This window comes from Anabrus simplex, chromosome 4 (assembly GCF_040414725.1).
Source record: "Anabrus simplex isolate iqAnaSimp1 chromosome 4, ASM4041472v1, whole genome shotgun sequence".
In the NCBI taxonomy this organism is placed as follows: domain Eukaryota; kingdom Metazoa; phylum Arthropoda; class Insecta; order Orthoptera; family Tettigoniidae; genus Anabrus; species Anabrus simplex.
The window spans coordinates 132,965,706-133,254,063 of NC_090268.1; the positions used below are offsets into that span (position 1 = coordinate 132,965,706).

A 288,358-nucleotide genomic window follows, 5' to 3' on the forward strand; every position below is an offset into this window, starting at 1 on the left:
GTTAATGAAATGAAATGAATGACTGAAATAAATAACTGTTAATATTCAATATGATACGAGGAAAGAAGGGGGTGAAACCCAGTGCCATAGCCTACTCCTGTCTAATAGCACCAACGGGTCTGCTCAAGACTCAAGTCTCCATCCAACGGGTGAATTGTCATCAACAGACTCACATGCCCTCACTCTATATGAACACTGTGGAAAGGTCTGGAACTGAATGCATGCTTTTGGCACGAAATGTAGTGATTAGGAATTGTATACCACTGTCTCTCCTACCCTGCCGGCTAACATTCTGATGGTGAAAATGTTGTCGACCTACGGGACTCGAACCAGCTAACTACAGTGTCAGACTATATAGACTTCATGCTGTAACAATCATGGCTACCAGGTAGACAATTGGCTATAAGAATATTTACTACTAACAACTGTTACTGTATCAACTAATAAAAACTGCAAACTGAATACAATTAAAACTTACTAATCGGTGTCTCAACACAAAGTTAATATTCAATGTTCTATCAAGAGATTTTGGAAGGGTCTAGAATTTCATCTCACCATAGTATTTAACATCTGCTTTTTAACAGCAAGAATAGTCATAAATTGCATATCCCAAATGACGTTAGTACTCTATAATCCTGATGACAGGATTCACCTACCCTCTTGTCTCTAAATTAACCCAGTATTGGCTTATTTACAGAAATCCAAGAGGGTTTTCCTGGCCTAAAAAATGGAATGAACTGTTTTCCCACAAGCTTTCATATAACCAGTAAACTGACATTGGCATATCATACAAAATGACAAGTACGATTCAATAAATCGTCATTGTGCCAAGAAAAACTGCTACGTGATAATATTTCAGCTTAGAACTCTGACCAGAAAGGTTCTGTCGTCTAAGGTTCAGTATTGCATGAACTACAACACATTTTCGTTCTGATACATGTGCTGTGGGTCAGTATTCCTTCCCTCAAAATTGTCACATAATGGAATTCACCACTGATAAATACTGTAATATATATCTAAATCAGCCTTGTCAATACTATTAAATAAGTTGTTCATTTATTTCAATCACGAAATGCCATACAAGTTCCGATAACATTATACGTTCTCTTCTTCAGCGGCCCAAAAACCACCAAACATTTCTTGGACTTGACCTATCATCACCTCATATTTAACAACAATCAAACTATTATTACGAGGGTAATCCCAAAAATAAGGTCACCTATTTTTTTTATAAATACAGAACTCTGTTCGTGTGGCTGTTGGTCACAATATTGTGAAGAGTGTTTCCCGCGCTCGCACATATACATGCGTATGCGCGCTGAGGCACTCAGTCTTGGCAGCCGTTGAGAAAGGAGCTCCCGTTGCATGTTACCGCGAAGTGCGCGCAGTCATTCGGTTTTTGAACGCAAAACGTACTGAACCGATTGAAATCCATCGCCAATTGACAGAAGTGTATGGTGAGTCGTGCATGGATGTCAAAAATGTTCATAAGTGGCGTAGAGAGTTTGCAGCCAGTCGGACTGAAATTCACGACAAACGAACAAAGGAGCGGGAAACCGTCAATTTCCGTCGAGACAGTTGTGAAATTTGAGCAAATCATGCGTGAAGATCAGCGGATCGCCCTAGATAATCTCTGCACTTTGGTTCCTGAGGTTTCCCCAAGCGCAGCTCACAACTTCCTGAACAGCCTGGCGGCGAGCTGGTATGACATGGGCATACAAAAACTGTCACAGCGTCTACAAAAATGCATCGACCGAAATGATGATTATGTAGAAAAATAGCTAAATGTTCAAGCTGCAAAATTATGTAAACCATTGTAGAAATAAACAGGTCTATGTATTTATAAACAAATAGGAGACCTTATTATTGGGATTACCTTTGTGTAAGATATATCCTCTGTATAATATATTAAAACTTTTGTACTAAACAATTCAAAATTAAAATATGTCAATCAAATAAACTCTAAATTTACAATCTTTTACATAAAATTCTATTAAAATAACAGACTTGTCCAGTAACAGAATAGATTGAAGTCAATACCTTTAAATACCACCATACTGAACCATGATCGAGTACTCCCACTTTGGCTCAGATGGCTGATCTACTCAGCCAGGTGAAACTGAAGTTCCAGACTTTGTAGCTAATCTTAACAGAATACTTCTCTGTCATTAATGTCTTTTTTTTTTTTTTTTAAGCAGTTGCTGACTTCCAGTACATACTAACAAGATACTGCCTAAAAGTTTGGCTAGAATACCGTCCAAATGAAAAATAACACAATCCAGGTTAAGTTTAATACCCTCTAAGGTACTTCACTGGCAGGAATTAGCAAGTTGCTGATATCTGCTTCTTGACTTGTATCACCCCGTTCTTAGATTTCCTACTTGAGCTTTTTTTTATTGGTTATATACAGAAATTATATACTACTTCATATCTTCCTCTTTATGTACATATTAATATGGCATTAATCTGAGTTCAAGAATATTGAAGTGTTCTTAAAAAACAAAACAGAAAAGACAAATAAACAAACTAAAGTAATGATTTCTGGATTCAGTCAATGACTGGAATATGGATGACATGAAACAGAGTGATCATTAACTGTTACAACAGTTATGCAAAGAAAAGCAAGCAAAGAAAATCTATCTTAAACAAAAATAATTCTGAGAATAAATGCATATAGATGATTATTCAGTATTTGAGAGATAGTATTAATTCGTGAAACACAACTAATTTAGTTTTCTGTGTTTATACTCCGCATATCAATCTGCATAGAATTAATAGAATGGTTGGAATTGTGAATGTCACAAAATAATTTCATACCCCCAAGCTCTGTGCTCACAGCAAATATTTTTCTTGGAGGAAATGTTTCATTTTATTTCTGTTTCTCTTCCAGAAAATAATTATAAATTATAAAGCATTCTCACTTGTGTCTTGAATTCCAAGAATATAGACTTAGCCTCAATATAACAAGAAAATACTGCTTTAACATTCAACTCAACAATTTCCTATGAACACACTGTGAACATGAGGTACATTAAAATGCTGTACTTATTACAAGAACATTATCACATAATTATGAGTATTTGGTGATGGAATACCATCAAATACTTACCTACCTTTCAATATATCACCATTCTCTCACATTATACTTAAAAGTTTATTTGGATATTATATGGCATATAAAAAATATGAAAGATTTTTATATCAATTCTTCTAGATATTCAACCAGATTTCATTTATATACAAGATACATTCAGTTAAAACTTTGTGCAATAAAACTGCATTGATTTGTTTCAAAATCCATCATACAATGTTCTTCAGATCTTTACAGAATGTAATGGAGAAAAAAGTTTTCCAAACGTTTTAATGCAAAACCCACGAACCAGGAACTAGAAGCACACCATTTGATTCATAAGTAATTATTGTACATCCAGTTCATAATTATACATGATCCCTTGCATTAACCTTGTAAATAACAAGAAAGAGAAAAGCTTGAAACTTAAATCCCAAGTTCCAAAATGTTTCATACAATACCTACTATCTTAAAAATAAAAATTTGTTCTGGAAACTCAATGCAAGGTAGTAATCACATTTTAGAAGCTATTGCTTATGAAATCCTGATCTCCAATAAAATGATTCTTAGCACATGAATTGAGAACATGAAGAAAAAATTGAAAATAATTTTTTTAGCGTTTTCACCCATTTTACACTAGATCTAAAGCAGACAGTAAAACTTACAATTATACGATAAGGACTGAACTTAGGAGAGATTAAATATATTATTATGATTTGCTCTCCACTAGAAATGACTAAAGATACTTCACATGAAACTGTAATACTTAAAATAGTTGGCAGTCAAGATAATCTGAACAGCACATAATGATTCCTGAGAACTGAAGCCATTAAAATGTTTCACAGCCTTAGATAAAAACATATCACATGCAACTTCTTTATTACACAGTATGTCAAAATAGGTTCATGCAATTTTAACTCAAAAAGTTTAATTTCTTATCTTTCATTCCATAATTATATTCTTAGATAGTAAAATCTTATACAGAACTCCTCCAATGATGGAATGAGACATAATTGAGTTTTTGAGAATAAACATTGACTGCTGTCATCAACACATCTTAAATAAAGATGCCTTGATTTAATTAATCAATCAAATCAGTCGGCAGTTTATGACATTAACTCTATATCATTACAATATTTATGTTCATACTGTTTATATTTATTGGAAGAGGAACAATACAGTTTTGGGCCGGAAGAACAACTACAGACCTTATCTTTGTTGTCAAGATGGTTAATGGAGAAGCACTGGGGAAGAGGAAAACCACTATTTCTACTATTCCTGGACAATGAAAAAGGTTTATATTAACATAACAAGAGAGTGTAGCTAGAAATGCCTGAAAGAGCTGAAGGTTCATGGCAGCCTTATTGCAAAAGTGAAATTTTGTATGGGAAAAAACAGAAGGGATGCGCAAGTGAGTTGTGGACTATCCACATGGGTTGAAACGATGAGAGGAGTAGAGCAAGGCAGTGGTCTTCTACCTCCTCCTATTTATCACTGTGATGGATGCCATAATAAAGGCACCAAAAATGAAAGGGCAACAGGACTTAACAAGCTTTTGTCTTTACAGACAACGTGGTGATCTAAGATGAAACCGAAAAGGATGTGGAGGAAACGCTGCAGCACTGGAATCAAGAGTTTGAGAGACATGATTTAAATATCAGCAAGGCTACGGTAGTGGTGATGAAGATGACGAACCATACATCATACCAAATGACACCAAACGAGATAGTGTTTGAAGGTTTGGGTTTTTTTTTTTTTTTTTTTTTGATTCACGTCGCACCGACACAGATAGGTCTTAAAGCGACGATGGAATCGGAAAGGCCTAGGCATGGGAAGGAAGCAGCTGTGGCCTTAATTAAGGTACAGCCCCAGAATTTGCCTGGTGTGAAAATCTGAAACCACGGGAAAACCATCTTCACAGCTGCCGACAGTGGGATTCGAACCCACTATCTCCCGATTACTGGATACTGGCCGCATTTAAGCGACTGCAGCTATCGAGCTCGGTGTGTTCGATGTTTAAATACTTGAGTAGTATAGTATCAACAGACAAACTTGCTAAATGAGGTGGAGAATCAAATTAGCAAGGCAACACAATTTTACCACCAAGTAAGAAAAATGCTGTGGGATAAACAAGTAGCGCTAAAACTATCCTACTTTAACCCTATCCTTATGTGTATTACCTGGAAACTACAACGTTAACGAGGCAAGGCAACTCAAAACTCCAAGCTGCAAAAATGAAATTCCTACACACCATGATCCAGAAGCCTAGGGAGGATAAGATCAAGAATGAAAAAATCCGAGGAGAGATCCAGAAAGCAATATTGAAAGAGAAGTAAAAGGAAAAAGACTAGCGAGCAGACCCAGAAAAAAATGGACCGATTTAGTAAAGAAAGCTGTTGAGGAGAGAGGACAACACTGGGAGAAGGTTACGAGAGAAAAATGGTTCATGGACGATGCTGATGATGATGATTGTTGTTGGCAATAAAGATACTTGATAAAGTTTATTACTGTTGCCATTGATGCCTTCATGGCCCGTACTTATAGACATGATATGATTTTGGGCTTATGACGTGTCAAGAAAATAAGGTGAAATTCTTTACGTTTCGCAGAGAACTTTGCTCTGCGTCATCAGAAGAAAATCTCGACTGTCCACGAGAAAGGCTTCTTAACCCTCTTGGAGCCAGGCGGTCGTGCGAGCACTCGCCCTTTAAATTGCCAAAGCCGATCAGGTAGGCCTTTAAAAATCCAGTCGGAAGTTGCCACAGCCGATTACAACAGCCAGCTTAAAATTCTGTGATATACATAATTTTGTGGCATCCTATAGCGATGTGCATATTTATGTGACAACCTATAGTAAAGGGGCTACAAGTTATTGTGTGCCTGACCTTGCTTTGAAAATTCTAAGACGGTGTTCTGGCTTTCACAAGAGTCGTTTCCTGTGTTTAGAAATACTGCTAACCGGTCAGTAAGAGATTGTTCCTTGCAGAGAGTGGATTTGTGACAGCAAAATGGCAACTGGTTCACGTGATATTTTTTCAGCAGGTATTGATGACGATAAATTAATTCAGTATTTGGAACAATGCAAAGTTAACGCGGATGATTTATCGGATAGCGATAGTGAATTTAGTTCAGAGAGAGCCGATGAGATTATACCAGACCCGCCCCTGGGATCACCGCAGCTAAAGAAGAGACGTTTATTTGTTTCTAACTGCACTACAGCTACTGTGAATATGATGGTAGATGAAACTAGTGATGACGAAGATATTTAAATAATGTAATATGAAAAATGTATGAATAAAGATAACAGTTGAACACTTCAAATACCACCAGACTAAGCCACAATTGAATCCACCGTCCTCAGGCCCAGAAAGCCAGCGCTCTACCATCTGAGTCACCTAGCTCGACTAACTTCATTGTGCTGTAAAAGATACAACGGAAGCTGGAAGCTATAGAAAACAGCAAATTTTGCACATATGGACGATTAAATCACAATAATAAAAGCAACAGGGGAGCAACATATAGGATATCGTCAGTAAAATTATTGCTGAAATCAAATCTTACTTATGCTGTTAAATAAAATTTATCAAATATACATAAGACTGTCCGGCCCCATGGTGTAGGGGGCAACGCGTCCGCCTGTCACCCAGCGGCCCCGGGTTTGATTTCCAGCCAGGTCAGGGGTTTTTAATTGTAAATAATTAATATCCTTGGTCTGTAGACTGGATGTTTGTGTCGTCCTTAACGTTCCTTTCCTCACATTCAACACTTTACACTTCTGCCATTTACATAATACACACAGGTTCCTCACATATGGTGCCAGTAGGGGCAAAAGATCTTCATAGATCAACGCCCCGAACAAATAGCATTTAAAAAAAATATACATAAGACTGTTATGTCTTTCCAGGATTGATTTACTTAAGTATGAAAAAGAGGTAAACCCATGAAAGAGAAAAGATGAACTTCCTCACAACTGAGACATAAACAAAAAAGTAAGTTAAGGAATTGATTTTATTTATGCCAGTCTTTAAATCTTTTAAAATCTGATAATAAAAACAGCTAGATATAGTAAGACTACAGTACTACTCATATAGTGTGAGTGTCCTTGTTTTTCTTTAGTTTAAGATAGTAAGTTGAGGTAACTTTTAAAAAATTCCATGTCGTTTCAGAGAGTAAAGTTTCTTCTTCACCACTCCATCTTTAAAGTTTTCCTGATAAACAAGAAGTCAGCACCTATGTAAATAATAATAGGAGCAACAACAAGCATTACCATCCACAATTATAACTCTTTTTCCTTTCAAGTCTCGGTCTAAAAAGGAAATACTGCCTGTTTCATACTGAATGTGCATTTTTGGGAACTGGATCCACACACTTAATTTTTAAGATACTGGTTAAAAACTTAACTTTCAACATATAACATACTTTTTTCTTTTCTTTTTTTTTTACAAGTTGCTTTCATCACACCAACACAGATAGGTTTTATAGACACGATGGGATAGGAAAGGGCTACGAGTGGGAAGTGGCCGTGGCCTGGCCAGCACAAAGAACTTATCTGCATCCTTGCTCAATGCACCCTCCCATATAATTAACATGATCATCATTTGATGTGATAATTTAATAAAATGTGTAAGTAAAATTATATTTGTGGAGATATTTTGTAATTTACACACTCCAAAAGCATTATTCCATAGACATTAGGCCAGGACATCATCACCTGGTAATCAACTAATAATTCATTAACTGGTTGCAAGACTAGTGTAAATAAAAAAATGAATATGAAAATATTATGGAAAAGTTCAATGTTGCACTGCTCATCACAATTTGGATGTCAAGGAAATAGCGATCTGTTTGAGAAAAAAAATTAAATTCAAGCATGCTAAGTGCTCATTGCTTTTCTGTGAGAGAAAAACAGGGAATATCCTAGTCATTAACATTTGTTTCTAACCACTAATCAATGCCCTTAAATAAACTGCGTACAAAGATACAGATGTGTTACTTAGGAAGAGCAGAATCCATGAATGGGTTTACCATACTGCATCACCAAATATGTTGCTATGTTGCTTATTTCACAAAAAGAGCAGTTTATTCAAATAAATGAAGTATTTATCCTTTTGTAAGTACAATTCACAACCATTGATGTATTAACTGTTTATCTGATGAAAATGAAAATTTTATTCAGTCTATAAGAGATCCATTATGTATGAAGCACACTTCATTTCTTACAGATTAGACTTCAGGAGAAAAGTGAGAATAAAGAAATAAGTATATGATTCCAGTAGTTTCCTGAGTATTATTTGTTTATTTTTTTTACATTTCCTGTTTATGTCACTACTCTGTGTAACTGCCTTTCATTTAAATCTTCAGCATTACTCTAAGGGAAGTGGGGGGGCTGTTATTATAAAATGGAATAGCCTAAGAAGAAGTGGGGAAAATAACAATTATCTTTTTCTATGGGTAGGCAGCATTACAGAGCACTGTGCTGTCAACAAAGTGATTTAACAATATTAATTATTGTATGTGTCTCACATTAGGCAAAGCTTTAAGCGATGGATCAGAGAAGCACAATTTGCTGCTCAGAGTAAGGAATGGACACTATCTTGATAAAATGTATTTTTGTTTAGCAAGTGGAATATGATCACATCATAATTTAGGGACCTAAAGGAGATAATTAAAATGTTATCTCTCTCGCATTTATATTCAGTTTTATTTCTCTGAATTTGAAATCATTCCTGGTGCTGTTAACTAAATCCCTTTTTTTCTTTCACATACTTGAACAAGCTTACAAATTAATACTAACAAGTAAATTCAACAATAAATTTATATCAATGCTGATGTTTAGAAAACAAGTCTACATCTTAATTCTGCATTAAATAATAGTAGAATTCATATTTCCCTACAGTTTCATCTGACAAAACACTAGAAACATTTAATCTCTATCCCAACTGAGAAAATCTGGGAACTCCTTGCCTGTGTGTGTGTGTGCGTGTGTGTGTGTGTGTGTGTCAGTATTTTAAGAATACATATACAAACTATGCCTCCAAAATGAATGTCTCATTCCATCATGTGAAACTTACATGCTACAGCATGCAAGCAAATAAAAATACTGTCAAGTAGTATACAACTTATTTCACCATTTCTAGTTATGTAGAAGATCTGAAGTATTAGTAAGTCAAAATAATCCACTCAAGCTGTGCCCATCCCTTTACTAATGAAGACACATAATTAGCCTTGTCCACTGGAAGTTCAAACTAGGAGTAGATTTGGAACACATAATCCAAGAGTAATAAATTAACACAACACAACATGAACATTCACACACTACTGTGCCATGATCTTGCTATCTTCGTCGTTCCCCCTTCTGTGTCTTGCGCTTCTCCTTTTTATCCTGTTGCATTTGTTTTTGCTTCTCTCTACAACAGAAAATAAATCTATTAATCAAAGTTAAAAAATAAAACTGATTAAAAACAGCTACTGATATACAATTGAATTCCAACTAGAAACTCACAAATTATTTATGAACAGAACGTAATAATGAAGAATTGTAATGGACAAAGAGGAATGAAAAACAGATGATTCAGCATTTTGCATAAACTTCCAACTTCAAGAACAAAGATAACTCAAAAATTGCCTCCATCTCTCACGATGAATGTAGATGCCAATCCCACTCAAGGTGGGAAGCAGAAAGAGCTTATAGTGGCTTGAAAAAATGTAGAAAATCTCGGACTAATGAAGCAGCCCACATATGAATTATGTGAAAATTGGAGGTTACCAACATTTAGTAATTTCATGTTTGACGCCCCCCCCCCCACCTTCCACTAGCCTATCATTACTTTCATCCTTTGGGAGTATACTATCCTCACTAACTTCAAAAATGAGAGTCACAAGTTGCCTTAAAATACTACAATTCATGAAAGAGAAGCACCTTTACAATGAACTGAACACAACAAAGATAGGAGTATAGTTGTAAAGTAACTGAATAAAAGTAATCTGACTATTTGTAACAATTACATTCTGGCATTTTTACTCGTAATTATTACTATTTACAAAAAAGTAACTTTTACTTCTTGAAATAACATTGTAATCCTTATATTTTTAAAATTGTTACTTTCTAGTAATTGGTATAAATCACATGGAAGCAGAAATGGGGAAGAAATAGTGAGCTAAATTTTTCAGTTCTACTAGAGCAGAACCAGTAGCTTCACAAGTATTGGATTAGGTGCTTGCTTACCTCTCCGGTACATCCAAAGGCGACATACTTATCCCAAAGATGTTCTTAAAGTTAAAGGTGGGTATTTCTTTACGAACCCCTGTAGGACGCCTTTTCAGTAAATGCACAAATGTACTTTCCCCCAAACAGTTTGAGGCTCAGTGATGAGAATTTTAAGAACCAATTATTTTATTTGTAAAGTGAATGACAAATGATTTGAAAATCATTTTGCAAGTTCCAAGCTACCATATTTATCTTGTGAAACAAACCCACCAAATTGTTTCCTTGCAAACATTTGTATTATTCCAGCCCCATGTGAAAAAATGTCAGTGATTTCCTGAAGACTAACATTCTGTAAAGTAATATTGTAATTTTATTGATTACTAGTTGAAAAAGTAGATTGTAATGGAAATTGAGTAAAATATTTCTCAGGTAACTGTAATTCAGCCCAATTACTTCTTTTTTTTCTCTTCCAATCACTGGATAGCAGAAAAGTCCAAAAGATTTAGATTTCTTTACCCAACTTTCCTATATATATATATATATATATATATATATATATATATTTTATTTTATTTTTTGCTTTACACCACACCGAGACAGTGACGATGGGATAGGAAAGGAACAGGAGTGGGAAGGAACCAATTGTGGCCTTAATTAAGGTACAGCCCCAGCATTTGGCTGGTGTGAAAATAGGAAGGCATGGAAAACCCTCTTCAGGGCTGCCGACAGTGGGGTTTGAACCCGCTATCTCCCAAATGCAAGTTGATAGCTAGTGACCCAAACTGCACAGCCACTTGCTCGGTTTTACTAAACATCAAAGGAGGAATGTACTATACATCAAGAAGATGGTCTTACCAAGATGACAATATGGATTCATTCACAACTCATTTTTGTAATAAATAGTAGAAGCATTGTTAGAAAGAACCTCATTATTTGAGAAGAAAAAAAACACAAGGTCAAAGAAACTACTGCAGATAAAGGGAAACAAACAAACAGCTCACTCAAGGCAGCTCCTCAGGTGGACAGCTGAAAATACAACTTACTAAGAATTACGCATTGAACACTTTGCAATCTTCACAATTAATGTTTACATCTTTAAAGGTTTTATATGTATTGTAGTCTCAGGCAGATGCTCAAGTACAACTTGCTGCCACTATCCAAGCTGTGGCAAGACAAACTCTTGCACATGTGTACATGTCTGCAAGGAGTGCTGAAAAGAAATAACCAGCACCATTACATCAGTCCATGTATAGCCAGTGCATTATGCAAACTTAGGTGACAAGTTTATGGAGAAGTTGACTGAGTATCTTTCACTGGATTTTTTTTTTTTTACAATTGGCTTTAATTTGCATGAACACAGATAGAAAGAATTACCTGGTGTGAAAATGGGAAACCACGGAAAGCCATCTTCAGGACTGCCGACAGTGGGGTTCGAACCGCCTATCTCCCGAATGCAAGCTCACAGCGGCGCGCCCCTAACCGCATGGCCAACTATGTTGGTTTTCACTGGATTTACAAGAAGAGCTGACAATGTTGCAATCTACCTTCACACATGCATAGTCTGGTGATAGATTCCACAATGCACTTTGAAAAGAATATAGGTTAGGCTGCAGAAGTTGTCACTGAGAAAAGAGACATTTACGAATAGTCATTCTCCACTTCAGCCACCTGACAATTGGGTAAGGGGCTGTTGTATAGTAGTTAGGAAGGGAAAAAAAAAAAAATTATTATCACCTTCCAATGAATGTTGGATTAGAGTTAAAGGAAACACTGGAAGTTTATGTTAATGTAAATTTAATGAAATTGTACGTTCAGTTACTATACATCCAAGTACATTAGTAATTCAAATAACTTGCTTAATCAAACAAATAACAGACAACGGACTGAAGGTACCGTTAAAATAATAAGCTCAGCACCCCATGGTATCTTATTAAATTACGATCGATAATGGGATGTCGTAGCACAAAGTACAGCAATGAATAAACATTGCAGTTTCTTCAGGCGGCAGATGAATAAATGTAAATAAATGGCGAGAAACATCAACAGCAGAAATATGTATCGGAGGCCATGGAATGAGCTGGATCAAATGGGCCAAGTTCAATTTACATATGGTGGTCATACCTTATCTATCTAGTTCGATATAATTCGAGAATCAAATTTCATGATGAAATAGTCGACTGGCACATCAAACTGTAAGGTGACCGATTGTTAAATTAATTCCTTTGCTGATGTCAATGATTTTTAGGACCACTCTGAATCAAAGAGGTTACGTATTTAACGTCAAAAACATATGGGAGGCTACGAAACTTTGAAGAGTCTTCAAACCGACTTTTATTATTGCAGTCTAGCATTGGATTTTGTTTGAAGAGAACAACATATTTTGCTGAAAAAGGGATTCGGTAAGCTCTAGAAGTGCCGCACACTATTAAGAAAGAGTCACATAAAGAAAGCTGAATTTAATCATGAGATTGTTATAGTAAAACAAATAATATATTGTAAAGAGAAAAGATATATATCTGATTCCTCCCCAAAATACTAAGGCGAGTGTTAGCTAATAATATTGTAAATGGTACTTATGTATGTGGCAGTATACTAATAACATGTTACAAGTTTCAGGTATCATGATGTCGAGTATCACTGAAGAAATTTATAAGATGTTCATAAATCCCAGCAAGATGAACTAACTTAAAATGTGGTCTTGATGGATTTGAAGAGTGTCGAGATGGATACCAATGGATAAAACCAAGACCGGAAAATGAGAGGTGTCTCATTCCTGAAGTCAACGGCCCGATAAGTACTCGAAATGTCTTATCTATCCTGCTACGTGACTGCTTAAGGTAGAATAGTATAATTTCATAGTGTCAGAAATGTGATATGCCTAAACGTACAACTTGAATGCAACAGTCGTCGATCATTACCTCATAATGGGCAGGAATGCTGTGAGTTTGTTGTGAATAATCCTGGAAATTATGATCTGCCGTATGCTATATTATGGGAATCTAAACGGCCAATAGTAGATACTATGCATGTGAAATATGTGAAAGGTATGAAACACTGGAAGTTTATGTTAATGTAAATGGACGACGCGTGTGTTGAGATAGTGTCATTGTAAATGAACTTCAGTTTAATTTATGGTTCAGATATATGTTATTTGAAAGGATTCGTTAAGTAATTATAAGTGCGTGAGTTAGAGTCATCTGCGATTATATTTTTATATTAGGCATATTCTTCGCAAGTGTGATGGTAATATTATCGCGTTGATATTGAGTTAATAGTTGTATCAAGATGAATAGTTTTCGTAAAATAATTTCCCTGGTATTATTATTATCATTTTACGCCCACATTGGAGCACTGAAATCAATCTATATACAGTCAAGTCATGAATATTGGTTACAAATTTGGTTGATGTTTCTTCTTTTGTTCCCAGAAATGTTTCATTCTCTCTGACCTGGCTGCCCGTTCTTCGTCAGTTATGTTGTACTGTTTGCGTGTATAGGTCTTCATTTTTTAGTCTCACGTCGTTATTTCTCAGGATCCTCTTCTCTGTTATCAATTTGTTGAATTGTCAAGCTTAATTCATTTAAATCTTCTTGGACTTCTTTGAACCAGTGATTTTTAGTTTTACTTTTCCAAAAGTAGTTGAATAAATGTTTGATTATCCTAGTCCCTGGTAGTCGTAATATATGACAGAAAAAAGCAACTCGTCTTTTCCACATTGTATCTATTATAGAATCAGTCTCCTGGTATATAACTTCATTAGGTAGTAATCGCCATTGTCTACCTACTTGGTGTTTTTTGATTAGAACTGTTCTATGATTCGTCTATCTATTTTCTGTAATTTATCTGTAGTTGATTTCATATTCAAATTGAATAAGGCTTCACTAGCATAGGTTGCTTCAGGCTTAATAACGGAGTTGTAGTGTTTAAATATTGCATTTATTGAAAGAGATTTCTTCTTGTAGGTTGGCCAAGTAATGTGTTGTGCTTGTTTTAATTTGGTAATTCTATTTTCAACTGATATTTTCTCTTCTAAGTTCCAAGTTATAATCTCTCCAAGATATTTAAATTTATCAACATCCTTAATTTGTTTGTTATTAGTCAGTGTGATAGGTGATGTTTTCACTTTGAAGGATGGCATCATTTCCGTCTTTTCAAAGGAGATTTGTAATCCAATTTTTGCTGCTATTTGTTTTAATTCTTCAATTTGGAGTTTAGCATCTTCCACACTACTTGCAAGTAGCGCAAGGTCATCTGCAAATGCTAGACAATTGAGTTTGATATTTTTGCCAATCTTGATGTTTGGCTGACATTTTTTAGACCATTCTCGCATGACTTTCTCCAATGCACACTTAAACAGTATTGGTGAGAGACCATCCCCCTGTCGAAGTCCAGTCCGGATTTCAAATGATTCAGACAACTCTCCTCGGAATTTAACTTTTGCTTTAGTGTTCTTGGGGGTAACACCAACGAGATTAATGAGTTTCTGGTGTAACCCAAATTCTTTAAGGATTTTAAGTAATACCTCACGATGAATACTGTCATATGCTTTCTTGAAGTCAACAAAAGTGATAACTAGCATTTTGTTTCTCATTCTTTGATGGTTCATAATCCACTTAAGACTAATGATTTGGTCAGGACAACTTCTTCCATGTTGAAATCCCCCCCTGATACTCTCCAAGTTCTTGGTCGAGCTGTTCTTGAATTCTCATGAGGATAATTCTAGACAGGATCTTATATGTGATATCAAGTAGAGAGATCCCTCGGTAATTATTTGGATCCAGTCTATCCCCTTTTTTGTGTATTGGATGAATTATAGCTGTATTCCATTCTGCAGGCAGCTTTTCAGAGTTCCATATGTCTATGATGTGTTTGTGTAGGTCTTGAAGTGTTTGGTTATTTGCATCCTTCCACAGCTCTGCAACCACTTGATTTTCTCCTGCAGCTTTATAATTCTTGAGCCAATTAATGGCTTGAAATACCTCATGGAAATCTGGTGAAATAACCTTGTCTAAGCGTGTTTTATTTTTTGGATCAGGTAAAAATTCTAGGTATTCTTTTAGGTCTTCAGCATTTAGTAATTCTTTGAAGTAATCAGCTAGAATTTTGGCATTCTCCTGATTATTGTGTGCTAGTTGTCCTTGTTTATTTCTCATCATGAGTGTAGGTGGAGTATACCCTGATTGATAATACCAATATAAATGGTCCGTCATTGGACATTATAAATTTTCCAGCTAACTCGTTCTTGGTTGCCAGCGTTTCGCCCTCGTGTGCTAGGGTGGGCTCATCAGTTAGTACCTAGCACACCTACCAATACGCTGGCTAGTGCATACCGTGGAGGCCACTGCGTAGGCTAACTGGAGCCACCGGCAGTGCCAATGCACTAAGAGACTTTGTCTCATTATCAAAAATTGATGCCTGCTTGGCCATCAGATGACATAGATGTTGATTCCCATGGGGAATCTGAAATATTTGTCCTGAATGAGTAAATTTATAATACCAATATAAATGGTCCGTCATTGGACATTATAAATTTTCCAGCTAACTCATTCTTGGTTGCCAGCGTTTCGCCCTAGCACACGAGGGACCATTTATATTGGTATTATAAATTTACTCATTCAGGACAAATATTTCAGATTCCCCACGGGAATCAACATCTATGTTACCCTGATTGATATTGTTTAAATGTCCTGTAATAGTATCGTGTCTCATGTTGTTTGAATGATTCATCTATGTTAGCTAGGTTTTCTTTTTGATGGTCTTGTTTGATTCGTCTAAGTTCTTTGGCTGTTTGCCTTCTAGCAATAGTTCGTTCATCTCGAGATTGTGCCGTTTTCTTTTGTTGGTCATTTAGCTATGCTTGTGTCTTTTCTGTATTGCCATATCACATTCCTCATTCCACCAGGCGTTTCTTTCTCCTTTTCATAGGAGCAATTTCTTTGGCAATATTTTTTAGTTTAGCAATAATCGTTTCCAGTTTGTCGCTTAGAGGTGTTTTGGATCTCTCTGTATACACAGCATTATTTATTAAGTAGCTGGGGTCATATTTCCTCCTCCTAGTGAATTTAGATGGTTTGTGATGTTTTCTTGAGGTTAACTTGATTTTAAACTTTGAAATATAATGGTCAGAATTGATATCCACCCCACGAAAGAATTTGAGTATGTTTAAAATGAAATGAGAATTCGTTGAGCATGACGTGTGTAAGATGATAGAGGTTTCGTAATAGGATCGTCGAGTAATATGAATGTTTAATGTTGTGGTTCACTGAAGAATGATTCATTGGGGTTACGCATTTAATGGAATAATGCAACTTTAGAAGTCCGGTGATATTTTTTTGGAATAAGTTTGGTTTCGTCATGCATATGAATTTGATGACAGTAATGAGTAATGACTACTGAGGTATCAGTGCGATGTTTGCAATAATGTTTTCGAGATGTAGTGAAGATGCTTGTATAATGATCATAAAAAATACCTTAATTTGAGATAAAATATAGGTAATTGCGCACAAATATCAGGGGATGAGATGAGATCTTCACTATTTAATAACACCGTGCAGATGTGAGCCATGTCACAGATGAAATGTGTAACATTTACTTATGTGTGGCATGTAGATTGACTTCCCTGCTAGCTAATATTCTTCTATAGATTATAAATTTGGCGCTTAGAGGTGACAGTAGATTTTTCAGGTTTCTTTCACGGAGGATACCAGGGGTTGCAGAGTCATCGTAGGCCATGAATCATTATTGTTGGTAATGATTGTATTTTCAGGGGTTTGTTTTATAGATGCAGCTGCTGACGGAGTTCAGAGGAGATTGATTTCATTTTTTTTGCACAATCTTAATGTCTGGAAAGATCATAATGTTGTCCTATGTTTCTGTGATCATTTATGGACATGAATGATAGTGAAACGAACATGTTATTGGTGCGTTCAAGTTGTTTAGCTAGATTTAAGATGAATTAAATGATGATTTTAAAGTTATAACAGGATATTGAGACATATATTTTGAGGTCAGTGAATACGAGTGCCAAGAGAACAAGATTCACAATTTTATCTATTAACCAGAAGACAGATGAAGTAAATGACGGACTTATATTTTGAAATTAAGCCTTCAGCAGCGTGAATGTTGGTTTCTTTTGATTTTGTTGGATTTTAAAGATTATTATGACTTTTGCATCCAACATATTTTAATTGTGATAAGGATTTGATAATGTAAAGAACATAACCAACAAAAGTTAGGGATCAGGATTGTTTCTTTTGATTGATTTAATTTTCAATCACTATTAACGTCCATTTGTGTTGCTTCTTGAATTAGTATTGTAACTGTTATTTCCCAAATACAATAGCTATTAAACGGAACATCCTTCCACGAAAGAAATATGAATTTCTCATTGATAGAATAAGTTAATATCATAATGGATTAGGTTAAGTCATTAATTCACATACATCTCCATACGCCAGTCAGATCTTAAGGAAATAAACAGTGCGACACTGTGACCCGGCTCGACGAACTTTCACGTCCCTTGAGTGGAATCTTTTGCATCTCCGCATGACGCCAGCCGAGGCATAACATTTTCAACTAGAACCCAGAAGTTAGAGATGCGCAAAAGGTCACAATATATATGAATGGACTTTTTAAAATAAAAGTTTATACCCTATTCTAGTGCCTGAACCATTTTTTTATTTTCTTTTATTCCATCGGGAAGAATAAATATATTTTGAAATAATTCATTTCAGCTTTAATATTTGACTTCTTATAAACATTATTGAATTTACTGCTATCAAAATTAAATTAAATTAAGACAATTTGTAGTCCATGCATTAAAATGGAATTCCCACATTAAACAAGTTTTGCATGGCCAATTTATAACCAGTGGCTTGCATTGAAGCCGGTCATATACATAAAAAGCTGTAATCCTTAAACTGATTTCTTTTTCAAAAAGCTTTCTTAGCGAGCACCTAGGCCTAAGGGCAACTTCTCTGCAAGATTTTGACTTCCTACCTCAAGGAATTCTGGACATCTATTTTAAATCAATATTTCGGAATGGAGATTACCTGAAAAATTGAAAACGACAATATCTCCTAAAGTACAGATGAAAATTGCATACTCTAAGTGACATTTTAATCAACATTAGTTACTTGAGGTAATTTATTCTGATAAGGATTAATTAATTTAAAAAGCTGTTTCTAAATTTAACTTCTTCCTTTTTTTTTTTTTTGCAAACTGTAACATAAAAACACTTAAAGCACTTGTAGTGGGCTGTGTATTAATGATAAAAGGGTTGGGGCAAAAATCAAGGCAACTTCCTTTTTCACAAAAGCAGGCTCTGCCAGACAGATGGAAAGTTATAGATGGGAGTGGGGAGCATATACAATCCACACAAAATTACAACAAGGTCTACCCTGGACAAAGAATATATATTTAACATACTGAGTGCCAAGCAAAAATGTCAAATTTTCCTCTTTGGGCCAAAAATACATTTTCTTCTCTAGCATTTCAGTAGCAATATTCCATGATGCATTTAACTGATAAGTAAAAAGGAACATCAAAAATGAAAATCAGATAAGGCCAACCAACACCAGTGTCTTCTAGGGCCCATCGGGAAACTTGCGCCTGCTGGGGCCAGGGTTGTCACTGATTGCGCACACCGAATACTGTCCAATTCCCAGTTTGTGACCTCTGCAGGATGAGGAAGTGAGAGAAGTGGGGAATAGAGTGAGATGTGTGAGATAAGTACGTGTTAAGGGCAATTTTGGATTACAAATTCATATAAGTTACATAAAAAACATTGAAATCCCCCCCTCTCTCTCTCTCAATGTGTGTGTGTTGACATACAAACATTGGAATAGGGTAAGTAAAGTGTATTTTTAAGTGAATAGTAATAGTAGTAGTGGAACTCTCCTGTGACTTTCACTTTTGAGCTGTTAACACTTCCTTGCGATAATTTCCTGCATCCATTCAGGGGTCTCAAGTCCAGTGTCGAATAGAAATGTGTTGACTGCTATACAGTGTTGAACAATGGAGTGTGAGTGAATGACAAGTAAACTCCAAACAAAAGAAAATACATTTTCAAATATATGAAAGCATAATATATATATTGCATAATACACAAATGTTCTTGTACCTGAATGTATAAAATCAAAGCCTGTTACATGAGATATAACTGAAGGGGAACTGACAGTTGCCCGATGTTGTCAAATCCTGCATAAAAGTGAACAATACGTGATCAATCTTGAGCCACCAAGCAGGAACATTCAAAATAGACATCTGTGTCTGCTATGGTGCTAAAAGTGTTAACTTACCTTGGAAACAACCAAAATTAACATATTTATGTTACTATTTCTAATTACCAGAATGAAATATCAGCTTCAATTACATAATGACCTAGGTACTTGCCTGTCTTCTTTATCTTTTTCTTTCTTCCTCTGACTTTCAAGCTTGGCTCTTTCACGCTTCTCTTTCTCAGCCTGCTGAACCACTGCAGCGTTAGTATTCTTTACCAAACCATTCTCTTTCCCTTCTGGTACATGATCAGAATCATCATCCTCTTCATTATCAGACATCTACAACAGTAATGTAGTTACATTGCTGAAGTTTCAGAAATGGCTACATCAAAAACAAAAAATAATTAATCGTGCAGCAAGGAAGAATGAATTTGAGCCATCAAAATCTGAACAAGCAAGTATAAGAAAAATGCTAACATAATTAATATATATTAACAACATTTAAGAAATTCTTTTAAAAAAAAAGTAAACAATAAAAACCTGCAGGCACAGAAAGAATAGAAGAAAATAACAACACTATAAATCAGTTTCCTGGCCTTTATAAGCTGCTGCCTCTTTCTTTTCAACTCTTTTCAAACAAACATCCACTAATTTGGTTCGTACGAAACTGCAATATTGAAGTACGGTAATAGACAGTATATCAAAAATCAGAAGCTAGAAAGAAGGATAGGAACAAACACAAAAATAAAGTTAGTGACTGATCAGTGAGGGAAGAGAGGAAGCACATGGACAGCATCAAGCCATCTGCTGCCCTGCGGCTGTCTACTACAATCTGTAACACTCTTTCCTACAGTGAAATATTTTTATTCTGTTATACTAATATTGGTGATGGTTGTGGTGATAATTACCATTTATAGGGGAAGTACAACTAGACAATCCTCCCCCATTAATACCAATCAAAAGAGAAAAAGGAAGAGGTCCGATTCTTCCAAGATTGGAAGTACTGGTAAAAGAGGGAAAAGGTTGACAAAAGGTGTGAATTTGAAAGACCCCCTAGGCCTTGCAAACTTAATATTGTCATGGTCAGAAGAGAGCAAGGGGTGACCAAGGGAGGTTGAACAGGAAAGATGAAAGCAAGGAATCTGGTACAAGTTAAAGGAAGCAGTGTCAGATTCAGCTAGGAACTCACAATCACCAACCCAAGCTCTCAAGTTGAAAGCCTCTGGGAGTTATTTCTTTCAGCTGCCTCCTGCAATACTGTGGATGTACTGCATGCCTTCAACCACAGTAAGATTATACTAACATTATAGTACATGATTTCTGAAGAGACACATCATCATAATCTATTCACGTAAAAGACCTAGGGGCCTGTTACGATCATATAAAGCATTATCTTGCTAATATTTAATTGGATGACTGATGGATCTTGTTCCTTTAGGGTAGTAATTGAGAATTTCTCTGTGACATTTTCCTGTATCCATTGTTCAAACAAAATTATCATCAATTTTCTACGCACTGTGTAATATTAAACTCACAGAAAAAGTTTGAATCTTATTTGAGAATTTTGATTACATGGTAATATTATTAGATCCAATCACATTTCAAAACACTCCCCTTGAGAGAGAAATATAAATGTTGTTGAAGCATGCATTATACAACTTGTATTCTTCACAATAACATCGGGCCGATGACCTAGATGTTGGGCCCCTTTAAACAAAAAGCATCATCATCATCATCATCATCATCATCATCATCATCAATAACATCATGACTAGACATTCTTGCTTTAAATTTTCCCTTATTTAACTGGATACAAAAAGAGTATTTAGTTTTGGAGTGACCTGAAGATTCACCCAATTGAAAATGTCTGAAAATGGAAATTGATAGGCAACATATTGTACTGAACTCATATATTAGCTGATTATTGAAATCACCTCATTAGCGGATTTCTTTTTATTGAAATCATAATGAAAGGTTGGTGATCATCATCATCATCATCATCATCATCCATTCATGTACTAGATCTAGGGGCCTGTTACGATCATACAAAGTATTCTCTTGCCAATGTTCATTGGATGACCGATGGCTCTTGTTCCCTTAGGGTAGTACTTGAGAATTTCTTTGTGAAATTTTCCTGTATCCATTCTTCAAACAAGACTTTTACACCTTTCTTGATAACATGTATATATGGTACTCCTGATTGAATTTTGCGCTCCTTCAATATTGTTTCATTTCTTTTATGATCTGATGGAGTATATCCTGCTATTCTTCTCATGAATTTCACCTCATTAGTGGAAATGGTATTAGCATTGTCCATGCTTCACTTCCATAGTATAGAACTGGTCTTGGTAAGATTTTATATACACATATGTGGGTATGTCTGAACTAAGAAGTCTTCATTAACCTGATTTAAAATTCCCAAGGTTTTTGTTTATTTCATGATTTAATGCAGTAGTTATCTGCAAAACCCTAATTTTTTATTAAATGTACGCTTTCCACAGCGCAAGCAGTCACAAAAGTTTGGACTGGCAATATATTAAACTACAATGTTTTAATAGTCAATTGCATTTATAATATAAATAATGATGCTATCTATAATATTTCTCTTTATGTTAATTATTAAAACAGCATTTTCTGTTGAGTTTAATGCATGGCATACCATTCTCTAGCATGTATTAGAAAGATTATTTCAATACAGCAACTCTGCAGTGAATGACAGTTTAAAAGTTGTAATAATGTGTAACATGTACATTGTGTGCTTTTCTATTTAAATATAATGCATTGGGCTGGTATTGTCGAGTTCCTTGCAAAAAGAAAAGACCTGTATTATATTGACATTGACAAGATACTTTCATTATTGTAAAAAATATACAATGATTGTGGTGTTCATTACTTCAAGGGAAAGCACAGCTAGAAAACCATCTGCTTTTAACTCTAATCAGAAGACTGCATTATACTCCCCACCACAATAGAGGAACTAGTACTAAATTATGTACACAAGGAGACATCGAGATGCTCAAGTCATCAGGCTTCCTCCCTACCATGCTAAATTAATGAGAAATTTTCCAATGGCCGAAGTACAAACGCTGATTAGGGAGGGCACTGACCAGGTTGCTCCTGAAGACTAGACGAGTGTTGCAAACCATGAAAGAAAGGAGACAGCAGGTATGAAGAAATAGTGAACGAATGTATAAGATAATCATCTCTCTTGCATCCAGTGGATCCAATTAGGATACAGAAGCTGACGAGGGCAATGGCTCAGATTCATAGCTAGGTGTACGATCCTTGACACCTTAAAAGTGAGTAATAGAAACCTGCAATATTTTTAAAATTTTAAATATTATTTCCATAAAGTTTGTCACATTTTTACTGATCTCTTGGAAAAATAGAAACTTACGATGATGATGATGATATTCTTTTTTACATTAAGTTGTGTTACATTATTACTGGTGTGCTTTTGGTTTAGAGTTCAGAATTTCCTGCTGTATTTCATCTCAGTATCTCTTACATGTCTTTTGCTTGAGTGAAAGTTTGGAGCAGTTTCAGTATACCAGTGCATAGCTGAGTCTCTTAAGCTACTCCTTTTAACTCAAATGCTTATCTTCAGTTTAGTTTTGAACATTACCATTAATTTATTAATAGGTTTCATATAAAGAGACAAAACAAGAAGTAATGATATACTTTTATGAGACATTCTCATGAATAATCCTTAGATCAGGGCCTCTCAAACGCCCAAAATCTCACGCGTGCAAATCGAGGTGCAAGTGCTCCGTGCACTGTGCATCAGTCCCGCTCAACTGGTTCCGACCAACGCTTCGTCTCTGGGCTACTCGGCTAAGCTCGGCTCAACCAAGCTCGGATATGGAGCACTACGGGGCAGGTGGGGAAGAGGGAGGCAGTGGGAGCGAGCGAGACAGGCGTGAGGAAAGAGAGAGTAGGCGCTATCGCTCCAAATCAAGGAGTGGGGGGTCTGCACTCTGGTCAACCAAGCGAACTCGTCTTTTGCACCGTGCACAGTGCATGCACCACGCGCATGCACCACGCGCATGCACCCTGAGAGGCCCTGCCTTAGATGAAGATAGCCATGGTAAGTGTATGCAATGTCTGTATTGTACTTTCAACTGATTTGAAATCAGAAGGCTGACATGGATAGAAGGAAAGCACAATTGAAATTTGCAGATTGTTGAACTTTTAGTGAATGCTTCCAATGATGTAACCTCACATTTCTTGAATAGTGATGATTTCACTGAATGTCAGGTTAAAACAGTAAACAATAAAATGTAAATAATTTGTGTTAAACTTTTAATTGGTGTGCTCAAATTTCAAATGACAAAATAAAATTACTTAGCCTATTGCCATCAATAAGGATTCCTCAATGCATGCAGATATATTACGAGTAAGCATGTCCATATCAATATAGGTGCTGGTTAATATTCACAATTTCACATCAATTTTATATCTTCCTTTAGTTATTTTCTTGAATTTAAGCTGGAAAATCTAGAAAATCCAGCAGTTCATATGTTGATATCTAACATACAATTCTCCATTCAAAAATATAATTTCCACTGAAAAATGCTACAAAATGCCAACATAAACTAGAAAACACTTGATTTAATATTTAAAATGCTAAATTCTTAGTAAAAAAAATGCTAACATCTATTATATCTAGTCATCACCATCATTCGCACATTGGCGAGTGTAACGGCTGTATTCAGAGACCAATGATGTAGCTAACTATGGGATCTTAGTTGGGCGAAGAGATCAATTCTATAACCAAAAGCTCTGCTGTAATGCTGGCAGATCTACCAAAGCTCCTTCTTGCTGTAGAACGTGGCATCATATCTTCTTAGATTTTCTCGTTCCTTCCTAAAATATATTTTATCAGGCTCGTGCCTCCAGCACTGTTGTTCAAAATGTTGTGGGCCCACATGGACAAGATGTCACCACATCAGTCAAATACATGTTGCATCTTTCCAGTTGGTAACATCAATTTGGCACTTCTCAGATAACCCTGCTGACAATGTGGTGTAAATAAATTTATGATGACCTCAATATCCAGACTAACCTATTTGTTTACAATAGCATAGTGACACCATCACTTCTTATAGATGCAGGATTTGGAACAATTACAAAAGATCCTAAAAATGTCTAATACTTAAAATGGCAAAGTAGGATGTGTTGATAAAGAAAGCCTGCAGTTAAATTCCTAGTAAATCATAGAGAACAATAAGAAAATACAGTAAAGCCAGCCACTGTTATTAATTTTACAAACTTACTGTTCATACTCCTGTAAAGAGGAAATGTCCTTTAGTGAGGGGAATCTCAATTCTTTACATGGAAAATGCTTAGTTATATTGTTTTTTTTTTTTTCTATTGGCTTTACGTCGCACCAACACAGATATGCCTTACGCCGACGACGGGCCAGGAAAGGGCTAGGCGTGGGAAGGAAGCGGCCGTGGCCTTAATTAAGGTACAGTTCCAGCATTTGCCTGGTGTGAAAATGGAAAACCACGGAAAACCATCTTCAGGGCTGCCGACAGTGGGGATCGAACCCACAATCTCCCGAACACTGGATACTGGCCGCACTTAAGCGACTGCAGCTATCGAATGATGAGTGAAAATACCCCTTCAACACTGGCATAACGTGCAATTATTAGGGAGAAAAATAATTCTATACAACTGTTGGAAAAACTTAACATTCACAACCTTTCAAAACATGCACTCCACTGAAAATTTATTGTTTCCAAGAAAAATGCCTCCATCACACTGATTTATCTCCAGTGCCCTTACATGAATGGTACAGAAACCGAGCAGAATTTATGAAATTGTTCTCTTCTATTTCTAATCCAGCTTTACTTAGATTCTCAAGTTTTTGGGAAAGTTTCATTGGCATAAACTTATTCTGAAACTGGTTTTCCAGAGACTTTGAAAAAAAACTTAAGGAGTCTCTCAAAGGTTAAAAAAAAAAAAAAAAGCTTAGCCAGCATGTTTAGCAGTGACAAAACAATTGTTCATAATTTATGCTGGCAAAATCACAAAACTTCTTTTTTCAGAGCGAACAGCACATACCATATAATTGAAAAAAAATTGAAAATGTTTAGAACTATTGACTCTTTGTCAACAGACAATCAATCAGTTCCATGTTGCTAAGTATTGCAGAACAGGGGAAGGACATTCTATTCCTGTAAGGTCATTTAAGCAAAATTCATGGTACAATGTGTTTCAACACACTAATTAAATCTGATATGGTCTTCATGGTTTCATTCTCACAGCTACTTAAATCTAGAATTTTAGACACTATGCCTGTTTTGTACACCACACCCAGGAAACTCGAGTTAGGAAATGATGATGATACCCATTTTCCATCAAAATACTCAATGCTGACTGGGAATAATTTCAAACTATCATGATTACTGGCAACAGTTAGCATATCCAGAAATGTAGCATCCTTAATAGATTTGAGTGCACATTCAAGAGAACGTGGAGACACCACTCTGTTAACAATGGCCTGTTTTTGTTTGCGCGCCAAGAGATCTCCAAATCCTCAAATAGTTTAGGAAGTAGTGTTGCAGTACAACCCACAGATCTGTTGTAAGTCTGGTGGTGACTGACAGTATGAAATGATGTACTCTCAAATGCACTTACACCATCTCGTATCTTCGAAAATTTTGGTGTGAAGTACGATGTAAGGTAACGTAAGGCTACTTGTTTAACATCACACTAACACATCGAAGGTTTTCGGCAATGAGAGAATGGGAAAGGGCTAGGACTGGGAAGGTAGCGGGCGTAGTCTCAGTTAAGGTACAGCCCAAGCATTTGCCTGGTGTGAAAATGGGAAACCATAAAGTATGATGTCACCACATGAGATAGCTCCCTCTGTGGATCAGTCTTCTGTCACCGGATCCCAAGATCACGCATTCAAACAAGACAGAGGTTGGATTTTTGAAGGGTAGAAAAGGAGTCCAACACTCCCTGTCGTAAAATGCCGGCATGTAAAAGATCTCTGGTGAAACATTAGACATTTATCCAACAAAATTAATTAAAACTCAGCCATAGACTGCCCAAGAGAGACTCAGTTTACTCTCATCTAGTAGGCCTATATTAAAACTAAACATCGAAACTGAAACTCAGGCAGCCTAGGTGGCATCAAATTTAAAAAATTATTCCACACAGTAGCTGAGGCCAATATTATTCTTATTATCAATAATAATAATAATAATAAGGTTATTGGCTTTATGTCCCACTAACAACTTTTTCGGTTTTTGGAGATGCCGAGGTGCCGGAATTTTGTTCCGCAGGAGTTCTTTTTCGTGCCAGTAAATCTACCAACACGAGGTTGATGTATCTGAGCACCTTCAAATACCACCGGACTGAGCCAGGATCAAACCTGCCATGTTGGGGTCAGAAGGCCAGCACCTCAACCATCCAAGCCACTCAGCCTGGCTATTATTATTATTATTATTATTATTATTATTATTATTACCACCACCACATGAGAGGATGATGAACTTTTAAAGCATGTATATTTTTAGTTGTTAATTAACTATCCATATCCATCCCATACCTTTAAGCCACAGTTATATACTGCATATTTTGCTTCAGTTTCTATATGACCTTGGCTGAAGCATGGATATTTACATCTCAAATTCACTAAACTTATACATTTTCTTTGACATCTGGTTTATTATCATCACTGCCTACCTTCTTCAGAATCTGTAAATGTAAAATCCTGATTAAACACAAACTCTAGAATAATAATGTAGATTACTGACCAACACAGCAAGCTGCATGTTCAATGAAAGAATGATGCTTGTAGAATTGAAGCAGGAAGTGGAAATCGATCAACACCAGATTGTATTGTGAATGTTGTGACAGTAACAGCAAGCAGGGTTCCCTTTAAAATACATATTTTTCTTATAACAACACAAACACGTACTTCTGTCCTCAGATTTTTCATGCTGTATTTCAATATTTGGTAGATTATTTTCTTGAAAGGCAGGAAGCTGAACATTTTGTACATATCGTTAAAAAAAACTAAACTGGCCTTGTCACCCACAGCGAAACACACACTTTCCAAAGCAAATGATGTATTCTCAATTGAAGGAAGGACTAAATAATCAGGGAAGATAGTAAAAATAATACAAAGACATGTTTCAGCACTTCAGCCAAGAACTAACTGCATGAGCTTTGCTATTTCTTTATTTTATTTTTACCACTACATTGTCTTTCTGAAAGTTACCGTATAATCCCGAATACCACTCGCACTTTTTTGCCCAAAATATTGGTTCTAAATCTTGGGTGCGGGCTGTATACAAGCCGTTAATTCTCGTAAATATTTGCTACATTTACATGGAGTATTGAAATAGAGTTGAATACGGTTACCATACTCAATATACCACATGTAAACGGCCATTCAGGTCTTATTGTGTTTTAGTTGCGTTCTAGAAAACAAGATTGATTTTTCTCAATACATTTACAGTGGCATGTAAATGCAAAATGTAAGGTAATGAAATACGGTAAATAAAAGAATATGGGTAAATATGCGGTAAATATGAAAGCCGCTGCTGCTGATGCTCGATCGTCATTTGTTTCTCAAGTGTTGCTGAAATGCTGGGTGCGTGAATAGCTGATCTCGCGGGATATCGTACTTTGCGAGAGTCTCGCTCACATTCGAGTTCCGTATCCGTCCCGTGAAAGTGCTGTCTCGATACTAAGCGATGGATTCTAAATGGCGTCTGTGGTCATTTACTGTGTGTGGGAAACTTAAAGTTGTAAGCGAAGCTGAAATATACGGAAATCTTGCCATTGGCAGAAAGTACGATATTGATGAATCGTGTATTCACGATTGGTGGAAGAAGGAAAAACTTCTAAAAAGTAACAGCGATCACAGAGCATTCCGTGGGCGGAGTGCAGTGTTTCTGGAAATTGAAGAACTACTCCACAAATTTGTGATAGAAGTTAGGATATGGTGTTTCTAATAAAATGTGTCAACTGAAAGCACTAGAGATCTCAAAAGAACTCAAAACACTGGGTTTTACTGTAAGCAACGTATGGATCCGAAACTTATCGGAGAAAGGGTTTGTGCATTCGGAGATGGACATCTATTTTACGTCGTCTCCCTGGGGTGTATGAAGAAAGATTGAAATGAAATGTCGTATGGCTTTTAGTGCCGGGATATCCCGGACGGGTTTGGCTCACCAGGTGCAGGTCTTTCTATTTGACTCCCGTAGGTGACCTGCGCGTCATGATGAGGATGAAATGATGTAGAAGACAACACACACAGCCCCCGTACCGTTGGAATTAACCAATTAAGGTTAAAACCCCGGCACAGCCAGAAATCGAACCCGGAACCCTCTGAACCGAAGGCCAGTACGCTGATCTTTCAGCCAATGAGTCTGACATGAAGAAAGATTAATGGCCTTTCTGCGTCATATTCTTCATTTGAGGAAGCAAAATTCTTATTTGCTGTCGCATATTGAGAATGCTGACCAGACACCTGTCTAAGTTGAGATGTCGACAAAAAATACAGCGGATTTGAAGGGTTCTAACAGTGTAACCATCAGAACAGACGGTAACGAAAAGCAACGATGTGCATAATGTTGTGCATATTAGCGGATGGAATCAAATTCCCTCGATATGTGGTTTTGAAAAGGAAAATACTTCCGAAAGGAAACTTGCCGCCCGGTGTTCTTGTTAAAACACGAGTCCAACTGGATGGACAGTGCATTAGTTGAGGACTGGGTGTAGTGCGTTTGGCAACGTTGCCTGGGAGCTTTGTTACAAAAACAAAACATGCTTGTGTTGGACAGTGACCGAGGACATACAACTGACGCCGTAAAAGCCTAGTGAGCTGTCGTGCTTCTGCATCAGTCCCATCGTGGGATGCCTATCTCGAGGTAAGCACTATTTCTTCTTGCTTTTCGGACATTAACTTAATTTAAATGTAATTTTTCCTTTTTGCGTAGGAGTTTAGCCTCGGAGTTCACATTCACCACTAAAACTGTCATAATGACTTAGCTTTTGCGCTAAAGTCTTTTTCTTTTTTGGAGGCAATTTCTTTTCCCTTTTTTAAAAAGAAGTTTGTAATATGTCATTTAAATTTTCCTTGGGTTTGCCTACCATAGTTCTGTTCCTCTTAACACATGCACCGAAAATTGATTTTCTTTACTGGAAGTGTTTTAGGTACGGATACTAAGTTTCGGTGCCTCTGTGATAAGATTCTATTTCTTTCTTTTTTTCTTAATTTGGTAAAATGGGATTAGCCCTCATTAAAAAGTCGTCATGTAAAATTTCTTTGGTATAGTGCACAAATATGAAGACACAGTTAATATTTATCTTATCTGTTCTTTCTGTATTTTTTAAAGGGTAATTTGAAAGTTTCCTTTGTAGGTAGCGTACATTTGCAGGCGCAGTTAAAACTTACATTCACCTAGCCTGCGGATATTTAAAATATTACGTGCAATATGTCGACGCTTGGTTTGAGCCATGTCATGGACTGTTCTAACCATGATGTGGGTGTAATACCATGGGACAATTAATATCTATAAATGGAGCAGGTCTCCCACAGTGGAAGTCAGTTGGATGGACAGCCTCGAACGATGAAGTGTTGTAGTCAGTTGGATGGATAGGCTCGATCGATGAAGAGTTGTAGTGGGATGGAGAAGAAGCAGTTCTAAGGATACAGGGTCTTCAGTGACCAGAGGGATTATATGTTCAGCGTGTATACGTATATATGTTCGGTCGAGTTCTTGTGGCAGTTCGGTAAAGGTCGAAGATTTTGAGTTGTCGTAATGCAGACTAACAGTTCAGTGAATTACTTGTAAAGTTGATTGTGCAGTGTGGATATATTTTCAAGCCATGCTATTTCTTATTTGTGAAACTAAAAGGATACATCACCAAATTAGGTTTGAGATACCTACAGCTGATGCCACTTCCAAGGAATTCATCATAATAACACTTAAAGTGTCCAAGGTACTGTTAACTGAACGAGTGCGGGATAAATTTCTTGTACAGATTTCTAATGTTCGGTCAAGAGTATTTTAAATTTAATGCCTACAGCTTCATTCCATTTTAACTTCAGAAGTTGATATTGTACTATTATTAACGTGGCAAATTTCACATTTAATTCGAAATTCAAAGAACATATGAATGGATGAAAGCCATAACAGTATAAGTAGCATTTTGGTCATTCAGAGAAAAAGGAATTTAAACATCTTAACACTCATATAAAGCATGCTATTTGTAGTTATACCACCAATCACTAGAGCGCAGAATATTACCGCTATCACTTGTATCCCTTTGTTGGTGAAAGGATACATCCTCCCGGAGTTACATCCTGCACTTAACTCATTTTTTTTTAAATGTCACTTATACCATTATGGTTTTCATCCATTCATATTTTGTTTAGTATCAAGTACAGTTAACTGTTTTATTTTATGATGGATCAGATAACCATCCTTTTCCCAGAACCTATATGTTATGCTGTCAAAGTAAGCTTATTACCCCACACCCCAGAGATATTCAAGATTCTCATTCTATTACTGTTACAATTATTTGTATCTGGCGTCCATCAACAATTGTATGTGTAAGCAATCAGATAAGTACAAAGTGAGACCACATAGTGCGATGATTAAGTATTTTATTTTATGCATATTTAATGTGATTAGAGTAGTTACAATCACACAGTGTATTTCAGAAATGATAAGCAGTATAAAGTTACTCCTTCCTGTGCCAGCCATTAGCTGTGAGTAATTTGTTATTTCTTTCATAGTAATGTATTGCAAGAAATAAAATTCATCTTTTGGTTCTGTATTGATTATAGTATCACAATATAAAAATATTAAAATTTCCATCTGTTCAATGCTATGTGTTTTAATCTTAAAGATTAATTAGTAAACATTACATAATAATGCATACATGTTTCAGCTCTAGTGAACCATCATCAGTATAACTGAGACATAAAATAGTTTTCAACTTGTTGGATAAAATGCCTTGCGAGAAATTCAATGTTGGTATTCTTAAAATACATCTCAGTTAAAATACATGATCGAGACAAACTGCGACTACTCCTCATTGACTTAAAAATATAAAATTGAATTAGAATGAAAAAATGTTAACATATTCACGAAACACAATATTCAATCATCTGACTATGTACTCACACTTAGTTCTTACCTGATTACTTACACATACAATATTTGATGGGCGCCAGCTACAACTCAATGCAGCAATAATAGAATGAGAGTCTTGAATATCTCTAGGGTGTGAGGTAATAAGCTTACTTAGCATAACATATAGGTACTAGGAAAAGGAGATTGTCATTTTGTTTCCCCATTAAATTTGAGGTTATCTAATTCTACCATTGACATTAAATGATAAATTAATTTGATATTGAACAAACTATATTCTTTCAATTATGTCTAAAAATAGTAAGACTTGCTGTGATAAAACAGATGAGAATACAAAAGTATGACATTACAACTGAAAGAAACTAGGTATTACATTTGAATTCCTCTTGACTGGATATTTAAAAGTTGTACAAGAAATTTATCCCTCACTGGTTCACTTTACAGTACGAGTGTTATTATGACGTATTCCTTTGAGTTGGTATCAGCTATAGGTATATCAAGCCAATTTGGTGATGTATCCTTTTCGTTTCACAGACGAGATATAGTAGTGCTTGAAATTATATTTACACTTCCCAATCAACTTTACAAGTAATTCACCACCGAGCTCGATAGCTGCAGTCGCTTAAGTGCGGCCAGTATCCAGTAATCAGGAGATTGTGGGTTCGAATCCCACTGTCGGCTGCCCTGAAGATGGTTTTCCGTGGTTTCCCATTTTCACACCAGACAAAGGCTGGGGCTGTATCTTAATTAAGGCCACGGCCGCTTCCTTCCCATTCCTAGGCCTTCCCTATCCCATCGTTGCCATAAGACCTATCTGTGTCGGTGCGACGTAAAGCAAATAGCAAAAAAAAAAAAGTAATTCACCGATAACTGTTGTGTTGGTCTGAATGCCGACGATTCAATATTCAGCTGTCATCGAACTGACACAAGAAATCAACCGAACAGATATACGTAACACACTCCGAACATATAATCCATTTGGTCACTGACGATTACGTATCCATATCACTGCTCCTCGTTAGTCTCCTTCCAATTGACTTCATGGCAAGTCTCTCCATTCATATCCTTCACTGACCATCTGTGGCCTCTCTGTCCAAATGACTGACCAACTGAGGCCTCTCCATCCAAATGACTACAACAATTCATGGCAAGTCTCTCCTTCCAACCAACTGTGGACTCACTCTCCTTCCAACTGACTCTATAAGACACTGATCCTAGTATATATAGCCATTAGTTGACGCCCACACATAATCTCCAAAATCAGCAATGATCTCACGCCCACCCAACTCAAAGCATTGCAGGTTGCTGTAGGTGTTTCCTAAAAATGATATCGCTAAATGCACACAATGACAGAGCGATGACTCGACAGTTGTGGTAGCAGTATTGTACCATGTGTTGCAATGTCAAAAGGTTTCACAAAGCATATCCATATATGACAGTGTCCTCCCTAGGACCTTTTTAATGGGTGCACCGCCCTGGCATTTTTACAGACCGCCCGACTAATAACCTAGATATATATATGCTAGTTACATAATATTAATACATATCTGAGTAGCTGGGCGCTCCAAATTAAACGTAAATACTGTAAAACTGTTTATTTAATATTCTTCATTATTGTCAGCAAAATTGCATCAATTACATTGGAGTTTAAATGTTTAGCTTGACTATCGCGTAGTGTCGAGCGCGATCGGCGCATGGATTAGCGTGGAATCACATACGAGCTTTCGATTCCGCATGATGCTACAAACCAGTATGGCACTCCACAGCAAACGAGTGATAAGCACCGGAGCTACATGATAATAAACAAGCAGTAAAACACTAGTTCAAGGTACTCTTATGTCTTGTTTGTGATAATAATACAAAAATAGTTAAATTTTGCAGTTAATGTTTACCTGTCTGATATTATGAATGCTCTGAGAAGGATAAATTGAGATTTTATTATTTTTATTTTTAAGCAGAATTCCCCGCCCGGCTACTCATTCCTGCCACCCGGCTGATGGAAATTTCTGGGGAGATCACTGTATGATATTATGTAGCAAGCCTCACTTTACATGTCTTTAAAAAAAAAAAACACACACACACGAACCTGACTTATACGTATATCAAGGGGAAGAGAAAAAACTACTTGTAACTCAGAATTACTTAGAAATCAGAATTATGCAATACATCACATATTTACTGAAAAACCAATGGAATAGACCTATATGTGTAAATCCTTGCAAATAATAAATACATTAAGACAGAAAATATTATTTTGAACTTGTCCCGGCCTTAAAGAAATCAGATAGTTTGGCTTGTTTCACTTTTCTTGCATTAAGAATATAAACCTCCTTTAGCAAACTTGGTAATGCATTCAAAGCATTTTCACTTCAACTTTTCGCACTGATGGAACGCCTACACACTTCGACTGCACTTTAACACTTCACTCAGTTCAGGTGTCAAGATTCAAGTCGTTATCTCCATCTCCAATGTCACTATCGCTTGTAGCTGGTCCATCACCGCCACGTTGTTGGCATACATCAGCAATAATCTCTTCATCCGGTAGTTCTCCACATACAGCCAGATTGTCATCGAAATGCACAAAAGTATCGAATTCTATTTTTTATACACCCATCGTTAGCTCATTACCAGACAAAACTTCGTCCCCATAATCACATCATAATTAGAGGCAGCCTCTTCTCGAAAGACACCAGTTTTTCAGGAACGGTTGCTGATTGTGGAGGATGACACCTGCTGCCAAGCAGCCGAAATAAAGTTCATGGCTTGTAGCAAATTAATGGAGAGAGGTTCATTTCCTGCATCACTCAGTGTTATTAAATGTTGAACCAGCATTTTTCTATAATGCACTTTGAAATTTGCAATGATGCCCAAATCAAGCGGTTGTAGAACACTGGTACAGTTAGGAGGGAAAAATTCCATTCGGATATTCTCCAGAACGATTTGAGGTGGATGTACTGCACATCGATCCATAAAATGAAGGATCTTCTTCTGTTTCTTTTTCATTTTAATGTCCAGTTTTTTCAACCACTGTTCCATTGGATTCAACTTCCTTAGGTTTTGTTTTCGCACCCTTAAAACACCTCGGATTCTTCGATTTTCTTATCACAAGTGGAGGAAGTTTGTCAGATCCACCTGCATTGGTGGCAAGAAGTACTGTTACATGAATTTTATTTTTTCTTCCCTCCGTGGCATGAGTCACCTTTTTCTGCTAATGTCTTATTAGGAAGGAGATTGTAGAATAGGCCGGTCTCATCACAGTTGTAGATGTTTGGAGGCTGATTATCACTTACGATACCCGACAGAACCTCCTCTACCGAGCGAGTTGGCCGTGCGCGTAGGGGCGCGCGGCTGTGAGCTTGCGTCCGGGAGATAGTAGGTTTGAATCCTACTGTCCGCAGCCCTGAAAATGGTTTTCCGTGGTTTCCCATTTTCACACCAGGCAAATGCTGGGGCTGTACCTTGATTAAGGCCACGCCCACTTCCTTCCAACTCCTAGGCCTTTCCTATACCATCGTCGCCATAAGACCTATCTGTGTCGGTGCGACGTAAAGCCCCTAGCAAAAAAAAAAAAAAAAAAGAACCTCCTCTTTCCAGTGTTGCACCGTGACGTCGTCTGCAGATGTTGAGTCACCGCAAATTGTTCTCCCTGTAATTCCATGACGATATTTAAATCCTTCCAACCATCCCGATGAAGCCTTGAAAGCAGCAGTGATACTCTTCATTTTAGCTAAATCTATCACCTTTGCCTTCAGCATGTCTGCACTAATTGGTAGAGCTGCAGCCCGCTTTTGCTGGAACGATGTGAAAAGTGCTTTCTCCAAATCTACGTACCATCCTTCTTGCTGACGGCTGCGCTTTGCTGATTTTGAACCCAGTTTTAAGAACTCATCCAAAATAGCATTTCTTTTACTGATGACTGTACATAGCGTGGTATAAGCAATGCCTAAGTCTGAAGCGATTTCAGTTTTCGTTTTGTGTGGATTAGCGTCCACTTCTCGTATAACTTTTCCCTTTTCTGTTCTCCACGGTTAATTAAAAGCAACTACTGTTCAACAGTAAACATAAGATACCGGCATCGTGGACATTTTATTCTCTGTTGTTCCCACGAAAGAAATTCTCATATTCAAACAAATTTACTGTATTTTCTTTTGTTTACGCACCGAAACCGCCCATTTTGCTTACAATGTACCTTAATATTTGGCGGCGTGTTAAAAACGACGAAGGTAGAGGAGGAGCGAAGGGGGCTCGTCTTTGTTAAGCCGCCAGTAAGTAAGGATCAACAATGTCACTCGGCGAAACTCTCTGTTCTGTTTCAGCACCGAAACCCGATCACTCTACTTCCGCCTACGCCGACAAAGAGGGAACTTCGTAAATACAATAGCTTCTTTTTAAAAAGCACATTCTCATTACAATTACGCAAAACTCAGTTATATTTCACTGGCACTTAATACGTATAACAGCGAATTACGTATAAATAAGATTTAATTAACACGCTTTTAAATTATATTTTGCCGGGACCTAAAGGAAATTACGTACAAATACGAATTACGTAGAACAGAGTTACGAATAAAGCAGGTTTAACTGTACATAACAAATTAACTACAATACATAGCAAAATCAGATTACAAAATTAAATAATAATAATATTAATAATAATAATAATAATAATAATAATAATAATAAAGATAGAATCTTGTAGTAACGGGATTTGAACCGTTACAAAACACAGTTAAAATATGGTGAAAGTAGTATAAAAAAAAGTACAGCTTGTACTGCTCCATATGCTCTAAATTCTTTAGTTCCAAGAGTAATTCTTGTTATGTTGACAATTTTCCTTGATGTACTACTGTCGATACGAGGTAGAATAGTGTCTGCTGATTGATCTTCTTAATAGTGGTCCAGGGCAAGGACTTCGAAATATTGATGCAATGGGCCTAAGAATGAAAAATTGTAGTTAAATATTGAAAGATGTTGAATTCCGCAGAATGTGTGGTACGTTATCTGATGCCTACTCACTTCGTGGAGCACTGTGTACAATGGTCTGGTGTATGTTACTGCTCAACACTGACTACAGCTTGGGAGCAGAACACGTATGACCAGCTGCATGTGTTGGGTAAGGGAGGGGAGGGGCAAGTGAATAGGTAGGTAGGAGTAGTTTGAGGTTATGGGTAAAATAGAATAAAGGGTAGAGGGCGAAGGAAGTCAAGTTATGCTTGGTTTAAAATTGAACATTTCTTCTGGTAGTAATGTATTCCCGTTTTCGTGTTGGATGTAAGTACATACAGCGTCTTTGAAGTTATTGTGAATTTGTTTTTACTTTTGATTCATTAGCTTTTATGAGTATAGTATTATGTTTAACAAGGGCTGTGTGTCGCGGTCGCATTGCATTAGCTGTTCTCCCAGCAGTAGAGTGCTGGCAACATAGGTAAGGTGATGCTCCTGTGTTTTGCAAACTGTCAATTTAGGAGTGAAGCTGTGCAGAGCGTAAGTTGGCACCCTTGTATAGCATGTTATGGCGTCACACACTGTGTTGAATTCCTAACCTCTCTTTTGCACCCCTGTTAGTAACGTTTTACCTGTAACTCCTACATCGTATGACATGTAGGAGAGAAAGAAGTGTCCATTGCCACTGTTAAGGACCCACCAACCTACCCCAAGACGTAACTTTACTTTTATAGTAAGATATCTTAAAACTAACAACATTTTCCAAAGTAAGCAGGTAATGGAGCACTGCTATTGGCTGATACAAATTCAGCATAGCGTCACTCCCAGAATGCAACACAGATTTATTTCATCACCAAATGTGAAACAATAAAAAGTGGTAAACAGTACTTACAAAAGACAAAGTTATGGGCTATTATTATTATTGTTATTATTAATTAGACCAATGGTCTGTTATGAAACAGTGGCCCCACTCGCTTCGGAGGATCTTTGGGAAGTACCCCTGACGTGTTACAAAAATGGCTTTTGTCACAAGCCAGGATGTGCACAGACCAATAAAGAAAGAGCATTTGGATAACAGTTGGTAACACTGCATGCAGAAAGTGAGGGGCTAATAACAAGAGAACATCGTCCTCCATGCCATGCATAGTGGTCTCACGATGTTATCTGATGGAACAATAGTAAAGTTCTACCACAGATCCTAAAAATGGTATCAGCCATCATCCTTCTGAACCGAACCCCTCCCTTTTTAGATAATATTCAGACACATTATGATACGCACACCGGGAGAATCGAGGCGTGGACCGCGACTAGGAAAGGCTAATGACACAGCCCTGAACTGGAAATGTCCCTCACTTCAACACAGTATAGGATAAACACTAAGGCTACTAACAGTACAATACAAATTAAATTCAAATGAGGGTTTATTGAAAATAATAATAAAATCAAAAAGGAACAAATAGGAAATGAAGCCAGAAATCAAAAAGAAATAATACATACACGTTCCAAACCCATCCAACTGGAAATCATATCATTGATGTGTAACCACATCGTTTCTTTTTAAAACACCAGGCTGAAATTATTAATATAACGCACTCACCGTTTCAACCGCAGTCTCGCTGCATAATACCGTGATGCAATTACAATCCACATGGATTAATTCAATCATTCTTTCAGCGAGCATAATGAAATTCCAAGCTCACGCGTCTATTATTATTTCCACATTCGTCTCAACAATTACTACACATCATAAATCCCTCGCAGCGAGGAGCAGAAAAAGAATAGTTAACAATAAACCCAGAGAAACATAAACAAACAAGCAAGATCACATCTTAGCACAGAGAGCAGCATCACTGGACCAAAGAATTAAAATTCAAAACCAATGAGAAGGACAGGCAAGCCCCCGAATGAAAATAAACAACATGGCGGCCTCCAGGTCAACAAACGGCCAAGGCGGACACCGAGACAAAACAAGAATAGCCGTACCCACGACAAGCATGAGGTCCAGAAAAAGATTAAAATATTGAATAACTGATCGATACATCATCCTTACACGCCTATCACACACCCACACACACAAACATATACACACTGCCAGCATCGGCAAATGACACGAGCAGTTGCACCAGTAAATAAGTTGAACACAATCTCGGATAATGTGACTCACCTGATCACAAATATGGGGTCTCACATATGTTAGGGATAGCGTGCACAGCTCAGGAAATTAGCAGCAACATATTAGTGACCTAACGGTCACGCATAAACCCATCACTTATGCACTCCGTACGACCCGAAATGGATCTTCGAGCTGAGACGCAGGGCATTCATTGATACGATGGCAAAGTATTTTACAATGCAGTGCACCAAAATAAATCAATCAGAGACCCAGCCATGAACACATCGATATCACGTCAACAACAAACACACAACCCATTCTCGTTCTGAGTACAAGGACGCATATCAATCAGCTATGCATGATTGTGAAGAATGTCTTACAAACACCATAAAAGCATGGTTAAAATAAAGATTAATGTAACTGTCATATCAGTAATTTAAATTACAAGAAGCAAGGTAGTATGGGTCATGTTTAAATCTGTTATAAACCCATTTATAACATAACGCCACTCCAATCTGCGAGGGCTCCATCTTTATATTCAGCACTCATAACAAGGCAAAGATTCACTCCAAAGAGATAAGACAAAGGTCTCGCCGAAAGAACGATCCTCCGTGTACACGTCCGAGGGAGCTGCCCTCTAGGGTACAATCGTGGAAATACATAAGTCAACTGAGGTGAGGCTGACACAAGTTCTTTGCAATATAGAAAACATCAATTAAATGAACATGCCATATTAGCATGTTTCACTTCTAACTAAAACATCAAGAACCACACTATACAAACACATAGCATCACATTTTACCTGACTGTACTGAGCCAAAATAGCCTCCCGTATCTTTCGTTCCTCTTCAGTGTAGGTTCTCTGTACAGTAGCAGGACGTGCCTGAGATTCTAGAAGCTTAGCCAGTTTTACATCCATATCCTCTCCAGTACCAGTAGGCTTTTGAGCAACTACATTTTTGGCTTGAAAAACTTGTTCCCACTTGTCCAAAATCTCTCGACAATGCGAAGGAATATCATTTTCCTGTAACATAAGATTATTAAATAACAAAAAGAAGAAAAGAAAAAACAACAGTACTTTATAAAATATATGCTTATGCAAATCTTTACTACACAACACTGGATGTGTATGTTCAGTCTTCAGCCCTAAGGCTGGTTGGATCCTCACCAGCTCCACCATCAACTATCATAGATGGCCTAGGCATCACTGAAGAGGCATACTAGGGAAATGAGTAGTGAGGTAGATTCCTGTTGCTTTCCTCACTGAATCAGAAGTTGCTATTACATATCAATCTGCCAAGCCCACTGATATGCATGCACCAACCAACCGTATGAGCAACATTTTCACACCATTCATAGCAGGGACTGGCTGCAGAAAGAATTACATTACTAACATCGCTCATACCTCAGTCACTTTCATACTGTCAAAGCCAAGGATAAGACAGACACAGATCAATGAAAGTAACAACATTGCTCTAGCTCATACCAGAAGACACAGCGCACAGTAAACACTAGGTCGTGCCAGCTAAGGCATCACTGGATATAAAATATATCAAATACAACCTACCAGCTAAAATACAAATTGCAATCCCATCTGAAGTCAAACATGACTGTCTTAAGGCAATACCGTCAAACATATGGATAGTCCAATCTGTTGTTAAGGGTGCATTGCAGTTAATCATAATCCTGTTGATAATGAAATGCAAACATTAATTGATTTCCTTATTTGATTTCTTTTAAATTTCTCTAATTCTTTTTGTTATGGAGATATCCGTGGTAGTTAGAGGCGAAAGAAGGTGCGGGCTGGAATAGGTCTCAACTACAAAATTAAAGTTAATTTAAAACTTTAACAAAGGTTATATTTTCTTTTCAAAATCAACAATTAACAAAGTATAACAGGTACCAAGTAGCAGATCAACAAATTAACAAATTACAGTTTGTTACAAGATTTGGGCTTCGAGCCCCAAGTCTAATTCCTGAGCTCTCAGCTCACAACCGCAATTGCTGAAGGGCAGAAAACCCCAAAGTACGAGGAGCACTTGCTCCTAATTACAATGTTAAGAAAAAGAGCAGACCCGCTCTCAATTTTACAAGCCTATCAAAGGCTACAACAAACTTCATTTCTATCTGCCCTTAAGGCACAAAAGGAAACAGGGGTAACTAATACCCAATCTACCAGGCCTTCGCAGGAAGGAAAACAAAACGGGTTAAGTAAATGGCCCAAAATACAAAATGAATGGAGGCGATAACTTGCACTCCTACACCAAGTCTGTCTAAAACCTATGTGGCGCTAGGCCGATCATACAGGGGCTAATCCCAAGCTAGGGAGGTGACACGTATGAGAAAACTTTACTACATTAAAGAAAAGAAGAACGGTTATGAAAACGTAGTCACCTCCTTTTTCAAAAATTAAGGGGAGTTCGAGAGGGTGAAGCACTCTCTATCCCCGCTTTACAGATTTGTAAGTTATAGATAGACAGAAAAGAATTTACATTTTAAAAAGGTAGGTTACATACTAAAGGTTTCGAACCCTCCCCAAGAGGGGAGCTAGCAAGAAATGAAGATGTTAACAGGCCATTACCTTGAAGGAGAACTGCTGCTTGAAGAAAGAGGCGCTTCCCGCCCCCTGCTACATATTCACACACTAAGAAAGATGTTACTGAAGTGGCCCCGAGACAAAAAATCAGCAGTTTATATACCCTCGTGGAACATTCGAGACCTTTCAGGAATGATAACAACCCGCCCACAAACTTTTATTGGCCAAGAGCAAAAACTAATACACAAGACGAGGAAGAAACACCTTATTGGTGGAAAATTAATGACGTAAATTCATGATTGGTTACATTCAAAACGGGCGGAAAGAAAGGATTTATATTGCCAACCCACAAACCATAGAACAAAATTTAGTAAAAATAAAACTTAGGAATACAATATTTCTTCAAGAAAGTTCATTCCATTGCACCAGAGTGTGTTACCATAGTTTTGGGTAGCGACATCTGTTAGAGAAAGTTCCAACTTCTTGATACGGAGCAAACAAACACAACTCAAAATAGACACAGTTCAGAACACTTCAAAATTACCAAATTTACAGTAGTGACATTTTCCGAGATTGTGGTGGTGGTGATTATTGTTTTAAGAGCAAGTACAACTAGGCAACCATCCTCTACATAACACTAATCAGAGGGAAAAATGGAAGGGGTCCGACACTTCGAAAAATGAAGATATCAGCCAAAGGAAGAAAAGGGCCACGAAGGGCGTGAAAATGAAAGACTCCCTAGCCCTCGAAAAACCTAATAGCGTAGGGGTCGGAAAAGAACAAGAGTTGACCAAGAGAGGTCGGATAGGATAGATAAAAGTGAGGAGCCTGGCACAAGTAAGTGGAATCAATGCCACGACTCAGCTGAGGGCCCCGTGGTCGCCAGCCCATACTCCAAAGTTCAGAGCCCCTGCGGTTAACATCTTCCGAGAAACCGTTGAGTTAATACAGTTTGTTAAAGTTCAGGCTTTCTCCTGTAGAGAAGTTTCAACTGGCGCAATATTTGAATTCGCGGCGTGGAGGTGTACCGCCCGGTACAGACCTCCCCTCCCCCCCCCCAAAAGTCCTTCCAAGGGGTGACACAGAAGAAAACAAAAAAGTTTGTTTAAAAAAAGGCCAAGTTTTGCTGATGAGTTGAAGAATTTAGAAGAGAAAACTATAACTTTGCAATAGTCTAAGGTCTCAGAAGTTGTTTGATAAAAGTGGGATCCAGTTTTAGAATTTCTTTGTAGTAGCTTTTGATGAAAGGTCTCTATGGTTGTAGTAGTTGATTTCAAAAAAAAAAAAAAACAACTTTAATGCGTGGAAGAAAAAAAAAAAAAAAATTTTCTAAGTCCACCAAATGTTGATTTGAAGCAAAGCTGTATTAATAGTAGAAATAGAGTGTCCATGTAACTGAAGAAGAACATTATCTGTCGCTTAATTTTGACGACAAGACCTGCCGCCGCTGCCTGTGTCCAGGAGGAGGCCGCTCGGACCCCTTAAGTACCCTGAGATACCGCTCTCCCGCACTAGGAGAGGGGTAGTCGTGCTGCACGCCGCAGATGCGACGTTTGTTTACAGTCCACAAGTAGCTTGCGGGTGGTGCGCCGCACATCAGCCTTGGCCGGAAGGAGGGCTCCAGCACGCCGTACACAGGCTGACCTCGCTGGAGTGGAGTGGGCCCGTACCCCACCTTAGTGGCGGTACGGCGCCGCACGGCTGCGGGGGCACTGAAACAGTAAGATCTCGGCGGCAGAATTCTAGTTGGACAGAAATGTTTTTACGGTACTGTCTTTGTGGTGAGGCTGAGGGGCCAGCGGCGTGGAAACTTTTATTTCATGACTTTTATTTTAATGCCATTGGTGTGGTTTAGCAGGAGACGGGAGCGTGGTAATGGCCATATGGAGGGGACAGCAGAGTAACTTCAGGGAAGGTTTCACACAATTTATACAAAGCAGATTCAACCAAATGTAAAACAATAAGAGGCAGAAGGCCTTAAAATGAAACTAAAAATATAACCTTCAGGATTCTTACCAAATTATAAAGACAAAGTTAGCACGGAAATTATACAGGTTTCACCTGCGACAGGTGAACCCTAAATATCCTCTGGGTGGCTGGATTGCTAAGTAACAACGTCACCGGGGTAAGGAAATCTAAAATGATGCACGGCCCATGAAATCTGGGGGCAAGCTTGCCCGCGGGAACAAAATTCTTTACCATAACTTGGTCTCCTACCTTTAAGTTGGTGGGCCTCCGTCCACGATCATATCTTTCCCTAACCTTTTCATGAGAAATTTTAAGATTGGCCTTGGCCTTCTTTCATAGATCTCTAATATTATTTGGATCTATTGTCTCGGGTAGGATATCATTAAGACACCAAAGGTTAGAGAGCGGCGTGTTGGGAACAAACTTGAACATCAAAGAAGCTGGAGTAAACTTATGAGATTCATGAACCGCCGAATTCAAAGCAAAAGCTAACCAATGCAGGGACGTGTTCCACCTAGAATGATCTTCATGATGATAGGCAATAAGAGCCGACCTCAAGTTACGATTGACCCGTTCAGCTAGAGATGGTTGAGGATAGTAAGCAGAAGTAGTCACATGAGAGATGGACAGATCAAAACAGAATTTACGAAAGGGATTAGATGTGAAAGCCTTAGCATTATCTGAAACAATATATTGACACGGACCAAAAGAAGCGAAGATGGAATTTAAACAAGAAATGGTGGAAAGAGCGGTAGCCAGCTTAGTCGGAAATAACCAAGAAAATCTAGTGAAGCCATCTACACACACAAGGATGAATTTATTGGCATTCCCCTTTGACTGGGGAAAGGGTCCGACGTAGTCAATATAGAGTCGTTCCATGGGGCGCGACGCTTGATGAGAAGACAAAAGCCCTTGCTTAGTGGACATGGTGGGTTTACTAAGCCAACATGATTTACAAGATTTTACCAATTCACGGATTTCTCCGTCCATACCCTTCCAGATGAACATTTCACGAATCTTTTCTCGAGTTTTGAAGATGCCTAAATGCCCCCCCAATGGGGTCTCATGGTAGTACTTGAAGATCATTGGTACAAGAACAGCTGGAACTACGACTTTCATCTTTTGATCATGCCTCGACGGGCAACATATAACACCATTCCTCAATACATAAGGGACGACGTGTTCCCCAGAAGAAAGGGTTTCCATTATAGGAGCCAGCATCGGATCTTCACATTGATATTTTTCAATATCCCTAAAGAGCATAGGAGCATCTGTTAGAATGGCATTAACCTCAGGTAGTATGGACTCGGGAGGTGAAGAACGATCAACCTGTTCAGGGGTCTCTACCTCATTAGAAAACATACGGCTTAGTCCGTCTGCCACAACATTTTCAGTACCTCTTATATGCCTAACGTCAAATTGGAAGGCAGGAATTCGGATGGCCCACCGGGCTATACGACCAGTACGACGCAGCCTACCTATGACCCAACTTAAGGCTTGGTTATCAGTCTCCAAGTCTAACTTGACATGTTCCAGATAAAGGCGGAAATTTTCTAGCGCAAACAAGACAGCCAAACCCTCAAGTTCATAGATGAAATACTTGGCTTCTTGAGCCGAAAGAGTCCTAGATGCATAGGCGATGGGTCGCCTCGCTAGTTCGGTCTCTTGAAGAAGGACCGCAGCCACTGCCGACGACGACGCGTCGGTTTGGACAATGAATTTCTTTGAGAAATCCGGCATTGCAAGAACAGGGGCATTACACAGAGCTAATTTGAAATCTTCAAAAGCGGCTTGTTGAGAAGGTCCCCACTCAAATTTTACGCCTTTCCTACGAAGTAAGTTGAAGGGCGCCGCTCTATTGACGAAATTTGGAATAAACTTCCTAAAGAAATTCACCATACCAATGAACCTGGCAATACCTTTGATGTCTTTGGGAGGTTTGAAATCACGGATGGCCTGTGTTCTAGAATGATCTACAGCAACACCATCGGGCGACACAATATGCCCTAGAAATGACATAGAAGGCTTAGCAAAAGCGACTTTGGACAATTTAACTGATAACCCAGCCTTACGAAGACGATTTAGGACCTCTTTCAGATGATTAAGATGTTCTTCAAAGCTCTCAGAAAACACAACGACATCATCAAGATAATGATATAAGTATTCAAATTTGATGTCGGAGAAGACCCTGTCTAGCAGTCTCGTAAGCACGGCTGCCCCCGTGGGGAGCCCGAAAGGCACGCGGTTGTACTCATACAAGTTCCAATCCGTGGCAAACGCTGTCAGGTGTTTAGATTCCTTTGCAAGCGGTATCTGATTATATGCCTGATTAAGATCTAAGATGGTGAAGAACTTAGCTTTACGAAACCACGAAAAACAAGAGTGAAGGTCTGGAAGGGGCACGGACTGTAACACCGACTTCCGATTGAGAGCCCTATAATCAATCACAGGCCTGAAGCCACCTTGAAGTTTCGGGACTAGAAAAATAGGCGAAGAATACGCCGACTTAGAGGGGCGAATAATACCATCTTTTAGCACCTGATCTATGATTTCTTTCAATGCCTTCATTTTAGGTGGAGATAGCCTATAAGGTGGAAAACGGACAGGAATCGAATCCGTAACCTCAATCTTGTATTCGATAAGGTCAGTAACACCAAGAGTATCAGAGAAAACCTCTGGAAACGACTGACATAACTTACGAATACTCTCTGCCTGCTCCTCAGGTAGATGTCTAAGGTCTAACAACATCTCATCCTGGGTAGGCGAAATAGATGAACATGACACAGAACTACATTTTAACAAAGGGATTTTGGAATTACTATCAAATTTGAAAGTGCACGACTTGCTCTGAAGGTCGAGCACTAGACCGGTGTGAGACATGAAATCAGCTCCCAATATAATGGGGCAAGACAAGTGCTTGGCCAAAAACAGTTTAAATTTCCAAGTAAATTTAGATACACGAAGTTTAGCATACAGAAAACCTAAAATTTCTAATGGAGAGGAATTTGCCGAAACATATTGAACCGAAGTCGAACAAAAATCAGGAAGTCTACAAATAGATTTTAATTTGGAATACCACTCGGCCGAAATAATGGAACAAACACTGCCTGAGTCTAAAAGAGCAGTTACAGGCTCATTATTCAATTCAATTTTGAGAAATGGGACTGGTGCGGGAGTATCCGCCGCAATTCTAAGACATTCTTTGGGACATTCAGATGGTAATGTCGAATAGTTCTGACTTTTTCCGGAATTTACGTCAGGTTTAACTGGGGCTGAGCCTTGTGGAGAGGGGTTAGCCGACTCAGCCGAAGCCACTAGTCACTTATGATTGTTGGTGGAAGTTGCACCTGAAGTTGAGCAGGAGGGGGTGCTGTTAGCATTAGGGCACTTCTTGGCAATATGAGAGAAGGCGCCGCATTTTAAACAGCCTTGGGATGACCCAGCTCCATTCCTGGTCCCATTGGGTTTAATCAAGGGGCACTTGTTCCGAAGATGGTCAGGCGACCCGCAAGCGTAACATTTACGGGCAGTGACTGGTCGGCGAGGTGGAGGCCGAGGATTGCTAAAAGAAGGAGGGGGCTCCCTCGCCACACGCAGTGTGTCGGCATATCTAACTCCTTCGGCTGAGACAGCCATAGCCTCTAACTCGGCAAAAGTTAGCGGGCGCGACGCACAAAAAAAGTATTATCAGTATGATAGAGAAGTGCCTTCCACAATGGCCTGTACAATCTGATCTTCAGGGAAGTGAAGGGCAAACACCCTGGTATAGAATTTAATATCTTGGATGAAGTCTGCCAAGTTTTCATCCAACCGTTGTACTCGGTAGTAGTACTTTTGAATGAGCGATGACCTAGCTCGAGCGGGGATAAAATTTGCTAACAGATGGGCATGGAAGTCTTCTATGGATGATTGTTCAGCAATTGCCCTAACTATCTTGTCTGAGAGAACACCAACGGAATAGGGATAAATAATTTGAAGGATTTGACTCGGAGAAAGAGAAAAAACGAGAGCATGATCCTGAAATTCAACAAAAAATCTTAGAAAGGCAATAACATCACTGGTGGAATTAACAGAAAACTTAGAAATACCCTTGAGCAACATTGCTAACGGATGAGGCAAACTACTGAACCCGGGTGACATAGGAGGTAAAGTTCTAAGGGGCGGAGAAGCTGTTTCAGAGGGTGCATTAGTCAACACAAAGGGTGGAATGGATGTGCGATGAATGGACTCAGTTCCTAATGGAACAGAAGTTTGTTGGGCTTCTACAGATTTAGTACTTTCTTCCCCGGTGGGAGAACGATCCTCGCTGACAACGTTTACCAGAATGGGATTGTCGGTTTTGGGGGGGGGGCTGCCCAGTTAACAAAAGGCTAACCTTACTGGACAAATCAGAAAGATTTTCGAGAACGACACTAGCTTCCTTCTTTTGAATGTCATTCAACTTTAGAGACAATAGATCAGTGACCCTATTGTAAAAATGGAACAATCTAGCTTGCACACGTTTAAGTTGATTTGGAGAAGGATCATTTTCTTCAAAAAAACTAACTACAGATGCTAGCTCAGTAGTATTATTAGTGATCGTGGAGAGAGCGTCGTCAATCTCTTTTTCAATTAAAAATAGGAGAGGATTTCCACCAATCAATACTTATTTATTGTATATATTAAACTACAGGACCGGTTTCGACCTCATATTCAAGGTCATCTTCAGCTGAACCATACATATTTATATAATGAAGCTTTGATTAAGACTGTGGTGTTGAAGGAATGCCATATGATGATCATGTACATTTAGTCACATACAAATGGGGCACGTCTTAGCGTGAACTGGCGTATATGTCATTCTGTACAATGTTGCAACTGTATGTCTAAAATATTGAAGGTCTTAAAACTAGTGTATAAAACATGTCTTTACCTAAACTAACTTATATATATGTACAAGATAAAAACAATATATAAAAACACTTCATGCATATGAACATTCGTTCTTGCTTGGTGGTCAATACATCGACTAACTTCCGTATTTAAGTCTTATTCACAGTTGTACACTTCAGCTGCTATTCTAGGAGTAGTACATTACAAGCTCGCATGTCAAACACAACTCAGCTGCACCAACAACAATAAACATATCATTGCACAGCTACAAATGGGAAAGGAGCCACTACTTTGAAACCAATGTCATCCAAATTCACGGACGCAAAAAAGACAACATGAATTGGTTCTAATAAAAGGGCAACACACACAGCAGAGCTGAACATATTTTACTTGAATTTCATCCATACATTTGGCCCCCTTTTTAAAAAATATTGAAAGTGTTTTATCTCACATACGCACAGGAAGACAAAACTTTTATCCATGCAATTTTACAAACTCCTAGAATAGCAGCTTAAGTGTACAACTGTGAATAAGACTTAAATACGGAAGTTAGTCGATGTATTGACCATCAAGCAAGAACGAATGTTCATATGCATGAAGTGTTTTTATATATTGTTTTCATCTTGTACATATATATTAGTTTAGGTAAAGACATGTTTTATACACTAGTTTTAAGACCTTCAATATTTTAGACATACAGTTGCAACATTGTACAGAATGACATATACGCCAGTTCACGCTAAGACGTGCCCCATTTCTATGTGACTAAATGTACATCATCATATGGCATTCCTTCAACACCACAATCTTAATCAAAGCTTCATTATATAAAATATGTATGTATGGTTCAGCTGAAGATGACCTTGAATATGAGGTCGAAACCGGTCCTGTAGTTTAATATATACAATAAATAAGTATTGATGGGTGGAAATCCTCTCCTATTTTTAATTGTGCAATTGTCAATGCGGAAATGAAGATTATAGATTACGAATCTCTTTTTCTCCTAAAGTGGGGATGGAAATAGGCAAATCAAGTGATTCTTTAAGCTTATTAGTATCTACTGCAACCGTGCCTCCAGATTGCACATTCCTAATTGTTAATTCATAGATCAATTCCTCCTTGCGCAAATAGCCGGGATGGAGGATGTCGCGAGGGCCGGACATGATGACAGAAAAATAAAAATATAAAAAAATTCCAGCAACTGAGAAAATTGTTAGAGTTCGAATCGAAAACAATATTTAGCCATCAAAAGGGGCTAAATTGAGACCCATTCAACCACGCTCTGCTACCACTTGTTACAGTAATATCCGTGGTAGTTAGAGATGAAAGAAGGTGCGGGCTGGAATAGGTCTCAACTACAAAATTAAAGTTAATTTAAAACTTTAACAAAGGTTATATTTTCTTTTCAAAATCAACAATTAACAATTAACAAAATATAACAGGCACCAAGTAGCAGATCAACAAATTACCAAATTACAGTTTGTTACAAGATTTGGGCTTCGAGCCCCAAGTCTAATTCCTGAGCTCTCAGCTCACAACCGCAATTGCTGAAGGGCAGAAAACCCCAAAGTACGAGGAGCACTTGCTCCTAATTACAATGTTAAGAAAAAGAGCAGACCCGCTCTCAATTTTACAAGCCTATCAAAGGCTACAACAAACTTCATTTCTATCTGCCCTTAAGGCACACAAGGAAACAGGGGTAACTAATACCCAATCTACTGGGCCTTCGCAGGAAGGAAAACAAAACGGGTTAAGTAAATGGCCCAAAATACAAAATGAATGGAGGCGATAACTTGCACTCCTACACCAAGTCTGTCTAAAACCTATGTGGCGCTAGGCCGATCATACAGGGGCTAATCCCAAGCTAGGGAGGTGACACGTAGGAGAAAACTTTACTACATTAAAGAAAAGAAGAACGGTTATGAAAACGTAGTCACCTCCTTTTTCAAAAATTAAGGGGAGTTCGAGAGGGTGAAGCACTCTCTATCCCCGCTTTACAGATTTGTAAGTTATAGATAGACAGAAAAGAATTTACATTTTAAAAAGGTAGGTTACATACTAAAGGTTTCGAACCCTCCCCAAGAGGGGAGCTAGCAAGAAATGAAGATGTTAACAGGCCATTACCTTGAAGGAGAACTGCTGCTTGAAGAAAGAGGCGCTTCCCGCCCCCTGCTACATATTCACACATTAAGAAAGATGTTACTGAAGTGGCCCCGAGACAAAAAATCAGCAGTTTATATACCCTCGTGGAACATTCGAGACCTTTCAGGAATGATAACAACCCGCCCACAAACTTTTATTGGCCAAGAGCAAAAACTAATACACAAGACGAGAAAGAAACACCTTATTGGTGGAAAATTAATGTCGTAAATTCATGATTGGTTACATTCAAAACGGGCGGAAAGAAAGGATTTATATTGCCAACCCACAAACCACAGAACAAAATTTAGTAAAAATAAAACTTAGGAATACAATATTTCTTCAAGAAAGTTCATTCCATTGCACCAGAGTGTGTTACCATAGTTTTGGGTAGCGACATCAGTTAGAGAATGTTCAAACTTCTTGATACGGAGCAAACAAACACAACTCAAAATAGACACAGTTCAGAACACTTCAAAATTACCAAATTTACAGTAGTGACATCTTCCGAGAAACCGTTGAGTTAATACAGTTTGTTAAAGTTCCGGCTTTCTCCTGTAGAGAAGTTTCAACTGGCGCAATATTTGAATTCGCGGCGTGGAGGTGTACCACCCGGTACACTTTTATTGCACAAACTCGGAAATACTGCCTGTTGAATGCATACTAACTCACTGGCAAAGTTATCAGATCATGAGACAAAGCCTCTGTTCTCACTGCAAGTCACTTTATCTAATTTTACTAAAACTGAACATTTCTGGATTTTAAAAAAAAAGACTATTCACTGTTTATTTATTTATTGTGTGGCATTACACATGAAATAAAATTACATAAAATGCTGAAAGTATAAAAACAAACAAAATTTGAATGTGGATTACTCAATCCACTGAAGTGCAGATAAAGCAATCAACAAAAAGTAATTTATATGTCCACGGTACAAACGCTGAGGGCATTCAGTCCTATGCGCTGGATAGTATGTCAAGTCGCACCACAATCGCCTCTTTCCATTTTCGAATCCACTTTGTTTTAATGTGAAAATTCTCTTGTTCCAACTATAGAGCTGTTGCTATAGGGGGTCTTCATAATTTGAGTCTTCTGTTTGTAATGGCAGTAGGGATATCCCTGTGTATTAGAAGATTGGGGTTATTGTTTATCTTCCTGTGCTCAAGAACCAAAATCATCCTGTCAACGAAGATTTGCACGGGCAAAGCACAGGGAGGCAGTGTGTGGGTGCGGATCTAATGTTTCATGAGATTAACCTCATAGTGCTGTTCAACTAGGCATCCACATTTCCTACATATGGACTGTTAGCCACACAGGTGGACTATATTCAGCTGCTGAGTACACCAGGCTTAGAGAAGAGCATCTAACGGTGTCAGCAGAAGCTCCCCATGTAATGCCGCGCAGTTTGTGAATGATGTTATTCCTGCTTTTGGTTTGCCAGCTAGATGTTTCAGATGTTATTTACAAGACAGAGTTCTGTACACGATTATATCCAGGTACTTCATGGTCTGATTATTACAAGCGTACTTTTAAGTACTTGTTTGAAAGTCAGTTGTTCAAATGGAAGCACATTGTCTGTTTTGGATAAGTTAGGTTTCAGTCACCACTTGCAGAAATAATTGCCTAGACAGGAGAGGTCTGATAGGTACTCTCCAGTTTGTTCCATCGACTTGTGTCTGATTAGGCATAGATATCAAGGATAATTTAATAAAAAACCACCTATTCAATACTTTCCACGTTTAATGTGGTTATTATCTACATGATTTTATGTAGACTTATTTAGGTCAGGTACATGTTTCACCCATTATTTTGGGCATCTTCAGCCTGTAAACAACCTTTTAGGTCAAGGTTTGGGACCTTTTTAACCAACATACCAATATATACACTATGTACAATATATACATTATATACAATATATACAAACATTAATGAACTCTTAAGATGGGTAAGTTAATACAGTTAAGTTTTTTGGTCCTAATCTATCCAATATAAAAAATGTCCGAAACTAAAATGGAACAATCGTTTTTTTAAATCTCCACTTGTGCATGACAACACATTTAAATCTTAGTTACGTCAAGAACATGAAAATGAAAATCATGGGTCAAATAAGCCCCAGTTTTAATATCACCCTTTCTCAAGACTTATGATAAAAAAGAAGATCCATTTCATTTTATTTTTGAACATTTTAAGTTAACCCAGAATAGAACTGCCAAGTTAAAACACATTTAGTTTTAATTTATATTTTCAATCTTGACCAACCTACAAGCAACAATCAGTTCAAATCTCCACTTATTGTTGACGACACATCCTTGTCAACAGACACGGTACGTCAAGAACATAATATGATATAGGGGTCACATAAACCCCGATATGTAATCCTCTTTACCAAAAAGAAGATCCATTTTAGTTTCGGACATTTTTTATATTGGATAGATTAGGACAGAAAAACTTAACTGTATTAACTTACCCATCTTAAGAGTTCATTAATGTTTGTATATATTGTATATAATGTATATATTGTACATAGTGTATATATTGGTATGTTTATATTGGTTAAAAAGGTCCCAAACCTTGACCTAAAAGGTTGTTTACAGGCTGAAGATGCCCAAAATAATGGGTGAAACATGTACCTGACCTAAATAAGTCTACATAAAATCATGTAGATAATAACCACATTAAACGTGGAAAGTATTGAATAGGTGGTTTTTTATTATCCTTGAAATCTATGCCTAACGTCATCTTCAATACAGAACAATAATGAGAGTTGTTACTTGTTAATTGTGTCTGATTGTCGAAGCAATGTCATCATCTTCCCATTATTATTATTATTATTATTATTATTATTATTATTATTATTTTCTTCATGGGGCCTCTAAATATTAGTTCCTAATTAGCGTTGACCTCTAAGAGATCTTTTGCTACCATGTTTTTCCTTCATTCCCACCTACATATACCTGCTCCCTTCAGAAAGCTGCAGGTTGTTCTTATTGGGTCTTCGTCGATTTTTTCTCTCTCTTCACCTGGTAGTCCTAGAGTGAGTCTACCCAGCACATTCGAAAAGTAAGTGTTCAGCTGTTTCGTCTGCTTCATTGCATTTCCTACATATGTTGTCTCTTATTACTCCAATTCTATGTAGGTTTTTTTTTTTTTTTCAGATGGCAGTGTCCTGTCAACAGACTGACTTCCCATCTTATATTTTCCCTGCCGAGTTTCAACAGTTCTTTAGTATGCTTCTTGTTTGGTCCTTTTATGTTCCTTTGCAAGCTTGCATCCTGGAGTATTTTTCCAATTTTCCATTTGTTTCTTTTGTGCCCATTTTCCTATGTAGTATTGGGCTTGTCCATAGGAAATCCCGCAAACAGGTTCTGGGCCTACAAAATGTGTTTCTACCCCTTTCCTGGCCAGTTTATCTGCCTTTTCATTTCCTTCTATACCTGCATGCCCTGGTACTCATATTATTTTGAGAATGTTATACTTTGAGAGCTTCAGGAGAAGTGAGTGGCAATACCAGACAATTCTGGATATTATCTGGACTGCCTCTAGTGCCTTAATGGCCACGTGGCTGTCTGTAAAAATGAAAATGTTCTTATTCCTATAGTTCAGGTTTTCTTCAAGACATGTTGTGATAGCTATCATTTCAGCTTGAAAGACTGTAGTGTGTCTGCCCAGGCTCATCTGGATTGATCTCTCAAGTCTTCCTCCATTGATCCTCCCTCCTGTGCCATCCACAGTCTTTGAGCCATCAGTCCACCACACTATATCTTCTTCTTCAGTATTTCATTTATTGATATCCCAGTGTTCTTTTTTATTAACTGGGCCTCAAACGGTTTTTCAAATTTGTACTTTGGTATCGTAGCAGAAGGCATGTGTAGAACTTCCTCTGTTACTACTCTGTTAATTTTACAGTGTCCTACATTGGGTCTTTGTACATTCCAGCACTCTGATTGTGCCAATCTATATGAACTCATTCTAGCCTCTCCTTTTATGAAATTGCATAGTGACGGGAGGTCTAGTAAAGTATTCAAGGCTTCTGTCGGCGTAGTTCTCATAGCCCCAGTTATGGCTATGCTTGCCATTCTCTGTAAGCTATCCAATCTACTGCTGACTTTTCCTTGACTTACTTTCTGCCACCAGATGATTGCAGCATAGGCCATCAACGGTCAAATGATCATTGTGTATATCCACAATACCACTGATGGTCTTAGGCCCCAGGTCTTCCTAACGGCTCTTTTACATGGATACAACAAGTTCTTGGCCTGGGTTATGTTCCTTTCTATATGTGGATTCCAGGTTAGATTTTTATCTAACACTACACCAAGGTGCAGTGCCTGTTCTTCCATATATATATATATATATATTGCTCAAAGAGCTTCAGTGATCTCTTCCCTCTAATTTTCTCCTTCTTGTAAAAGGGACCAGAGTTATCTTCTTCGGGTTGACTGATAGTTGTTCTTCCCGACACCAGTTCTCCACAAGATTGAGTAATCTTTGCATGAGGTCCTGGATAACACTCATCACCTTACCTCGTACAACAATCATTAGGTCATCTGCGTATCCTTGGGCATAGAAACCCTGTTCATTAATAATAATAATGCTATTTGCTTTACGTCCCACTAACTACTTTTACGGTCTTCAGAGACGCCGAGGTGCCGGAATTTAGTCCCGCAGGAGTTCTTTTACGTGCCAGTAAATCTACCGACACGGGGCTGTCGTATTTGAGCACCTTCAAATACCACCGGACTGAGCCAGGATCGAACCTGCCAAGTTGGGGTTAGAAGGCCAGCGCCTTAACCGTCTGAGCCACTCAGCCCTGCACCCTGTTCATTGAGCATAGCTACGATTTTGTTCACCACGAGGTTCCACAGCAGAGGCGAAAGAACTCCCTGAGCAGAGCCTCGGGTGGCCCTAACCGTCAGCATTTCTTCAAACAGGGTTGCTTTTATCTTCCTTCCGTCTGACATGGATTTAATCCATTTGACAACGGTTTCACTCACCTTGCTCTTTTCCAATGTTTTGATCATGGAGTCATAGGTTGTATTGCTGAAGGCTCCTTATATATCTAGAAAAGCCGCCAGTGCAATTTCTTTACATTGTAGGCTTCCTCTAGTTTACAAACCAACTGGTGGAGTGTTACTTCAGTGGAGAATGTGAAGCTACTTTGCTTTTTACTGGCTTTTCTCAATTTTAATAGGTCCAATTTGGTTTCCGCTATGAACTGAGAATTCCACCAATTAATATCTCCATGCGCAGTGTCTACTTTCTTCTTAACAAGAATTCAAAATACCTTCACATTCTGCACAACTCCAACAATCAACACGGCTTGGTTACTTAATACACCAACTGCCAAATTCTCTGCTTAAGCTGATACAGTGTAAAGTCGACTCCACATCTACAGAGTATCACATTTTACTACCCAGACATTGTACATACTTATATATTTTTATATGTGTCATTTTACATTGCGTTCATTATTACCAGGACCTACTGAATTCTTAGGAGTATATAAATTTTTACAACACAGAACACCTTATTTGTACTTTTATCCAGAATTCTTAGTATGTATAACTTACTTGTATTAATTATTACTCATCTGCATCACACGTAATATCTCTCATTTTCATTTGCAACATTTCAACCACACTTCATATTGTAAATTATATATCCATAAGATTCTTACCGTTTTAGGATTTTGCCGACTCCGAGGAGGGTTGAAACTACTCCCATGTAATGTAAATATTGTAAATATATCTTAGTATTGAATAGGTGGAAAAAACTACTGTGTTATAATTCATATGTTATTCTCAGTTCAATACGGACCAACAACATGAAATTCATAACCCCTGATTTTCATTAATAGTCATCAACAATCACACTCAAAGAAAATAAGCTCACTGGACAAATAAATAGTCACCTCTGGAGAAATCATTACAAGCATAATTTAATACCATGTAACTCCACCTCTGCACTTGATAACTGCCTCGATTCGGTTAGGAAGTGAGTCCACAAGGTTGTGCATGATTTTCTCCTTCCTAAACATGTAACCTCTCCCCCCCCCCAGTAAAGTGTAACCCACTCTGACAGTCAAGCAGCACTGTCAATAATAAGGTTGAAACTGGAAGAAAGAAATGATGTCAGGAAGAACACAGGCAACATATATGGAGCTTACGATCACAAACTTGTTCCACAAGGTTGTGCAGGTATGTGAAAACTTTTACATCTCTATGAACTTTGCTGCCGTTATCTTGAAAAATCGGGGTATCAATAGCATACTCATCGTGCAGATGTTGACTGAAAGGCAACACCTGATTATCGAGAATGTTTAAATAAACATGCTGGTTCATGTTAGTGGTCACCTCAGTGAGCAGGCCCAACCCATAAGAAAAACACCCCCATAACATCACAGACCGACCTCTGAATCGAACCTGACCTTGCACACATCCAGGATGAAATGCTTCATTTGGGCTTCGGTGCAATCGACGACATGTGTCATAGGAATACATGCAAAAATGTTATTTGTCAGACCACTTTACATTCCGCCAATCAGCTACTGTCCACGTTTGATGATTTCCAGCCCAATGAAGACGTGCAGCTTTATGTGCCTGTGTGAGCAGTGGCATCTTGCAAGGTGACCGACACCAAATCTTCATTCCATGCAGTTCCCATTGCAATGTTCTCTCGCTAAGAGGTCGGGATGGACCTTCATTCACTAACTGCAGCAATTCCTGTCGGGTTTGGAAACAACTTTGATTTACAAGCCATGAAACGTGTCTCCGGTCCCTCTCAGTCAGGATCTCTTTCCAACCACAATTCCGATGTCGCATTTTATGGTCATGTGTAGTACACTACTGCTTGTAGACATGTTGAACAGTATCCTGTGAAACACCAAAAAATCCAGCAACTTCACCATATAGCCATGGGTCCCATCAAATATTGCCCCTTTTTGCCACTCTGTCACATCCTTACATCTATCCATGTTGACATACAGTACACTGTGCACTGAATACATCAATGTTTCACTCATCGCAACAGTCTTACGCTGACGTAGAGGCAGTGCGCATATAGTTGAGCACAGGACTCGCTCGCTGTGCCATCTGTATAGGCTTAATGATCCATCTGAGCGTGCGCACTAGGGTGACTAATTTTTTGTTCAGTGAGCTTACCAACTGTGTCTTAGGTGATGTTCAATGCTTGGAGCAATATCACTACCACCATTAGAAACATCTGCAAATCATATGCAATGGCATCACATCCTTATAGCCTATACATACCTAGCAAATCACGAAAATGATGATATTGTGACCATTGTGGTAAAACTCTTAGATGGTGGATACCAGTATAAAGTGCTACTCATGAAGTGTGAATATTACAGAATCATTCCTGAATTGAAGTCCTATTTAAGAATATGCAAAGATGATTCCTAGGTAATCCATGTCATTAGAACCATGGTGGTATATTAATGTGGAATGTCAGATTATTGGCCTGTTTCAAACATCTATACAACTGTATTTAGGTAATTTAACATTCCTAATTTTCCAAGTGAAAAGGGTATATATTTCATTTAGATCCATTTATATATTAACTTATTGCCACTGGACTGTTATGGTAAGGTTCTTATTAATTTTTTTTCTCTAGTTGTTTAGCATCACTTTAACACAATAGCTAGCCATACATGGAAAGGAATTGTGACAGGCGAGGCCTCTTGTGATGCGTACCGACAGGCTAGGACTGCTTGTTAGAGAGCGAGACCAGTTCGAGGCATTATCTGCTACAGGCAATACCTATTGTCAGCACCTCAACGGAAAGACCTCGCCTCACAGATCAAGCATTTTGTAAGGAAAGCATTGAGTGGACAAAGGCACTGCTGGAGAAATTTGTTGAAATGTCTGAACTGCAATTCCTGTTGTAAATTTCAAATCTTCGAAAGACCACCCGGTAGCTAAAATTCTCAGTGTCGCAATCAAGTGTTCCTCAGCTAGTATGCTTTGTCGCATTACAGTATCCTCTTTCTACAGCTTAGAAGCTACAATACCTACAATAAATATGCTATCCACAAATCATCGTGTACATGTGTTACAAATCAAACATTTAATGTAATAACGAGGAAAATCCATACATGCTTATCTAACAGCAAATCATAATCGCTCTGGTCCATTCACAAATAAATTCTTGTAATCGTGTAGTTAATTTTATCTCAGGTGTTGTTTCAGGCGCATGTGACTAAAGCTGTCTCGCTCTATCATCCATTATTTCAACCACTTTGATAGATTTTCCTTTTTGCATGATTTAACATACAGCAAAATGCACATTCCGACAAACGCAACTGCAAACTTTCTTTTCCTCTGGACACTGTCTGCTTCGATGTCTATCGCACAGTTCTAAGTATAGCATGATCCGAACGGCAAGGATTTCGAACTAGCTTGAAAGGCCAGCGGATGAGGCATGGGCTGCCAAGAACTCTCAGATCATTCCATTAATGAGGGTCCAGACTGTTCACAGATCATGTTGCACAACACAACAGGTTTCGCGTCACAGTTAATGGCCAGCACCAGGCCTAGTCTCTGAAGGTCACACCTGACCGGCGGCCCGTCGGATCTGGCCCCAAAGGCGAGACCTGCTAAAAAATCTTTCCGTGTATGGCCAGCTAATGAAGGTCTTCTGTGACAAGGATGGAAAAGGGCTAGGATGGGGAAGGTAGCGGCCATGACTTTAATTATGGTACACCCCCAGTATTTGCCTGGTATGAAAATGAGAAACGACAGAAAACCATCTACAGAACTGCCGACGGTGGGATTCATACCCACCCTTTCTTGAATGCAAGTTCACAGCTACACGACGCTAACCACACGGCCAAGTCACTCTGTACTTATGAGTAACAGATTATTGATCTGCTAGGCTATATGCCAAGTGAAGCAAGACATTTGCATAAATGCATATTTCAGCACTGCCTAAGAGGCATAACTTCTGGAAAGTGATATGAAAGCGCCCATACACAACGATACTTGTATGAATATGTGCTGCAAGCATCAGTATCACAATGTATATTAGGCAACCTCGGTATCAATGTATCAGCTTGTATCATTGTCTGCAACACTGCCATGAAATGTTAATACCTTGAGCCGAAAACTGATACAAATTTATTTTTCAGCCAGTATGTGTAGATTTCTTTTAGGTGTGCTAATAAAATAACTAAATCACGTCTGAAGATTAGAATTTTTTAAGACAGTTTTTTAATATAGGCTAACATATATCTGCGTTTGTGTGATTCTACTTTGTAAGACTATTTCAACAGAACTTATTGAAAAATGTAAGGTATATGGACTGCAGTTTTGTTACCAAAAAATGCATCGCTTACTTTGCCCTTGAAAAAAAAACTAAAAATGTTCTAGTTCCATTCTAAAGTGAAACATCTACTCATGGAAGATATGAACCATAATTACGGTTGGCCTATTGCGAAATTTTGAAGCTTCATTGCTTTATCACATTCTTCCTTGGTGTTTTAATTTTCTAATAATAATAATGTTATTTGCTTTACGTCCCACTAACTACTTTTACGGTCTTCGGAGACACTGAGGTGCCGGAATTTAGTCCCGCGGGAGTTCTTTTACGTGCCAGTAAATCTACCGACACGAGGCTGTCGTATTTGAGCACTTTCAAATATCACCGGACTGAGCCAGGGTCGAACCTGCCAAGTTGGGGTTAGAAGGACAGCGCCTTAACCGCCTGAGCCACTCAGCCCGGCTTTTAATTTCCTTGAAGATTAAGAAAATCCTGTTGCAACCACTACAAACACTGGCTGGAGATGTAACAATTAGGTCAAGCATTTTGAACTAAAACTTGATACAAATCTCAGACACACACATCGCATTTCTCCCCAGAAATTTTCATCAGCCGGGTGGCAGGAATGAGTAGGCCTAGGCAGCTGGGAAATACTATGTAAAAAAATTAATACGGTATGATAAAATTTCAAATGAATCCCCTCAGGGCATTAACAATATCAGACAGATAAACATTATCTGAAAAATTGAACTATTTTATTGTTACTATCACGAGCAAGGCATAACAGAGTATTCTTCTTCTGTTCTACTGCTCATTCATTTATCATGTAACACTGGGGCTTATCACTTGGTTGCTGTGGAGTACCATACAGGTTTGTGACATCATGCTGAATTGAGTGCTTGCATGCAATTCCACACTAATCCAAGCACTGCTCACACACACTACATGATAGTCAAGCTAAACATTTAAACTCCAATTTAACTGATGCAATTATGCTGACAATACTTAAGACAAAACTTTCGAATTATGATTATTCTAAAAATCTACTTATAAGAAATGCTACAGGAGATAAAAGCTCCAACAACAAAAATATACTGTTCCACACTTCCCAGACATCGTTCCATACACTAGAGCGAAGAGTCCATAAATATCATTACAACACTTCTCAATTATTTTAGCTGCCAAGAAATACACAACAAACCACAGCAAGGAGAACAAATACCACAAAATACATTTACCTGCTCCTCTTTGGTTTTCTTACAACCCAATTCGCGAAAAATATCTGGTCCCTATACAAATTCAGAAGAGATTATCAACTGATTACCGAATATTCCTCCATAGTTAAAATAACAACCTGAATCACCGGCAGGTTTAAAATTCAAGGCTCAATATTATGACTCTTACAATCTGTAATATCGTGATTATGGAAAGTATTTATACACAAAATCATTAACATAAACACAAAACATAACCACACTCCAACGAAACAGGGCGCAAAATACCTACTGTAATTTCTGATAGTATGCCCTCCAGGGCTTCAGTCTTGTCTTCGATCGTTTCTTCTTCTCCTTCTAAAATTCCTTTAATATATGATCCGAATACACCTTCATCAGTATTCAATTCTCGTAATTTAATACTCAGCCATGAGTCAAAATCATCTTCACCGGCTGCCATGTTTCCATACAATTTACCAAAAATCAATGTGACCAATTCCACACACGAAATCTTTTGCTGTACAAGTAATCCGAAGTATCTCCAAAGAGTAAGTGGCTTGTACAAAAGGTTGAACAAAACCAGGGCTGAACAAAAATGAAGCGTAATCAGCTCACATAGGCAACATACTATAATAATAAAACGAATTATAGTATAATTTGGAAATTTTGAACCGATCTTAACTATACAATATCAAGTTGATAAGTGTCAAAGCCCAAACGGGCAAAACGACTTTCACTTATTTCCCCGTATTGTACTGTGCCGAATGGTTTCCTTTAACCAGAATACAACCATAGCAATCGTCATCAACTGTGAAAAATAGAATATTTGAAATATAGTATATACTCCGAAATTACAGGATGATTAAAAACATTGCAATCTTACCAACGTATTCGCATCGTGATATATGTATCCCATCAAAATCCTAAATCCCTTGGTTAATAATCCATATTCTAATGATATTCCGCTGTAGGGACGGGTAAGTATCGTACCAAATAGTAAGCTAAACAACTCAAAGAAGAAGATATTCATATTTTGGCGTCAGGAAGTCAGTTAATTTTGAGTTTGTCAAGAATGACAAGCAACGAGCTAGAATAACATAGAGAGGCGGAAGCGCTGCCTGGGTGAACCTAATAGAACGAACGTCCGCCATGTTTCCTGTTGTCACACAAGCAAGGGAGCATGGCCTTTAAATGACGAAAATTGTAGAAAATGGGCATTTTAGAATCGCTGGGGGAGAATTAAAGTCCGTTGCCGAAAGCTTGAAGCATGAAAGCGAATACCGCCACTTCATCATATTGCAGCACGAGGCCAACATCACGATCAGTTGATTGTAGGGTAGTTCGAAATCATCGCACAGTGACATACGAATAGGCCTCGAAATCGGAACAAGAGCGTTACCCTGCTTGGATGTTGTGGTTAAGCGTAAATTAGAATAAAAACGATGGACATAAATATTTATGACCGGAAACCTTAAAATCATAGGGACCTATAATAGGTTACAACCTCATTCTGTTAATATTTTTAAAATTATTGCATCCTCTTGAGTACTGTGTTCCTTTCTTAATCTGTTTACCCTCTCGGATTGGTTTTTCCCACGGACTCAGCGACGGATCCCACCTCTACCACCTCAAGGACAGTGTTCTGGAGCGTGAGACATTGGGTAGGGGGATACAACTGTGAGGGAGGGCTGCACCTGCTATGCTGAACAGGGACCTTGTGGGGGGAGAAGGAAGCGGCCGTGGCCTTAAGTTAGGTACCATCCCGGCATTTGCCTGGAGGAGAAGTGGGAAACCACGGAAAATCTCATCGAGGATGGCTGAGGTGGGAGTCGAACCCACTTCTACTCAGTTGACCTCCCCAGGCTGATAGAATCCCGTTACAGCCCTCGTGCCCCTTTTCAAATTTCGTGGCGGAGCTGGGAATCGAACCCGGGCTTCCAGGGGTGGCAGCTGCTCACGCTAACCAGTGCACCACAGAGGCGGCCCATGAATACTTTACCACAATAATCGTTTAGTGTAATTATTTATTATGATATAGCGGGGATATCATGTTTCTCCCATTGCCATATCATACTGGGATTACTAGCTTGAAAGTTGTCCATTATGAAGTGTGGCATAGTTTTAAAAACCAAGGCAACAGACATCTACAATAAAGGCTGTATACATTTCAAAAATAGCAGTAAAATGCTGTATTTATCATACTTGGTGTACGTTTGAACGAAATAAGTGACTTTTTGTGGTTACTTTTTCTTGGTGGTGGGCGTTCCATTTCCTTTATTTGTAAATGTGAATGAAAATTAAATAGGGCTGAAAATGTACAGAGCATAAGCAACGGAATTGAGTGGGATACCATTTATCTCTTTTCGCCCTCACAACGCATTGTTCAGTTAATTCCTTGTTCTTTAAAAGAAATCTGAAACAAAATTCGACAAATAATTACCGTGGCTATCCGTACTTTCGCTAAGTAAACAATAAAATGGATTTAATTACAAACAGATATTACAAAAAGGAATCTCGGCTATAATTCAGTAATACTTACTTAAAGTACGATATATCCTTGGTTTTATTACTCCGATTAGTACAACCATACGCTGAGCTTACGGCTGGCATTCTTGAAAGCGAGAATCTATCTTTTCACTTCTTAAAACTTAGGGAATTAAATTGGCATGCACGATCTCCCTGTCACCTCAACGTATGCTCTCGCGCCAATTCGCTTTGTTTTGACAACCGATAACATGGCTGCCCCTTATCAACTTGCTTCAAGCAGGGAGCGCTGATGTCAGGTATACAGCCCCTCTATGTTATTCTAGCTCGTTGATGACAAGGCAGTGAATCCAAGATGTCTGACTGGTGTTATTTGTTACTTTATTCTTCTTCTACTCCTCCTTCTAGTTCCTATGAAAGTTTAATTGCAGCATATGGGCATATAAATACTTCTTCTTCTTTTACTTATTTTGTGTTGTTGGGCGCTGCACACACGATATTTACCCAGTCAGCAAATGTACACTCGCTTGAATACTATAGTCTCTATTTTTTTTATTATATGAATGTTACATGTATGCGTATAGAACGATTGGTTATTATTATCAGAAGAATGTATGTTGAAATTACGAAGAACTAGATACATCACATAGAGTAATTTAAATTGTGTGAGAGTATTCAAAGACAAATGTTACATTGATTTAAGTAGTCCTTGATGGCCAGCAGTCAGCACAATCACGGCCGACTGGATCCCTCGCTGAGCTCCTTATACCGGCCTTGACCAAGGCCCCACACCGCTGGCTGCGCAGAAGCGTGTGACTGGGGAAGATATGTCCATGCGCGTACCGCCATGTTACGAGCACTCCACAGCTCGCCGAGGAGACCGTAGTATGGAATTCATGCATTAACTTACATTTCGCACATATGAAAACACGTGCCCTGGTAAATTAATGACAGCCTACACAGACTACCATGTACACACGCAATATATATACATAATATCAAGACTGTGGTAAAATTAAAAAAACTTGTGCACAAAAACTGAGCACATTTTGCATTGTACTGAACAATCTACACAAATCCTTTGGGTAGCGTATAGGTGGCGCACATAAAATAAAATAAAATAAAATTTAAAAATAAGAAAACCTTTAGCAGACTGAATAAGAAGACTGAAAAGAACACTACTAACAAAAATAAATATACATACATCCCATTTGAAATTCAGTCCCCGAAAACAGAAAAAACTAGTATATAGGCCTAGCGGTACTTAAACATAATCATGTCGCTCATTTTAATACAAGGGTCATGTTTGTAACTGATATGTTTGAACATTCGGAACAGATACATGTAATTGAAACTTAGGCTATATATAGCTTTATTGAAAATACGAATACATGTTCAAATGACAGCGGTTTACAACTTAAGTACGATTACATATCGCGAGAGAAAAATTGCCCGTCTCTCAGCAGACTGGAGAACACATTAGTTAAATATTTACAAACTCCTGTACCGATAACAATAATCTTCAGTATCAACAAAACCTGTGAAATAAAATATTTCTATGAACGGTACATAGCTTATCATTCCTCTCTGATAAGTCATTACAGCAAATTTTACACAAGTCTCTGAACAGTTTGTTTAAAAAGCACATAACCGCGAAAATCTTTCTAAAATATCAGATACATTTATCATTTTCTGAGTATGAAATACCGGCTCCGCGGTGTAGGGATAGCGTGCCTACTACTTACCCGGAGGCCCCGGGTTCAGTCCCCGCCCAGGTTAGGGGATTTTACCTGGATCTTAGGGCTAGTTCGAGGTCCACTGAGCCTACGTGATTACAACTGTGGAGCTATCTGCGGGTGAGATAGCGGCCCCGGTCTAGAAAGCCAAGAATAACGGCCGAGAGGATTCGTCGTGCTGACCACATGACACCTCGCAATCTGCAGGCCTTCAGGATGAGCAGCTCTCGCTTGGTAGGCCATGGCCTTTCGTTTGGTTTGGTTTATATATGGTATAACGTAATGGTATGAGTAGAACTTAAATGATCATTTCCGTGTGATTTGGATTTAGGAGAACCTAAGAGATAAGTTATGATACCAATAAATCATTTTTCAGATAATTGATAATAATTTGAAGCAATACCTTACACTAATATTAAGAGGGTTTCATCAAGCTTTATCAGTCATATCTTACGGATTCTAGGCCCAAGTTTATCAAATTTGTAATACCGGTACACAGTCTGTACGAAAAATATGTATGCTTTTTCAGAACAGCTGTTTAGTTCTAAAAAATTATCCCCGATGAATTGGAAAGAGGCAAAGAGGAAAAAGAAGCCTAAAAATTCTAAATTTAATGTCCATACTTTGTCTGAATCAACCATCTTGTAACCTGTTTAGTTTTTGATATGGTCTTTGAAAGTCATTTTTTAACAGTTCAATTTCTACTCACATGTGAAAAGAAATACCAGATCCAATCTGATAGCGATCTGTACAAATAAAGGTTGCACACGAATTCACCCTGGTGAATACGGTACCTTTCCATTCCACGCGTAAGGCCTAACTTACTTCCCTTCAATATTGCCGAAAATGTAACTAGCGCGTCGTACAAGCTCTCACATTCCTTGAAGATATTTGACAATATAGTATCACTCCGTCACATAATACTACAACAGATCCACTAACAGACATGATTCAAATCGAAAACATGCAAGAGACCGTAAACATTACCATGTGCTAACCATGCATTCGAAGATGAAGCGCCCGCAACATGGCGATGCGCGAAAGTGTTCAATATTCCGCATAGCATCAGCGCGCTCTGTGAGTCTAGATAAGTAATATTAAAGTCTTTGGCCTTGACAATCGCTTGTGAAGCCCAGCATAAAGCTGTAATTGGAAAGTTTCACCGTAATGCCGCTGGAGCGCTGGCCTACTACCCATTGACAGGAAGCTGTATACCGCAAATTGCGCCATTTCCAGTTTTATTTATATGGTTTTGCTGTCGTAAATGTTGGCAATGTGTTCGCAATGAGGTGCTTGTTGGCTTTATATTGAGAACTGATAGTTATGCGCTAGTGAGTTTATTTTTTTATTGTGTAGTGTGGTGATTATATTTTTTAAATTGTGTTTACAAATCTTAGAAATTGTGACATTCTTGTGTACCTTTTCATATTTCGAGCAGAAATTTTATGGAAAAAGAACAAAGTGATTTCTCGCTGTAACTTCGTCCTGAACAAGGATTTTAATTTATGCGCTAATTCGATTTTAATGATGTGCTGATTTGCTTTTCTTTAACTGTGTTAGGAAATATTCGAATATATATTGCTGTGTGCCTTTTTTGTATTCCGAAAAGGAAAAAAAGAGCAAAGGGACACTATCATTTCATGAATTCTCTGTAGACCAGGACAAAAGTACGGAGTGGCTAAAAGCAGGTAGCACTCTCATCTTAGATTTTCCGTTCCTATTTCGGGTATTTACCTTCTTCCTTTCTTTCTTTCTTTCTTTCTTTACCCCTCCAGGGTTGGCTTTTCTCTCGGACTCAGTGATGGATCCCACCTCTACCACCTCAAGGGTAGTGTCCTGGAGCGTGAGACTGCGGGTCGGGGATACAACTGGGAAAGATGACCAGTGCCCCCCAGGCAGCCGCAACTTCTATGCCGAACAGGGGCCTTGTGTTGGGGATGGGAAGATTGGAAGGCATAGACCAGGAAGAGGGGAGGAAGCAGCCGTGGCTTTAAGATAGTTACCATCCTGGCATTTGCTTGGATGAGAAGTGAGAAACTATGGAAAATCACTTCGAGGTTGTCTGAGGTGGGAATCGATACCTCCTCTACACAGTTGACCTCCCAAGGCTGAGAGTGGACCCCGTTCCAGCATTCGTACCAATTTTGAAATTTCGTGCCAGGACCAGGAATCGAAACCGGGCCTCCGGGAGTGGCAGCTAATCACGCTAATAAGGTATTTTTACCCATGAATTTTCTTTCATAGAATAATCCTTTAGGCGGTGTCGTATTTGCCATATGACACCAACACAACACATTTATATTGTACCAGGAAAAGTTGTGGGCAAAGGGCATGAGTAGGACCTCAGGGAGTGGAACTGGGTTTTGGAGCCGATACAGAGAAGGATAGTCTCGCAGAGCGAATAATAGATGGTAAATAATTGTTTTTAAAACAATTTATTAATTTCTCACCCTGCGGTATGATTGTTGACTCAAAATTTATATTGAAATTAAATGTTGAAAATAATCTTCTTGAAAAAAAATGGCATAAATATCATTGGTTTCAAAGTCTTTCATATGTGTGAATTTCCACCTAAAGTCTTTTTAAACCTAAGCACACTTTTATAATGGTAAATGGATATGAGAAATTATTAATAGTTTTCAGTTCTCAGTTCGTCAATCTCGTTATACAGCACACTTGAAATCCTACAGTCTTTCTACGAGAAATGAAATTGAAATTAAATTTATCACTTTTGAGAAATTATGGAAATTGTTCACACGCGACACTGAAGTTTCACTGTTCAAAATAAATGAAAAAGTTTAGTCAGTTTGTTACTCACTTATGACAAGAACTGTTGTTACCAAATGTCGAAAGATGGACATCTGGAATGTTCCACGTAGAATCAGGATCGGCGATGTTGACGTTCCCGATGAGGTGATGACAGCTGGAACTGTTGAGTTTCGCACACGAAAATTCATTTAGTGCGACTGGTTATCACTTACACTGTTGAACACTATTTATGGCGTATGAAGAATCACAGTACTTTCTGTACTAAATACAGTTTACAGTCGTTATTGAAACGTTCTTAATCACACAGTTCACACTTGAAGAAAAAAAAAAGAAAGCAAGTCGATAAGCACAGTCTGTGAACACAGTCATTAAGTTAGATTTTCTGCTAATCCTGTTATATTAACTCAGAAAAGTTCTTACTTTTTCATTCAAAATATTGATGTGACGTGAATAAAGAAATATAATGCAATACTCGAGAGAAAAAAAATAAGTTCTGGTGATTCTTAAGTATTAGGCTCTGTAGAAGTTTAATGTTACTTGACGTTGCCTAAGTCCACACGTAATGAAATAGTTAATATTTGTACTCCAATAAGTTCACTCGTGTTACAGTCTTAAGTGTCTTTTTAGGATTATATTGTAATCGCGACGCGACATACTAACTGCAGTGCGACGTCCTTTATCGGCGATAGAATTTCGCGTTCTGGAGATACGACGAAAGTACTTCTACCGTGACTGCGCGAACATACTGTACGCGGGCCGGTCTCTTCACTATCTCACTCACACAGTTGTCTGCTTGTCCTTGTACGGTACTGTACTGTACTGCACTGTACTGGTTTGCGGGCTATCTGGCCTTGACATATATAGATACCAGCGCAGGGAGGGGTGGCAGCTCTCTCTCGGCCATGTGACCGTAATTACGTAATTTCGTTGAGACTTTAAATTGTTATAACTCAACAACCGTTTGATGAATTAATTTGAAATTTACAGGGATTAACTTTTATGATGTTTGCTATAATTCAGCGTTTGTCCCGTTGAAATTGGTTAAGGTGTTAAAAAGCTGTTAAAAGAAAAATTCTTTCGAGAAATATCTCTAGGGGAGGTGAGCTTCGAGCGACAGGTGACGTCACTTGACTCCGCCTAGCGTACTCGTAGGGTCTGGCACATACTGGAACATTCTTTACATGGATGTTCGTACGTCGGTCGGATCTTTAATACTGGAAATAACATTTCTTTCAATTAATATGGACCAGGACCTAGGCCTTCCTGGTACAATATCCAAGATAATCTGAACTTTAACATTTAAACATTGACAAGTAAGAATCACTACTGCTATGACGGTAAGGCCAACGTATGAAGTGTTGTAACCTGAACAATGGGGCCGATGACCTAGATGTTAGGCCCCTTTAGACAACAAGCATCATCATCATAATCGTCCGACTCGTTGGCTGAACAGTAAGCGTACTGGCCTTTGGTTCAGAGGGTCCCGGGTTCGATTCCCGGCCGAGTCGGGCATTTTAACCTTAATTGGTTAATTCCAATGGCACGGGGGCTGGGTGTATGTGTTGTCTTCATCATCATTCATCCTCATCACGACGCGCAGGTCACCTACGGGAGTCAAGTAGAAAGACCTGCACCTGGCGAGCCGAACCCGTCCTGGGATATCCCGGCACTAAAAGCCATACGACATTTCATTTTTTTTCATCATCATAATCGAGCAGAGAACAGTTTACAATTTAATTACTCAAAATACTCTTCTCTCGCGGAATTTTTATTTAAATTATTCTTTTTTTCGCTATTTGTTTTACATCGCACCGACACAGATTGGTCTTATGATGCCGGTGGAAGAGGAAAGGGCTAGCAGTGGGAAGGAACCGGCCGTGGCCTTAATTAAGGTACAGACTGATGCGAACATGGGAAACCACGGAAAACCATCTCCAGGGCTGCCAGCAGTGGGGTTCGAACCCACTATCTCCCGGATGCAAGCTCACAGCTGCACGCTGCGCGGCCAACTTGTTCCACCCTACTGCATTTCAAGTAAAATTTATTGTCTGAATTTAGCACGGCCAACTTGCCCGGTGTTTAATATTCTAGTGAAAGATATGTATGAAATGTACCGGTAATCTGAAACTATACCGGTATATAATGAAATGAAAATTTAAACATGTTTGAGTCAAAATATTAATGTTATGCATACAACGAATATGGAAAAAGTAAGACTTTTGTTTTGTCCAGCCCTCTTCCTGAGAGAAGCGCTTGAAGAATTTTAAAACTCTAATTGAACTATGATTCTTAATCTCAATATTAACATCAGAAGAAAAAAGTATTGTGGTAAGTTCTGCTATGTATCTAAACGCTATGATAATAAAAACGATTACTATTATTCCTCACAATTAAGGAACGGAACGTCAGTTGGACTACTCCATCCTCCGCAGTTTCATTTCACGACGCTATTTTGGCACATATCAATGAAAGTAGCCTTTAGTAATAATCATTTTAACAATATTAGTCAATGCAACATACTATTTTATTCTCTAAATTAAGATACATCGGCAATCAGAGTCAATATATGAAAGTCAGCTGGACTAAGTCATCTCCCCGCAGTTTCATTTCACATCATTTTGGTAAATATCAACGAAAGTAACCTTTAGGATTAATCATTTTAACAGTATTAACCTATGTAACATTCTCCATAACTCTAAATTATGATAAATCGGCAATCAAAGTCAGTATATTTTCCATAAAGAAGTATGCATTTCTACCGCGAATAGGTCGGCCGCCAGCGCCACGTGTCGAGCTGTGTAACTACTCCGATTACAGTGCGTGGACCCGATTGTCAAGGCCGGTAACGAGCTAGCTAGAGCTAGAGTCGCCCGTGGCACAATTTCCGGTGTGAGATAGGATACTAGTTAGAGATGGGCACTATCGACTGAAAATCGCTATCGACTAGTCGGGCGATAATCCCTTCGAACTATCGACTAAATAGTCGAATGTTTTCAGTCGAACAAAAGTATTCATTACTTCCCGTCGAGAAGACTGAACAGTCGAATGAAAGTATTCATATAACGCAAGTAGTCAGTCCATGAAAAACATTCGAATGTTTCCAGTCGAAAATCTCCGTATCAAAAGTGGAGAGTCGTACTTTTACGAATTCGACTCATTTTAACATAATTTACCAATAATTAGATATCACTTGTATAGACACCCATTAAAATCCGATTTACGCACTCGTTCGTACACGGGGCTAATAGATAGAGAGATGCCCTTAATACGAACCAACATCATACGAATGGCCTTTCTTGGTGCTAAATGGACAGTGAAACGTAGAGAGACGACAATGAGGCTCTATTCCCGAACAATGCTAACAATAATAATATGTAAAACGCGTTGCTGTAGTACACAATCAAGATATACTGTATATGAGAACAGCCAAACACAATACTACCGTATTTTCTAGATTATTATAGTTATTCAGATTATTATTATTATTATTATTATTATTATTATTATTATTATTATTATTATTATTATTATTATTATTATTATTATTATTATTATAGTTATGCCTTATGTATGAATAGGGCTTAACGTGATTAACATAAACAAACATGCAACGAAATAAAGAGCATATAAACGACAAGAGAAAATCGCCATATATAGTAGGTACGTACATATGAAGTTAACATAATTATATATTACATATCCGAAGTGACCATAAACCGATAGTTCCATTCGCTTCCATGTTGCTGTAGCTTGAGTGCGACTGAATTCAGTCGACTTGTTTTGTGCTGACTGGACAGTGAAACGTGGAGAGATCCGTGGCGGGAATGCGACTGAATTCAGTCGAATTGTTTTTTAAAGTAGTCGACTATTACGATAGTTTAAACTATCGACTAGTTCGATAGTTATCAGTCGATAGTGCCCATCTCTAATACTAGTCAAGAGACACATGTGGGAAAGGCAACCTTTTGTTCTAATAATCGTTGAAAGAGAATGTTTAGTTGTGAGTTAAATGTTTTACATTGTAGAATAATGTGATTAGCATCCCCGATAACGTTACCACAATTACATAGCGGTGAGCCATTTAACTGAAATCGAAATTTATAGGCTGGTGTGAGTGCATGGTTAAAACGAAGGCGAATGATAATGGTAACATGCCGACGTGTGTATTTCCCTTTAGCAAACCATGACCATAAACAGATAGAAGGTTGCACATTAAAATAAAAACCACCCTTTAAAGTCGCAGATCCTTTCCAATCGTCCTACCATTCCTGACAAAGTGCATGTTTTATGAGAGGTTGAATATCGGTAGCGGGAATAGCGATGTTACAGTTGAACCCATTTCCTAAAGCAGCGTCTTTGGCAAGTAAATCAGCTTTAAGATTGCCATTAATATTAGAATGGCCTGGAATCCAGACCAACGTTATATCCTGATGGTTTTGGTCTAGGTTAAATAATAGTTTTTTAATACTGAGGACATACCACGAACTTGGACTTTGAGTTGATTGTATGCATTTTAGAGCACTCTGTGAATCAGAAAATATGATGGCTTTTGGTATAGCATGACGTTTGACATTAATAGGGCCTGCCGAATGGCGAATGCTTCAGCAGTGAAGATAGAAGCATGTTTTGGTAGTGTGAATTTACCGGAGGTTTTAGATGAAGGTATATAGTAGGCTGCTCCGACACCTTGGTCATTTCGAGAACCATCCGTGTAAATACTTAATGTATCCTGATGAGGAGATAGGCATACTGGGAATGGAAAAGAAATAATATGAAAAGATTGTATGTTTTGTTTGGTATTTAAACCGAATTGGGATATAATAAGTTGTGGTTTATACAATGATACAGAGTATGGGAAGGAATAATGAGGTAGAGAGGGACATTTAATGACTTGATTGTTATAATCTCTAATGTTTTCAAAGGCTGTTAAGAGGTCAGGCGGTTTTAATTTAGTATTAGGGTATTTTTGAAAATATTCCGAGAGAAGTTGTAATTTAGGAAATAACAAATAGGAGGTAAGCGAGATTTTTCTTAGTAAGAACTTGTTTGCTAGAAACTTTCTCCGTACGAACAACGGCATTTCTCCAGTTTCAACCAGCAACGCATTAGTGGGGGTTGATTTCAATGCACCAATGCATAGTCGTATCGCTTTGTATTGAATAACGTCTAATTTATGGACAAGGGTGGCAGATGCCATGTTAAAAAAGAAGCATCCGTAATCTAACCTTGATCGTATGGTATTCTTGTAGATTGTCAACGCTAGAGTTGGGTCGTTCATGAACTAACTAGTTCATTTGAACGACTCGTTTATTTGAACTAGTTCGAGTTCGTTCAAATATTTTAAACGAGTCGTTCACGCGAGCAGACAGCATATTAAAGGAGGACGAAGACGTAAGCAAGCACCATCTATTGTAAATCTTACGTACTAGCTCACGTCAAGCACGGAATACTATCTCTCTTGCGCCGCTGGTGCTGTTGCTAAGACAGCTTTACCTAGTTCATTTGAACGACTTCGTTCATTTGAACGAAATGCCGCGAGGGCTGCTTGTATGAAGACAGCACAAATGAACTACCTCGTTCATTTGAACGAAATGCCGCGAGAGCACAAATGAACTACCTCGTTCATTTGAACGACAAAATAAGCACGCACGAAAATGGCCAATGGCGTGCCGTGTTAATGATCACCATGACAGCGCATTTCTCAACTGGTGATGGAGCAGGGAGAAGAGTTATAAAAAATTAGAAAGTTTACCTGTTTCTCTCGTAGATGACTTTTCTCCACCTAGGCAGGCTGGCGGCGCCGCTGGGCACTGGGCAGCTGGTTTCTGCTCGTGCTAAGCGCTCCGCAAGACGATGAAGTACCAAGTTCACAGAATGTCGTACTATTCGCCTAGCTTTGTAACTGAGCGCATGTTGGTTCGAGTCCGGTCCTATGCAAGATAGGTCCACGAAACACACGATGGGGTGATAATGTCGCTGGTTTACCTCTTATAACAACGATACCCCACATAATATTAACGAACAATACCGAATTCGAGGTTCCTCAGAATTCCATTACGAAAAAAAAACCGTGTTCACCGTCTGGCACTTACGTAAGCGTTCTATCATACACGACAGTTGTGGGGAATAATACACGGGCACCGGTAAATAAATACTCTGTCTACACACAAAATAAATAATGTCAACAACGAAATCACACGCATTTGGAGCGGAGTAGCAAAACCATGCTAGCACATGGTAACAGATACAAGACATCAGTACACATAGGTTATCTTAAGATGCGATTGACACAGAATACGCGAAAGTTTTCATCATTTCCACCATCATAAACCACATAAAAAATACGCCTTAAGAATATTTTCTCTAAACAAATACATCTTAAGCAAATAATACCGTAAACTACGCTAAGGTGAATCAGGAGTGAAAATTTGGCTATTTCCCTTCAAATAGGCCTATCAATATTTCAGTTTCGGGCTTTAAAAATGGTTCAGTGTCCCTGTATAAAAATGTAATTACTATCACCCTACAACCGTTTTTGCAGCTCCAAGCCCAAATTTTAAATTTTGAAAGGAAGTGGTCATGTGTGTAACAAGTGCACTCATTCAATTGCTGTATAATAATAATAATAATAATAATACCGAGCTCGATAGCTGCATTCGCTTAAGTGTGGCCAGTATCCAGTATTCGGGAGATAGTAGGTTCGAACCCCACTGTCGGTAGCCCTGAAGATGGTTTTCCGTGGTTTCCCATTTTCACACCAGGCAAATGCTGGGGCTGTAGCTTAATTAAGGCAACGACCGCTTCCTTCCTACTCCTAGTCCTTTCCTGTCCCATCGTCGCCATAAGACCTATCTGTGTCGGTGCGACGTAAAGCAACTAGCAAAAATATAATAATAATAATAATAATAATAATAATAATAATAATAATAATAATAATAATAATAATAATAATCATGTCCACCTCTGTGGTGTGGTGCTTAACGTGATTAGCTGCCATCCCCGGAGGCCCGGATTCGATTCCCTGCTCTGCCACGAAATTTGAAGAGTGGTACGAGGGCTGGAACGGGGTCCACTCAGCCTCGGGAGGTCAGCTGAGTAGAGGTGAGTTCGATTCCCACCTCAGCTATCCTCGAAGTGGTTTTCCGTGGTCTCCGCACTTCTCCTCCAGGGAAATGCCGGGATGGTATCTAACTTAAGGCCACGGCCGCTTCCTTCCCTCCTCCTTGTCTATCCCTTTTGACCCCACCTACTAAGTCCCTGTTCAGCATAACAGGTGAAGCCGCCTAGGCGAGGTCTAGTCCTCCTCCCCAGTTGTACCCCCCGACCAAAAGTCTCAAGCTCCGGAACTCTGCCCTGAGGCGGTAGAGGTGGGATCCCTCGCTGAGTCCGAGGGGAAAACCAACCCTGGAGGGTAAACAGATAAATAAATAAATTTATTATTATTATTATTTTAAGTACGCTTCAGCTACCATGTACAGGCATTTTGATTTGACGTTCTGCTTTATTTCACCAGGAGGGTGATCTGACTGACTGAAGGTAAACACCATATGTGTTACCAGAGATCTTTTACATGCCGATATCGCACGATATAGTTTCGAACGGATTTCTTTCCACCCTTCAAACATCGGAGTACTTCTGCCTGGTTTGAACCCCACAATCTTGCGGATCGGAAGTAGACTACTGATCTACAGAGGGAGTTTTGCATTCCCATTAACCTATGTACGTATTTATTGTCACTTTGTCGCATACAAAATATTTTTCTATCATATTCCTTCGAAATTACCATACATTCTTATGATCAAGTGAATAGAGCAAAGAACTACGCTTTAACAATGGTGTGATGAAGACAAATTGAAATTGTGTATCTCCTACATTTCTTCCCTGACAACGAAACTATTAATTACGTCTGGGTTAAGAATCAGCTGACCGCATTTCAAGATCATAATGTCAGTCACAACTCACTGTAATATGTTGTAATATTAATGGGGAATGTTTATCGATGAGGGAATTAGATTTTTCATACCAATAAAGCATATCAAAAGTTAATGGGCTTCTGATAAATTCACGTGCATACACCCTATCATCGTCAGTGGATAGGGCCTGACACAGTCCACTCTGATGAGTGTAATGTCAGGCCTAAGACGAAACTCTAGTTTTACACAGCAAACGCCTTAAAGGACTTACATCTGACATTTTATTAGTTAGCTATTCAGGAACATCCTTTAATAACAGGACGTTTCATACGGTTCGTCCTCCCAGCTCTTTAACAGATAAAAAGGACAATTATCACCTTAGTGTAATGTTTTCCCGTGTATAAAGGCAGTAAATACAGTAGCTTCTTCTCTCTCAAACAGCTGATTCATACGCCCCTTAAAACCACCGAGCTTTAAACAACGTAGGAGGTGGGGTGGGGTCAAGGCTGTATGGTTTGCCATTCAATTAAAGGAAGACGAAGACGTATGCAAGTACCATCTGTTGTAAAATTTACGTACTAGCTCGCGTGCGGTACGGTAAACTACCTCTCCTCACGCCGCTTGTGCTGTTGCCAAGAGAGCTCATAATAAACTACCTCGTTCACTTGAACGACGTGCCACGAGAGCGTTGCCATGAAGACAGCACAAATGAACTACCTCGTTCATTTGAACGACTTCGTTCGTTTGAACGACTTCGTTTATTTGAACCAACGAGCTAGCTCGTTGATTTGAAGGAAATGCGGCGAGAGCACAAATGAACTACCTCGTTCATTTGAACGACAAAATAAGCTCGTTAAAAAATGGCCAATGGCGTGCCATGCTAATGGTCACGTGACAGCACATTTCTCAACTGCTTATGAACTACCTCGTTCATTTGAACTAGTTCATTCGAACGACTCAAAGAGATGAACGGTATCGAATGAACTAGTTCAAGCAAATGAACTGACTGGACCCATCCCTAGTCAACGCCATGACTGGGTCCGCCCCCCAGTTCCTCCTTACGATAGCTATGAGAATATTTGAAAAGTTATTTGGTTTATAGTGCAGGGAATCAAAATGATATTTCCAGGTTAACTTATTATCTAAATATATATTATCCGCACACTTTATCTTGGTGCATTTACACCCTAGTGCTGAATCGGTCGACCTCGGCAATCTTCGAGATTCGTACTGGCAACCTTTGAAACACAAACTATGAATCGCTTAAGCATCTTTGTGCGACATCTGGCGTACACTTTACATACTAGTACTGTTGTTGTTTACACAACAAAGCCAAAGTAAAGAATTCATGCTAGGAACAAGATTCGCATCGGGAAATGTTTTATAATGTTATATAATGTGTATGTGACATAGTTGTTGGCTTAAGATGATAACGGTTTAGAAATTTCATATCGATCGATCATATTCTCGATTCAATTCAGATTTCATTTTCATTCAGTTGGCAGCACCAGACAGCACTATCGATACCGGGACAGCTCCCTCCTTACTCCTCACCCCCGTACACAAATGCGTCAAGATAAAGTGTGCGGATAATACCTAAATATTTATAGGTCGTACGAATCGGAATGATTAATGTACTACTTTGTATTGGTGATAGATCATAACTTCGTTTATTGGTGAATACCATGGCACCACACTTATTCTGCGAAACTTCGAATCCATGGTCATTGAACCAATTATTTGCGTTGTCTAGTACTTGTGAGATGGTTTGTCTGGCTCCCAATACTGTACTTTTAGTAACGTATATTAGGACATCATCCGCGTACGTAATTATGCGAGCATCACGAGTAATGAGTGTTTCTAGATCCTTGAGGTATAATCAAGACCGACTACAATATATCAGACCGTAATATCAAAACCAAGATGGTGGACGTCGTGGGCACAGTAGCTTCCGACTGATAAAGGTTAGGGTAGCACGCAATAACTTCATTTCGACGATAAACCAACTCACGATTTTCGGAGATGTCGGAATTTAGTACCGCGGAAGTTGTTTTACTACCAGTAAATTTACCAACACGAGGCTGACGTATTTGAGCACCTTCAAATACTACCGAACTGAGCCGGAATCAAACCCGCCAAGTTGGGGTCAGAAGGCCAGAGCTTCAACCGTCTGAGCCACTCAGCCCGGCGTCACATTAAATTAATGTGTTGATACCACTGAAAGAGCTACACAATATCCGGTTCAATCAGCCAGAAATTAAGAAATGATCACGTACATATTTTGCAAACGGTGGCAGGTAATTTAACATGATAAATGTAACATCATAGGGAAAATCACTGTTGCGCCGATGAAAACGCCTCGCGAACAAGTACTCATCACATATAAACGTCTAGAATCACACATATTGTGCTAGAATAGATGGACAACCCCACAGCAAAAGAGAACAACAAGCTGATTATTTCGAAACTTCACTTAGTCAAATAACGTTTTCTCTTAGATTACACTTCGCTGGATAGATGGAAATACATTATAAAACTGTTAAAATGATTATAACATCATTTGGAATGTTTAAAAATAATTTACGGTTCGAAATTCCTCAATTTATTCACTCTCATAAGAACTATGAAACATAACGTGTTGCCTTAGTTTCGAAGTGGTGGACAATTTCTAATGTTCAGCACTCGATGAAAATGAAGTACACCCGAAATGATTACGCCAGCTCAATGAACAGCCCCGGTGATGTTAAGCCGTCCTTACTGGAAACTCATAAATCGTATGTTGACATATGATATAGTAGCACTTCCAACCATGATGATAAACTTAGAAATGAAGCGTTCAAACACTAAAGATATAATAGGATTTTCACCATTGAAGAACATGTGTAAAACAACTCTATTGACTCTAAACAATGATGTCTTTAACCTACATGGACGAGCTACAATTTGGTGTAGACTGCTTGATAGCAGATATCCACAGCATGAATCGGAAGGTATTGGTACAATAAAACCCCTGAGTTACAAACAAAGCTAATCCCTGCAAGTCCCCACTGTGGGTGGGGGCGGTAGAATAACACCCACGGTATCCCCTGCCTGTTGTAAGAGGCGACTAAAAGGGGCCCCAGGGGCTCTGAACGTTGGAGCGTGGGTTGGTGACCACGGGGACCTCAGCTGAGTCCTGGCATTGCTTCCACTTGTGCCAGGCTCCTCACCTTCATCTATCCTATCCGACCTCCCTTGGTCAACACTTGTTCTTTTCAGACCCCAACGGTATTACGTATGGATTCCTAGGGAGTCTTTCGTTTTCATGCCCTTCGTGCCCCCTTGTCTTCATTCGGCCGATACCTTCATTTTTCGAAGTGTCGGACCCCTTCCATTCTTTCTCTGTGATTAGTGTTATATAGAGGATGGTTGCCTAGTTGTACTTCCTCTTAAAACAATAATCACCACCACCACCATCCCTGCAAGTCACTATTTCTTCTGTGTAACAGTGTACAGATTGCTCCATCTGTCACAGTATAAGTTTTGTTATACACCAAGATCTAGCCAAATGTTCCCGCAGGCAAGCACAGATTCTTTCAAAATAGAATTGCATCTAAATCACACGACACTTTGAAGCACATAGACACCATATCAATTATCACTATCTAAATGATTTTTTTTTTTGTAGAAGTTTACGAATAGGTCCACCATTTAGAATTAGAAAAATAGTTTTCCCTAATCTCAGACTTACTGTCAGATGACATATGCACACTACTGTTTTGTAGAAATATTCACGATGTATGTTCCTGATCCACTTTTCTCTTAATGTTTCATTCCTTATCGAACTTAAGAATAGATGTATGAGAGGCATTGCCATAGTTCGATTTAAATCCGGTTCACAACACGATCAAAACAAACATATTCTCACATGACTGCGTATAATTACAGATCTTATTGACCACTGACCCATATAAAAACACTCACACACTTATATTCTACATAGAAACTAATACTTATCTTCAACTTACATGAAATTACTCCGACTGAATAAGAAAACAAAAACGAATAGTCTCACCATTATCGGTTGAAAAGAGATCTTCCCTAACCACAAATTTTGGCTACACACATAGCCTACGATAGTTTGGTCTTTGACTTCCAAATGTTCCCGGTGAATATTCCTTATCCATTTCTCCTGTAGAGATCTATCTTCAGGGAATTTAAAAGCTTCAGCAACGGTATAATTAGATCTACAACCACGAACGCATCAGGAACGACCCATTTTGTGCTATGTTACAGCACGGCAATAAAAACACTATTATACATTAAAAATACCATCAAATAAACTTCTAACAAAACACCATACTGATAAACCGTTATAGATTACTATTTTACCAAACATATACTTTATACTTCAATAACTCGATAAAAAAATAACACTCTTTAACAGAATGTAAACACAGATATGAACCAACAACATGTCTCAAAAGCTCGCCCACGAAGTCGCCATTTTCCTCCCAATCGATAGTAACATTAAGGTCTGATATATTGTAGTCGGTCTTGGTATAATGCAAATAATATACCACTTAGTACGTCACCTTGGGGTAAGCCCTTGGAACTATAACGAATGTTAGGAGGCTGCCATGATGATTTAACGTGTAGGCATCGATAGTATAAAAGTTGCCCTATGATAGTGATAAAATTGGGAGGAAATTGCATATCCGTTAATTTTTGGAGTAATACATGAACATTAACATTATCATATGCCTGTTTGATGTCTATGAGAATGGCAAGAGTATCTTGTTTTCGAAATCTAGCTAAAGTAAGATCCGTTAAGAAAATGTTTATAGCGTCAGAAGTACTTCTTCCCTTGATAAAAGCAAATTGGTATTTTGGCAATAAATTATAATATTCCAAGCACCATAGTAGGCGACTGAGCAGTATACGTAGAAAAACCTTCCTAATATAGGATCCCAAGGTTATGCCTCGGTACCGTGGATATACATGTCCTTCAGTTGGTGGTTTTTATAATGGCACAAGGAGAAATTGGTTCCAATCCTGTGGAGTTGTGGCGGACGTTAAAACCGAATTGAAGTATGTGATTAAAACTTTTTGAGCTCTGTGTGGACGATGTTGTATCATTTTGTAAGTAATGCAATCCGGACCCGGGGAAGTGGAAATCTTACCTTCAACAGCGGTGAGGAATTCTATTAGGTCAATGGGTTGCATATGTGTGTGAAATTGAACATTATGTACGGACGAAGACAGCGGAAATTGGGGTATCACGAAATCTGGAGTTAGTTCATTATAAAATGTCTGTAGATTATCAGGATGAATGGTAACAGTATTGTGTCGTCGTTGAATGCGACCTAGGGATCGAATAGCAGACCAAATTATTTGTGGATTAGTATTTCTATGAATAGTAGAGATGATTTTTTTCCAGGATTCCTTTCGTTTATGATTAAACGTGCGTTTCATAAGTGCAGTATACTTCTGGTAAAGGATATAGTGATAATATGTGAAGTTAGTTCGAAGTTGTCGAAAAAGAATTTTGCGGCGTTTGACCATTGCATCACATTGTTTATCCCACCATCTTATTACAATTTGTTCAGGCTTGGACGTGAATGTTTTGGGGTGAATAGGATGATACATATTGAGATATTCGGTAATTGCAGTAAGAAAAGATGAATATTGCATGATAGGGGAAGAACTGAGTTTGAGCTTGGCATGTAAATAGCTATGAAACATATCAAAATCAAAATCATGGAGTGACCTGTCGAGCCGGTGTTGGTTATTTGTAGAAGAATCAAAATTTATAGTGCCAATATTCCCACTAAGTGAAAGAAATATGGGAAAATGGTCACTGAGATGGGTATCTTTAATTGTTTGCCAAAAACTACGGTGACCCAATGAGATACTACAAATAGAAAGATCGACAGCGCTTTTAGCTTGCCCCGGTACTGTGAGTCGTGTAGGAGATCCATCATTTAATATTAGTAGGTCTAGGGTCTGCGTTACATTAAGAATTTTCCTACCCTTAGCAGAAATGTGCTGAGATCCCCATGCGGTGTGATGGGCATTAATATCTCCGACAATTATAAAATGAGGATAAGGAGTAAACTGAGAGAGAAAATTATACCACTGTGTAGCTGTACCCTGTATACGAGGGGGTCAATAAAGATTCACAATGAACAGTTCATTAATTTTCACTCCTACAAAAAAGGTGCCTGTTATATGATGGGCAACCTCCAACCGTTGATATGTTATTCCAGTGGCAATAAGCGTTAGTACGCCTCCATATCCACCACCATCCATTTGTTCCGTTTTATAACCCGCAAATCGAAAAGTATACATGGGTTTCAACCAGGATTCTTGAATTAATATTATATGGCGATGATATTCATTAATAAGTTTAACTAACTCATGTCTCTTACCTAGTATGCTTTTACAATTCCACTGGAGAATCGAAATTGCCATGTTCGATGAGACTATTGACTTTGTCATTTATACTCTTAACCAAGTGACTCAATTGTGGGTTACCCCCTAATAATTCCATGAGTATTAAAAACTCAGCACGTAGTGCCGATTGTAGTTTACTTGGGTTAAAGGATAATGAATTATCCTTCTGGAAACTACTTCCTGGTTCATTATTAGAGGATGACACTGTAGACCGAATCCCTGAACCACTCGGCGCGTGGGTAGTATTAGTTATGGGAGATGAACGATGTTCTGTTCTGGTGGGTCCTAGTATTTGAAGGTAACCGTCCCTATCATAACCAGGGGGAGGTGTGATCCGAGGTTCACGATAGATAACTTCCGTAAATTTTCTTTTTTTAGGAAGCTCGACTGTTTGGTTTGATTCGGAAGAGTGTAATGGGGGAAATTGCTGCGTTACTGAAAGTGGGTTATATGCCTTTGGCTGTACTTGATTTTGTGCCTCTTCGAAAGATATATTTTGAATGCACATAATTTTTTTAATAGTAACTTGTTTGTTATGAACTTCTCATAAATGTGATTCCACTGAATGATTAAGATTGCAGTGTAGACATTTTAACATTGTTTGCTGACATTCCCGTGTTGAATGGGATAGAGAACATCTCCCACAACGAGAATTGCTGGCCCTACAATTTTTAGCAATGTGCCCATATCGCTGACAATTTTGACATATAATAGGATTATAAATAAATACTTCAACCTCTTAGAGCACATTAAAAATAGATAAATGATCCGGTAGGTTTTGAGATCGGAAGGTTACTTTCACAGAACCAGTAGGCACGTAATCTATTTTATCACCAACACTAATCCTTCTGTTCATTCGCTGCACTTGTTTAATGGGTTCGGTAGAGTCAATGAATTGCATTATGTCTTCGTTGGATAAATTTTTATCCACACCACGAATAATTCCGATACGATAAATACTGGATGATGGGATGTAGGCTTTTAGATTCTTTTCTGGTAAGATTGGATGGTGCAAAAAACTATTGGCGTGTTGACCAGACTTAAATGCAATTTGAATCCGGCGTGCACCTATGCGACTAACAGTTTTTATGCCACTGATATTATTGTCATAAAAAAGTCGACCTAAGGCCATAGGATGCAAATTGCCTGTGTTATTATTACCCACAGGTTCAACATTAATCAAATAAGGACCCCTATGAGTACGTGGATACAATTCTGTAGGTGATGAGCTATTGTCGCTTTTTGAGAGATTTTTGTCAGCCGGAGGCCTTTCATCGTTAGAGTTCACTGCTACCTGTTCATACTTTGCGGGAATTTCTTCTTCGTGGTCGACCTCCAAATCCATGTCCGGACGGTTGGTGCCACCGCCTACAACTGCTTTCTACATTTAACACACTCACTCCCTACTAACTATACTACACTGAAATACACCTCAACTGAGGAACGATGTTCGCTGCACCGCAGGTATTGACGAACTCATATAAATACATATGAAGTCTTGCAAGTCTCTTAAACCATCGCCCTCTACTATGACTGCGCTAATACGCCTTCTCATTCGCCCGGTCACACATGTAAACGAGCGAACATGGCGTAGTTACCAGTTCAGGCGCATGGAGCGCTAAAAAGCAGCATTAGTCTGCTTGATGAGACACGCTCAGTGATCATTGCTAAGAGTGCTGGTGTAATTCGAGCCTGTAATTTACCCTATTTGGTTATTTATTTGGTCGTGAGCAGTTTTAATGTTTATGTGCATAATATTGTTTACTGTTGTGTGCCTTAATGTAAGATGAAAAGCAGAGTGGAAAGTGGGATTTCGTTTCATGAATTTCCTCTCAACGAGCAACAACATCATAAATGGCTAAATGTTATTTCAAGAAAGCATTCTCGCAGAATTTCAATTCAAGATCATCGAAACGACGTGTTTGCCACGCCGAATAAATCCACACTTTCACGTTACGTAGAAGATATAAACTGCGAGACTGGAATGGTAACACTCTTAGTAAAGGAGCGCCTCTTAGCAGAAAGTCAGTGCCAAATGAAGCAGAGAGATTGTGATTGTTGGTAGACTCGACACCTTCTTTCAACAGAAATACGCTTCATTCCATGTTGAGCGAACAAAAACTACTCAAGATTACCGTCATCGCAGCGAAAGTAGAAATCGAATGACCCTAGTTAATAACTTTTTCTGTTTTATAATTTCTGCTGAGACTACAAAATAAAGGTTACAGCAGCATTTTTCTTCTTTAAGAGGCTTTTAGTTACAGAGCTGCATAATTTAACACTCAAAACAATAAAGGAAGTCGAAGTTTGCGGTCTTTTCGTGTTGCGCATTGTGAGTGACAATCATAAGACAAATGTTAGCAGGATAAGAAGAATGTCTTCTTCAAAACATATTAAACTGATGATATGTCATCATGTTGATAGTAAAATGTCTCTTCTTGCTTTCGACAAATGGCACATTCTGAAAAGTAAGAAATGCTTTACTAAAAAATCTATGTTTGATGATTCCCAGGATATAAATGGTGATTTTATCAAGAAACTCTATCAGATGCAATCAAATGAAACTGTGAAACCGGTTCATTTACATGCAAAAACATCGAGCCGTCTAAGTTTAAGAAAATGAATGTGCTGCACGCGAAAGATATTTTTGTGACTGAAGTAATAACAGCCCAATAATATTTAAAGATGCCTGTTGCCATTTCTTGATGGATGCAGTATTTTTGTATCCGTCTCTTGGAACAGGCCAGAGCAAAGTCTAGCTTCCACCAGTGTTCCAGTCTCATCCATGGCTGTCACAATATGGAAGCTGCTGCGGTGTGGGTGGTGTTGAGTAATGACATTTGGAGCACAACTAGTGTCTGAGTGTTATGAAAGGTGTGCTTATAGGATCATAAAGCCAGGGGAAATACCTCATAACTGGAGACTTTCTACTCTTAAAATTTTATACAAAGGGAAAGGAAATATTAGGGATCCAAACGCATATCGTGGAATAGCTCTCGAATGTACTGCCCCAAAACATACTGACAAGCCTCATAACAAAACGTCTATACAGCTTGGTTGAAGGATCAATACCGGAAGAGCAATTTGGATTCATGAAGGGAAAATCAACACTCCAAGCGGTAAAATGTTTACAAGGGGATATAGAAGATGCATTAAGATTCCACAGAGGTAAACTACACGCTGTATTTATAGACTACACTAAAGCCTTCGACCTCGTGAATAGAAATATAGCAATCGATAAACTGGAAAAGCTCACTGGAAAAAATTACATCACGATGGATTTTAAGGAACATTCTGAACAAAAATTTCATACAAATAGATGACAATGTTGATATATCAGATCCGATAGAACAAACAAACGGCGTTTTGCAAGGTGATCCGCTTAGTCCGCTCCTATTTAACATAGTAACTGCGGACATGACTCAGAGCATTAGAACAGAAAAGGTCAAATTGTACGCATACGCGGACGACATGGTGCTTGTATCCACTGAGTTAGCACATCTCCAGGAGGCTTTCAACAAATTTGCAGTATGGGCAACTGAGAACGAACTTCAATTAAATGAAAATAAAACTGTGTCAATGACTTTCAGGAAAGGAGGCAAACCGGCAGCTATAAAAGAGACGCACTATCGATCATAACACATTACAAATATTTGGGAATCACATTACAGACTCACGGAAAAGTATACAGTATCCATGTTCGGGAGGGAGTTATCGCCGCTTTATCAACTATGAACAGTATACCGAATTTACGGAAGTTATCATTAAATACCGCGTTAAAATTTTCAAGTTAAAAATCACTCTAATAGTGACATATGGTTTGACTTTAATTTGGGACCAATTAAGAAAGAAGAATCTGAAGGAAATCGAAAAATTAAAAGCAAGATCCTTGAAGAAGGCCTTGTGTATTTCAAAGTATACACCCTCACATCTGGCATATGTTCTCGCCAGAGAATCCTTCTACATTGAGGATTTAAGATACGACCTATGCCTGCCATCAACAGAAGCATACCAGAGTCTACTCCGTGAACTGCACAAGGAAAAAGAGAAGAAATATTTCCTGAATTTTACGCTACAGATGCTATGGTCAACAGAGAATGGATAAAACCCAATTACGCATTGAGACACTTCATGACGCGTTTTGCCGTTCATGGTTTTCACCACGGTATCTGCACGAGAGACATCTACCACTAACCAGATGAACTATGCGTGTGCAAACTTTGTGATAACCCATGTGACAGATATCATGTAATGACATGTAAGCGCAGAGAAATATCTCTGACAAAATTCAGTGAAAATGCTTAAGAGTACGTCCTCTAATTATGCACATTGTGCGAAATTAAATTAAAATTAAAATATAGGATCAGTCGTGCTGCAGTAGAACCTTCTGCTCCAGTGAGGAAAGCAATGGCAAACTACCTCACTCCTCATCTTGCTTAGTACGCCTCATTTTGGTGCTGCCATTGATTTATGCGGTTTCCCTATAACTGCATAGCCTTTGGTGGTGCTATTTGAGGATCCAATCAGCCCCTAACAGACACACAGACAATATTTAAAGGACCATTCGTGTACTGATATGTACGATTTTTTAATGCAGGTACCACTGTCAAATACAAGTTATCGATAAAAACATTGATTCGACATACGTGTCTGTAGCACAAATGTAGCAACATTGCAGCCGGACAAGATGCTTGATTCTTTTGACAAGACCAATGTATTCAACAGTGCTAAAGGACTTGATTTACTCGTATAAAAGAGATTAAAACAGCAGGCTGCAGTACACATCAGATTTGCCACTGTGGATTTTGAAAGTTATTCATGATTTTGTATTGAAAGCACAACCATTTTTGCATAAAAATCCTGTTGCTTCTATGAGCGACTATTTAGAGCCTGTGTTGCGTGATTTTCCTCACTTCATTTTTCCTCAAATCGGTCATTCATAGGTGAGTGAAGTTATTTGCGAGTGTGCTATTCCTATATTCTTAGATAACATAGCCACATCAATAACAGAGATCTTTGAAAGATTTGAACTCGAGAACGGGAAACACTTAAACAGAAAAGTGTGTGAATATATTTATTTTCTACAGTAACATGTCCTCGGACACTCCCGGCACTAAAAGCCATACGCCATTTCATTTTTTTCTACAGTATTTTCTACCTACAGTTAACATTATTTTGCTCGGTTTTACGGCTGCGGAAGGGTACGTTCTTTACTGAATTTCTTAATTAAGGTGTAAGGTGTGATTTAAATATGTTTATTGAGTGATTGGCTTTATATTTGAACAGAAATATACAAAACACTTAACATGTGCTGTAATGAACAATCGTGTTTCAATGCCAGCGAAGCAGCGCTCGGTGGTAGAAATGGGAACTAGGCCCATATAGCTCATATTGCTGTATTGGGAAGGTGTATTAGCGCAGTCATAGTAGAGGGTGATGCTTAAACAAAACAAAACTTTATCAATGATTCGGGTCGCTTTTTACAGGAAATGTCATTGTATCTACCACATGGCACACAGCAACGAGAGCATAGACAGTCTGAGTCAGGGTGATGAAACATTGCATAACTTACGGTGGAAACCATGCACTGCGAACCTAGTTACAGTGTGCCGCAGCTCGTAATTTCCTCGTTTCCAGCCTCACGAAAACATCGCATCAGTGGTAAAGAAGGCGTCCCAGATTTCCGCTCTCTTTGCGGATAAATCTTGCGGGGCATTAATGTAGCTAGAAGTGACTGGAAGTAGCAGCTTAAACCGTAGTTCTTCTATGTAGTATAATACCCTAGTTACCACGTATACAAGACGGATGTCAGCAACCATCTTAATAGACTGTATTGCAGCCAATGGCCATATGTTACAATAAATAAGGAATAAATAACTAGTCACATAATACTATCAAAGACTTCCTCTTCGGGCACTTACCGAAATGATAACGATCACAAGTATTATCGCAGAGAGATCATACACAGTTTACGGTAGGTGTATGAAACTTGATTGTGCGGCAAACTTTATGGTGAACACTATGTACCGCAAATCTAGTAACAAGATGACGTAATACGTAGTTGGAAACTGAACATTCTCTGCTGATCATAGCGTCATTCTCTGTAGTGAGCTGCCTGTTGTAACTCTGCCGATGTCTTGAGACTCCAGTTTCTGAGGGTTTTTTTAGAGCCAGGAGACTCGTCTCCTACCAACACCTCTCTTTCCAGATATTTTTCCTTGCAAGATTTCTTGCAGTAGATGGTACCTGCTTCTGTTTCTCATGATGTGACCGAGGTATTGTAGATTTCTCATCTTTACAGCGGTCAGTACTTCCTTACCTTTTCTCATTCTTCGAAGGATTTCTGCATTTGTGACATGATCTGTCCATGAATCTCCTAGCACCTTTCGGTATAGCTACAACTCGAAGGTCTCTAATATTTTACTGAGTGACTTCGTTAAATTCCATGTTTCAACACCGTAGTGCCGGTATAGAAAAGAAAATACATAGCATCGAAGAAGTTTCATTTTTGTAACTACTGTAAATTCACGACTTTTAAACAGTTTTCCCATTTTGTCCAACACAGTCGTAACTTTTCCAATGCAGGTCTTCACTTCAACCGAATTATCCCATTGTTAATTAACAATGGTGCCGAGATAAGTGCATTTTCGGACTCGTTCAACAGGTTTATGGTCAATTACTAGATGATACAGGAAAAAATTACATATGACCATAACTTTGGTTTTCTTTATATTAATGTTAAGACCGTATTCATGGCTGGTGAATACTACACTTTCAATAAGATATTGTAAACTTTCTCAAATATCTGCAAAAATTACAGTGTCATCCGCATATATAATGTTGTTTATCAATTGTCCATTTAAAAGCACTCCCATTTGTATATCATCCAGTGCCCCCATGAAGATATATTCTGAACAGATGTTAATAGCAATCGAGACATTATACAACCCTGTCATACACCCCGTTGGATAGGTACGTCTTCCGTATTTTCCTCTCCCAGTCTACAGAAGCAGGCTGATTCCAGTATAAGTTGACAATGATTTTTAGATCCTTATCATCTAGGCCAATACTTCTTAATATTTCAATCATCTTGCGATGTTGCACTCTATCAAAGGCCTTCTGATAGTCAAAACAACAGGCATTAATATGACAATTTATGTATCTGCATCGCCGAAATAGTATCTGAACGCAAAATAGAGCTTCCTGGGTGCTAACTGCATTTCGGAAACGAAACTGTGTAGGTGAAATTTGATCTTTGCAGAGTTTGTATATTCGTCGGTGAATGACCTTCAGAAAAAGTTTTAAAAAATGGCTCCTAAAGCTCATCATTCGGAAATCGCCACATAACTAAGCTTCGGTTGTTTTATGTAATGCAATAAATTCTAATTTTAGCCACTCATAAGGAATATTTCCAGAATAGTAGATATAATTGAACATTACAGTCAACCACTTCACGATGTCCTCATTAATAAGTTTAAAATATTCTGCATTGGTATTGTCTGGGACTAAGGCTTTGCCTTCTTTAATTTACTTTATAGCTGTTCATACATTCTCTACTAGAATACTGGGTCCTATTTCACAGTTTAGCTCTGGAGGTTCTGTTCGGTTATGCAGAAACAGTTGTTCTATATATTCCTTCCATGTATGATTGATTTCTTCTAAGTCGACTATGACTTTTCCTTCACTGTCCATCAGCTTGTTTGCTGTACTTGTTTTGAATTTTCCTGTCAGCTCCCTAACTTTACGATGCATGTTGAAACCGTTATGTTTTAGTTGTAACGCTTCTATTTCAGTATATTATTCCTGCATCTCGTTCTCTTTAGCTGCTCTTATTTTATTCTTGATCACTTTATAAATGTTTTTATATTCATCAGTATTACGATTTGCTATCCTCCTCCTCTCCATTAATTTAGGAATCTCATCAGTCATCCAGGTCTACTTTTTGACAAAAATTTGTTCGCAGGTGTTTATAATTAATTCCATTGTGCATTTTAATATATCAATTTTCACTTCAGTGCACGAATTATTAGGTCAGTGCTTAATACGTTATTTAGTTGTAGTTCAACTTGATCTTTTGTGGAGGGTTGTTTAAGTTTTCGTAAATCATATCTTCTAATCACACTCTTTAAAGATTTCTTCTCAATCTAATTTTAAAAACACCTACTAAAGGAATATGGTCTGAGTAAATATCAGCATCATAGTATATATTCACTGAAGTACAACTGTTCCTGTATCTTAGGTTTACCAGGATATAGTCAATCTGGTTTCTAACAATATGTTCAGGCGAGTCTCTCGGAGATTTCCAGGTATACAGACTCCTGGGTGGAAGGGTAAATATGTATTTGTTATCACATATGGTTCTATGGTCCTATGAAGTCACATTAAAAATCTCTCCAAATGTTGGCGTTGAAATCGCCCATTCTGAATGTGAGATCAAGTTTTGATCATTTTTTCAACACATACCCAATCTGGGAGTATAGTTCTGTTAATTCATCGTCACTCTCATCGGTAGGTGGTGCATACACCTGGATGAAATTCACTTCTGCAGGTCTCGCATTTATTAGAAATAACATGAGTCTCTCGGAGTTTGGAACAAAATTATTAACACACACTGCAACCGATTTAGATACTATAAGTCCCACACCAAAGTGAAATGTCCATCAGATGTTCCGAAATAATACAATCGGCGTTCATCAATGTTACATTAACCTAATATCGGCCATAGCATTTCACTCACACCCATGATCTTAATCCCCATTCTTTTCATTTCCTGGATTGCATTGTTAACTTTTGCTGCTTGTGCCAGTGCCCGTACATTCCATGTACATATCTCAATAGTCTCACTGAAACAAATCTGCTCAACCACACCTTTGTTCAAAACTGTCCCCCAGACATCTGAATGGGGACTGTCTTTGGAAACATTAGATTTGAACACAGCCATATTGTGTTACTAGAGGATATCCGAAGATCATTAATGCAGTCGTTCCTCTTAGATTTCTGCATCCTCATGCCGTTGGCCAACCTGTTGGATATCCACCTTTTGGAATAATTTCTCATCCCACGGGCAAGAGAATGCTCTTCCTTCCACCCGTTCATCTAACCTCTGAGGACGTTGTTGATTCCCGGGAGATTATCGGTCCCTGCATCCGTTACCTGCCTGCTGCTCAGGCAAACGTTACCCCCTCTCTACCACGGGGAGGTGAATGTCAGGATTTCCCTTCTACGAGTCTAGGACCAATAGGCATTTCCTAGGCTCTCCAGTACTTTTAGAGAGGTTTGTAAAGAGTAAATAAAAACAAACAAAATTTGAAAAGAAGTAAGACGAGAACGAATTATAACATTTTTTGTTGGAAAAATTTGTCTACAAATTGATGAAACCAACGTAATAATGTGCATTCGTGTAATCTCTAATCAATCGTTTTCAAAACTCTGGCGTGTGTCTCAAGATCCATTCACAATGCCTACTTAACCGTAAATATAACGACGTAACATAACCGTAAAATTAGGGTAAAAATTGTGGTATCCACATATGAATGCAAATACAGTATAGGAAATACACGACACTTCCGGATTTAGCCTAGCTAATATGGGAAACACTTCGCAAGTGGCGTTATCTAGAAACTCAAGCTAAATTCAAATATCAATGGAAATTCATGTACGAAAATGGATAAATAAATTACGACTAGAAAGAATATGTTAATAAGATATTAACTTCAAAGTTGCTAAAGCAATTCCAGATAAATGAAAGAATAATTATTTAACAGAATATTATTTAAGACGGAAATTAGACATACTGTATATTCAAAATACGAAATGCACTGCTATGAAAGGGCTTTGATCTTAATTTATGCATTACTTTTTTGCTTTGGCATTCCTGCCTGATTGTTTCCGTTTAGATTGGGGTAGTTTAGTTATTGCTGACAAACACAGCACATATCTTTCCACTTATATTGAGAGAAGATATAAAGGAATGACACACGCTACTATTTACTTATGTTACCTTACGTCAAACGCATAAATAACACCAAAACTTCACAAACAAAAACACGTGCTCTTATGACAGAATCAGTGACTCCAGGTCACTCTGCTAAACAGGACTCTAATAGCTGTCCCGCGATATCTCGCAGACTGTCGTGTATTATCCCTACTATATTTGATGAACGTAAAGTATACACAGCAGCCAATCAAAACACTGCTATGGTATTAGCAAATGCTGTATTTGTTATTACATCAGCTTCCCCTGTGGGTGGGGTCAGTAGAATACACACAAGGCATATACTGCCTGTCGTAAGAGGTGACTAAAAGGGGCCATGGGGCTCTTAACATTGGAGCGTGGGTTAGCGACCACGAGCATTGCTTCCACATACTTACGCCAGGATCCTCATTTCTTTCTCTCCTATCCGACCTCAATTGGTCAAAAAAATTCTTTTTCGACCCCTACGGTATTAGAGTGCGAGGCCTAGGATGTCTTTAATTTCAACACCCTTCGTGGCCCTTGCCTCCCTTTGGCTAATATATTAATTTCCGAATTGTCGGATTCCTTCCATTTTTCTCTCTGATTATGGCTAATAGAGGATGGTTGACTTATTGTTCTTCCTGTTAAAACAATAATCACCACCACCACTACTACCGTAATATAAAAGAGAAGGTGTCTAAACCTGATGACACTGTACAACTAAAACATCTCAGGAATAGGATGCAGCTACGGACGATGAAACCCATACCATAAGCATGACACTACCTCTTTCTTGGGTGGAAAAGCCCGAAAAATGCAATTCAGGATACGGACGGTAAAGAGTGAAAGAGACGAGTTCAATTTTTTGGTTGCCCACCTCGAACCAAGATATCTTGAAAATATAGGGGATATTATTCCAAGACAAACGACAAAACCGCAGACCAAGACCAACTACAATTATTATATCAGATCTGAAAGCAAGTATGGTGAGGGATAAAAAGGCCACGAGCTTTGGCCATGCGTTACCTGGGTATCAGGTCTTATTTACTATATGTTTTGTTTAGGCTATGTTGCGAGTGTGTCCAAGCGGTAGAGATCATATTGCAGCTTTAATTTGTGAAAGTATGCTCGTGGATGGTTTGAGAGGGATAAACGTTTCTTCATTTTTCGGGGGGTGGGGGAGGGGGTGGCAAAGCCCGCTCCCCCCCGTCTGGCAATCGACACAAATCTACACTGCCTCCGACATGCTATTCATATCTAAGGAGAAAAGAGATTGCAAGGAGGAGTGGAAAATGGTACTACAGGAGAACCTGCCTGTATGCACATCATCTAGCACCAGGGGCTCTGAACTATGGAGCGTGGGTTGGCGACCACGGGGCCCTCAGCTGAGTCCTGGCATTGCTTCCACTTACTTGTGCCAGGCTCCTCACTTTCATCTATCCTATCCGACCTCCCTTGGTCAACTCTTGTTCTTTTCCGACCCCGACGCTATTAGGTTTGCGAGGGCTAGGGAGTCTTTCATTTTCACGCCCTTCGTGGCCCTTGTCTTCCTTTGGCCGATACCTTCATTTTTCGAACTGTCGGACCCCTTCCATTTTCTCTCTGATTAGTGTTATATAGAGAATGGTTGCCTAGTTGTACTTCCTCTTAAAACAATAATCACCACCACCACCACCGTATGCACATCAGACGCGTTAACAGGCAACGTTTGTGTTGGAAAGGTGGTGTTGAGGCGTAGTAAAACCATACAGGCGGAAAAAGAAAGAGCCTATATGTAAAACCTGACAAATTTTGACAGCACCTGCAAGGATCTGGTTTTTGGATAGGTCCAGTTGATAGTGTTAGTTGAGATAGGTCATGCACAAGACATTAGCCATATTCTCGCCAGTACATTTATCAGGGGATCAATCCGTCAAGGCACTGCCGTGAATATTTAGGGCCTTGCCGGTTGCGGAGCCATGTGTCAAGAGCCATTTAGGCCTGCCTCATCGATCCGCCCCCTTCGGGTCGCTCGTACCCAGTCTCCAATCCCGTAGAATGATGCCAAACCCGCCAAGACGGGGGCCTCCTAGAAGGGGGTGAGTCATGACGCCGGGCCTCCTTCCTCTCTGCCCGCGCCATGGCCCGGTAAACTGGGCAACTGCGATGAGAGTCTGGGTGGACCAACGCGCAGGTGGCGCCCACCGGCTCCTCCTTATGTGCTGCGCAGGCCGTGTAGTGGCGATCATCCTCACAACGGTTGCATCTCACTAGGAGACCAACCTATCCTGTCGGTATCCCCATCTCAAGCAGCGGAAACCCTGCAAGAGCTCCCGAGGAGGACGTTTCAATCTCACCAGACTGCCGCTACCCGCTGAGGCTCTCTCCTGATTGGCTCCTCGGTGAACTGCTGTGCTGGGAACAGTCCTGGGCTGCGGCTGAACGTCCATCTCCTGTGGGGCAGGCATCGTATTGCTTCTGGTCAGGAGGCGGCGTCTTCTTCTCTACGATGGGGATATCTTCTCGGCAGGGGAACAGGCCTCGTCCTGGTACTACTGGAGCAATGTATGTTCTAAAACAATGGGTGCTACGTCAGGATTTTCCCACGTGGTAATTGACCCCTAGTAGTAGGAGTAGGGGGTTCTGAGCCGAGGGCATTGGCCCTTAGTTGAGTAGCCGGAGTATGGTGGTTCGCGGATTTTGCATACGAGAGCAAGCCTAACCTCTCAGTCACAATTATGAAGGGATAGGGGCTCCAATTTTACGGCAAGTTGCCCTTCCCACTCAGGATTTTGCGCTACGAAAGCAAGCATAACTTCACAGTCGCCATTTTGGACGGACAGAGCCCAGTTTTACGGTCAGATACCTTTCTCGGCGCCATTTTGGAGGGGCCTATATTCACAGTCGCCCTCTTGGGTCCTGTTTTACGGTCAGATACTCTTTCCCCCTCTCACAGACGCCATTTTGGAGGGGCCTAAACGCACAGAGCCAAGTTTTACGGTCGGAAGCCTTTAGCCCCATCTGGCCTAGTTTTACGGGTAAATGCCTTCTCCTTCACCGACACCATTTTGGAGGGACCTATCCTCACAGGGCCTAGTTTTACGGTCATACGTCCTTCCCTCCTCAAAGACGCCATTTCGGAGGCACCTAAACACACAGGTCCTAGTTTTACGATCAAATGCCCTTCCCTCCTCCTCATCGGTCCTAGTTTTACGAGTAAATGATCTCCCTCCTCACAGACGCCACTTTGCTCACAGGGCCCAGTTTTACGTTCAGATGCCATTCTCTCGTCCATATCTTCCCTAGTTTTACGGTTAGATGACCTTCCCTCTTCACAGACGTCATTTTCCTTACAGGCCCTAGGTTTACGGTCAGATGCAAATCCCTCCTCCATATCTGGCTCAGTTTTACGGTTAGATTATCTTCCCACTCACACACGCCATTTTGCTTTCAGGGCCAAGTTTTACGGTCAGACGCCCTTCCCTCCTCATCGACCTAGTTTTACGGCTAAAATGCCTTTCCTCCTCACAGACGATATTTTGCTCACAGGGCCTTGTTTTGCGGTCAGATGCCCTTCCCTCCTCCTCATCTGACCTATTTTTACGGCTAGATGTCCTTACCCTGTCAAACGCCATTTTGGAGGGGACTAACAACATTTGGCCTAGTTTTATGGTCAGATGCCCTTTCCTCCTCCTCATCTGGCTCAGTTTCACAGGGATATGGCCTAGTTTTAGTGTGAGAGGTATGCTCAAGGCTTTACGTCCCCATCCGACGGACAAAATAACTTTGAACTGTGTATATGCCCACACTGCGGAGAGAATTGGAATTTATTCGAGGCTTTTTTGGCATACATAATCTATTAATTAGAAATTATATACCACTGAATGCCCTTCCTGACTTCAGTCATATCAGGGAAAATAATATGAAATGAAAGACATGGTTTATATATATATATATATATATAGGATTGGAATTTATTCAAGGCTTTTTGGCACACACAATCTAGTACTTAGAAATTGTATACAACCGTATGTTCTTCCTGACGTCAATCTTATCAGGGAAGATAATAAGATAAAATGAATGTCATGTTGTATAAAATATTAGGAAGGGAGAGCGTAAAAACCCTTCTCCTGTCGATCAGCATCGAGAGGTCTGCATAAGGCTTCTCCTGTGAGAAGAAAAAAGAGAGTCACAAGGGGCTCAAAAAGAGTTGTATGTCAATACATGCACAAAACATTTCTGGGAGGTTATCTCACCTGCGTGCCAATTTCTATAAATAATGTTGCAATAGATTCCTTGTGAAGTTACCTTACCTTTATGTAATTACCTTACCTTTATGTAATTTATCATAAATAAACCTTGCTATCGCTCCCTTAGAAAAACTGTCTATGCCGATCACTGGATTTTCACGGTTCCGGCGTTTACCTGGTGTAGAAAATTCAACTCCCTTCTTGAAATTTCCTATTACTTTTCGGACTAAACCAAAACTGCACTGTAAGAATACACAGACAGAAATATATTACATATATATCGTAAGTAAACTGGAATACACAAAGGTTAAGTCTACAAACCGTACCGGTATCGAAGTCGGCACAACACATGGTATAGGCCTACATGATTAGGTTAAGTTAGGTTCAGAATGGAATACTGCTCCATTTCAACTGATTGTCATTATGTCAGAATGTTATCATAGAAACAAGATAAAAACGAACACTTACCCCAGTTAATAATGAAACTCTTGCCATTAGCTTCGTATCACTACGACTGATACCTTCTTCGTCGCCTTCTTGTTTCAATTGCTCGTAGCAATGTACAAGCATTTCTTGACGTGATGTTTGTAAAGGACGTAACCTTGCTTTCCTTTTCGGAGGAGTTCTTGCAGATTTTTCTTCCTTCTTAGACTTCCCAATCGAATTCTGTTCGTATAAGTATGAGACGAAATAGGAACGTAATTAGTAAAATAATGTGCTCGTCATTTCACACAAACTATGTTATTAAATGCATTATCCGAACATGCCACAATTCTACTTTCCTGGTATTAGCCAAATAGATTTACAATCCAACAGAAAAAGAAAATATGCTTTAAATATTCTCGCAAATGTATTACTAGTGACTTTAACAGCAATGCGGTGGCACGCAATTCACGCTAGAAAACAGAAAAATAAAATATGCTTTAAATATTCTCGCAAATGTATTACTAGTGACTTTAACAGCAATGCGGTGGCAACACGCAATTCACGCTAGAACAGAGCATGAAACCCGGATAAAGTAGTAATTTTCTCCGTCATTTGTGATATAGTGAAGTTCCGTGTTTTGTGTTTTTCTACTTGCAAGCTCCAGCATCAATTATTGAAGTGAAGTTTTCATTTATACTAGTGTGTTTACATGAGTAAGCGAGTATTGACTGGGTGAAATGTCGTATACACAGCCCATAAGCATCAGCAAGCAAGCAAGCAAGCAAGCAAGTTCTCCGTCATTTGAAGAGTAAGGCGATATATGCTCATATGAAAAGTTGTTTAAAATGAAGGAACGTTACACATGTAGTCCTAGTCCATGGATTGTGCAGAAAATTAATAATATATGGGAAAATGAAGAAAAACTGTTGTTTCCTTATATACCCCAATTCTATTAACTGATTTTGAAGTAATTTGCATTTCTGAACCTTCCCCTGGATGTAGATCTATACAGCTGTTCTGTCGTCATGGTGGAACAGACGGACAAACAGACACGGAAACTAAAAACTATTGAGAGAATGGTTGCCTAGTTGTATTTCCGCTTAAACCAGCTACCATTACTAAAAGAATCATTGATACCGCCTTGAGTTTACCTAACCCGGAATAATATTTTATAAATTGGCAAAGCAAACGAAATTGTATTGTATTGTATTTTATTTCGTCCAACTGATCATACAGTGATATGGGACACGTCAATAATCATATTTACAGTAACAAAGGATAAAACAGTAATATACATGTCATGATAAATAAAGAGAAATATACAATGTGGTAAAGAGGCACAGATTTTTTTTTTTTTTTAAAGTGATACATAAGTTAATTTTCAAGATCTAAGTATTCTTCAATAGAATAAAAACAATGGTTAGAAACAAATTTGAATAATTCTTTCTTAAATTTTGAACATGGTTTTATCTGCTTAATGTAGTCTGGTAATTTATTAAATAAATGTACTCCTGCATAACTCAAACTTGATTCATATAGCTTAGTTTTGTGTGGTTCTATGTGCAGACTGTGTTTATTTCTAGTATTATACCTATGTACATCAGAGTTTATGGTGTAGCTGTTTACATTCTCCTTCATATATACAAGTGTATGGAAGATATAAAGGCTAGGCAATGGTAAAATAAAATAAAGTTTAAAGTATTTCTTGCAGCTTGTCCTCCTGCCGACACCGGCCATTCCTCTAATTATTTTCTTTTGTAACTTAAAGATGACTTCGCTATATCGTGAATTCCCCCAGTAAATGATTCCATAGGTTAGTATGGGATGGACATATGCAAAATACATAATTTGGCAAGCCTTTAAATTAAAACTATTTTTCAAAGATATTATCATGAAATAAATTCTACTAAGCTTTTTCCCTATAAACTCTGTATGTTTATCCCAGGTTAATGATTCATCCATCCACAAGCCAAGAAACTTTGTTGATGATGAGTACTCAATTATGGTCTCTCCAAATGATATTGGACTAACTTCCATATTGAAATTAATCTTATGGTGAAATCTAATCACAGAAGTTTTCTGTTTACTTAAAATTAATTTATTATCTTCAAGCCAGCTCAGGATATTACTCACTATATTGCCTGCCTTCAATTCTAACCCTTCAGAACTTTCATCAGCTACAAAAATAGTAATATCATCTGCAAACAAAGTTAATTGCACTCCTTGAATATCATCAACAATTTGGACGATATCATTAATAAATACTAAAAATAATAATGGTCCTAAAACTGACCCCTGTGGAACACCATGATCTATGTTTCTGGCACAGGATAACACATTCTTAATTACATTTTTGCTCAAATCAGTACCGGTATATGATATTTCAACAATCTGTCTTCTATCCCCTAAAAATGATTTGAACCAGTCATAAGCCATTCCCCGAACTCCATACATGTATAACTTTTCTAAAAGCAAGCTGTGGTCAATTATATCAAAAGCTTTTGTTAAGTCCAAGAAAATACCTAAACATGCACCCTTCCCATCTAGTGTGTCATATATCCGTTCAATAAAGTTAATGAATGCTGTGGTAGTTGATCTATTTTTACGAAAGCCATTCTGGCAACCAGCTAATATATTATGCTTCTCTAAGAATGATAACAGTCTATCGTACATAATTCTTTCCAGTATTTTGGAGAATACAGAGGGGAGGCAGACAGGCCTATAGTTACCAGCATCTTCTTCACTACCCTTTTTATGTATCGGAACAACTTTGGTTACCTTGAATTTGTCTGGAAATTACAGACAGCGGATTCCCTAGAACTTTATTTATGTAGATTAAAAGAGATGCCCCATCTTTTATTTATATCTGTTTTTTTTATGACAAATTTTAAAACGAGTTTCGATTTTTTTTTAATACATCAGTAAGGCGTTTAATTTTGTAATGCATCTTCTTTGGTATTGAGTATTGTTAGCGGCTTTGTGTGAACGCAACCTATTATGAGTGGGGGAGCGGGAGCCAATCAACGCACGACAACACAAAGCTGACAAAATTCAGGATATTCGCCGGGTGGTCAGCTGTGCAGCCACGTCTTGTCGGCATTATTTGCAGAAGTAGTTGGTTGTGAAGTCTGGCGCTGAGTTTAATTTTACGCTGGAAATATGATTTTCAAGACGTTATTCTTGCTTGCAATCGTTCTTTGTGCATCAGCTGATGAAAATGATGTTCTTGAGCTAACAGATGATGATTTTAAAACGCGAATTGCGGAACATGAAACGGTACTTGTAATGTTTTATGCGCCTTGGTAAGTAATCCTAATTTGCAAGTCAGTTTTTGTGCGCTATAATGTCATTATTTTGTAACCTTGAAAAGCACTTAATTCCTCCGTCTTGTTGAAACGAAGAAGTGGTAATGTTTCAACGTAGGTGCTTTAATCACATAGTGTACATTTTCACTTACTGTATAACTAACTTTTTCGACGGTTCGAGTTACCAGAGCAACGTGAGTTTTGAATTACTATCATCCAGTATCCTCCTTGTTATGGTTCGTCTTGGACGAGACTTTGGTGTTTTTGCATATATACATACATTAGTAAAAAGATGTTGGTGCCAACGATACATTCCATAAGGCATTTCCGAAATATTTTTGCTATATCACTTATCCTCCAAAATAAGGAATTTTGTTTGAATTCCTTTCACATTAGAGATGCCTAATCATCTGTTAGCTTAGGAGGAAATTGTGAACCAAATTACTTGTCTGCGTTCAGTTAATTGTAGTACCTTGTAATTCTTGGTTCTCTAGTTTGTCTATATTATCTTTGTGATGTACTTGTCATTTTTTGTAGTTGCTGTGTATATTGCTGCAGTAGGCCTAAGTTATGTTTTCAGTTTTCTTTTTCTGGCTTCTTGAATTTGTTGTGTTGGTCTAGTGACTGAGAAGTAGCTTGTTGCTTGACTGGGAGGAGTAATGTTTATTTGATCAGTAGTTGCCCCGTCGCTACCAAACTTCCACCACGGAACGATCGTCCTTTGTTTCCTTCTTGCGACCTTGTCGCGGAGGATGTATTTGGACGGAGTACAAGGTTGCCAACCTATTCACTCAGGGACTAAGGCGCCAGGTTAGAGCTGTGAAGCCTGGACAAGACCATTGGTCTGGACTGGTTAGGGTAGGGCCTGGACAACACCATTGGTCTGGATAGGTCAGGGTAGGGCCTGGACAAGGCCAGTGATATGGGGACAAGTAAAGGGGATCTGGGGGGCATGTAAACCCTTCAGGTTACAGCCACGAAGTGGCCATAGGCTTCTTGTTTCCTGTGGAAACGCCATTGGTCTGGACTGATTAGGGTAGGCCCTGGACAAGACCATTGGCCTGGAGTAGTTAGGGTAGGCCCTAGATATTACCATGGGTCTGGATAGGTTAGGGTACGAGGAAACAATTTTTCCTTGGATACCTTGCTGAATCCCTGCTCAAGAGCTCCTTCCCCTTAAATGCCCAGGTGCATAATTTCCTTAAGGCGGTGGCTTTGCTATACCTACCACTAATTTAAGGTAAATTTCATATAACATTTTTGCTGTTCTGTATTCTACATTGATACAATGTTCCATTCACTTATAATTTTTTTACGCCGGGGTTGTTAACGGAATTTTATTATCGTGATGGATGGGAACGACGTTACATGTCACTTTACGTTGGCAAATAGAAATGCAAGAAGCTACTTCAGCAATGGAAAATTGGGTAAAATATACTGGTAGTAAAAGGGCCTCAAGGATTATTACATATACTATTACTTTAAATGCTGCTGTTCTCACCTTCAAATGATCGTGGAAGAGAGATGTATTCAGTACGCTTGCCAGGGACCAACCCACCCGCCCCTAGAAGTACATTTACTTTTATAACAAATTTATAACAAAAATACTGTTTTAGACGCCATACCGTATTCCATTGCTTACAACTGTGATTGGTTCACGTATATGGAAGAGGATGAAGTCATCGACACCTAGGATCTAACCACTGATGAAGGGAATGGTTGAGATTTCCCGAAACATGTATGGTTTAATTAATAATGTTTCTTTCATTTAATGAGTGTATTGATCAAGGCGGATATAATAAATAAACTATTATAGTTATATTACACACCTAGGATGAGGTCGAGATTTTGTAACCAACCATTGCAGAAGAAAAAAATTATGAATAAAGGTCATTTATTAGTTTTTACGTATTTTTGCACATTCAGGTCAATCTCTGTCATGAGAACAAGAGGCTCTTTTGTATCGCCGCGGCGCATACTGTCCGCACGGCAAGAAAAAGTCATTTAGTAGTTGTAAAATACAAGAAATACTGTAGGATAGAAAGGGTTCCCAAGCAACAGTTGGAAGTATTGTCGTTCCTCCCAGCACTACTAGTACGATTGTCAAACTCACGGTTTGAGGCCCCTTTACTATAGCTTTGTTGAAAATTGCATGTAACGCTCTTCATTAGGTTATAAAAGTAAGCGTACTTCTGGGTGGCGGATCGGTGGGTTCCCGGACGTCGCAATGAACACATCTCTCCTGTGACACTCATTCCAAGTAAGATTTTGTTCATTTCTGCTTCCTTATAATGTCAGAAACGTGGACACGAAGCATCAACTTTTCCCCTTATTTGTTTCACGGCTACTATGCCAGGAATTAAAACAATTCTTTTACCAAGCTCGATAGCTGCAGTCGCTTAAGTGTGGTCAGTATCCAGTATTCGGGAGATAGTAGGTAAGAACCCCACTATCGGCAGCCCTGAAAATGGTTTTCCATGGTTTCACATTTTCACACCAGGCAAATGTACCTTAATTAAGGCCACGGCCGCTTCCTTCCTACTCCTAGCCCTTTCCTGTCCCATTGTCGCCATAAGACCTATCTGTGTCGGTGCTACGTAAAGCAACTAGCAAAGAAAAAAAATTCTTTCTCTTTAGATGTTCTTTTGATAGTCTAATCTCATTCACCCAGGGGTGCAATATTGGGGGCATAGCGGCACCTTTCACAGACTTGCTTTCTAAATAGATTTGACTTATATGCTTTCAGTCTGGCCATTTTTTGTTTGACAATTTTTATATTTAAGTGTCCAGAAGAAGAAGTAGATGAACTTCTAAATGCTGTTTAGACTGTAGAATGTTGGTATGAGCCAATTGTGGGTGAAATTTTTTATATCAGTAGGCCTACGGTGTTGTGATTTGTGGGTATGGAGGTCTGCACTTGAGGCTTCATCAGTTTTTCATTTCAAAGACAGAAGAGTCTTCATCCCATTGTAAAGTCTACTGTTCATTTACTTCTTCAATTCACTCAGTCGTAGCGATCTTAAGGATTGAGGCTCAGCAGATCATGTATGTTTTTTCTGATATTTTGACACTGCTTCACAAGTGTTCTTCATGGCTGTTGTTGAAAACTATGTGGATGAAAAGAATCTTAAAAAATCACCACCACCACCACTTATACAGCATTTTGAGAGTAGTACCATAATGTTTGGAACAGAGTGAGTCTGCGCTATTTTTAATTAGTACCGCAACATGAGAAATACCATGGTTCTACTTTACTAGCAATAAGTATCATTATGAGGGGCCATTGACCTGGATTTTGGGCCCCCTTTAGACAACAAGCATCATTGATTCAGGATTGTGCTTTGGAAACAGTACCTTGGTCAATAATATTGTTGTTTTCATATAGTTTCTGTAGCTGCCTCTGTGGATCCGTGGTAGTGTCGGCCTCCGGATCCCAAGATAGCGGGTTGAAACCCGGCAGAGGTAGTCGGATTTTTGAAGGGCGGAAAAAAGTCCACTCGACACTCCTTGTCGTACGATGTCGGCATGTAAAAGATCTCTGGTGATACATTTGGTATTTACCCGACAAAATTAATTAAATCTCAGCCATAGACGCCCAAGAGAGATCTTGTTTACTCTCTCTGCCATCTAGTGGGCCTAGAGTAAAACGGAACGTCGAAATTGACGAGCAGACAGCCAGATGGCGTCAAATCGAAATGTCTGCAGACGGTAGCTGAGGCCATACGATGATTATTATTATTATTATTATTATTATTATATAGTTTCTGGGAAGGTGGGGTATTGCAGGTCGATCTACTGATTGTTTTAAGTTCATAATCGTTCGTCTTTTTGAGTTCTAGTCAGTGGATTGATTTTGGAATTTTTTTACTTTCAGTTTTAAGAGTTGGATCCGCTGATTATTTTAAATTTATATTCATCTATACATTCTTTATCATCACGTTTTGAATTCTGGTCAGTGGATCAATTTTGACCTTTTAAACTGTCATTACATTTAGTCTCATTTCGTACCATTAGGAGCCGATAACCTTTTAAACAACAGGCATCATCTTTTGATTGTAAAACAGTCTGCGGTGGAGATTAAGATGAAAGTTTGGGATTTGAATTCAACGATAAGCTTCCGCAAGAAACACAGTGGAAAGAGTTCATTGATGGTGGACAATAAATGCAGAAGTATTCAAGAAAGTAGACTGTGTGTAACTTTTGGGTAAGACATCTTGGCAAGGTACCCCAACCCTCTGTGGATGGGGGACGCAGACGAAGAATACACCCACAGTATCCCCTGCCCGTCGTAAGAGGCGTCTAAAAGGGGCCCCAGGGGCTCTCAACTTGGGAGTGTGGTTTGACGACCACGCAGCCCTTAGATGAGTCCTGGCATTGCTTCCACTTACTTGTGCCTTGCCCTGCACTTTCATTTATCCTGTCTGACCTCCCTTGGTCAACTCTTGTTCTTTTCCGACCCTGATGGTATTAGAGCATTCAAGGCCTAAGGAATCTTTCATTTTCACGCCTTTTTGGCCCTTGCCTTTCTTTGTCCATCACTTCATTTTTCAAAGTGGCAGATCCCATCTTTTTTCTTCTTTTTTCTCTCTCTCTACCAACTGTTGGTGGGGGACGCAGACAAAGAATACATCCATGGTATCCCCTGTCTGTTGTAAGAGGCGACTAAAAGGGGTGACCAAGGGATGATTGTATGAGAACCGTGGAACTACTTGTGATTAGTATCATCATGAGGGGAACACTATGGGTTGCCTTTACTTATGAGTAGTACCACTATATTAGGTACACAATATGTTTGTGATTAGTAGAAACAGAGGGTGAATCAGTATGGGATTTACAGTACCCTTGATTAGTACCATTGTGAGAAACACCATGGGTCTGGGCATTGCCTGTGATTAGTACCCACTGTGTGAGGAACACCACAGGAATACCGGTGCCCATGATGAGTACACCTACGTAAGGAACACCATGGGTTTGCGTTGCCTATGAGTGGCGCCATTATGTGAGAAACACCATAGGTTTGCGTTACATGTGCGACGTACAATACTTGTGAGTAGTACCATAATGTGTGAAACACCGTGAGTCTACACTACTTGTGATTAGTACCACAACGTGGGACCGTTGACCTGGATTTCGGATCCCTTTAGACAACAAGCATCCTCGATTCAGGATTGTGCTTCAAAAGCAGTCCCTTGGTCAGTAATACTGTTGTTTCTGATAGTTTCTGGGAAGGTGGGGCATTGCAGGTCGGATCCACTGATGCCTTTAAATTCTTATCCATCCAGTCATTCTTCACCACATTTTTTATTCTGGTCAGTGAATGATTTAGAACATTTAATTTGTCATTACATTTCGTCTAATTTTGTACCATTAGGGTCTGATGACCTAGATGTTAGGCCACTTTAAACAAGGTGCCCCACTGGATGAAGAGACATGGTGGAATTAGATGGTCCAGGATACCATCGAGGCAAAAGGGAAAGAAAAAAAGAAATGTGATGAATCGTGAACTGTTGAGGACAGAATAATACAAACAGGCGAATAAAGCTCTGAAAACATTGGTAGGGCAAGCAAAGGCAGCTGCGTGGAATGAAGTCTGCGAAGAACTAAAGATCACAAAACGGGACGTAAAGCTTTTCAACATTGCTAAGACACAGAACAGAACATCAATAGATCTCCTACACATCAGGCAGATGAATGAACAAGGAATGCTCATTCTAGATGAACATATTAACCCATTCAAAGCCAAACCCGTATATATACGTTATTGAACGCTGTGCCTCGTCCAGCATTTCTCGACAAAGGGGTCTGACAATATTTCCTACCTGTACAAAGGGCCAGTTCTTCTACGACTGCTTACGACTTTAACAGCGGTCTTGAACACATTATCTTCATGACTTACTTTTTTCTGCTTATGTTTATGCCCTCATTTTGTTGGCAATATACGCATTATCACATTGGCGAATTCACAATTTGATTTGAACCATTTTAATTAGAACTACGCATTTTTTATGTTGGAAGTTTCAGTCTCTGACGAGATAGTTTCAGTATGATCATTGAGTGTCCCATTAACATGTTTTTATTAATGTATCAATATTCACATTATATGTACCAGGTTCTGTTTATTCTATAATAACAAGTTAACTCTGGGGTGGACTTAGTTCATTAGTCATCTTCTGTATCTGAGATTGCAGGTTAGGAACAGAAAACTAAGTCACTTGCAGCAACGGAATAAATACTTCTTATCAGACTAACTTCAAAAACAGGATTCTAGTAGAAAAGTTTGAAAATTACTTTCATAAAATAAGGGAATATAATTTACCTGGGACTAGAACTTCAGGACTACCCATTGAATATACAAAACCACAACAGCAGATTAATTATCCATCAAGTTTGAACTTTATCATATAAAAAAGAGATTTTAAGGTTGCATTGTACACCCTCTCTTGATCACCTTGATACAGCATTTCTTTTCAAGCCTCCTTTTCTCTCTCTGCTTTTTTTTTTCTCCCTACATTCTTTTCCTGGTATTGAGGCAGATGTTTTGTATGCATTTATTTTTTTAGGTGTGGCCATTGCAAAAAACTGAAGCCAGAATTTGCCAAAGCTGCCGGTGATATAAAGAATAATGATCCTCCTGTAGTATTTGCAAAGGTAAGCAAGTATTATATTTGAAGGTAGGGATTGCTTAAAGAAGCACAATTCACAGAATGTTATATAGTGTGTAGAATTTTTGAAACGTGTCACTTCTTGTGTAATTGAAAACAAATCTGTTGATTTTGAGAGATTCATTTGTTAAGAAACCTATTCTAAATCATGTCAGCTTTTTCCGGGCTTGTAGGCCGTGGTCCAGTAGCGAGTTAATGTCCCGATGTTTCACCGAAGACTGCGTTCGTCATTGTCAAGTGTTCCGACTGACTTTGATAGCAGCGAAGCTCTCAGAGGAATGAAGTGCTGTTGTAATTCCACCTCATTATATAGTGCAGTATACGGCATGCTGCTCGCCTATTGGCCGTCATGGTGGAGGGGGGAGGTGTGCGCGTTCGCTGATTGGCTGTTCTTCGGCTAACGGTTGAAGTGTTAGGGAGCCCGGTGTACATTGACCTGCCTTGGCGGAGACAGGCTGCTGATCACCCATTGCTTTTTTCTGGTGTGCCGCGGCTATCATATCCTTCAGGATTTAGAGCTTTCAAGATTGGAAACCAGGCTTTGTTTACCCGTTCAGATTCTTCCTTATGGTTGGAGCTGTTGGTGTGCTTCAGGATTTCAATGACTTCCCTCTGTAGCCGGGAGTGATAAGACACAGTAGTTGACAGTACTTCGGTGTCGCTGTACTGTATGTCATGGCCTGCCAGCAGCGAGTGTTCAGCGACTGATGATCTATCTGTCTGTCCCAGCCGGCTATGTCTGTTATGCTCCTTCAGTCATGAGGCGATGCTGCGTTTGGTAGTGCCTATGTATACCTGGCCGCAACTGCACGGGATCTTGTAGACACCTGCTGTGGATAGAGGATGGCGTTTGTCTTTGGCAGATCTAATCAGTTCCTGGACTTTCTTTGTCGGCCTGTATATGGTTTTAATACCATGGGACTCTAGTAGCCTCCCTATTCTGTCAGTTACTTTCTCAGTATACAGCAGAAAGGCTTTAGCTGCTGGCCGCTCCTCTTCTTTCTTTTTGGTTAGTGAGTAGGGTCCTTATTGAGGTGGCTGAGTTCCTCGTTTAAGTTCTGAGGTTGACAAATTCTCTTAGCACGGTCAACTAGAGTCTTAATCACTCCGTACTTTTGTCGTGGGTGGTAGTTGGACGTCTTCTGAAGATAGCGGTCTGTGTGGGTCGGCTTGCGCTATATTGTCAAACTTTACTAGCAAAGATGCGAAAGAGATGTTAGAAATCATTACCACCACTCCAACATGGTGTCGCTGCACAAGGCTTCCAACTTAGGTGCTGCTTGTAACAATGCCATTGGTCTGGTTAGTTTAGACCCTTGGCTAGTGATGAGACCATTGGTCTGGGTACCCAAAGGCCTCGAGTATCTCGTGCGACAGTATTGGCTAGATTTATTATATTGCTAATTAATTAGCAATATAATAAATATAGTGATCTTCAATACGGAACTACAGTGATATTTATCAGTATTGGCTAGTGACAAGACCATTGGTCTTGATAGGTTAGACCATTGGCTAGTGCCAAGAACATGAGATCAGCACATAGTATTAATGAATGTTCAATTAATGAACATTGTATCCTCAGCCATAGTGGGTAAGTCAGTGTGCTTGTTGCTAGTAGAAATTTGACTGGGGCATGTTTCCTGGTAACAAATTGGCTACGAAACATATAACATTTGTGAGAAAGGGAGGGGGGGGGGGGCGAGGGAGGAAAGATTCCCCTTCAAAAATATACCCTTCTGGGCTGAGCGCATGAACTTGCAGGCATTATTTCTGGCACACAAATTTTAATCTACTTCCCCGCACTTTTACTTCCAGATCTCTGCCACGAACTTCATAACAATTCCATTGAATATACAAAACATCTTCTGTACCGAGATTGCAGGTTAGGAACACAAAACTAAATCACTTCCAGTAACAGAATAAATGACATCACACGCTGCCCCCTATCCCCCACCTGAGCATCCTTCTTACCTTACTGGTGACGAAAACAACTGCATGCTTTACTGGCATTGGGAAGATAGTCCTGAAAACTTCCCATACCCGTGCCATGTAATAAAGTAAATGAGCTTGATTTCCTCAGATGTTTTGAATTTCTAGTTTTGCTGCCTCTGAATATACAAGTACTTTAAGATATATAGATAATATTCCATGACACGACTGTTCGACTCTTTGGCTGAATGGTCAGCGTACTGGCCTTCTGTTTGAATAGTGAAGAGTCCCAGGGCAAAAACTATGCCCTTTTACTATTCTGTTTCTTGGGAGTACCCGATGAGTTGGAAAATCTTAATTCACTACACTGGCGGCGGAAAACCTATCTGACTTCGAGGAATATTTTTCCTCCAAGCCAGAGGAGAAACCTCTCTTCACTGCTAATTTGGAATAAAATGAATGTAGAATTTAATAAAAGTGAAGAGGAAGATGATTTGGGGTTGAATTTTGAGTTATTTAGTGAACTGAGGTGCTGTAATTTGGAATAGGCCTAAATTGTAATTCTAAACCAGGTCATATTACTACCACTACTAAGTTTGCATACTGCTCATTCAAAACAGCGCGTCAGAGTAGGGATCGAATAGCTGGAATGCTATGAAGAACGCGTGTGTTACGTACCAGCAGTATCAGAAAATGTATGAACCAGAGGAATGGCACGCTAAAGAAGAAAGTTTTCTAACTCCCCAGCTATTTCCCGCCAGTATTCAGTCAGGCTGTTTTACTCGGTATGCAGCAGTAATCCAATCTATCGGAGATGAGTGGCAGCAAAGAACATCGCAACAAACAATAGTCAATGTAATGTTCTTGTTGATCAGTGTTATGTGCTTTCGTTGAAGGCATTCCCATTTTATTTTCTTCCGACTCGTTAATACCACTGTTATCATAGTCGGTATGGTAAAACTGAATAAAACATAAATGATCGGAAATTGTATTCTCTCTAACTTTTGTTATGTAATACTTTTCGATAGGACCAATAACATGTATTTAAAAATTAAATTTTAGGCACCTTCCCCTAAATTACAATTTTATCCCGGATGAATAAAACTGTTTATAGCTTAGACTGTAGTTTTTTATTCCCCGACTCAATATACCGATTTTCATTAAATTCTGTTAACCCATTTTCTCGTGGCTCGGCGTTGAAATGGACAAAAATACAAATTCATGAATGTCTGTGCTATCATAGCCGGAGCGGTAAAAATGTATAAGACATAAATGATCGGAAATTGAATTGTATATAACTGTAGTTATATAATATTATCGATAGGACCACTAATAATGTAAATATTTCAGAATTAAATTTTAGGCCTTCCCCTAAACTACCATTTCACTCAGCGTGAATAAAATGATTTATAGCCTAGATAGTAGTGGCTTAGCCCTCGACGTTACATACTGAATTGAATTAAATTCTCTTGAGCTGTTTTCTCGTGATGCGTGTACATACAAACAGACAGACCGAAATTACGGAAAAGTAAAAAGTGCATTTCCTTGTTACTGTGGACATGACCGATACAGAAATATCATTCTTTTCAAATTCTGAGCAATGTACAGACAAAACTCTTATTTTATATATATAGATTATCTTGCATATTCTGTGCTTATTCAACCCTTAGGTATTTAGCATTGTAAAAACCACTGACATACATCACATGCTGCCCCGTATCCCCCAACTGAGCATCCTATGGCATGGAGCGGTATCTTGGCTGCGAACACCCAACAATACCATGCGAGGCATGGGTTGCCCAGTTGGTGTGCGGACAGTGACAGCTCCACTCGCACTCTTCTTCCCTCGCTGGCGATGAAAACAACTGCACGCTTTAATGGCGTTGTGAAGATAGTCCTGAGACCTTCCCATACCTGTGTTATGTAATGAAGGAAATGAGCATGATTTCCTCAGGTGTTTTGAGTTCCTTGTTGTGCTGCCTCTGAATATACAAGTACTTTTATATCGATAATAATTATCCCCTTCCCGTCAGTTTTGAATTTCCACAACCGCTCAATGTTGTGTATATGGATTTCAGAAGCGTACAGTCTTGCAAACTGAATAGGATTCACAATTTGGTGTATGTATCTTTCCTCTCGGAGCTGGGTGGAAGGGTAACAGCATTCCTATGTTCAACCTGAATCGTAAAACACTTTTTTTTCCCAATTATTTTCTCCAAAAATCTGTTATCCTACTTCTCGTAGTAGAGCAAATGACCCCTGTTACACTTTTGAGTACAGATATCTTGTCTAACTCCTCTTCATGACCTTGATCGTCAGTCAGTTCAGAATCATTGGTTACTGTATGTTACTGTGGTTGTGTTCTAAATTGCACTGAAGAGTTGCTGTACTGCAAACTTTGTTCAAAATGAGTACAACGGATGATTACAGGACACAAAGCTGAACAGAATAGGTTCTGCATTGACTTTATTGGAGGGTTATCAAAATTATGACAGAGTTTGTTGAGCAAATTGTCACTGGGGGTGAAACATGGGTTTTGCACAACATCCCCAAAAGAACAGGAAGAAAGCTCAAATTCACCAAAAAATCCACCTGAATTTCCAACAAACTCCATCATTGCAGAAACTTGTGGCATCTGGTTTTTTTTTTAGACTAAAGGAGTTTTACTCATTGAATTCCTGCCAGGAAATCCTATCCTATCCTGTTCATAGTTATGCTGTAGATTAACGCATTCCGCTACAATGACGGGTACAACCATCGCCGTGTACTCAAGTCTGAAATAAGGCGGTCTGACAAACAATTTCTTTTGATTGTGATGATGTACTTCAGAATTACATCCCTAGATAGTGCTAGCGTGTTTACATGCCATTGTTATTATCTGAAGGCCATTTTGTCTATGTTTATTTTGCTTCTAAAGTTGGTCGTCTTGTTCATGAAATGAATGCTGTGGAGCAAGATGTCGTGTAAACATCGCGAGAAGGAAGAGGAAAGAATTCTGCAATTTCTTCTTGATGGTGGTGATGAAGATAACTCAGATTTATCTGATAGTTTTAGCAGTGATAGTGCGTCTGCGAACTGTGAATCCGCTCATGAAAGTGATAGTGAGGATGAAGATAACTTCGTACATAACCTCACCACATCGAGCAACTGGAACTGGAGTTTGGCCAGTAATGTTCCGAAAGGCAATGCATGTGCAGTTATTGGGGAGCTAAATGCTATAGTCAGGAGACGCCTGGTTGATAATAGTACAGAATATGATGTGAGTCAGTTCCTTACGGACACTTTTTCGGAGGGAATTTGCAAGGAAACCAATGCTTATGCAAAAAAAAAAATCTGGAAGATGTCACCCTTCCTGATTACGCCACTAAAGGATGTCCATCTCACTGGAGGCATTTTCCTGAAAAGATTGCTCCTACAGCAAGTAAATCAGCTCCATCAAGGATATGTAAAGTCTGTTTTGAGCATGGAATCAAGAAGGAATCTTGCTTCTACTGCAACAAATGCAAAGTTGCTCTCCACGTGGATGAATGTTTCAAGGTGTACGTACCTTAAAAGATTTCAGTTAATTGTAATAAATCAAACTCTAACTCCAAATGTTGTTAGTTTGATGCTGTATGCTTTTGTAACCATTTTAGCATCCATAACATAAAATGTAAGAAAAATAATCGCTTTCCAAGGTACATTTTTTAAGGAAAATATTTCCATGGCAGTGGGTTAACAGGAGGGCATAGGTAAATGCTGATGCCTGTTGTGCTACTCGTAAACACTGTACCTTTGTTGGGCTGTTCGTAACCACCACAGCACCATGCTCTCATATGGATGCTCTATCCCATTATGCCAGGAAAACACCAGGACTTGTTGCATGAATTTCACTCATTCTCCAGTCTGAACTTTGCGCCATTGAATTTTCCCAATTATTTTCTCCAAAAATCTGTTATCCTACTTCTCGTAGTAGAGCAAATGACCCCTGTTACACTTTTGAGTACAGATATCTTGTCTAACTCCTCTTCATGACCTTGATCGTCAGTCAGTTCAGAATCATTGGTTACTGTATGTTACTGTGGTTGTGTTCTAAATTGCACTGAAGAGTTGCTGTACTGCAAACTTTGTTCAAAATGAGTACAACGGATGATTACAGGACACAAAGCTGAACAGAATAGGTTCTGCATTGACTTTATTGGAGGGTTATCAAAATTATGACAGAGTTTGTTGAGCAAATTGTCACTGGGGGTGAAACATGGGTTTTGCACAACATCCCCAAAAGAACAGGAAGAAAGCTCAAATTCACCAAAAAATCCACCTGAATTTCCAACAAACTCCATCATTGCAGAAACTTGTGGCATCTGGTTTTTTTTTTAGACTAAAGGAGTTTTACTCATTGAATTCCTGCCAGGAAATCCTATCCTATCCTGTTGATAGTTATGCTGTAGATTAACGCATTCCGCTACAATGACGGGTACAACCATCGCCGTGTACTCAAGTCTGAAATAAGGCGGTCTGACAAACAATTTCTTTTGATTGTGATGATGTACTTCAGAATTACATCCCTAGATAGTGCTAGCGTGTTTACATGCCATTGTTATTATCTGAAGGCCATTTTGTCTATGTTTATTTTGCTTCTAAAGTTGGTCGTCTTGTTCATGAAATGAATGCTGTGGAGCAAGATGTCGTGTAAACATCGCGAGAAGGAAGAGGAAAGAATTCTGCAATTTCTTCTTGATGGTGGTGATGAAGATAACTCAGATTTATCTGATAGTTTTAGCAGTGATAGTGCGTCTGCGAACTGTGAATCCGCTCATGAAAGTGATAGTGAGGATGAAGATAACTTCGTACATAACCTCACCACATCGAGCAACTGGAACTGGAGTTTGGCCAGTAATGTTCCGAAAGGCAATGCATGTGCAGTTATTGGGGAGCTAAATGCTATAGTCAGGAGACGCCTGGTTGATAATAGTACAGAATATGATGTGAGTCAGTTCCTTACGGACACTTTTTCGGAGGGAATTTGCAAGGAAACCAATGCTTATGCAAAAAAAAAAATCTGGAAGATGTCACCCTTCCTGATTACGCCACTAAAGGATGTCCATCTCACTGGAGGCATTTTCCTGAAAAGATTGCTCCTACAGCAAGTAAATCAGCTCCATCAAGGATATGTAAAGTCTGTTTTGAGCATGGAATCAAGAAGGAATCTTGCTTCTACTGCAACAAATGCAAAGTTGCTCTCCACGTGGATGAATGTTTCAAGGTGTACGTACCTTAAAAGATTTCAGTTAATTGTAATAAATCAAACTCTAACTCCAAATGTTGTTAGTTTGATGCTGTATGCTTTTGTAACCATTTTAGCATCCATAACATAAAATGTAAGAAAAATAATCGCTTTCCAAGGTACATTTTTTAAGGAAAATATTTCCATGGCAGTGGGTTAACAGGAGGGCATAGGTAAATGCTGATGCCTGTTGTGCTACTCGTAAACACTGTACCTTTGTTGGGCTGTTCGTAACCACCACAGCACCATGCTCTCATATGGATGCTCTATCCCATTATGCCAGGAAAACACCAGGACTTGTTGCATGAATTTCACTCATTCTCCAGTCTGAACTTTGCGCCATTGAATTTTCTCCTGTTTCATAGCACCTCAGTGGAGAACAATTTGATGATAACGTAAAGGATACTGTCACAGACTGGTTAAAGCAAAAGTTGACAACTTTCTATGTATAGGAAAAGCCGATCTCAGGGTACAACAAATGCCTAAATGTTCAAGGTGACTGTAAGGGTAAGTTAAGGTATACTTGTATATTCAGTTCCTTACTATTAATACACTGTTCATGGCTAAATGATCTGTACTTCCTTAATTGCCTTTGTACATCCGCAACATTCCTGTCTCCTTTTTATTCACTTTTCACATGAAGAATGAAGATTTTTCGCCAAGTTTCCTTTAAAAGTGTAGATCCCCACTCCTCCACTCCTTCGATGATACTAGGAAGCAGAAATGAGCTCGTTGGAGGTTGAGAGAAAATGAGTCTGTAAAGCTATGAAGACTGTGTGTAGCTTTGCTATAATGAGTACATGCAAGACACTTGCCACCTATATAGAGCAAGCAGGAAAAATTCCATTAACATGGCTGTACCCCAATTCTGCATCGTTTAGACCAATTTTTAAAAATTTTTACTTTGGTAGGTAGGAGCTAGAGCATGCTCCTTTTCTGAAGTTTGTGTTCTGTCTTTGTGCAGACAGCAGATTCTCTAGATAATAAAAAATATTGTGAGAATTGGAATCTACACAAAATCACATTGTGAACACATCACATTGCTTTCAGATTTTATCTGAGTATTGAAGTCCCTTTTGAGTTCTGTTATAAATGCGAGAAATGATTTTGTTAGATTGAGCACTGATAGTCGTAAGAACATCAGCCTTTAGAAGAATATAGGATCTTTCTTATAAACCCAGCCTGAACGCACAGTGTTTGTACTCTGCGCTACGGCAGTTCCTTCAGCCGAACTTAAGTCGCACACGGTCACCCTGCTTTAAGGTTGTATACAATCTTAGATTAAATCTTACCTTATAAAAGATGCTGGAAGTGTTGTCCTTGCTGGATTATACAGGCATTGTACCTGGTAACCACTTTCTGGCTGACATAAGTGAGTTCTGCCACTGTAATGTTTATGATTTCATTTGTAATATTTTCTTTCAGTTCCTCCAGTGTGTGAGAATTTGTTTGATGCACTTTTACCTTCAGTTTACCCCGCAAGTAAAAATCACACAATATTACATCTGGAGATCGAGGGTGCACCCTACTACCGCGTCCAGTAAGAGAGTGAAAGAAAACTCTGACTACTCATGATGATCTCAGGGTATATCTTGACGAATCTAAGCTTAACGTGGAGTCAGAGAAACGGTATGTTGTTCTACAACTGTGACCTATCAATATCTCAGATGGACATCACCACCCACGTACCATACGATGCGAAAGATAGGAAAAACGCAATTCACTTAAATCCATGTCCTTAACTTACAATATCTATCAATAAATAAACTTGTCACATGATTAATTTTTAACTAAAATGGTTTATTAAATAACTAGAATATCCTGGAAAGAGAAAATTACTGTGGCATAAATCATTTCATAATACTTGAGATTCAAATAAATTTCATGGGAAATCTACTTTTATTTAAGATTAGCCAACCAACATACAATACCTATTTTGTAATGATTAGCCTCACTCCCTTTCCAATACGTATCCACTAATATGTAGATCACTCGAAACAAAACTGTTTTCAACATAGCTATCAATTTCCGAATTTGATTTTGTATATTAGACCATAACTTACCTTTCTATCTTCACGACTACCTTCGATATTCACAATTAAGTATTTATTTACTTTCCACCTAGTCGATACAATGATTGCTTAAGGTAATTTTTAATGGTCAAAAGTGGTACATGTTTCGTATATTATCAACATCTTCAGCCACATAACACTGTTTAGATGAAAAATATATAAAATTGACAAAGAAATGCTTTAATTTTAAGGACACTTCCTCTAAAGCATTTCTCCGTTGCTTGTATACAGCTCTTTAAATTCAATGAACAGCTTGACTACGACTATCACACAACAACATTAATTTATTTCAACCCTTTTCTCAATATATTATAATACTAGGTGATGTACCCGTGCTTCGCTACGGGATTCTCAGAAAGACTGACTTTGTGGTTTTCCTAACTGAAGTCAACATAGATCATAACAAAAATGTCAGTAGAAATGTAGCGATTAAAAGCAATGTTATCATATAAAATACTCGATCAAATGAAAAACCTCACCTTTTCTCACTTTTAACGAGCAGTACCACGGTGCCGATGTTACAGTCCAGAGTTTCAGAGCTGGAATGACCAGGATGAACCAGTATGTTACGTACAAGTACTATCAGAAAATGTATGAATCAGAGGAATGGCACACCAAAGAAGAAAGTTATCTAACTCCCCAGCTACTTCCCGCTAATATTCAGGCAGGCTGTTACACTCGGTACACCCAGGAGAGTTAGCTGTGTGGTTAGGGGCGCACAGCTGTGAGTTTGCATCCGGGAAATAGTGGATTCGAACCCCACTGTCGGCAGCCCTGTAGATGGTATTCCGTGGTTTCCCATTTTCACACCAGACAAATGCTGGTATGTACCTTAATTAAGGCCAAGGCCGCATCCTTCACACTCCTAGCCCTTTCCTATTCCATCGTCGCCTGGTGTGAAAATGGGAAACCACGGAAAACCATCTTCAGGGCTGCGACAGCGGGGCTTGAACCCACTATCTCCCGAATACTGGATACTGGCCGCACTTAAGCGACTGCAGCTATCGAGCTCGGTAGAGTTAAATTTTAGGCATTCCCCTAAGCTACCATTTCACTCAGTGTGAATACAATTATTTATGGCCTAGATTATATCGACTTATTACCCTGATTTCACACACAGATTTTCATTAAGATACGACCATTAATAACATAAATATTTGAGAATAAAATTTTAGGCCTTCCCCTAAACTACAATTTTACTCAGCGTGAATGAAATTATTTATGGCCTAGATTGTAGCGACTAATTCCTCGACTTTGCATGCCGATTTTCATTAAATTCTCTTCAGCCATTTTCTCGTGATGCGTGTACATACATACATACATACATACAAACAGAAATTACAGAAAATTAAAAAGTGCATTTCCTTGTTACTGTGAACACGACTGATACAGAAATACCATCCTTTTTAAATTCTGAGCAATGTACAGACAAAACTTATTTTATATATATAGATGTGGATTAGACACACGTGAGATGCTTGATATAGGTGTCACCTAACATGTTAATCTTCATTGCATGGGTATACCCACAATAAAAGTTGGACCAGGCCTAGCATTCACTATTCTAGGTCAGATATGTCCTCATTTACTTCTATGTTTCCTCAATGAAATTTCTTAATACTTCAACGTAGTCTGTACATGACCCCAATCTTAAGCTACTTACATCTCATATCCCAAACTATTTCTTCTATGCAATGCTAATGCTAATTCTCTTCGACGATTATACACTTCATTTAGTACAACTTGCAGCTTACTACATATTTCAATTTTAATCCTCTCTGTATATATTCATTTCTTCTTAAATGCCTCAACCTCTTCTCATAAATACATCTCCCTCGACGAGGCATACATAACTGAAGCTATTTAAATTACACTGGGTCATATATTATTTCATTCCGAGGACATCTAACTCCCGAGTTTACCAACACACTACTCCTTGCTTTTTAGTGACAAAAAAACCACATATCTGCCTGCATATCGGTACTTAACCCTACACATGCTTTTCACGCTAAACATTAGGTTGCCTTATACATTATAATATCTAGTTCTCAAAAATTTCTGTTCTCTGATGATGTGGTAAACTTTACCTATTCAGTATTATCAAGGTGACATGTGCCTATCTACAGCATTTTTATGTATTCTATAGGCATTGAAAACTGCTCCATTCTTATGAATCGACTCTGATTTAGGTTAATATGCGAGAGCTTAATTTAAAAGTTACTTTACATTGAATATATCCATACTATGACTACATACTGTCCGTTTTAGGTTAGAAACATTTTTTAATATTTTATTTCAAGTAAGAATTGTAATTTATGGGAACTTAGCTCAATCATTCTCCAGTTTGGGGCAATTCAGCTGCCATCCATCCTTGGTCTGTTACTCTCTCGGCCGCTCGGAAAACCAACGACCTGCTTCCTTCTCATTCCTTCTCGGGTGGGACCGATCCCGCGGTGTCAAACACATCTCTAGGGCTGCCCACTGCACATTTAACTGGAATTCATGACGATCTTCTTGCCTGAACTAATGCTAAAGAAGAAATATACAGATGCAATATGGGAATTCATATCAATATCCTTATAAAATAGGTAATATATATTGCTTTTCTGACTCTGCTGTTCTATAAGACTGTTCTGAATTGTATCATGGGAATCTTGGTATTGCTCCCAATCTATATTTTATTTCCAAGATCAGGCTTAAACAATCTGTTTGTTCTTCTGAGATAATTTCTATTTTCTCTTCTTTCTTCTTGAATATAACTTGGTTTCCACTTGGCAATCTCGATATTTCGCCGACTACTGCTATCTTGGCTATTATATAGCAACTTGGTCTGGTTGTCAATCTCTTCTCTTTTTCTCTTGTAAGAAATACTTCTTCTATAAATGGGTATATTCTTTCTGAAGTGCTTTTCGTTTTCTCCCCTTGAAATGTTACTTACTAGCTGATGTACCCATGCTTCACTACGGAATTCTACATTGTATACAGAATTCTGGGTTAGGTAGTGTACATGCTGTGAGCAAGATTGTATTAAATTGTATAGCTCTTAACATTACTCTAGAAATGCGAGGGGGAAGTCACCAAAGGTCTCTTCTTTCTGAAGTGCTTTTCGTTTTCTCCCCTTGAAATATTACTTGCTAGCTGATGTACCCATGCTTCACTACGGAATTCTACATTGTATACCGAATTCTAGGTTAGGTAGTGTACATGCTGTGTGTTACGTACCAGAAGTATATGAAGACTTGGTTAGGAAATTTTCATTGTAACGGTAGGCTCACTTGCCTACTATCAATCACAATCAAGTCGGGGAGTTTTCATTATAATTTGTAGGCACTAAATCTCCATCTGCCTTTTTACATCGTCAGAAAGATTTTCTTAGTAGTTTTCCCAACTGAAATGAACATAGGTCATTACAATGACATCAGTAGGAATGGCACGATTAAAAGCAATACTTTCATATGAAATACTCGATCAAATGAAAAACCACACATTTTCTCACTTTTAATGCTGCTGATCTAACAGTCCAAAGTTCCAGAGCTGGAATGTCCATGCCGCAGGTAGCCGTGATCCGTGAAAACTCTTCATCTTTTTTCAGCGGGGGGGGGGGTCGAATAGTGGAAAGTCCCAAGCCAAAACCTATGCTCTTTTGCTAATCTGTTTCCTAGGAATACCCGATGAATCGGAAAATCTCAATTCACTACACTGGCGGTGGAAAGAACTATCTGACTTGGAGGCAAATTCTTCCTCCAAGCCAGAGGAGAAACACCCTCTTTACTGCTAATTTGGAATAAAATGAATGTGGAATTTAATAAAAGTGAAGAGGAAGAAGCTTTTCTTAAAGAACAGCTCTTTTCAGGGTTGAATTTTAAGTTATTTAGCGAATTGTAGTGCTATCATTTGGAATAGGCCTAAATTGTAATTCTACACCAGGTCATACTACTACTACCACCACCGGTACTACTAAGTGAGCCTTTGCCTTAAATGTGCACACTGCTCATTCACAACAGCGCTTCAGAGTAGGGATCGAATAGCTGGAATACTATGATGAACCAGTGTGTTACGTACCAGCAGTATCAGGAAATGCATGAATCAGAGGAATGGCATGCTAAAGAAGAAAATTTTCTAACTCCCCAGCTATTTCATGCCAATATTCAGTCAGACTGTTATACTCAGTACGAAGCAGTAATCCCATCTATCGGAGTTCGGTGGCAGCATAAGAGACACAGAACATCACCACAAACAATGGTCAGTATAATGTTATTGTTAATCAATTTTAAGAGCTTTCGATATTGTAGGCCTTCACATTTAGTTTTCTTCCGACTCTGAAATACCACTCTTATCATAGTCGGTACGGTAAAACTGAATAAAACAAAATGATTATTTTATTCTCTCTAACTTTTGTTATGTAGTACTTTTCAATAGGACCTATAACATAGGTACTTATTAATTAAAAATTTGATGCCTTCCCTTAAACTACAATTTCAGACAGAGTGAATAAAATTGTTTATAGCTTAGACTGTATTGTAGTTTCTTATTCCCCGACTATATACCTATTTTCATTAAAATCTTTTCACCCATTTTCTCATGGCTCGGCGTTGATATGGACTTAGCAACTAAAATACAAATTCACAAATATGTTATCATAGCCGTATAAGACATAAATGATCGTAAATTCAATTTTATATAACTTTAGTTATGTAATATTTCTCCATAGGACCCCTAATAATATAAATATTTGAGAATTAAATTTAAGACCTTCACCTAAACTACCATTTCACTTAGCGCGAATAAAATAATTTATAGCCTAGATTGTAGTGGTTCATACATACCGATTTTCATTAAATTCCCTTCAGCCATTTTCTCGTGATGCGTGTACATATATACAGGCAGACAGAAATTACGGAAGTCTCTGCAAACACTCTGAGACTCTGGCAAAAAAAAAAAAAAAAAAAAAAAAATGGGGGTGATATGTGATTATGAGAACTGAGCAAGATAGTTCTCTTAGCCTCTGTCACCTCAATTCTCCAAACTTCCTGCCTACACGTGGTGCCCCTGTTAAGCGGAGTAACTCAGTGGAAGGTTGGGTAACCAACCCCAGCGGGAAACTGAGTCGGTGAGCAAACAGGTTTTGGAGGTCAGTGGGAGGCAACGGAAAACAACCACTGAAATTGTCCCAAGAAGTTCGTGGCATTGGACCTCTGTATAAAAGACTCCGGAGGTAAAACTTCCCCTCAATCGGATCTCCGGGAGGGGAATACATCGAGGTTTTCTAATAGAGATGAAAGGAGGAGTAAAAGCCCTAGAAAAAGTAAAAAAAAAGTTTGAGGATAGGTACATGGAATGTACGAACTTTATTACAGCAAGGAAAATTGGAAAATGCTAAACAAGAAATGGCTAAAAACAAACTTGACATACTAGGCATGAGTGAAGTGAGATGGGGAGGTAGTGGAGAACTGGATAGTGGAGGATATACACTATATTACTCAGGTACTGAGCATAGTGGACAACATCGAGTAGGAATACTAATTAAGAAATATATAAAGCCAAAAGTGTTGAAGATAGAATATGTAAATGAGAGAATAATTATGCTAAGATTGAAAGGCAGTCAGAAAGATTTAGTAATCATTCAAGTTTATATGCCAACCAGTCAACATCCAGAAGAGGAGGTAGAGGAATGTTACGACCAAATAGAAAAGATTAGTGGAAGAGAAATTAAGAATGCGTGTGTGGTGATAATGGGAGATTGGAATGCCATTGTTGGAGATGGACGTGAAGACAAAATAGTTGGGAGATATGGCTCGGCGTTAGAAATGACAGAGGCCAGGTGTTAGTTGACTTCTGTAAAAGAAACAACATTGTTATTGGCAATACATTGTTTGAAAACAGTAAAAGGCGGAGGTATACTTGGACATCTAGTATTAATAATGGAAGGTACCAAATAGACTATATTATGATACAACAAATATATAGTAATGGCTTAAAAAGTGCAAAATGTTATCCAGGAGCAGACATAGGTTCTGATCACAACCTAGTTGTTGCAGAACTGTGCATTAAATTAAGAGCAATGAAGTGATATGCCTTGAAAATTTGAAAGAAAACGTTGTAGAGTTAGAAGAGGGGCTTGATGAAAGATCTCAAACTGAGAATGAGGCTGTGTTAATGGAAATTGGGAGAAATGTAGAAACAATCTTAAAGAGATAGCAAAAGAAGTTCTGGGAACAAAACAGAGGAATATAAGAAAGGAATGGGTAACTGAAGAAATGTTGGACAAAATGGAAGAAAGGAGAAAATGGAAAAACGTAAACACTCAAGAAGGAAGAAAAATGTATAGAAAATTAAATAATACATTAAGAAGGGAGACTGAACATGCTGAAGAAAAGTGGATCAGAGAAACCTGCAGCAAAATAGAACAGTTGGAAAGTGAAGGTAAATATGACATGATGTACAAAGAAGCTATGGAATTAACATTCAAGGATAAAAGGAATGGAAGTGGAATGACTGAGATTAAAACATTGGATGGACAGTTAGTAGGTGAGCCTGAAAAAGTCAAGGATCGATGGAAAGAGTACATAGAATGGTTATATGATTTGAACAGCAAACCAGACGAGAGTAGTATAAATTTGGGGAAGGGAAAGGAAATAAATGAAGATCAGATTGGGTTCAGTATATTAGAAGATTAAATAGAGGCAACTATTAGGGAAATGAAGAATGGTAAAGCAGTTGGTGTAGATGAAATACAAGTTGAACTACTTAAAGTACTGCAGGGGAAAGGAAAAGGTATTTTTGTAAAACTTTGTCAAGAAATATACTTAAAAGGGAAATGGCCAGAAGATTTTCTGGAAAATTACCAATAGAAAAAAGGAAAAATAGTAAGAAATGTGAAGAACACAGGGCACTAAGTTTAATTTCTCATGCAGCTAAACTAATATTAAGAGCAATGGACAGAAGAATTTACAGATGAATGGAGAATTATATTGGTGAAGAACAATATGGATTTAGGCATGGAGTAGGCACAAGGGGTGCTATTGGTTTACTGAAAGGTTAGGAGAAAGGTACATAGAGAAGAATAGAAAAGTATACACAGTCTTTGTAGACTTAGAGAAGGCATTTGACAAAGTGAGGTGGGATAAGCTCTTGGAGATACTTAAAAAACATGGAGTTGAATGGAGAGAGAGAAGACTGATCAAGGAATTATATTACAACCAAACAGCAATAGTGAGAATAAGAGGAGAATTAACAGAAGAAATCAGGCTTGGAAAAGGTGTTAGACAGGGTTGCTGCTTATCACTAACTTTGTTTAATATTTACTTGGAGGAAATTATTTGTGAATGCTTGGATGGTAAAAGAGGTGTCAATGTTGGAAGTAGGAGAATTGAATGTATAAGATTTGCTGATGATATGGCAGTAATAGCTGAAAATGTGAAGGACCTCCGTAAAATGCTGAGAGAATTAAACAAAAAGTGTGAAGAGTATGGAATTAGCATAAACAAAAAGAAAACCAAATTCATGTTACTTGGAGGTAAAGGTGAAAAAGCGACAATCAAGAAATTATTGAACAGGTGAATAAGTATCTCGGAAGTATTGTGACTGAAGACCTTCACTCTATAACAGACATAAAAGCTCAAATTGCCTTAGCCAAGGAAAGCTTCAACAAGAAAAAACTGCTTTGTGGCCCGCTAGAGAAAGATCTGAGGAAGAGACTTGCAAGGTGTTATGAATGGAATATAGCTCTATATGGCGCTGAAAAATGGACATTAAGGAAAGAAGAATAGAGACATTTGAGATGTGGATTTGGCGAAGAATTGAAGGAGTAAAGTGGAAAGATAAAATATCAAATGAGGTAGTTTTGAAGAGAGTGCGAGAAGTGAGGAGCATGATGACCGTAATCCAAAATAGGAAGAAAAATTGGATAGGGCATAATCTAAGACACAACACTTAACTATGAGTAGCAGTTGAAGGGATGATAAAAGGAAAACAAAGGGGAAGGAGACGATACCAGTTATTAGACAGCATTAGAAAAAGAAAGGAAGATTATGCAGAAGTGAAGAAAAGGGCACAAGATCGAGAGATATGGAGGTCACAGCCATGACTAGACCTGCCGGATGGCAGAACAACCGATGATGATGATGTGCACCTGACTGATACAGAAATACCATTCTTTTCAAATTCTGAACAGTGTACAGAGAAAACTCTTATTTTATATATATAAATTATCTATCATTAGATATGATTTAAATCTTGTCGTCCATTTGCTCTTCTTGCTGATGTAGTAGTCATATAATCTTTTTTTTTAAAAAAAAACAATCTAGCTCACTTTTCTTTGTCTTCTCCATTGCCACATTGATCACGTTCTTCTTCTCTAAGTTAGGCCCATATTAACTTCTAAATCATACTCTTGTTCGCCTTTGCTCTGCCTAAATCCATTTCGCGTAACTTGCTTCATACCATTAGGCGACATTTTTTCACATGACCAAAAATGCAATGGCACAAGGGGAAAACAGATCAGCACTGATCACTTTGTCTGCAAACATTTCCGTATGAACAGGAGCTGAATCTTGTTGAAACCTCCCACGTGGTTTTTCTTCTTCCATTAACTGATGTAAGATCAACGTCAAAATGTCATCTTCGTACCTCTCTGCAATTACTGCCGTCTCTAAAATACAGGGTCCGCCAGAAAAATGTATACACTCTTTACGAAACAAAAACTATTTATTGTGTTTTTTTTTTTTTTAATACATTTAAATTTTGATTACACATGTAGTACTGTCTTCAGTTAAACATATGGTTACATGAGATGTTTAAAATATTCACCGTTGGCTGACAGACACAGAGCAGAACGACGAGCGGTCGCTGCAACTACGTCAGTGTATGTTTGAATGGGGATCTCTGGACATGCCGCTGTCATCTCCTGGCGAAGGGCCTCCAGCGTGCGTGGCTTACGTCGATAGGTTTGATTTTTCACAGTTCCCCTCAAGTAAAAGTCCATAGGGGTAAGATCTGGCGACCGTGGGGGAACTCAATGGGCCATCGTCGTCCAATCCAATGTCCCGGCAGAATGTCATCCAGGAAGCTCATACTGCTACATGGTAGTGTGGTGGCGCCCTGTCCTGTTGGTAGAAGACTTCATCATCGCCTCCATAAAGCGCACGTACAGCTGGTAAAATTAATGTGCGTTACATTCCAAGAACACTGGTCCAGTGACAGTACCATCAAAGAAAAAGATTCTTAGTAAAATCCTCGACGACAATCGACACCAGACATTAACCCCTGGTAGATTGACGCTTTTGTCCACATGAACACGCGGATTTTCTGGAGCCCAGTAGACACAGTTATGTCAATTCACTGATCCATTCAGTTTAAACTGGGCTTCATCAGACCACACTTCTTCACAAATTGTTCATCTTGGGTTACCATTTGCTGATACCATTCGCAAAATTGCATTCGACGATGGGATCGTCCTCATTAAGCGCATGCAGTAATCGTAGGATATAAACTTTCTGCTTAGCTGTTTTCAAAATTTGTCGTCCACTTGTACTGCTGTATTGCTAATCCCCACATTGCGTAGCAGACTTTCCAACACGTGAGCAGGATGGTAGCGGTGCGCGTTCTTCCCGTCCTTCCTTTGTGAATATCACAAATCGTTCCATGCGTCTCAAACTTCCCAGTAATGCGTTTTAGGTGTGTTGGGGGTTCTGTTTCAAACTTCCTCCTCCATTTACGTTGCACTTCAACAGCATTATCAAATCTGATAAACCACTTCAGAATGTACTTTCGTTGCTCGAACGTCAAACGTGCTCCAGCCATTTTGGTTTCCCACTATCGTGATGCAAGTGCCGACATTTGTTGAGTGAAAGACCATACTACGACATTTAAAAAAAAAATTATAACAGTTGACAATGTCCATATCCCGATATCGTCTAACAAAGAGTGTGTACATTTTTCTGGCGGACTCTATATATAGGCCCAGTTATTTGTCTTGCACTAATAGCACAACAAATCTCAATCTTCCTGTAATAATGAGGGAATTCATAAACACTATTAGAATTTTCTGCACACCTATAGTAAGAGTTATTACTGTTCACACGACTACTAAGGCGAAACCAGAATTTTTACTTATCAAAATACGTTGTTGCATTGATAACTGTCTCACCATGTTAACAGCTGAGATTCAGACTGGCGAGTCATGCTTGCCAGGTCGAATACGTGCAGACTGCTTGCAAGATCAAGAACTATGTGCGCGCCTCCCATACTACTGCTGCCATAGCCTAGAGTACAAACACCATGCATTTAGGCTGGGTTTATAAGAGAGACCGTGTATTTGTGTTATATTCATAGAATATTTTAAGAATCTAACCAACCATGGACATTGCTTCTTTTTACAACAGGCCCATCCTTTAATCCTTCTTAACGGTCCTTGGTTTCTCATACTCTTTGCTGACCCTGATGCTAGATATTTGAGGTATTTATGGTCAGAAGCTTACGAGGAAATGTTTCAGTTAAAAAAAAAAATTCCTGATTTGAAAGATTCAATAACTATTGCATTCTTTTTATATTAGGTTGACTGTACAGAAGGAGGAAAAGAAACCTGTAACAACTTTGGTGTATCGGGGTATCCAACTCTCAAGATCTTCAGAAATGGCGAACTGTCTTCAGAATATAATGGACCTCGAGATGCAGGTGATAATTTATATTCAGTTTAATTACTTCAATAAATCAAGACTAAAAGGGCCTTGAAAATTATCTTGCAGACAATTTAAGTATGTTTAATATTAAGGTCATCAAGCTCTTTTGTGAATACCCATATTTGTTGCTTGTTAATTGAGATACATTCAGGCCCAATTTCTTCAACTCTATGTTAAATTTTGCTTAACAAATGTTAACTAACAATTGTTATTAATTTAACACTTCGTTTAAAAGTGCCCTGTTTCACGAACATATTTCCAACATTTGTTACGAAACAATTGTTAAAGACAAATTAACACATTTCCGTAAGATTTCTGAACGCGTTTGGCAGTGAGCGTCTTTTGTTTCTTTACATATAGCTCTCCTAGTGGCGTGTTGAAATAGTATTTTGTCGCGCAGACACATGGTTGACATTATTATAGGTTATGGTTAGCGGAGACCGCTAAGAGGTAAACATGTCAAGTAAGAGACAACAACAGCGTTATTATGATGAATGCGAGACAAATGTTATATTTATATTATTCTTGTAGGAGTGCAATCTAAGGCTACTACATCACTGGGAAAATGTGATAATTGATATGTTTTGAATGATTTTCGGGCATTCTTTTATTGCGGGGAAAATAATGTAGTGCCTTGTTAATGCTGCAGTGGCAGCAGGAATTCTTTGTAAAATTCTACACACTCTTTTCTTGCCTTCGTGAACATAGTCGCCTACAATTAGGCCTTTATTTTTACTTTTAAAAAAATACTATTCGTTTGGGACGTCGACCTATGAAGATCTTTTGCCCCTACAATTAGGCCTACATGGAAAGTGTCTCGAGGTCAGATGTCATTACAAACCTCCGCTTCGGACGAAGTGGAGGTGATATAACGCTAAAGGCGAACAAATTTTACTTAAACATGTCAGGTTCGCAACCTAATAACTTCTGAAAAATTGATGAATCCCCGATTCCAATGCAAGGCGTATATAATTAGTTGTGGCATAGTGGTCATCGTACTTGTCTGCGAGCGTCGTAGACGTGAGTTCGAGTCTCGTTTCAGGGAATGTTATTTAAAAATTGGAACAAAAATATTACGCAAATTATAGTACCGGTACACTTTGTTTTCTACCTGGAATTAATATAGGTGTAAACATTCTCACAGTTACTGCTGGATCTCTTTTTCTGTATATATATTAATTTCTTCTTAATCTGTTTATCCTCCAGGGTCGGTTTTCCCCTCGGACTCGGCGAGGGATCCCACCTCTACCGCCTCAAGGGTAGTGTCCTGGAGCTTCAGGCTTTGGGTCGGGGGATACAATTGGGGAAAATGATCGGTACACACACACACACACACCCCAGGCGGCCTCACCTGCTATGTTGAACAGGGGCCTTGTGGAGGGATGGGAAGATTGGATGGGACAGGGAAGGAAGCGGCTCTGGCCTTAAGTTAGGTACCATCCCGGCATTTGCCTGGAGGAGAACTGGGAAACCACGGAAAACCACATCGAGGATGGTTGAAGTGGGATTCGAACCCTCCTCTACTCAGTTGACCTCCCGAGGCTGAGTGGACCCCGTTCCAGCCCTCATACAACTTTTCAAATTTCGTGGCAGAACCAGGAATCGAACCCGGACCTCCGGAGGTGGCAGCTAATCACGCTAACCACTACACCATAGAGGCGGATATATTAATTTGAGGTAGGAAATAAAGTTCCACTGCAATTTGATCATTACTTTTATTCGCATTTTTACCTTCACATTCCCTGAAATAATAATTAAATTTGTATTTTTATAAAAGTACACTAACGCGGGACTCGAACTCTCGTCGTCGCGGTTCGTAGACAAGTACGATGACCACTCGGCCACTGCTACACTTGACTGTTTTGCAACTTTTCAAGTATATACGCAGTGCTTTACAAACGGGAATTCATAATTTTTTCGGAAATTATTAGGTTGCGGACCTAACAGGTTAAAGTTAAATGTGTTCGCATTTTAGTGTTCTATCCCCTCCACGTGGTCCGAAGCGGATCCTGCCTCATGACATTTGTCCACATTTTTTTTCGAAAATGAAACTCTACGGTATTGACCCAAACCCTTCTACACGTATTACTGTTGAGTTTCCCCCAACAGGTACATTAAGATAGTTGAAATCAATTGGATGCAGGGTCTGACGCTGGAGAGATTGGTAAGTTGCAATCTGTTGGAAACTCTAACCTATTTTCTATATCGTCTAGTACCTTGTTCATTATGGCTTTGGTAATTAGAATCTTTCTTCTGACAACTCTAAAAGGTCATTATTTCTTAGTATGGGTCGTTCTTTGCCTTCTTCAGTTTATATATAGTCCTCATACAGCAGTAAAGCTTCAAACTTATGTCTTCTACATGCCTCCATTTTGAAATTTTAGCAACTGTTAAGAGGTTTAACACAGGGGTGCTGCTAGGTTAATTTAACACAAGTATTAACAATTGTTACAGCTAACAATTCTTGATGAGACGACCATTTTGTTAAATTGTGTATTAAGTCTCCTTAACAACAGTGTTAACAGTTAACATTCGTTGAAGAAACCGGGCCTCAACAGTAGGAATAGGTAAACTGCACCATTGTGAGATGATTGAATCCTGGCACTCACAGCTGTTACACTAAGCTCTTATATTCCCACTGAAGGATACTGTTTGGATAGTGTTCTATTTCAAGTCCTGTATTACCGTTTACATTTATCACCTGAATTCAGTTGTACACTTTGCTTTGGATGTTATTGTGTTGTGTATTACGAGAAAAGCATGAAATACACATATCTTTCACAACAAAAATGTGATGCTTCCAGACCAAGAAATTTTTAAATACCATATACAGTCAAAACTGGTTAGGACATTTTTGTGGGGACCGAAAAAATAACGCTGTGAAGGAGTGTGCTAAAAAATGAAAAACAATTTCACTGTAAAATTTAAGGTTAGGTGTGAATGTAAAAATAATTACGATGAAAACAAAAGTAAACTCTTTCAAGATTAAAATTATTGCGGTGTGTTTAATTCATGTAGAATTTTACCACTAAAAATATATATTTGAATTGAAAAGGTGGACACAATAATTTTAATCTTGAAAGAGTTTACTTATGGTATCTTCAATACGGAACGAAATAAGATTAGTTACTTGTAACTTGATAGCCAACCAGGCAAATCATTGTTTAAACAGATATTTGAATCTTAAGGTCAAAATAGGCAATTTAACAAAAGATATAGCTTATTTAAAACAATGTCTGGAACAAGGGTTTAACCAATACGAATAGAATTCAGAACAAGGTCGAGATTTGGATAAGAAATGAAATTAAAGCAGCCTACGAATAGAAAGTCCTCTTAAATTTACAATTATATAAGGTTCATTTATTTTTGGCCCAAATGTTGTCTCTGTTGGAATGGAATTCATTCCAACTACATGTGGATAGTTTTAATTCATGACCTTAAGATTAATATAGGCTGATGTCCCTAACTGGTGTGTTTAATTCATGTAGAATTTAATCACTAAAAATATGTTTGTATTGAAAAGGTGGATTTTTTTTTTTTTTTACATAAAAACAATGTATATACAATTCTCCACCTAATCAATACGAATTTATTTTACATTACAAATATTCAAGACTAGTTTCGACCCCTATGGGGTCATCCTCAGTTGACATGCATTGTAAATTGTTCATAAAAACATCACGTATAGTGGTAAAAGTTAGACTAGTTTAGGCTGATCATTAATGTTTGGTATGTCTAGTACATGACTAGTGTGCATTGTTCATAAAGACATATATTACCCTACTGCTACTACTATCCAATTTTAAGTTATATAGTATGGAACACAGATATGTTTGTGTAACTCAACAGTGACAAGTTCAAATATTTACAGAATTGGCTGTTGATTAGTCACATGATATTACAGAACACAGGCTTGAACATTTTTGATTTAAGTGTCAGTGCAACATCTTGCTTTTATACATACTAGAAGCTAAATTCATTTTGTAAAGTCATTACATTCTGATTGGAACTTAGTATGAGGTTAAAGTTGAATAAAAAATATATGCTAATGTGGACATTAAAATATTGTTAAAATGGGCATATAATCAAAAACAATGGTATGTATGCCACACATGTCTAGTATAAAAACTCATTACATTGATGCTGTTAGTGTGCAGTACAGCATATACACTGATTTGGCATAAATGGATTTGTATATATATTGTTCCAACAAAGTGGATCCATAAAAATATAAGATGTATAGGTAATTAATATTATAATGATCCACTGCAAATTAGGTAATGCTGTTGTTTATCTGAAGATCTATTGGCAGCTACAGATATTAAAGTTATTAAAAATGTTAATGGAACATGTTTTCTTCCGTAGACGCGATGTTTAAGATTGGTGGCATTAGTCAAATATGATGAAAGTTATGCGTCTTGGTGCACGTTGGTTAGTTCTGGAAGCTTGTATGTAATGAGAAACCAAGGTGGAGTGTCTGGAAATAGAAATAAAAGTGTGATAATGTTGTGGATAGAAAGTGTGATAGTGAAACGTATGTCGTTTACTTACGTAAAGTGCTGGAGCCGTGCGTTCTTAGTAGCTGCCTGTTGGGATCTGGTGCGCGTAGCTCTGAGATTGTAGTTAGCGGCGGTGGAGGGGAGGTTTGGGGGGATAGGTGGAGTGTTAGTAATAGGAGTGGGGTTGGAGGGGGGAGGGTTTTGAGGCGGTTGATTTGAACATATCGATTTTTGCTTGTTTATTCTTTTGATATAGAAATCTTTTAATAAGGGAATTACTGCATGAAAAAGGATGTTATTTCTGTCTATACTTTCATTTAGGTTGGAGTTTGGATTCACATATTTGTCTAAATTTATGTAAAATTCTTCTATTATACTGAGTAAGGGACTTTTTGGGTTCATGTTAAGGATTTGCATGTCGTTCTTAATGTCTGTGAAATTATGTTTTTGATCGTCAATATGCTGACCCATAGCCGAAAAATGTCTGTGCTTGACGGCGTTTACATGTTCATTATATCGTATTAAAAAACTTCTACCGGTAAGTCCTATATAGCTGGCTTGGCAGTCGTTACATTTTAGGCGATAGACTCCTGAATGATTGTATTTATTCGTGTTATTAACTAATTTGGAATTGTATAGTATGTTGGTGTTGTTGCGTGCCGTTTTATATGCTATTTTTAGGCCTTGTTTTTTGAAGATGTTTGTTATGGGATGTATATGGTTATTGTTATAAGTAAACAGTGCATATTCTTTTTTATTTTTAGTGATTCTAGTTAGCTTGGTTTTAGGTTGGTTTTTGACTTTATTGATGATCCGGTTTATCATTTCTCTTTTGTATCCATTTTGTTTTGCTATTTCATGGATTGTGTTTAGTTCTTTATTTAGATTTTCTTTTGAAAGTGGAATGTTGTATGCTCTATGAATCATACTATAGTATGCAGCTCTTTTATGGGCATGTGGGTGGGTGGAGTCTATCTTTATTGTATTTGATGTATGGGTAGGTTTCCTATATATATTGTATGTTAGGTGGTTGTTATGTCTGGTTATGGATATATCAAGGTAGTTTATGGTGTTGTTGTGTTCAGTGTCCATGGTAAATTTAATATGGGGATCTATTTTATTTAGTTGTTCTAGGATTATGTTTTCATTAGTATGTCTGTTGTCCATGATTATAAATGCATCATCGACAAACCTGCACCAATAGATTATATTTTCTATTTTTTTAATTTCTTGATGTTCTAAGTGATCCATATATATATCAGCTATTATGCCTGATATTGGTGATCCCATAGGTAATCCTTTTTGTTGATAAATAGTGTCATGGAACTTGAAATAGTTGTTATTGATAGCAAATTGTAGAAGTTTAATAAATTCATCTATTTCCAATTTGCTTAGCTTACTATGGTTATAAAGGTTGGATTCTATGATAGTGATAGTTTTTTGTGTGGGTATATTAGGATACATGTTTGTTATATCATATGTAGCTAGCTTGTAAAAATGTTCTATTCTAATATTCTTAGTAATGTTGCAGAAATCTATTGAGTTTTTTATGGTTTTGTTTGCTTGAAAAACATAATGTTTTTTGAGGAATTTTTGTATGTATTTGGATAATTTATAAATAGGGCTTGGTCTATAATTTATTATGGGTCTCATAGGAATGTTGTTTTTATGGATCTTAGGATAAGCTTTAGCTGTAGGTATCCCTGGATTCATAGTGGTTAATTTTGCAGTTTCCTGTTCGTTCATAAGAAAATTGGTGTTTTTTAGGAGAATTTTTAAGTTTTTCTGGATACTGTTAGTGGGATCTTTAGTCTTAATTTGAAAGGTTTCATCTTGAAAGCAGGTTTTTGTTTTTGTTATATATTCCTCTTTATCCATAATAACTGTAGTGTTTCCTTTATCTGCCTTTGTTACTATTAGGTTATTTTGCTGTATTTTATTTTTGAGTACCTTAATTTGTGTTTGGTTTGTGATATCTTGATTCTGAGGTTTTTGAGTGATCTTATCAACATATTGTGGTAGTGTTTTTTTGATTTCATATCTAATTTCATTTTGTTTTTCTTGGGGTATTTTATTTAGGGCATCTTCTGTTTCAGTAATAATGGTGGCTATGTTTTCAAATACTGAATTGTTTTTCCAGTTATGTTTTGGTCCCTTGCTCAGTATAATTGTTTCTTTTTCATTGAATGTTGTGTTAGTTAGGTTTTGGAGTGGGGGATGGAAAATATGTTGGTTGTTATCAGTAGAAACAGTAATATGTTGTCTATGTTGTGTATGGTTGGTTTGGTTTAGTGATGTCTTGAGTGCGTTAAGTTTCTTGTTTAAGGTATTCTGCTTCTGTATGGCTATGTTTTCTATCTTTTCGTTAGTTATTTGTTGGAAATTGCTCCAGTATGTGTGTGGTAGCTCATGTGAGGCTTTAAGGTGCGCTTCATACATTTGTGTGTTTAGGTGTTGTTTTTTCCTATACATGAATTTAATTTCTTCTTTCAGCCATATTCGATTGGTTTTGTTTTGGGTATTTTGGGTTTGATATGTGCTTCTATGTTTATTATTATATTTCCTAAGAAATTTAGGAGTTAGATTATTAAGTAGGCATTGTTTTAAGAAAGTGATGTTTTTGACAATATTTGTGATCTTAATCTTCAGATTTTGATATCTGTGTGCTATTCTTCTTGCCTGGTTGGCTTTTCCACTATTGTTTATAAGTTTCATTTCCGTATTGATGGATATTACTTTACATAAAAACAATGTATATACAATTCTCCACCTAATCAATACGAATTTATTTTACATTACAAATATTCAAGACTAGTTTCGACCCCTATGGGGTCATCCTCAGTTGACATGCATTGTAAATTGTTCATAAAAACATCACGTATAGTGGTAAAAGTTAGACTAGTTTAGGCTGATCATTAATGTTTGGTATGTCTAGTACATGACTAGTGTGCATTGTTCATAAAGACATATATTACCCTACTGCTACTACTATCCAATTTTAAGTTATATAGTATGGAACACAGATATGTTTGTGTAACTCAACAGTGACAAGTTCAAATATTTACAGAATTGGCTGTTGATTAGTCACATGATATTACAGAACACAGGCTTGAACATTTTTGATTTAAGTGTCAGTGCAACATCTTGCTTTTATACATACTAGAAGCTAAATTCATTTTGTAAAGTCATTACATTCTGATTGGAACTTAGTATGAGGTTAAAGTTGAATAAAAAATATATGCTAATGTGGACATTAAAATATTGTTAAAATGGGCATAAAAGAGCTGCATACTATAGTATGATTCATAGAGCATACAACATTCCACTTTCAAAAGAAAATCTAAATAAAGAACTAAACACAATCCATGAAATAGCAAAACAAAATGGATACAAAAGAGAAATGATAAACCGGATCATCAATAAAGTCAAAAACCAACCTAAAACCAAGCTAACTAGAATCACTAAAAATAAAAAAGAATATGCACTGTTTACTTATAACAATAACCATACACATCCCATAACAAACATCTTCAAAAAACAAGGCCTAAAAATAGCATATAAAACGGCACGCAACAACACCAACATACTATACAATTCCAAATTAGTTAATAACACGAATAAATACAATCATTCAGGAGTCTATCGCCTAAAATGTAACGACTGCCAAGCCAGCTATATAGGACTTACCGGTAGAAGTTTTTTAATACGATATAATGAACATGTAAACGCCGTCAAGCACAGACATTTTTCGGCTATGGGTCAGCATATTGACGATCAAAAACATAATTTCACAGGCATTAAGAACGACATGCAAATCCTTAACATGAACCCAAAAAGTCCCTTACTCAGTATAATAGAAGAATTTTACATAAATTTAGACAAATATGTGAATCCAAACTCCAACCTAAATGAAAGTATAGACAGAAATAACATCCTTTTTCATGCAGTAATTCCCTTATTAAAAGATTTCTATATCAAAAGAATAAACAAGCAAAAATCGATATGTTCAAATCAACCGCCTCAAAACCCTCCCCCCTCCAACCCCACTCCTATTACTAACACTCCACCTATCCCCCCAAACCTCCCCTCCACCGCCGCTAACTACAATCTCAGAGCTACGCGCACCAGATCCCAACAGGCAGCTACTAAGAACGCACGGCTCCAGCACTTTACGTAAGTAAACGACATACGTTTCACTATCACACTTTCTATCCACAACATTATCACACTTTTATTTCTATTTCCAGACACTCCACCTTGGTTTCTCATTACATACAAGCTTCCAGAACTAACCAACGTGCACCAAGACGCATAACTTTCATCATATTTGACTAATGCCACCAATCTTAAACATCGCGTCTACGGAAGAAAACATGTTCCATTAACATTTTTAATAACTTTAATATCTGTAGCTGCCAATAGATCTTCAGATAAACAACAGCATTACCTAATTTGCAGTGGATCATTATAATATTAATTACCTATACATCTTATATTTTTATGGATCCACTTTGTTGGAACAATATATATACAAATCCATTTATGCCAAATCAGTGTATATGCTGTACTGCACACTAACAGCATCAATGTAATGAGTTTTTATACTAGACATGTGTGGCATACATACCATTGTTTTTGATTATATGCCCATTTTAACAATATTTTAATGTCCACATTAGCATATATTTTTTATTCAACTTTAACCTCATACTAAGTTCCAATCAGAATGTAATGACTTTACAAAATGAATTTAGCTTCTAGTATGTATAAAAGCAAGATGTTGCACTGACACTTAAATCAAAAATGTTCAAGCCTGTGTTCTGTAATATCATGTGACTAATCAACAGCCAATTCTGTAAATATTTGAACTTGTCACTGTTGAGTTACACAAACATATCTGTGTTCCATACTATATAACTTAAAATTGGATAGTAGTAGCAGTAGGGTAATATATGTCTTTATGAACAATGCACACTAGTCATGTACTAGACATACCAAACATTAATGATCAGCCTAAACTAGTCTAACTTTTACCACTATACGTGATGTTTTTATGAACAATTTACAATGCATGTCAACTGAGGATGACCCCATAGGGGTCGAAACTAGTCTTGAATATTTGTAATGTAAAATAAATTCGTATTGATTAGGTGGAGAATTGTATATACATTGTTTTTATGTAAAGTAATATCCATCAATACGGAAATGAAACTTATAAACAATAGTGGAAAAGCCAACCAGGCAAGAAGAATAGCACACAGATATCAAAATCTGAAGATTAAGATCACAAATATTGTCAAAAACATCACTTTCTTAAAACAATGCCTACTTAATAATCTAACTCCTAAATTTCTTAGGAAATATAATAATAAACATAGAAGCACATATCAAACCCAAAATACCCAAAACAAAACCAATCGAATATGGCTGAAAGAAGAAATTAAATTCATGTATAGGAAAAAACAACACCTAAACACACAAATGTATGAAGCGCACCTTAAAGCCTCACATGAGCTACCACACACATACTGGAGCAATTTCCAACAAATAACTAACGAAAAGATAGAAAACATAGCCATACAGAAGCAGAATACCTTAAACAAGAAACTTAACGCACTCAAGACATCACTAAACCAAACCAACCATACACAACATAGACAACATATTACTGTTTCTACTGATAACAACCAACATATTTTCCATCCCCCACTCCAAAACCTAACTAACACAACATTCAATGAAAAAGAAACAATTATACTGAGCAAGGGACCAAAACATAACTGGAAAAACAATTCAGTATTTGAAAACATAGCCACCATTATTACTGAAACAGAAGATGCCCTAAATAAAATACCCCAAGAAAAACAAAATGAAATTAGATATGAAATCAAAAAAACACTACCACAATATGTTGATAAGATCACTCAAAAACCTCAGAATCAAGATATCACAAACCAAACACAAATTAAGGTACTCAAAAATAAAATACAGCAAAATAACCTAATAGTAACAAAGGCAGATAAAGGAAACACTACAGTTATTATGGATAAAGAGGAATATATAACAAAAACAAAAACCTGCTTTCAAGATGAAACCTTTCAAATTAAGACTAAAGATCCCACTAACAGTATCCAGAAAAACTTAAAAATTCTCCTAAAAAACACCAATTTTCTTATGAACGAACAGGAAACTGCAAAATTAACCACTATGAATCCAGGGATACCTACAGCTAAAGCTTATCCTAAGATCCATAAAAACAACATTCCTATGAGACCCATAATAAATTATAGACCAAGCCCTATTTATAAATTATCCAAATACATACAAAAATTCCTCAAAAAACATTGTTTTTCAAGCAAACAAAACCATAAAAAACTCAATAGATTTCTGCAACATTACTAAGAATATTAGAATAGAACATTTTTACAAGCTAGCTACATATGATATAACAAACATGTATCCTAATATACCCACACAAAAAACTATCACTATCATAGAATCCAACCTTTATAACCATAGTAAGCTAAGCAAATTGGAAATAGATGAATTTATTAAACTTCTACAATTTGCTATCAATAACAACTATTTCAAGTTCCATGACACTATTTATCAACAAAAAGGATTACCTATGGGATCACCAATATCAGGCATAATAGCTGATATATATATGGATCACTTAGAACATCAAGAAATTAAAAAAATAGAAAATATAATCTATTGGTGCAGGTTTGTCGATGATGCATTTATAATCATGGACAACAGACATACTAATGAAAACATAATCCTAGAACAACTAAATAAAATAGATCCCCATATTAAATTTACCATGGACACTGAACACAACAACACCATAAACTACCTTGATATATCCATAACCAGACATAACAACCACCTAACATACAATATATATAGGAAACCTACCCATACATCAAATACAATAAAGATAGACTCCACCCACCCACATGCCCATAAAAGAGCTGCATACTATAGTATGATTCATAGAGCATACAACATTCCACTTTCAAAAGAAAATCTAAATAAAGAACTAAACACAATCCATGAAATAGCAAAACAAAATGGATACAAAAGAGAAATGATAAACCGGATCATCAATAAAGTCAAAAACCAACCTAAAACCAAGCTAACTAGAATCACTAAAAATAAAAAAGAATATGCACTGTTTACTTATAACAATAACCATATACATCCCATAACAAACATCTTCAAAAAACAAGGCCTAAAAATAGCATATAAAACGGCACGCAACAACACCAACATACTATACAATTCCAAATTAGTTAATAACACGAATAAATACAATCATTCAGGAGTCTATCGCCTAAAATGTAACGACTGCCAAGCCAGCTATATAGGACTTACCGGTAGAAGTTTTTTAATACGATATAATGAACATGTAAACGCCGTCAAGCACAGACATTTTTCGGCTATGGGTCAGCATATTGACGATCAAAAACATAATTTCACAGACATTAAGAACGACATGCAAATCCTTAACATGAACCCAAAAAGTCCCTTACTCAGTATAATAGAAGAATTTTACATAAATTTAGACAAATATGTGAATCCAAACTCCAACCTAAATGAAAGTATAGACAGAAATAACATCCTTTTTCATGCAGTAATTCCCTTATTAAAAGATTTCTATATCAAAAGAATAAACAAGCAAAAATCGATATGTTCAAATCAACCGCCTCAAAACCCTCCCCCCTCCAACCCCACTCCTATTACTAACACTCCACCTATCCCCCCAAACCTCCCCTCCACCGCCGCTAACTACAATCTCAGAGCTACGCGCACCAGATCCCAACAGGCAGCTACTAAGAACGCACGGCTCCAGCACTTTACGTAAGTAAACGACATACGTTTCACTATCACACTTTCTATCCACAACATTATCACACTTTTATTTCTATTTCCAGACACTCCACCTTGGTTTCTCATTACATACAAGCTTCCAGAACTAACCAACGTGCACCAAGACGCATAACTTTCATCATATTTGACTAATGCCACCAATCTTAAACATCGCGTCTACGGAAGAAAACATGTTCCATTAACATTTTTAATAACTTTAATATCTGTAGCTGCCAATAGATCTTCAGATAAACAACAGCATTACCTAATTTGCAGTGGATCATTATAATATTAATTACCTATACATCTTATATTTTTATGGATCCACTTTGTTGGAACAATATATATACAAATCCATTTATGCCAAATCAGTGTATATGCTGTACTGCACACTAACAGCATCAATGTAATGAGTTTTTATACTAGACATGTGTGGCATACATACCATTGTTTTTGATTATATGCCCATTTTAACAATATTTTAATGTCCACATTAGCATATATTTTTTATTCAACTTTAACCTCATACTAAGTTCCAATCAGAATGTAATGACTTTACAAAATGAATTTAGCTTCTAGTATGTATAAAAGCAAGATGTTGCACTGACACTTAAATCAAAAATGTTCAAGCCTGTGTTCTGTAATATCATGTGACTAATCAACAGCCAATTCTGTAAATATTTGAACTTGTCACTGTTGAGTTACACAAACATATCTGTGTTCCATACTATATAACTTAAAATTGGATAGTAGTAGCAGTAGGGTAATATATGTCTTTATGAACAATGCACACTAGTCATGTACTAGACATACCAAACATTAATGATCAGCCTAAACTAGTCTAACTTTTACCACTATACGTGATGTTTTTATGAACAATTTACAATGCATGTCAACTGAGGATGACCCCATAGGGGTCGAAACTAGTCTTGAATATTTGTAATGTAAAATAAATTCGTATTGATTAGGTGGAGAATTGTATATACATTGTTTTTATGTAAAGTAATATCCATCAATACGGAAATGAAACTTATAAACAATAGTGGAAAAGCCAACCAGGCAAGAAGAATAGCACACAGATATCAAAATCTGAAGATTAAGATCACAAATATTGTCAAAAACATCACTTTCTTAAAACAATGCCTACTTAATAATCTAACTCCTAAATTTCTTAGGAAATATAATAATAAACATAGAAGCACATATCAAACCCAAAATACCCAAAACAAAACCAATCGAATATGGCTGAAAGAAGAAATTAAATTCATGTATAGGAAAAAACAACACCTAAACACACAAATGTATGAAGCGCACCTTAAAGCCTCACATGAGCTACCACACACATACTGGAGCAATTTCCAACAAATAACTAACGAAAAGATAGAAAACATAGCCATACAGAAGCAGAATACCTTAAACAAGAAACTTAACGCACTCAAGACATCACTAAACCAAACCAACCATACACAACATAGACAACATATTACTGTTTCTACTGATAACAACCAACATATTTTCCATCCCCCACTCCAAAACCTAACTAACACAACATTCAATGAAAAAGAAACAATTATACTGAGCAAGGGACCAAAACATAACTGGAAAAACAATTCAGTATTTGAAAACATAGCCACCATTATTACTGAAACAGAAGATGCCCTAAATAAAATACCCCAAGAAAAACAAAATGAAATTAGATATGAAATCAAAAAAACACTACCACAATATGTTGATAAGATCACTCAAAAACCTCAGAATCAAGATATCACAAACCAAACACAAATTAAGGTACTCAAAAATAAAATACAGCAAAATAACCTAATAGTAACAAAGGCAGATAAAGGAAACACTACAGTTATTATGGATAAAGAGGAATATATAACAAAAACAAAAACCTGCTTTCAAGATGAAACCTTTCAAATTAAGACTAAAGATCCCACTAACAGTATCCAGAAAAACTTAAAAATTCTCCTAAAAAACACCAATTTTCTTATGAACGAACAGGAAACTGCAAAATTAACCACTATGAATCCAGGGATACCTACAGCTAAAGCTTATCCTAAGATCCATAAAAACAACATTCCTATGAGACCCATAATAAATTATAGACCAAGCCCTATTTATAAATTATCCAAATACATACAAAAATTCCTCAAAAAACATTATGTTTTTCAAGCAAACAAAACCATAAAAAACTCAATAGATTTCTGCAACATTACTAAGAATATTAGAATAGAACATTTTTACAAGCTAGCTACATATGATATAACAAACATGTATCCTAATATACCCACACAAAAAACTATCACTATCATAGAATCCAACCTTTATAACCATAGTAAGCTAAGCAAATTGGAAATAGATGAATTTATTAAACTTCTACAATTTGCTATCAATAACAACTATTTCAAGTTCCATGACACTATTTATCAACAAAAAGGATTACCTATGGGATCACCAATATCAGGCATAATAGCTGATATATATATGGATCACTTAGAACATCAAGAAATTAAAAAAATAGAAAATATAATCTATTGGTGCAGGTTTGTCGATGATGCATTTATAATCATGGACAACAGACATACTAATGAAAACATAATCCTAGAACAACTAAATAAAATAGATCCCCATATTAAATTTACCATGGACACTGAACACAACAACACCATAAACTACCTTGATATATCCATAACCAGACATAACAACCACCTAACATACAATATATATAGGAAACCTACCCATACATCAAATACAATAAAGATAGACTCCACCCACCCACATGCCCATAAAAGAGCTGCATACTATAGTATGATTCATAGAGCATACAACATTCCACTTTCAAAAGAAAATCTAAATAAAGAACTAAACACAATCCATGAAATAGCAAAACAAAATGGATACAAAAGAGAAATGATAAACCGGATCATCAATAAAGTCAAAAACCAACCTAAAACCAAGCTAACTAGAATCACTAAAAATAAAAAAGAATATGCACTGTTTACTTATAACAATAACCATATACATCCCATAACAAACATCTTCAAAAAACAAGGCCTAAAAATAGCATATAAAACGGCACGCAACAACACCAACATACTATACAATTCCAAATTAGTTAATAACACGAATAAATACAATCATTCAGGAGTCTATCGCCTAAAATGTAACGACTGCCAAGCCAGCTATATAGGACTTACCGGTAGAAGTTTTTTAATACGATATAATGAACATGTAAACGCCGTCAAGCACAGACATTTTTCGGCTATGGGTCAGCATATTGACGATCAAAAACATAATTTCACAGACATTAAGAACGACATGCAAATCCTTAACATGAACCCAAAAAGTCCCTTACTCAGTATAATAGAAGAATTTTACATAAATTTAGACAAATATGTGAATCCAAACTCCAACCTAAATGAAAGTATAGACAGAAATAACATCCTTTTTCATGCAGTAATTCCCTTATTAAAAGATTTCTATATCAAAAGAATAAACAAGCAAAAATCGATATGTTCAAATCAACCGCCTCAAAACCCTCCCCCCTCCAACCCCACTCCTATTACTAACACTCCACCTATCCCCCCAAACCTCCCCTCCACCGCCGCTAACTACAATCTCAGAGCTACGCGCACCAGATCCCAACAGGCAGCTACTAAGAACGCACGGCTCCAGCACTTTACGTAAGTAAACGACATACGTTTCACTATCACACTTTCTATCCACAACATTATCACACTTTTATTTCTATTTCCAGACACTCCACCTTGGTTTCTCATTACATACAAGCTTCCAGAACTAACCAACGTGCACCAAGACGCATAACTTTCATCATATTTGACTAATGCCACCAATCTTAAACATCGCGTCTACGGAAGAAAACATGTTCCATTAACATTTTTAATAACTTTAATATCTGTAGCTGCCAATAGATCTTCAGATAAACAACAGCATTACCTAATTTGCAGTGGATCATTATAATATTAATTACCTATACATCTTATATTTTTATGGATCCACTTTGTTGGAACAATATATATACAAATCCATTTATGCCAAATCAGTGTATATGCTGTACTGCACACTAACAGCATCAATGTAATGAGTTTTTATACTAGACATGTGTGGCATACATACCATTGTTTTTGATTATATGCCCATTTTAACAATATTTTAATGTCCACATTAGCATATATTTTTTATTCAACTTTAACCTCATACTAAGTTCCAATCAGAATGTAATGACTTTACAAAATGAATTTAGCTTCTAGTATGTATAAAAGCAAGATGTTGCACTGACACTTAAATCAAAAATGTTCAAGCCTGTGTTCTGTAATATCATGTGACTAATCAACAGCCAATTCTGTAAATATTTGAACTTGTCACTGTTGAGTTACACAAACATATCTGTGTTCCATACTATATAACTTAAAATTGGATAGTAGTAGCAGTAGGGTAATATATGTCTTTATGAACAATGCACACTAGTCATGTACTAGACATACCAAACATTAATGATCAGCCTAAACTAGTCTAACTTTTACCACTATACGTGATGTTTTTATGAACAATTTACAATGCATGTCAACTGAGGATGACCCCATAGGGGTCGAAACTAGTCTTGAATATTTGTAATGTAAAATAAATTCGTATTGATTAGGTGGAGAATTGTATATACATTGTTTTTATGTAAAGTAATATCCATCAATACGGAAATGAAACTTATAAACAATAGTTGAAAAGGTGGACACAATAATTTTAATCTTGAAAGAGTTTACTTATTGTATCTTCAGTACAGAACAAAATGAGATTAGTTACTTGAAAACAAAAGTGTTTACAATTATAATTAATGAAATGAAATAAAGGTTTTAAGAACACCAACATATTGAAACTTCAAGAAAAAATGTTCTTAGAAATACGAATTATATACATCGCTGACAATTATCAAAGTTGTAATGGGAAGGTTCAACATCTGGGCGATTTGCACACCTTTCATGTGTCGTTTATCATCCTTTTTCTCAAGAAACTTTAATTTTTCATCATCTATAAGCTGTCTAGCTTTCTTCTTCTCCATAACTGAATGTTCTGCAAACCACTATGCATAAGTACAATAGGCCTAATTTATGTATGTTGTTACACACGTAAGTACAGTAGGCCTAATTTACGTACACAAGTCACTCAGGCCTCTTTCAGGCGGCGCGGGAGTAAAATATGCCTGTGTATGTGCGCAGGTTCACCTGCTTCTGCTAACTATTACCCACATAACGGATCGAGTAACGCAAAACTGCCTGCGCTTTCCAGCGGATCCTTTTCAACACTCTTTTCAGTGTGGGTAATAAATATGGACCATCAGTCTTCATTTACCTTCTACATTTAAGAAAATATAAAAATAGTACTTTCATGCTATGTCCTTCACATTTCGTTAGACAAGGAGGTGGGTACAAATTTGAGGATACTCTCAATAACAGGTCTAAAGGGTATCACGCTTTCCAAAACACGAGCTACTGGTATTTCTGGTATTTCTCACTTCAAAGTTATTAAGTTCTCAATGTCTATTTTGGGTTCTATAACAACCGCTGTTCATCACACAGGAAAAGAAAAAATACACACGAATAACTTTTAAATTGAAAATGAGAAATAAATATGTCACATGGGTGAGAGCGTACCTATTTTTGTTTATTGTCTAAATCCATTTCTACTTCCTTACAGGTACACTATCCGATTCGGATACAGGTCACAGTACTGATGTACAATAACAAGTAACTGTGGGCGTGGGTCCGCAACTCGCCACGGGCTGCCCACTGAAACATTTTTCCATCGCACTGTTACTCTCCACCTACGCATCATCTGAAAGATTCTATTTGAACAATCAGTTCTTAGTTTAGGCCTAGGCAGACTGGCGGCTAAGCGCGGAAGTGGGTCGAACCCACGCCGTCTGAAAGAGGCCTCACAAACGTAAAATTCAGCACCAACACGTCAGACACAAAGATAATAAGACTGGCTAGGGACTGGCACTCCCTGCAGCTGTAGGCAGACATGCAACTGCATTCCGGCGCCGTGAAATTAAGTTCTCTACTGAATCATCACCCAGACCAGTTGTCGCTGGCCGTCTTAACCAGTTTCTACTGTACAAATACTTAATTATAAAACTTCTGGCACCAAGCTCAGTAGCTGCATTCTCTGAAGTGCAGCCATTATCCAGTATTCGAGCGATAGGGTGTTCGAACTGTACTGTCAGCAGCTCTGAGGATGGTTTTCTGTGGATTCCCATTTTCACACTGCCAGGCAAATGCTTGGGGTTGTACCTTAATTAAGGCCACAGCCGATTCCTTCCCACTCCTAGGCCTTTCGAATCCCATCGTTGCCGTAAGACTTATCTTTGTCGGTGCGACGTAAAGCAAATTCTAAAAAAAAATATATATAAGATGCATTGCACTTATGGAATAGGAATGAAGCACAAGGAAGTATCAGGAAATGAAAAGAAGGTGCAAAATATTAAGTGAAGAAGAGCTGGAAGGATTTACCCGACGGTTGGAAGATGGTGTGTATAGCAGAAAAAAAAAGGTTGCTATATGGATTTGGGAAAAAGAAAGGTGAAAGGTCAAAAAAGTGGGGGGGGGGGTAATAACACAACCAGAGGAGATAAGGAAAAGATGGGAGAATTACTTTGATGAATGTGAGAATGGGTGTATAAGAGATGGTAGAGGCAGAGGTTCCGTCTATTACGGATTGTCCATGATTATTACGGATTTCACCTCATGATTACGGCATTACTTTTTTTTTTTTTTTTTTTTTGCTAGGGAAACCACGGAAAACCATTTTCAGGGCTGCCGATAGTGGGATTCGAACCTACTATCTCCCGGATGCAAGCTCACAGCCGCGCGCCTCTACACGCACGGCATTACATTTAAAGCGGAAACTATTGCGGAAAAGTGATATATCACGAAAAACTGATTTTGTACGGAAAGAAAGGAAAGAAGGAAAAGTTTTAAATACTTTCAAGCATTTCTGCTCAACCCTCCTCGTTTCACGCTTGTGAGTTGGCAATGATACTTAATCATCACTTCCTTTTGCTACCCAGAAGCATTGTGAAATTCATTGCGTGATTGAAGGAGCTCTACTCTGTTCTTCACTATAAATCCTTAAGTAACGTATTTGCAGAAATGGGGCTACACTAAGCACATCTACATTGCAGTCGCTTATGGTTTAGAAGATGAAATTGTCATCACAGGGGAGGATGATGCTTCAAGATAACCTACTCTGAAAAACAGCTGCTGGTTGTGAAACAAGTTACAAGGAATGTTTCATTACTGAATTAACAGGTAGTGTGCAAATGTTATTGTGTAATATGATGTACTTTACAATATAATGTAATCGAGAGGGGCAAAGAAGATATTATCCAGAAGGGAGGAACACGCTTTGGACTTACCTCAAAAATTTTCTTGAGGGGTGAAGGGTAATTACTGATAATCCACTTCACAGGTTTGCATCTCTGTTGAGGTAGAGTGTGAGGAGACAGAATCCAACAGTGAAATCACAACGGAAGAGGTGGAAACTTCTATCAAACGAGTGAAAGTGGGAAAAGCAGCAGGACCCATTGGTCTCCATTGGTTATATAAGCTATTTAGATGTATTTGGAAAGAAAAATTAGTATCAAATGACTGAAGTAATAATACATATATTTAAAAAGGGGGGCAAGAAGATATCTGATAATTATTGAGGAATCTCACGTGTATCTCAGGTAGCAAAAATATTTGAATGGGTACTAGAAAAGATAATGGGAAGAAAGGTGGGAGGATAATTACAAGAAGAGCAATATAGCTTTCAAAACGGAAGATCAACGCTAGACTCGGTCTTGGTATGAGGCAGTTAATGAAAAAACATTGGGAATACAGAATATTTAGAAAAGGCTTGAAAACAGATTATAGAATATGTGCAAGCAATGTACAAAAATTGTCGCAGCAGTGTCCGGACACATTTGGGGAGAGTACAGAGTGATTTTGGAATGAAACTGGACTATGACCAGGAAGTGTGCTGTTACCTCTATTATTCATAATGGTTATGGACAAAATTGTGAAGGAGACAAAGTTAAAGTATGAGGACAGGGAGCTGAACGTAATTCTGTTTGCAGATCATATTGTGGTGTGTTGAGCAAACATAGAGGAGCTGCAAAGGCAACTTGACATGTTCAATGAGATAAATGATTTTAAATTATTGAATGAAAGGTCAGTGTGGAAAAGAGTGAAACAATCGTCTTGACTCGTGGAGAAAGGGAAAAGAAAGGAATTATTAAAATGGACGGACAAAACCTTGAAATTATGGAGAGTTTCAAGTAATTGGGAAGCAGGCTGATGTAGGATGTAGGGCTGAGCATGGACATCAGTAGAATGATTCAACAGAGAAGTGCATTCAACCAGTGTGAGAAGCCTGGTGTGGTCGAAGGAAGTACCAATGAAGTGTAAAGAGGTGATAAATTATTAAGTGCCAGGCTGAGTGGCTCAGACGGTTAAGGCGCTGGCCTTCTAACCCCAACTTGGCAGGTTCGATCCTGGCTCAGTTCGGTGGTATTTGAAGGTGCTCAAATACGACAGCCCCGTGTCGGTAGATTTACTGGCACGTAAAAGATCTCCTGCGCGACTAAATTCCGGCACCTCGGCATCTCCGAAGACCTTAAAAAGTAGTTAGTGGGACGTAAAACAAATAACATTATTATTATTATTAAATTATTAAGATGTGCTAATGCCCAATACTGCAGAGATATGGATGCTGATAAAACAGGAGAATAAAATCCAGGCAGTGAAATTAAATTTTTTAAGAAGTGTGATAGAGAAGACAAGAAAGGACAAGGTAAGAAATGAGAACGTCAGGAAGAAAATCTAAGGTTTAGGTTGAAGGGAAAGAAATTATAGTTGAAAACTTTACGATATAATGAAGAGCGATAAATTTAGATGGTTTGGGACATATTAAGAGGGTGGAAGAGAGAAGGGTGCTGAAGCGGATGATGGAGAACAGATGGGAAGAGGAAACCCAGACTAAGGTCGTTGAAAACTATCAAGAATAGTATAATTAGAAGAAACCTGGATGTAAACGCAGTTAAGGAGAGGTTCCATGTTCCTCTTTCCAACTACAGTGAAACTCTAAGAAGATCCCGCATACGAAGCTTTCCCGGCTAAGAAGTGTGATATTCCTAGTCCCTTGATCAGTCACATTAAGTTATATGTATATTTTTCCCATTTAAAGTCTTCTGTTGTAAATATATTTCCCAGTTAAACAGTTCAGATTTTAGATCCCTTTGAGATATAAAACTTCCACTCAAAGCAGCTCATGGTTAGAACCCCCCAGTCTCTGTGCAAGTTGCACCCTGTGTTAGACCGTTCAAGTGCTTGTGCTGTGTCTCACAGAGCCTGTCTGAGCGTGCCAAGGCCATACGGCACGCTATGACAACACGAATACTAGATGCTTGCTCACCTTGTGGAATCGAATCGAACCCATCAGTCAAAATTTCCACTCCATTGTTCACATCTAGTAGAATAGAATCGCTGCTTGTTGTTTAAAGGGGCCTAACATGTAGATCATCGCCCCCAGTATAGAATCAAACGGGATTCTACGCACACAGTGGGCAGTTTGATGCCGTAAGTTGCTTGCCGCGATATGGCGAAGTCATTAAACGAGGTGGCCTTAACATTACCTATAATTAAAAACCATAAAATGTATTCGTCCACAACAGAGCAGCTTGTTATGCATTACTGTTTGTTAGGAATACATGTTCGACAAACGTAGGGAATGCCACTTACAAAATTGTTCACGGTAAATACTGTACAATACACACTTAAAGATACGTACTTTTAATAAGTATCGTATAGTCCTAATCTACCACTAAATTGAATATTCTAACCTGTTTGATTTTTCCATTGCTTATTTCTTTCCACGCATTCTCTCTTACGTTGTTGCAATAATACTTATGGGTCTTGTCGTAGAGGAATTTATGTTTTTGAACTAAACAAAAGATTTTCCGTGTGCGTTATTAGTGAGGTGAATAAACTATTACGAAACAAAACTTCCCGACTCCATGCAGGAAACTGCTGACTTGCCAGCTGATACATTTATGAAACAGCCGGTCGAAAGATTCCGATCATCTACAAAGTTGAACGAATGTTGATACCGAAAATCAGTTGTGCGCCGTATGCTGCTGCGCATGGAAGCAGACAAACGCATCTACAAACCATCTCTTTTGGACACAATACAGTTCATTGCTTCATCATGGGATTCAGTGGCGCGTATAATAATAGCAAATTGTTTCAAGAAAGCAGGCTTCGGTGGTGGTACCAACAGTATTGTTATGGAAGTTGGTGATGAAGAGCCAGGGTGCTGGAAAACTATACAGGAGAAGATGGAGATTACCGATAGTTTCAATGACTTCACTGCCATTGATAATACGGTAACCACTTGAGAGGAGCAGACCATCGATGAGATCTGTACGGAAATTCAGGCAGGAGGTGGGGAGATTGAAGGAGGAGAAGAAAAGGTGGAGGAAGAGAATCCCAGTGAGGCAAGCATCTGCCTTGAACCCAAGGCAGTTTATGGAAGGTTCAGCCAGTGTACCTCAGAATACATGGAAGGCGATGTGCGAAATGGAGAGATATATATTTCATGAAAGCAGTAAAAACCTGATTCTTTTCCAAGTAGGAGCCTAGACTTTTTTGTTTGGAAATGTATTTAATGTCTAATGCAGTATGGAATTTACATAATATACAGTTACCATCTACAGTTTTAATGTTCTTAGTATTTCTTCTTATTGCTTATGCAAGGTTCTATATAATATGTTCCCTTCTCTTATCAAATATTTTTATAATACAGTATGTTCCATTATTTTACTTTATCTCTAAAAATACATGTCATGATAATCAAATTTTTATATTGTGGCTTTCGTTTAGCAGCCCTCATATATCGGCCTGTTTCAGTATTGTTCACAAACAAGGAAATCTGTTGGCTGTGTGTTTCACATGTATTTTAAGGTACAGAATAAGCTTTCGGGCATTACCATTTTTAACCCATATCTGCCCAAATTATTTTTCTGTGGAATATTGCGACATATTTCGTAAGTACAGTTGTTTGTAACCTAAATGAAAGGGTTATGATGATTTTAGGTTTCATTAACATATTGTCGCGAAGATGTACCGTGTCGACATGTCAACAGTGAGCATGGACGGGTAGGGTAAAATACATGCTCAATAAATTTTTTTTTCACATTTTAAGCTCGTATGAATGTAATAATTAATCAGTTAGTAAACATTAGTCACACAAGTGTTGAATAAGCACAAAATATTACAAAATATATGATTGAAAACATAAATGAGGAACAGTTTTTCCTCATTTTAGAATGCACACTGTTTCAAAACCAAAGGAAAATATTCGTATGTTTGTAGTACTTGTTATAAACACAATACCAAATTTTGAGTATGTATGATCACTCTGAAAACAAAAAAAGGAAAACTATGAGTAGAACTTCAAAACAGTTTAGTCTGTGTTTTAAGGTTACACTCTGCTTTTCGCCATCCAGTCTGGTTTAGCGTGAGTGAAATGCCTCGAAGCAAAGGACGTGGCAGCCAACGTTACATTTTTTGCACTGTTTCCTGGCAGCTTTACCACATTGGGCGCACCGCACTTGCTTCTCTCTTGTTTCGAGGTAGTGGGATACCCCATCGAAACGGACTTCTGGCAACACGCGTGAAGATACTTTCGTACTCGGTCTTCCTGCGTTAGGACGCGTAGCGGCACAAGATCGGATATATGCCCTAACGATGTACCGTGTGAAACCGAGAAGGTCTAAATTTTCCTCTTTGCCCTTTGGGGTCAAGCGGTAGAGTTGCCATGCATTGTTCATGGAGACGTTCAGAACGAACGCAATTAGAGGCCAGTACCATTTCTTGTTTTTGATGCTGATTGTGCATATTATACAAAATTATACATGCTGGCTGAATTATTGTTACATATTTCTTTTCAGCATTACTCCATCTTCTGACGTGTCCTACAGGCGCTACACCAGACAGAATTGAGGCTACTGTAAAAACATTATCATCATTGTAGCGTACGAGGGTGATACCTGAGTTACGTTCTGTTAGCTAGTGGTAACTGCCACGTTTCTCCTTTTTACAGAGATGAATCTCAGGAAGTGGAGCATTTTCCGCTCGATTCTGGCGCACAGTACCTGTACCTTCGTGGCCTTTCTCCTTCAGCCTTTCCAACAATCGAAAGGATGTAAAATAATTATCAAAGAACAAGCTGAGTTGAGTACCTTCTGGTAGGTCCATAACAACTGAGCCACATACTCCTAATTCTGGTATTGTTTCCAGTAGCTGCTCCTTGGTAAGGTTCTCCTTGGACTAGAGCCCAGACTTCATACCCAAAACATATTGGTTTGCCATGAATGCGTTGCTTGGCACCGTGTCTTCCAAAGTAGGGGACCATTGACTCATCCACAGAAAGATGCGTATCACCAGGATAATGCCGTAGCCAGCGTTCGTTTAGCATAGTCCAAACGGGGCGAACTTTTCCGAAACGGTCATTGCAGTCTAGTTTAGCGTTGTCACAAAAATGTAAATATCTAAGAATTTCTTCAAAGCGATTGTGCGACATTGCTGTGCTTACCCCAATATGATGTACATCTTCAGCGGCTTCCCAGTACATTCTTGTCCTGGCCATAACATTGTAACCGGAAAGAAACAATATTGCAAAGAACAGCCGAAGTTCAGTTTTTCCCAACTAAAATGACGCATTACCTTTCTCAACAGAGTATCGAACTGTGCTCTGAATGATATAATCAAGTATTTCATTATCGAAGAACAGCTCAAACAATTGCGGTGGTGAATATTCATTGTTTAGAACGTTTGGTCGAGTAAACTCTGTGCTTAGCTTATTCATAATGTCACGCTTTTCCCCACACACGCTGGTTTGGTTTGGTTTTCACATAATTAGATGTGCTTGGCCCCGCTTGCTCAGTGATTTTTTGTTTCTTACATTTGGGTTCACCGTCATCAGAATAATTTGAAGACGTACACGGCACTGCTTCATCAGTTACATGACTTACTTCATTTTCACTCAATACACCATCTCGCACTTTGATTGTACCATTTTCACTTATTTTTGTACACACTAGTTTAGCACCAGCCCGGAGTTGATTACCAGAGAGTCTGTTTATATCTCCACATGACTCATCAGTCATCATCATCGCTATCCCCGTCACTATGGGAAGCATTTTCAGGTGGTTCTATGTATATATTAGCATCTAGGATGTCTTGTGATTCCTCCAGGATGCTTACGATCTGCTCGACGGTCAATCTGAGAAGAATTAATGAAAATTCTATATCAGTGCTGAGGCATACTAATTCGTGCCCACTGTCGACATATATCGACGTGGAACTTTAATGCTCTACTAGACAAAAGCAACTATAAATCAGCCATAAATTAATTTAAAATCTATTAGAGGCATGTTTCGTTAATACGTTTAAAACACAACAGTCCGATCTTACTTTAAACTGTAACAATATTATAAGAAAATATTACCGCGACGGAAGCGTCATCCTCTTGAGTGTATACGGAATGATATTTCACACGCAGCCACGGGATAAGGCGCGAAACCTAGTGTTTCTTGTTTTCGTGCTGTGCAGTAAGTATCAAACAATGAACTGTAAACAATGCACCTCAAAAATATTCTTCCGGGTTACCGATATAAGATCAACAATATTCAGATATTAACGTCAACAAATGTCGACAGTGGGCACATATGGGTTAAGAAGTTTCCTGCTTCAGATTATTTTTTTGTGGTCCCTTGGAAAACTTCTTAACAGTTTCACTGCCCAACCCAATGAAAGGTGGACGAGGGAAATGATGATGATGACGATGAATGTTATGCATTGCATATGGGATAGGAGGGACAAACTCGGAATAAAGGAGTGTGTGTTTCCCATTTTCCTGGCCAAGACCCTATGACCTCTGGAGATTTAGTTTTCTTTATTCACATGCTGATATTGGTACTGTATGTTATTTATTGCAGGTGGCATTGTCAAGTATATGAAGGCTCAGGTTGGTCCAAGCTCGAAGGAATTAAATTCTGTTGATGCTGTGAACGACTTCACTTCGAAGGACGATGTTGCTGTGGTAGGATTCTTTGAAAGTGATTCAGATCTAAAATCTGCTTTCCTGAAGTTAGCTGATAAATTGAGGGAGAAGGTGCGCTTTGGTCACTCATCTGATAAGGAGGTTTTGAAGAAGTTTGGCCACACGTAAGTAATAACGTATTTGATTGTTATACCACAGGTAGTTTAAGTATTATTTGATGTGTGGAAGGAGGAATATTGTGTCTCATTCCCTATATCTGATATGACATGAGTAAGCAACCTTTACATGGACTTTCAGCTTAGCAGAGCGGGATAATGACTGTGGCACTCCTAGCCGAGTCTGGCATTGGTTCCACTTCCATCATCATTACCACTGATCTGCATTTAGGGCTGTCATCCAGGTGGCATATTCCCTATCAGTTGTTTCCCTTAATCTTTTCTTAAACGTTTTGAAGAAGTTTGAAATTTATCGATCATCTCTTGTGGAAAATTATTTCAGTCCCTAATTCCTCTTCTTATAAACAAATCAGTGGCTTGGTTCTAAAAGGGCCAATGTCAAAAAACCTGTTTTTGAGCTATGTGCATTTGAAGTTTTGTTTTATAGTTTTCCAACTTTTTTTTTTTTTTTCAACAACTAACTTTAAATAACTTTATATTTTCTTTGTGGAAATCACCTGATTAAACACTAATTTTTTCTATCGTATTCTTTTTAAATTGCCAGGTCTCTAATCTTTATTGGTAATTAACATTATTGGCAAGGGCTTATTTAATTAAACGTTAACGTTTTGTTTAGTACTTATCTGAGACATTGGTCCTTTTAACATGTTGCAAGCCAGCATAAAATGCGTTTGTATCAGTTAATATCTCAATTTCGATAAAAAATTATATTGGCCCTTTAGCCAGAGAAATATTTGCCCCATTTTGTCCTATTGAATTACAACGTTTTCATATTATAATCATTCTTACTTTTAAAAACTAAATTCAAGCTTATTCGCCTACTAATGTTATTTCCATGCCATCTTTCCGTTGACAGCTCGATACATACCACTTACTCAATCTGCTCACCACCTTACTGCCACGTCTTCCCTGCCAAATGTTTGCAGCATTCCTGTTACTGTTTTTTTCTGAAATCAACCAGAACAAATTGTACTGCTTTCCTTTTGATCTTTTCCAGTTCTCAAATCAAGTAATCCCAGTATGGGCCCCATACACTGTAACCATACTCTCTATCTGTACTCTAACTGGGGTGTTAACATTGGCTATAAATCCTCTCTTTTATATCCTTATTACAATCGCTAAATACCCTTAAAACTGTATGAACAGATCTGTAACCTCGTTACTGTGAATATCCTAATGGTAGTGGATTCTTATATTAACACTTAGATACTTACATTAGTCCCTATGTGGATCATTCACTCCAACACATTAAAACTGGGAGGTTTTTTCCTTTTAGGAAACTTACTACCTGACTTTTCATCTGACTGTTCTTCTCACATCTTTGTCGAGGTCTTTTCACAGTTGCTCACAATACTGTTACAGGAGAAGTCCGCTGTAAAGAACACCAGTATAACGAAATTTTCAGAATAACAAGGATTATTATTATTTATTTATTTATTTATTTATTTATTTTTTGACCCTTCCTTTTTCCCTATTTGTTGCGTGTTAAAATAGTTCATTTTAACAAATTTCTTAGTTTCAGTTTACCAAATTAAAATTGAGCTCTTTTCTTTACCAATTTGACCATATTTTCTCAAATTAAAACTAAAATTCATCCTGTTTTATGACCAACATATTTCTTGTTACATTATTTCGTTATTCAGACGATTTGATCACCATTTTCCATGTATGCACCTACCAAAGACGAACAGGATCTCCAGCGTAGAGGACGAATACCCGGTTTTACACTGGTTGAAGCTATCCACCATCCACAATATGGAATACCCACTTATGTGAAGTCAAGTTTAAATGGAGTGCAAGTAATTGGTTGCACTGAAGATGGCTACATTTATACTATAACAATTCACATAAATGACTTAAGAATTGGGCTCCTATAGTACTGCCGGCTTTTGATCACCCTTGTGTATACACTGGAGACTTCAACAGCCATCACACAAACTGGCGGTATGACACCATGGATGTGAATGGGGAGTCTCTAGTTCTATGGGCAGAAACTAACAATATGCATTTGGTTTTTGATGTAAAAGAGAAGGGAACCTTCCACTCCGCACGCTGGAAGAAGGATTACAACGCAGACTTGACATTCGTGTCTAAAGATCAACTAGACCAACCACTCAACACCATTCGCACTGTTCTGTCCAACTTCCCAAATAGTCAACACCGACCTGTTATGGTGGAAATCGGTTTGAAAATTCCCCTTGTGAGTTCAATGCCCTTACCCAGATGGAACTTTCAACGAGCCAACTGGGATGGATTCACAAAAGACCTTGACTCCAGCCTAGCTGCGGAGAATATTCAGCCGACAGCAAATAACTACGACGAATTTGTTAAACTAGTTATCAAAACTACCAAGTCCAACATTCCTAGGGGTTACAGAAAGGAATATGTACCTGGATGGAATGAAAATAGTGAGGCTTTATACCAAGAATACCAGAGTTCTGGAAATAAAACAGTGGGCTCACAGCTACTCCACTCTTTAAATAAGAGCAGAAGAGAGAAATGGAAGCTACACTCAAAGAAATGAACTTTGCAAAGTCAAGCAGGAAAGCTTAGGAAACCTTGAATGGGCTAACTGGCAAACAACACCCCAAAAAGCATCATCCTAAACTGAGTCCTGACATTATTGCCAACAGGATCGTATACTTCACAAGGGCAAAGAGGGACAAGAATCATACCAGAATAGTAAAATGTAACCTTTCTAAACTCAAGCGCAGTGCCCTGAGAAACGAGCCTCTTTCCAGACCCTTTTCCACAGTGGAAGTAGAAAATGCAATTAAACAACTGAAAATCGGCAAGGCTGTCGGTCCCAACAACATCTGTAATGAATTTATTAAGAACATGGGCCCGCATTGTATATACTGGCTTACTTCTCTCTTCACTTACATACTCCAAGAGAACAGATTGCCCAGACAATTCAAACTGTCAAGTCATAGCCATTCTCAAACCTGGCAAACCTGAGGCCAGCCCCGAAAGTTATCGACCTATAGCACTGCTCAGTTCCATACTCAAGCTTCTTGAACAAATCCTCCTAACCTGAATAGCTCCGTTCATTGAAGCCGTTAGTCCTCCTGAACAAGCTGGATTCAGACATGGACGCAGCTGCACCGATCAAGTTCTTGCCCTAACTACACATATTGAAGCTGGTTTTCAAGGACAACTAAAATCAACAGCTGTTTTCATCGACTTCACAGGTCCATATGACACTGTTTGGCGACAGGGACTGATCTACAAACTATTGCAAGTTGTACCAAGTCGAGAAATCGTGGATCTAATATCTAGCATGCTTAGTGAAAGACAATACGAAGTGTTTCTAGGCAACACTAAAAGCCACAAACGAAAATTAAATAACGGTCTACCACAGGGATCTGTCTTAGCACCATTGCTATTCCATTTGTACATTCATGACCTACCAAACACAACATCAACCAAGTTCATATATGCTGATGACATCACATTGGTAGCACAGAGTAATAACTTTGAAGACGGTGAACAAATTCTGACGGAGGACCTTGAGAAGATGTCAACTTTCTTTAAGACCTGGAGATTGATCCCCAGCACAACAAAAACTGAAGTCTCTTGTTTCCATCTAGTGAATCGTGCTGCAAACTACAAACCAAGAGTTCTGCTCAACGGATGAAAACTGAGGTACAACCCTTTCCCAAAATATCTTGGAATCACTTTAGATAGAACCCTGAGCTACAAAGAGCACATCACTAAGCTTTCTCATAAAGTCGCCGCAAGAAACAACATACTGCATAAGCTCTGTGGTACCTCCTGGGGAGCCTCTGCTGATTGTCTATGTTTAACTGGCATTAGCCTTGTCTACTCGGCTGCTGAGTACTGTGGTCCTGTCTGGTCGGAAAGTGTAGATGTGAAGAAGGTAGACACAAAATTGAATGATACAATGCGTTGTATTACTGGTACCATCAACTAAACTCCATATCACTGGTTACCTGTGCTGAGTCACATCCCTCCACCTCACTTAAGACGGAAGCAAGGTCTACTAAGGGAAGCTAAGAAAATCTTTGCATCACCGTCTTTGCCTCTGCACCAGGAATTCTGCCATCCGTCACAGCAGCGACTTCAATCAAGAAGACCAGCAAGTATCCCTGCAGGGCAACTCATTGCAGATGGGTTTGACCTAACTGAAAGCTGGAAGCATGAGTGGTCAACAAAAACATTGGGAACAAGTGTCCACCATCTTGACCCTACAAAGATGCCAAATGGTTTTGACCTACCGTGGAACCTCTGGTGCCATATAAACAGGTTAAGGACTGGACATGGTTGTTACAATTATTTCAGGTATAAGTGGGGTTGGATCAGTTCACCAATGTGTGATTGTCGCCTGGAAGAAGAGACGATTGAGCACCTAGTCCAATGATGTCCTCTTCATTCGTACCGTGGAACTCCTGATGATTTGTTCTCTCTCACACCTGGTTTATCTGAATGGCTGAGAAGGATGGACTTTATATAGTTTGATTCTGCCTTGTATATATATATATATATATTGTATAAAATCACCATATGATTAAATAAATAAATATATGTACCGTACGCAATCGAGAAGGCAATAGTTTTTGTGTAACCAATATGCTCCGCCTGTCATCCAATGTAGGATGAGTAGCTGAGTAGGAGCGCCTAGTTTGCAATCTACCAATGAATGCTACACTTTGTGTAACCAATAGGCTTCGCCCATCAACCTATGTAAGACGTCACACTATTGCCTGAATAGGATCGCGATGCTTGTAATCCACCAATATACGCGACGGTTTCGTCGTATCATGCGTTGCACGTTTCTTCTTCATATTTAATTCGCTAAGCAACATGTTTCTGTTAAGGTTATATCATTAAACTTCCAAAGTTTGTGTGCATTTCGTTAAATAAGTTCATATCATCGCAAATGGATAAGCAGAAGCGACAGCCATTTTCGTTGAGTGAAAAACGTAAAATACTTTCGGAAGTAGAGAAAGGCGGAAAGAAAGGAGAAGTAGCGAAGAAGTATGGCTTAGCCCGTCAACACCTTCTACTTTTTTTTTTTTTTTTTTTTTTTTCTATTGGCTTTACGTCGCACCGACACAGATAGGTCTTTTGGCGACGATGGGACAGGAAAGGGCTAGGAATGGGAAAGAAGCGGCCGTGGCCTTAATTAAGGTACAGCCCCAGCATTCCAGCATTTGCCTGGTGTGAAAATGGGAAACCACGGAAAACCATCTTCAGGGCTGCCGACAGTGGGGTTCGAACCACTATCTCCCGAATAGTGGATACTGGCCTCAATTAAGCGACTGCAGCTATCGAGCTCGGTCGTCTACTTTTTTAAAACAGATAAGTAAGATAGAGGAAAACATTGATGCTAATGCCCTAGGTCCACAGCGTAAGATGATCAGGATAGCCGACTACAAGGAGGTGGACCAAGCCGTCTATATGTGGTTTGTGGAAATACGTAGTAGAAACATTCCAATAAATGGCCCACTGTTATGTGAGCGTGCGCGATCTTTCGCACGTTCGCTTGAGTCACCTGAGTTTATGGGTAGTGCTGGTTGGCTTCATAGGTTCCGGGAGAGATTGGCATATCCCACAAAATTATAAATGGTAAAGCTAACGATGCCCCGAAGGAAGTTGCGTCTTCATGGCGGCTGGAGACTCTAATGGATGCCTTGAAGGAATATTCGCCGGCAGACATTTATAATGCAGACAATACTGCGTTATTTTATAAACTAATGCCGAACAAAACCCTTCATTTCAAGGGAAATAAGTGTTTTGGGGGCAAATGTTCAAAAGAACCTATCACAGCTCTTTTGTTTACCAATTCCCCAGGGACTGACGAACTGAAACCTCTCATAATTGGGTAGTTTGGGAAGCCAAAGTGCTTCAAGGGGGTGCAACATCTGCCCTGTGAATACAGGCACACCTCTAAGGCATGGATGACATCTGTACTATTCAAAGAGTGGTTGTTGGACTTGGAACGTCGGCTGAAGGCCGAAAAGAGGAGAGTTCTTCTATTACTGGACAACTGCTCTTCTCATAATTGTGTGCCTCGCCATTTGGAGCATGTGAAAGTTTTATTTTTGCCACCAAATACAACTTCAATTCTGCAGCCGCTGGATCTGGGTATAATTCATGCAGTAAAGTGGCATTACCGAGCTTGTGTGGTCCATCGAATGCTGTGCAACATTGCCACGAATAGAGACATTAACAAACATATTGGGAGCAATGCAGATGTTTAATGCTGAATGGAAATCCCTGAATGCAGACATAATCACAAACTGCTTTAGAAAACCTGGTGTGGTTTTTACAGGAGACGTCACAGAAAGTGAGGTGTTGGATGATGTGGAAACCGAGGAGAATTGGAAGCATTTGTGTACAACGTTGGATGTCCCATCTACAGTAAGTCAATGTAGATAGGGATGTAATAGTCCACAGAGAAATCACCAATGAGGAAATTCTGGAGGACATTATGAATGATAGAGATCTATGTGATGCGGAGGAAGAGGAAGACAACCCCCAAAATGATTGTGATCGACAAAGCTTGACTCTTCAGCAGGCAACGAACATGGCACATAGCCTTCAAGATTTTCTAGTGTCACAAAGTGATGTGCCAGAATCTGTTTTAAATTCATGTGCAGTGATTGGTGACTATTTGGAACGAGTTTTTGTGTATAGATCTGTTCAGAAGAAAATCATACTGTTTCAAAAAAGTGGTTCTGGAACAATGTGTAGACTTGCTGGTACAATTTAAAAATAGATTTTCTGAAAACATCTGTCAATACTGTAACTAGTAATGGTATTTTGAAGTTTCATAGATCCTGCAACGGATATAACAGGGCAGATGACCTCGTAGTTGTGCCCCTAAAAACAACAATAACCAACGGATATAATACTAGATGAGTTCTTAGGAATTGACTTACTTCAGTATAACAAATTAATTTCAGAGGTCCCCAAAATTTTGTTATACCGTTATCATTTTGTTATACTACAAGGTCATCTGCTTTGTTATATCCGTTGCGGATCTGTATAATTTCAAAATAGCATTATAATAATAAGAGTTACAGTACTTCGCCACATCTCCTTTCTTTCCATCTTTCTCTACCTCCGCAAGTATTTTACGTTTTTCACTCAAGGAAAACTGCTGTCGCTTCTGCTTATCCATTTGCGATGATATGAACTTAATTAACGAAATGCACACGAACTTTGCAAGTTTAATGATATAACCTTAACAGAGACACATTGCTTTGCGAATTAAATACGAAGAAGAAACATGCAACGCATGATGAGACGAAACCGTCGCGTTCATTGGTGGATTACAAACATCGCGATCTCCTACTCAACCAATAGTGTGACGTCTTACATTGGTTGATGGGCGAAGCCTATTGGTTGCGCAAAGCGTAGCGTTCATTGGTGGATTGCAAACTTGGCGCTCCTACTCAGCTAATAGAGTGACGTCTTACATTGGATGACGGGCGAAGCAAATTTATTTATTTAATAGCGCACAAATGTGCGTTAAAGGAAAAATCCATTAATCTTTCGCATATTCTAGTGAAGATTTTGTTCTCTTGTTGCACTTGCTGAAATGATAGCGATTGCAATATTTATCACACAACATACACACACAATGTAGGGACGGTTCATGAAAGCCTGATAGCTGGCATAGATGATGGTGAATCCCATGTACCGCCAGCCTATTCAAAGCACTTCTCATGTCATTATTTGGACTGGTCCAGCTGCGGTCAATCTTAGCATCAGTTGAGTAAAAATCCAGGCTGATTTCTGCTTGTTTTTTCTTTCTCTCTTGGAGAACTTCTTGCTGCGTATGTGAAAGCTGCATTCTTATTTTCAAATCTTCCAGTAAAAAAGTTTCTTTGGATAATACATATGCAAGTCGTGATGGTGACATCTTGGAGATGCCCAGTGTTCGTTTCAGAAATCTGGCTTTTACATTTTCAATAGTTCGAAGGTCGGACACCATTAGTCTTTCCCAAATAAGTTCCAAACCATATGTGAGAACTGGGCGAAGTATATTCATTGGTTACACAAAAGTGATTGGCTTCTCGATCGCGTATGGTGCATATATGGAAAATGGCGATCATATAATCTGAATAACAAAATAATGTAACAAGAAAAATGTTGGTCATAAAACAGGATGAATTTTGGTTTTAATTTGGGAAGATATGGTCAAACTGGTAAAGAAAAGAGCTCAGTTTTAATTCGTTAAACTGAAACTACGAAATTCGTTAAAATGAAATATTTTAACATACAACAGATTGGGAAAAAGGAAGGGACCAAAAAAAAAATATTTGTTATTCTGAAAATTTCGTTATACTGGTGTTCGTTACTGTGGAATTCTACTGTGGTGGTATTTTACTGTAACTTATTTATTACTCTATGCACTATAACACAATCCACAAAAATTCTTATTTGTGATTCGAGTTCTTTACTGCTATTATTTATGTGTATGTGGAAAGGTCCTAGAATACTGCTTTGTAGAATCCTGCCCCTCTTAATCATCACAGGATCAGATAATGCTTGGCCTGCTTTAATTCACTGAGTTCTGTTTTCTAGAAATTCAGCGAGCCATTCAGTTGGTCAGTAACTCTCATTTTTGTCTCTGATCTTGCATGATCTAACCTATCAAAAGCGTTGGATAGGTCAGTCTAAAAAAATCTGTTACATGTTTCTAGAATCCTACAAGTTGAGCCTCACTGGAATAACTTTTCCTAAACTCGAACCACCTTCTGTCAAACCTGTTGGTAATTTTGCGAAACTGTCTAATATGAAAGACCATTTTCTCAAAGTTTACATTAAACATATGACAAGCTGACTGGCCTATTATCTGTTTTATTTTTATAATTCTTTCCTTTCTCTGCAGGGGCTACTATAATAGTTCTCTGTTCATTTTATATATGGTGAAACCTTGTTAGTGCGTTCCTCATTAACACGTTTTTCCCGCTTAGCTTGTCGTTAATTCAAAGTCCCGATTCTAATCATATGAAATCTATATAAAATGCCTCACTTATCACGTCGCAAATTTTTGCTATTACCGCTTAGTACGATAACATTTTTCCTAGCCCTGAAAATGTTATGTCATCCCTTGTGGAAGGAACGTGATTTCCAACTCGGGTAAGAGCCCTCGCCGCAGTCGCATGATAACTGGAAAAGGCTTTGAATTCTTGAACTTTACAGGATAAATTGCACCTTCGGGGAGCAAGCCATTAGCCTCAGAAATGCTCAGTTTTGCTTGCTGGTTAGCAGTGAAACTGCAGAATAACACAATGAGCCTGTTTGTGCTTGTATTTCGCATTCTATTTAGAAGTTAAAATGTATTTCGTGGTCAGTTGTAGAATGAAAGGTAGCAAATATTTTAGCTGCTAAAATAAGGAACTACAATGATTTTAATAACTTGCAATAGCAAATATTTGTTGCGCGATAGCCTACATCCGGAGCATATTCGTGTGAAGTTGATCAGTGTGGGTGCATATTTGACTTTCTGTAAATTCAGTATCCTTGGATTACAAGAGTTTATAAAATTATTCCATTTCGCTATCAACAATTACTTGAAATTTCATGATAACATATATTTTTTTTTTCTAGTTTGTTTATGTCGCATCTACTTCCTTTAAGACTTCATTTCCTAATCTAATATTTCCTACATCACCTGCCTTCGTTCGACTGCACTTCATTACTTTTGTTTTGGACTTATTTATTTTCATCTTGTACTCCTTACCCAAGACTTCATCCATACCATTCAGCAACTTCTCGAGATCTTCTGCAGTCTCAGATAAAATAACAATATCATTGGCAAATCTCAAGGTTTTGATTTCCTCTCCTTGGACTGTGATTCCCTTTCCAAATTTCTCTTTGATTTCCTTTACTGCCTGTTCCATGTAAACATTGAAAAGGAGAGGGGACAAACTGCAGCCTTGCCTCACTCCTTTCTGGATTGCTGCTTCTTTTTCAAAGCCCTCGATTCTTATCACTGCAGTCTGATTTTTATACAGATTGTAGATAATTTTCCGTTCTCGGTATCTGATCCCTATTATCTTCAGAATCTTAAATAGCTTGGTCCAATCAACATTATCGAAAGCCTTTTCTAGATCTACGAATGCCATGTACGTGGCCTTGTACTTCTTGATTCGATCCTCTAAGATCAGACGTAAAGCCAGGATTGCTTCACGAGTTCCTACATTTCTTCTGAAGCCAAATTGATCTTCTCCAAACTCAGCTTCTACTTGTTTTTCCATTCTTCTGTAAATAATACGTGTTAAAATTTTGCAGGTATGAGATACTAAACTAATGGTGTGGTAGTTTTCACACCTGTCAGCACCGGCTTTCTTGGGAATAGGTATAACAACATTCTTCCGAAAATTGTATGGGACTTCTCCTGTCTGATACATCTTGCACACTAAATGAAATAACCTTGCCATGCTAGTTTCTCCTAAGGCAGTCAGTAATTCAGAGGGAATGTCATCAATTCCAGGTCCCTTGTTCCTATTGAGGTCACTCACAGCTCTGTCAAACTCTGACCTCAAAATTGGGTCTCCCATTTCATCATCAACAGCCTCTTCATGTTCCAGAACGAAATGATCTACATCTTTACCTTGATACAACTGTTGGATATGCACCTGCTATCTTTCTGCTTTGTCTTCTTTCCCTAGAAGTGGCTTTCCATCTGAGCTCTTAATATTCATACACCTAGATTTCCTTTCTCCAAAGGTTTCCTTGATTTTCCTGTATGCAGCATCTACCTTTCCTACAACCATACAACCTTCAACATCCTTGCACTTCTCCTTCAGCCATTCTTCCTTAGCTACCTTGCACCTTCTGTGCACATGATTCTTTAATCGCCTGTATTCTTTTCTTCCCTCTTCATTTCTAGCATTCTTGTATTTTCGTCGTTCATCAATCAGGTGTAGTATCTCCTGAGTTATCCACTGATTCTTAGTTGATCTTTTCTTCCTTCCTAACATTTCTTCAGCAGCCCTACTGACTTCATTTTTCGTGACTCTCCACTCTTCCTCTATAGTGTTTCCTTCAGCCTTTTCATTTAGTCCTTGTGCAACATGTTCCTTGAAACAATTCCTCACACTCTTTTCTTTCAACTTGTCTAGATCCCATCTTTTTGCATTCTTTCCTTTCTTCAATTTCTTCAACTTCAGATGGTATTTCATGACCAACAAGTTGTGGCCAGAGTCCACGTCTGCTCCTGGGAAAGTTTTGCAATCCAACACCTGGTTTCTGAATCTCTGCCTGATCATAATGAAGTCTATTTGATACCTTCCAGTGTCTCCAGGTCTCGTCCACGTATACAGCCGTCGTCTGTGGTGTTTGAACCAAGTATTGGCAATGACTAAATTATGATCAGTGCAGAATTCAACCAGCCGACTTCCTCTTTCGTTCCTTTGTCCCAATCCAAATTCTCCTACTGTACTACCTTCCCTTCCTTGGCCTACCACTGCATTCCAGTCTCCCATCACAGTTAGATTCTCGTCACCTTTTACATATTGTATTAAATCTTCTATCTCCTCATATATTCTTTCAATTTCTTCATCATCCTCTGAACTAGTAGGCATATAGACCTGCACTATTGTGGTTGGTATTGGTTTGGTGTCCTTCTTGACGACAATAATTCTTTCACTATGCTGGTCTTAGTAGCTTACCCACTGCCCTATTTTCTTATTCATTATTAAACCAACTCCTGCATTTCCCGTTTGATTTTGTGTTGATAATTCAGTAGTCGCCTGACCAAAAATCTTGTTCTTCCTGCCAACGTACATCACTTATACCAACTACATCTAACTTTAGCCTATCTCCCTTTTCAGATTCTCTAACCTACCACAACAATTCAAACTTCTAACATTCCACACTCCAACTCGCAGAATGTCGGTATCCATCTTCCTGATGATCGCCCCCTCTCGTGTAGTCCCCACCCGGAGATCCGAATGGGGGACTAGTTTACCTCCGGAATATTTTACCCGGGAGGAAGCCACCATCAGTACATCATTCATACAGAGAGAGCTGCATGTCCTCGGGAGTTAGTTACGGTTGTAGTTTCCCGTTGCTTTCAGCCGTGTAGCAGTATCAACACAGCTAAGCTATGTTGAGTATTATTACAAGGCCGTATCAGACACTCATCTAGACTGCCGCCCTTGCAACTACCAAAAGGCTGCTACCCCCCTTTCGATGAACCATTCCTTAGTCTGGTCTCTCACCAGATACCCATCCGATATGGTTGCACCTGCGGCTCGGCTATCTGCATCATTGGGACACGCAAGCCTCCCCACCGCGGCAAGGTCACATGGTTCGCAGAGGAGGTTTGTCATAATATACAATACCAATGAAACCAAAATATTAGAACAATTAAATGAAATAGATCCACACATAAATTTCACCATGGAAACAGAAAACAACCATACTATAAATTACCTAGATATATCTATAACCGGGCACGAAAGTCATTTAACATATAAAATATATAGAAAGCCCACACATACATCCAACACAATAAAAATAACTCCATCCACCCTAACGCACACAAGAAAGCAGCATTCCATAGTATGATATATAGAGCGTTTAATATACCACTAACACAGGAAGAACTAAACAAAAACTGAACCTGATTCATGAAATAGCCAGACAAAATGGATACAAAAAAGAAATGATCAATAAAATCATATAGAATAAAAAAATCAACCCAAATCAAAACTAATCAGGACTAACAAAACCAAGAAAAACTACGTACTATTCACTTTTAACAACACCCACATGTATCCTATAACCAATATTTTCAAGAAACTATATCTAAAAATAGCATATAGAACCACATATAACACCAATATTCTACACAACACCGAATCCATCAACAACAATAATAAATACGACCATTCAGGAGTATATCGTATGAAATGCAACAGATGTGAAGCCAGTTACATTGGACGCAGTGGAAGGAATTTTCAGATACGTTACAATGACCATGTCAACGCAATAAAACAGTCATTTCTCAGTCATGGGCCAACACATTGAAGACTAAAATCATAAATTTACAAACATTGAAAACGACATGCAAATTCTAAGTATTAACCCTATATACTATAATGGGAGAATGTTATATCAGCCTAGATCAATACACCAATCCAAACTTCAATTTAAATGAATTTACAGATGGAATTAATATTTTCATTGCAGTCATCCCTTCCCTAAAAAACAATTACCTAAAAAGAATCAAAAAACAAGACCTAATACACATTAAAGAACCGCCAGAAAACACACACACACACACACACACACCCCTCTCCACTCCTATTCCCTCAACAGCTGCTCCTCTTACCCCTCCAACCTTCCCCTCCGCAGCCAGAAGCAGCAGCTTCAGACACACACGGAACAGTGCTAGACGTGCTCCCGAATAGCACACATCAAGAGTCAACAACTACAGTAAGTTCACGCACACCTATTCCCACGTTAAATAGACATTCCACCTTGGCAGATGCAAAATTTCTTACACTTCATTTCTGTTTTACAGATACAAAATACGTCCAACGATGCAAAGTGAAGAAAGGAACTTTCACGCTAATCACATAACATAAGATATGTTAAAATCAAGTAATACGTAATGACGTTTGACAAAATTAAATAACATAAAGAATAAGGGAAGCATGTTGCTAGAACAATAATTTATCTATACTTAACATATCCTATCAAATGTTATGGTAAACCAGTTTTAACAAACTGCAAGCACTGTGTGTAGATCGACAAAGTTCCGCACTAAACACCGGATAACGACCTTGATTTTAACATAAGTGTTCATATTTCAAGAAACTTATACCATTATACTACCATTACAAGTAATGAAAATCATTTTATTTTCCGTATTGAAAGAATCTCAATAATAATATAAGAGAAATTTATTGGACTCCAACCTATTCAATACATTACAGGATGTTAACATTTTTAGTTAAACATCGTTAAAATGGAGACATGTTTCGCCCTCCATGTGGGGCATCATCAGTCATATCAAAGCACCTCAAAATTAAACCAGACGTCTGGTTGGAAATTATGAACATAATATGTAAGAAAGAATACATTAAAAAACACGTACAAAGTCCTATCCTAAACGAAATAACAATAGACTAGTTACATATAGTAAAATACGCTAGTGGCTTCTTAATATTAAAATGAGGCCATCATATGCACAGTATAAAAATGAAAGTAATCAAAGTCTATATGATATTGAGTTCGATGGTAGTTCTGCGTAGTATATACAAATGTTGGCAAAATAAAACACAATTTATAATTACTGTACACTTATTTATAATTGTTAAAATTGATGAGGTAAAACATTCCAATTTGTCTATTTGTAATTTGGCTCCAACCAAAATAATTCGCCCTAGGATTCATGAGGTAGTCAACTCCGTTGGTCACTCTCTATTTGAATGGAGTGCACAGTGCAAGTGAACAACTTTTGTTGATTATAAAATGAGGCTGTACTAAGACAGAGTTAAAACAACACTGGCTTCAAATGAAAATAGTTAAAAACAAAATTAGGTTCTTCCTAGTTGACTAAAGGTTTTCGTATATTTTACAGTTTAGTGTACAGAGCGTTAAAAATTTCCATGTCAACTGTCAATTTAAAAAAAGAAATAGGTACCATAAAAGAAATAGCTGTTTTCAATGGATACAATCCCTCAATCATACAGAAAATAATCAATAAAGTGAAATTGAAATTGGCCACAAACCTCTCCCCAATAAAAATTAGTAAGCCTAAATATGCATCATTCACCTACAGTAACCCCATTATACATCAAATCGCTACCCCTTTAAAAAAACATATTAGGGTAGCCTATAAGACCCATAATTCTAATCAAAAGCTATTTTTCAACCACAATAAGATAAACTCGGACAACAATAAATTTTCGGGCTCTGGCATTTATAGACTGAAATGTGCTGAATGTAACAGTTCATATATCGGTCAAACTGGTAGAAGCTTTGCAATTAGATATGCAGAACATTTCAATGCCCAAAAGCACAAACACTCAGCCATGAGCATCCATATGAAAGACACCGGACATAGCTTTTCCACAATCGAACAGGATCTCCAAATTTTAAAAAGACTAGATAAAGGCAGGCTCATGACCGAGTTCAAAAATTTATACATTTTTTTGGACCAAAAATATAATAAGAATAAAAATTTAAATGATCCAATAGACAACCGAAGCCCTCTTTACGAACAATTAATATTTTCGCTCAATAGTTTAAATCTGAAAGACAAAAGACTTGTTAACGTCCTCAAAACAAGCTCTCCAAGCACCCCCACTAAGCCGCTCAACTCATCACGCCCCTATTCTCCCTCCAATACACACAACTCCTCCCCAAGCGCCAATCACATACCCACAGCCCCGCCTTCTCAAATCCACTCCCCTCCTCTAAGACGTCACACGTACAACACGAGGAGCAGGACATTAGCGACAGCCAGTGCTCCACAAACCTCCTAACAATTAGGTAACAGTTCAACAGCTTTCAAGGTAAGTTTTAACTTTCACATCTTTCATTTCTCAATGATTTCCCCTTTTTTTCTCTTTTTCTGTCATTTTACTTAACTAATTAAGACAAATCCTCCATTTTCAGATTTCCCTTACATGTAGGACAGCTCAAACACCGATTGCACTGCACAACATGTTCGACCGTTGCCCATTCAACCAACAACTGACTTTCCCACACTTCAACCTAATGATGTTTTTAACTATCTTCATTTGAAGCCGGTGTTGTTTTAACTCTATCTTAGCACAGCCTCATTTTATAATCAACAAAAGTTGTTCACTTGCACTGTGTTCTCCATTCAAATAGAGAGTGACCAACGGAGTTTACTACCTCATGAATCCTAGGGTGAATTATTTTGGTTGGAGCCAAATTACAAATAGACAAATTGGAATGTTTTACCTCATCAATTTTAACAATTATAAATAAGTGTACAGTAATTATAAATTGTTTTATTTTGCCAACATTTGTATATACTACGCAGAACTACCATCGAACTCAATATCATATAGACTTTGATTACTTTCATTTTTATACTGTGCATATGATGGCCTCATTTTAATATTAAGAAACCACTAGCGTATTTTACTATATGTAACTAGTCTATTGTTATTTCGTTTAGGATAGGACTTTGTACGTGTTTTTTAATGTATTCTTTCTTACATATTATGTTCATAATTTCCAACCAGACGTCTGGTTTAATTTTGAGGTGCTTTGATATGACTGATGATGCCCCACATGGAGGGCGAAACATGTCTCCATTTTAACGATGTTTAACTAAAAATGTTAACATCCTGTAATGTATTGAATAGGTTGGAGTCCAATAAATTTCTCTTATATTATTATTATACTACCAGTAAATGAACAAGGCTGATTATGTCGTAACATAGTTGCATAAATACAATACATCGCACGAATTCATCTATGCTTCAAAATGTTTTATTCATCTAGTCATAAGTTTTAATGTGGAACAGAGGACATTAATAATTGAAGAATATTGTATATTGAACATACATCATCCATGCACATAATAGCATTGTGAAGTTTTAACTCTCATATTAATGTAGACGAAGATAAGACGAACATTCGCAAATTGTTAATGTTTTTTACCCATACTATGTGACACCTTTATAATTCAAGAATAATGTATTTTTAACAGATATCATCCATGTACATATAGTAGTGTTGAGCTTTAATCCTCATATCAGTTACTGTAGACGATTACTTAAAATAGTACAGAGAACATTCGTAAATGATAATGTTTTACCCATACTATGTGACATTCTTATTGTGATGTTTTAATTGCATGTTATGATTGTCAGCTGAAGATGATCTTCACATCTTCACAAGGTCGAAACTGGTACTGTAGAACAATTTGTGAATATTAAAAACAATATGGAAATGAAACTTATAGATTATGAATCCTTCTGTCGTTCGTGTTGCCTTCCCAGTTAACCAAATTGAGATCACCCACATCATCATCATCATCGATTTTCCGCTCCAGAAAGCCGGGTGCGGGTGTTTACGAGCCTCTTCCAGTTTGTCCTGTCTGTCCACAGCTGATGTTCTATCTGTTGCTGCCAATTTACGTACATCACGTGTGGCAAGGTCTTTGAAAATTTACTTTTACCAACTGTCATGAGGCCTCCCTCTGGGCCTCTTACCAACATTCCTTTCGTAGTATGCTCTTGGGGTACTGATTGGAGCCATCCTTGTCTTATGTCCATACCATCGTAATATGCTTAATTCTAAGGTTTCCAACAGGCTCCTGTATAGTCCAAGTTGTTGCTGAATACTTTCATTCTTATTTTGTCTCTCATGGTTTTTTGGAGACATCACCAAAGGAACTTCATTTCAGTGGCCTGTAGGCAACTTAGTGCAGATCTAGTAAATGTTCCTGCTTCCAGTCCATATGTTAGAATGGGTGCAAGATATGTTTTGTACAGTGTGAGCTTGCAAGCTTGGGGAAATGAGTCATCCCAAATTAATTAATTGATGAACGGAGTGGTAGAATTTTTGACGCAGCTTGTATTCTATTGCCTATTTCTTGGTTTATGGTACTGTCAGAAGAAACGAAGCTCTGTAAGTATTTTAAGTTATTGATAATGTCTACTTCATTTTGCACTCGCATGTGGACTGCTTCAGGATTTCGACTCGTCACTAAACTAATATAATAGGGTTTGAGGGATGTTCCACCATTCAACACAAAGTAAAATATTTGAAATTTATTAAGCGAAGACCGGTTACGACTCCCTAGGAGTCATCATCAGTTCTTGTAGAATAATTAAATCAAAGGGAATCTGATAACAATCATCATGAGGATTGCCTACATACATCTCAATAGGTTGACATAAAAACATAATGACAAAATTATATACACAATGGCAATTGCCTAAATACATATCAATAGGTTGACATAAAACATAACGACAAATTATATACACAATGACATGAAACGCTTGGCATGTTAAGAAAGTTCTTGGATCTGAGTTAAAAATACTGCCATGTGTTTGTAGAACACAGAACAGACTTGTCGGTTATGTTTCAATCGAATTGAAAACAAATGAACTACAGTAGAACCCCGTTTAAATGGGCTGGAGCCACTTCGGTTGATGTATTTTTTCAGATGACACATGGTAAATATTTTCGGAAGGTAAATGTCGAAATAAAAATGCATAACCTCTGTTAAGCAAAGGTGCATACTGTATATTAACATTAAAATATTTACGTAATGTCACTCATTGTATAAAATCAGTGATTTTCTTCTGAATTTTCTTGGTGCAGCTATGTCGCGCCACCGTTTATGTTGGTGTAGATTCATTGCTTTGTTCAACAGAGCGCAAAGCAATTTGAAATAATGAAACCATTTCTTTTGCAATGGGGTAAGAAAAGCATTGGAACCACAGTGTAAAACCGCAAGGCCAGTGGAACGACCTTGGGTGAAAAAAAAAAATGAATGGAGAAGGGTCGCTGGACTTCCCTGGTATCCTAACAGAGGGTGCGGTATAGTCCGAGCAGTAAACAAGATGAAACTCCTGCAAGTGAAGCAGCGTTAAACACAGTCTACATAATCTTCATGACAAATACTACAATAATAATAATAATAATAATAATAATAATAATAATAATAATGCAGTAATAGTAATAATTCCTGCTTGTTCAAGAAAAAATTTATCATGGAATGAACTAGATGGTAAGAAACTTTTGTTTTATGCTACACGTGCATTCTGGTATAAGTCATGATATAAAAATTGGGTTTGCCTAGTAGCTCTCAGCACATATAGCAAGAGAATTACTAATATCGACGGCTAAGAACGAAAACAAAATATTAAAATACAATTTTGCCAGAGCATTTTGGTTAAGCCAGGTTTTGGTTAAGCGGGGTTCTACTGTAGTTGAAATAAAACCTACGTTTTGTAACTGGTTTTCTTCCTTTCTGTAATGTCTTAAATTATTCTTAAGAGTCACCTCCATAGTTTGGGAATAGCCCCTGTTTCAGCGGCCTAGTGCCTTTTAGGTTTTAAGAATGCATATTTAGGAGTGCAAGTACACGCCTCCATTCAACTTGGTGTTTTGGGCCATTTACTTAAAATGTTCTTTATCTGCTAAGGCCCAGTAGGTTGGGTACGAGATACCCCCGTTTCATTTGTGTAAGTTGTGCCTTGATGGCAAGTAATTGTAAAGTCTGATATTGCCTTGAATAGGCTTGAAAAACTGAGAGCGTGTCAGCTCTTTTCTAGTGTTGTAAGAAGGCCTCTGGGAGGCTTGACATTGTAAAGTGGGAGCAAGTGCTCCATGTTATTAGGGGATTTCTGCCCTTGAACAAATTTGTGCGTTGAGCTAGGAGCTTGAAATTGTAAAACTAGGGGCTTGTAGCCCAAGGGAGTTAAAATTCTTGGATCCTTCTAAGTTTTGTTTTTAGATTGCTATGTCTTTGTAATTTCCCTTAAGTGAAAATCTATCAAATTTCTATTGTTTTCTGGAAAATATAACCTCTGTTAAAATTTTAAATTAACTTTGTCTCTGTAGTTAGACCCATTCATCCCGGCACCTTCTTTCACCTCTGCTGTTCCACAGATATCCCGGAACAATTACTGTTGACCTTTCGTGGCTCAGGAGGCAGTGCGCCGGCCTCTCACCGCTGGGATTCGTAGTTTAAATCCCGGTCGCTCTGTGTGAGATTTGTGCTGGACAAAGCGGAGGCAGGACAGGACAGGTTTTTCTCCGGGTACTCCGGTTTTCCCTGTCATATTTCATTTCAGCAGCACTCTCCAATATCATTTCATCTGTCATTCATTAATCATTACACCAGAGGAGTGCGACAGGCTTCGGCAGCCGGCACTTTGTTGTTGTTGTTGTTGTTGTTTCAGTCAACATGCTCTTACAGCAATCTTCCCTTGTGAATAGTCAAGCACCAAAATATTTTGATCTAATGCGTGTTACCTATTCCTGCTTTCATTGTATTGCATCCAAATTATTGCACCATATTTTTCAAGCATGTCTCTGCCACTTTGCACTTTTCCTTGTGTGTTCATAAGTTGTAGACATCTTTTGATGGTTACTGTCGTAATGTGCAAACTTAAAACGTGGTTTATCTTTATAATACAGTTTAATTTTGTGGTAAATTTTTATTATGCTTGTTCTATTTTTCAGAAATGCTATTGTTCTATTCAGACCACCCCATTTGCATAACAAGTTTGAACCTGACTCTGTTAAGTATGAAGGGGCCAGCAAACGAGAAGCCATTGAATCTTGGATCAATGAAAATTAGTAAGTAATTAGATGGCTATATATAATTTCTTAAATAAGAATGGAGTATGTCAATTGTCATAACTCGGCTTTATGGATATTAGGATCACATGAAGACTGTGCTGATATAGTGTAGAAATTTTTGTTACAATCAGTGTTATATTCCCCTTACTTTTCGTACTTGCCATAAAATCAGTTGTTTCTTGTCCTGATATGAAGTAGATACGTGTTAATTTAACAGATCTTCCCTTTCCACTTCCTGTATGCCAATCTTATTTTGTTAATTGTATGGGAGTCTTTTCAACTATTTTCCAAGGCACTTCAAATTTCAGTGCTAATGTCACCCTCTCTCAACATTTAATTTTAAGTCAGTTACTACCATTTTGACAGTAGTCACCAAGCGAATTATTCAACTACGAAAATATTCAGTCTTTGTGATAATGTGTTTAATTACTTTTTTGGCTGGAATAGTTGTAGTAGTTTTGAAATTATGGAATGTGCTGAAGTCAAGAATCTATGGTGGGAATTGCATTGGTAACACCCTTGCATAATTTTCACATCCCATTATTTTTGGGTCCAAAGTGGAGAAAAAATGTTCACGTATTTGACACACCCACTTCTTCGAACATCCATCACGCAGCTCTGGATGCGTTTCGAAATAAAGATGTCAACTACTCAAGTAGGAGCCTTCCTATTGGGAAGCCAGGCATTCCAAATACTGGGCAACGTGCTGTTATCAGCCGATAGGAAATACCACTGCAGTTGTTCAGTGATGAGAGAATCAGCGCAGAAGTGACTAGTGATGCTCTATCCCAGTCTGGTACAAAGCTATTTTAGGAGTGTTTCGGGTACGGGACATGCGTTTTCTGTGATCTCAAAATTGTTTGTTAGTCCACAGTGAGCTAGTATTAGAGTAATACTGCATCATATAAACTCGTGGTGATCAGTTACTCCGAAACATACAGGAATAGCGCAGCGGGCGGCAAGTATTCAGTGTCCAAATGCAACCTGCGCTACCGCGGTAACAGGGAAGTGCACTTCAAGCGACCAACAACTCTTGCAAATCATTTTGCGAACCAAAAAGCGACAAGTTTCTGCAGAGAGAGGTGGATCTACTTAATCACAGTAGAAGTCCGTTGTAGCGAGAATTCACAACAGCGGAAAATTTACTCGCTATAACGGATTGTCGTCATATCCGATTTTTGTATAAAAGTCGGAAAAATCCCCATACACATTAAAATCGGTATGAAATGGCAATCAGTTTCTTCAAAACTTGCATTTCCGCGGATGATATCCACACTGCGGCTTACTTGTTTGTTGTTTTTCGAAATCCGATACTACGTGAAAGTGTGTGTTTAATTTCATTCTGAAAAAGTTACACTAGGCCCGTATCGTATTTCTCCGAATCCAAGCCGAACCCTACTTTTTCCTTCAAAAAATGTAAATCAGGCTCAAATAGAGCTTTGTAAAATCATATGAATGCCTTTGTTGTACAGTGCGCATTTTTAGACTATTTTTAGACGCCGAACATTGGCTTTCGTTAAGCCATATGTTTTTGCGACTGCTCTATTTCCGCAGGTTTAATGACCATCAATTTAAAATTGGCATCATAATACCGAAGAGAACCCGTTGAAAATTTGCTGGCAATACCTATTCCATGCGTCTCTACAATACGGCGATCCGCCAGGAAAATATTCTTGCTGCCTATAAAACTGTTACGGTACTTTTACTCAGCGTCACATATAACCGGCTACCGCTACACACACGTCTCGCTTGCCGGGTTCGGCCAACTTCAGCGGCTAGCGATGTATAGACCTAATCGCGGACGTTGAAGGTCAACGAACTAGTTTATTGCGCCACGGAATGGCCATTCCACCCTAGTGTTTTTCATGCACATACCTCAGAATTTCATCTTCGACTTCTTTAAAGCGTCCTTGGTGCAGACACTGAATGCATTTTTTGTACAGTAGGCTATACTTTTTTTAATTATCTTTGTTTTCACGCTGATGCCAAATATAGGCTTTAGTTAGGCCTATGCCGTATTTTCTTGCAGCTGCACAATTATTTACATTTCCGAGTGTTTAATATCCATTAAGCCGGGCTGAGTGGCTCAGACGGTTAAGGCGCTGGCCTTCTAACCCCAACTTGGCAGGTTCTATCCTGGCTCAGTCCGGTGGTATTTGAAGGTGCTCAAATACGACAGCCCCGTGTCGGTAGATTTACTGGCACGTAAAAGAACTCCTGCGGGACTAAATTCCGGCACCTCGGCGTCTCCGAAGACCTTAAAAAGTAGTTAGTGGGACGTAAAGCAAATAACATTAAATTAAATTATTAATATCCATTAACTTAAAATTGGCATCATAATATCGACGAGAACCCATTGAAAATTTGCCGGCAATACCTGTTATTTTTATGACTATCCATCACGAAAATATTTTTGCTGTCTATTAAACTTAATTTTACTAAGAGTCAGGTACAGTAGACGCGTTATAACTCTGCCACTGAGTAGGCATGGCCTCTCTAAGAATTCGATGGCTTGCATGTTTTGATGTCATTCTGCAGATTTGAGAACCGTTTTTGTAGAAGGTAATAGAATGTCAATCTATCTTCACTATTTCCCAAGATCCAGTGACGTTACACACAGGCACTGTACAACCGGTTGTCGCGGCTAGCGATGTATAATAAGGAGGCGGTCGTTTACTGTCAACGAATTTTGTGTGGGCGTGCGGGTGCAGGGGTGAAAAGAAGCAGTGTGGTTACCACGAGAGTTGCCAGTGGTATTCGTTACTGTTAGACCGCGAATGCAAGGCGACCCTTGATTTTTCGCGTGAGATTCTGAGGGAAAAAAACGTCATCTTGGATTCGGAAAAATACGGTATCACTCCAAAGTTTTCTTCTTCAAATGGCGTCACCTAACCTAACTGTATGTGTGTCATGAAAACATATTTGAAACGCATATAGAGAAATGAGTTATCCTCGCTAAAATTTTAAATGTGAAAAGCCTTTCCGAAATTTAACTAGACGCGAGAAAATATGAACTATCCTCTGAAATGAGTTATGTACTCTGCCATATCTTGAGGTGTATCACATTCTAACTTAGTTTCAGTATATAACATTAAAATTAAGAGATCGATTACTTCAGCCGTTATTTTTGAGTTAACAACTGCTATCAGCCACGTTATTTACGCATTTATTACGAAAACTTGTTATCCTCTTTCATTTCGAACTTTCTTTAGAGAACAGCAGCCCTTGGGTATTACTAATTGACTCCAACATCGCCTTCGAATGTCGACGAGAGAGCTCGGTAATGCACATACCGGTAGTGAGAAAACTATACCATACCAAAGATGATCGATCGCATTTTGTGCCAAACGTTTCAGTTTCCTTATTCAAACAGCGTCACCTATCCTAACTTAACCGTACAATACATATGATGGAAACATACTTCAAGCGCCACTAGAGAAATGATAACCTTCTCACTATAAATTTACATGACAATAACCTATCCGTAATTTAAACAGACGCGAGAATATATAAACTAACCTGTGAAATCAATTATGCACTCTGCCATATCTCGAGGTGTATCCCATTTTTACTTAATTGCAGTATTTAGCATTAAAATTAAGCGATCGTTTAGTCAGCCTTTATTTTTAACGAGTTAGGAACTGTTATTGGACACGTTATTTACGCATTTATTACCAAAATATGTTCTCTTTCATTTAGAATTTTCTTCACGTAACAGCAGTCGACGCGTATTACTAATAGACTCCAACATCGCCTTCGAATGTCGACAAGAGAACTCACTAGTGGGCTTAGGGACGAAATGATACCGAAGATAATCGATTGCATGCAACATAATCGCTGGGGCACATAAATATCGGTAACGGAAAAAATCACGCGCGTTTAATCGCTCATAATAACGGATGCGTCAGTGATAGGGCTTCACAATTAAGTATTTATTTATTTTCCACCTAGTCGATACAATGATTGCTTAAGGAAATTTTTAATGGTCAAAAGTGGTACATGTTTCGTATATTATCAACATCTTCAGCCACATAACACTGTTTAGATGAAAAATATATAAAATTGACAAAGTAATGCTTTAGAGGAAGTGTCCTTAAAATTAACATAAGATTTATAAGATTTTAAGGACACTTCCTCTAAAGCATTACTTTGTCAATTTTATATATTTTTCATCTAAACAGTGTTATGTGGCTGAAGATGTTGATAATATACGAAACATGTACCACTTTTGACCATTAAAAATTGCCTTAAGCAATCATTGTATCGACTAGGTGGAAAATAAATAAATACTTAATTATGAACCTATTGGAGTGCGATACGGACCATGAAGCTGATTTTATGTAAGTGATAGGGCTCTCGCTGTAACTGAAGGATAATACACAGTTTAATGTAGGAATTTTGAAGGGACCGCAAAACATTGTTGGTATAGGCCCTAACGGGGTTCTCGCTATATGCTGTACTCGATATAGCGGACTTCTACTATATATAATTTCGCTATGCAAATTTGGATATGGCGTTTCTCACGAAGTACTGTATTTTAAAGGGCAAGAAATAGCTGCTGCACATTTTTAAATTCATGGTTATTAAATACACAGAAATGAAGAATAATTATGCAGCCACACGAAAGGACGGCATAACTACAGCCCATGTTCGGTATTAGCGTGAAGACAAAGATAGTTTTAAAATGTTTGCTGTACAAAAAAATGCATTCAGTGACCTGGAAGAAGGACACTTCAGAGAAGTCTAACATGAAATTGTGAAGTATATGCATGGAAAAACGCAAGGGTGAATAGCCATAACACGACACACAAAACTCGTTGACCTTCAACGTCCTTATCTTTGTCATACATCGCTAGCTGCTGAAGCCAGCCGAAGCTGGTAGGCGAAACGTGTGTCTAGCGACATCCTGTTGTACATTACACTTCGAGTAAAAACAGGATAAATAGAAATGTATATTGTGACAACTTGTGCTGGTTGATATGTTCTTTCACTACCCGGCACTGGTGTAGATAGATAAGGATCAGCTGTCTCCGAACATGTGTTTCTAAATGGGAATTGATGTGATTTAATTTGGAATTTATAGTTTAAATAGAGGATTTGAAACTGTGTATTCATTACTGTGGTGCTTCAGGACTGTCCATTGTGTTTGTGCTATATATGTTTGATGCAAATTAAGATACAGTGTTTCATGTTTTAAAAGTAATCTGTAAAAAATATGTAAGTAGTATTTTACAGTTAATAATGGCATAAGGACATTACTTCAAAAATTGGTTCGTCAGTAACGTAATCAATATCTCAAATGTTAGTGCTTTGTTGCACTGAGTGTTCTTTCAGTAATTCGACAAGAAAAATGACTGTATATAAAACTCCATAGCAGTTATCAGTTATAACCTTTAAAAAAAATGTCAACTGTTTAGTGTACATGCTGTGAAATATATCACTGGCTTGCCACATTATTCTTATAAACACGTATGTCATTCTTACATAACTACTTAATTTATATGTTAACACATTGCTGACCGGATTCTTGAGCTTGTCACATACCCTGTGGACCGGACATTTTTCTACTAAGCGTACTAGGGTGCACTTGATTATAAAAATGTACATAACTATTAAACCAGTCAGGATTTTATCTTGTGTCTTTACAAAACAATCTTCAGCGTCAATTCCTAACACACCATTAATGTTTACATCGTCGTCGTCGTCAGAGTCACTTGAATAAATAAGCACACTAGGTAAATTACGGCGTGTTGAGGCTTGAATATCAATTCCACTATCACTCTCACATTCAGTTTCCACTAATTCATCATCACCATATCCATTTGAACGATCATCGGCATATAATTCTTCTAAAATATCGTCGTCAGCTAACACCGTATTCCGCGGGCGCTCCATCTTGTCATTGACTGACCGGCAGAAAGAAAGTCGCCGTTTCAAAACTAAATCAAAGAATAAAAGAGGCCGTCAATGAAAGAAAAGTAGCAGATATACATCTACGATTTACTCTACTCAGGGCCTGTACTACGACAGCCAGATAAAAGTGCGGTATAAATTTATTTGGCAGTTTGGACATTTATCTGGAAGTTCGGTTGAAACCGCGTACTACGACTTTCGTTTATGTGCAATCTGGGAAAATATTCTCGAGTATAGCTGTGCCGAAGTTGGACAGGCTGTTAACGCTCTTATCTGGCACTTAGCTCTTATCGGGGACGCTACGGTAAAGAATCAAGATGGCTACTGATGAAGATGAATCTACATCTGCATGATGCTATGCGAAATTAAGTTGTTACAATGTAATTTATATATATATTTATAAAGTATGTCATGCTTCCTGTCCAGCTATCACAGAATTTTTAAATATTTCCCAAGCTAGTAAGTTGTTGCTACTGAGTATATCACTAGTACACAAGCAAGCAACCGTAAGCTTCATGGATAGCCGTGGTCGTTAGGACAGCAAAGCTTGCTGCTAAGCAGTTTTTCGTGGGTTCGAGTCCCAATAGTCTAACATTTTTTTACCTTGTAAATGGTAGTCGGTAGGGTACCAGAGGTGATAGTACACATTTTCTAATCATGAAAATGCGTGTCAAAAGCGTGGGTTCTATTACAAATCTATCCACGACGCACATATGGAGTAAAGGTATACGACGTTGTTCATGGCGATTCGTTCGTCGAATGAGGATGTTAAGGAGGTTATATTTCTTTTACTTCATAACAACTTGCTACAAAAGTATTTACGCTAAAGTGAGATAAATGCTTTTCAGTTACTATTCTCACATTGTATTGAAAAGAAAGAAACTAACTACTTATTCAATGAGCAAACAATAAATTGAATTAATAATAAAATTAATGATCCCACGCTGCATCAGTGGCATTAATTACGAATATAAACTTTACTTTTGTCGTAACGCGCAACCTCGTAAATAGTACTAGACAAAAGACGCATCACCTGAATCTTAACTTTTGCGTCCAGGTTACATTTTCAATCTTTTTATTTTCTATAACAGTTTCAGTTTCGTTATACAGTTAATTAATTTTAACATTTCTTCGTATGTGTATATTTCAGTCCTAATTCTGTTTTTGACCTGGACTTCCACATTATAGCTTAATAAGAGTCTGATATTGGATTGTAGTAATACAATTTCTAAAGGAATAGAGCTAAACAAACAAAAACACCAGGGAACACGTATACCACCGCGCTAAATTTCACTATATTTTCAGTAACCTTATTACCCACCCAATAAAAATGTTACTACATCTTCCGCAATACAATACCGCCGTTAAAATCCATTGGTAGTACGCAAGAAAATATTTAACTTCTAGTTTGCAAAACTGCAGCCTACACATCTGGCTGTTTATCTGACAGTCGTAGTACAGGCCCTCAATGTGCAAGTCCGAAATAGTTCAATATATGGTCAAGAGATGTCACAGGAAGACCGAAAACAATGTCGTGATTAAAACCGAGATTTCTTGGGGCCCGTCACCCATGTGTTAACATGCTCAGCTTAACCATGTATCTTACTATTAACTTCCTCTGGAGATGCTTAATTCTCTTTTTTTAAGATGAATTGCTCCTTATTATCAGCGCTAACTTGTGTGTTATCACCAGCACTAGAGCATACAGAGCTAATACTCGAGAGTCTTGTATGAAATAATCATGAGTGGAATATCTGATTTAGTAGATTGGCGTTGATGTGAACATCTTTTTACTATGATGGTTCAGGATAAATATGATGGAAGATTTGGAAAATTGTGTGGGACTGCTATGGAATCCAGTTTGCATCTCTGTCCCACTTTGTCACCATTAATAATGAAACTGTCACAGTTTTGGATTATTCGGCGGTAAAATGCAGATTACAGTTAGGACTTTCATCACTTAAAGGCAGATCTTATCGTGGAGTAGCCTTCAACCACTTGGATAACAGATTGGGATCCTTTGGGGCGAAATTTTTTCCTTTGACTGTTTATCGCAACGTGTACACCATGCCCGTTAACTTGCATTCCAGAGCGACTCATCACAATATTCATTTATTTTCCTCAAGGTAAACGTAACCGTTTTATAGACGACAGGAATATTTTCATGATGGGTCGTTGTATTGTAGAGACACATGGAACAGGTATTGTCGGTATATTTTCAATGGGTTCTCGTCAATATTGCGATGCAAGTTTTAAGTTTGAATCTGTGGAAATAAAGAATAATTGTGGCGCCAAGAGAAAATACAGCATGACTAAAGTCAGTGTGCGGTTTTGGCATAAAGACGGTTTAAAAATTGTACTGTACAGGAAAGGCATTCGGTGACCTGCAACAAGGACACTTTAATGAAGTCGAACATGAAATTGTGAGGTATTTGCGCAAAAAACTCAAGGTCTGAATGGCTATAACATGAGGAATCAGATCAAAAATTAGATGGATGGCTTTTCCGGCATTTGCTCTATTAACCAGCGTTTCGTCTTAGGTCTGACACTAGACTCTTCAGAGTGGGATGTGTCAGACCCTACCCACTGACGCTGGGGTGTATGCAGGTGAACTTATCAGAAGCTTATTTATGAAGCACAGTCTGATAACTGCATACGGGAGATAAAACTCCACAATGGAATTAATGCCCGCCTAGCAATTCCAAATGGAAATTCTAAGTTCCCATGGAGGGAATTAGATTCTTTTCCACCAATAGAGCATATCAAAAATCAGATCAAAAATTAGATGGATGGCTTTTCCGGCATTTGCTCTATTAACCAGCGTTTCGTCTTAGGTCTGACACTAGACTCTTCAGAGTGGGATGTGTCAGACCCTACCCACTGACGCTGGGGTGTATGCAGGTGAACTTATCAGAAGCTTATTTATGAAGCACAGTCTGATAACTGCATACGGGAGATAAAACTCCACAATGGAATTAATGCCCGCCTAGCAATTCCAAATGGAAATTCTAAGTTCCCATGGAGGGAACTAGATTCTTTTCCACCAATAGAGCATATCAAAAATCAGATCAAAAATTAGATGGATGGCTTTTCCGGCATTTGCTCTATTAACCAGCGTTTCGTCTTAGGTCTGACACTAGACTCTTCAGAGTGGGATGTGTCAGACCCTACCCACTGACGCTGGGGTGTATGCAGGTGAACTTATCAGAAGCTTATTTATGAAGCACAGTCTGATAACTGCATACGGGAGATAAAACTCCACAATGGAATTAATGCCCGCCTAGCAATTCCAAATGGAAATTCTAAGTTCCCATGGAGGGAATTAGATTCTTTTCCACCAATAGAGCATATCAAAAATCAGATCAAAAATTAGATGGATGGCTTTTCCGGCATTTGCTCTATTAACCAGCGTTTCGTCTTAGGTCTGACACTAGACTCTTCAGAGTGGGTGGAAGAGTCTAGTGTCAGACCTAAGACGAAACGCTGGTTAATAGAGCAAATGCCGGAAAAGCCATCCAGCTGATTTTTGATATGCTCTATTGGTGGAAAAGAATCTTAATTCTCTCCATGGGAACTTAGAATTTCCATTTGGAATTGCTAGGCGGGCATTAATTCCATTGTGGAGTTTTATCTCCCATATGCAGTTATCAGACTGTGCTTCATAAATAAGCTTCTGATAAGTTCACCTGCATACACCCCAGCGTCAGTGGGTAGGGTCTGACACATCCCACTCTAAAGAGTCTAGTGTCAGACCTAAGACGAAACGCTGGTTAATAGAGCAAATGCCGGAAAAGCCATCCATCTAATTTTTGATCTGATTTTTGATATGCTCTATTGGTGGAAAAGAATCTAATTCCCTCCATGGGAACTTACAATTTCCATTTATAACATGAGGTGCGATATGAATGTGGGCTTGCAAAGAGGAATTCCCTGAACTTTCAAAGGCAGTATCAGATACCTCTGATGAAAATCATTAAGGATGTAGGTAAGATTTACATGATGCTTGTGTGTGTTTAATGTTATAAATTAAAATTTGATTTTAAAAAAAATATGACTTCACAAAGGACTTTTTAAGCCTGATTTAATTTTGTTGAAGGAAACAGTGGAGATCGTCTGAAATTCAGAGAAATACGGTAATTCCCTAAGCAAAAATGGCTAGTAAAAAACTTTTGCTGGCTTAACCCATCTACCTCATATTTAAAAGGCCACTCAGTTTACTCAGAAATCAGATGTAAATCTCGTGCTACAGCGCATATCAGAACAAAACCTATCACAAGTCATCGCACGGTTGAAATATTTTCGTTCTATTTTTTTTATTTATACCATGCAGAGGATTTGTATTTACCAGTAATGATTCTTCAGAAGATGGATGTGTTGTGCTAAACTTCAATATACTCCATAATATGACGATGCGCTTGTCTTTTGTTATAATATTATTGAATATAAGGCTTTTGAATCTGAGATATTAGAATGCAGAGAGCTAAATAAGCTTTTTCTCATCCTTCCCAGTGTCAAACCACCCTGTATCTACTTCAACTGTTTCCTTATATAATCATTTGTATCCCATGCAATTTCTGAAAAGATACTATCTAGAAACATTTAATGTCATAATGGAAGAAAATCCCAATAATTATTCTTAAGCATTTCAAATATTTCACCTGATTCAATGGATGAAAGAACAACAATTGGATTTTTTCTTTTTCCTTCATTATCACCCATATCCATTCATTGTCGTCCTTACCGAGCAAGTTGGCCATGCGGTTAGGGGCATGCAGCTGTGTGCTTGCATTCGGGAGATAGTGGGTTCGAACCCCATTGTCGGCAGCCCTGAAAATGGTTTTCTGTAGTTTCCCATTTTCACACCAGGCCAATGCTGGGGCTGTACCGCTTCCTTCCCACTCCTAGCCCTTACCTGACCCATCGTTGTCGGTGCAACGTATGGCCAATTGTAAATTTAAAAAACTTCCGTCCTTCCTCACATGTTTTTGTTGTGCCTATGCTTCATCACCCATATATAATATCACTATCACTTTTGGACATTGAACTGTTTCCTTCATCTTATTGTTATCTTGTACAATCTCTTCATTATCACTTTCATATCATATTCACTATTCCAAGCCATAGTGAACTGGAAGGAATGCGGACTAAGAGAATACCTCTGCTAATTCAATGACTTCAAGAAAACAAACGGTGAGGGTAAGGATAATAACTAACGAGGGTAGAACAGCCACATTTTTTGTGCTATTCATAGATCGATAAATGTAGGAGGTACTTGCAGGGGTAGGCAAATTAGAAGTAGAAATGTAATATTCTATGCCTGACGGGTGAGATCTGTCAACTGAGTTGGAGGCCACATCAGATGTGACCTCCTCATACGAGGTGACTGGGTTAACAGTGCTTACTGACTCTCATGGGTCAGTTCCATTTATATACCTCTTTATCTTCCATTTGCCGTGTAAAGCATTAGCATTAATATTGCCCTTTTACTTTCAGCCATGGCTTGGTTGGACATCGTCAAAGAGATAATACCAATGACTTCAAGAATCCTCTTGTTGTGGCCTACTATGCTGTTGATTATGTGAAGAATGCAAAGGGTAAGCTACTTTTATTGCCACAATTGTGGTACTCTACATCATTTGTATGTTGATAATTAAGTAAGCACTAGAAATATTAGTAACATGTCAACAGCAGTCTTATAGAATAGACAGGATAAAACAAATAAATCACGCAGATATTGAAAAAAAAATAAAGGTGAACAATTTACTCTGTTGTAAATGCTCAGGTAAGAATGCTAACTGGAGCAATATATATACAGTAGAACCTCGATAATTCAAAATCGATTAATTCGAAATCTCGCCTAATTCGAAGCAGCTCTCGTTCCCGGCAACATGAGGTACGGTTTTGCATGTTATTTAAATTGTTCAATTCGAAATATGCATAATTCGTAACTCGAAGAACATTGTCGGTCCCGTTACTGAAATTCAGACTTTTAATTCAAAATTGCCTTTACATTTTGAAAAAAATAATATTTTACAGAGCAATTTAAATTCAAAACTTCTCTGCATCATGAAAGAACGCATCTTCTGGAGCGTGAAGGGGTAACTTTGCGCACTTTCACCTACTTCGGCGTGTCTACAGTGTGCTTTATATCTGCTATGTTCGAGCAGAATCATAATTATTTTGTATTCAGCGTTTTTAGGAAAGCCAGAATATCACATAGCAGGCAGTGTACGGAGGGGTAGAATCTGCGAACACTGGCGATGCCGTGCCGACAGTAGTTCGCGAAAAAGCGTGGCGTATAGCCTATAATCAATTCGTATGCAACAAACAATATTGTCAATGCCGATGAAACTGCATTGTTGTTTGTTTTATTTTTTTAAATGCTCAGGCCAAACGGACTTATGGTTTTAAAGGAGAAAATCGCCAGCCGGCAAATGTACTTTGTTGCCATGCAGTGCACACTGCACAATGAAGCGAGAGACTTCCTTCCCCTGTCATAGGAAAGTTCGAAAAGCCACAATGTTTTAAGGGCGTCGGGCACTTCCCATGCCAGTACAAGGCATCTAAAAATGCAGACAGTACAGTAATCCAAAAAATAAAGCATTTGCACAGGGGAGCCAGCATAATTTTTCCTTGTCTTTGAATCGTGTTTTTGTTCCTTTCGTTGCGTGAGGTTGTTTGTCATAGTTTTATACAAGAGCATTATTTGAATAATGTAAATGCACCATGTTGGTAAATTTCTGAAATAGTGTTTTCCATGGCATTTGAAAAGTTTAAACTGAGAATGCATTAATGGGTCTTTGAAGTGCCATGGCGGGAAATCGTACAAGTACAGAATAATCACTGTACTGTTATTGTAATGTGGACGGAAGCGAGAGACTTTCTCCCCTCGTCATAGAAAGTTCGATAAGCCACGATGTTTTAAGGACATCGGGTACATTCCGTGCAAGCACAAGGCATCTAAAATACATACAGTACAATAATCCAGTGAATAAAGCACTTGCACAGTATAGATTTCTCCTCGTCTTTGAATCATGTTTTCTTTCTTTTGATTTCATTGCGTGAGGTTATGTTTGCCGGTGAGTTATCCAAGTGCATTATTTGAATACTGTAAATGCACCTTGCTGGATACATTTTGGAAATAGTTTTTCTATGACATTTGTGAGCTTTAAACTGTGAATCAAGGTTAATTGCATGCAGTAATGGGTCTTAGAATATATTGTGACGCTGCAAGGGCTGGCATTTCCGAAGTACATGTTGGCGGTTAATTCCAAATCACGTTATTCGAAGTCCAATTTTTTCGTCCCAACGACTTCGAATTAACGAGGTTTTACTGTATACTGTATTTACTTGCCTATAGGACCCCCTTTATTCTCAATTTTTACTTCAAAAATTGGGGGTGGCTTCTATAGGTGCAAACTTCATAAAAATCCATTGCTGTGAGAAGTGGGGGGTGGGGAGGGGGGGTGTGTTTATTTTTGCTCAAAATATGCTACATAATATGGGATGTTGTTTGGATCATCAGTCCATGACTGATTTGATGCAGTTCTCCTTGCCACCATATTTTGTGCTAGCCTTTTCATTTTTGTGTAACTACCACATCTACTCTAATCTATTTGTTATATTCACACCTTGGTACCCCTGGTGATTTTACAACCTTCCCTTCCCTCAAAAACTAACTGAACAATTCCTGGGTGTCTTAAGATGTGTCCTATCATTCTATCCCTTCTAGTCAAATTTCACCAAATCCTTCTCCTCTCCCCAATTTGCTTCAGTATCTCTTCATTCATGATGCAATCTACCCATCTCACCTTCAACATTCTTCTGTAAGATTACATTTAAAAAGTTTCTGTTCTTTCTTTCTGATCTAGTTGTCATCCATGTTTCACTTCCATACAATGCCATGCTCCAGGCAAAATTCTTCAGAAACGTCTTTCTAATGCCTAATTCAGTGTTCAAAGTGAGGACATTTATTTTCGTAAGAAAGGCCTTCCTTGCTATTCTGCATTTTATGTCCTTACTTCAACCATGTTTAGTTATTCTACTACCCAAGTAACAGTATTCATCTACTTCCTTTAAGATTTCATTTCCTAATCTGATATGAGTGAGTCATGGCGGACGGTTGCAGGCGTGTTGTGTGTTCCTGATAACAAGCGTGTTTCTTGTGGTCCAAGTGCTTTTATCGCGGTTACGTGTGAATGAAATCGAACCGACTAGCGTATACTTTGATGTTAAGTGCGGTGTAACTTGTTGGGAAGATATAATCTCCAATAATAAGTTGCAAATAAGTGCCCACGTGTTGTGTATTAACGGCAAGCAGCAGAGAATGGCGTCCAGTCAGCGTGTAAAGCACAAGCCTTCGGCCAGTGACACATCCATCCTGACGCTGAGTGTTCTACTACTAGCAGTTGCCGGCGATGTCCAGCTGAACCCAGGACCGGAGGTAAATACCAGCCTTAGCATCTACTACCAGAATGTCTGTAGTCTTAGTCTTAAGAAATCACTCGTGGACTTTAACGTCGCTCTGAGTGACATGCATTACGACTGCGTGTGTTTAGCGGAGTCCTGGCTCGGCTCTTCAATCGACAATAGTGAAATACTGAATGACAATTATGTTATTTTCCGCCAAGATAGGCAAAATATCATTACTAGTAAGAACAAGGGAGGTGGGGGTTTTAATAGCAGTGAACTCTGCGTACGGTCCAGTGCAACGACCTGACTTAACGGGAAACTGGGAATGTGTTGTTGTGAAAGCCACCCCATCCCCTGGCCGAGCGCTATATATAGTCTGCTGTTACCTGCCCCCGGACGAGGTGAAAGTACGGCTCGCAGACTTCCGAGAAACCCTGGCTCGAATCAATCGCGTAGCAAAACAAAATGACACTATTATTATGAGCGGAGATTTCAATATAAGCCAATTAACCTGGGCGTCAGACGATTCGGGATCTATTAATCCTATTCTCGCCCATGTCAACGAGGAAGCCTGCTTTCTTTTAGAGATCACTAACGAATTTAACCTTCGCCAAGTTTGCGGTTTTCCAACACGAGGAAATAACTTCCTGGACCTTGCTTTCGTGTCTGAAAAAGTCACTAATAATACCCTGTGTGAAGCAACAGAACAGTTAGTACAATCAGATCATTCTGCGCTTGAGCTCAGACTTCATATTTCCCGTGTTCCTCGTTTACCACAGACTACAAAATCATTATTCGTTTGGACAAAAGCAGACTTTCCCCATCTACGAAATATCTTATCCCGTTGTCCGTGGAACTTGCTCGAATCCTGCCCATCTCTTGATGCCGCAGTTGACTTGTTTTATGACTTACTGCACAGCGCTCTTCAGGACGCCGTACCTTCCCGCATCATGAAGACCAGGCGTCTTCCCTCTTGGTATGATTCCGAACTTACAGACAAAATGCGGGCAAAGGAAAGAGCAAGGAAACGAGCTGCAAAGTCTTCACTTCCTTCAGATTACATCAAATTCGCGGTGCTAAGAAAGGAATACAAACAAATGCAGCGGAGAAAGTACAGGGATTATGTCGGGTCTGTTGAGGAAGATATTATCAGACACCCACAAAGATTTTGGAAATTTATTAATTGCAAAACAAAATCTAGGCGGCTACCATCTATGATGATTAATGAAGACAAGGAAATTAGCTCATTGAAAGAAATTCTGGATAATTTTGCTGACACTTTCAAAACATTCCATCCACCCAGTGTTCCTTGTAATTCTCACACTGAACAATTAGGCGAAATTAATTTATCATCAGTAGTAACTTCGGCATCGGAAGTCTGCAACATCTTGAAGTCGATGGATACGAAGAAGTCTTGTGGTCCAGATCAAATTCCAGGAATTGTGTTACGTGAGTGTGCTGAGGAGCTGGCAACCCCACTAGCTATGATAATCAACTGGTCTCTTCGTACAGGCAATTTCCCGTCGGAATGGAAGAAAGGCTATGTTATTCCAGTGTTTAAGAAAGGTGACAGATCTTTATTTGTCAATTACAGACCAGTAGTTCTTCTTTCACTCATATCCAAAGTAGCGGAAAGAGTCTTATACAAAGCCGTGTACAGTGCAGTCAGTGGTTTAATTAATATTAACCAGCATGGATTTGTCCAGAAACGCTCAACTACCACCAATCTTGCTGTGTACTCCCACTTCATATCTAGCGCTCTGGACAATTGCAAGCAGGTTGATGCCGTGTACACGGACTTTTCTAAGGCTTTTGACTCAGTGCAGCATAATGCTCTTCTGACTAAGTTGTCAGCATATGGCATTCATGGAAGCTTGCTTGAATGGTTTAAATGTTATCTTAACGAAAGAAGGTATTCAGTAAAATACGAGGGTATCATTTCTCGCCCTTATCAGCCTATGTCTGGCGTCCCACAAGGTTCACTACTGGGACCTTTATGTTTCCTTCTATTTATTAATGATCTGCCATCACAAATCCATTTGAGCAACTACCTGCTCTATGCTGATGACCTTAAAATCTACAGCGTTATTGAAAAGATGAGTGATTGCGAATTGTTACAGTCTGATATAAATAATATTAGTGATTGGTGCAAAAAGTGGCATTTAACCCTAAATATTTCAAAGTGCAGTGCGTTATCCTTCACGAGAAAAATGCAAGTTAATGTATTCAATTATAATGTAGGGAATCAAGAAGTGAAGCGTGTTAATAAAATTAACGATCTTGGTATTATTTTTAGTAATCAAAATGGTCTATCTTTCAATGAGCATGTGTTGAATATCGTTAACAAGGCATTTAAAACGCTAGGCTTCCTCAAAAGAAATTGCAAGAGTTTTAAATCTGTTGTCCCATTGAAAACCCTGTATTTTTCGCTTATACGATCTAGTCTAGAGTACTGCTCTGAAGTGTGGATCCCCTCACAGCAATACTTAGTTAATGCCTTAGAGCGAGTACAGATCAGATTCTCAAAATGGATTAGTAAAAAGTGTTTGGGTATCAAGCTGTCATCGACAGATTATGATTTGTTTTGTACAAATATGTGTATTGAGTCGCTTAGGACTAGGCGCAGGTATGTCAACGCACGTCTCATACAAAAATGTATCGGTAATTTCCTTGACTGTCCCAATTTACTCCAGTTGCTACCAATTCATGTTCCTTCCCGCAATACCCGACAGGCTGTCACCTTTCACTTACCCAGGTGCAGAACGGAATCACACAGGAACTCTTGGTTTATGCAGGCCCTAAGATCCCTGAACGAAATTAGCGGGATAGTGGATATATTTCACTCGTCAGCTAGTGAAATTCGCAGACATCTTATGGACGCTTCATAGACAGAGTGTTCCTTGTATCTTGTTCTGCCCATTTAGTAACTGAAAGTTATACTTCCTTCCTTCCTTCGGTCATTTCAAAACATGTCTTTTTTCCTTCCTAATGTGTTTTGTAAATATGTATATATTTTATATTGCTTATTTATAATTAGTGGTAGTAGTAAGTTCTGTTAATATTGTTATTATTTGAATGTATTATATCATCTGTAATTGGAGAATCAATAACTCTGTTGGTGATAAATAAACAAATCAAATCAAATTTCCTGCATCACTTGTCATTCGACTGCACTCCATTACTTTTGTTTTAGATTTATTTATTTTCACCTTGTACTCCTCGAAGACTGTTTGCTGCTTGCCAACTTTCCCGATGAGGGGATTATTTGCATAAATATGGTATACTATATACCATAGTACTCCTGTATTGCGCTAGACATGTAGAATAAGCAGTTTTGACCAATTTTATCTCCTGATATTTCCTAATTTTCATAACAATGTCTCCTGATTTTTGGTTTTGTAAAGTTGGCAGGTATGGTTTTGATTTCCTGTCCTTGGATTGTGATTCTTTTCCAAATTCCTCTTTGATTTCCTTAACACTGAAAAGGAAAGCAGACAACCTGCAGCCTTGCCTCACTTCTTTCTGGATTGCTGCTTCTTTTTCATAGCCTTCGATTCGTATCATTGCAGACTTGATTTTTGTACAGAATGTAGGTAAGTCTGTTTTCTCATTATCTGATCCCGTTCACTTTCAAAATCTCAAATACCTAGGGCCAATCAACATTATCGATTGCCTTTTCTAGATCAGTGAATGCCATGAACGTAGGCTTATCTTTAACACATTGATGACGGGCCCCGAACAGAGGTTGCTTCTCTATGTTGACAGGATAGTTCAAGCCTCCAAGAAAGAAATCACACTGCTGCAATCAAACTACTGTAACTTGAAAAGTACTCAAGATATCAACCTCAAACTTGGAACATCTACTCACTAGGTTGCTTAGTAGTCTGTACGATGCGATACCTTTCAAAGCAGTACAGTCTATGGCTCCATTTAAGTCTTTCAAAGCATACTGTAATAGGAATGCCCTGTTTGTGCCTTTCATGTACTTATTGTATTCAATTAAGCAGTGATTTCTCTTTACGGTTACTCCCCATTTAGTCATCATATCGTCATCAATGTACCACTCCAGTCGCCCGGATGTGGTTTCCCTGTTTAGTGTTAGCTGTTAATCATTAGAAATATCCAACTCACTGTCACTCGATACCTATGATAACTGGTCTGCACATAATTAATTACAAATATTGGTATCCTTAGCAACTGAATGTGCTGCGCTGTGTTGACACGCATTGGAGCTCCAGGGAATAGCTCTACATATCTGATATTTTTTGCGAACTACATGAATGTTTAAAGATGTAGCGATAGTTTATATTCCATGCCTACATTGTTTGGAACTCCTAATATTGTCCACATTTCTATTAGTTGTCAAGGAAATACAAGGTACATAAAATAGAGAATTCTCGTAGCCCGTCACCTACTTTAGGGTGTCGCCCACTGTCAGCTGGAAATTCTTAAATTCTCAGGACTTGTCACCCACGTGGCACATCAGATAATGAATCTGCGTGTAAATTTTGAAACCTTTTGTCATTACCCACAAGGCACGTTGCCATGGGCGCGCCATCTTGACCATTGTTTCTAGATGCACACATAAGATCACCCGTGTATATAAGTTTTTCACAGTGATTGTAAAAGTGGAAAAGAAAATATCAGCACTAACATCAGTGATAACACTACTCCATGACATGATGGCATTTAGTTCAAACTCCAGCTAACAGGCAGTGCAACAAGCTGAAAATGATGATAGTACGTAAAAAATGGAAATTTCCAGGGCCCATCGACAACCGCTGGTAGCAGTAATACGTAGATCTCCGGGGCCAGTCTTCAGTCTGTAAGATTCCTCTGTGGGTGGGGGCAGTAGAATAACACCCACGGTATCCCCTGCCTGTCGTAAGAGGCGACTAAAAGGGGCCTCAGGGGCTCTGAACTTCGGAGCGTGGGTTGGCAACCACGGGGCCCTCAGCTGAGTCCTGGCATTGCTTCCACTTACTTGTGCCAGGCTCTTCACTTTCATCTATCCTATCCGACTTCTCTTGGTCAACTCTTGTTCTTTTCCGACCCTGACAGTATTACATATGGAGGGGCCTTAGGGAGTCTTTCATTTTCACGACCTTCGTGGCCCTTGTCTTCCTTTGGCCAATACCTTCATTTTTCGAAGTTTCAGACCCCTTCCTTCTATCTGATTAGTTTTATGTAGAGGATGGTTGCCCAGTTGTACTTCTTCTTAAAACAATAATCACCACCACCATCACAAAGTCAGGATTGCTTCACATATTCCTGCATTTCTTCTCAAGCCAAGCTAGTCTTCTCCCAACTTAGCTTCAACTTGTCTTTCCATTCTTCTCTAAATAATACGTGTTCAAATTTTGCAAGTCTGAGATACTAAACTTATGGTGCTTTAGTTTTCACACTTCTCAGCAGCTGCTTTCTTGGGAATAGCTATAACAACATTCTGTCTAAAATTGAATGACACTTCTTTTGTATCATACATCTACACTCTAAATGGATTAACCTCCTCATAGTGGTATCTCCTAAGGCGGTCAGTAATTCTGAGGGTATGTCATCAATTCCAGGTGCCTTGTTCCTTGTCTCTCAAAGCTCTGTAGTATTCAGACCTCAAAATTGCGTCTCCCATTAAATCAGCATGATCTACTTCTGTCTGTTGATACAATTGTGGAATATGTTCCTGCCATCTTTCTGCCTTGTCTTCGTTTTACACAAGCGATTTTCCATCTTAATATTCATACACCTAGTTTTCCTTTCTCTAATGGTTTCCGTGATTTTCCTGTATGCAGCATCTACCTTTCTTACAAACAACCTTCAACATCATTGCACTTCTCTTTCAGCCATTCTTTCTTAGATTATCTGCATTTTCTATCTACTTCACTCCTTAATCGCCTGTATTCTTTTGTGCCCTCCTCATTTTTTGCATTCTTGTATTTTTGCAGTTCATAAATCATGTCTAATATCTCCAGTGTTATCCACTGATTTTTACTAGATCTTGCCTTTTCTCCTACCTTTTCTTTAGCAGCCAATGTGATCTGTTCACTACGCAACGTCAACTGTATTTGTCACGTAAGATAACATACAGACTTCACAACAACTAGACTGCAGGCCTTCCTAGTGACAGGTTGTCCCAGATTCAGGTACCAATATAAGTATTTGAAGTGATTCTACACTCGTTATAAGAGGAAAGATTTTTAGCTATAAAACTGGTTGCTGGGAATGTGTGCGTGTGTGCACACACTGAGTGGTTCTCTTTCAGAACCTTTGTACCTTCCTTCCACTAATTGCAGACAGATAGGCTTGGATCAGAGTTAAGGCTTTATTGGCTCAAGGGTCTTTATATATCATTCTGCCATACCAATGTCAAACGGTCGCATCACCACAAACAAAAATAACTATGAAATGTATGAAAGACTGACTTGTCAAGATTTCTAGAGTATACCCCAAGTGAAAATAAGTACATATCAACCTCTGGTGTTGCTTCCAGCTTAGTATAAAATGCAGAGAAACTATTTTTTCTAACTTTGACAGTTCTTCACATTCTTTTCCTAATACAGTCATTCTGCAAATGGTAAGGATCCTTTTACTTCATTTTGTGTTAAAATTATACAGGCTCTGGCTGTCTTTTGTCCCTTTAAACCATCACACCTATCAGGTTTTTTTGTGTGTGTATTTTTTGATGCCATTTGTTTGCACCAATCAGAGCATTCATTATTGTACAGATTATTAAAATTATCAATGAATGTTGAACTGTTGGATCATTTCTATGGAAATCATTATGGTAAAGGTTAATTTATTGTTTAACATTAGTTTGCATATTTACACTATGGACAACAAGCCTTCCAAATTTAAAGGTATTTTTCTCTGGTATTCATTTTTTTGAGTTATGCAACTTTTAAGAAATTTTATCCATTAGAGTACTATTTGGAAGAAAACTCTAATAACAGATCCATGGAATTATAGAATTAGAAGAAAACAGAGAACAGGTGTATTCAAGGTATGTCAAATATAACATATACCTTTTCAAAATAATTCAAATTAGTTGGAATATACTTTCCTATTGTGATGGCTAAATTATTATTATTATTATTATTATTATTATTATTATTATTATTATTATTATTATTATTATTATTAGCGTATGGCAAGGAAATTATATACAGTGGAACCTCGATTATCCGTTCCCGGAAAATATGTTTTCCCGGAATATGCGTTCAAATTACGTGGTCCCGCGAGCATCGTAATTAAATCACGTTGTAAAAGTTAGAAGTAACAGACATGAAAGTAGCAGGAATGATTGCTGGTACAAACAGGTGGGAACAATGGCAGGAGGGTACTCGGAATGAGGAGATAAAGGCTAATTTAGGAATGAACTCGATGGATGAAACTGTACGCATAAACCGGCTTCGGTGGTGGATTCATGTGAGGCGAATGGAGGAGAATAGGTTACCTAGGAGAATAATGGACTCTGCTATGGAGGGTAAGAGAAGTAGAGGTAGACCAAGACGACGACGGTTAGACTCGGTTTCTAAAGATTTAAAGATAAGAGGTATAGAACTAAATGAGGCCACAACACTAGTTGCAAATCGAGGATTGTGGCGACGTTTAGTAAATTCACAGAGGCTTGCAGACTGAACGCTGAAAGGCATAACAGTCTATAATGATAATGTATGTATGTATGTATGTATGTAAAAGTCCCGCATTATCCGTTCCTCGAAGAAACGCTTTCCCGGATCAACCGTCCAGAAATTCCAGTCCCATCAATGCTAAATCCTCGATCAATCGTTTTTTAATAAACTGTACCTTACGAAAGGACGGCTATGGCATATTTATGGATCTTGGCGTTAACGCCCCGTCACTGCGATAATTAAAGCAAGTACTGTACCGGTACTAGAAAAGCGATTGGCGGTGAACTTGCATAAGAGACCATCTTAGCATCGCATTCGGGTGGTATTGTTTAGAGAATCTTGGAAAATCATAAAGCAGAGGGTGCAGGTTTTATATTGGTGTTCTGTGGGGTGCCCACAACAATTGCAAGGAGACACGGCGCATTTCGACAGCTCTGCTTGAAGACGGAACGAGTTTCGTCATATGTTCGCACTTATAAAACGTCCATATTATGTCCAAGGTTAGATGTTTATATTTTTACATTTTTTTCTATCATACTGCCGAAGAGGTTTTCGGCACTTTGCTCAGGGCACTGCAGAGTAACTGGGCTTTCACGCAGGAATCGAAACTGCTCCTTCTTAACACAAATTCAGTACCTTTTGATATTATCGTACATGATATGTTAGCGAGACCAAAACAGATGTTGCACCCTACATTAAAAAAAAAATAAAAAAAGCCATGGGAGGTCTTGGGATTGCCTATTACTGTTTAGGTCCTGATGCAAGACTGGGAATGTTACGTTTTCGTGTTAAAATACCAAAAACTGCAGTCGTTTTATTTGCGCACGTTACATTTTAAATGGTTGGTGTCATTTCATTCAATTCATTTCAAACTCGTACTGACATGTGCAGCGAGCGCGCTTTCCAGATGACCTCAAGGTCACGAATAACCGTAATTTCTGAAGTTTTTACATTTCTTTTATCTTTACGATTTGATTGGATTTGTGACGCGCAGAATTGAATATAATGCATTCGAGAACTTTTAAGAATCGATACTTACATTCTAAACCATGTTTTCGAGTTCAACATAACCTTTAAAAGTCGATGTAGGCCTAATTTGCGCGGTACGAGATTTCCAGAAACTGACTACGAACAGTATACCGGAGACCAAATTACAATGAAAGATTAAGAAACGAACGGATTTCGCCATCATTTTGGGTGCTTTTGTATCTAATGTGCTTTATTTTATTAGATGAGAGAATTAAAAACTACTTGTGGTCGATTGTCGTTTAGCTTGGCGTTATTAGATTTTTCGAAGTTTGGCTAGCCTAATCAAAGTTGCTGAACTGAAAGAAGTTTTCACGGGAAACTGACGAAGATTCCCCTGTAAAATTGAATATAAAGTACCGAGATTTTGAACTCGCATACCGGTAATTAATGCGGTTTCGCGGTCTAACATGCCCGCCTCTCATCCAGAGGGCCCGGGTTCGATTGCGACCAGGCCAGGCAATTTTACCTGGATATAAGTCTGGTTCCAGGTCCACTCAGTCTACGTGAATACCTTTAATTGTGGAGCTATCTAATGGTGAGATGGCGACCCCGATCTACAGAGCCAGGAATATTTGCCTAGAGGATTCGTCGCACTGACCATGCGCACCTCGTAATCTGCAGGCCTTCGGGCTGAGCAGCGGTCGCTTGGCAGGCAAAGTCCCACTGGGGCTGTAGTTTAGTTTGGTTTGGTTTAGGAGTTTTTGTAAGATTATAATTATACATATTTAATTTTTGTGATGTTTAGCCAAACTGTTGATGGTTTTCATTCATTCCCGGATTTTCCGTTTTCCCGTGTTGTACGTTTTATTTTCATGGTCACTCGAAAAACGGAGAATCGAGGTTTCACTGTACATAATATACAATATATACACAATAACAAAAAAAACCATTGATTCACTTCAGGCATTAGTGTTATCTCTTATATCTGAATGTCCAACTTATCAATCCACTGTAGTGCTTCCACTGTTGGAGAGAGGAAGTCTTCCAAACTACCTGGATAAGCCCGTAGTTGACACTCGCTTACAATGTGGGGAATAGTCTGGCGAGGGGCTCCACAGTCACATTCTGGAGATGGTACAAAGTTCCACTTGTAGAGAGAATCCCTGCACCTTCCATGACCTGTCCTGATCCTGTTCAGTCTGGACCAAGTTGCACGTGTCAGTTGGGATCCATTTACAATATTTTCCCCTCTGAAGATGTTATGCAGGGGCACGTCGGGAGAGTTATTCCAGCAGCCTTTCCACTCCTCCAAAGCATTGAAGTTGGTGGACGTCTTCAGAGTAGCATCACAAAGGGGTGGATGTCGTGATTTCAGTCTCTTGAGACTAAGAGCTGGTATGTCATTTAGAACAGGTAGCAGAGGATTCTTGCAGATCTTGTTGTACTCTCGAACAAGAGCTCTGGATCTTCGTAAGTCAGGTGGCATTATTCCTGACAACAGTGGGAGCCAGTGAACTGGAGTTGATCTGATGGTGCCAGATATGACACATGCTGTATTCAATTGTGGGTCAATGTACTTTGTATACGGACTATTAATCCACACTGGAGCACAGTAGTCAGCAGCAGAGAAAACCAGTGCTAAGGCTGAAGAGCGTAGGATGTTTACAGTAGATCCCCAAGTAGTACCAGTTAGCTTCTGAATAATATTGTTTCGGGTTTTCAATTTCTTCGACAAGTTCAAAAGATGTTGTTTGAATAATAAAGTCCGGTCCAAGGTAACACCGAGGTATTTTGGATACCTATTGTGATTAAGTACTCGATTGGAGAAGGTAATATTTAGTTTTAAGTTAGCGAGCCGGTTGCTCAAATGGAAGCAAGAAACCTCCGTTTTGGCTGTACTGGGTCTGAGTCTCCATTTCCTGAAATATTCTGCCAATGTGGATAAGTCCTGAGTCAAAATGTCTTCAGTTTCCTCAAAGATCTTGTGTTGTGTGGCCAGGGTCAAGTCATCAGCATAGCAGAACTTCCTGGATATTGTTTCTGGAAGATCAGAGATGTACAGATTAAACAGTAGTGGCGATAAAACTGATCCTTGGGGCAAACCATTATGCAATTTTCTCACTGAGCTTTTCTTTTCACCTAAACAGACCAGGAATTTCCTGTCGCTGATCATGTTGTTGATAAGCTGTGTAATCGTTCTGCAGGGTATAGCTCTGAGTAATTTATAAATCAATCCTTCCCTCCAAACGGTATCAAAGGCAGCAGTGAGATCCACAAAGACAGCAGATGTTTTAAGCTTTTGCTGGTATCCGGCCTCAGTGTAAGATGTTAATGAAAGTACTTGATCACAGCAGTTTTGGTTAGGTCTGAAGCCTGCCTGATCCACAGGAATGAGTTCTAAAATGGTTGATCCAGTTCTGTTGTAGATAAGCCTTTCAAAGAGTTTGTAGCAATAGCTAAGGAGGGCTATTGGTCTGTAACTTTCAGGTCTGTTTTCAGGTTTTCCAGGCTTCAATATGGAAATAATTTTAGCTTTCTTGAAGTCAGGTGGGATTTGTCCAGTCTGAAGAATGTCCGTGTAGAACTGTACCATCCATCTCCTTGCATTGTCACCCATATGTATGAGGAATTCTGGATGAATTCCATCGAATCCAGGTGCCTTACCAGGTTTTAGTTCTTTGAGGGCCTCTTGAACATCAAGGGCTGTAAAGGGACGTGAATAACTAGAAATGCGAGGTACTGATGATTTCAGAGAACGAAGCTGGCATCTAACATACTTTGTATGCTTCTTATCAGCTGGAGTTCGAGAAGTTGTTACAATATGGGAAGCTATTTGGTCAGGTCACTACTGGTGCACCTTCTCCGAGCCTTCTAAGAAGGCCCCAGGCCTTTCTGCTAGAATGAGTAAAATCTAAGCTTTCAACAGTTTCAACCCACTTTTGTCTTCGACGATCTACAGAGAATGCAGACCAATCAGCTTTCTGGAAATTCCATCGGGGACGTGGCGTTGAACGTATAATTGGAATTGTGACACCAAATTCGAATATTACTGGTCTATGCTGGCTATGAGGGAAATCTCCCATCACTTTGCGTGTAGTGTGCGAGGGATTTCCATTTATATTGGAGCTGACGAAGCATAAATCTGGATTTGAATCTCTACCCCATGCAGCTGATCGAAAAGTTCCTCTATCTTTAGCATCAAATACTAGGTGGAGGTTATTACTTTCACACCAGTCCATTAATTTAAGTCCACAATCAACTGTTTTGGAATACTTCCCGAGTTCATGATGACTGTTGAAATCCCCCACATAAATCGCAGGATGTTCTGCCGTTGGTACAACATACTGAGGCGATAAAATGCATGGTGGTTTGTAGATGTTGATGATCGAGACATTATTCAGTCGGACGACAACCTGATGGACATTTTCTTCTGTGCTTTGAGATAGTAGCTCAGCTTCTTTGATGTCATTACGGACATATGTGGCCACTCCATATGCTTCATGGTAGGTTGCTCCTAGTGCGTTGTACCCAGCAATACGACCTCTAGTATGGAGTTGTTCTTCATTAGCAACATGCGTCTCTTGAAGGACAACATCTATGTTGTTCTCTCTGAGTATTTTTGAGAGGTAATCACATTTTGCTCTGCTGATACTTTCTATATTGAGTTGGAAAATACGAATAGTGGGACCAATGTTTCTTGTTAAAGAGCTCTGAGAAGGGCTGTTTCTACATGGTGTCTTTGACATAATTTGATAGCCAGGAGATCCTAGGATAGACTGGCTGCCTATTGCTGTTGCTCGTTTAGCACCATCCAGGGGACACGTGCAGGGCAATGAGGAGGTAAATCCTGCGGACGTGAGCAACGTTCATCCCCTGATGGCTAAATAATAAGTTCTGAATTTGTTGGAGTGCATGTACCATGTCATTAACCTATCAAGGACTCCTTTTTGGCTGGTAGTTGTTATTGCAAGAACATTGACATGTGCTGCCCCCATTTCTTCATCAAGGTGTGCACGCACACACGCACATTGGTGTTGGGGAGGTAATCATCATAGTATAAAAAGTGAACCATTTTTAAGGGAAAAAAAAGGCTATATATTTTCTTGCCATGTATATATTTGTAGCAAATGCATGACACAAATATTCCTCCAAATGTAAACATTATATACCTTATTTATGCAAATAATGCCTGCATATTAAAAAAAAAATTGAAGCATGAAATTTTATTTCCGTCAATGTTGGCCTTTTTTCAAAATCAGCTTTCCTAAAGTTAGGGTGCAGGTATTATTCGATGGTGGGGATTATTTGCATAAATACGGTAATTACAGAAATTAAACTTAATATTTCCATGATAACGAAAAATGAAGAAAACTTTGAATAAGCATTCAAAACACTAACATAATATCTCTTAAATGTGCACGACAATGTCACATGTTCAGTACTTAGTGGGATAACCTTTGGAGTGAAATGTTCCATTCTTCTGCGAGTGTTCGTTTCAGGTCTGCTTTGGAAGAAGTGTGTCGAGTACGAATTATTTCCTCATGGTAATCCCACAGATCTTCAATGGGGTTTACATCTAGAGTACTGTAGGAGAGTTTGGAGGTACATGGGTGTGTTGTAGAGGTTCGAAATTCTTGCATTCCAAGCTGTGGGCCTGGGCTCATTATAATGCATAAATTATCTTTAAGCCACTCTTTTTCTGCACTAGGTACAAGATGAAGCTACCTCCTGTGGGTGGGGATTGTAGAATAACACCCATGGTATCCCCTGCCTGTCGTGAGAGATGACTAAAAGGGTCCCAAGAGCTCTTAACTTGGGAGTGTGGGTTGGCGACCATTGTTTCCACTTACTTGTCAGGTTCCTCACTTTCATCTATCCTATCTGACCTGCCTTCGTCAACTCTTGGTCTTTCCTGACCCAACAGTATTAGGTTGCAAGGCCTAGGAAGTCTTTTTATTTTCACACCCTTCATGGCCCTTGTCTTTCTTTGGCCGATATCTTCATTTTTCGTAGTTTTGGATTCCTTACATTTTTTCTCCCTGATAAGTGTTATATAGAGGATGGTTGCCTAGTTGTACTTCCTCTTCAAACAAAAATCACAACCACCACTAATCAAGATGAACTGCTCAAGGCGGTTTGATATGCACATGTACGGACCTACAATACATAATAATAAAAAATAAATTCTGAACGCCCTTTTGAAAGGACGTTGGCATTTTTCAGATGGAAACCAAATAGGCTTTCCAAAGGACGTTGGCGCTTAGAGGGTTAAAAACGAGTGCTGGAGGTGCAGCCGTGAATAGCAAAAATGCTAAAAGAAGAAAATTCAGCGATTTGTTGGATAAATTCTTCATGCCAGTAGCCAGTGAATCGAGTGGTACCTGGGGCAATGATGCCCTCAATTTTATCGAAGAGGTTGGACAATAGATTGCTCGGATTTCCAGTTATACCAGATCAACTGCTTTTCTTATTCAGTGAATCAGCATAGTTCTAATGCGTGGGAATGTCGTATCCATTCTCGGGACACTACCACCTATCTTTATGACATGACTGTTTATTTTATGAAAATTTAATTTTAATAATAAATAATACATAGATATTCATTAAAAAGTATAATCCAGTATATAAAAATGAATATTTGTTTGTTCGTCTTGAGTGGACTCAAAAACTACTGAACCGATTTCACTGAAAATTTCACCACAATTTACTCGTATTACTCCTGACAGGGTTTAGGAAATACTTTGAATGAAATCCAATTTTTATGTACTTAAGATTTGGATTCGCCTTGAAGGACAATTGTTGCTAGGCAACAGCGACATACTCTGTATCATGATAGTCTGATAAGAAATGTAAGTAATTCGTCTTTATTCGTGGCGAAGTTAGGGCTCAAGGCTGAATAGGAGGTCGGAAACATACCGCCATGTTTTATGGAGTACCTTTCTACATCTCCTCCTAAACCACTCGAGCAATTTCAACCAAACTTGGTACACTTATGACTAACTATTTGGAGAGAAAAACTGGGGGGTAAGCCACCCCTAAGGCGTGGGAGTGGGAAGGGGCTAGCATATAAAATAATTGAAAATAATGTTAAATCCATAGTTTACGGGGTCGCTGAGATGACCACTAACACTCTGAATGCCGTTTAAGTCCATGTTCAGCCCCCATCGGCATAAGGGGTGAGAAGAAAATTTCCAAAAATCACAAGAGATTATGGATGTACGCTATGTATGTATGTTTCAACATAGCTCTCAACCAAGCTTGGTACAAATGACTTACCTTATTTTCTCACTTATTTTTTTTACGAAAAACGTGCGAAAGCTTTGGATGCGTAAATTATTCGAGGAATTCAGATGTTTAAAACCTTATTTACAGTTCATTTACATTTGAAAGATACATCAAATATAATATACACACAATTGGTTAAACTCATTTTGGGTTATCGTAATTTGGCGTAATATTCCGGTGTGAATTTTCTCTGAAAAGTCAAATAGGGTACAATCAATCAATACTGATCTGCATTTAGGGCAGTCGCCCAGGTGGCAGATTCCCTATCTGTTGCTTTCCTACCCTTTTCCGAAATGATTTCAAAGAAATTGGAAATTTATTGAACATCTCCCTTGGTAAGTTATTCCAATCCCTAACTCCCCTTCCTATAAATGAATATTTGCCCCAGTTTGTCCTCTTGAATTCCAACTTTATCTTCATATCGTGATCTTTCCTACTTTTATAAACGCCATTCAAACCTATTCGTCTACTAATGTCATTCCACGCCATCTCTCCGCTGACAGCTCGGAACATACCACTTAGTCGAGCAGCTCTTCTTCTTTCTCTCAATTCTTCCCAACCCAAACTTTGCAACATTTTTGTAACGCTACTCTTTTGTCGGAAATCACCCAGAACAAATCGAGCTGCTTTTCTTTGGATTTTTTCCAGTTCTTGAATCAGGTAATCCTGGTGAGGGTCCCATACACTGGAACCATACTCTAGTTGGGGTCTTACCAGAGACTTATATGCACTCTCCTTTACATCCTTACTACAACCCCTAAACACCCTCATAACCATGTGTAGAGATCGGTACCCTTTATTTACAATCCCATTTATGTGATTACCCCAGTGAAGATCTTTCCTTATATTAACACCTAGATACTTACAATGATCCCCAAAAGGAACTTTCACCCCATCAACGCAGTAATTAAAACTGAGAGGATTTTTCCTATTTGTGAAACTCACAACCTGACTTTTAGCCCCGTTTATCAACATACCATTGCCTGCTGTCCATCTCACAACATTTTCGAGGTCACGTTGCAGTTGCTCACAATCTTGTAACTTATTTATCACTCTATAGAGAATAACATCATCCGCAAAAAGCCTTACCTCCGATTCCACTCCTTTACTCATATCATTTATATATATAAGAAAACATAAAGGTCCGATAACACTGCCCTGAGGAACTCCCCTCTCAACTATTACAGGGTCAGACAAAGCTTCACCTACTCTAACTCTCTGAGATCTATTTTCTAGAAATATAGCAACCCATTCAGTCACTCTTTTGTCTAGTCCAATTGCACTCATTTTTGCCAGTAGTCTCCCATGATCTACCCTATCAAATGCTTTAGACATGTCAATCGCGATACAGTCCATTTGACCTCCAGAATCCAAGATATCTGCTATATCTTGCTGGAATCCTACAAGTTGAGCTTCAGTGGAATAACCTTTCCTAAAACCGAATTGCCTTCTATCGAACCAGTTATTAATTTCACAAACATGTCTAATATAATCAGAAAGAATGCCTTCCCAAAGCTTACATACAATGCATGTCAAACTTACTGGCCTGTAATTTTCAGCTTTATGTCTATCACCCTTTCCTTTATACACAGGGGCTACTATAGCAACTCTCCATTCATCTGGTATAGCTCCTTCGACCAAACAATAATCAAATAAGTACTTCAGATATGGTACTACATTCCAACCCATTGTCTTTAGTATATCCCCAGAAATCTGATCAATTCCAGCCGCTTTTCTAGTTTTCAACTTTTGTATCTTATTGTAAATGTCATTGTTATCATATGTAAATTTTATTACTTCTTTGGCCTTAGTCTCTTCCTCTATCTCGACATTTTCCTTGTAACCAACAATCTTTACATACTGCTGACTGAATACTTCTGCCTTTTGAAGATCCTCACATACACACTCGCCTTGTTCATTAATTATTCCTGGAATGTCCTTCATCAGGTACATCAGGTAAGTTGGGCATGTGGGTTTGAAGTACCGACACTGGAAAATATTCTTCCCATTTACAAGCTGGCAATACGACCGTAAGTGAAATAAACATGAACAAATAAAAGTATAGTTCATGTAAGTACATAATAATGACATACAGGCAAAAAAGAAAACTGTCCAATACGATAAGGACCGGGCATCGAAAGAGGGTGGCGTGTCCATCTACTTTTTTTAAAAATATATAAACATGGATCCCTCGTGGAAATTTTACTTTAGGCATTGTTTTTCATTTTAGAACAATATTAGGTGCAAGCTTTCTGCCATCACCTGTTGCAGCAAGCAATGCAGTACATCGTTGTTTTTCCCTTCTGGTAGTGTGTACGATGAGTCGATGTCCCTTTCTTATCGATTGTTCAATTTCGTGACATGGTAACTGACTGGCGTGTGGTGTCTGACCTGCGGTACCTATTTGGGAGAGCAAATATTCCTTCACTTCACTTTAAGCGATGAAAATCAATTACTTTTTGGTTGAAATCATTTGGCATAAGCCTAGTGTTGTTCTTCTTCGAAGAAAAAAATAATCATCCAGCCTCGGCTAACCTTCAAATCCAAGACACTGATTCCATGTGGAGCAGCTATTTCTCGTCCTTTAAAATACAGCATTTTTTGAGAAACGGCATATCCAACATTGCATAACAAACTCATATATTTAAGCAGATCCTCCTCTACGTTCGGAAACTTACCGCTTTCATACCTGCCAACCCTTCCGATTTACCCAGAAACTTTCCGATTTTTAACTCATCTTCCGGTTTTGCGATTTATTTTTATTTCTTCCTATTTTTGACCAATATAACCTCCTGTACGGTCAGTACTCTTCCCCTAGGACGAATTTTTGTGTGTTTGTGTAATTTACGCAACCTCATTTTCAAGCATATTTACCGGTATTTGATGCTTTATTTGGCGGGCGGATCATCCGTCGCCTTCGTGTATCGTATTTCCCGCTCACTACAGCAGCGTGTGTGGGAATTGGGGACGGCAATCGTCCTACGAGTCGGAGAAAGTCATGCGCACTGGCGACCGCTAGGGACTCCGTTGATCGGGATGAAAGAGTGAATTTGTTATTGTGTGGTTCGCGCGCTTGTTTCGTTGGAGTTTTAGACCACGTGTTTTTTCTTGCGGTTCTGTGCTTTTCCCCCTGTCGAAGTCGTATGTTACTAATGTACGAGACATACTGATCTGTTTTGTATGCGGTAGTTTCGAGTATTTCAGTGCTTTTGTGTTGACCAGAGTTCATAATTTTAATGACTTCAATGTATTTCAGAGAGTTGCGTCGGTGACAGTTTGTGGTATTTTCTCTTCACATGATGACTACAAAACATAAACATTATCTCCAAGTGTTCAGGGATACCTATAAAACTGAATTTCCGTTCATTTTACAGTCTAATAAAGGAAACTATTATACATTTTGTTCCGTGTGTTGGTGTGATATTAATATCTCACATGGAGGGAAAACAGATATTGTAGCTCAGTGTTACACAGAAACACAAAGATAGTGCTAGCTGTCTCAAGAGGAACAAAAAGTTAAGTAATTTTTTTGTAGGTGGGAAGGAAGATGATGCAGTCACTCGAGCAGAATGTTTGTTCACGGCGTTCTTTGTCGAATATAACCTTGCATTGTCTTGTTCTGATCACTCAGGGCCATTGTTCAGAAACATGTTCCCAGATTCAGACATTGGAAGAAATATGCGTGTGCTAGAACAAAAACATCTGCCATAATTAATTAAATGGCCCGTGATGCAGATAGTAAGGTGATTCAAACTTTAAAGACTGAACCTTTTGTGATTTCAACTGATGGTAGCAATGATAAAGATAGTAAGCTCTATCCTATCGTCGTCTCGTTTTTCAACAAAGAATTGAAAAAGATTGAAAATTGTTTGCTATCCACGGAAAATTTGGAAGGCAGTTCTACTGGTATTAATATTGCTAATTTGCTCCTGGATGTTGTGAAAAGATATGACGCTCCGTTGGCAAACTATATAGCTTTTAGTGCAGATAATGCTCCTGTTATGATGGGAAGAAAAAACTGTGTTGCTGCTAAACTAAGAGAGCTGTGCAAAAACATTATTATTATTATTATTATTATTATTATTATTATTATTATTATTATTATTATTATTATTATTATTATTATTATTATTATGGGATGCCCATGTCATTTGATTCATTTGGCTGCCATGAAGGGTGCAGACTCCCTTCCTGTAAAAATTGATGAGATGCTAATTGATATTTATTATTATTTAGACAAAAGCTCGAAGAGAAAAGATCGTCTCAAAATGTATCAAGCTTTGTACCAAACTGATGTTAGAAAAATATTAAAGCATGTGTGTACACGCTGGTTATCCTTGGGGAAATGTTTGGAAAGATTGATTTCAGAGTGGGAGCCACTTCAGAGTTTTTTAAGGATGAGGTAAAATGGTCCAATAGCACAGACACATCTCTGAAGTATTTCCAAATTCCCAAGCTAAAGGCACATGAAGATACAGAAATGGAACGTGGTCCTTGTGTCAGTAGAGTACTAGACCAAGCTTCTGTTATTTCTGGAAAAAGGAAGGCGAAGAGTAGTTCATCTCCATGTGTGAAGAAAATAAAGGAGTCTAGTTGCACTGCCAGTATTTCACGAGAGGAGAGACTATTTCTTTTTCTGTCTTCAAACTTTAATAAAGCCTTTTGCTCATTTCTGGCATTTATCATACCTACATTTGAGGAAACTAATAAAGTTCTTCAGTTGCAAGCACCTCACATTCATGTCATAAGATCAATGCTGACAGATATGTTGAAGGACATTCTGTGTAGGTTTGTTAAGCCAGTGGTTATAAAAAAATATCGTACAGTTTTAGAAGTGGTCTATCACACGAGAGAGAATCAGAAAGCTGATGATGATTTAGTAATTGGCTGTTCAACATCTCGTCTAGTAGAAAATCTGGCACTTGAGGAGAAGAAAAACTTTTATTTGCATGTCAGGAACTATTTTATTGCAGTTTGTGATTATATTATTCATAAATTTAATTTGAATAGTGATGTTTTTGTTAATGCTCAAGTAGCTCAGATAAATTCTTTGCAGAGTTCTTCCTTCAATGCCATAAAGTATTTTGTTTCAAAGTTTCCTATTATATTGCCAGTAAAAGATGGTGAAGATGAACAAGAAGCAATGGATGCATTACAGTGCCAATTTTGTGCTCTCCAAGTTGAGGATTTACCATTGTCTGTTGTGCAAGGAGAAAGAGTAGATTGTTCTTGGTCTGCTATGGGATATACGAGGTGCAGATGGGTGTTTCAAATATGATAGAATCTCAAAAGTAATGCTCTCAATATTGACAATTCCACACAGCAATGCCGAGTGTGAAAGATTGTTCAGCCCGGTAAAAAAGACGAGGACACGATTCTGATCATCTCTGAATGAAGAAAATCTCGGTAAACTATTGGTAGATTGAAATAATAACATTAAGTTATTTATTAGACCACCTAATCAATACAAAATCGTCTTGGATGATTTACATAAATTTGTTAACTAATAGTGGTACATGTTTCGCCTTCCCTGAAGGCATCATCAGCCATAGTCTTAACCTTAAATTAAAAATAAGCGTCTAAATAACATGTAGTAATGAAATGAATTTTAAAATCTTGAAGAGATTTGAAGTAAAATAACATTAAAAATAACAATGATGGTTTGAAAATACAATGTGATGAGATATAATAGTGGATGTGTTAACAAAATTAACATTAGAAGGCTGCTAAAATAAGTGCAATGGATAAAACAACAAACAGATTGTTATAAAACAAGTAGTAAGATTGCATAAAAGTAAAGTTGATAGTCTGGCGGTTATAATTAGACGATGGCGAAAAATCGTATATAATCAAAGTAAAGAAGAGAGAATAAAAGTCAAAGTTAGTCGAGCGATCCAAAGTTAATCATGATCTTGAAGATAAAAAACGAAAGTCAGATGCATATGGTGAAGTTGTAGTACACGTTGAGGATATGAAGTTGGTGAATAGAAGTTGAAGAACAGTTTCAAATAGGATCACTATGGACCATCTCAAAATTTGAAGTGATGTTCAAATGTTGTAAATTGTGAGTTTGTAGATATTCTGGTTGAAAAAGCATATAAAAGTGGAATCTGTAAAAGGAAGCAAGAAACGTAGAGTTAATTGTGTGAAAAGATATTTGAAAATATTGAAGTAGAATCGTGTGCACTTACCATTTGACGGTGACAAAGATAGCTTGTAACGTTATGAGTTAGAAGTATTTGCAACAGTAGACTTCTTGCTACATGTGTTATAACTGAAGGTTTGATAAACAAATCAACAACAGCAATAACATACTATCATTTCTCAACAACTTAGATAATAATATTAAATTCACTAAAGAAGATGAGTTCAATAACTCTTTGAACTTCTTAGATATCAAAATCACACGAGCATTGAACAAATTCGACTTCCAAATATACAGAAAACCCACCTTTTCTCCAACAACCATAAAAAATGATTCTTTACATCCCAACTCACATAAAAAAGCCACTTATCACAGTTAAATATATAGAGCATTAAAGATCCCTATATCCTCTATTAATTTAAAGAAAGAATTACTATTCATTAAGGAAATAGCTAAATTCAATGGATTTAACACGAGTATGATTGATAAAATCATCAACAAAACCAAACTGAAACTAGCTACCAATTTAACTCCATTGAAACCCGTCAAACCAAAATACGCTAAATTCACGTTCACTAACCATAGCATTTATCCGATAACCAATTCATTAATGAAGCACGAAATAAAAATAGCCTACACAACAAAAAACGCTAATCGTAATTTATTCTTCAATCACAACTCTATTAACATCACAGACAATAGTTACTCTGGATCAGGAATATACAGATTGAAATGCTCTACATGTAATTTTTCTTATGTTGGCCAAACTGGCTGCAGCTTCTCCACCAGATACGCCGAGCATTACAATGCCCAAAGACACAACAAATTCTCCGCAATGGCCAACCACATGAGGGACACAGGGCATAAATTCACCACAATAGAACAAGACCTCCATATCCTAAAAAGAGCCGATAAAAGCAAACTCATGACAGAATATGAAAAATTTATTTTCCTCGACCAACATTTTAATAAAGATAAGAACCTAAATGACACTATTGATTAAAAAAAGCCCCTTGTATGAACAGATTCTTATTTTATTACGAGAATCAACTTCTCTCACCAACATATTCTTAAAAATCTTCAACCTCACATCAGTTAGCGTTCCCACCTCCCCTACAGCTAATATACCCCCTTCCCTTCCCCCCGCCGCTAGTACCTCTAATTCAAATACAACCAATAAACCCATAGCCACACCCACCGTAACATCGCTCCCTCCAATAGCCTTACACCGTTACAACACGCGCAGTAATACTCTCTCTTCCTTCCCTCCCACCAATAGCAGCCCCCCTCCAATAGTTACGTCAACGCAAACAGATCCCCCTCCAGCACAAACCTTCAGTTATAACACACGTAGCAAGAAGTCTACTGTTGCAAATACTTCTAACTCATAACGTTACAAGCTATCTTTGTCACCGTCAAATGGTAAGTGTACACGATTCTACTTCAATATTTTCAAATATCTTTTCACACAATTAACTCTACGTTTCTTGCTTCCTTTTACAGATTCCACTTTTATATGCTTTTTCAACTAGAATATCTACAAACTCACAATTTACAACATTTGAACATCACTTCAAATTTTGAGATGGTCCATAGTGATCCTATTTGAAACTGTTCTTCAACTTCTATTCACTAACTTCATATCCTCAACGTGTTCTACAACTTCACCATATGCATCTGACTTTCGTCTTTTATCTTCAAGATCATGATTAACTTTGGATCGCTCGACTAACTTTGACTTTTATTCTCTCTTCTTTACTTTGATTATATACGATTTTTCGCCATCGTCTAATTATAACCGCCAGACTATCAACTTTACTTTTATGCAATCTTACTACTTGTTGTATAACAATCTGTTTGTTGTTTTATCCATTGCACTTATTTTAGCAGCCTTCTAATGTTAATTTTGTTAATACATCCACTATTATATCTCATCACATTGTATTTTCAAACCATCATTGTTATTTTTAATGTTATTTTACTTCAAATCTCTTCAAGATTTTAAAATTCATTTCATTACTACATGTTATTTAGACGCTTATTTTTAATTTAAGGTTAAGACTATGGCTGATGATGCCTTCAGGGAAGGCGAAACATGTACCACTATTAGTTAACAAATTTATGTAAATCATCCAAGACGATTTTGTATTGATTAGGTGATCTAATAAATAACTTAATGTTATTATTTCAATCAAATATCATCAATACGGACCAAAAATTATATTTATTACATGTAAACTATTGGTAGTCAAATCAACTCTAAGTGGAGTGTGTTATGAGCAGCAGTATGACAGTGTTATTGTTGAAGGGGGCAAAGTTAGTTGCCAGTTCAATGCTAAACAAGTAAACACAGCAGTCTCTATCACCTACATGTGTATATTCTTCACCATTTGGTAAGTTGTAGACAGTTCTTGACTTATCTGTCTAAATGTTACTATTCGTATGTATGTGTCATAAATGAGAACGATTATTGGGTATGTTTTCTTGCAATCGTATTTGTTTTCTTAGTTTAAGATTTTAAATGTAATGGTTAATTCGCATTGTAACTGTAGATATGTATGCCTTTTATCTTGTCCTCTTTTTACCGAGACCGTGGCGCAATACACTTGATGAAATTCAAGAATTAAAAAATCTTCCTATTTTTGATTTCTAAAAGTTGGCAGGTATGCGCTTTTTTGGTCTGCGAAATGCTTTGCAAGACTTGTGGGTCGCTTGAAGTGCACTTCTCTGTTACCGCGGTAGCACATGTTGCATTCGGACACTAATACTTGCGGCCCACTGTCCTATGCCCGTATGTTTTGGCATAACTGATCGCCGCAAGTTTATATAATGTATTGCTCGAATTCTTGCTCATTGTAGACTAGCAAACAATTCTGGCATCACAGAAAACTCGTGTCCCGTACCGGAAACACTCTTAAAATACATTTGTGCCAGACTGGAATTCAGCGTCACTAGTCATTTCTGCGCTGATTCTCTCACTGAACTAGGGCAGTGGTATTTTCTACTGGCTGATAACAGCACGTTGCCCAGTATTTCGAATGCGCGGTTTTGCAATAGGAAGGCTGCTACCTGAGTAGTTGACATTTTTATTTCGAAATGCATGTTGGATGTTCGGAGAAGTGGGTGCGTCAAATCCGTGAACATTTCTTTTTCTCCATTTGGACCAAAAAATATAGGGATGCGTGAATTATGCAAGGGTGTTAATTATGCGAGAAAATACAGTACTCTCTAGAAAAAAAATACTGTGGGGGCAAGACACTTCTAGCACCACTAGGTGAGGGAATGAAATGTAAAAGTAATTGAAAACAACAGATATTAGCGCCGAATTCACAGATTTTGGGATCTCTAAGATGAAATGACACTCTGGATGCTGTGTAAGTCAAAGTTCAGCCCCAATCAGAATGAGGTTTAGAAGAGGTGAAAAAGAAAATGTTCAAAATGACTGAAATTACAGATGAATATATGTTCCAGCACAGTTCTCAACCACACCTGACTTACTATCTGGAAAAAGTACTGTGAGGGAAGGGGTTGATATGTAAATATAAGCAAAAACAACCTATATTTCTGTCGAATCCATGGCTTTCGGGGTCACTGAGATGAATTGTGACACACTGAATGCTGTTTAAGTCCAAGTTCAGCCTCCATTGGCATGAGGGTTGAGAAGGAGTGAACAAGAATGTGTCCAAAACTTCCAATATTTTTGTCTGAGTCCACAGTTTGGTGACAGTCCCAGTGACAGTTGGAATCATGTACATCATATCTATTGCACAAGATGTATTATTTGTTGGCAAGTATCAACTACTTGCCTTACAATCTAAGCTGCCACAGGGACATAGTTTAACATGAAATTATAATCTCAAGCTAAAATATAAAATCAAACGCATAACGATAACTCTTAAATTTACGAAAGAGTTCGTAAAATATCTTATCGGTCAGTGTCACAATAAAGAAATCTACAAAAAAATTGCTTCAAACATTTATTACAAATCTTAAAATCAAACATTCAAAGAAAGTGCCCAAGCAGAGTTGGGTGCTACAGCTAGTAATGTTATTTAAAACGAGCAATAACTGATCTTTTTAATGTTCGTTTTAGAATGCCCAATTTTTTAAAAGCTTTTTACATGTGCTAACTATTATGGATTGCCCGCAATTATGGGTTTCGCCTCACTGTTAAGGTTAAGGAGAAACTGTCATAGGTAAAAAATTCTACAAAGAAAGGAATGTTAGTGGTGCTTGTTTCTATACACACTAGTTGACCAGCATATGTATTCGAACGACACTCCTATTTGCTACAGGAAATGGGATATTATACCTGAGTTTCTGAACACTAACCCATATGTTTCTCTTATGTGTGATTAGAAACTGGCACTCTCTCTCACGCCAATTTCAAGAATAAGGTATTTGTTTGAAGAGTGATTGGTGGCTTGGTGCAAGCAATATAGTTCATTTCCATTGATTATAGTGTTTCTTATAATGGCTGTTGACAGTGGGATTACTGATAATCCACTTCACAGATTGACATAGCAATCCAAATTAAAGTATCAATTAAATTAATAAGAAACGTAACATTCTTTTTGACATAATCTTCCTACTCATATCAAAAGAAAACCGAATAACAGTACAGCATTAAACCCTCCAATTCATATACTCATACCATACCCAATCCACCCCCACCTGACACTCCCCACCTACAACCACCATAAGGTATTCCTCTATACATACCCCACTAGTCAGTCTGTCTAGTGTTGGTATTGTGTATCTACAGACTAGTTAAGGCACCTAAAAATGTATCTCATACTTTTCTTGTTTCATTTCCCATTTAATTTTCCTTCACTTTTCTAAAATTTCAGTTTATATGAAATAATTTGAGAGATCACTCCACCAGATCAAAAAGGTCACAGATTCATACTGTGAATGTCCATATAAATATCACAAAAATGGCAGTTTAAATACTCTTAGCAATAGTTGAATCTGAAGACCAAAGACATCCATCACATGTAGACCATCTACCATCTTTTTGACTCCAAAAATAATACAAGATAAATAATAATAATAATAATAATAATAATAATAATAATAATCGTATGGGCACAGCTACCCTGTGCAGACATTTCAAGTTGACGCCATCTGGCTGTCTGCTCGTCAATTTCGACGTTCCGTTTTACTCTAGACCTACTAGATGGCAGACCGAGTAAACAGAAACTCTCTTGGGCGTCTATGGCTGAGATTTAATTAATTTTGTTGGGTAAACACCAAATGTGTCACCAGAGATCTTTTACATGCCGAAATCGTATGACATGGACTGTCGAATTGACTTTTTCCACCCTTCAAAAATCCGACTACCTCTGCCAGGTTTGAATCCGCTATCTTGGGATCCGGAGGCAGACACTCTACCACTCATCCACAGAGGCAGCTAATGCAAGATAAAAGCTACACTAAAAGGATATTTTAATGTGTTATATTAACCCCTATTTTTGATGTATATTATTTACACTAGTGGACATAATGGACACTTTTTGTTATAGGTTGGATTCAACCATATATCACAGGATAAATACTTACTGAGAGTATATAGCTGATTTTCTTCAGTTGTTTGACACTGTACAACACTATTAATTGGTTTTATTGCAATTTTTACTCTCACTGTTATGTACCAAGGGTCCAAACTGTCCTGATTTGTAATAAATAATGTTAACATATTATACAGTATTGAATGGGTGGAACTTCTCATCCTTATTGATAGTAGTAATAAGGTGTAGCTGTTGAGTCAGATTAGAAAGAGACAGCTTTCTAGGATGGGACATAGGCTTCAACATACGAATGTGTTGTAAAGTTTGGAAGGTAAAATACCAGGAAAACGCCCTCGTGGAAGACCATGAAACATTCATGATGATATTCAAATCAATCAAATCAAAATCTCTATTTGCAAATGAGGTGTCTACCTCGGTGGCAAATGGTACACTAAAATACATTATTGTCAAGCACTAAATATTAAATTAACAAGAGAAGAAAATTTTCCTATAATACAATATTATACAATTTACGCTAACAATTTTTCTATTAAACACACAGCTCATCCTTAATAAATGTATATTGTTTACAAAATTCTACTTATAATATCTCCTGTACTGTTTACAAATATAGTCAACTGATATACAGTATGTGGAATTACTTCAAATGATACTATACAACTGGTATACTATTAAACTTTACATTGCATTTACTTTTTTTTTTTAAACCCATTTGGGAACCTAAGTAGCATAACGACCTGCTGCATCTTAACCAGAGCCTCTTTTGCCACCACTTTTCAGAGTTCCTGAAGGGCCTTCACAGCTACCATAGCGGTCCCAGGGCCCTCAAAGTCCCCACTGTACTTCACCCCTACAGGCAGTCCCCTACTTTGGCTGTCCAAACTCCTTAGACCAGGGGATGGAATTAATTTATTCACACACATTTTTTTTATTTACAATAACCTGCACTGGTCGAATGCCCTCTAACACTTCATTTATTTTCTCTGTTGCTGTTTATTCTCTTCTTGAATATCTGTACAGATTTTGGAAAAGGATCAAACACTACCCCTGGTAAACTGTTCCACTCCTTCACACCCTTCCCAATGAATGAAAATTTACCCCAATCGCTTCTGCTAAAATATCTTCTAATTTTATATTTGTGGTCTGTCCTGCCGATATAATTATTTTCCAACTGAAGCCTCTCACGGATATCTCCCCATGCTTCTTCTCTTGTATAGGCTCTATATAATCCTATAAGTCTAGTTTTCTCCTTTCTCTTACTTAAATAAAGTTTCCCACCCAAGTCCCTTTAACATTTCTGATACATTACTCTTTCTCCTGAAATCCCCTGTTATAAATCTTGCTGCTTTCCTCTGCACACTATCTGTTTCTTTTATTAGGTATTCTTGGTGAGGATCCCAAACACTGTTTGCATATTCCAATAATGGACGAACCATACTTAAGTAACTTTTTCTTTTAATTCTTTATTGCATCCTTTAAGTAGCCTCATTATGACATGTAACGATCTGTATGCTTTCCCACCAATGTCAACATGACCCTTCCAGTGCAAATTACTTTCAAATCTCACACCTAAGTATTTGCACTTGCCATCTTTTGGGATAACTACCTCATCCAAAGTATATTCAAATTCAGTTTTAAAGCTCCTGTTTGTAAAAGTTGTAACAGTTGATTTGCCTCAATTAACCTTCATATTATTTTCTTCAACCCATTGTTGGATACTTTCAGGGTCCCTTTGTAATTGTGAACAATCCTCAATGTTATTTATTTCCCTATAAACAATTATGTCATCTGCATACAATCTTATTTTTGATGTTATATTGTTCCCTAAATCATTTGTATATATTAAGAAAAGTAACGGACCGATTATACTACCCTGTGCAATTCTCTTCCAAACTTTCTCTTCCTGCGATACATTATTTCCTACTTTGACTTTCTGAACCCTTGAATTTAGAAATGTTTTTATCCAACTTGTAACCTTTACGTCCAATCCTATTCCCTCCAATTTCTTTAATAATATTCCATGTTCCACTCTATCAAAGATCTATGGCTGTGCAATCTGACCTCCTGAATCCAATTGATCTGATATGTCCTGCTGAAATCCCATTAGTTGTGCCTCACAAGAAAATTTCTTTCTAAATCCATACTGGCTCCTCATGAACCAATTTTTATTATCACATATCCCTCTGATGTACTTTGATATTAAAGTCTCCAGTATTTTACAAACTATACTGGTCAGGCTGATTGGTCTGTAGTTCTCTGGTTTCCTTTTATCACCCTTTCCTATATAAATTGGTATTATTATAGATTCCTTCCATTCCTTTGGAATTACACTATTGTTTATGACATAGTCAAAGAGAAATTTTAAATAAGGCACTATGTACCACCCTATGGTCTTTAATACCTCCCCAGTAATTTGATCACTTCCTGCTGCTTTTCTTGTGAACTCAGGATGCAGGAGCTATGCAGACACAAAACGTATACACAGGACTGACCCAGTTGGAGAAGACTCGTCTCAGGGGCAAACCCGTCATTAGACTGAATTATTCTAAGAAAAAGAAGTTTGAAAGTGATCATGCAAAATATGTTTCAAGATGATGACTCGAGTGTGATGAACATACTTGAGCATCACACTTATGTACCATGTCCCACTAAATTTATGCCGGATAAACAGAATATACCGGGGAAAACAGATTTAGGTTACTAGTGAGCCTGTAAGAGTACTTTCATTAGGGACAGAATATTTTATTTTTTCAACTATGAGGGAAGTTGGATAATATCACAAGATGGGAATAATCAAGCAAGTGGCAGCAGACGACTTATCACAAATGGAACATCAATCATACAATCAGTTTCGATGAAATCATCCTTGAAACTGCTTTCCTTATTTTGTAGTGTGTTGCTCTTGAGGCATGACTTTGCCATTTCACTAGTATTTTGTCATCCATCAAAGTTAGAAATATTTCACAGAATTTTACTCTGAATGTTAAGAGAACATGATGTCCATGCAACTACTAATCTGCTCACTTGGGCTCTGCCTGTGCTACGACATGCAAGTCAGAGCACGCTAGGAGAGTCCAACATTAAACTCCGTACAGAGCCTGTGATAATTCTTAATATGCATCAATAGAGCCTTTATATTCTCTATCTTAAAACAAATTATCAATTTTTTTTGTCACATATTGTCAAAGAAAGGTGACTGGTGTTGCTAGAAGAACACGCTGAAAAACGAGAAAAGAAATGAAGTTAAAACAATACAACCGTGAATATTAGAATCAGTTACACATTCTGTTATCAATTATTTCATGTTCCATGATAAAATAAAATAAAAAGGTTTTCAATTTAAATTCTTGTCCCTAGTAATAAGTTGTGCAAAACATGAATCTCCTTGAGGGAAGAGAAGGATGAAATGCATGGAAGGAGTATTAATGGATACAGGTGAACGTTGTTTGAAGTTAAGAGCTTTTCTCATTTGGTTGAATTGTTATCAGCGTTGTCTGTTGTTCAGGTAAATATTAAATATGTCCTAAAATCATTTTAATTTGATTATAGATGTAGAATGCTAGTTCCATATTGAATGTTTTATTGTTTATACCTGGACTGCACTACTATTTTTCCAGACTATTACATCATGTTCTGCTTCTTCTGTTCAGAATTTACTTTTATCTTTTATGTTTTATTGATTTTGTCTATCTTCATGTTCTTATGCTGTTACCTTTTCATTCAATTTCAGGTACAAATTACTGGCGTAATCGGATTCTTAAAGTAGCCAAGGATTTTGCATCAAGTTTTACATTTGCCATCAGTGCCAAGGATGACTTCCAACATGAATTGAATGAGTTTGGTTATGATTACGTCAAAGGTGATAAGCCAATCGTTTTTGCTCGAGATGCCAAGAACCGGAAGTTCATAATGCACGATGAATTTTCGTAAGTAGTGTTTCATTTTTTATTTTCCTCCAGGGTCTCGCACATCGTGGCAACCATGGCCTCTCAAATGAATCTAGCATTGCTTCTGCTTGTACCAGTCTAATCTTTTATATCCAACGTATTTGGTTAACAGTTGTTCTCTTCCAGCCCCAACATTCTATGCCCTGTCTTTTTCTGTGACTTAAAAACTCTCTTTCACTCGTGCGATTACTCATAAGAAGGATGATAATCCTGTTTTGTTTTGTCCCTTAAAACAGTAGACTTACCTGAAACATTATTTTTTCTGTACAAAGCAGGAAGTCAGAAGAAAGAACTTTTGTGTTGTATAGTTGTTGAATTCTTTTTAGACCTATATCGACTTTAACAATGTTACATTATTATTATATTGTAGAATATTTTCCATGGGAATAGTTAAATTATTGCCAGCTATCCACATCTGGTAAATGAATCTGTTGTTTTTTCGTTAAGGGTCCGATGTAGAAGTGGTTGGGTGATAGAATATATCTATAATATTGCGCTTGCTTATCAAAAGAGAGACCAGCAGGTTGGCCATGCGATTAGGGGTATGCAGCTCTGTAGATGGTTTTTCGTGGTTTCCCATTTTCACACCAGGCAAATGCTGGGGCTGTACCTTAAAGCCACAGCCGCTTCCTTCCCATTCCTAGGCCTTTCCTATCCCATCGTCGCCATAAGACGTATCTGTGTTGGTGCGACTTAACACGTTGAGTGCCAAGCGACCCCATTTGGGCACGTGAGAGTAGTCAAGTTTTTGAACTTCACGTCCCCATATGGGGTCGTACGTTCGTTCTAAATCGAGAACTGTGCGAACCCATTTGGGTGCGCAGTAAGTATGCGTTTTGAAGCTGTATAAAGTCCCTTCCTGCAATCTGTTGGTCGTCTATTTAAGTACGTGCATAGTCCATCTTCCATTCCTCAATTCCTGATTTGGCGCGACCCCATATGGGTACGTCAAGAGTGTTTTGTAGGGTGACAGTCATTATCTATCTCGCGCACGGATTGTTTATGTAAGTGTGCAGTGCGGTGAGTTTCCTTTTCTTTTTTAAGTCGTTACGAGTAAATCGAGCAGTAAAAGACTTAGTGCAGATTGTCTGGGCGATATATCGAGCAAATCGGACAATGATGATGTAGATGAAGTATACAGTTACAGTGATTTTGAACCCAGTACAGAGCAACCAGCGATCTTGCAAGTTCATCCACATTGATGATCTACTGTCTTCAGCACATACATCACCACTGTACTCCGGGTTTCCAAGCCAGCTGTTGCAACAATTATGACCGTCTTCAACAATATACAGTAGTCACTGGTTTCCCATTTTGCACAATCATCGCTGCTAGGTTCTCTTACTCAAATTAAAAGTTATACAAAGGAAGTTATGTACTTGTTCAGTATTCCGTAACTACTAATTCTCCTTATAATATTATTCTGTTACATCCTAATTTACCAGATTTACATGATTTTCACTACTTTATATAAGTACATTATATACGAAAATTTCCCAACCTAAAATCGGAAGATCGTCATTTACAAACATTTCCTGGCCTAAAATGGGGGATTGTACATTTTTAGGGCTCCAGTATGAACAACCCAACACATCTCTCATAATCAACAGCATATAACGCGTCCCTGCAAAGCAAAAGGTAAGTATGACCGAGCGTCGGGACAGTAACTACTGTAAAAATATGACCCCATATGGGTGCGCGTATACGTGTACAGTTCGTAATGACCAATACGACCCCATATGGGGTCGCAATATTTTACCTAATATACATAATCAGTTAACCTAATATATCATAAATACATCCTCATTTCAACGATCATTTGCTTGGTTAACCCTGTGAACGTTTTGGCACTAGAGAGTAACTCGAAGCTATTAGCTCACGGCACTAGACGGCAATCCCTTGAAAATCGGTCTGGCACTCAACGTGTTAAAGCAAAATAGCAATAACTTTTTGTTGCCAGTAGTTTGAATTAGAACACTCCCGCAACTCTGCATGGCATTGGCGTACGTTTCTGCCACGGAGAACTGCTATTTTAATATACAATCGTTGCTCCTGCTTGTTGACCTCCATTTTGTGATGCTCTCACTCGCACACTGACCTTGGGGGCATGCTTAGACCAACACTCATGTTCATATACACCATCTAGTAGCATCATACGCAAGTACATACCGTACGTTTCCAAATGCATATCTTAGATATACCGTGTTTTCTCCTGTTCACGAGAAAAAAAATAGTTGCCATGATTTATGACTCGGCCTACGTATATTGAGAATGCATCCAACAAATGCAAGGTGGCATGGGATGTTATACTCAAGATACATTCTTTGATCCTGAAGACCTGAGTAATTATTTCTTAAACTCTGTAAAAGAAATTGGAGATCAAATTAAGGCAACAGGTACAGCTGGAAGTGACTTTCTTCATAATCAACACCACCTCACACACACACACACACACACACATACACCATCACTTTCCATTGAGTTGAAATCACACATGATGAAGTAATTAAAGTTAGCTTAAAATTATCAAACTCTAAGAGTATGGATTGTTATAAGTTATCTAATCACATCATCAAAAGAATTAATACATTTCATTCCGAGTACCCTCCTGCCATTGTTCCCACCTGTTTGTACCAGCAATCATTCTTGCTACTTTCATGTCTGTTACTTCTAACTTATGAATAAGATATCCTGAGTCCACCCAGCTTTCGCTCCCGTAAAGCAAAGTTGGTGTGAAAACAGACCGATGTAAAGATAGTTTCGTCTGGGGGCTGACTTCCTTCTTACAGAATACTGTTGATCGCAACTGCGAGCTCACTGCATTAGCTTCACTACACCTTGATTCAATCTCACTTACTATATTACCATCCTGGGAGAACACAAACCTAAATACTTGAAATTATCGACCTGTTCTAGCTTTGTATCACCAATCTGACATTCAATTCTGTTGAATTTCTTACCTACTGACATCAATTTAGTCTTCAAGAGGCTAATTTTCATACCATACTCATTGCACCTATTTTCATGTTCCAAGATATTAGACTGCAGGCTTTCGGCACAGTCTGCCATTAAGACCAAGTCGTCAGCATAGGCCAAACTGCTTACTACATTTCCACCTAACTGAATCCCTCCCTGCCATTTTATACCTTTCAGCAGATGATCCATGTAAACTACAAACAGCAAAGGTGAAAGATTACAGCCTTGTCTAACCCCTGTAGGTACCCTGAACCAAGAACTCATTCTACCATCAATTCTCACTGAAGCCCAATTGTCAACATAAATGCCTTTGATTGATTTTAATAATCTACCTTTAATTCCATAGTCCCCAGTATAGTGAACAGCTTTTCCCTCGGTACCCTGTCATATACTTTCTCTAGATCTACGAAACATACACAACTGCCTATTCCTCTCGTAGCATTTTTCAATTACCTGGCGCATACTGAAAATCTGATCCTGACAGCCTCTCTGTGGTCTGAAACCACACTGGTTTTCATCCAACTTCCTCTCGACTGATCGCACCCTCCCTTCCAAAATGCCAGTGAATACTTTGCCTGGTATACTAATCAATGAGATACCTCGATAGTTGTTGCAATCCTTCCTGTTCCCTTGCTTATAGATAGGTGCTATTACTGCTTTTGTCCAATCTGAAGGTACCTTACCAACACTCCATGCTAATCTTACTACTCTATGAAGCCATTTCAGCCCTGCCTTCCCACTATACTTCACCATTTCAGGTCTAATTTCATCTATTCCTGCTGCCTTATAACAATGGAGTTTTTTTTTACCATCCTTTCCACTCCCTCAAGCATAATTTCACCAACATCATTTTCCTCCTCCCCATGAGCTTGGCTGTATGCAACACCACCAGGATGATTTCCTTTTACATTGAGAAGATGTTCAAAATATTCCCTCCACCTCTCCAGTGATTCCCTGGGATCTATGATGAGTTCACCTGAATTACTCAAAACACTGTTCATTTTCTTTTTCCCTCCCTTCCTAAGATTCTTTATTACTGTCCAGAAAGGTTTCCCTGCTGCTTGACCTAGCCTTTCCAGGTTATTACCAAAATCTTCCCATGACTCTGCCCTTCCCTTTCTAACACCTGTCAAGTTTACTTTATAATCTCCTATCTCTTCCTCGTTATCACCCCTTACCCGAATATCACTTACTCCTAGCACATCCAGATGCATCCTCTTTGCTGACTCAGCCAGTTCTACTTTCTTTCTTCCATAAGCCCCATTAATATTGATAGCTCCCCATCGAATTCCATTTCGTTCGCCAAGTTGTTTCCAAGGAGTCCCTCGCCTGTCAAATGGGAGTGGGATTACATTACTCCCATAGGTCCGAGGCTTGCTTAAAATGTTCTGAGCTCGGTAAATTCATGAAGCAGGATGCTACCCTACTTGCACATAGTCCAAGTGAGAATCTCTCCTCTAACGGGTTATGGACCACCGGTGAATTGTATAGTCCTAGCCGCCTGAGCACAAGGAGGGTCATGACTCAGAATATGTCTGAAATGCCCACTCCCATTCCATGGCAACTGGTATCCCGACTCTCAGGACCACTTACTAGGCCACTCAGCCGTTGCCCATGGTTCACGAACTAGGACGTGACTACAGTAACCCACAGACATGAATTTGATTGTATTAATCATGAAATTTTTCTTACAAAGATTGAGGTGTATGGTGTCGAGTATCCCTCACTGCACTTAAGTCATACTTAAATAACAGATATCATTTTGTCTCTGTTAAAAATAGGTATTCCACTTGGAAGAAGGTTACAACTGGTGTGCCACATGGCTCTGTCCTAGGTCCATTTTTATTCATTCTGACAATCAGTGATATACACAAAATGTCACAGCTCATGCTCTTATATCCTATGCGGACGATACAACGTTAATTAAAAAATTCCAGAGCACCTCAGGTTTGCATCAGATGTTGCAGGAAGCTCTTGCAACTGCAATGCATTGGTTTTCATCCAATGGGCTTGTTGTGCAATCAGGATAAAACTCAATTTCTCACACTAGGATTATCCAAAGATATTGAAAGTCAGTCAGTCAAACTTATGGGTTTTCATATTGATGTCAAATTGAGCTGGGAAAAACACATTAATCATGTTTTGTGTAAAAATATCACCATTGACCTATTTGATATGGAAATTGAGGGATTAGCAGTGACTAAGGATGGCATATTTTGGTCTCTTCCAGTCACACATTACTTATGGACTGTTATAATTGGGGCATTCTTCTTACATTTATAATATTCTTGTAATACAGAAAAAGGTTGTCCGAACAATGTGTAGGGTTGGTGCAATTGACCATTGTCAGCCTCTTTTCATTAAGCTTAAAATACTGACAATTATAAATTTGTATATTTATATATCTTTGACGTATGTTAAAAACCACATAAATGAATTCAGTAGTAGTGTAAACGTTTATTTTTATGATACTCTGGGCAAAGCAGACATTGACATCCCAATTCACAGGCTGTCAAAAACTGCTCGCTCACATAAAATCAGTTGTTCAAGATTATTTCATAAATTACCACATTCTGCACAGTCTACTCCTTTAAGTAATTTTAAAAGGAAAATTTATGATTGGTTAATAGAAAATCCATTTTGTAATACCTCTGAATACTTACAAAATACATAATGTTAGTATTAAGTTTTAATAAAAGTTGTATATTTGTTTAGCCTTAGTAGTATTAAGTACTAAATTATTATCAGTTGATGAAGCCTATTTCATTGTATATGGTCAATGGCAAGTAAAATTCTTGATTCTTTGTGTAATTGTTAATAAAAATATTGGCCTGAATTTTCACACCCTTCTTCATAAATCTGGTCAAAGGAACACCATACTTGCATACATCACTCGCATTATCAACACTACTTTCAAAGGCTTCAACTCTTAAAGCAATTATTGCATCCCCTTGGTTTTTTTTATTTTTGAAAATTCCGCTTCAAAAGCACTACTTATGAGGACCTGAAAGAGCATGAATATTTTACAGCACATCGGTGATGGACACTTCAAGCCACCTCTGTTTAACTGCCTAAAATATGAGAGCATGTGGTCTACATCATAGTTTATCACCATTTCTGCTGCAGACTGTAGCATCTTAACACAATCAGCACAGTTGTTATACTTCTTAAGCTTCTCAATGACCTTGATACTAGTATAGCTGGCAATACAACTGAGAATCCTGTGAGTGGGGTAGGATTATTGCACACACTGTCACCTAATGCTAGCTCTATCTTGTCTAAATTCTGAATTTGTTTCTTCTGGACATTGTAGTTCTTGGTGAAAAATCAAGTGTGAATTCACCAAGTTTACCAGATTGCATTTTTAATACGCTTAGCACTTTCAATTTTCTTTCCGACTCAAGAATCTGTTCTACTGAAACATTATAAACATACCCGCTTAACCTTCTATAAACTCCAAACCTTCCTTCCAAACTATCAGTTTGTAACTTCGCTGTAAGTACATGTGACCAGTTAAAATGATTAAAAATATACCTACACAACTGAACTAATGCAGTCAAAGTATGGGTCATAGCAAGGTGAGTTTCATTACTCAAGTTTCCCTGCAGCATGTGACACGTGCCAAACATCAATGTAAACTTTCAAACCTTCTAGGAAAGTAAGTTAGGGATCATCATGATCAGTAATGGATTGGAGTCATAATTTTTGGTATATTTTCCTTCATTGGATGCTGAACATTGGATATTGCCCACCACCTGCCAATCAGCTTCAAGAACTGAATTGTGCCAATAGAAATATCAACACCTTCACCCTTCAACACTTCTAGAGCTGCAATATTCTTCACATCAAAGATATTTACTGCCAAGGAAACATTCTGTCGTTCACTGAAGTAGGAAAAAGTGGCTTTCTTGATCAATTTGGTGCCAGTTTCAAAAGCATATTTTTTCCTGAGTGGAATACATCTTTCAAGTCTGTGAAAACCTAGCTTCAACTGTGAAATACTGACATGTAGCAGTATCATCAGGAATACTGAGCATGTTACTAATTACTGGAAAAGTCTCTTCAACATTTGGAATAGTGAATGTTTGATTCAACCTATTGAGCCAGTTATTTCTAATACACTCGAGTGTGTGAACACTATCAAAAAGGAGATAAATGACAAGCAATGAATTAAATGGGTTTGGAATACAAGGTTTTAGAGAACCACTACACAACAGTTCAAACATTTTCTGTTTGTTACAATCACAGGAATAGAACCAGCTATTGGGTGGTTAGCTCCGTGTGCATTTTGCAGAGTTTCGCCCAGACGTGCCATTTGGGCTCATCAGCTGGATTGGCACGCCCCTCCAGGACTCTGCTTAGCAGTGGCAGACCAAGCGCATGGTCCCGCCGTATTAGCAAATAGGGATGGCTAACCTGCTAAAGGAGAAGTGAATTCTCCGTTTCCAAAAAATATTACTCCCCATGGAGTTAGAATCTGTAAGATCTGTAAGATCTGCGGCCGTGAAAGCCATTTTTGATATTTTCTGTTTGTTTTATGATTGTCAGAAATCATGCACACAACTTCAAACCCTAATTCATTCATAAGTTTTAGAACCTCCATTGTGAATTTCAAAAGTGTTTCTGCATTTAGTTTTGTATTGAAGTATTGAAAATGACATAAAAACCTGAGTGGTAGTAGCTGGATCCAGCTCAGAACTATTTTCTCCTAAAGTCTTTCCAGCTTTATGTGCCAGTTTAGAACTGACAAAGACTTCATCCAACATTAATGTCACAACTTTATCATTGTGTTGGAGAAGTTTAGCCTTCTTCAAAAATGCTTTTTGAGAAGGCCCAATACCAGTGCTATTTGGACCTATTTTTGTCAAAAAGTGTCCTAAATAGACAGGATGTAGTGAAGCCATCACACATGTATTCCTCAACATTCGATAAGCCCCAGGAAAAGAATAGTAAAAGGTTGCTGCCCATATTAGCAGCTCAGAAGTATATCTCACTTGCTTCAGTAAACTAAGTTCCAACTATTCTACTGCAAACTTAATTTTATTGTGCTTCAGTTTTTCTTTTTCACAATCTAAAACAAGAGCTTTTTTCAGAAAGTTCACCAGAATAAGTACTCTGTCACTCAGTTCAGTACTACTTTCTTCATAATTACAAAGATGACTTACCAGAGTTTCGAATTTGCTCCATCTGTCACTCTTTACAGGCCATCCTGTCCTTTACATCCTAATATAAACCTTAATTTTTTTGTGGGTAAAGGAATGTTTTTAAATGCACTTTCACTTCCAGGTCACTCATCACCTTACAATTCACCATTATTGATGGAATATCTTAGTCTCTTCTTCACTTCTGTCATGAAAACCTGAATATTATCTATCTTGTCCTCTTCACACCAACGTTTAAATGCTTCTTCGTCTCTCTGTAGCAATTGCTGTTTACGCTCTTCAGGGTCCTTTCTTTCTCGAGGCAAGCTTATGGTATTATATGACGACTGATTGTCACATATGGTGGGATAGGCATCTGGTGCTAATTTAGGATTCTTCCTAGGGATTTGAATCGGTTCACCATTCTCAACGAGAAAAACATCCTCACGCATAATAAACTTAGGGTCAAACTGTTTGATGCAGACAACAGTCTTATTAGTTACAGTGAAATTTTCATGATGAATGCAACGAATCCGTTTCTCTCGTAAGACTTTGTCCTTTGGAAATGTGAAGGCAGAAATTCCCAAAGAATTGCCCTAATTAGACTTGCAGAGATGTACACTTAACACAATTGACCCATGTTAATCTAAAATATGTACATTACATTCTAAAACGACACTAATAATATTAACATAAACACACGAACACAATGATAAACACATAACCTGTACCTGACCACATGCAAACAGGAGATAACCCATACTTAGTATAATAAACTTCCAGGGAAAAAAAGACCTGGATGATTCCTATACTTCCTTATTATTGAAAGTTATTAAAAGCAGCCACAAAAGCAGGCCCAAAATACTTCAGTCACAACAATTACTTTAAACTGGCATTCACATTCACACTGAATTCATGCATGGCCCACGCTCACCACCATCTTGCCACTGATCGAAACCTGCCTTGAGGTTTTAGTATTGGAGTTGGTCTTGGCATAATCCATGTTGAGCACAAGCCTATACAGTGATACAGGGAAGGATTTGTATTACGTGTTGAAAATATGATAGAACTTGCCCACGTGCTTGTTTACATTCGGTGCCTTGTCATCCAGCCTGTTGCCAGATACAGTTTCATATTGTCTCCATCGATTCGGTCAATTGGTCCTTGTAATACAGTGATTCCTTTCCCTCTAACACTACTAACTCGTGAACGATCCACACACGTTCCATTCTGAATTGGCCCTGTTGTTTGTTGTTTTTCTTTACTCCCAAATCCTTATGTCGGCAATGCGAGACTCGTGTGATGGCTGTACCTGATTCACTGAAATCTCCGTTGTCCACCTCACTGTTATATACCAACATTGATAAACAAAAACTACTGCAGTTTCACCCAGGTGCAATTGTATTTTGACTATGTAATACTTAAGCAGAGTGCAAAGTTTCATTTTTTTTTTTTTTTTACAAATTCTTTAAGACAGCATTTGTATTGCCTTATACATGGAGGATCTTAGTGGATATTCTTTTTTTATTCTAGTGTGGATGGATTTCTCTCATTTTTGAAGAAGTTAAAGGAAGATGCACTGGAGCCATACATTAAATCTGAACCTATTCCTGAAGAAAACAACGGTCCTGTCACCGTGGCTGTTGCTAAGAACTTTGATGAAGTTGTCGCCAACAATGGTCGGGATACGTTGATCGAATTCTATGCTCCTTGGTGTGGACATTGCAAGAAATTAGCCCCTGTCTTCGACGAATTGGGAGAAAAGGTACAAGCATTGTTTATGTAGAAATAATAACTGTAGTTAAACAAGTTTGTGAAATATCTCTACTCAACAGACAGACTGATCATTTTGGATGTGTGTGCTATCAGTGTGTTCTTATCCAGCAAGTTGCTGCTTGTTTCTTAATGTGTATGTTTAATGTCTGGTTTTGATATCAGGTTTCTGGTCTCCTCTATTGTGTATGAAAAGGGAATGGTAATTATGGTAATTATTGCTGTATTGTGCTTATTCAAGTTTTCCAAATCTGTCCCATTTTGTTCCCTTTCTGATCAAACTATAATGCCCATTGGCATCAGTCAATCAATCACCACTGATCTGCATTTCGGGCAGTCACCCAGGTGCCAGATTCTCTATCTGTATCTCTATCTTGGTAAATTATTCAAATTCCTAACTCCCATTCCTATAAACGAATATTTGCCCCTCTTTGTCCTCTTGAATTCCAACTTTATATTCATATTGTAATCGGTCCTACTTTTAAAAACACTGTTGAAACTTATTCATCTCCTAATGGCATTCCATGCCATCTCTCCACTGACAGCTCAGAACATGCCACTTAATTGAGCTGCTTGTCTCCTTTCTCCCAAGTCTTCTCGGCCTAAATTTTCCAGCATTTTTGTAACATTACTCTTTTTTGTCAGAAATGGCCCAGAACAAATCAAGCTGCTTTTCTTCGTATTTTTTCCAGTTTTCAAATAAAATAATCCTTGTGAGGGCTCTATATACTGGAACCATACTCTAGTTGGGCTCTTACCAGAGACTTATAATGACTAATAAAATCAGATACCAAACTCGATAGCTGCTTAATTACATCCAGTATTCGGGAGATAGTGGGTTCGAACCCCACTGTCGGCAGCCCTGATGATGGTTTTCCGTGGTTTCCCATTTTCACACCAGGCAAATGCTGGGGCTGTACCATAATTAAGGCCACAGGCGCTTCCTTCCCACTCCCAGCCCTTTCCTATCCCATCGTCGCCATAAGATCTGTATCAGTGCGACGTAAAGCAGCGTGCAAAAAAAAAAAAAAAAAAAAAAAAAAGCCACAGATAGTGCTTTAAGTGGTGTTTCATGTCTAGTGATAGAAAATTGTATTAATTCACAAATCATTTGTGGTAGGGAGTCTTTTGATTTTGCTTGATTTTGCAGATGAAAAATGAAGATGTTGCTATTGTCAAGATGGATGCTACCAGCAATGATGTTCCACCACCATATGAAGTAAGAGGCTTCCCTACTTTGTATTGGTCGCCTAAAGACAACAAGGCCAATCCTATTCGATATGAGGTAGGCAATATTCATATTTTAATGTTTTTTCATCTCATTTGAATGGTGATAATTTTAATTGGTCTAAATCACTACTAAACATTTCATTGAAGGAATAATTGTAATCAATAAAATGATTCTAAATTCGGTTATAGACTTCCAGTCTCCAAATGGAAGGCTCTAACTACTAACCATTAAGTGTGCAAAGAAAGTATACACCCTCATTAATGCTCATGCGCCAATTAATGACAACAATCGAACTAACCCACAAAAGGTAGATGACTTTTGGGAATAATTAGAATTGGTGACATCAAAAATTTCTGATAATCATGTGAAAATACTACTTGGGGATTTCAACACACAGGTAGGACGAGAAAAAGTCTACAGGAGAATAGTGGGGGATTTCCCAGCTCATAGAAGAACCAACAGAAATGGGCAAAGACTTAGAGTTCTGTAGGAAGTTTAATTTGAAACTGATGTCCACTCATTTCAAGAAGTTTCCTAGGAAACAAACAACGTGGGCATCACCAAACAAACTATTAGGAGAATATCAAATTGATCACATTGCAATCTCCCATAGAAGTCAAAAAGGAATTATGAATGTTAAAGTTAAGAAAGGAGCCAACATAGAAACAGATCACTATTTAACAATCATCAAGATAAAGTTTATTCCCAGCAGCAAGAAGAAACGCACAAACAGAGTACTAAGATTCGACACTCAAAAGCTGAAACAGAACAGCAACAAGTACCAAGAACGGATGAACATTGAAACAACTGAATGGAAGCAAATGCAGCAGACCATGATAGGAGCAGCCAAAGAAACAGCATTACTCAAGAAATCACGAAAACATCCATGGTGGAATGAAAGATGTGAACAGGCAACATCACTCAGACTACAAAAATGGAAGAAGTGGTACTCATCAAAGAAAGAGGAAGATTACAACAGCTTCAAAGAACAAAGAAAATCAACCGCAAAACTTGTAAGAGGAGAAAAAAGAAAATTCGAGAAAGAACAACTGGCTGCAATAGAACAAAACTTCCAAAAGAATAACATGAGAGACTTTTACAAGACATTTAAGAAGAGCCTTTCTAAATACCAACCACCGAGCTTGTGTTTCAAGAAAGAGGATGGCACCATCGCAACAAACAATGAAGAAAATTGCCAACTGTTCGCAGAATACTTTAAACAGCTACTTAACTGCTCGGTTCCAGAGGAGAAGCTCGCCACAGAACATACGCAACAGAACCCAGACTCAACACCGCCAGATGAAACAGAAATCGCAAATCTAATCAAGAAGCTTAAGAACAACAAAGCAGCTGGTGAAGACTCAATAACGAGTGAACTATGGAAACATGTGAGCCCCCAAATGATCAAGAACTTATGCCAGTTAATGCAAGAAATCTGGAACACTTGTAAGATTCCTGATGATTGGAAATTAGCCTTAATACACCCACTACACAAGAAAGGGGACAGAACAGATGTCAGCAATTACAGAGGCATCTCACTCCTTCAAGAGACATACAAGATACTATCTATGGCACTGTTATCAAGATTAGAACAAGAAGTTGAACACAAAATCGGCGAATACCAGGGAGGCTTTCGGAAGGGATGATCATGTGTGGAACAAATTTGGAACTTCAAGACAATACTGAAGGACAGAGTTGCCAGAGACAAGAAATATGTAGCAGTTTTTGTTGACTTTTGAAAAGCATATGATTCAGTTGATAGGAGTACGTTGTTTAACATCCTTAGAGAAATGGGTACAGATAACAAGACATTACAGCTAATAAAGGAGACCTTAACAAACACATACTCGATGGTTAAGTTTATGGGAGAGATATCTGAACCCTTTGAAATCAAGACAGGCGTAAGGCAAGGAGATTGCCTACCCCACTGCTGTTCAGTTGTGTCCTGGATAAAGTCATCAAAGAATGGGAAAAAGAACTCGCAGAAAAAAAGGCATTAAAGACCAAATAAGGATAGGATACAAGAAAGAGAACATCACTATCAACTGCTTAGCCTTTGCTGACGATCCTGTATTGTTATCAGAAAATATTGAATCGGCGATAATACAAGTTAACTCTTTAAAAGAGGTAGCAATGAAAACTGGCCTGCAGATATCATTTGAAAAGACACATTTCATGACCAACATTAAAGAAGCCCCAAGATACATAGTAACAATAAACAATGATAAGATAGATAAAGTTGTTAAATTCAAATACCTTGGCAAGATTATACAACCTAATGGGCTTGATAAAGAAGCAAACCGCGAGAGAGCCAGAAAAATGGAGCTTGCATTCCACCTTACAAAAAACACATACAACAAGAAAGCGATCTCTATTAGGACAAAACTACACCACTATCAGGCAGTAATTCAACCAAAGTGCTTGTATGTTTCAGAATGCCTGGGATTAACAACCAGGAAAGACATTGAAGAAGGAAAGAAAGATTCTAAGAAAAATCCTCAGGCCAAAGAAATGTACTGACACATACCGATTACGCAGTTACAAAGGAATATATAAAACCTGCAGTAGGATTTCAGATGCCATTCAAAAGCGAAGAGTTAAATATTTTTGGACATATTTCAAGAATGCCTGATGACAGACTTGCCAAGAAAATCTTTAACCACTTCAATAAGCCCAATACGAAAGGCAGCTCTTTTTAAAGATGGTTTGTTAACACAAAGAAGGATTTGCAAGAAATGAACGTCACACATCAAGACATCCACAATGAAACCACTTTCAGGAAAAAGTTACACACATTTAAGGGTTTCCTAGTGCCAGAAATAGCGACCAAGAAGAAACAACAATGGACAGCTGAAAGGAAAGAAGCAGCAAGCAGGAGGATTTAAATCATGAGGAGTTATTTACGTGATCCACAGCTAGCCAAAATCGATAGAAGAAGGAATAATAAAGTTAGACATCGACTTTCCACTACTCTCACTAAAGAAGAAAAACTAACAAGACCTTATTTTTCACTTTCAACCCTCTTAGTGCCGGCTCCCTTACTGCCGTGGTTGCTAAGAATGCCAGCTAGAAAATGCCTATTATGCAGCACCGAAGATAAAAGCATATCCTATCCTCACTTTTCAAGATATCTCATTATAGTTTACTTTTTCTTGTAGCTAAGTGATCCCTCTCTTCACTCATTATATTAACATCACAAAAATAATTCATACTTCCGAGTAAAAAAAATTAATTTGTTCATGCGATTTTTGAAAAAATTTAAAATTCAAATTTGGCTCTCGGTACTTCCTAGTATTTTGATCATACTCACCTAAATTTGGTATTCCTGTGCACATTGATGCATTGTTTACTAGTTTGTAAATATCAGTGTTTTAAGAATAATAGTTCTTATAAAAATAGATTAATTACTGACTTGGTCTAGGATCAGGAGGAGGCGCACATTTAGGGCCAGGCGTCTCAAGGAATGCAGGTGAGGGTTGAAATTGCACGTTGTGATCGGACTGAATTTTACGGAAATCGGAAGTCTGGTCATCGTCGTCATTACTGTCTGCATCAACTCCATCATTATTCCCGTCACTGTCATTACCGTCTGAATCGGAAATTTCATTTAACACTGTCACACAAGTAAGTCGGATAACATCACCACTATCATCATTGTTTGAAACGTTACCGGCATTATTATCACTCTCGGTATCGTCTGAATCATCGCCTGACTCGATATAATCAGAATCATCACTCAGTTACGATACTGTACCAAATCATCATCAATTTCAAACGCAATACGAGAACTAGTCGCCATTATTACGAACACATGGTCTACAAGTATGCGCGTAACAGCTGAAATAGAAAAAATCATATCATCAACACAACCTGTCACACAGATTCCGGTGGTAGATTTAGAAACTATGTAGTATCTACTACAGAGTGATGCTGACTAGAGCTGCCATCTGTCAGATATGTGCAAACTATTATGACTTACGTAGACAGCTACAACATGGAGCACAATCGCGCTCCTCGGACATTTCGCTAGGCTACAGAGGAGCGCAATTGCACTCCCTGGTACTCTACTAAGAGTTAATATAAATCTGCAGATACACCAGATTTCCAACATTTTCGAAAAAACATTATATAAAAATATATTTTTAAACAGACAATAATAATGCATCAATTTTACACATCACAAACTCGATTAGTATTAACAATAAAACATTCTATGCTTATATGCTTAAATGTAGTAGCTGTCGGTCCGCCTATATCAGCCGAACAGGTAGAAACTTTGACACAAGGTACTTAAAACATGTAAATTCATTTAAATATAATAGATTTTCAGCTATGGGAAAACATATGATGGACTCAAATGATAAATTCACAAATATTGATCAGGATTTAAAAATCTAAAAAATGGTTAATAAGGGCTCTCCGCTCAGTAGCTTTGAGAATTGTTTCATCCACCCAGATCAGTTCTTCAAACCCAATTTTCAACCTTAATGAAATATCTGAAAAATCCATTTATTTGATCTGTTAATTTCTATTTTCAGTAAAAAAGAAATTAAGTACTCTAAATCCCCTTCTTTCACTCCAGTATATAATTGTTATATATAAGAAAACATAAAGGTCCAATAATACTGCCTTGAGGAATTCCCCTCTTAATTATGACAGGGACAGATAAAGCTTCGCCTACTCTAATTCTCTGATTTCTGTTTTCTAGAAACATAGCCACCCATTCAGCCACTCTTTTGTCAAGTCCAACAGCACTCATTTTTGCCAGTAGTCTCCCGTGATCTACCCTATCAAATGCCTTAGATAGGTAATCACAATACAGTCCAATTGACCTCCTGAATCCAGGATATCTGCTATATCTTGCTGGAATCCTACAAGTTGAGCTTCAGTGGAATAACCTTTCCTAAACCCAAACTGCCTTCTATCGAACCAGTTATTAATTTTGCAAACCTGTCTAATATAATCAGAAAGGATGCTTTCCCAAAGCTTACATGCAGTGCATGTCAAACTGGCTGGCCTGTAATTTTCAGCTTTATGTCTAACACCCTTTCCTTTATACACAGGGGCTACTATAGCGACTCTCCATGCATTTGGTATAGCTCCTTCATTCAAACACTAATCAAATAAGTACTTCATATGTGATACTATATCCGAACCCGTTGTCTTTAGTATATCCCCCGAAACATCAGTTCCAGCTGCTTTTCTAGTTTTCAACTTTTGAATCTTACTATAAATGTCGTTGTTGTTCCGAGGTATTTGTGGATCACAGGGGTGAGAGAAGGTGCCGGGATGACTGGGTCTAACTACAATGTCAAAATTAATTAAAACTAAAACTAAAGGTTATATTTTCAAAATTCAAAATTTCACAATTTACAGGTACAAGTAATCAAAATTAAACAAGTCTAGGAACGACAAAATTGGTGGTATGAACAGATTGTGGGCTTCAAGCCCTCACTTAACTTTTCCTGAGCTCCTAGCTCAAATTTACAAAAGAGCACAAATTTTATACAAGGGCAGAAATCCCACTGATTCATGGAGCACTTGCTCCCAAAATTACAATATCAACCCTCCCAGAGGCACTCTTACAACACTTGAAAAAGAGCTAACGTGCTCTCCGTTTTCCAAGCCTACTCAAGGCAACATAACATGAAATTCTAATAATCACTGGCCTTACAAGGCACTATTTACAAATAGAAATCTTATTACACAGAGGTATCTAGTACCCAACCTACAGGGCCTTAGTGAAAAAGAACAGGTTAAATAAACAGCCCGAGTACAATTTGAATGGAGTCGAAGACTGAGCTCCAAAAATTTAAAACCTATAAGGCGCTTGGCCGACGAAACAGGGACTATTCCCTAACTACTGAGGTTGCTTGGATGGAAATAACTTTAATACATTGCAGAAACGAAAGATTACAAAAATGTGGCATCTCAAACCAAAATGAAGGGGAGCTCGATAGGGTATTTCACTCTCTATCCCCGATTTACAGTTAAAGATTTTATGAAGTTATTACGTTAGCCGGCAGAAGTTACATTTTCAGAAAGGTAGGTTACATAGTTGATTCGGACCTTTCCCTCGGGTTAAACTGCGGAGCTAGCAAGAAAGAAAGAAAGATGTTATGTGGCCATTACCTTGTAGAAGTTCTAGCAGCTGACGAATAGGCCTCCTGCTTGACACACACACTCAGTAAGATGACGATCAATTGGCCAAGAGACGTGCAAAGCGGCAGTTTATAAACCCTTGGGGAAAGTTCGAGACCATTCAAGATTAAACTAGCCACACCCTCTCATTTTTATTGGGTAATTTAAAAGTTGCCCTCAAAATCGAAGGAGAAGAAGAAGAAGACTGTGATTGGTAGAAAATTAATTACAGAAATTAGGGATTGGCTAGATTCAAAACTGGCAGAAAGAAAAGATAAATATTGCCAGCCCAAAAATAAATGAACTTCGATTAGTAAAAAAAAACTTATGAATACAAAACCTCTTAAAATCAAAAGTTCTTTCACTTTGCACCAGGGTGCATAATCATAGTTTTTTAGTAGTGACATCTGTGGAAGAATGTCCAAACTTCTTGCTGAATGGGAAAGAAAACAAGTAGAAATACAGTCAGTTCAGAAAACTTCACAATAACAAAATTACATCAGATTTTAGTGGTTGACATCTTCTGAGTCAAGTTTTAAGTAGGTGTAGTTCGTTTCACTGTTTCACCAATAGAGGGGTTCTTTTAGGCGCTAGATTTAAACGTGCAGTGTTGGGGTGTACCTCCCAGTACAGTTGTCATAGGTAAATTTTAATACTTTAGTATAAGTCACCTCCTCTATCTGGACATCATCCTTGGAACCAGCAATCGTTAATACTGCTGACTGAATACTTCTGCCTTTTGAAGATCCTCGCATACACACTCCCCTTGTTGATTGATTCCTGGAATATCCTTCTTGGAACCTGTTTCTGCCTTAAAGTACCTGTACATACTCTTCCATTTTTCATTAAAATTTGTATGACTGCTAATTGTGCTTGCCATCATGACCCCATCCCGTGCGCATGATTGAACCTGTCGTTGCATGCTGTCCATAAGGCGGTTTAGGCTGTCCTGGTTGATCCTGTCCCACTCTTTGACAGCAGCCTGCCGGCCATGTGAGAGGTGGATTCGTTCATCGTTACACTGCCTATGTCAGCATACCCCAGGCACATTCAATGGGATTCATGCCTGGAGACACCGCAGGCCAGTCCATCCAATAGATGTGGGCCTCCCTGAGGAATAGGTTCACAAGATTTGGGCGGTGCGGATGCGCGTTGTCACCTTGCAGAATGAATCTGCCTCCAAAATGTTGTCAGTATGGTTGAACAATGGGCCCCTAGGATTCTCTTCCGATATTGTGCACCAGACATATTGCCCTCTACGACAATGTGTGGCGTCCAAAGTCCATACATAATGCCTTCCTGAAATATGACAGATCCCCCTCCCTGATGGCCGTTGGATGGCGTACAGGACTCATCTGGCATTACCTCACTCTCTCCAAACCCTCCTCCAACTGTAATCCAGTGTTAGACACATTCGGCACTCATTCCTGAAGGGAATCCGCCGCTATTCTTCCAGAGTCCACTCTGAAGTGCTCCCTTGCCCATCTTTACCTGGCGCCATGGCGTTGGGATGTACGTGCAGGTGCTTGCCAATGAACTCCTGAGTATAGGTGGTTCCTATGGAGACATTTCTGATTGTCTGCGTAGACACAGCCCTACCAGTTGCCTGTCGTAAGGCATTACACAGTTCTCTTGCGATGTTTGCTCGGTTCCTATATTACATATAGAAATATTTATTTTTGAGATTTTAGCACACACAATTTCTATCAGAGATAGTCATGTCTTAAAGGAAGAATACTTAATGCAACTCTTTACCAGGTGGTAGTGTCCCAATAATAGATGTGACATTCCCACGCTGTAATGCTACGCTGAAGCAGAAATACAAGCAATCCATTGGCCAAACTCTCTGATAAAATTGGGCCATCATTGCCCCAGGTACTACTGCATTCAATGCCTACTGGTACAAAGAAGGATTTGTACAACAAATTACTGTATTTTCTTCAATTAGCATTTTCCCTACTCATGGCTGCACCTCTAGCACTCATAAAGGGGAAGATTGGACTGGACAAATGTTGTCTACACAGGTACAATCCCACAGGAGAGACCTACCCTTTCTCCATGGCACAAGTGTCATTCCTTCTTGCCTTTTACCGTATGAACAGCAGCAGTCAATTGGCCCTCATATAGAAGGAACTTATGCTTCAGAGCAGAGAGAACAGCTCAAAACAGAACCAGATGGAGACTAGCTATATATGAATGTTTTCACAACTTATCTGAGGACTGATTCACTCTTGATGATGAATGTTACATTTGCTGTTGAATCTTGTGCATAAATAATGTGGTATATGCATTTCTTCTTTAATATCTCCAACATCCTTTCCAATTGGTTTAGTTTTATAATAATAATAATAATAATAATAATAATAATAATAATAATAATAATAATAATAATAATTATAATTATAATTATCATAATTATTATTATTATTATTATTATTATTATTATTATTATTATTATTATTATTGTACGGCCTCAGCTACCGTATGCAGACATTTCGATTTGACGCCATCTGGCTGTCTGCTCGTCAATTTCGACGTTCCGTTTTACTCTAGGTCCGCTAGATGGCAGACAGAGTAAATCGGATCTCTCTTGGGTGTCTATGGCTGAGATTAAATTAATTTTGTCGGGTAAATACCAAATGTATCACCAGAGATCTTTTACATGCCGACATCGTACGGCATGGAGTGTCTAATGGACTTTTTTTTTTCGCCCTTCAAAAATTCGACTACCTCTGCTGGGTTTGAACCCACTATCTTGGGACCCGGAGGCCGACACTCTACCACGGATCCACAGAGGCAGCTGGTTTAGTTTTATATTTTATCTTGTTTTGGGGAAAAGAAAAGTGTTTTGTCGCCCTTGTCCTAATATGTATTGTATTGTAACTATATTTTTATATTTCAGGGTGGTCGTGAGGTAGATGACTTCATTAAGTACATTGCAAAGCATTCCAGTCAAGAGTTGAAAGGTTGGGATCGCAAGGGTAAAGCCAAGAAAGAAGAGTTGTAAAGGAAAAGTTGATGGAAGGACAAGGAAAAATTTAATAATAAAAAGTGGTGAAAGTGGAGTGTGTTTTTACGAGAACATTGAAGATCATGTAGAACCAACTAAAAATTATTGCAGTTGATTCTGCTGTGAAGATGTGTACTAGCATGAAACTTGAAGAATTTTCAGAAATCGCCACGTTTTCATATTTTGCGTCTTCGTACTTCAGTGAAGTGACATCGCTAGAGTTATTAGCATGAAGATCATTCCTTGGGAGTACAATCTCGTGAATAGTTTGTACAGTGTCTTTCAGTGGTAAATTATGATAGTCTTTTTAAATGTACTTCCATCGTTTGAAATTCACATACTGAAGTATGTTTTTGTAGCATGTTTATTTTAATATCTTTTTAGTGGTGGATGTGCTCTACATAAATAAACTTAAAAGATATGTATGATTGTGTGATGACTGCATTCCAGTGGCTCTTGGTTTCAGAAGCACAAAATGGGAAAATGCTTTGTTATAATATACAGTATAATGAAAGTTGGTATGAATGACCCATTTGTTACTTGAGCAGATCAGATCCAGGGTTCTCTACTCTTAACCTTCCCTGTGGAAGATCATTGTTAGTGAGTATTGCTTAAATCTGCAAGAGTGGAGAGCCAGAGACTTATTCAAATCTAACCTGGTGTTTTTTAAATTGTTTTTGTTCCTCAGAGTTTGATTTATTTTTGGTTGCAAATGTTTCATACGTAAGAACATTAAATGACTGAAATTACTCTAACAGTTCATTTTTTAGAACCTTCTGTCCAGAATGTTGTGCAAAGAAAACTAGGAATTTGCTGAAGACCAAATCTGTACACTTGATTGGCTGAACATGCCACTAAGAAAATATTTTCTGTGTTCTCTTAATTATACAGTTCCAAGTGCTGGGCAGCTTTTCAGACAACCTGTATGTTTAATAAACAAGCAAGTAACTTACATTCGTTGGGGGGGATCAACTTACGACCTATACAGTAAAGTGGAGGGAATATTTCAGGTAGTAATTTAGTACTTTTTAATTTCTGAAGTCAGCAGCACATTCTTACATGTCTTCTTTATAGATTATAACCTTTGTTTTAACATTCCATCAAGCAAGCCTTGCAAAAATAATCACGATTGATATTCTTGGGACTATCTTGTATTGAAAGCTTTGATTCCTACTGTATTAAACAACAGGTAAGCATTCTTTCCATGTAATGAAAATCGCTGAATTATCAAAATTAAATGAGTTTAAACTTTCATTACTCATATACAAGTTATCAAAAGTCAATGTATCATTGAAATAAGTATATACTGTTGTTTGATTAAGCCCTCCATGCCACCCTATCCTGTGCTAATCTTTTTATTTCCATGTAACTAGTACATCCTACATCTCCTCTAATCTGCTTGTCATACCTTCATCTACCCCCTACTGTCCTTACCACCTACACTTCCCTCAAAAACCAACTGAACAAGTCCTGGGTGTTTTAAGATGTACCCTATCGTTCTATCTTTTCTTCTGGTAAAATTTTGCCAATTCAATCTCCTTTCACAAAGCTCTTAGTGATTCTATCCATCTCACCTTCAGCATTCTTCTGTAATACCACATTTCTAAAGCTTCTATTCTCTTTTTAAGCTAGTCATTGTCCATGCTTCACTTCCATACAATAACATGCCCCATACACAGGTCTTCAAAAAAAAAAATCTTCCCAGCTCTTATATCATTGTTCAAAATGATCAAATTTATTTTCTCAAGGAAGTAGTCTGCAATGTCCTCCCTACTACTCCCATAGTTAGTTATTTTACTACCAAAGTAACAATGTTCATCTCCTTCCTTTAAGACTTAATGTCCTAATCAAATATTTCCTGCATCACCTGACCTTGTTCGACTGCATTCTATTACTTTTGTTTTGGACTTATATTTTCATCTTGTACTCCTTCCCCAAGACTATGCCCATACCATGTCAGCAATTTCTCTAGATCTTCTGCGGTCTCAAGATAAAATAATATCATCGGCAAATCTCGGGGTTTTGATTTCCCCTCCTTGGATTGTGATTCCCTTTCAAAACTCCTCTTAGTCTTTTGCCGCCTGTTCTGTTTAAACATTGAAAAGGATGGGGGATAAACTGCAGCCTAATAAATAATTTTGTTTTATTTTAAATTTCTTTTCCACTTAATTTGTTCACTTGTACTGTAGTTGTGTTTCCTCTTAAAATAAAAATCACCACCACCGCACTCCTTTCTGGATTGCTGTTTTTTTTTTTTCAAAGCCCTTTATTTGTGGTACTATCTGATCCTGATCATCTTCAGGCTTTCAAATAGCTTGGTCTAATCAATATTATCTAATGTCTTTTCTAGATCTATGAAAGCCATGTGTGTGGGCTTGTCCTTCGTTTTTCTGTCCTCTAAAATCAGACATAAAGTCAGGATTGCTTGACGTGTTCCTACATTTCTTCTGAAGCCAAATTTATCTTTTCCCAACTCAAGTACAAAATCGGATTTAACTTCTCCTTTATCATACATCTTTCACAATAAATGGATTAACCTCGTCATGCTGTTTTCTTCCAACGTAGTCAGTAATTCAGAGGGAATGTCATAAATTCCAAGTGCCTTGTTCCTTTTTACATCTCTCAAAGTTCTGTTGAATTCTGACCTCAAAATTGGGTCTCCCATTACATCAGCATGATTTTTTTATTTCCTTTGATACAATTGTGGAATATGTTCCTGCCTCCTTTCTGCTTGTCTTCTTTCCCTAGAAGTGATTTTTCATCTGAGCTCTTAATATTCATACACCTAGTTTTCCTTTCTCCAAAGGTTTCCTTTATTTTCCTGCATGCAGCTTCTACCTTTCCTAGGACCATACAACCATCAACATCCTTGCACTTCTCTTTCAGCCATTCTTCTTTAGCTGTCCTGCAGTTTCTATTGACTTCATCTTTTAATCACCTGCATTCATTTCTGCCTCCTTCATTGTTTGAATTCTTGGACTTTCGTTGTTTCTCAGTTAGGTCTAGTATCTCCTGAGTTATTCATTGATTCTTATTTGATCTTTTCTTTCTTCCTAACCTTTCTTCAGGAGTCGCCTGATCTCATTCTTCATAACTGTCCATTCTTCCTCTGTTGTGTAGCCTTCAGCCTTTTCATTTAGTCCTTGTGCAACATGTTCCTTGAAACAATCCTTAACACTTTTCTTTCAACTTGTCTACATCCCATCTCCTTGGCATTCCTTTCTTTCTTCAGCTTCTAACTTCAGATAACATTTCCTGACCAACAGGTTGTGGTGAGTCCACATGTTCCCTTGGAAAAGCCGTGCAATCCAACACCTGGTATGCTCATTCTTCTTCCGCTTTTCCCACACCCTTGTGGGGTCACAGGTGTGAACTGTATCACACATGTGGATTTGCCCTGTTTTACGACTACGTACCCTTCCCGACACCAACTTTGTGTGGAGGGCTGTATTCACTATTTTGTTTTCTAGTGTTGGTTGTTTGTGTGATGCATTGTGTATGTATAAAGAGGAGAGTATTGGGATAAACACAAGCACCCAGTTCCAGAGTCAAAAGAAGGGATTACAGGGGACTAAAATCCCCAACCTAGTTGGCGTCGATATTTAACATTGCTGCACGGATTTTTTTCCTCCTCTAAAATTAGGGTGTGGGGGTTATTCTATTGTGGGGACTATTGTGGATCCTGGTACACCTACCCTCCCATGTATATTGGTGATTAACCTTACGCTGGTAGAATAAATTGGCCGTTGTTCATCCCATACTAGCACCCAATGTGCAATACATGTTAGCCATTGCTGTAAACTTATGTCCTCACATTTACCTACTACTTCCTGACACCATTTATAGATGATGCACTAAGCGAGTTGGCTGTGCGTTTAGGGGCGCACAGCTATGAGCTGGCATTCAGAAGATAGTGGGTTCGTACCCCACTGTCCGTAGTCCTTAAGATAGTTTTCCGTGGTTTCTCCATTTGCACACCAGGCAAATGCTGGGGCTGTTCCTTAAGGCCACGGCCACTTCCTTCCCACTCCTAGCCCTTTCCTGTTCCATTGTTGCCATAAGACCTATCTGTGTCAGTGTGATATAAAGCCAATTGTAAAAAATATATATAGATGATGCATATTTTCAGGCACACTTGATGTATTGATATTGTCTATGGCCATGTCATGGCTGATGTCTTTCATTTCTTGTATTGTGTATGAATTTGTTTCATACACATTGCTCAAGTATCTCCACAGATGATAATCACAGGTTACAGATCTTCAGCATATGGCAACCACAAATCTTTGCTAACTGTCTTCAGAGAAGACGTGGATATGTTTGGTATGTCGTCCAGTCCTACTGGAAGTAATTCTGTCCTTTTCCTTAAGAGAGTTTAGCACAAAATCAGTCCTAAATATTCACATAGATTTCTGTGTTGATGGTACTGTAAAATAATTTGGTCCAATCAAGCACATGCATCAGTTTCTTTCTTGTCGTGTAGTGGCTGCTGATCCACATTGATAGGGTTGTCTACTGTTCTGAAGTCGGATGCAATAATATACACAATATAAATTGTCAGGCTCTTCTAATTCATGCACATCAATCAGATGATATGGCTTAAAATCGTGTTGGAGAGTCTGTTGTGCCAGTTTACGTTGACTCCTTCGGACTCTGAATACAATGGAATTTTTAGCATGTTTCTGAAAGGATTAAAATCTAAGTATACTCAAGAAAATGTGTTTCTGTAAAAGCAAAATTTACGATTTATTGTGTGTTTAGTCTGGTGATGTGATAAATAGTAGTTTCACCAATTTAAGTACACTGCAGACTGAAATACATATCCATTGTGGATCACAGTTTCTTTTTTTGTCCTGACTTTTATATCAGGGAGGCAGCTGGGAACAGATGTTACTTAACCTTCCAGAAGTTACTGAAGACTGCAACACTGTCCAGAAGATTAAAATTCACCCTGTACTGGGTTATAATCCGTCCATTTGTACTTTCTACGGGTGTGGGGGAGAAAAATCTTGAAGATTTTCGGTGTGGTTCACGATCAAGGAGAGTGGCGCATCAGGACCAATGAAGTAGTATATGCCCTGTGTGGTGACCTTGAGATAGTCGCAGAGGCCAAAAAGAGGAGATTTCGGTATCTCGGACATATCGTAAGGATGGACCAGGACCGGGCAATGAAGATGATCCTTGACCAACATCCTGGCGGCCAACAAAGACGGGGGAGACCAAGGACAAGATGGCTAGACAACATCTCGAGAGATTTTGGAATTGATAAGGATCCAGGGCTGGAGAAGGAGACCTCTGGACTGCAAGGAGTGGGCAAAAGCTATTTAAGAGGCCAGGGTCCTTCATAGGCTGTAGCGGCAGGAGAGAGAGAGTGAGTGTGTACATCACCGTGCCAGTGCAAAATCAAGACCTTGACAATGTTGCGAGATCGGACAGCAGACAATGGTACGATGGTAAACAGGATGAAAAGTCGAGTTGTACTGTATTTTTCATTGAGAGGAAAAGTCCTCTCAGTTTTAATTACTATGTTAATGGAGTGAAAGTACCTCACGTGGATCACTGTAAATTTGTAGGTTTTAATATGAAGAAACATCTTCAATGCGGCAATCACATTAAGGTTTAAAATAAAGGTTACAGCTCTCTTGATATGGTTGAATGTTTTTAGGCATTGTAGTAAACATGTAAAGAGAGGGCATATAAATCTTTGATATGACACCAGTTAGAGTATGGGTTTGTATGTATGGGACCAACATCAGGATTACTTGACCTGAGAACTGGAAAAGATCCATAGGAAAGCAGCATGACTCGTCCAAGGTGATTTCCGATAAGAGTAGTGTTAAAAAATATTGCAAATTTTGGGCTGGAAGTAAGGAGACAAACTGCTTGACTCAGCAGGATGTTCTGTGCTATTGATGTAAGGGAGTCCATTAAACGCTGATATAGGCGAACCGCACCTTGTATATTGATGTATATTGTTTTTCTTGTAAGTTCATATGGTTAAGAATGTTGGATGATTAACATCAAAATATTATGTGTCAATAGTTTTCTTGGTACTAATCTCATTAAAAGATATTGAGTAGTTTTGTTGTTGGACATGCAGTAATATAGTACTGTTGACTACACATTCGACCTGTGGTGTCCCTGCTAAGGTAGTTGGAAAATATTTTTCCATTACCGAACTGAACGTCAGCATTCGACAACCAGATAATCCAAGTGATCTGGTTTAGAACTCATCATAATGAGAAAATCTAATGGAAATGGTCCTTCTAAGGGCCCGCTATGTAGAAATCTAGGACCAATGATCAGAATTCTCCAACTCAACATAGAAGGAATGAGTCGAGCTGAGGGCAAGCTGCTATCGAGAATATCCCTCGATAAAAATATTGACTTGATTGTTATCCAGGAAACTCGTGCAGCAGATGAAGAGGAGCTGCACTCTATAGAGGAAAAATTCTGGCTGTGATCTTGTAGAAGCTACATTCCATCATGCATACAGGGTTGCAACATATGTAAGACACGCTGTTGAAAATGCCTCCCTGTGCACTACAAGTATTGCCGAATCATCCACTCTGTGATCACCTAAATAGGAGATATTACAGTCACTAATGTGTATAAAACTCCAGCTGAGCAATGGCCCCTAGTGTTCTCCAACACCAGCCACATCCGAAGATTTTAACAGTCATCATGAACAATGGAGATACACTTCTAGTGATGAGAACGGGGAATCTTTGGTTTCACGAGCTGAGGATCACAACCTCCATCTTATTTATGATGCTAAAGATCTCTGCACTTTTAGATCAGCAGCATGGGGGCGAGAGTCTAATCCTGATTTGTGTTTTGTGTCTACTAACAACTGCACTCCCGTTCCAGTTACGCGAAAAGTTCTCTCCAGCTTTCCTCATAGCCAGCACCGGCCAGTTGTGATAGAGATCGGAGTAAAAGTCCCTATTGTTTCAACTATTCCTCATCCATGCTGGAACTTTCAAAAGGCAAATTGGCCCGCCTTTACTGAACAGCTTGATAAGGTATTGGGATGGATTCCCCCAACAAGTGACAACTATGAGAGATTCACAAGTGCCGTAAAAAGCACAGCAAAGAAGTTTATACCTAGGGGTTATCGAAAGGAATATATTCCTGGATGGAGCGAAGCTAGTGAAGAACTGTATCAAGAATTCCAAACAACTGGAGACAGGAACACAGCTGATCAATTATTACACAGCCTAGACACTGCTTGCTGACAGAAATGGATAGAAACAGTTGAAAACCTCCACTTTAAACATTCAAGCAGGAAGGCATGGTCCTTGTTAAGGAAATTAGGAGATGGGAGCCGAGTAGCTGAAGACACTATTCCTATAAACCCCAACAAAGTTGCATCTCGTATCGTGTCAAGTTTAAATGCTCCGAAAGATCGCGACCATACCACTGCAATCAAAAGGGAAATCGGAGCCTTGAAAACAGTCTTGAGGGCAGCAGATTTTCTTGTCCATTCTCTCGAGAGGAAGTTGCTACGGCTTTAAAAGAGGTAAAATCAGGAAAAGCCCCTGGTTTTGATGGCATTCACTCATTTTTAGTGCATGCTGGGAAGTATGCAATGATCTGGTTAGCAAAGTTCTACTCCAATATCTTAGAAACAGGGTCCATCTCTCAACTTCTGAAACAGACAAAGATCATCACTATTTTCAAACCAGGTAAATCCTCAAAGCTACTACCCAATTGCACTTCTGAGTGTGGTTTACAAATTACTGGAGAGACTTCTTTACAACAGAATCGTCTCAGTAGTTCTTCATCATCTACGCATTGAACAAGTGGGCTTTCGCCCAAATTGAAGTTGCACAGACCAGGTTCTCTTTCTGACTACACACATTGAAGCGGGTTTTCAAAATCAACTAAAAACCTTAGTTGTGTTCGGGGACCTTACTGCAGCTTACAATACAGTATGGAGACAAGGACTCGTCTACAGACTGCTTTGAGTAATACCTTGCAAGAAAATCACAAAGCTCATCGAAAACATGCTTATAGACAGGAAGTTTCGTGTAATTTTGGGAAACAAGACAAGTAAGCAAGGGATCCTTAATAACGGTCTTCCTCAAGGATTGGTACTAGCACCTCTGCTGTTTAACTTATATATATCAGACTTACCAAAAACAGCCTCCAAAGCATTTGGTTATACAGATAACTGGGCATTCGCAACGCAGGGCAAATCTATGGACAACACCGAAGACAGTTCAACAATAATAAAAGTGTTTTAATTTGTTCCACCTATTCAGTACTTATATTTTCACTTATAGTGGTTACATAATTAGATTCTTAGTTGTGTAACATAACATGTAACAGCACCGAAGATACGCTGACAGCTGATCTCGCCACCTTAGATCAGTACATTTGTAAGTGGAGACTTAGGTCAAGTTCGAGTAAAACTGAAGTCTTTATGTTTCCATCTCAACAACAAACTGGCCCACCGTGAACTTAATGTCAAATTCCAGAACACTAGACTTCCTCACAACAGACACCCAAAATGCCTCGGAGTAACCCTTGGCAGAACACTGTCCTTGAAGGAACATCTGAAGATGACAAAAGTTAAATCCAGTCACGGAACAAAACTGTGTGGCACCACCTGGGGTTCTGCTTCAATCTTATGAACTTCAGCCCTTGGCCTTGTCTTCTCAGCTGCAGAATATTGCTCTCCAGACTGGCTGAACAGCTGTTACACAAAACTGGTTAACACACAGCTAAATCATACTTTGCGTATTGTATCGGGAATCATAAAATCTACCCCCACTTCTTGGTTACCAGTTCTGAGCCATATTCCTCCACTTCACCTACGGAGAAAGAATGCCTTGCTGCTTGAGTACCAGAAGCTGTCGAATTCCAATCTCCCAATTCATGGAGGTATACCCAACGCTTTGAACAGCAGACTTCAGTCCAGAAATCCACCAATAACGACTGCCGAAATCCTGGTTGACAAATTCAGCCTGCAGCAGGATTGAATTCAAGAATAGACTTCCATGGCTCCAGCTAAGTATCAGAAATTCCCCTGTATTACAAGAATACCAAAATGATTTGACCTACCTCGCAAAACCTGGACAACCCTCAATTGTATCAGGATAGGTCATGGAAAGTGCACTGACTTCTTCTATAAATGGGGCAAACTTCCCTTCCCAGAATGTAGCTGTGGTGCCCCTAAGCAAACAGTTCGTCATATGGTGGAACTACCCCCGAGTGCTTATCAGGGTAACCCAAAAGACTTTCTTGACCCAAATCCTTCTTGTATATCCCTTTCAGACCTGAAAGAAAACTGGAGGTGTGAATTTTTGTTTGTACGTCAAGAACTGACTAAAATGCTCCTCAATACACATATTAATAGTTTATTTTACAAAATAAAAACTAACATCCGAAAAACAGGACCCACAAAATTGTGCGTATCAAAATTCAAAACCTCGTATCACGTACGATGGTGTAGCTTCAAAATTTACGTTCACTAACCAATGTACACACTTCATTGAATATATTCCGGTATTCAGTAAAGCTTCTAGATTAATATAAACGCAATAAATAAATACTTACTTTCGGCACTACTGCTTCCTGCCATCTCGCCGATCAACTGTGCTTTTTAAACTCTTCTTCCTTCGCCCTGGCGGTCAAGCGCATACTAAAATCAATTGAAATACACGCCACGTGTCCTGCACAATCACTGCAGTCCGGTGTAGCGCCGAAAAAACATCAAATACGGTCAGGGATAACTAAAATACGAACCCGCACAATTGTGCGTACTCGGTCTGAAAGGGATAGAGTATCTGCAGAGCTTGAAGGTGAAATTGTAATCTACATAGTGTATTGTACATTTAATTTGTGATTGTGTGTTTTTATTTTTAATGTCATGCTAAATAATAAATAACCCTTCAGTGATATGTGTTTTTAAGTGCCGGATCATCCCAGAAGTATTTATGCTGATGCATTTATTTCTTTTGAATAAACAACACAGCAGGCTGTGCTATGTGGCATCTCTTCAAAATAACCTACATCCACAACTTACGTTGCATTTTGGACATCATCTTAAAGTTATCGCGTACAGTTAGACACAATTACACACTGCACCATCATATAACGAAGTACCTAATTGTGATGCGAATACTCTATAATATTGTAAGGAATTATTTCCTTTGTCACCAGAATATCGGTAAACAAGCAGTGGTCATATGATATTAAATGTGGGGTCTGATAATGATGTACACCTACCTAATTTCTATGAAACACTTTTCCGCCTTGCCAATACTTCACGTTTTATTATAATTAAAACCGTTACGTGTATCACCAGGGCCTGCTGAATTCCACGAGTCTATAAATTCTAACACAGAGCACCGTATTTGTACTTTTGTTCCAGAATTCTTAGCATGTATAATGTACTTGTATTAATTATTACTCACCTACATCACACGTAATAGTTCATTTTCATTTGCAACATTTCAACCACACTTCATATTGTAAAATTATATTTTGATAAGACTCTTACTGCTAGAAAACATGTTCTAGGATTTCGCCAAATATTTTGTGTATGTTTTAATATGGCTGATGATGACCCCAAGTAGGGTTGAAACTAGTCCCATGTAATGTAAATATTGTAAATACAACTTAGTATTGAATAGGTGAAAAACTCTACTGTGCATTATTTATATGTTATCTTAGTTCAATACAGACCAACAATATGAAGTTCAAACCCTTAATTATAATTACCTACCGTGCATGTTTCGAGAGCTCGACTGCCGTCTTCCTCAGTGGTGCAAGACATCAAAGAAAAATTCTTGGACTTGACACATTTGTACAATACAGTCATCAACAAAACAAATTATACATAAATCTTGGAATCGTTAAAATATCTCTTTTGTGTCTAAACTGTTCACTTACACTTACTATGTCATTTAGTAAAAACCTTAAAAGTAGAATAATTTCCAAATCAAAAAATGAATAAAGTAAAAAATAAAATTCCTTAGTCATCTAAGTTGTCATCTTTTTCGTAAAAAGTGTCTCTAAAGTTGGTTTGATGGTTATTTTAAAGGAACGATAGTTAAAAATGGCTCACATGGTTAGGCGAGATTAACAGGAGAAATTCCGATTTATATGAATGGTCTTAGAACTGTAGCAGTAACTTAATTGACAATTTTTTAAATAAAATACACAAATAAGATATTTGAATTACGGATTAGAAATTTTAATGTAATGGGGTTTTTTTTCTTTTTTAGGTGTAAATAAGGATGTAAGGAAAGGTGAAGTTTTCAGGAACAGAGCAGACAGCATTTCGGATTTTAGTATATAATGACTAACTTAATAGGTTTTATTCATTTTATGATTTGAAAATTATTCTATTTTTAAAGTTTTTACTAAATGACATAGTAAGTGTAAGTGAACAGTTAAGACACTAAAGAGATATTTTAACAACTTCAAGATTTATGTATAATTTGTTTTGTTGATGACTCTATTGTACAAATGTGTCAAGTCCAAGGATGTTTGTTTGATGTTTTGCACCGCTGAGGAAGAGAGCAGTTGAGTTTTCGAAACATGTACATTAGGTAATTATAATGAAATGTGAAGTGTTGACAAGGTGGAAAAGTGTTTAATAGAAATAGAATGTAAGTCAATGTGGACAAGATTGAACCATACCGGTAATGGTTAAAATAATCAATTCAAAGATGTAAACCTACCTGTCAAAATAATCGGAACAAACTCGGTCATTTTAGATTACACATTCCACTCGTGTAATGGTGGTTGCATATACAGCAAAGTGCATCTTGCCCCATCTCGAGTTTGAATAATGCATACTTCAGTATCCAGGTAGGTGTACCTAGTACTTAGCCTACTCATTTGTGTACTTACTATTGCATGCAATGCCAGAATGCATATCCTTTATAATTACATTATATTGCATCAAAACAGACCTTGGTAGAAATGAAAGAAATGAACACCCTAGTCGCTTGTTAACACGTATTTACAGAATGGAGAAAGCCCATAGTTGGCTATTCGCATACTCGGCACAAACAACATTCATCTCCGTCTACCTGTAGGCCTACGACATACTGCTCACCACACAATGTGAGAACAGCTCTCTCGAAATTTCTCGTGAGAAACAGTGCCTGCGTTAGTATCGAAAAAACTCAAGAAATCTCGAGACCCCGTCTCAGACTGTCCATCACTAGCTAAACCAATGCCATACTGATCAATGTGCAAACATCTAAAGCATAACTGGTTTCTGTTGAGACAATGTGACTTGTGGAGCAGTCTAGACACTACAGCACATAACAAAAATTCTTCAAAGGATAATTTCCTGGTACATGGTTGCCATAAATCCTACTGTAGATTTAAGGGTGGGAAACAATACCAGCCAGTTGTAAAATTTCTATGAGAGTCCTGGATTATGGTTAGGGAAATTACTTTTAGGTGCTAAATATTTTAAAAATAGTTTGTGTTATAAATGTGTGCTAAAAAGTTCAAAATATTTTATTTCAAATACCATTTAATCAGTGGTGGTCTATCAATTTATTGTGATCCTGTTAATACGAAGGTTATCCCGAAATTAAGGTTTCCTATATTTTTTTTATAAATACATAGACCTGTTTATTTCTACAATGGTTTACATAATTTTACACCTTGAACATTTACCTATTTTTCTACATAATCACCATTTTGGTCGATGCATTTTTGTAGTCGCTGTGACAGTTGTATGCCCATGTCATACCAGCTCACCGCCATGCTGTTCAGGAAGTTGTGAGCGGCGCTTCGGGAAACCTCAGGAAGCAAAGTGCAGAGATCATCCAGGGTGAATTGCCGATCTTCACGCACGATTTGCTCAACCTTCACGACTGTCTCGACGGAAATTGACGGTCTCCAGCTCCTTTGTTTGGTCGTCGTGAATTTCAGTCCAACCGGCTGCAAACTCTCTACACCACTTACAAACATTTTTGACATCCTTGCACGACTCACCATACACTTACGTCAATTGGCGATGGATTTCAGTTGGTTCAGTACCTTTTGCATTCAAAAACCGAATGACTGTGCACACATCACACTTGGCGGTAACATCCAATTGGAGCTCCATTCTCACCGACTGCCAAGCTAAGACTGAGTGCCTCAGTGCAGCGTGCGCATGTTTAAATGTGAGCGCGGGAAACACACTTCATAATATTGTGACCAACAGCCACATAAATGGAGTTCTGCATTTAAAAAAAAAATAGATCTTATTTTTGGGATTACCCTTGTAATTATGCCCTCCTGTTTTCCTTCTGGTGCTTCAGAAAATACCCTTTCAGAGTAAATATTGAAGAGGAGCAGGGATAGAACACAGCCTTGCTTTATTTCAATAGCACAAGTGTTGGTGCTGTCGACCTTAACTGATGCTGTCTGATTCCAATACAGGTTGGCAATAATTCAGATATCTCTACCGTCCATGCCAATATCATGTAGGATATGCAATAATGTTTCATGTTTCACATGGTCAAAAGCTTTTTCATAATTGATAAAACAAGCATATACATCCACAGACGTATCTATGCATCTTTGTACCAAAAAATTCATCCCCAGCAATGCCTCTCTGGTGCCAAATCCATTATGGAAACCAAACTGGGTGCTACCTCTGTAGAATTCACATTCGCTATATATTCTTGCATGTATTACTTTTAGGAAGATTTTGAGAACATGGCTCATTAGCCTTATGATTCTGTAATCTCCATGAGATTTAGCCAGTTTTCTTTGGAATAAGGATGAAAGTTGATGCAACCAATCAGAAAGGATTGATCCATTGGTGCATATCAGATTTAATACAGTCGAACCTCCATTACTTGAATTTTCAGTATCTTGAAGTAACTTAAATTTCCCGGCCATTTGTCCTATTCACGTGTTTTTATTTCTCTATTACTCGAAATTCGGTTACATGAATTTCTCGATTTCTTGAAGCAAACATTCCCTCCCTTGAAGCAAAAAATACTCTGAAACTCAAATTTTGTGCAACATTAACTGTGCAATATGGCATTTGTGGTTTGTGAAGAACAGTTAACAAGTAAAGAAGGCTTACAGTGACGCTGGGAACTAATATGACGGGAATAAAAAAAACTAAAACTTCTAGTGATCAGAAAATCAGCGGAGCCTCACTGTTTCTTGGGTGTGAATTAATTACCGGTCACCTATGAAAGCGACCCCTGAAGTCGCAGATGACAAGCTCCATTTACGAATCTTGTCTGCGTGGTATTGATGAGTTTCAGTGTGAAGGGAGGAAAGGTTAACAGTAGCAAACAGAAGAGACTTAAAAGATTTTTTCCAAAGGTGTTAACCGAGGTATGATTATTGTTTCACTACTGTATGTGCTGTATCCTAGGGTTGGGCACTATGTCCCTGTTTCGGGACACTGTGCCGGTGCACCGTTATATTCCGCTGTTTCGGAACACGGAGTGTCAATTGCTCCGAAACATTCTCAAGCGAGACCGAGATATTGACTTGCTATCCCGTCAGAAGCACCCTTCCCCTTCGCCTACTAGCTGACTGTCGATACCGGCAGTGTGCACTTTTGTTCTAGCGCCTGACACTCAGGAGCCGTCATCGGCTAAGTTAGCGTGCTGGCCTTTGGTCACAGGGGTCCCGGGTTCGATTCCCGGCAGGGTCTGGAATTTTAACCATCATTGGTTAATTTCTCTGGCACGGGGGCTGGGTGTATGTATTGTCTTCATTATCATTTCATCCTCATCACGACGCGCAGGTCGCCTACGGGAGTCAAATCAAAAGACCTGCACCTGGCGAGCCGAACCCGTCCTGGGATCTCCCGGCACTAAAAGCCATACGACATTTCATTTTTATCGTGCATGATCGTCGTACCAGGATATTTAGCCACCACACTCTCCCTCTGCTTGAGCTTTTCAGAACTTATGATTTTCACTTTCCTCGAGTTCAGAGTGTACTGTGAACAGAATTACAGGCTCAGTGATATAATTGAACGCTCACAATGCTATCGCGTGCTCAATTTGTAATCTGTTCTAATGCTACTTGGTACACATTAATTATTTCTAACACCTTAAAGAGAAACTAAGTCGCTAATATGAATATGAAACGCTTACATCTACTTACAAATATTATCATATTTATATCGTTATGATGGAAGACCATGTCATATTGTAGGTGAAGTAGTGACATGTAAATATCACTTCTTCACCTGAATGTTTCGTCTTAAAATGATAATTCAAGTTTTCCTATAATTAAAGGATGTAGAACATTCTGACATACTGAGCCCACCAAGTTATTCACAACTATTAGAGAATTAAATAATAGACTTCACTAGCTTAAGTAATGATTTCACTGAACATTCTGAAAGAAAGAAACTCAAGTCCACGTTTTAACAAACTTCACCTCATTACCGCAAGCTACAGTTAACTGATTGAAAGCATCTTTTCACGCGGGATCTTCGAGAATGCTTACACTATAAGAAATAAAATAAAGAAAGTCTTGTGTATAATAAAAGGAAGTACGGGTACAACATACTGGGCACACGAAGTTATACTTGGCTATTTTACAATTAAATAATACACTAGTTTAATTGGTTTCACTTCAAGATTCGCAAGTAATCAAAGGTAAGCGGGACCTGTGACGACACAATGCATTCGGCACCATGAGTCAAGTGACAGCGGATATAGCCGATGACGGCTCATGACGGCTCCTGAGTGTCAGGCGCTAGACGGAAGTGCAGTGTGCCCGTGCCGCCGCCAGTCCCGTTACGTGCTGCTCGTGTTGGAGTGTTCCGTGTTCTGTCATATTCTCTTTGTTCTGTGAGTTCCGTTGCAGCCTGCCACTGGCCTTCGGTAGTAAATCGGTACATGCGAATAACTTAATGTGTTCTGTTTTGTGTTCAACTGTTCTATAAGTGTGTTTTCATTGAAGCCTAGGAATATACACCGTACAAAAGACGGTAAACTTTCCATGATGTCGCACCGGAGTCCTGTTTGGAACTTTTTTACTGGAATAAAACCGGACAGAGTGAAATGCAATATATGTTTTTCTATTTTGTGTGCAAAGGGATCTTCAACCGGCACAATGACGAGACATTTCAGACTTAAACATCCCACAACAGACATTTATCAAAGTAGGTTCTTATCGGTGCATCATGACTCAGAAGACGAAAACGCAACAACTGAAGCTTCAAGTCCTGTGCCTGCCACATCTGTTCAAGTAATAACTGGACAAACCTATCTTCCTGTGTCGCTAATGCAAGCTGTTTCATCATCATCTACCACCAACACTACTACTGCTACTACTACAACAGGTACGTCCGATCATACACTCGAGTTAAGCACATGAAGCAGAGGGAAGGTACAAAGATTGAAACAAAATAGAATACAAGCCTATTCATCCAGGCCTATGTCAACAACTAAGAGAAACTTGACGAACAGTTGTTGAAATGGATTGCAAAAGATATTTTACCTTTCAATATAGTTGAGGCTGAGGAGTTTCAGAAGTTTTTATCGATGTTGAATTCTAATTATAGTATCCCAAGCCGTAAAACACTTTCGAATAGTCTCTTGAATAAACTCTGACACAACATTGCAAGATGTCAAGGCTAACATGTCAGAAAATGCTTCATATGTAGCCCTTACAACAGATGGGTGGACTTCATTGAAAAATGAAAACTATATAGCAGTTACCGCTCATTTCATATGTAAAAGTGATGGCACACTCTCTTCAAAGCTTCTGTCCTGCTCAAAGTTTGTAGGAAGACACACAGCAGACAACATTGCTGAAGAACTCAAGAAAGTGGTAATAGAATGGGATCTTCAGGACAAAATCGTGGCCTGCACAACAGATAATGCTTCAAATATGGTTAGTGCGGTTCAGAAGTGCAACTGGTGGCACGTTCCGTGTTTAGCGCATAGTTTGAATCTAGTAGCACAATCAAGCCTGGAAGAAATAAAGCCAACGAGAGAGAAGGTAAAACGTACTGTCGAATTCTTTAAAAGGAGCCCACAATCCTTGGAGAAACTTCACAGCATTCAAAAACAGATGGGTTATCCTGTTCTGACTCTAAAGCAGGACTGTCCAACACGGTGGAACTCGACATACGAGATGATAAATAGACTGATTCAGACCAAAGAACCACTACAAAGTACTCTTGCAATAATGAACAATATTTCTGTGGAAGTTTTAAACAATGAAGACTGGTACATAATTGAGAAATCAGTTGAAATTCTTCGGTGCTTCGATGAAATGACGAGGGAAGTCAGCAGTGAAAAGCACGTTACCCTTTCAAAAATTGGATTGAATAGGAACCTTCGAACTCACTACCAACAGCTGCGAGAGATGGGATATGACAGTCCAGCCATTTCTCGACTCCTTGGCAAGATATGTGAAGAACTGACAAGTAAAATTTGCAATAAGTACCACAATATAAATATAATGTGGGAAGCAACACTTTTAGATCCACGATTTAAGACGTATGATTTTATGAAGGATGGAAGCAAACTTAAAGAAATAAAGGAAAAACTTATTAATGATGCCGCTACCGTTATTGGCACTGCACACCAACAGACAGCTGTTAACACAACAGGTGGAACACGAGAGCCCTCATCAAATGAGAATCAGGCATATGGGTCTACAGTATCATTTTCGAGCATACTGTGGAAAAACTTTGATGCAGCCGTTGAAGAGCTCGTTCAAGCGCCAACTGTTAATCCAAAAGCGGCAAGTATCATACAGATGGACAAGTATTTAAATATGCCTCTTCTGCATAGGATAGAGAATCCTCTTCAATGGTGGAACGACAATAAAGATACCTTGCCAGCCCTCTACGACTTAATGAAGAAGAGACTTTGCATTATGGCGACATCAGTTCCCTGTGAACGAGTGTTCTCAAAGCAGGGACAGACCATCACCGAAAACCGTACACGTCTAAAAAGTGACAAAGTTTCTAAAATCATGTTCCTGAATGCAAATATGCCGTGAACATTTTGAGCACCATTTAAAGTGTTGTAGCCTATTGGAAGATTAACATTTGTCGGTAGTTTCACTTAATTTTTATTTTCGTGCTCTCCTTGTATAGTATGTAGTGTTTAATTTTTATTTTCGCGTTCTCCTTGTACAGTGTTTAATTTTTATTTTCGTGTTCTCCTAGTACAGTATAATATAGTGTTTAATTTTTATTTTCGTGTTCTCCTAGTACAGTATAATATAGTGTTTGATTTTTATTTTCGTGTTCTCCTAGTGCAGTATAATATAGTGTTTAATTTTTATTTTTGTGTTCTCCTTGTGTAGTATATACTGTTTAATTTGTATTTTAGTGTTCTGCTTTAATATCGTGTACGTAAATAGGGTACCAGTACTGACGAATATATATATATATATTTTGCTAGTGGCTTTACATCGCACCGACATAGATAGGTCTTATGGCGACGATGGGACAGGGAAGGGCTAAGAGTGGGAAGGAAGCGGCCGTGGCCTTAAGGTACAGCCTGGTGTGAAAATGGGAAACCACGGAAAACCATTTTCTGGGCTGCCGACAGTGGGGTTCGAACCTACTATCTCCCGAATACTGGATACTGGCCGCACTTAAGCGACTGCAGCTATCGAGCTCGGTAAATATCTTTTTAATTGTGCGAGTATATGTTTAATTAGTTAAAATAACATTGTGACATTTGTAAACACATCTACTTCCAGTGTAATTATGACAGGTGTATTTCAGAATGAATGAAGACATTCTTATCCTAAAAACATTTTAGACATGATATTTCTGGGTGCATATTTCAGATTTTCGACTGGTTTTTCACGTGCCGTGAAGTTTTATCCTGGCCCTAATTACAATACCTGCCGATACATTCAACTGGTGGAAATATCCTTGGATTAGTTACTTTTAAACACCTGTACTGCCATTGTAACTGTGTTATCTGTATTTCGTATTGACCGAAAAAATCTTAACCTAAACCCAGCCTTTAAACGAGATTATTGTGCGCGAATTTCAGTGTTCCAACTGTTCGTTCGCGTTTCGTGCAGCTTTATGCTAGCCATGGCCATTAGAAACTACACACAGCACGTTCGATACACTGATACAGGCATAGTTCCGCTGGCCCGAAGCATGTAATGTTGTCTCTCGAAGTTCTCTCTACTGCGCAGTGCGTAGTTACAGCCCCGCGTCCGAAGTGCCCACTGCACACAGCCAAGGCCAACTAGTTTATCTAGTGCCGCCTTCGACACAGCACGTTCGTTACAGGCACATTCCAGCTGACGCGGAGCATGTCATGTTGCCTCTCTCTCTCTACTATGCAGTTACAGTCCCGCGTCCCATGTGGCGGCACTCTGTACCGAAACGCTCCGCCTCCAAGCTCCTAATGTTGCGGAACAACTGAATGTTCCGGTCTGCCCAACCCTACTGTATCCTATCTTCTAAAAAGTTACTATAATAAGAATTACAATTAAAGTATGCCGTAAAAAAGAGTTTTGTACATGTTTAAATACTGTTACAAATAATGTATCCAGTATAAGCCCGTAGATATATATGATTCAATTATGTGTTAACATGCTCAAAAACGGTAGTCTCTATATCTTGAAATTTCGATAACTCGAAATAAAACTTAGCTCCAGAGATGATCTGAGATATCGAGGTTCCACTGTAGCTCTATCAGGATATCCAGTCTTCTTAAAGAATTTTTAGTATTTCTATAAGTATACCATCAGGTCCAGGTGCTTTTATGCTTTTGCAGTTCTTGAGTGCATATTCTACTGTACTTCCTGGCGGGTTATTAATGGTCCTTCATCTGTATCATAAACAGAAGGACATGGTTCCCTATTATCATCGAAAAGATCAGGCCCATAGTTTTTCCGGTTGTTCCGTTTTTCTTCATGTTCGATGATGACCCCTTGATTGTTACATGTGTGCGTGCATAAGAAAAGGGGTCACTTCTCGCTCAACAGTTCACGAAATAATTGTAGAAAACCACTGAAGGGAGTAAAATGTCAAATTTTTGTTTTTGATACCTATGTATTGCTTAGACAGTCATCTACTCAATGCGCGAATTTAAAAGCCCTCTGACAATAATCACTGCTAAAACATGAGGTTTATTTAATACTAAGAAAAGGGCCACTTTTCTCATCGTAAGGGAGGATCCACTCACTTACTCGCTCGTGCTCATAGATGCGTGAACATAAGATAATATGACTCGGATATCTTATCTTAAAGGTAATAGGTTTCATAAACATCCTAGAGAAGGCTGTACAACATTTTAATCACGCCCAAGCAGAGCGGACTGCTTATAAAACACCACAGACAATTGTAGAGAAGAGATTAGACAACTGGGAACTCCTGTGTCTCTTGGGCCTCATAGCTGCAATACATATAAAGGCACAATGCATTATAGTTTTGATTTTGCCCAACAGGTGCACTTACCGTACGATCCACAACAAGTTGGACCCATTTTCTTTCTTACAGGCTACAAAGTGGGTCTCCTTGGTGTAGCATGTAAATTACTTAACAAAATTGTTTTGTACATTATTCCAGAAGCTTGTATTGCAGGTAAAGGAGTAAATACTGTCTTATCCCTTGTACATCCCATCTTGGAAAATTTTTCATTAGGTGAGGAGCATTCCATGCTGATAACTGTGTTGGGCATTGTGAAAAAATCTTAATGAGATACCTCATATGGAGAGTTATGGCAGGAAAGAACAGCAGTTGCAAAATTTCATTTTTGCCAGTGGGACACACGAAATTTCAACCTGATTTGTATTTTGGTTGTTTTAAGAGACCATTCCGGAAAAATGAAAGTGAAGTTATTGAAGATGAAATAATGTCGCTCGTAAAAACTGTCAGGTTTCTAGCTGTATTGTTCTTGTCGCTGTTGACACAGAATCCAGAAATGTAGCAATTCCTACTTGTGACCGGCAAAACAAGTTCTGTGCTGGAATGAAAAATATTCCACAAATAACCCAGATACATCACTTTGTGGGTATGAAAGAACAACCTGGTGTAGTGTTGACAAAGAAATCCATAGTTTCTAATCAAGTACCTTATACCATCCTTTCAGCAGATTCATCGCCTGACTTCAGTGACCTACCGCAAGTCATCAAACCTCAAGGACATTTAGAATTCCATTATGATAACTGTTTTGGGCATTATGAAAACATCTTAATGAGGTACCTCATGTGGAGAGTTATGGCAGGAAAGAACAGCAGTGCAGTAGTGTTGCAATTAGTTGTCTTCAGTGACTTTCTGCAAGTCATAAAACCTCAGACCTAGCATCGATAGATAGATTTTCACGAAAAAATTATACCGTAAATAATATCTGTTGGTAGTTTGTTTAAAAAATTCTGTCAGAATACCGTAACTTGCAAATAGTTTAGTAGTTATTTGTGTCACAGTGTAAACAAATTTTTAAACAGCTCTACTGAAAAGTTATGAAATCTTATGTTGCAACATTACATGCTAATTTAAGGCCTTAATTTCTTTCGGAGGCATTCAGTTCAATTACATGATATTAGTTACATATTATGGAACACGACAGTACCTTTATCTCAATACCCGACATGTGGTCTCTTTACATATGCACGCACACATATAACAGCCCATTTGTCCTCCTGGTATGTAACCCTGCAGCTTCTTTAACATTTTTGTACATGTTAAAAGTGTCGTGCTTAGATTCACATTCTTCTGTGTCCTTACACTGATTACCCAGCCATTCAGTTTTTGCCCTTCTAATCATCTGGCAGATATTGGTCGAGTTCTTTATACTTATCCCAGTTCTTGTTCTTTACCATCCTCCGTTTATCCATCAAATCAAGGATTTCATCAGTCATCCATGTGCTTTTTCTAACTTGCTCTACTTGCATTAGATAACGATTTCCTGTATCCAGTACAGTACAGTACAGATAAAGTATTTCATCAGTCATCCATGTGCTTTTTATACTCGCTTGTCTTGCATTAAATAATGATTTCCTGTATCCAATACAGTTGTTTTGAATAGAGTCCAAATTGTTTCAATGTCTCAGCATTACTGTCTGGTTGGATGGCTCTTCACTTAGGTCTTTCGGTACTGTTCTCCTAATGTTTGCGTCTTGGAGTTCAGCAGTATAAATTTAGGACTGACAAACTTATTTAAAATCTTCTTTAATTTTAACAACAAATGGATTATCATTAATGTTATTTTTAATGGAGATGCACAAGAAACTCGTATTACCAGAAATGTATCCCAGTTTGTTTCTTAAACTGCTGTTCTTTAATAGATTCTGAAGGATTTTTATTGATGAAAGCGTTCATCTAAAACTTTTGTAATTATGTGCAGAGTACACGACCCTCAGAGACTGCCCGCATTGGGATACAATATATAGGTGTTTTCACACACCCTGTGCAGAGCATGGACAAATGAAACTGCTGATCCGCTTTTATGTTGTTTGAATAGTTAGTGATGGGCAGTCTGATACGCGGTCTCGAAATTTCTGTAGTAGCCGTCAGTTTCTGTGCTTAGACTGCTCACTTGTACTTACCACTGCATACAATGCCAGAATGCGTATCCTTTATAATGCATCAAAATAGACTTTGGAGGAAATGAAAGAAATGAACAGCCTAGTTGCATGTTGACAGGTAATTACTAGTGATGGGCAGTCTGAGACTAGGTCTCGAGATTTCTCGTGATTTCTCGAGACTAGCGCAGGCACTATTTCTCGCGATAAATTTCGAAAGATCTCAAGAACATTGTCCCTGCACTGTGCGGCGAGCAGCGTGCCGTAGGCCTACAGGTAGTTGGAGTTGAATGTTGTTTGTGCTGAGTATGCGAATAGCCAACCATGGGCCTTCTACCAAACCAAACCAAACCCCATGGCACTACAGCCCTTGAAGGGCCTTGGCCTACCAAGCGACCGCTGCTCAGCCCGAAGACCTGCAGATTACGAGGTGTCGTGTGGTCAGCACGACGAATCCTCTCGGCCGTTATTCTTGGCTTTCTAGACCGGGGCCGCTATCTCACCGTCAGATAGCTCCTCAATTCTAATCACGTAGGCTGAGTGGACCTCGAACCAGCCCTCAGGTCCAGGTAAAAATCCTTGACCTGGCCGGGAATCGAACCCGGGGCCTATAGGTGAGAGGCAGGCACGCTACCCCTACACCACGGGGCCGGCTAACCATGGGCCTTCTCCATTTCGTAAATACGTGTCAACAAGCGACTAGGGCGTTCACATCTACCGAGGTCTATTTTGACGCAGTATAACATAATTATAAAGGATACGCATTTTGGCATTGTATGCAGTGGTAAGTATACGAATGAAAAGGCGAAGTACAGGCATTGACGGCTACTTTAGGTACACCTACCTGGATACTCGAGGTGCGCATTATTCGAACTCGAGACGAGGCAAGATGCGCCCTGCTGCATATGCCACCACCATTATGCATGAGTGGAATGTATAATCTAAAATGCTTGAGTTTGCTCCAATTCTTTTGACAAGTAGGCGTACATCGTTATCAGACCCCACATTCAATATCATATTATGACCACTGCTTGTGCTTACCGATATTTTGGTGACGAAGGAAATAATTCCTTACAATGTTATTGAATATTCCTGTCATAATTAGGTACTTCGATATGAGGGTGCAATGTGAAATTGTACTAGTTGTATGCTACAACTTGAAGACGATGTCCGAAACGCAACATAAGTCGTGGATGTCGGTTATTTTGAAAAGATGCTACATAGCACAGCCCGCTGTGTTGTTTATTCAAAAGAAGTAAAATACATCGGCAGGAATACTTCTGGGATGATCCAATACATAATATAAATGAAGAGGAATAGTCACAGAACACCTCCAGCCCGGTCTGAATCACAAGAAGCTACCCTGCCGACAACGATTGTGAGGCATCCAGGTAGGTTTACAGTACATCCTAATAACAGTTATTAACAAATTATATGGGTCATTCAGTTAAGAAGTCTACCTGAAATAACTGGTGAACAGTTTAAGATACTGGCATTCTGTCTTCACTTTCGTTAATGGTATTAAGGAGCTCATAGTTCAACATGCAGTGCTTTCCTAGGCTTTTGACAAAATTTATCGTCACACACGTGTCCATATGAGAGCTGCTGCTTGTAGTTACTGGGACGTCACGTCGCATAGCTCGCAGCACATGAGAATCGGTCTCGAGAGCGTTGCCCATCACCCCTGCTGAAAGAATTGCAACGAAGTCGAGCATTTTAGATTACACGTTCCACTCATGTGTAATGGGGGTTGCATATGTAGCAAAGCACATCTCCCCGTCTCATGTTCGAATAATGCATGCCTCTAGTATCCAAGTAGGTGTACATCCTATCTACAGTTATTCACAAATTATGTAGGGTTATTCAACTAAGATGTCCACCTCAAATGAGCCATGAACAGTTTAAGATACTGATATTCGGTTTTCACTTTTGTTAATGGTGATAAGGGGTTCACAGTTGAACATGCAGTACTTTTCCAGGCTTTTGACAAAATGTATTGGCTCACACGTTTTCATATGAAAACGTTATTTCACGCAATAACTGCCAATGATATACTATCAAGTTTACAGTCGTAGTTACTGGTACGTCGCACAGCTTACACTACAGGGGGATCGGTCTCGAGATTCTCGTGAGAGTCTCGAGATCTGCGACGTCAGTCTCGAGCGAGAGCGTTGCCCATCACTAGTAATTACTGACTGGAGAAGGCCCGTAGTTGGCTATTCACATACTTGGCATAAACAGCATTCACCTCCGGCTACGTGTAGGCCTACAACACGCTGCTCGCCACACAATGTGGGGACAAGGTTCTTGAGATCTCTCTAAAATTTTTGAACAAACAGTGCCTGCACTAGTCTTGAGAAATCTTGAGACCCAGAATCAGACTGCCCATCACTAAATCTTTCTTCTTAAAGAAGATTGAATTCAATCCCCCCTACATAAATAGAGATAGCAAAGTGATGCAGAAGGACGATAAAAGTAGATCGTGATCGAAACTGACAGGATACATTCAGTAGCTGAACTTGGCTTCCGATACCAATAGACCAAATATAGGAAGCAACACAGAAATCGATACACATATATTAAGACAGGGATAATCATAAGTAAAAGGGAGTTTATTCAAATGAAAAGGAAACGCTTAATAAAAATTGCTTTACCCTCATAATAGAGAAGAAAAGAATACAAAGGGGTACGTTATTTATGTATAACATACAGGTACATCAGGATATGTATGGCTGAGCCACATCAGGCTCTCCTTTTTTTTTTTTTTACAATATTATCAGAATGAAATATGAATGCTACCAAATTAGGAAGTCACCTTCCTCATGCAGAAAAGGGCTATTACAACAGGGTATTAGAGTATTCTAACTTTATATTTTGGGTCAATGAAGTGACCTCAAATCAAAGTGTCTTCCTCCTTTTTACCACATTACCTCTCTTTTATTTGTGGCGACAATAATTCCCAAAGAGAAAATCTATTATCCTTCAGGCACAAAGAAAACATATTATCAAGTAAGAAGTAAGGTGAGGGTAGGGGGGTGAGGCAAGGAAGTACGCATAGAATACATACATGGAGAAAACAACAAATATAAAATTTCCACGGTTACCTTCAAAATACAAATTAAGTTAAAAGATCGCAGAGCCAAAAATAAAACGAGAGAATGGCTGGGGAAGGCAGAAACAAGAATGAAATAACTAAAGATACCGAAAATTGGACACCCGAAAAAGCAATGTAGATCCAGATATCAACTCATTCACACAAACACATACAGAAATCAACTCACAGAAACGTACAGCGGAGGGACAAGCCGGTAAAGCATGTCATAATAGTTCACAACGAATATAATCAAAACAACCAATTTGCTTCTGAATCCGGTCTGGTAAAACAAACACAGAACCAGGCCAACAGGGAAAACATACATCTCACCAGCAACAACGTATCACGCAGTCAAAACCTTCGTTATCAGTACACATCCATACCACACACCAAGAGTGAACATGAATAGTACAGAGCGGACAAGCAAAAAAAAAAAACACCAAAGGGTGTTGGGATCAATCAAAATATAGAATGCCCATGCGTATACAAAATAGGTCCCCACACATGTATACGTACACACGAACCAATCAAACTAAACAGAAAACATAATGGGATCTATACTTCCCTTGGTTTCTGAACAAAACATAAAAATTGGCAGATGTACGAGAATATAAGATCATTGAGAAACAACTGCAATAAAATTAAAGTAGAGCAAATCTGTAACCCCAGAAAACACTTAAAAGCAACCATGGCAAGTCTTGAGAGGACCAAAAATAGCAAAATAATAAGTAAAGGAAAATAATTACTGGATGGATAATAAGAACAAGAAGTCTCTCGAAAGAACCGAGAGATTGACAATACCCTATTTAAAATGATTAAAGTATTTTTTATAGGATAGAGAAGCCATGTCAGAAACCTCAGTCACCATTTCCTTTCTCAAAACAACAAGAATAAACAAGAGGGCAGATAAAAAGGACAAGACTAGGCAGAAATGAAGAATGACACCTGAGAGTGAGAGTCGCAATCTGTCTACATAGAGATGAGTTGCTCAATAATACAATAGATCACAAGGCGCGATACATGTCAAAGAAGGAAACAGTATAATGAATAGTAAGGTGTGGTTGATATTCCCACTGCCTGCTCTAAAATTAGTCTTATCTTGGTGATCAGGCAAGGAGGACTCATTTTATGCGTGGGCCACACTTTACAGTTAAGCTAAATGTGCGCACACAGACTATAACTAAACTTATAAATATGGTAACCCTAGGTGACAAGGAAAAGAAATTCAAATCAGTATACACATTCCAAAGAAAGAGATATATATATATTATATATGTGTGTGTGTGTCCTTTCACTTAATAAGACTATGGGAAGTGGAATGTTCTTATGCCTTATTTGCCGCAGTCCATTGAAACATTTAATCATTGTAGCGTGTTACCACATTCTGTGATCTTTCTATTTCCAATTCTTTTTTGTATTATATAGATGTCAACATCTTCGAAAAAACAGGGAAACTGGTAACTTTTCCTGAAACAGATAAAGTCTAAGCATATTTTTTCATTATGGACTTACTCTAATTTACTCAGACAAGTGTGGTAACACTGACCTGCGAATTCAAACTTTCCAATCATTGCATGAAGTTTACATAGTGATCTTTTATATTTCTGGCATGCTGATTCCGGAACTGAAGTCAGTTTTCCCCTGTCACATCAGGTGCAAATTCAAAATGAAAATTTGATAAATATGTAGCATGTGTACATGCAAGATTACTATTATCACATGTCAAGAATGCTTCTTTATTATTATTTTCACCCATCTGAACACTCCTTACACTGGTATACTTATGAACATAATATAACGATATGTAGTGTATTGTGTTAACAGATCTGTTGAAAAACACAGCCAAATGGACCAAAATTTACCACCCATTAAGCCTCATAACATACTGAGAATGGTAATTCTACTGTTTCAATTTTATAATGTCCTACCTTAGTATAAGAAACATCTTCGCCTTGCTTTTCGTGTGTGAGGAGTAGTCGGAACTTCTCTCTTTAGTAACCAGCAGTAATCTGCCAACATGTTTTTGTTCCATTTCCCTTGATATCTGCGTTCCATTTCCATTAGACCCTGATGGAATCTTTCTCCTTGCTCTTCAACCAGAATTCCTAGGTTCTCAGGGAAATAGTCCAGATGTGAATGGAACATGTGCATTTCAAGCTCTTTTTGCATCCTAAATCTTGGAAAGAAACACACAATCTATCCACCATTTGTTTGTAGCCTGAATCCTTTGTGTTTCCAAGAAAGTTTTTGACCACATTCCAGAATGTTGCCCATGCTGATCACTCTACAGCGCACATAACGGCTTCAAAATTAGCATCAGAAAGAAGTTTTCTGATATCTGGACCTGTGAAAATACCCTCCTTGATTTTGGAATTACTGATCCCTGAGAATCGATGGCACAGGTACTGAAAGCATTCACCTCCATTGTTTAGGGCCTTAACGAATTGCTTCATAAGCCCTAGTTTGATATGAAGCAGAGGTAATAGTATCTTGCTCTTGTGAACAAGAGTTTCTTGTTTTATGTTTCTCGACCCTACAATCCATTGTCTACATGGCCATTCTTTTTGAGTCCAGTGATGTAACCTTGCTCGACTGTCCCACTCACACAGAAAGCAGGGCTGCTTTGTGTAACCTTCATGTAAACCTAACAGAATACCTGTCACTTTGAAATCACCACACACTTGCCACTTGTGTTCCTCGTACTTCAGGAACAGCATTTCGAGATTTCCATATGTTTCTCGCATAATAACTGAATGAGCAACAGGAATGGATGCAAGTTTGTTTTAATTGTGGAGAAGGGCGCACTTCAAACTACGCTTGGAGGCGTCGATGAAAAGTCTCCAGTCAATTGGGTCATACTGTGGTGCTCCTAGTTTTAAGATAACCTCCGGAATGTTGGAGTAAACCAAGGCTTCCTCTCCAGAAAAGAAGGGTGTAAATTCTTGTTCATGATGTCTGTACCAATAGTACGTCGTCCCTGGTGCCAACATGTTCCTTTCACAAAGTCTAGTCCCGAGTAACTCGGCAGATTCCTTTGTAAGGCCAAGATCTCAAACAAAGTCATTTAATGCACTTTGCTCGAACAGTCTTGGTTCTTTTTCAACACATTCAGGGGAGAAATCACAGTCAGAGTTATTGCCCACCATTTCTGTGTCAGATTCAGAGGTGGGACAATCCTGTATATGTTCTGGATGCTGTGGTACCGGTGTATCAGGGCCATGAGGAACAGGTAAAATTGCAGATCGAATATTGCTTGGATACACAATATTACCTTTGTTGTTGTTAAATCCATTCACAGAACAGAAGTAGCAGTAAGTACTGTGGTCTGGGGGTTCTCGCCACACCACTGTAATACCGAATGGCAACGGAGTTCGCTTACCATTCACCCATTGCTGTAAATGCTCTATACAGGTTCTACAAGTTCCATGTGGTGCCCATGGCTTGTCATGGTCTCCAAGTTTCAAGCCAAAGTAGGCATAGTAGACCTTTCTCACGAACTCGGTTATATTGTGGCGCTGTCTCCCCATCGGCACAAAACTTCCACATACATAGCAGAATGTATCTGGATTGTTCTTGCAGCCACGTCATGGCATGTTGATAGATGTAAGTTCAATAAAAATATTAACACTGACATATAGAATGCTTATGAAGACAAAAATCTCTTTTCACTACCAAGTGAAACACAACTCAGACTGTCACGGACGAAGCACAATTAGAGGACGACCCCACTCAGCCAAAACCGCACGTTGCCGGCTATGTTGTACATAGTTGCCGGCTCTACACTCTGAGCTTGATAATACAGGACTACGAGATGGCTGGAGGACATCGAATTAATAAAACAATAAAATAAATTAATAAAAGAATATAGAAATCTAAATTAAAGCAACACACTTCCTAACAATGTAAGAAGTGCATTAGTGCATGTGATGAAATAAGCGCAATATAGGATTTTTGAGAAAATGTGATGTGATGGGGAAAAATTAACATCGGATCCAGATTCAGGATGCTGAAGTCATCCTTAAAAGCAGTACAGGATGGCGGCAATGAAACCATCACAGGACAGTGAATTAGAACAGTCCCTAACTGACCCTCTTTTGTGAAGGGGGATGAGCACAGATGTAGTCCAATCATTAGGCCGTTCTCCAGTTTTCTACACTTTATTACATATTGAATGTAAAGCATGGAGGCCTCCTCCCATTACTTTCAGAATTTCTCCAGTAATACCATCTATACCTGGGGCTTTGTTGTTTTTCAAATTTTTGATGGCGTTCTCAATTTTACTAAATAAGGCTCATGTCACATTCGATGCAATTGTTCTCTTATCTTATGCTATTACCTTTGCAGTATAAGGTTTCACAGTGTTGTTTCTACCTGGATATTGCTTCTTTCTTGTCACCAGTTACATTTCCCTGTGCATCTTCAATCACCCAGGACGTGGTTTGAACTCTTGTGTGATGCTGTTTATCTTCTTGTAAAGGTCACATGTTTCATTTAGCTTGTGTTGGTGGACTATTTCATCACAGATGTTGGTAAGATACTGTGTCTTGTCAATTCTGCAATTACGCTGTATTTTGTGGCAAAGTTTTTTACATGTTTCCTCATCTTCCGCAGTTTGTATACCACGTTTCTTCAATGTGCTCCTTTCTTCAACCAATAGTCTTCTCTTCTGACTCTACTGACAACATATTACCTACATGTTATAATTCTCATGTTAGGTCCATATTGAAATGTACGTAAATACAAAGTATGTTACAAGTGTTTATTTATATATCCACCTATTCAATACAAAGAGATCTTTTTAGAAATTAAATATTATTATAAAATGTTAAGGGACATGTTTCGCCCATATTAAGGGCATCATGAGCCTCAAATTCAAACCTGTATGGTGAAAAATCAGGATCCTGATTGCTCTTACAAGCCATAAAAAGAGGATATCATTATAGGTGTCAGTCTAAACATACAAAATATTAGAATGTCCTTGGCTAAATTTGCAGTATCAAGCTGCATGTCATAAGTTCACATGAATAAAGACTGAGCTGTTTACTGCCCTACCCCAACAAGTTTTTCAACGCTCCGGAAAGTATATTCATGTGAACTTATGACATGCAGCTTGATACTGCAATTTTAGCCAAGGACATTCTAATATTTTGTATGTTTAGACTGACACCTATAATGATATCCTCTTTTTATGGCTTGTAAGAGCAATCAGAATCCTGATTTTTCACCATACAGGTTTGAATTTGAGGCTCATGATGCCCTTAATATGGGCGAAACATGTCCCTTAACATTTTATAATAATATTTAATTTCTAAAAAGATCTCTTTGTATTGAATAGGTGGATATATAAATAAACACTTGTAACATACTTTGTATTTCAACATATTACCTATTCGACAAGCCCATCGCTATAGTTAGGTGTAATATTCAAGAGCCACAGAGAAACAATAACAAAGGGTAGAAAGGGTTCACCTTTTCAAAGTACGAATGTTCCCCTTAAAGCTACATAAGACCCATATTACTATTGAACAAACATGAATATCAGTCAAGTTGCTCGTCTACACAGAAAAGGATACCAACTCCCAGATCAATTCAAAAACAATAGCTGCTGTAGAAATGACAAAATATTTCACCATCAACCACAACATTCTTGATGTGTTGTTTAGTTTAAAGTGTGGATATGTTATTTGGACTTCATCAGTGGTTTAAATTATTTCAGTGTTTACACAGAAAAGGATATCAACTTCCAGTTCAACTCAAAAACAATGCCTGCTGTAGAAATGACAAAATAGTTTGCCATCAACCACAATATTTTTGATGTGTTATTTAGTTTAAAGTGTGGATATGTTATTCGGACTTCATCAGTGGTTTAAATTAAGACTATAAATTGTGTCATATCAGTGTTTATATCATTATTGGTTATATGTGTGCTTATGTCTTCCAATTGGAGCGTGGCTGAAGATGACCCAATATATATGGGGTCGAAACTAGTCCCAGTTAAGACAATATACAAACTAATAGTATTGAATAGGTGGACCCTTCCTACCCTTTGATAGTGATCAATTGTCAATACGGACCAAAATAAAATTCATAACTTATGATATAAAGTTACTAGACATTCTCTACCGCTTGACAGAAAATTCTGATCCCACTGCTCTTCGTCACTTCTTCCTCACGGTCATTCAACCTCTCTTGAACTACTGTTCTCCAATTTGGACAACAACCTCCCTCTCCAATATTAACCAGTTAGACAGAGCAGTGTGCTTCTTTGCTGCAATTGTTAGGAACAGAAACCCCAAGCTCAGAAATATGTTTACGCAGCAGGTATTAAGGGCAATAAATGTGTCACCGCTGCACATCAGGCAACAGGTAGCTGACCTGAGTTTCCTCCACGGGATCTTAAATGGGCATTACCGCTCGGATCATCCTGTCTCACTCTTCTCTCTCCGTGTTCCTTCCTGCTCCACCAGAATCAAAGACCTCCACATGCCCCACACTCAGCACTCAATACTTCAACAATCTTTCCTAATCTGCCTCCCAACTCTCTGTAACACTATTAGTAGGAGACAAGAGCTTGATATAGCATCAGGTAAAAGTATATTCGAGAGGGGTGTAAAGTGTCTTTTAAGGATAAGTTTAAGTGAAGTGATTATACCGCCATCTTGACCCACAACAACTTAGACATTCTCATGGGTTTCAATTTGGACAGTTGTTATTAGTAGGTTGTGTACCTGATCTTGTTATCTTTGTTATGTTTGTTATATTTTATCATGATAGTTTACACTTGTTAATTAGTCTGTTGACAGTACAAGTGAAATTTGCTCAGTGTAGCTGTATCGTGTGCTTTGTCACTAAATAAATAAATCATGATAATGTACGGCTATTACTTCAAAACCACATGATGGCAGAAAAAAACCCAGAGCGAAGCACATGTACTAAACATCCAATCCACGATGAGCAGAAATAGAACTAGGCTTGTACTTCAATCCACTTCGATCTTGATTTATTTACTATTTTTGGGCAACTTAACACCTTGAACTACCAAGGTATTTTATTGCTTGAGATAAACTGTAACATCTTCAGTTCTCTGATATTCAGTTGCCTGAAGCCTTTCCTTTGAGAGGTTGAGGTTCCTTATCACTTTGGTTTGATACTTTACCGCTCAACTGCTGGCACCTCTTCACACTAAGACAAATGACAGAGAAGTTTTATGAACATGATAAAGAGCTCCACATTTTATTCATTGATCTTCAGCATGCACAGCATTGACTGACTCTCGCATGGACTAAAATAAGCTGTGTAACAATCTTATCGCAATAAAGTTAATTAATTAATGTTATTGGTTTTACGTCCCACTAACTACTTTTACAGTTTTCAGAGACACCAAGGTGCAGGAATGTTGTCCTGTGGGAGTTCTTTTATGTGCCAGTAAATCTACCGATATGGGGCTGACATATTTGAGCACCTTCACATACCATCGGACTGAGCCAGGATCAAATCTGCGAACTTGGACTCGAGAAGCCAGTGCCTTAACCATTTGAGCCACTCAGCCTGGCCAAAACGATAAAGTTAAGAAAGAATCACACCAACAGTAGGGGTATGAGACAAGGCTGTGGACTCTATTGTTCTTCATAATCTATATGAACACCATAATAACAGGAATGAAACCATAAAAGATATTTGATCAGTACCAGTCAGCACAATTTTTTCATGACTAAATGCCATACTGTTTGCTGATGATGATGATCAGAAGATGATCTTCAGGATCAGTTTTTAATCTCCAGAAGATTTCTTCAAAATTCAACATACTCATTTCCTCTGAAAAGATCAACATAATGGCCTTTAAGGAGAAGGACCCTACCACTAGTAAAATCTGTTTAGATATATGTTAGAAAGTGTCAAGTTTCAAGTACTTGGGAAGTGTAATCACATAAGATGGAAAGATAACCGAGGAAATTGAGAAAAGAATACAACAAGCAAACAGCTTCTACCAGAGTGTAAGGGGTATTTTATGGAACCAAGATGTCCCAAAGAAATGTAAGTATTATGTTCAACCTATTATGAACCCGTACTAACCTATGTAGCTGTCCGGTCCTGCGGTGTAGGGGGCAACACGTTTGCCTGTCACCCAACAGCCCCGGGTTTGATTCCCGGCTGGTTCAGGAGTGTTTAGTTGTAAATGATTAATATCCCTGGCCTGGGGACTGGGTGTTTGTGTCGTCCTTTATGATGATGATGATGATGCTTGTTGTTTAAAGGGGCCTAACATCGAAGGTCATCGGCCCCTAATGGAATGTGATAAACGACATGAGAGATGATGTTAAAATTTTAAAAACATATCCACTGACTAGAGTTTAAAAATGATGGAGAAAAATGAGGGTGAGATTAAAACAATCAGTGGATCTAATACGCAATGCCTTATTTTCTAATAAAATAAGAGAAATTACAGGAAAACAAAAGAATAAGGCATTGCCTGGTAGTACATAATTTACGAGAGACGTTAAAATAACACATTAAAATACGCAAAACAAACTAAAATTAAGTCAATAGGATAAAAGCGAAAGTGACACAAAACACACTAGGACAAAGGACAGCATTACACACGAGAAAACAGTCCACTATCCCTCATAAAGCGGATGACGAGGTCTGCTGACTGCTCGTCATCACGCAAGATAAGGGAGATAGTACTCGGAAGGTTAAGACTACGGCGCAGATCGACCAGGTCCACACACTCCGTAAGGATGTGCACCACGGTAAGGTGGTCGCCGCAGGTACACGCCGGAGGGGGTTCTCCTTTCAAAAGATGCGAGTGAGTCAAGATACCGTGGCCGATCCGAAGACGACATAATACCACGGCTTCCCTCCGCGAAGCCCGAAGGGAAGTCCTCCATACCTTCGTTGTTCCTTTTATCGCTCTCAGCTTATTGGGAAGTGGAATGGCCTGCCACTCCATCTCCCAATGGGACATAACAAGATGTCTCAGCTGGGAGCGAATATCACTTACTGGAACCTGGAAAGGCAACGTGGGCAGTGTAACTGCCTCCTTGGCAGCCTGATCTACTAACTCGTTTCCCTCTATGCCCATGTGGCTTGGGAGCCACAGAAATGTGATTCTGGTGCCAGCATCCCAACACCCGGCCAGCAGGTCCTGGATTAGCTGCACCAGAGGGTGCCGAGGGAAACAGGTATCTATAGACTGGAGCGAACTCAAGGAGTCGGTACACAGAAGAAAGTGTCGGCGCTCATTGTACAGTGCGTACCGCAGAGCCTCATAGATAGCATAGAGCTCTGCTGTGTACACACTACAGGTTGCCGGAAGAGCAAAAAGGAACCTATCATTGTTAACAACGAACGCACAGCCCACCTTCGTATCTGACCTTGAACCATCCGTGTAGACGACGACTGAACCTGGATAGCGGCCAACAACGGACAGGAAGAGCCTCCGATAAATCGAAGGGTCCGTGTTTTCCTTTGGACCAGTGTGCAGATCCAGGATTACTTCAGGTCGTCGTACGACCCACGGAGGTACCCCACTTGGTTGTCTGACAAGGCAAGGAACCAAAGGTACGTCAAACAATTCGGAAATGTTATCCAAGCGTATCCCAACCGGCCGCGTCGCTCGAGGACGAGCAGCGTACAGCAAACGGTTGCCATTGTTGAACACGCAAGGATAGCTGGGATGAAGTGGCATCTGTCGCAAATTTGCAGCATATGTAAGTAGAAGTTGCTGGCGCCTCAGGTGTAAAGGCGGCACACCAGACTCAGCGAGCAGGCTAGCGATGGGGCTTGTACGAAAAGCTCCCGTCGCCAACCTAACCCCGCTGTGGTGGATACTGTTCAGCTTCGCAAGAACGCTTGGTCTTGCGGAGCCATATGCTGCACTGCCGTAGTCTAACCGGGATAAAATGTGTGCCCGATAGAATCGCAGGAGCACCGCGCGGTCAGCCCCCCAAGAAGTGCTGCTAAGAAACTTAAGGATATTAAGCTTCCTAGTGCATTGCACTTTTAACTGCCGCACGTGTGGCTCCCACGATAATTTACTGTCAAAAAGGAGCCCAAGAAATCGGTAGGTGTCAACAACTGGAAGAACGACATTACCTAGATAAAGCTCAGGATGAGGGTGAAGTGTACGTTGACGACAAAAGTGGACAACGGAGGTCTTTGCGGCAGAAAACCGAAAGCCATGTTCTAAGGTCCACTTCTCCACCCTCCTAATAGCTTGCTGTAACTGTCGCTCTGCGACTGCCATACTGCACGAGCTATAGTGCAGAGCAAAATCATCCACATATAGGGACGGTATGACGGCTGGACCAGCAGCCGCGACAATACCGTTTATGGCAATCGCGAACAGAGTGACACTAAGAACCGATCCCTGTGGTACTCCATTTTCTTGAACGTGGTATTGCGAATATGTCCTCCCTACTCGGACACGGAATAGACGGAGGGACAAAAAATTCGCAATAAATACCGGCAAGTTACCTCGGAATCTCCATTGATGCAGGACTGAAAGGATGCCATATCGCCAGGTGGTGTCGTAGGCCTTCTCCAAGTCAAAGAAGACAGCTACCAAGTGCTGTTTGCGGAGAAACGCATCCTGGATAGAGCTCTCCAGGCGTACCAAGTGGTCTGTGGTGGATCGAGCGGCTCGAAATCCACATTGGTACTCGCACAAGAGTCCTTGTTTCTCCAGACACCACACGAGTCTGCGATTTACCATCCTCTCAAAGAGCTTACACAGGCAATTTGTAAGACAAATCGGTCTGTAACTTCCTGCATACTTAGGATCTTTGTCAGGCTTGAGGACAGGGATGACGATGCCCTCTCGCCACTGAGACGGAAAATCACCCTCTGTCCAGATTCGGTTGAACACACGAAGGAGATATAGTAAACTATCATCACTAAGGTGTTTCAACATCTGGTTATGGATGTTGTCCGGTCCAGGAGACGTGTCCTTGCAAAGCGCTAATGCGCTGCGGAGTTCCCACTCCGTAAAGGGCACGTTGTAGTCCTCTGAAGCGTGGGTGGCAAAACTAAGGTGATGACGTTCAGCCTCCCGCTTCAGAGGGAGGAAATCAGGATTGTAATTCCCGGAGCCAGAGACATCCGCGAAATGACTAGCGAGATGATTAGCAATCGCAAGGGGATCAGTGGCGACACTGCCTGCAATGGAAATTCCCGGTACAGCAGATGATCCTTGAATACCCGAAAGTCGTCGAAGTTTCGTCCACACTTGAGATGATGGAGTATGCGACGTCATGGACGACACATATCTCTCCCATGAAGCCTTCTTACTTTGTCGAATAAGAACTCGCGCCTTAGCGCGGAGTTTCTTAAATGTTACCAAGTTGGCCACAGTAGGCTGTCGACGGTAACGTTTATGAGCGCGACGGCGTTCTTTGATGGCTGCTGCTATTTCATCGTTCCACCAAGGAACGAGTTTTCGGCGAGGAGCCCCCGAGAAAAACGGAATGGACTCCTCAGCAGCAGCAAGAATAACTTGGGTGACGTAAGTTATTTCCTCGCCGACGGTCCGCCTGACATCATCGTGAAAGACAGCTAGTGATGTGTACTTTGGCCAATCAGCATGTTTAAGAATCCATCGAGGGGGAGCCTCGACGGGTTTATGTTTCAACAAAGTAAGAATAATGGGAAAATGGTCACTGTCACAGAGATCATCGTGTGCATTCCACCGAAACAGTGGAACCAACGTTCGGCTGCATAGACTTACGTCTATGCGAGAGTATGTGCCGTAACGTACACTAAAGTGAGTTGGTTCCCCTGTGTTCAAAATACATAAATCCAGATCTGTTATAAGTGTTTCCAACTCTCTTCCTCGGGGACAAGGCGTCTCAGAGCCCCATATGGGGTGATGGGCGTTAAAATCGCCCAATAAGAGGAAGGGTGGTGGAAGCTGATCTATAAGATCAGCGACATCATTGATGTTCAGATGCTGGCTGGGTGGAAGATAAACATTACACACTGTTGCTATGACAGGCAGCGAGACGCGAACAGCTACAGCCTCTAGAGGGGTTCGTAATGGAACCTCTTCGCTGTAGCTATCAGAACGTACAAAAATGCAAACGCCTCCGGAAGCCCGGTGAGCATAGTATCGTTCTGTCGAGTATAGTTTGAAATTCCTCAAGACCGTATGATGACCAGGTCTGAAATTGGTCTCCTGAATACAGACTATACTCGCTGCGTACTCACTAATAAGCTGACGTAACTCAGCAAGATGCCTGTCATAACCATTACAATTCCACTGTAACAGTGTCATAGTGTGGACTGTAAAAGGAGTGTTAGGTTATGAGCGAAAAATGCTCGTTAGCCTAAACACTATCTAATTCTACATCCGTAGATGTAGAGGACAGCGCGACATCCATCCCGTCATCAAAAGATGGCAGGGGTGCCGCCCAGAACTTCGACAAATTTCGGGCGCGAGGGGGTCCCCTACGAGGAGAGCGCGCAGGTTTGGGAGCAGGAGTGCCTCCTGGCGCAGACTCATACCCTCCAGATGGGGGGCATGACTTCTCCTTCGCAGGGGAAGGCCGAGAGCGCTCAGAACGGGCGCTCTTCTTCCCCTTCTTTTTTTCAGGTTTAGACGGGCTGGGAGATGGTTTCCCAGCCCTGGTCAACGAAGCCGCCTCCGCCGGCTGGGGCACGACTTTCGTCGACCTCCTAGGGGGGGGGAGACTTAGTCTTCCCCCCTTGCTGTGCCGGCTGGGAACTCCCAGCCGGCACAGACTTCTGGTTGGTCGAAGGTGGGGTGGTCCCCCCCTTCGAGCTTTGACTATTTGCGACGTTGCTGGGAGCAGCAACAGTCGCCTTGGGCGCAGCGGTCTGGACAGGTGTCTTGGTCGTAAATGACGAACCTGGAAGACTCTGAGCTATCAAGCTATAGTCGAGTGTACGGGCAGGTGTATTCATAGAATGAAACTTACGGCGCGCTTCCTGGTAGGAAAGACCATCCAGGGTCTTGATCTCCTGGATCTTCTTCTCACTCAGGTATGTCGGACAATTCCGATCCCGAGGAGAATGAAAACCGGAGCAGTTAGTGCACTTGTATGGAGTTGTGCACTCCTCCGCGCCGTGAGCTACTCGTCCACATGTACCACATACAGCCTGATTCGAACAGCGAGATACCATATGTCCGAATCGCTGGCATTGATAGCATCGCATAGGAGGCGGGATGTACGGCCTCACATCGCAACGATAAGTGGTTACCTTGACTTTCTCTGGTAACACTGACAACTTGAAAGAGACAATGAAGGCACCAGTGGCAACGTCTTCACCGTTGACCTTGCGCGTAATGCGCCGGACGTGTGTCACGCCACGGTTCTTCATGTCTTCCATCAACTCGTCGTCAGTGTTCAAAATAAGGTCGCGGTGAAAGATGACTCCGCGAACCAGGTTCAAGGACTTATGCTCCTCCACTTTGACGGGGATTTCGCCAAAGTGCTCGCACTTAAGCAACTGATCAGCTTGCAGTGCTGTACGAGTCTTGAGAAGCAAACTACCGTTGCGCATTTTCTTAAGTTCCTCCAGTTCGCCATAGACGCCTTCGATGTGCCGACTAAAAAGGACCGACTTCACCAGCTTAAAATCGTTCCCATCGGTTCTGGTAGCGACCAGAAACCTAGGGAAGCTGGATCCCATTCCTTCACGCTGCGCATGTTCCCAGGGAGTTGAACCTCTCAGGGAAGCAAAAGTTAAAGACTTAGGTGGGCGACCACCTTGAGAGAGCAGACTTCGTTTGGAAGCCATGCCCGATAGCATCCTCCCCGAATGCCACCCACTCCGATCAGGGGTCTCTGTAGCCGAACCAAGCAGCCAAGGCAATACCCACCTGGTCATAGCAGGTACTGCCCGGGGTCCGATGTTGGACGATGCCTAATACGGCATGACTGAGGCAATGAGCACTAAGACTCCCTTCCTCCAGCCACCCGCAATAGCATGTACCCCATAGCGTTTACAGAGCACTAAATATAGAGAAAAAAATAAAAATAATTAATAATAATATGTCCTTCTGGCATTCGGCTGTGCGGGGACCTGCGTTGTCAGGCGGATACCACTGCCCGGGTACATGATACTCCCACCCGCCGCGTCCTGGGTGGTTGCTGGCACGGGCTTTCGAGCGTAGTCGCACACATAGGAGCTCCATCGCCGGGCAGCACGCACATCAAATTTTGAATGGTCTACATCTGACCCTCGGAAAAATAATAAAAAAATAAAGAGGGGACCATGGCCACATGACCCTTTAAGTCGCCTTCTACGACAGGCAGGGATTACCTATGGATGTATTCAGCCTCTCCCATCCACAGGAGGTCCATCACATTATACCAAACCGCAATCCATGTCCGCGCCAAGGTCGCCCCTTTTTGTCGCCTCTTACGACAGGCAGGGGATACCGCGGGTGTATTCTGCATGTGTGTCCCCCACCCGCAGGGGGTAGTGTGTTTGGTCCGCGAGAGGTATTTTATTTCCCTCAAGTCCGCCGGCAAGCCGGTTAGGACCCCCCTATCCGCCACCTGGGACGCGCCACGTGGGAGTATCACCTCTCCCCCTGCTACGCCTGCGTAGGAGGTTCGTGGTGTCGTCCTTTATGTCCCTTTCCTCACATTCACTCTGCCCTTCCTCTATTCCAATTACACGCAGGTTCATATCACATGGTGCAAGTAGGGGCAAAAGATCTCTATAGGTCGATGCCCCAAACAAATAACATTTAAAGAAAGAAAAAACCTATGCAGCTGGATAATGGACTACAGCAAAATGAGAGAAGAGTAGAATACAGGCAGCAGAGATGAAATTCCTAAGAGGCATCGAGGGCAAGACCAGAAAGGATAGAATTAGAAAAGAAGAGATAAGGAAAAGGATAGGAATCATGGAACTTCAAGACAGGATAGAAACAACAAAGCTAAAGTTGTATGGACATATGATGAGAATGGGAGAAGAGAGAGTGCCAAAAGAGCTTTTTCAGAGAAGTTAACAGGAAAGAGACCACAAGGAAGACCCCGAAAGAGGTGGACAGATTCAGTGTGGGAGTGCATAGAGAAGAGGGGAGGAAAACCAGAAGATGTACTTAAAAAAGGAGAAGAGTGGTGGAGAGACAGGCAGCGATGGAGGTCCTTGATTCACAACCCGACCCAGGAAATTGGAAACGGGAAATGAAGATGATGATTATGAGAAAGAACCAATGAATCCAACTCTTTGGGATATAATTTATCTTACCAATGAGAAATAGATATATCTGTAAAAATAATCAAATACAGTATACCAGAACAACAGGAATTATCAATCACATCATGAAGTCACCTCTTGTCCAAAAAACACTTTTGCTTGAAGTCTGTTCTTTACAGCTGTGAATCATGGAAGGTCCCTAAACAAATCACACACCAACTTCAAGTGTTTGTGAATCAGTGTCTGTTGTGTACCATCAATACAAGATGGCCTGAAGTGATCACAAAGGGCAACTTGTGGAAGAATAGCTGGCTGCAGAATGTACAGAATGGAGAACTCTCCTAGATGTCCTTTGCTCCACAAGAAGAAATAGGAATTAGGTTAGATTATATTAGAACATTTTAGCCAGACCAACGCTTTGTTACAGCAGTGAGGCAAGGACGTTAAGAACTCACAACATTTCCAGAATTACACCATGAGAAATGACATTCGTGAGTTGAACAGCAGGCTATATGAAATGGGTTCATAAAAGAAATGAAGAAATTGAATGTGAAATCAATAATCAATTATATCTGTGATTACCAAAAATACTGGAAACATCACGTTCAAAGGACGGAATCCAGAAGACTAACAATCAATCAATCACTCACTACTGATCTGCATTTAGGGTAGTCGCCCAGGTGGCAGATTCCCTATCTGTTGTTTTCCTAGCCTTTTCTTAAATGATCGCAAAGAAATTGGAAAATTATTGAACATTTCCCTTGGTAAAATATTCCTATCCGAAACTCCCCTTCCTATAAACGAATATTTGCCCCAATTTGTCCTTTTGAATTCCAACTTTATCTTCATATTGTGATCTTTCCTACTTTTAAAGACACCAATCAAACTTATTTGTCTACTGATGTCCTCCCACGCCATCTCTCCTCTGACAGCTTGGAACATACCATTTAATCGAGCAGCTCGTCTCCTTTCTCCCAAATCTTCCCAGCCCAAACTTTGCAACATTTTTGTAACGCTACTCTTTTGGAAATCACCCAGAACAAATCGAGCTGCTTTTCTTTGGATTTTTTCCAGTTCTTGAATCAAGTAATCCTGTTGAGGGTCCCATACACTGGAACCATACTCTAGTTGGGGTCTTACCAGAGACTTACATGCCCTCTCCTTTACATCCTTACTACAACCCCTAAATACCCTCATAACCATGTGCAGAGATCTGTACCCTTTATTAACAATCTAATTTATGTGATAACCCCAATGAAGGTCTTTTCTTATATTAACACCTAGGTAGATACAATGATCCCCAAAAGGAACTTTCACCCCATCAATGCAGTAATTAAAACTGAGAGAACTTTTCCTATTTGTGAAACTCACATCTGACTTTTAACCCTGTTTAGCATCATACCATTGTCCACCGTCCATCTCACAACACTATCGTGGTCACCCTGCAGCCGCTCACAATCTTGTAACTTATTTATTCTGTACAGAATAACATCATCTGCAAACAGCCTTATCTCTGATTCCACTTCTTTACACATATCATTGATATATATAAGAAAACATAAAGGTCCAATAATACTGCCTTGAGGAATTCCCCTCTTAATTATTACAGGGTCAGATAAAGCTTCGCCTACTCTAAATCTCTGAGATCTGTTTTCTAGAAATATAGCCACCCATTCAGTCACTCTTTTTTTCTAGTCCAATTGCACTCATTTTTGCCAGTAGTCTTCCATGATCTACCCTATCAAATGCCTTAGATAGGTCAATCGCAATACAGTCCATTTGGCCTCCTGAATCCAGGATATCTGCTATATCTTGCTGAAATCCTACAAGCTGATCTTCAGTGGAATAACCTTTCCTAAACCCAAACTGCCTTCTGTCAAACCAGTTATTAATTTTGCAAACATGTCTAATATAATCAGAAAGAATGCTTTCCCAAAGCTTACATACAATGCATGTCAAACTGACTGGTCTGTAATTTTCAGCTTTATGTCTATCACCCTTTCCTTTATACACATGGGGCTACTATAGCAACTCTCCATTCATTTGGTATAGCTCCTTCAACCAAGCAATAATTAAATAAGTATTTCAGATATGGTACTATATCCCAACCCATTGCCTTTAGTATATCCCCAGAAATCTTATCAATTCCAGCTGCTTTTCTAGTTTTCAACTTTTGTATCTTGCTGTAAACGTCATTGTTATCATAGGTAAATTTTAATACTTCTTTAGTGTTACTCACATCCCCTATCTGGACATTATCCTTGTAACCAACAATCTTTACATACTGCTAACTGAATACTTCTGCCTTTTGAAGATCCTCGCATACACACTCCCCTTGTTCATTAATGATTCCTGGAATGTCCTTCTTTGAACCTGTTTCTGCCTTAAAGTACCTATACATACTCTTCCATTTTTCACTAAAATTTGTATGACCACCAATTATGCTTGCCATCATGTTATCCTTAGCTGACTTCTTTGCTAGATTCAATTTCCTAGTAAGTTTCTTCAATTTCTCCTTACTTCCATAACCATTTCTAACTCTATTTCTTTCCAGTCTGCACCTCCTTCTTAGTCTCTTTTGTTATAATATAGTGGATCCTTACCATGCCTTACCACCTTTAAAGGAACAAACCTATTTTCACATTCCTCAACAATTGCTTTAAACCCATCCCAGAGGCTGTTTACATTTTTATTTACCATTTTTCAGCAATCATAGTTACTTTTTAAAAACTCCCTCATGCCTGTTTTATCAGCCATATGGTACTGCCTAATAGTCCTAATTTTAATACCTTCCTTTCTTTCACATTTATTTTTAACTAGACAAAAACAGCTTCGTGATCACTAATACCGTCTACTACTTCGGTTTCTCTATAGAGCTCATCTGGTTTTATCAGCACCACATCCAAAATATTCTTCCCTCTAGTTGGTTCCATCACTTTCTGAATCAGGTGCCCTTCCCATATTAACTTATTTGCCATTTGTTGGTCATGCTTCCTGTCGTTCGCATTACCTTCCCAATTGACATTTGGTAAATTGAGATCACCTGCTACTATCACATTCCTTTCCAAATCATTTCCAACATAGCTGATTATCTTATCAAATAATTCTGAATCAGCGTCAGCGCTACCCTTTCCCAGAGATCCTATGCTACCCCTTCTGAAATAAGCTGCGGAGAACCCACTGGATGGACATTGTAAAAATTGCAGATCAGGGAAGGACACTGGAGGATGTCATTAACAACAGAATGTATCTCAATAAGACAGAAGGGAAGAGGCTTGCCTACAGTACATGGGAAACTGGAACTGTAAAATGATGATGGTGATGATTTATTTTCTACATGACGTTCTGGACTGCAACTAAATCAACTTCAATATCATCATAGATCTTGTGTAGAATTGGACATTTGGCTCTTCTAGTACCTTCGATGGTCAGTTGACACATTCTAAACCAGGGACCAAGATTTCTGTTCTGGGGTAAATCAGACCTCTTAGAAACTTTCTTCCTACTTGCAAATACATTTATGCTATTCATAATAAATAATGAAAGACCAAACTGCGTTCTGACTCATTCACTTGACCAAGATGTCACAGTGGGTTATCTCTCTCAGTGTACTATGCAATGTCAAGAAGCATGCTTAGTTTTCTTAGCAGGTTCATGAGACATGTCTCCTCTGCAAGACATTGAGAAGTTCTCAGGCTTCTCATAATTTATGATTTTCATAATTCCTGTGTTCATTTCCCAGTTTCAGTAGCTTTAATTTTAAATTAGGGCACTTCAACCTAATCGACACTTTAAAAATGTATGTATAATTTTATTCTATCTCATTTTTGCAGTAGTACCTGGTTCGGTCTCTTACTAAGACCATCCTCAGCTACAACGAATCACCTTAAAAACTATTCATCACTACAAATGATATTAATGATAAAAGTTCTGTATTATAAATTTACAATCCTAACTTTTGAGGTTTCGTCTTCCTGAATTAGGAATACCATTTAAATGTCCATTTTCTACATTGTAAAAACTTCTGTTTTTAATCCTGCACTTTTATGAAAAATACATTCAACACATTAAAATACAGTAAGTGTAGCCTCTTGTTTTTGATATAATGCTATCCATGAATAAAGTATAACTCTAACAGACACTTTATAAAATATGAAGTATTTGAGAGGTAGTAGACTCCTTAAATGTCCTTGTTTCAATTTAGTTCCCTTAGCTTGATAGGTGGCTGCTGAATGTTGTCAAAGGTGGAGTGTCATCAAGAAAATTCTTTTCTTTTATCATGCGTCAAACTGGACAATGAATCACATTTCATCATTGGTTTCAGTGGTAAGTTTGATTTGAAATGGAATTTTTTCTTTTCCGTGTTGACCTTCTTACTGGAGGACTATTGGAAGTAAGTTGGATTTGAAATGAGATTTTTTCATTCCCGTGTTGACCTTCTTACTGGAGGACTATACAATGTAAGAGTGTAAAAAAATGGACATTTAAATGGTATTCCTAATCCAAGAAGATGAAACCTAGAAAGTTAGGATTGTAAATTTATAATACAGAGCTTTTATCCTTTTATATCATTTGTAGTGATGCATAGTTTTTAAGGTTATTCATTGTAGCTGAGGATGGTCTTAGTAAGAGACCTGTCAAATGCTCGGCCCTCCTCCAAATGGAATGATTCTATAAACTTAAAGAAAACAGAACTTTACTACGTAATAGTGCCTACATCACCGATTTTCTTAATTGACTACGCAGCCTCCTGGATTTTACAAGCTGCCAACTTTTTATAAGCAAACAAAAACATCTCACTCAGTGTTCCCAACATTTTCCCACCAAGTTAAGGGATGTGGAACAGTTAGCTTATCATAGTCCTGGGAACTTCATCAATTCTGTTCACACCTGAAACAAACAAAGTGGTACAAAAGACAGACAAGTTCAAGTTAATCCAAATATCTTTTTGGCACTTTAACATTTCTCCCACTTCGAATCATGTTTACTTCTCCTAGGTCATTCACATTATCCAACGACACATCACTATCTTCCTTCGAGTCTTGTTTACTTCTCGTAGGTCATTCACATTATCCAATGACACATCACTATCTTCCTTCGAGTCTTGTTTACTTCTCCTAGATCATTCACTATCTTCCTTCGCAGTCAGCTCAATCATCTTTTCAGTTTCTGGAAAAGAAGATTTAATCTCTGATGTAGGTTCAGTACCTTTGGCCTCTAGGAGGAGGTAGATCTTTGAACTGGGCGCAGAACTTCTCCAGAAGCAGTCTTCAGGCGGACAAGATGGGTGACTCCATCCTTTCCAGGCAGAAGTTCTAGGATATTTTCTAAAGGCCAATCTAGTCTCTTTGAGTTTTCATTGCCAATGAGGACATCATCATCAACCTGAACATTTTTTAATTGCTTGGCATCCATTCGCTGTCACAATTGACCCAAATACTCACTGCGGAACCTCTTTCTCAGATTCTCCTTCACTGTTGATCTATACTTCAACTTCTTGTTCAAACTGGAAGACTTGATGACATCAATCTCAGGCACAGCAGCTTCAAGAATATCCTGAGGAAACATGGCAGGCATTATTACTCCTAGTTCATTTGAATTATCAGTTGTATACGTCAGAGATCTTGAGTTTACCACACTCTCACAATCACATAGCACTGTTTCCATCTCAGAGTAGGTGAGAGATATCCGTCCTAGTGTTCTCTGAAGTAACCTTTTCACAAGTCCTATCAACCTCTCCCACCAGGCAGCAGTTAGTGTGTTGAATTTCCATTTTATTCTCTCCACCGAGCAGTACTTATATACTTTTGACCAATCAATATGACTGAAGGCAGTATCAGTACCAGAAAAGCTAGTAGCATTATCACTAAAAATTACAGCTGGTCGTCCCCTTCTGGCTACAAATTGATGAAATGATTGCAAAAACTCATCTGCTGATATTGAAGCAGCACTAAGTGGACCACTCTGGTGACTCCACATGTGAATAAGCAAATCCACATCTTTTCATAGTTTTTCAGATAAAGGGGTCCAGCCATGTCCAAACCTGAAATATCAAAGGCAGCAGCATCTCTTGCACATTCTGATGGGAGTGGTGGAGTGGATACTACCAATGGTTTAGCTTCCTGACACTTGCAGATGGCACATTTTGTTAACACTCACTTCTTCTTCCTCCTATCACCCAAAATCTTTCCCTCATAATCGAAAGCAGACCTTGAACTCCAGCACGAACATGAACATGAACATCCATAATCAGCCGTGACACAAAGAAATGATTTTTGGGTAAAAGAACAGGATACTGCAAGTCATGGCTATCATATCTATTGGAGATCTTGGTTCGTAAGCGGAGGAGACCGTCATGATCTTCAAAGGGTTGTAGAATTGAGATTCTGGGATCTGTAATACTAGGAAATGCATCTTTCTGTACTAGTCTCTTTCCTTCTTTTTTTTTTTTTTTTGCTAGTGGCTTTATGTCGCACCGACACAGAAGATGGGTTTGATGGCGATGATGGGATAGGAAAGGCCTGAGAGTGGGAAGGAAGCAGCCGTGGTCTTAATTAAGGTACAGCCCCAGTATTTGCCTGGTGTGAAAATGGGAAACCACAGAAAACCATCTTCAGGGTTGCTGACAGTGGGATCCGTCAAACCTTACTATGTATGAAGTTCTCAACTCACCAGTGCCTACATTGCATCTGATTCCCTGAGTGTCATCCAAGCGTTAAACAATCCCAGTTTCAATGAACAGGTCAATGCCTTGGTCAATGTGGCAGCTAAAGGACAGGGTGTAGCATACCATTTAGCATTACCCTTTACTGATTTTTGAAGCAGTTGTAGAGATATGATCAGACAAACATGGCAAGATGATTGGAGTCACCCCTCGAGTAGAACGGGTCAAAGTTTGTTTACGCTCCTTCCAATTATACCTAAATTTCCGTGGTTTAAACAACATTATTATTCTCAATGTCATATTACTAATATTATTTGTTTGCGTCTCAATCACACGTGCACTCCTGATCAGTTATATCACATGTAATTGGTAGAGTCTAACCTATGCAAATGTCATACTTTGGTCATTACAATTAGCCATATTGTGTTTCAATGTCCGCTGCTCAAAGTTAGCAGAATAAAATGGTTGTAGCTGTTTTTTAGGCAACAATTCGTCTTATCCACTCATCTATCATGTTGGATAATAAATCCCACGCGCAGTACTGTGGTGGCTCTATCTAACTTCCTTTCCGAAACCAACACTTTCATTTAATCTTCCCTTGTATGTTGATTCAGTCATGTCCGTGTGGTAGAAAGTCGCAGAGAAGGAACTGCTATTAGCAAGAAAGAAGAAGAAGAACTTATTGGAAACTCTAGGCAATTAAAATTGGGGGTTTTATACAGGAATTCAGCCTATCAGTAAAAAGTTCTGGAAGCTTCCCCTCAAAAATACTATAAAAGTTGGATGCATTAGGGCCGTATTGTTTGAATTGCTCCAATTATTGTGAGTGCGGCGTGTCCATTAGGAGGCAGGTGCCATGGGTGGCATTCGGAAGGCCCAGCAATTCAAGGTAATGGCAGAATATTCATAAACAGGAGATAGCTCCTGCAGATAGCTTGGGATGAAGGTTTCATCCCCTTTTATTTATGAAAAGTTTTAAATTTGGTGGTTTAAATATAGCATTTTTGGCAAGTCTCAGGACTCTATTCTATTCCCCACTGGGAAATATGTAATGTAAGGGAACAAACAGTGATTACTCTCTGTTGGTTCCCATTCAACTCGGCATGGGGTGACTATAGTTTTCAAAACCTCTAAATTCCTTCATCACATTTGGCTTTAATATTTCTTCCTTAGTCACCCCACTGTAGAATAGGCTTAGCCTCTGTATCATTGGGACATAAGCCCTCTTAAGGTTTTATCTATTTCTATACGGAGGGCACGCGTTTCGCCTCATACCCTTTTGTTTATGGCCAGTCATATTCAACCTTTTTTTTTCAGGATGGGCAATTATGCCCCTGTAAATTTATTATTGTGTGTAGAATTGTTTCTGGTTTGAAGTTCCCTTGAGGAACAGTAAGTTATAACCTGTTGAGCAATAGATAAGCCAACCTTGGGGCTACTTGGTGTAAATACTTTAACTGAGGTCAACCGATGGATTGTCAGGTGTAACTTAGTGCGCAATAAGAAATGTATACCTCTACGAGGCTGGACTATAGTACCTTTAGGAGCTCAGACTCCTATATCATATAAATGATCAGAGAAAAGCCATGCTCTTTGTACAATACTGTTCTTATCAAGAGCAATGATGCTCTTTTCTATGTAAATCAACCATGCTATATAATTGTAAATTTTTTACCTGATTTTCAGACTTTAAGTCATTGTTACTGCTACAGCTGATGAGCTCATTAATATTGTTATTCATTCAGATTTTCTATTTATCAATTTCAAATTTTAAAAAAGAAGAAGGAAAGAAATAAAATTTCCAAATTTGTTGTATTAAGTTATGCTCTAGTTAATTCCTTGTCCACCCATTCAACCGTAACGCTTCTTATCCCTCTGTGATCCACTATATACCTGTAACACCTGGTATGTGCGTCAATAACTCGTTGGTGAATAGCTGCCTTAGAAGAGCAAAACATGAAAAAAAAAAAGAGATCTTTGCATTGCTTTTCTAAATGTAAGTAAGGCATTTGATTCCATCAGCCATACAGTAATCATATCAAGAGAACACTATCTGAGTATGATGTTCCTAACAAATTAACGTTATTTTTATATGAGCTACTCTCAAACAATGAAATCCAAAATGAAGTCCATCCTAATAAAATGAAGAAAATCACCGACTAAAGGAGTGCCAAAATGTAGTCCACTTTTGGCCACACTCTTTAATTTAACAATCGATGGGGTATTGAAAGAACTGCCCAATTCTGAAGTGGCAAGTACTTATGGCTTCTCCTTGTGCAGCAACTTGAATAACCTTTTTTCAGTTTCATTTGCTGGTGATCTAGTCCTAATTGCAAGAGATGGAATTGG

The 288,358-nt window shown here is 38.5% G+C and overlaps 2 protein-coding genes across 2 annotated transcripts; one reads left to right on the forward strand and one right to left on the reverse strand.

Annotated features, from left to right (window-relative positions):
• Nucleotides 1–948: 948 nt before the first annotated feature.
• On the reverse strand, nucleotides 949–61,148 carry LOC136871700 (coiled-coil domain-containing protein 43). The gene is made up of 4 exons (XM_067145216.2): nucleotides 60,981–61,148; nucleotides 39,486–39,707; nucleotides 19,671–19,837; nucleotides 949–9,477 (listed from the first exon to the last, which is right to left on the reverse strand). Exons 1-4 carry the CDS (start codon nucleotides 61,146–61,148, stop codon nucleotides 9,405–9,407), a joined length of 630 nt encoding a protein of 209 aa, XP_067001317.1. The 3' UTR covers nucleotides 949–9,404.
• Nucleotides 61,149–99,675: 38,527 nt separating this feature from the next.
• ERp60 (disulfide-isomerase A3) lies at nucleotides 99,676–239,366 on the forward strand. The gene is made up of 10 exons (XM_067145219.2): nucleotides 99,676–99,937; nucleotides 106,501–106,588; nucleotides 126,423–126,543; nucleotides 152,979–153,207; nucleotides 173,395–173,511; nucleotides 184,921–185,021; nucleotides 218,128–218,323; nucleotides 227,995–228,226; nucleotides 229,385–229,519; nucleotides 238,509–239,366. The coding sequence occupies exons 1-10, from the start codon at nucleotides 99,795–99,797 to the stop codon at nucleotides 238,611–238,613; spliced, it is 1,467 nt and encodes a 488-aa protein (XP_067001320.1). The 5' UTR covers nucleotides 99,676–99,794; the 3' UTR covers nucleotides 238,614–239,366.
• The last annotated feature ends 48,992 nt before the right edge of the window (nucleotides 239,367–288,358 follow it).

What these genes read in the sequence shown, in the direction of transcription:
- LOC136871700 (XM_067145216.2), bottom strand. Translation starts at nt 61,148, where the DNA reads ATGGCAGCCGGTGAAGATGATTTTGACTCATGGCTGAGTATTAAATTA. An exon ending in TTTTGGCTCAGTACAGTCAG is followed by an intron (nt 19,838 to 39,485) that starts GTAAAATGTGAT and finishes TTACTGTTGTAG; the next exon opens with ATGTCTGATAATGAAGAGGA. An exon ending in GAAAAAGATAAAGAAGACAG is followed by an intron (nt 9,478 to 19,670) that starts GCAAGTACCTAG and finishes TTTCTGTTGTAG; the next exon opens with AGAGAAGCAAAAACAAATGC.
- ERp60 (XM_067145219.2), top strand. Translation starts at nt 99,795, where the DNA reads ATGATTTTCAAGACGTTATTCTTGCTTGCAATCGTTCTTTGTGCATCA. An exon ending in TAATGGACCTCGAGATGCAG is followed by an intron (nt 126,544 to 152,978) that starts GTGATAATTTAT and finishes TATTTATTGCAG; the next exon opens with GTGGCATTGTCAAGTATATG. An exon ending in TCGACGAATTGGGAGAAAAG is followed by an intron (nt 228,227 to 229,384) that starts GTACAAGCATTG and finishes TTGATTTTGCAG; the next exon opens with ATGAAAAATGAAGATGTTGC.